The 288,358-nt window shown below is 41.9% G+C and overlaps 2 protein-coding genes across 5 annotated transcripts; both read left to right on the top strand.

Moving 5' to 3' along the window:
- Positions 1-28,772: 28,772 nt before the first annotated feature.
- Positions 28,773-36,759, top strand: ptp4a1 (protein tyrosine phosphatase 4A1). The gene is made up of 5 exons (XM_068020147.1): positions 28,773-28,886; positions 30,009-30,101; positions 31,514-31,644; positions 33,840-33,914; positions 35,142-36,759. The coding sequence occupies exons 1-5, from the start codon at positions 28,782-28,784 to the stop codon at positions 35,257-35,259; spliced, it is 522 nt and encodes a 173-aa protein (XP_067876248.1). The 5' UTR covers positions 28,773-28,781; the 3' UTR covers positions 35,260-36,759.
- A 73,042-nt stretch (positions 36,760-109,801) lies between these two features.
- On the top strand, positions 109,802-280,103 carry phf3 (PHD finger protein 3). 4 transcript variants are annotated; one of them, XM_068020143.1, is made up of 18 exons: positions 109,802-110,007; positions 129,235-129,319; positions 131,626-131,732; positions 134,035-134,295; positions 137,634-137,795; positions 140,667-142,926; positions 154,080-154,455; positions 190,241-190,433; positions 210,037-210,187; positions 219,519-219,675; positions 224,570-224,686; positions 225,520-225,648; positions 227,239-227,383; positions 234,584-234,785; positions 239,215-239,362; positions 242,908-242,997; positions 274,397-274,592; positions 276,973-280,103. In XM_068020143.1, exons 3-18 carry the CDS (start codon positions 131,666-131,668, stop codon positions 279,474-279,476), a joined length of 7,158 nt encoding a protein of 2,385 aa, XP_067876244.1. In that variant the 5' UTR covers positions 109,802-110,007; positions 129,235-129,319; positions 131,626-131,665; the 3' UTR covers positions 279,477-280,103. The 4 variants fall into 4 exon arrangements, with proteins under 4 accessions (XP_067876244.1, XP_067876245.1, XP_067876246.1 ...); XM_068020144.1 differs by lacking the exon at positions 131,626-131,732; XM_068020145.1 differs by lacking the exons at positions 131,626-131,732; positions 134,035-134,295.
- The last annotated feature ends 8,255 nt before the right edge of the window (positions 280,104-288,358 follow it).

Below are 288,358 nucleotides of genomic sequence, written 5' to 3'. Positions count from 1 at the left end.
AGCTCACCACTACCTTCTTAAGGGCAATTAGGGCTGGGCAATAAATGCTGGCCTAGCCAGCGACACCCACTTCCCATGAATGAATTTTTTAAAATTCCACCGCTATCCCCGCCCTGGCAGCCTCTGTCAGTCACAGGTAGTGACCAATCACAGACAGGATTCCACCTGCCCATCAGACACAGGTCCTGCCTACCCCCTCCGCCTGATGTACAGGGGAGCTGTCAATCAGAGCCGAGCCATGGGCAGATTGGCGGGCCGGATGAAAACCTTCGGTGGGCTGGATTCTGGCATACAGGTTGTACGTTGGACAACCCTGGTTTAACATCTCACCCAAAAGGCAGCACCTCTCATAGTACTGCACTGGATTACATGCTCAAATCCCTGGAATGGGATTTTGAACTCACAACCTTCTGACTCAGATGCAAGAGTGCTACCAACTGAGCCACAGCAGACACCACCAGATGATCACTACAAGACAAGTTTTGGCAGCTAGTAAATCAATGGTGTACAGTTCCAACAGTATAGCAATCCATCGGTTAAAAGTCCTGAGGTCATGAAAGGTGCTATATAACTCCAAAAACAACAATTTTCATTTATATAGCATCTCTAAAATATTAAAGCATCCAAGGCACTTCATAGGAGCGATCATCAAACAAAATATGGCACCAAGAAACATAAGGAGATATTTGGACCGGTGAAAAAAGCATGGTCAATAAGAGCTAGGATCTAGGAGCAACATAAAGGAGGAGAGAGTGTTGGCGAGGGGGTGGAGGTGAAAATTTATGAGCTTAGGGAATCTGTTTTTACTAAGTAAGAGGTCATAGTGAAAGAGGAGGTAGTTGAGACACTGGATGGGCTAAATAATTATACAGAGGAGGTATTAAAAAGGCTGGCTGTACTTAAAGTTGATATGACACCAGTACGGGTGGGATACATCCAAGATACTGAGGGAAGTAAGGGTGGAAATTGCTGATACTGGCCATAGTATTCCAATCTTACTGAGATATAGGGGTGTTGTTAGAGGACTGGAGAATTGCAAATGTTTCACCCTTGTCCAAAAAAGGGTGTAAAGATAAACCCAGCAACTACAGACCAGTCAGTTTAACCTCAGTGGTGGGAAAGCTTTTAGAAACCATAATCTGGAACAAAATTAGCAGTCACTTGGACAAATGTGGATTTGTTGAGAAAAGGCAGCACAGATTTGTTAAGGGCAATTTATGTTTACCTAATCTGATTGAGTTTTTGATGGGGTAACAGAGAGGGTTGATAAGGGTAATGTGGTTGATGTGGTGTACATAGACTTCCAAAAGGCATTTGATAAAGTGCCACATAATAGGCTTGCCAGCAAAGTTGAAGCCCATGGAATAAGAGGGACAGTGGTAGCATGGATATGAAGTTGGCTGAGTGACAGGAAACAGAGAGTTGTGAACAGTTGTTTTTCGGCATGGAAGAAGGTATACAGTGAGGTTACCCAGGGGTCAGTACTAGGACCACTGCTTTTTTTGATGTATCTTCATGACCTACACTTGGGTGTACAGGGCAAAATTTACAGATGACACAAAACTTGGAAGTATTGTGAACTGTGAGGAGGATAGTTATAAACTTCAAGAGGACACAGAGAGGCTGGTGGAATGGGTGAACATGTGGCAGATGAAATTTAATGCAGAGAAGTATGAAGTGATACATTTTGGTAGGAGGAGAGGCAATGTAAAATATAGGGTTCAATTCTAAAGGGGGTGTAGGAACAGAAAGACCTGGGAGTATACGTGCACAAGTCAGTGAAGATGGCAGGGCAGATTGAGAAAGTGGTTAAAAAGGCAAACGGGATCCTGGGCTTTAAAATATAAGAGGCAAATGCCTTAAGCCCGAAGCTCATAAAATTCCCTGCTAAACCTCTCTCATCCTTTAAGTTGTTCCTAGATCCTACCTCTTTGATCATGTTTTTTTTCACCTGCCCTAATATCTCCTTATGTGGGTTGGTGCCAAAGTTTGTTTGATGATCGCTGCTATGAAGCACCTTGGCGTTTGAATATTTTAAATAGAGACAGAGTACAAAAGCAAGGAAGTTATGATTAACTTTTATAAAACATTGGTTTGGCCTCAACTGGACTATTTTGTCCAATTCTGGGCACCACACTTTAGGAAGGATGTGAACTCTTTAGATAGGGTGCAAAAAATATTTATGAGAATGTTTCCAGGGATGAGGGACTTCAGTTACGTGGATAGATTGGAGAAACTGGGGTTGTTCTCCTTAGAGAAGAGAAAATTGAAAGGAGATTTGATAGTAGATAGAGAGAAATTGTTTCCATTGGTGGAAGGATTGAGAACCAGAGGACATCTATTTAAGGTGATTGGCAAAAGAACTAACCAGGACATGAGGAAACACCTTTTTATGCAGCGAGTGGTTAGGATCTGGAATTCACTCCTGAGAGTGCAGTGGAGGCAGATTCAATTGTGGCTTTCAAAGGGGAATTGAATTGAAAAATTTAAAGCTACAGGGAAAGGGCAGTGGAGTGAGATAAGCTGAATTACAGAGAACCAGCTCAGACATGACAGGCTGAATGGTCTCCTTTTGAGCTGTAACCATTCTATAATCCAGACAGCTGAAGGCATAGCTACCAGTGATGTGGCAAAGGAAATGGGGGGATGCTCAAGAGACCAGAATTGGGGGGGCACAGAGATCTCAGAGGGTTGTAGAGCTGGAGGAGGTTACAAAGATAGGGCTTTGAAGGGAGGTATGTTACTCTAAGTCTTTCTTTCAGTACTGCACTAAGGTGTCAGCCTAGATTACAAGCTCAAGACTCTGGAATGAGATTTGAACCTATAACCATACTGACTGAGAAGTGACAGAGCTATCCACTGACCCACAGCTGATGCCTGTATCCCTAACTTTGAGTACCTGTATCTATGAGGCAGTGGCAATGTCACTAGACTTGTAATCCAGAGGCCCAGGCTAATGCTATGGGGACATGGGTTCAAATCCTACCATGACAGATGGTGAAATTTGAATACAATTAATAAAAATCTGGAATTGAAAAGCTAGTCTAATGGTGACCATGAAACCATTGTTGATTGTTGTAAAAACCCATCTGATTCACTAATGTCCTTTAGGGAAGGAAATCTGCTGTCCTTACCTGATCTGGCCTACATGTGACTGCAGACCCACAGCAATGTGGTTGACACTTAAATGCCCTCTGAAATGGCATCGCAAGCCACTGTTTGTCAAGGGCAAATAGGGATGGGTAATAAATGCTGGCCGAGCAGCGATGCCCACATCCCATGAATGAATTTTTTAAAAATGATACCCTGCTTTATTATAGTGCTGTTATACCATAGGCCTTACCTATTTAAATCCCTCCATGGCCTCACCCCTCCCCATCTCTATGATTTCTTCCAGCCCTACAATTCTCCTGAGATATTTATGCTCCTCCAAAGCCAGCCTCTTGTGCATCCCTGACTTTTATTGCTCCATCCATGGTGGCTGCACCTTCAGCTGTATAAGTCTGAGCTCTGGAAATCCCTCCCCAAACCTCCCTCTCTCTCCTCCTTCAAAATGCCCCTCAAAATCTCCTTTACCAAGATTTTGGTCACCTATCCTCATATTTCCTTAAGCGGCTTGGCACCAAATTTTGTCAGATAACTCTCCTATGAAATGCATTTTACTACATTAGAGATGCTACATAAATATACAGTGTCGTTGTGGAAATGGCAGACCCGAATTATAATGCACTATTCTCTGGCCAGACGTTTGCTCCATGGATGACTTAGATTCTGGTTAGGTTTTTCAAACAGTGGGTGGGACAATAAAAATGAATGTTGAGAAAATTTCTAGGCTGTCCAGTGGCCTACTCACTGGCCTGTAGACGTACACTATCCATTTGTTTCTAACTTCGAGTCTATTACAATTGGAATGTACAAATGCAAACACTGCAGTACTAGACAGGCCATTTTATGTAAATGCCATTTCTTTTTTAGACCAATCACACTAAGAGTGTTAATGTCTGTGTTCCTCTCTCCTCACTTCATTACTCAGGTACAGTTCACTGTGGAAACTTACTCATAAATTCAAGCATGGTGATCTATCGTTACTCCAGAAACTTGAGCACATAATCCAGTCTGACACTTCAGTGCAGTACTGAGGGAGTGCTACACTGTCATATGTGCTGTCTTCTGACTAAGACATTAGATCAAGACCCCATCTGCACTCTCAGGTGGATGCAAAATATCCCAAAGGCATTTCGAGCAGCAGGAGAGTTCTAACTGGTGTCCTGAACAACATTTAATCCTCAATCAACATCATTAAAACAAAGGGTCAAATCATTATTACATTACTGTTTGTGGAAGCTGGCTGCCATGTTTCCTGCATTATATTAGTGACTGCACTTCATTGGCTGTAAAGCGCTCTGGGACATCGAGTTGGTGAAAGGAATCAGATAAAGTTCGCTGAATATCAAATTAGGATTCAAGGATTTTTGCCAGTGGCACAGTGGTTAGCACTGCAGCCTCACAGCTCCAGGGACCCGGGTTCGATTCTGGGTCCTGCCTGTGTGGAGTTTGCAAGTTCTCCCTGTGTCTGCGTGGGTTTTCTCCATGTGCCCCGGTTTCCTCCCACAAGCCAAAAGACTTGCAGGTTGGTAGGTAAAATTGGCCATTATAAATTGTCACTAGTATAGGTAGGGAAATATAGGAACAGGTGGGGATGTTTGGTAGGAATATGGGATTAGTGTAGGATTAGTATAAATAGGTGGTTAATGGTCGGCACAGACTCGGTGGGCCGAAGGGCCTGTTTCAGTGCTGTATCTCTAATCTAATCTAATCTAATTCTGGGACTCATGCATTTTTCCTTTAAAAACCACATCATTGGCTTTATTCCAATAAGTCTGAAGGAGTGTTTTCAGATGATACCAAAATGTGTACAAGGCTAGTAATTTAGAACAAATTGATGGGTTGTAGGTTGATTTAGATGGGTTTGGTGACTGGGCTGTTGTACAGCAGGTGCCATTTAACGTGGATGAGTCAAGCACTTGGGTTCGGAAACTCTAGGTATGTCTATACTATGGAGAGGTATAGATTTTAATGGAAACACAGCAGGAAAACATCTTGAGGTTAGCAGTTGACCCTCATTAAAAGGATACAACATGAGGCAGCTATATAGAACGCAGATAGAGTTTTGAGTTAGAGCAAATTGTGGTTATTTTTGTTGTAAAAGAATGAAATCAGGATTTATTTTGGCCCACGTTTGAAAACAGATACTAAGTGGGTGCTGTGCTAATGAGACACACCTGTTTGTATGTCTGGATTTAGCAAACAATTTTGGGTTTAATTGCTGCTTACCATAATTTGAACCTGTCTGCAGGTACTAAACCAGAAAGCTATAGGTTTAACACTCAAAATGTTGATTAGAGGCAACTTCTGTGGAGTCCTTGCATCCAATTCCACTGAGTGGAATGCTCTGGCTCGTAAACAGTGTCACACTGCAGGGACTGAGTGAGAGGGTGCACAGATGCTTGGATGTATTACTGCAGGTCCAGATGAGGAGGGATGTCCTGTACCTACAGCAGGGAAGGAGTCCACCTCACCCTCCTGTCTCTTCTCTCCTGCAGCAGCTGGGGCTGCTCTGCCTGGCCTCATGACCTCCACCCATTTCTCATCCAGACCAAGGAGACTGTGAGAAAAATGCTGATGACCAAGCACTCCCTTTCTGCTAGGGACTTCAATAAGATGTCTGATAAGACAGAGTAGCACAACGCTCACTCTTTTTAGGCGAAACCCGAGGGAATTTCCAGAATAAACGTTTCTCGAGTGTTGAAGTCTTGACAAAGTGACCCAGAAAGTCTCTTGTGTGATATGTTTCAGAGGTCCTCTTCACAGTTCCAACAGCAATGAAGATGAAATGGTGAATAGGTCTTTAAGTAGCGGTTAAACATTAACACCATGTTTACTCTCAAACAGCCAGTCACTGTTAAGAGAGGTTGTTAGCTGAAGTGCCAGCCACCAAAATACCATGCAGCTTCCTTAATGAGCACTAACAACATTTTAAATGGCAATTAGTCCCTTGATCAGCCTTTGGGAGGCTGTTCCCAGCACAACAACAGCAACTTGTATTTATATAGCACCTATAACGTAATAAAATGTCCCAAACCACTTTACAGAAGGATTATAAAACAAAATATGACATTGAGCTACATAAGGAGATATTGGGTCAGATGACCAAAAGCTTGGTCAAAGAGATAGGTTTTAAGGAGTGTCTTCAAGGAGGAAAGTGAGGTGGAGAGTTATTGGCAGGGTATTCCAGAGCTTAGGGCTTAATCAAATGAAGCATAGCCACCAATGGTGGAGTGATTAAAATCGGGGATGACAAGAGGCCAGAATTAGATGAGCAGAGATATCTCAGAGGGTTGTGGGGCTGGAGGAGATTACAGAGATAGGGAGGGGTGAGGCCATGAGGGATTTGAAAACAAAGATGAGAATTTTAAAATCAAGATGTTGCTTGACTGGGGGCCAATGTAAGTCAGCGAGCACAGGAGTGATAGAGGAACGGGACTTGGTGTGAGTTCCGATGTGCAGCAGAGTGATGGAGTTGATAGCCAGGGAACGGAGTTTGGAGCAGTCACTGAAAACAATGGCTTCTGTCTTCCCAATATTTAGTTGGAGGAAATTTCTGCAAATCCAGTACTGGGTGTCGGATAAGCAGTCTGACAATTTAGCAATAGTGGAGGAATCAAGAGAGAGACATAGTGGTATACAGCTGATTGTCATTCAGCACACACATGAAAACTAACCTTGTGTTTTTGGATGATGTCACAGAGGTGCGGTGCGTAGATGAGAATTAGGAAGGGGGCTATGGACAGGTCCTTGGGCGACACCACAGGAAATGGAGCAGGAGCAGGAAGAGAAGTCATTGGAAGTGATACTCTGGTACAATTAGATAGATAAGAATGGAACCTGCATACAGGTTGAGAAGGACAAGGAGAATAGTTTACCTTTGTCACAGTCAGATAGGATGTCAGGCTTCAACTCCTTTACCAAGATGGTGTATAGTGCGAAATGCAGGCTAAAACAGTGTTTCTGCTCAAAATCCCATCCTGACCACCTCTTTAGCACCTGAATGCGCTGTTGAAATTCACTCCCAAGGGCTTGCATTTATACAGTGCCTTTCACAATTTTGGAACGTCCCAAAAGCATTTTACAGCCAATGAGGTACTTTTGAAATGTAGTCACTGTTGTAATGTAGGGAACAAGCTGCCAATTTGTGCACAGCAAGATCCCACAAAGAGCAATCTGATAATGACCCAATACTGTTTTTTTAGTGAGGTTTGTTGAAACATAGCCAGGACACTGGAGAGAACTCCCCTGCTCTTCTTCAAGTTGTGCAATGGGATCTTTTGCATCCACCTGAGGGAAGCAGGTGGGGCCTCAGCTTAACATCACATCAAAGAGATGACACCTCTGACAGTGCAGCACTCTCTCAGTACTGGAGAGCCAGATTCAAGTTTGTGCAGTGGGACTTGAACCTACAACCTTCTGATTCAAAGACAAGTGCTCCACCCTATTGTAAGTTGTATTCTAGGACCTTTGAATACAAAATAAAGAGCACTGTACTTAGGCTAAATAAGGCTTCAAAATATCTGCACTTGAGACTGTTGTATTCAGCTTTAGTCCTCACACGTGGTGAAGAATATTGAGTCTCTGAAAAGGATATAGAGGAGGACAACCAAGAAGATAAGCTGCAAGATTTAGGAGTACAGAGAAATGGAGGTCTAAATGGAAAATAATTGAACTTTTAAAAATGATGATAAGATTGGATTCAATATAGGCAGATAGATTATTTGACATGGATAGGAATGGCAGGACGAGAAGCTACTCCTATAAAATCAAACAGCACAGTTGGATTAGATGTCAGGAATTATCTCTTTTCAAAGTGGAACACCCTGCCAATGCATGTTGAAGATGGGATTGCTATAGTCCTTTAAAAAAAGGGTGTTTCCAGTTAACATGGGTAAATTCCTAGTTAGTTGAGATTATGACGAATTATAGGCAACTGCTGTCTCTTGGATCTTTGCTTGATTGTCTTAGAGAGTCAAAGAAGAATCTCTGGATTTTTTTCCAAATTGGCTGCATTTTTCCCCATGTGTACAATTCTACTGCAAGTCATAAAAAAACTGCTCCTTTCATAAAACACAGTTTGAGCAAATGAGCAGTTATTTTCCTGCAAGTGCCATTGTTATATTTCAGCTGTGGATCAATTCCTTCCCTAAGTAAGGTGCTACGACCAGGTGAGAAAGGTATCTAGGGGGTCCCTTTCAGCCTTCACCTGGTCTTACCATAGCAGGGTTTAATTTTAAACACACCGTGTTTTTAACTCCCCCTTGGTGAATCCTTGTTCACTACTTTCCAATTATAAGTCAAAGAAACTAGCACAAACAGGTTTTCTTAAGTGTAAAGAAGAAAAGTTAAAATTAATTCAACTTAAACTCTAACTCGGTTGACGCCAATGGATACACAACACGCCCACGCTAGCATGCATACGCGATACACACATACAAATAGAGACAGGATAGAGAAGAAAAATAAAGTGGAAAAATTTGAGGCAATATCTGAAGAGTTTTTGTTACGGTTCTTCAAGCTCCCTGTAGAGTCCTTGATTGTAGGTAGATCTTGTTTTTCGTTGGGGCCCAGTATACTTCTTAAACCCTGTTCGCTGTAGGAGACTTTTCTCTCTTGAGGCTCACTTATCTTCCATGGGTCCAGAGGCTTGTGAAAAAGAGATGGGAGCAAACAGGAGAGATCTTCTCAGTCCAGGAGCAAACAGTTTTTCTCAGTTCAAACTCTCTGTGGCTAATTCTAAAGAAAACCTTTGAACAGCCAGTTAGTCATGTGACCAGCTAGTCCCTCCAGTCCTGGCCCCAGGGGATTGCATCACCCCAGCAGGCCTTGGAATGCGCTTCCCTGCCCCCTCACTGTCCAGTGATCAACATCCATTGTGTGTTGAATGTGTCGGGGAACGGTCCCCTGTCGACACAAGCACTGTCTGTTAATATGCAAATGTCTTTTCCAGCCACGGCTGATCTGTTTAACAAGTCATTTCCTTGCTCCAGTAACAGTTTAAAATCAATGCTCATGACAAAATTAATGTGCCACATTCTTGGCAGGTGGGGGCCTAGCATGACACCTCCACACCCAGCGGAATGAAATGCGATTTTTAAAAGAGAGCATTTTATTAAAAGGATCGAGAGAGAAAGTATAAGATGCAGGGGAAAAACACACGTCTCTCTCTCTCATTCATTGACATTCATTCATAAATCCTAAAACTTATTAAAACTGCCCATTTTTTGGCATCCCAATAAACATGTGGTTCTTTGAGAAAGTTTTTCTTCAGTTTGCCCATTTCTATGGCTGCCTAGGGTCTTTGAGTTGGTTAGATTTGATTAGCCCTAAGTTGGAATTTTCTTTTTCTCAGGAGAATCAGTAGTGGGCGGGTCTATTCTGAACTCTCTTTCTGTGCTTTGCTGAGTCATGCAAAGGCTTTTGACTTCAGGGGATGAGTGGTTCACTTTTTTTCAGACTGTGGGGGAGAATTCTTTGCTTCTGGGACACTCCTGCCTTAAGGTATTTGTACAGACTCTACTGCACTCCCCTATGGCACTTTGACCAGGTGAGGCATCACCCTCACGGTTTCTCTACCCCCTAGAGGTCTTTCTTTGTCTCTGCAGGTTCCTGTAAATGCTGTTAGCAACTCTGGTGGGGTGCTTCTAGGGTCTGCAATTACATAGGAGGATGTGGGTCTAACTTTTCACATTTTCCGGGATTGGATTGCATCACCCCAGCAGGCCCTGGAATGCGCTTCCCCGCCCCCTCACTGTCTCGTGATCAACATCCATTGTGGGTTGAATGTGTCAGGGAATATCCTTCCAAGCACTGTCTGTTAATATGCAAATGTCTTTTCCAGCCACGGCTGATCTGTTTAACAAGTCATTTCCTTGGTCCAGTAACAGTTTAAAATCAATGCTCATGACAAAATCAATGTTCATGACAAAATTAATGTGCCTCATTCTTGGCAGGTGGGGGCCTAGCATGACAAGGATATACTTGCCACAGAGGGAGTGCAACAAAGGTTCGCCAGACTGATCCCTGGGATGGCGGGATTGTCCTGTGAGGAACGATTGAGAATACTGGGCATATATTCTCTAGCGTTTAGAAGAATGAAAGGTAATCTCATTGAAGCATACATAATTCTTACAGGACTAGACAGCGTAGATGCATGAAGGATGTTTCCCCTGGCTGGGGGCGGGGGGCATCTAGAATCAGGGGACACAGTCTCAGAATAAGGCCATTTAGGACTGAGATGATGAGGAATTTCTGCACTCAGAGGGTAGTGAATCATTGTAATTCTCTATCGCAGAAGCCTGTGGAGGCTCAGTCATTGAGTATATTCAAGAGAGAGCGATAGATTTCTAGATATTAAAGAGATCAAGGGATGTGGGGATAGTGTGGGAAAATGGCGTTGAGGTACAAGATCAGCCATGATTTAGTTGAGTGGTGAACAGGCTCGAGGAGCTGAATGCCCTGCTCCTGCTGCTACTTCCTATGCTCCTATGATAGCATTCTTGCCTCTAAGTTAGAAGGTTGTGGGTTCAAGTCCCATTCCAGAGACTTGACTGTATAATCTAGCCTGACACTTCAGTGTGGTACTGAGGGTGTGCTACACTGTTGGAGGTGCCATCTTTTGGATGAGATGTTAAAAGGAAACCTTGTCTGCTTTCTCAGGTGGACATAAAGGATCCCGTGACACTACTTTTAAAAAATGCAGGCAAAGTCTCCCCATTAGTCTAGCCAATATTCATCCCTCGGTCCACATCAAGACAGCAGATTATCTGTTAATTTTCTCATTGCTGTTTGTAGGGTCTTGGTATGCACAAATTGGCTGCTGTATTTTCTACATTACAATTGTGACTACACTTCAAAAGTAAATCCCTTTGGGATGTCTTGAGGTTGTGAAAGGCACTGAATAAATGCAAGTCATTCTTTTTCTCTTTTTTAAAAGTAATTAGTATTTTCCAATGTGAGACATCAAGTCTTAATACGACTTGTGCAGAAATCAGCAAAAAACAAAATGAAAACCATTAAGAAAACTCATTGAGAATTAATACGTTCTTGATGAATGTTCCCCAGAGTAGAGCTGAAAACACCTACGGAATCTGGCAAGCTGCTCACCCTATAACATCAGTAAGTATTCTCAGACTTGTACATTAATATAAAGGATTCTATTGTACAGGGAGGCTTGCAATAGGATCTTTATTTCAGTTCATGAATTGAGAGCATTGTTGAGAAGAACCATAATTTGTTCTGTTCACACCAAGGCAGTGTTCTATATTCAAGAATAAAAGTTAACACCTGAACAATGATCTCTGTCTGAGATCTTTGCATTATAAAACATAGAATTATGTAGAATTTACAGCACAGAAACCAGCTATTCAGCCCACTGGTTTAACTGACATTTATACTCCACACAAGCCTCTTCCCATCCGACTTCATCCAACCCAATCAGCATAACCTTCTATTCCTCTCTCCTTCATGTCCTTACCTAGCTTTCCCTTAAATTTGTGAGCAAGTTCCACATTCTGATCACTCTTTGGATAAAGAAGTTTCTCCTGAATTCTTTATTGGATTTATTAGTGTCTATCTCATATTTATGACTCCGGGTTTTTATCCCTCCTCACAAGTACCTTTTTCAGTCACTGTAAACCAGGGTGCTTTAAGGGAATGTGTCTGGGTTTGTTTTCATTGTAAACTAATTCCTCTTAATTCGCCATGAGATTGAAGGATAAATATCTGTGTACAGCACTATTATGTTCTCAATTTGCGCACTGAGTTTACATTTTAATTGTGACACCCTACTAATCTCAAGCATTTACTAATTGAGAAACACTATGGTTGTTTAGTTCATGGAGAATTAGGTTGCAAAAGCATCATACATTTATCAGAAGATGCAATATAAAAACACAAAGGAGCAACAATAAGCAATATATACATTTATCTGATTTATATTTAGATGAAGTCCCTTTCCTTCTGCCTGTGATTAGTTTCCTTCTTGAGGACATAATATGAAGAAGCTATTACTATACATTAATGAGGGGAAATTTTGGGATATGGTATATGAGTAACTTGAGTCATGATGTGGTAAGTATGGCATTCTTGGGAGGAACAGGTGACTTTGGAGCTTTGGTTCCCAAAGCTCTCTACCACTGGGGTTTAGGGGCTGAGACAGGAGAAATTAGTGGGGAATAAGGATATGGCAGAAATATTAAATACATACTTTGTGTCTATCTTCACAGTAGAAGACACAAGAAACATACCAGAAATAGCGGGGAACCAAGGGTCTAATTGAGATTGAGGAAATTGAAGTAAATACTATCTGTAAAGAAAAAGTACTGGAGAAATTAATGGGACTACGAGCCGACTAATCCCCTGGACCTGATTCCCCACATCCTAGGGTTTGAAAAGAGGTGGCTGCAGAGATAATGGATGCACTGGGTGTGATCTTCCAAAATTCCCTGGACTCTGGAACGATCCCAGTGGATTGGAAGGCAGCAAATGTAACACTCCTATTCAAGAAAGGAGGGAGAGAGGCAACTACAGAGCAGTTAGTCTGCCATCAGTCATTGGGAAAATGCTGGAATCTATTATTAAGGAAATGGCAAAGGGCACTTAGAAAATCATAATATGATTAGGTAGAGTCAACATAGTCTTATGAAAGGGAAATCATGTTGACAAATCTATTCGAGTTTATTGATGAGGTAACTAGTAGATAGATAAAGGGGAACTAGCGATGCAGTATATTTGTATTTTCAAAAGGCATTCTATAAGGTGCCACACGAAAGGTTGGTGCACAAAATAAGGGCTCATGAGTTTGGAGGCAATATATTATCATGGATAGAGGATTGGTTAAAGGACAAAAAAATAGAGTAGGAACAGGCTGTTACTAGTGGTGTGCTACAAGGATCAAGGCTGGAGCCTCAGCCATTTACAATCTATATTAATGATTTAGATGAAGTGACCAAGTGTAATCTAGCCAAGTTTTCTGACAATACAAAGCTAGGTGGGCAAGTAAGCAGTGAAGAGGATACAAAGAGTCTGCAAAGAGAAATAGATAAGTTAAGTGAGTGGGCAAGAAGGTGGCAGGTAGAGTATAGGAAATATGAGGTTATTCACTTTGGTAGAAAGAACAGAAAAATAGAATATGTTTTAAATTGTGAGACACCATTAATTGTTGGTGTTCAAAGGGATTTGGGAGGGTCCTTGTACACGAAACACAAAAAGTTAACGTTCCAATACAGCAAGCAATTGGGAAGGCAAGTTGGTCTTTATTGCAAGGGGGTTAGAGTACAAGAGCAAGGAAGTCTTGTTACAATTTTACAGGCCTTTAGTGAGACCACACCTGGAGTACTTTGCACAGTTTTGACCTCTGTACCTAAGGAAGGCTTTACTTGCTTTAGAGGGGGTGCAATGCAGGTTCACTGGATTGATTCCTGAGATGGGAGAGATTGAGTAGAATGGGCTTATACTTTGTGGAATTTACAAGAGTAAGAGGTGATCTCATTGGAACAAATAAGATTCTAACAGGGCTTGACAGGTTAGATGCTGAGAGGCTGTTTCCCCTGGCTGGAGTGTTCAGACTGGGCGTCATAGTCACAGGAGAAGGGATCAATCAGTTAGGACTGAGATGAGGAGAAATACCTTCACTCAGAGGGTTGTGAATCTTTGGAATTCTCTAACCCAGAGGATTTTGGATGCTCAGTTGAGTATATTCAAAGCTGAAATCGCTAGATTTTTGGACTCTGAAAAGAATGAAGGAATATGGGGTTGGGACAGGAAACTGGAGTTAAGGTAGAAGATCAGCCATGATCGTATTCAATACATATGAACATATGAATTGGAGCAGGAGTAGGCCACGTGGCCCCTCGAGCCTGCCCTGCCATTCAACATCCTGGCTGATCTGATTGTAACCTCAACTCCACATTCTCGCCTCCCCGATAACCTTTCACCTCCTTGCTTATCAAGAATCTATCTACTTCTGCCTTAAAAATATTCAAAGGCTCTGCTTCCCCTGCCTTTTGAGGAAGAGAATCCCAAAGACTCACGACTGAGAAAAAATTTCTCCTCATCTCTGTCTTAAATGGGCGGCCCCTTATTTTTAAATAGTGACCCCTAGTTCTAGATTCTCCCACAAGGGGAAACATCCTTTCCACATCCACCCTGTCAAGACCCCTCAGAATCTTATATGTTTCAATCAAGTCGCCTCTTACTCTTCTAAACTCCAGCGGATACAAGCCTAGCCTGTCTAACCTTTCCTCATAAGACAGCCTGCGCATTCCAGGTATTAGTCTAGTAATCCTTCTCTGAACTGCTTCCAACACATTTATATCCTTCGTTAAATAGGGAGACTAATACTGTACACAGTACTGCAGATGTGGTCTCACCAATGTCCTGTATAAGTGAAGCATAACCTCCTTACATTTATCTTCAATTTTCCTCGCTATAAATGATAACATTCTATTAGCTTTCCTAATTACTTGCTGTACCTGCATACTAACGTTTTGCGATTCATGCACTGGGACACCCAGATCCCTCTGCATCTCACAGCTCTGCAATCTCTCACCATTTAGATAATATGCTTCTATTTTATTCTTAATGCCAAAATGGGCAATTTCACACTTTCCCACATTATACTCCATCTGCCAGGTCTTTGCCCACTCACTTAACCTATCTATATCCCTTTGCAGCCCCCTTATGTCCTCTTCAAGAGTTACTTTCCTACCTATCTTTGTGTCATCGGCAAATTTAGCAACCATACCTATGGTCCCATCATCCAAATCATTTATATAAATTGTAAAAAGTTGAGGCCTCAGCACAGATCCCTGTGGCACACCACTCGTTACATCTTGCCAACCAGAAAATGGCCCATTTATGCCTACTCTCTGGTTCCTGTTAGCTAGCCAATCTACTATCCATGCCAAAATGTTATCCCCTGCACCATGAGTTTTTATTTTCCTTAATAACTTTTGATGTGGCACCTTATCAAATGCCTTCTGGAAATCTAAGTACAGTACATCCACCGGTTCCCCTTTATCCACAGCACATGTTACTTCTTCAAAGGACTCAAATAAATTGGTTAAACATGAATTCCCTTTCACAAAACCATGCTGACTCTGCCTGATTACCTTGAATTTTTCTAACTGCCCTACTATAACGTCTTTAATAATAGCTTCTAACATTTTCCCTGTGACAAATGGTAAGCTAACGGACCTGTAGTTTCCTGCTTTCTGTTTCCCTCCCTTTTTGAAGAAGTTACATTCTCTATTTTCCAATCTAATGGAACCTTCCCCGAATCTGGGGAATTTGTGGAAAATTAAAACCAATGCCTCAACTATCTCCCTAGCCACTTCTTTTAAGGCCCTAGGATGAAGTCCATCAGGCCAAGGGGACTTGTCAGCCCGCAGCTCCAACAGTTTGCACAGTACCACTTCCCTGGTGACTGTAATTTTCTTGAGTTCCTCCCTTCCTTCCATTTCCTGATTTACAGCTATTTCTGGGATGTTACCTGTATCCTCTATAGTGAAGACCAATGCAAAATGTGGTGGAATGCAGAGCAGACTCGAAGGGCTGTACTGCCTACTCCTGTTCTTATTTTTTATGTTCCTCACATCATGTCTGGGTCTGTTAGTCTACGAACAGATAGAGATTAATTGCTATGATTAGTCAACAACTCCATTATCATTGTATTGTCCGACTACCAGGATGGTAGAAGGCAAACTAGATAGACCGCAGTCTTTTTTCATCTATGTTCTTATGAAATTTAACCATTATAAAAGAAAGTTTAATTTTAATATTCAATTAGGTACAAATAGTTTTAAGAAATATACATTTGTAAACAGTATTGAACATTGACATTTTTATTTGAGAAAAGGAATTATCATTAATTACAATTGACAGATATGTAACTAAGGTTAACTTTTTATGCTTTTTGGTGTTGTATCTGTGTTAGTGAGACAAACACCAAGCTCAAATGTTTCCAATCAGGGATTTTGTTGGTTTAAATCTTAAATCTATTCTGCCTCTTCTATCTACTGCTGTCTTTTAAATACTTTTACATCGAGATACTTTCTAAATGTGTGACTTTGTGGCTGATGTAGGGTAACATTGACTGTTCTTTTGCAAGATTTTTTTTCCCCCCAAAATATACTTTATTCATAAAAATCTGTAAAATTGCATTACAAAACAGTTCGAAACAGCATCAAGTTGACATTCCAAAAGGTGCAAAGGAAATCAGTTTTCTTCGATACAGGAGTGAGTTGCCTCACAACCCTTCCATTTTACATGCCATGTACATTTTACAGTAAACCCAGGCCCTCAGTTCACTTTGGTGGGAGGATCTTATACAGTGGTCTTTCCCCATTGAGCCTTTGCAGCAGCTGCCCCAAGCTTTAGTGCGTCCCTCAGCATGTAGTCCTGGACCTTGGAATGTGCCAGTCTGCAACACTCGGTCGTTGACAACTCTTTGCGCTGCAAGTTTCGGGCACACCAAAGAGCGTCTTTCACCGAATTGATGGTCCTCCAGCAGCAGTTGATGTTAATCTCGGTGTGCATGCCTGGGAACAGCCCATAAGGCACAGACTCCTGTGTTACAGAGCTGCTTGGGATGAACCTCGACAAAAACCACGGCATTTCTTTCGCACCTACTTTGCAAAGACATTCCAGAAAATCTTTTTGCTCAACTCTCTACAGCAAAGGTACATTTGGTGATAGATTTCTGTCTCGTGGAATAGAGTTCATTTTGCATTACATACTTTAACATCATGCACTCTCATCTGCCGTCACGCAGATTTCCACAGATACCTTCAATTCATATAAATTCTTTGTCACTTTCATTTGTATAAAAGTCCTGGTGGTCTTCCTGTTATCCATGTCACTCTGCGTATGAATTGCAATTTCCCTTGACAGCAATCTGGACCACATTGCTTTGCATGGTACCTGAGGACGTGCACCCATGATCTGCCCCGACACCACCCTGGCAAATCCTTGTCTGAACAACATTCCCCGTCCATCGCCTTGCATGCAGACAATGTCATCATGCCCGTTGATTGAGTTGTCTATTTACGATCTGAGGGAATACCAGAAAAGTGACTTTGTAGATAATCAGCTTTGTGAGTGTATGCGTGGATATTTCTGCATTTATAATTTCAGCAACCCCACGCAGACACAACAACAACAAAAGTAATAAAATAGCATAGCTTAGCACCATTCAAACAACATCACCCACTCTCCCCGCCCATCGAAGCGCGAGACAAGGAATCCCCGCCCAGTCCGGGGCCAGCCTCGCGCGAACCGGCTGGCGCCGGCTGTCTCTCCTGCGATTGGCCGAGCGGCCAGCCGGTTGACGCAGCGCTGACGTCAGCCGCCGGGGAGCTTATAAAAGGGTGGGCTGGCGGCGCGGGCGGGTGCGGACGTCGACGCCGGAGCCTGGGACGGTTGTGCAGAAGGAAGGAGCTTGAGACGGACACACATAGATATCTATATATAGATAGGGGGGTGGGGAGAAAGAGCGAGAGCTTCGGGAGTACCGGACCTTTGGCAGCGTGGAGCAGAGCGGAGCGCCTGAGCGAGACTCATTGTTCAATGAGTAAGCACATCCCTGTAAGTGAGGGACCCCCACGCGCCGCCGCACACGCGCACTGCCAGCCACCGGGAGCCGCGCGCTCCCGGGCTCGCGAGGAATTAACGGTCGTTTCCGTACCTCCCACCCCCACCACACGCATTCCCCCCTTCAATAGGAGTCACAGCCACCGCCGTCGCCTCAGTCCGGGGTGGGGAGCGGGACCCGCCCCCGCCTCTGGGGCTTAGGACCCGCTGCCGGCTCCGGGCTGTACCGTCTTGGCGTGTTTGGGGGGGATTAACCCCCACGGGGTTAATCTGACCGCCCTGCTCTGGAACCGGCGGAGGCTGAAAGAGCGCGGCTCATCCCCTCCATCAAACCACCGCCGCCAAAATGGCTCCTCCGTTTCATAACGTGGCTGCTAGAAGCCGGGGCCTGGCTTATGGTTCGAGCCGGCCTCGCCCCACTGACTGACGGGCGAGGAACCGCTGGCCCTCCCCTCTGCGGGCTTGCTTCCATCATCTGTCCGACTCTGGTAACTGGGTGAGGTCCCTGCACCCGGTGTGTGTTAAAAGTGTCAGGCTTGTCCTCCAAGATTGAGTGAGGGAGGATGTCCCGAAGCGGGAGTGCGCGTTCCGGAGAGGCATCGGAAGATTCCAGGGTGCGAACCGGGCTCAACTCGTCGAGATCTAAACCTTATCCACCCGCGCCCCAATATACGCCACGTTGTTGTCTGGGAGCTTGCTGTGCGCAGTTTGGTTACCAAGTTCACAGTGCAACAGTGGAGATTTTTGCTGTCTATTCCTCGATATTCTTTAGTATACCCAACCCCCCCCCCCCCCGGAATTTTGGATCAGAGACTTGCCTGCTTCCTTCATTCGGGCATTTATCGACTTGCTGTAAGTGGGATCTTGCTGTGCACATTGGTCGCTGCCTTTTTCCGCATTATAGCAGTGAATACCCTTCAGAAAGTGATTCCTTGGCTGCGAGGTTGCTTTGGGGCGTCGTGAGGCCGTCAAAGGCGGTATGGAGGTGCACGTTCGTTCTTTTGGGGGGGCGGGGGAAAGGTTGGAGAGCCGCTACTTTTCTCTGCTGCTTTGCAAGTTTTTCATGCGAGGTTTGCACGTTGTCGGAGCAGCAGGTTCAGTGTTTCGGAAATTAACCAACAGCAAGCTCCAGACTCGACGCAGCATGTAAAATCACATGGCAGCAGTGAGATTAAATGTGTAGTTAATGCAAGCATGTAGCTAAGCTCCTCAAGCGAGTGGAGGTTTTAATGTTGACCCCTCACAAGCTTCGTTCAAAATGGGTAGTTCTGGTCATCATTGTGACAGTTTTATTTCCTGAACTACTGGTTTGTGTGTGAGACTCAGTAAGTGATGTCAAGCGAGTGCGTTTGACGATTTTAAAATTTCTTTGAATTTAGTTGCTGTTGAGAATATCAAACCTGCCCAAGTCTATGCACCTGTTGCACTCAAGTCTTAGTATTATGCTGCCTGACTATTGTGGTTTATACCAGTTGGAGCTCTTGTATAATTGCCTGTAAGCTGCAGCTGCCCTGCAGGAAGTGCAGAGGGACAATCCTTTTAAGTTTAGCAGAAAAGTTTTCTCCAGATATATCCACCAAGATTTATTGCACTGGTTTTAAATTAATTACTTGGGTCACCTGCAGGAAATTGAGTTTTTTTTTTTGCAATTGTGATAGCTTGTCTAAACAGCTTTGCATGTGAAATGTACATATTCTGCAGTAATGACCGCTTCAGACTTGACGGAGACTGCAGTTGTGTGCAGGGTGTGCACATTTATTTATCTGTGGTATTGTAAGAGTTGATCTCTGCCACAGATGGCAAATCATAACTTCCCACTAATCTCAATCTTTCCTTCTGTTTGAATTCTAAAGGTATATTCTTCTGGTCCTGCATCAGTGGAACATTGTTTTTCGAACCAGTTCCAAAAATTGTCTCAAATCTGTATCTTGGGCTTGAATATTTGAGTAGCTTAGAACTATTGTGCTGCTAAATGTTGCAACTGCACCATCGTAGTCCTACAGTTCTAAACTTTTTGCTGCTATTTCTGTGTAGCGCACAAACCTAATTACCAGCTACACTTTTGTCAAGTTGAAAATTTGACAAATAGCAGACACCTAATAGTACAATATTCTGTTTTATTTTACATAGTTGTTGCCCCAAAGTTCTGTTGTGGTATTGAGCCATACAGACTAGGAAGGTGCAGAGTAGTGTTTATTCTTGTGTTGCTTGGGTGAAGTACTGGTATTTGTGGTGCGAAAGTACCCAATTTGGGGTGAGGGAGAAAGGATTTATACGTGTGAAGCTGGTCTCCCTGATGACCTAAACCAGTAGATCTCCAGGTACATCCTGAGCATGTTGACTGATTTTTCAGCTGGTGCTGCAATTGGTCTCCTGAGCCCAGATTAGTAAGGGAAGGCTGCTTGCTGAATATGCAATAGCTGCCTGATATTATCAGACCTGGTTGTGATGCACCTCTGATAACATGCTGCTGATGCATGCTGTTGGAAGTGCATCCATGTGGAAATGTAATGCAATGAGAATTCATTGAGGGTGGAAATGGACTTGGGTGGCAGCACAAAATGGTTGTTATTGAGTCAGTAACTTGTTTTATTTCCTGACTGCTTTGGACATTAATGGAAGAGGAATATCAGGTTGTTGGACTACCAACTGTTCTGTTCCAATTTTGCCCCCAGTACCTGTGGAGGGCCAGTGACAAACCCTGGGGCTAGTGGGAACAGAATTCTGATCAGGATTGTTCTCAGTGTACTCATGCATGCATCTCAAATTTAATGAGAGCTGGTGATTGGAATCTTTTGCACTGCTCTGAAAAGCCTGTGAAAGGGCGGCACAGTGGTGCAGTGGTTAGCATTGCAGCCTCACAGCTCCAGGGACCCGGGTTCGATTCTGGGTACTGCCTGTGTGAAGTTTGCAAGTTCTCCCTGTGTCTGCGTGGGTTTTCTCCGGGTGCTCCGGTTTCCTCCCACAAGCCAAAAAGACTTGCAGGTTGGTAGGTAAATTGGCCGTTATAAATTGTCACTAGTGTAGGTAGGTGTTCGGGAAATATAGGGGACAGGTGGGGATGTTTGGTAGGAATATGGGATTAGTGTAGGATTAGTATAAATGGGTGGTTGATGGTCGGCACAGACTCGGTGGGCCGAAGGGCCTGTTTCAGTGCTGTATCTCTAATCTAATCTAATCTAAAAAACTACCTTCAGATCTATGGCCAAGCCAAAGCTTTTAAATTCCCCTGTGACTCAACTTCTGAGATATTTATTCATGGCTATGTTTGAGTTCCAGTGCTTTCAAAGTAGGAAGTGATGCAAAGTGACTTGATACAGGCACAACCATAGGAAGATCGGTTTGCAAACCAAAATTTGTGATCTCTACTGATGAGCTTTCAGGTTTATCTGATTAGAATTTGGGTGGAGTGTCCCTGTAAAGGGAAAACCTGTCCTGCAAGAGCAGTCTAGGTTTTCAAAAATCCAGTGCCTGATAGTAATCCTGTGAATACACATTAGTTTTGATTCACGCTGATCTTTAAGTCAAGCTGTGCTTGAATCTAGTTGCATGTGTGCAAACATAAGTAGTTGTCAGTGCTGTTGCCAGGTTTACTTAACACATTATTAGTATGGTTGCATACATAATTTCCACTCTTTGACAGCAATGTCTAGAAACAGGCAAGGGCTAAAGTGCAGGAAATGGAACAGACTTGGTCGAGTCTTGTATGCCACACTATAGAGGAATCCTTGACTTTTAAGCTGTTTATGATGAATTTTGATTAAGGGACAGGCCTGAAATGCTAACAGCTTGCATTTATATAGTGCTTTTAAAATATTCCAAGGTACTTCACAGGAAAATGCAAACAAAATTTTAGTCTGAGTCACAAGGTGATAATAGGACAGCTGACCAATATCTTGGTCAGAAGTAAGTTTTAAGGAGCTTCTTGAAAGAAGAGAGCAAGGTAGAGACAGAAGTTGAGGCAGAAACTTCCAGAGCTTAGGGGATAGATAGCTGAAGACACAGCTGCTAATAATGGAGCCATTAAAATCAGACAGGCCAGAATTTCATGTCCACAGATATTCCCTAGAAGGTTGCAGGCCTCGAATGTTAGATTAGGAGATGCCGTTGCAGGAATTTGAACATTGAAATGAGAATTTTAAAATGAGACCAGGTGCTTTTGTAAGTTAGTGAGCGTAGGGGTGAATGAAATGTGGGCAGCAGAGTTTTGGATGAGCTTAAATTATGGAGGGTCGGAGGCGGCAAGGAAAGCATTGAAATGTTGAGTCTGGAGGTAGCAAAGGCATGGATGAAGGTTTCACCAGTGCCACCATGTGCTTACCTGACCCACTTCTCTCCACAGGCTGTACCCACATTAGAGATTCTAGCATTTGTTGTTTTACTTCAATTTCCAGCAGCTGCAGTGTTTTTTTTGTTCCACTTTTCTCTAGTTTTTATTGCTGCTCCTGGTCTGACTTGTCCTGCCCTGCTACTGATCCTGCTACTTGGTTTGTTGGCTGGAGGCCTTTGGGCCCACCCTGTGTGTTTTCTAGGATGTTCACTGGTCTAGAACCTGCTCACTGCTTTTCCTGATAGTTGTATGACAGTGGAGAGTTTTGGGGACCATGGGTCCAAAGTCACCTTTTCCCTTGAGCATGCTATGCTTACCACGTCATCTCAAATTACTGTGCCCCAGAATATTATTTTCTGAAAGATTTGTCTGACTAATCAATTCTGGGTGCTTCCACTGTCATTAGGGAGTCTGACCCATAGATTGACCACTCACTACAATATTATTTCCAGTTTGTTGCCTCAGTTGGCAGTCCCTATACAACCATAGTCCACACTGGCATTTCCTATTCTTTCAACCTCTGCTACTTCATGCACATATTAGCAGTTGAACATCTACATCTCAGCACCATAACTTCCATAGTCATATTTCTGCTACTGAAATTCTCTTCTAAATCTACCCTAAATCTCTCCTGATTATATTTATATTTTATCTCCCCTGCCATCTTTCAAATGCCAGTGTAACTTGGTGTTTATGTAATGCATATATCTTGCTGTGGAGTTTGTCTCCGGCCCCTTTGCTGTTTTTATCTGTCTGTACCCCATGCTTGTCCGGTACTGCCATATATTTATACATTGATATTATTGTGACCTATGTTGTGGGCTCATCCAAATGCCTATTTATATTATTATTATTTGTTATATATATATATAATATATATTTTAAATATATTCAATTGACCGTGGCCAATTTAATAATTAAGTGTGCAAGAGATGCATCAGCCATCCCTTGTAGTTGTAAAGGGTTGCATCACTGATCAGTGCTCTGCTTCTCAACTCAATGTGATAAAGTCGTAATTAGGAACACATTCTGCTTTTTAACAAACTGGAAAAGATTACTGCAGCTTAATCATTCAATTATAGATGAAGTAATAAGCACCTTATCCTGAGTGTTTATATTTATTTGGCTGTTGTATAAGCAGGTAATTTTTTTTTTTTCTTTCCCTATCACATCTATGGGTAAATTGCCTTCTGACAACAGAAATAAAGGGTCTGTATTCTGTTGGGGTTGCAGAATGATGAACTCAATCTTAATGTTGATCAAAATATCAATTCTCGAAACTTGTGAAATTTGCAGGATTTTACCTCTGGCACAAAGGATGCCCACTTTATCCATGCTATCCAATTGTGTTGGATGTAATCTGAAGCAAAATTAGTCCCTAAATGTCTATAGTGAAGTGCATGTGATTTTAAGTTTGTTTTCCATCTGTCGGCCAAAATCTTATCTATGCCCAAGATTTGTCTGAAATCCTCAAAGTTTGGAGCTTAATCTACGTGGAAAGTTGTCAAATGTCTTTACATTGAATCCATCATATTGGGGTGTCATTTTGAGTAAAGTTTAATGATTCAGGCTAATCTCCAACTTCTAAATTATTTAGATAATCCAAATTATGCCTGATTCCATTATTTTACACTGACTTCAGTTGTTTGTCTGTCAGTTTTGAATACAGGCTCCATATTGGCCTGTTGTCAGTTTCAGTACCTCTCCAGTGTGCTCCATCAATGACTTTCAAATCTATGCTCTACATTCCTTTAGAACTTCAGGTAAAAGCCATCAAGCCCTGGAGGCTTGCTGTTTTTGAGCCCTGTAGTCCTGTCAGACTTCAGATTTCTTGTATCAGTCGTTACCTTTGTCTAGGGGGAGCATGTTACTTAGGTCTCTCCTGTGGATACTTCTAAGTAGAACCATAGTTATGGCACAGAAGGAGGCCATTCAGCCCATGTCTGCACTGGCTTAAAAAAAAATTAGCCTCCCAATCTAATCTCACCTTCCAGCGCCTGGTCCGTAGCCTTGCAGGTTACAGCACTTCAGGTGCATGTCCAGGTACCTTTTAAATGAGTTGAGGGTTTCTGCTAATCTGGGCAGTGAATTCCAGGCACCCACCACCTTTTGGGTGAAAAAGTTTTTCCTCATATCCCCTTTAATCCTTCTACCAATCACCTTAAATCTGTGCCTCCTGGTAATTGGCCTCTCTGCTAGGGAAAACAGGTCCTTCCTGTCTACTCTATCTAGGCCCCTCATAATTTTGTTATCCTCAATTAAGTCACCTCTCAGTCTGCTGTGTTCTAAGGAAAACATCCCTAGCCAATCCCATCTTTCAAGCCCTGGCAACATTCTTGTAAATCTCCTCTGTACTCTCTCCAGAGCAGTTATGTCCTTCCTGTAATGTTACCAGAGCTATATGCAATATTCCAGCTGTGGCCTAACCAGTGTTTTATACACTTCCAGCATTACATCCCTGCTTTTATATTCTATACCTCAGCTAATAAAGGAAAGCATTCTATAAGCCATTGCCACTTTATCTACCGGTCCTGCCACCTTCAGGGGACCTATGGACATGCACTTGTCCTTTTTTAATCCTTTATTCTAGCCTTTTGCTGCCTTAATCTTTGCATATTATATTCATCATTGGGCCCTATCTGCTTTTTCTTTTGCAGCATTGTTTTTTTATCAACACTGGGGGTTCCACACCTGTTCTAATTATGTTGGCTTTAGATATGTATTTGTTTTATGATGACCATTGTGCTTTTGAAGACAATCCACTTGATCTGTACTTGTGTTGAGCAGTTTGCCCCATTTTATCACTAATTTCTAACGATTCTATGAAATTAGCTGTTAAAATTTTCTTTAAAATGGAGGCGGTGGCGTAGTGGTATTGTCACTAGACTAGTAACCCAGAGACCCAGGGTATTGCTCTGGGGGCATGGGTTCAAATCCCACCACAGCAGAAGGTGCAATTTGAATTCGATTAATAAATCTGGAATTAAAAAGCTAGTCTAATGGCCATGAAACCATTGTCGATTGTGGTTTTAAAAATCCATCTGGTTCACTAATTTCCTTTAGGGGAGGAAATCTGTTGTCCATACCTGGTCTGGCCTACATGTGACTCCAGACCAACAGCAATGTGGTTGACTCTTAAATGCCCTCTGAAATGGCCTAGCAAGCCACTCGGTTGTATCTTAGGGCGGCGCAGTGGTTAGCACCGCAGCCTCTTGGCTCCAGTGACCCAGGTTCAGTTCTGGGTACTGCCTGTGCAGAGTTTGCAAGTTCTCCCAGTGTCTGCGTGGGTTTCTGCCGGGTGTTCTGGTTTCCTCCCACCTCCAAAGATCTGCAGGTTGATGGGTAAATTGGCTATTGTAAATTGCCCCTTGTGTAGGTAGGTGGTAAGAGAATGGTGGGGATGTGGTAGAGAATATGGGATTAATGTAAGATTAGTATAAATGGGTGGTTGTTGGTCGGCACAGACTCGGTGGGCCGAAGGGCCTGTTTCAGTGCTGTATCTCTAAATAAATAAATGACATCAGTTGCTATTTGAATCTCAATCATGTCGCACTTGATCATTGTTGACCAACGGTACTACAGTTTCTGTGCATAGTCTAGGTGATTTATAAATAAAAATTAAAATGAGCTCTGCCTCATAACCTCTGGTACACTGGATCATGAAGCAAGTGATGTTTTACATTTGGGTTCCTCAATTTATAAATCAACCATTAAATGACTTTCCTGGTCTCATTCTTCTATCCTTTCATAGAGAAAACTTTCTTCATGATCTGGTGAACTGTAACATAACTTATATATTGACTGAGAGAAACTTGTATTTATATAGCCTAGAGCACCTTTTGCCACCTCAGGATGTCCCAGAGTTCTTTACAAAGAGTATTTTTGAAGTGTAGTCACTTATGTAGGGAAAACAATAGCCTTGTGCAGAGCAAGGTCCCATGAACAACAATGTTTAATAATCAGATCATCATTTTATGATCTTGATTGAGGAATAAATATTGGCCAGGACACTGGGAGAACTCTCGCGCTCATTAAATAGTGGCATGGAACATTTTATATCCACCTGAGAGGCCTCAGTTTAACATTTCATACAAAAGATTGCACCTCTGACAGTGCAGCGCTCCCACTGTACTGCACTGGGAGTGTCAGCCTAGATTTTATGCTCAAGTCTTGAGTGGGACTGGAAGCTACAGTTTTTGCCTGAGGCAAGAGTGCTATCATGTAGATAAGGCTGTAGTTCATTGTGTAGATTTCTAACTCCTGCAGGAATGATGTACCTTCCAGCTGTTACTAACCTTTGGCTATATTGCTTCATTTTCTGTCCATCCATGTGTACCCATTGCTCAAGTCACCATTTTGTTAGTAGCCTTTTCATTACATTGCTTCCCTGACAGTCTTGCAAGTTTCTCAGTTTATAGCCCAGAAAGCAGTCAATTAACATACTGTAGTTATCTCTGTACTAGACTGTAGTACTTAAGATATGTTTGAGTATAGGAGCAGGAGTAGGCCATTTAGCCTCTTCTGCCATTCCACAAGGTCATGGCTGATCTGTGACCTAACTCCATATACCTACCTTTTCCCCCATATCCCTTTAATACCTTTGGCTAACAAAATCTATCTATCTGTTTTAAAATTAATTGATCTAGCATCAATTGCCATTTTCAGAAGAGTTCCAAACTTCTGCCCTTTGTGCCTGGAGTGTTTCCTGATTTCATCCCAGAAAAAAGACTGGCTCTAATTTTTTAGACTGGTTCTCAGCCAGCAGAAATAGATTCTCTCTATTTGCCTATCTGTTCTTGAATATCTTGAAAATGTCAGTCAAATCACCCCTCAACCTTTGAAATTCCAGGGCACACAAGTCTAGTTTGTTTAATCTCTCAAAGCTTAACCCTTGGAGTCCCAATATCATTCTGGTAGCTCTATGCTGTGCTCATTTCAAGGCCAGTATATCCTCCCTACGGTGTGATGCCCAGGACTGCTCACAATATCCCAGGTGTGGGCTGACCAGGACTTTGTATAGCTGAACCATAACTAGGCCCTTGTATTCTAGGTGCCATCTGTCTCCGCTGGTCCATGGAGAAATTGTGTCCTCTCGCACCATTCAGAGTGGGGGAGTTTGGGACTCTGATCAATATTTTCCCCCCCCCCCCCACCCCAGCCAATGCCACTAGCTGATATTTAGCAGAATTTGCCTATATAAGTTACTCTGCTTCCTTTATTGTCTATAAGTAGTTCATTGCATATAAAGTTTTTCTTTGCAAAAGATGCTGAGTTTTTCAGATACTTTTCAACTGGATGTGATTCAACCGGATGTAACTGGGTAGGCTTGATCATCAAGTGAGAATTAAATTCCCTGTGCAATGAGGAGCTTTGCAATCATGCTTGCATTAACAAACATGGTGCACATACGAAGAAATACTGGAACTGTTGAAGCTAAATACATCCTGTACATGGACTGTTCTGAAATGCTTTGTGTATTTACGTAGCTCATCTGGTGGGAAACTAGATCTAGTTATTGCTGCTTCACTACAGCTACAAAAGACGCATAAGATGCTGTTTCAAGAAATAATTTTTGTCTGAATTTTTACTTCCTTGTCGCTGCATAGTGAAGATTAGAAGGAAGCAAAGTTTGTAATGTAGTGTCTAAACTACAGAGCAGATTATATGTGCAGAGTAGCATTCCATTGATTCCTGCCTGCCTAGTGACTTCTAATCCACATTCCAGCATCTTGTTGCCAGAGAAACAAACATTGTTGTTGTGTGTTCTGACTAGCCCCATTTACATGGGCTTCAAATGTGCCATATTAAATGAAAAGTTATACTCCTGAATGCTGAAAACAAAGTCTGTTTTTGTGTTTTAAGGGGAATGATGGTTCATGGGATTGCATTTTGAAATCTTTAATTCCTTGTGGAATCTTGGAGTACTGGAAAGCAAGGAAAGCCAAAGGTGATGAATGAATTATATTTAAGGCAGGTAGAGGGGGAAAAATGCAATAACAAATAGTCTCATTTAGCAACTGAAAATATAGTTTTCACTAATGGATATTCCTGAAGTGTGAATTCACTTTGGCTTTGAAATGGTAATGGAGTTATCACGGACGCTGTGTCATTTTTCTTTACTCTGCCACTACAGGTGGTGTAAATTGAGCAGATGCTGGCATTTGGTGGTCAGTCCAGTGTCTCCAATGTCAATATTTGACTGTAAAGCACCCAAATTCATGACTTAAGTTGCAATTTGAGCATGCATCATCTTGAGGCTCACTAGTCTTTATTTTTTTTTAACTGAAGAAATTAATGCACAGTGAAGAGTGCAAAGTTCCAGCAGATGTTCTATTTAATACTTCTCTTTATTGCAGCAGTTCTGTGGTGTTCTAGGTCGCACATTTATGGAGTTTCTGAAGGGCAGTGGAGACTACTGCCAGGCACAGCACGACGTCTATGCAGACAAGTGAACTGTAAAAGTCTATTGCTATTCCACTTAAGAAACCCCTCGAGCAGGTTGCCAGCAACTGGGAGTAACAGACGATTTGATTCATCGAAGACTGTATCTGGATGGGGTAACCAAGTGGGCTGTTTTTAGTTGGTCACCGTATTAATGGATTGAAGATTTGCTGCTTGTCAAGAGCTTCATCAAAAGCCTTCGTACGTGCAAACACTGTTGGTGGAATTTGAAAAACTGGACCTTTTATTTTCAGCTTTTTGCGGGACAGTTCTTTTTCACTTTTTAGGATTTGTGCATTTTTATAAGAAAATGGCTCGAATGAATCGTCCAGCGCCTGTTGAAATTACCTACAAGAACATGAGATTCCTGATCACACACAACCCTACCAATGCAACCTTAAATAAGTTCATAGAGGTGAGTGCTCACTTTAAAGGGGTTAAACATTTAACAGTCAAGTTTAGCATTGATAGTTTTCAAAGTTGCATGGAGTCATGATAAATGCATTTCTTGGGACTCCTCTTTAATATCTGAGACTCTGCGAACCAAAGCAGATATAATGCACATCAGTCTCTATACAGAAATATGCTCATTAGTGAACAAATCAAACCAGTAAAATATAGAAATCTAATGTGTTCATAGTAGTCTGACCTTTAACCCCTTCTGTTCTGCCTGACAGTTAAGTGTTCTCCATCTTTTCCATCAGTTTTTTGTTTTCAGTGTTTTCACTGCTGAGATCCTTTGTCCTAGTTGGCCTCCTCCATTTCTGGCTGAAGCAAGTATTGTGGGGGGGACATGGAGCTGATCTCTTGGCAGTTGAACACTTGCTATCTACAGCATACCACTTCCAGTTGACTGCTTCTGATGGTATCTTTTTGCTGTAGCTTGAACAGCTGGGGCTCTGCAGCAGCCAGCTGTCAGAAGCCAGGTGGAAGAGTGGATGATGGGTTCCTTGAAAACTGAGCCCAGTAATAAGTGCTGGTGACTGGTAAAAGAAGCTAGCTGTGAAGTATCTTTTTATACGGCCTACATTACTTACCTGGCCTCTGCATACTTAAAACAAAAAAAACACTCTAGTTTGATTAAGCACTCTGGATCCTATTTAGTTCTATGTGGGTGCCTTTTTTACAAGTATTTTCCTTCAGTAGGTTCCCCCCTGGCAATACATGCATGTTAACTGCCACCTTGCCATTTTTCAGATTGTTCCTCCTTGTTTTGAAAACAATGTTGTTTTGAGGCTATCTGGAGCAAATATTTGCTTAGTAACAATGTATTGGGTACTAATGCAATACAAGTGTCTGTCTAAAACATGAACTGAAATTAAATGCCTAGTCCAGGAACCATGTTTCTCTGGGGCCGATGGCAATTGAATAAGGGCAAACAAGATTTTGAAAACTTGCATTCTAGACTTGGCATAGTTCCAAAATGCAGTTTGTGCCCTGAAACTTAGATGTTAGAAGTCCAAAAACTAAAACATGTACTTATTAACCTACAAATCCAGGTTAGATCTGTTTACCATACTAACTGATTTTTTTTCAGGAATTGAAGAAATATAGTGTCACCACAGTAGTTAGAGTATGTGAAGCAACTTATGATACATCTCCAGTTGAAAAAGAAGGCATTCAGTTTTTGGTAAGTAGAGAACTGAATTTAATTTTTCAACCTTTATCTCTATTCTGACAAATAGTACAAAATATAGTCCATTTTACGCTAGTATATTGCAACAGTGTTTAAGAACCCCCCCAAAAAACAGCTGGCAGCCCCAGTTCAACGCAATTCAAAGCTGATGCTTTTCGCTGGTAAATTATTTACTATAACTTGTATAATGTATAACATCAAATTCTGTTACTGCTTGTTCATTTTTCCATTCCTGTGCACCATTTTTGTCCAGAACAGCATTCTTAACTAATGCACTAATCTATCATGGGGCATTTCTACCCTGTGAGCCATCTGTTAATCCAAACTGACATCACTGCTGTGGTGGTCTGACGGCTGGAAGAGAGTTGGAAGGCCTTTGCAGTATTGTTGGGAACTAGACTGGTGGAATAGTCAACTGCCCCATCTCTGGTATTTGCCTTTGAGTCCCAATCAGACAGATTTCTTAAGATCATGGGATGTGGGCATCACTGGCAAGGCTAGAATTTATTGGTCATCCCTAATTGTCCTCGAGAAAGTTGTGGTGAGCTACCATATTTTTTAAAAAAAAAACTCAGTGGCTTGCGAAGGCAATTAAGATTTGACCACATTGCTGTGTGTTTGGAATCACTTGTAGGCCAGAATATGCAAGAGTGACAGATTTCCTGCCCTAAGGACATTAGTGAACCAGATGGGTTTTTACAACAATTGGGTAATTTAATGGTCACCAGTACTGAGATTAGCTTTTGAATTCCAGAATTTAATTGGTTTAATTCAGATTCCCCAGCTGTGGTGAGATTTGAACTCGTGTTTCTGGGTCCTTAGTCCATGCCTCTGGATTATCATCCAGTAACATAACCATGATGCTAGAGCACTCTTATTCTGCTATAAAGGCCATATCTGAAGTGAGTTCAGTTTCAGTCCAGTTCCTAGACTGATGCTCTCTGCATCTAACCAGTGTGTTATCTGAGGATGCTCGACAGATGCCCAAAATAGGGGAAATTGTTACAATTTCCATTAGTAGCAGTCCTCACATTGAGCATAAAATGCACCATTTTTAAATGCATTCTTTAAATAGTTGAGCTATCCCTATTAATCATGACTTCTCCAAACCTAAGATTCTTAGTAAGAAATTGATTATGGAAGATACACAGGAAAAGTTCTTGCATGTGTGATCTTAGAATGCACACTTGTCAATAAAAGTCTATTGCATACCGAATCTTACACTTAACATGCAGAATTGTGAAAGCCTAAATATTCCAAAGCCATGTTTGGTTGATCATTGAGTTTCATTAAAGGAACTGGGAAAGGTTTGGCACGGATAGTCCTGTACTTGTGTGAGGGTTGTGTTGATGTAAAATGATGAATTAATGCATGAAAACGCAATAGGAACTTTGTCTTTCTAACAGGACTGGCCATTTGATGATGGTGCTCCACCTTCCAATCAGATTGTGGATGATTGGCTTACCCTTTTGAGAGCCAAGTTCCGGGAAGAGCCTGGCTGTTGCATTGCTGTCCATTGCGTAGCAGGACTTGGACGGTGCGTACTATTCAGATTTTTATTGTGTGGTTATGGCTCTGAAACAAGCATACGAGTGTAAATGTGCCAGTTCAGATCAGCAATTGAACATGGTTAACTTCTTCCATGGTGTAGTCCAATAGCTTGCATTTGTATAGTGCATTTAATGAAGAAAAAAGTGTTGTAGTAGGAGAGGAAGAGAATAAGGTTTTGGAATAAAGGAATGGTTGCTGAGTCACAATCTGCTGTTGAGCAACAGTTTGGTTGAAAAGGTGGGACTTGAAAGTTTTTTTTAAGTTGTGAAGTGGAAAAAAGAGCTTGATTTAGGGAGGGAGTTCCAGAACGGAGCAGAGGTAGCTAGATTTTTGCAGTCACAGAAAAAGAGGACACAAAGCCAGAAGATGGACAGGTGTCGAAGGTGAGAACACTGCAGTGATGGTGAGATTTGAAGGTAAGGGTGAGGTTTGCTGCTGATGGCTGGAGTGAGGTTGAGATACTAAAAGCTGAGTTTTTCAACATTGATTTTATGCAGCAAGCAGGATATTGAAATCAAATCTAAAGGTGACAATCTGCTTTTATGACAGTGGGGTTGACAGCTGCAGGCAGGTTATGTGTAGGATGTAGGTTTGCAGCTCAGCTGTGATTGAATAGGATGCCAAGGTTTTATATGGCCTGGACACATCTAGAATTTGCTTTGTGCCATAGAAATAGGCTATTTAATGAGCTAATTCATCTGTTTGCAGCCTTCTGGTAGTTGAAAGGGGTTTGAGTAAGTTCAATCAGAGGAACAAACTGGGTTACATTGACTATCTCAAATGTGATTGGAATGGCTTGTGTGGAGGATTCTGTGCCTGTTTTGAGTCTTGCTCCCCAAGGCTGATAGCCTGACTCAGTTGGTGCTGTTCAGCACTACAGCTTCATATTTGCTAGTTGATATCAGGTGGCACTGCTCATAAGCAAAAATTTTCTTGTAACTGTTACACTTCTAAATGTATTCTTTTTCTCCTTCCAGTCATCTAATCTTTTTAAGTCTATCCTTTGTCGCCCTCCTGCATTCTTCTTGTCTTATGTCCCATTTTCCCCCCAACTCTTCCTACAGAGGATCAATCTGACTTGGTTACAGTGGGGGTGGGGTGCAGGTTCTGAGGCTGGGATCATGTCAGTGTTGCACTATATCTAGAACCATGGCCCTAATTGATGCTCCGTCTGGGCGGTGCAGTGGTTAGCACTGCAGCCTCACAGCTCCAGCGACCCGGGTTCAGTTCTGGGTACTGTCTGTGTGGAGTTTGCAAGTTCTCCTTGTATCTGCGTGGGTTTCCGCCGGGTGCTCTGGTTTCCTCCCACCTCCAAAAGACTTGCAGGTTGATGGGTAAATTGGCCATTGTAAATTGCTCCTAGTGTAGGTAAGTGGTAGGAGAATGGTGGGGATGTGGTAGAGAATATGGGATTAATGTAGGAGTAGTATAAATGGGTGGGTGTTGGTCGGTACAGACTCGGTGGGCCGAAGGGCCTGTTTCAGTGCTGTATCTCTAAATAAATAAATGTCCAAACAATGTGTGAAAGGTAAGAAACTGGGGAGGGGAAAAACAGTGCTGATATGGCCCTAGGTCAGGAAAGAGTATAGAGCCCAGATCAAATTGCTGAAACACATTGAATTGCAAAGGTTATCAAAAATTGGGATCTCTGCATCTGACTACTTTAGGGTTTAGTATCTTGTGAGACTCATTTAAAACACCTTGGAAACTTTTCTTGCTAAAATAAAATGCTTTCCTTTAAAGTGTCAGTTTAATCCAGCTAACTTCTCTTACTTTCTAGTGCCTGCTGTCAAGGAGACATAGATGTATGGCTTTGGGCCACAAAAATGTTGTGCAGTAAATCTAAGGCAGCAGCAAAAGTAGGAGGCTGAGACAGGTCTCCTTTCCAGAGAGAACGGCCCAAAATAAAAATCAAGCAACAGATTAGTGGAGGAGGAAGCTGCAGACCATGTCGTCAATTCACACTGAACAGTGCAGCCCTGGGAGGGAGCAGGTGGGCTGCAAGCATAATATTGGTATCTGATTACTTGGGACTGATCTGATGGGCTTAAAACAGACTGGTGATTTTTGTACAGACTAATAAAATCCATAGGGCACAGCTGACTGAAACCATGATGGATGCAACTTGTCTAGATTTTTCAGGAGGTGTGATCTTGCCTGAAACAATTTTCCTTTCTACAGAGCTCCTGTTCTGGTGGCCTTGGCACTGATTGAATGTGGAATGAAGTATGAAGATGCTGTTCAGTTCATTCGACAGTAAGTAGTTTGTAGTGTGATCTTTATCCACTTCTGCCAAATCATGTGCAGATACAAGGGCTTGTGCTATAACACAACTGGGAATGTTTATAAGTACCTAAACTCAAATGAATTGTCCCAAAATGCTTAATTTTTAGCCTAATTTTAGTTTCATGCAAAAATGAAGTAAAATGTTTAGGAATTTAAACTTGAGCTATAGCTCATGAAACTATTACTTTTGGGTAAGATGTCGTGAGCATTTTGCCACTACCTTAACACAAAACAAGTATTTTGTATACTTGAAGTTGATACGCGTCTCAACCAGCAGTTTTTTATACTTTTTGGCGAGCCTATTTTTCTGGAAATCTGACTTGCTGCTTAGCCCATTTTTAACTATGTTCTTAACTTTGTTAGCAAATTGCTAGCAGGGATTGAAGATCGCTTCAAAGGGAAGCTTGTCTCTTTAGCACATTGATATGGCATTTAAATTGTATTTTGAATAACAATATTTGTTTCAATTAATTTTCTTCAGTTGCTTGAGTTTAAGTTCTTTGTGCAATAAGTTCAATGTAAATAGCAAACATAATTTGTACTGATTATGCACCACACATGCCTCCTCTCTATTCATCTTATCTCACCCTATCAACATATCCTTCTCATCTTTTCTCTCTCCTTTTTCTCCCCCCCCCCCCCCCCAACCCCCACAATTTAATTGGTACACTTTGAAGTAAATATACAACTTATTTCCATTGAAGTCTTCTCACATTTGGGCAGTTTTTTTCCCCCGTACCCTTCCAAGTAGTTGACTAGAGCTGAACATTAACATCAGTGATTATCACCATTAGATAACAATTTCATTTTGAAAGCTGTATTCCTTATTTGAAAATATAGCATTTGAATTGGCAGTCTTCTATTTTGAAACACTGATGCTCCAGTGTATGCTGTACAACAATTGCCTACCTATGTCATCACATCTGTATTGAGTAGAGCTCTGCCAGTATTTGAACTAGCCTCTTTCAAGACTGAAGGGACCATTAAAACAGACTGGCTGAGCAATCAAGGTGCAATAGGTAACTGAGTTATTTGTATTGAGAAATTAGTTTAAGCAGTTGAAGGATTCCAGCTTCACATGTTAAACATTAGGCAGTAGTTGGGTCCATTTTTAATTGCATGAGGAAAACTTCGAACCATTCCGGGCATGTACAAATTACATGGGAGCACTTTTAAACCTTGTATTCTATATTCCAGAAAGAGACGTGGAGCTTTCAATAGCAAACAGCTCCTGTACCTGGAGAAATACCGTCCCAAAATGCGTCTGCGCTTTAAAGATTCCAATGGTCATCGGAATAATTGCTGCATCCAGTAATGTCGGAGGATTGATCACTTAATTCGTCTGAAGGCAGAGAGATGGCCAACTTGGGCAGTTCAGCTGGGGAACGTAAAATTTTAAATGTGCTTGTAATGTAAACTGGTGCTTCCGTATGAGTTGGGAGATGGAGATAGTTTTGTTTTAAACCCTGAAATTCTCTTGCCTTCAGATTCACTACTTTTTGTGAGCTAAAAAGTTGCTGCTGTAAGTTTCAAAACTAGAATGAGGGTCCCTCCCCAATTGGTTTGAGTTTAGACTCGTAGCTGTTAAGACAGTTAACATGTATGTGAAATACAGCATGAGCATACAATACAGTGCACTGCTTACAGATGCAAAGTAAAGATACTTGCTAAATTAAGCACTAAATTGCTGCCAGAATTTTTTTTAACCAGGTTCTGAGAGCAAGTTGGAATCTTGTGAACAGTTTATCTTCAACAACTTTTTCCTTAACCCTCCCCACCCCCAGCCTCCTGTCTTGAGTCACTTTGTGAATTGCAAAACTACCATCAGCTTTGAGATATCTCATTGAAAGTTGCTTGGATGGGACAATGCTACATGAATCTTGTGCACAGCTCCTTCAGATGAGTGTCCTGCACGCTAGTGTCAAAGATTTAACTCAGCCGGCTGCTCACTGTACTCTTCAACACTGTTTACATGCCCTCCCACAGTCGCACTAGAACTAATTGCTGCACAGCAGTATGCCTAGGTTTTTTAAAACTTATCACTGACTAAAGTCGTAATAGTACTTTTGAATGCCCTCTGTTCTGATGTATATTGCATTTTTGAAAAGGCTTGCAATGCATTTAATAGTTTGGTTACAAATCATGTGGCATACCATTAATTCCTCTTCCTGCCCCCACTGCAGTTTCTCATGTCCAAAAGGACATATCAGTTCATTAGACTGTACACACTGCGATGCTCAAAGCCTACAGAAGCACACTTGGGTTTAGTTTTCAAAATAAAGCCTTACAAGGGAACACTGGCACTCCACAATTGATATTTAGGGAGGGCCTGAAATAAGGATTGGGGAATGGGAGATATTTAATATTAGTATGTTGCCTTTTTGTCTTGTGCAGAAAATGTATATTGGGGTTTGCCCATTACATACCAAGTAATTTTTTAAAAGTAGAAATGCTTTGTTGTAGCTGAATTCATACTGTACAGTAACTTTCTGAAACTTGTAATCTTTCTTTTGATGTACTATTGGAGGTTTACCAACTTGTCAGAAGCGTGATTTTTTTAGTTTCTGCTTAAACTATGCAGACCCTGATGTCTGTAATATTTTGTATGCCTTTTGATTGCATAAGTTAATACTTGGATACTTGATCATTTAATTATGTAATTTGATGCAATGTTGTATTAATGTTAAACCATATTTATACTGTCTTGGGAACGTGTGGTATAGTTCTGTGGGAGAAGTAATTTGCCAGTATTCACCAGCTTGTTTAAAATCTAGTGCGAGAGCTTGTCATCTGAAATAAAAAGTGAAAAAAGCAAGTTTTGTATTTTATTCGTTCTTTTACTGCTTATCCTGGGTCAGTACAACCATGTCCTTTATCTGTAGTTTTAAACTTGTTCCAATTATTCCAGGTTTTGAGAAATACCAGTGAGTCATGATGAGGGTGAAAATCTAATAGCAATGCAATGATTTTTTTTTTATTCATGGGATGTGGGTGTCACTGGCTATGCCAGCATTTATTGCCCATCCCTAATTGCCCTTGAGAAGGTGGTGGTGAGCTGTCTTAAACCGCAGTCCATGTGAGGTAGGTGCACCCAGTGCTGTTAGGAAGGGAGTTCCAGGATTTTGACCCAGTGACAGTGAAGGAACGGCGATATAGTTCCAAGTCAGGATGGTGTGAGACTTGGAGGGGAACTTGCAGGTGGTAACCCCATGCATCTGCTGCTCTTGTCCTTCAAGGTGATTAGGTCACTGGTTTGGGAGGTGCTGTCTAAGGAGCCTTGGAGTGTTGCTGCAGTGCATCTTGTAGATGGTACACACTGTGCATTGGTGGAGGGAGTGAATGTTTGTAGATGGGGTGCCAATCAAGTGGGCTGCTATGTCCTGGATGATGTCAAGCTTCTTGCATGTTGGAGCTGCACCCATCCAGGCAAGTGGAGAGTATTCCATCATATTCCAACTTGTGCCTTGTAGATGGTGGACAGGCTTTGGGGAGTCAGGAGGTGAGTTACTCGTTGCAGTTGTACTCATTCTTGTACTCATTGTACAAGCCATGATCTGATAACTTGAACCTTGTTGATATTTGAGTTTTAGGAAGGGCATGCTGTTGAGTTTCTGGTAATTTGGCTAGTATGTAGGAACTGACTGGTGCTTCAGATTTTCTTCATTACCTTGGTCATTTAACAATGCTTGCTTAAACCCATGGATGCACTGAAATTTACCACTACCTGTTGACATATAATGTTCTTTGTTTGGTGTTAAACCTCTTGGGAACAATACTGCTCCACCTTTGGCATAGTGCCTTGCATGCCACATTCACTACTGCATTTGTATACTAATTTTGGGAGGCTGTGGTGCAGGTATGATAAACTACACAATTGTATGTATAAAGGCAAATTAGGTCTCATGTTTAGCTTCAACTTCAGACAGGCTCGGACTCGAACAGATACCTTTTCTCTATGGAATGGGCATATTGGAATCCAGCTAGTTGGCTTATTGAGTGTGTGTAGGGGTTTTTTGGTATTTGCAATTACATCATGCTCCATATTTTTAATGCTTTTTGTTGGGTAGTTAGCCACTCATTTTAGTCCTGCCAATGTTTTTGCTATTGGTAGCTGCTATTTGATCACCCCAGAGATGAGGTAGGGAATTCTTCTAAAGTGACAATCATTGCAATGATTAGTTTGAGGTTCAACATCTAAACTTTGTACGAGCCCAGCTTGGTGAGTTCTACAACTTTGTCAGATGCAATGCAAAATGTTGAAGATAACACTTGTGGGTGCAAGGATTCATATCTACCCTATTGCTTACCTGGGGAAAGCATTTACATTTAATGTTCCTTTTGCATCTGACCACAAAAAGCTAATGCATGTCAAATGAGATCATGGCTGTTCTGTATTTTCATTTCCTGCACCTACCTAGCCCCATATCCTTTTATACTGTTCTTTCGCAAAAATCTATTAATTTTAAATCTGGTTAACTTCTGCATTTTGATAGATGTGCAGAACACTTCCATACCCTTTGCATGAAGAACTGCTAATGTCTAGCCTGAATGGGCTGGCTCTGAGTTTAGAGTTGTCTTCTATATTCCCTCCCCCCACAGCAGCAGGATGTCTTATTCCATATTCCCCCACCAGCGAGATAAGCTTTCTCTCTACTTCTATTGGTTCCTTTTGAAATCTTAATCATCAATAAAATCTATATTCTAGAGAATACAAGACTGGTTTATGTAATCTCTCCTCATAATCTAACCCTTGGAACCCAGCACACTATATAGTACTCCAGATGTGGTCTAGGCATGGCTTTGTATAGCTGTGACTAAACTTTTCCTCCCTTTTTATATTCTAGCCCTCTATATTCCTTTAATCCAGGTTATTTTGGCACCTAACTACATTTTAGTGATCTGTGTTTTTGGACCCCCTCTGTTAGCTTTTCACCTTTTAAATGATGCCTTGATCTATTTGAAGCCATGTTGGAGGGAGCTGTGAGACTGCAATGGCTGTCTGAGTCTTAACTGTTCAGAGTGTGGTGTTGCATACATGGCTCTGCTATGGCAGTGTGCAGTTTGTCCATTTCTCTGCCACCTACCTATTTTCCCTTTGTGACAAGCTCCAGTCCCTTTTCGCAGTAAAATAAAAGCAAAATGCTGCGGATGCTGGAAATTAAACAAAAGTGCTGGAAATACTCAGGTCTGGCAGCATCTGTAGAGAAGAAAAGTTAACGTTTCAGGTCTGTGACCTTCCATCAGAACTGGCAAAGGTTAGAAAAGAATTAGGTTTTAAGCAAGTGAAGGGGAGGGGGGTGGAGGAGAGAACAAAGGGGAATGTGTTTGATAGGGCAGGAGAGGTTAAATAACACAGCTGTCCTGGGACAAAGGCAGAGTGTGTTAATGCTTGTGGTGAAAGACCAAGCATTGTCCAGAGAGTCTGTTAATGGAATAATGAGCTGCTCTAACTATGTGAAAAGCAGGCACATGGTTAAAAAATAAAATATTTTTTAAAAGGCCAGTCATGCTCTGTTATTGAATCAATGTTCAGTCTGCAGAGTGCCTAATCGAAAGATCAGGCGCTGTTCCTCGAGCTAGCGTCAATGTATACTGGAGCAGGCCAAAGTCGCAAATGTTGGCATGAGAGCAGGGGGGCGTGTTAAAATGGCAAACAACTGAAAGCTCAGGGTCATGCTTTTTCGCTACAAGTGAAACCTACCCTCTATAACAGGTTTGTCCAACATACGGCCTGCAGGGTAAACTGTTCCTCATCCTCGCCAGGGGTCCGTGAATGGAGATGAGAAATTTCCCACTGGCTTCTTGTGAAGTCAGTTTCACAGCTGACAGTTCCTGACAGCGGCAACAGCTGTTTCCCAACTTCGGACAGATTCGGGATTTTTTAAAAAGCCCACTGGAAAACCCAAATCTGTCTGAAGTTGGGAAACGGCTGTTGCTGTTGTCAGCCGTGAAACTCACTTCAATTTCTCAAAAAAAAAGTCCAACAATCTGCTGAATGTTCCAACTCACTCTAACTGTCAGAAAGAGAATGAGGGGGTACAGATAGAGAGAGAAAGGAGGGTAGGCAGAGAGAGAGATCAAATCACTCCTGATGGAATGACAGCTATTGGGAATACTCTGCATTGCTACAATTGTGTGGGCAAACATTGACTACTTGTGCAAGCAAAAAATGCCAGGTATTTCATTAAATCAGTGTCCAACAAAGTAAAGAGAAAGTAAGTCAATATATTAGTCATCTCATTTAAAGCTTCTTCACCAAAATGTACATTTGGTGTTTTGATTAATAGTAAGATCAATTTTAATGCCTTTATCTTTCCAAAATTGTGTCCCCCTCACAATGTAAGACAAAAATTATAATGTGCTCCTCCCCTCCACACGCAAACAGGTTGGCAACCCCGCTCTACAAGGTCATAGCCTCCTTCTGCACTGTAAGATTCTATTTGGCCCATCATGCTTGTTCTGGCTCTTTGAAAGAGTTATTTAACTAATCCAGCTCCACTGCTCTTTACTCATAGCCCTGTAATTTTTTGCTTTGAAGGTTGCTATTGAACCTGCCTCCATCATCCTTTCAAACAGTACTCTCCAGATCATACCTCACTGCATGTGTGTGTCATCTCCCCTCTGATTCTTTTGCCAATTACCTTAAATCTGTGCCTCTCTGGTTACCAACACTCCTGCCAGTGGAAGCCCCTGATAACTTTGAACCTCCTTTTGATCACCTCCCCTGCGGAAAACAACCTGGGCTTCCCTAGTCTCCACATAACTAAAGAAGCCTTATCTCTGGTATCATTTTAATAAATATCTGCAATAAGGATTTACTGCCTCACTGTTTATGATTCATATCATCGGTCCTGCAGGTCAAACTCTGGGGAAGCAGTTCTTACTCCATACCCTAGTCAAATTAACAAGGAGAGCTTCCAATGCACAGTTCAGTCTCTAGAGTGGGACTTGGATCCACAACCTTCTGACTCGACGGTGAGAATGCTACCACAGGCATAGGTCCTCAAATGACTGCGGAATAATGCTGTTTGATAGGTAACTATCATAATAAATTGTATTCCAACTTTCACAAATTGCATTTGCGTCTACTATACTTTTTAATGGGATAAAATCACAGGTGCGGTTAAACAGAAGTTGATAACATTGACAGCCACTTACAATTGGGGACAGTTTTTTTAAAAAAAAGACTGCCAAACTCACTGGCGTTCTGGAGAATCCTAATGACTGTCAGTGAGTTATAAGGCTGTAATTGAATCTAGGTGGTTGTTCAGATGCCAGAGTGAAAGTCTGGTAATCAGCGTTATAAATGTGAAAGATCAAGTGCCACATGGGAAATGTTTTATTTCATAGAATTTGCAGTTCCATTTGCAGGTGGTACTTTTCATTTTGATTTTAAGCCCACCTTCTATTATGTGTTGTATCCTGTTTCACAAACTATCAGCAGGCTCCACGTCCATGGTGCTTAATAATAATGACGGGTATCAACTTGGCTTTAGGGCATCAATGAGATTTATTGCCTGATAGTTTATTCTATCTGTACATATTATGTTACACTATATGTAAACAAAAGCTGATAAATGATAACAGGCTATAGAATCACATGACTTGTTTGTACTGTGTATATTTATGCTTATATTTTAGATTGACTAAAAATCATCTATATAAATAAAAAGAAAGCATTAGGCCAGGGATTCTCAAATTTTTCTGAGACCCCTTCCCATGTTATAAAAGTTACACAGACCCTCGTAACACAATACAAGTATTTTTTCTGTATAAAGTTAGTCACACAATAAAATATATTTTCCTGACAATTAGATGCTGTCCCCCAGTCTTCCCACTTCTTGGGCTGAAATGTTCTCCGCACTCCAACTGAACGGATGTCTCATTCTTTCAATTTGCAAGTTCTTTGCTTGTTCAAGGCGCAAAACTACATTTTTAAAAAAAACTACAAATACAGTACTGAACACAATTCTAATTACCAATGGTTACAGCAGACAGTAGCAGACTGAGGGGTGTGTGGGGAGAGTGTGAAATCATATGCATGGAGTGAAACAGGAGAAATCAGAAGTGTGAAGAAAACATGAACACGCGGAGAATTTTGCCAACTGATATGACGCACATAATCATATCACCAGGGAAATCTAGAGATGAAGCTTTAAATCACAGCCTTTCTCTCTGGCACTGATTTTCAGTGCTGTTCATTGGGTATTTGAATCTCCTTGCCCTATCCCTCCCTCCCTCCAGGGCATCCTTCTATGCACTGCATCCAAACATGAACCGCTGCCGCTGCCTCACGTGCAGACCGCTTTTTTTTCACTTTATCTCTCTCAACACAAGAACACAAGAAATAGGAGCAGAAGTAGACCATATGGCCCATCGAGCCTGCTCTGCCATTCAATATGATCATAGCTGATCTTGGGCTTCAATTCCACTTTCCTGCCCACTCCCCATATCCCTAGATTCTCTGTGAGACCAAAAATCTATCTATCCCAGCCTTAAATGTATTCACTGATGGAGCATCCACAACCCTCTGGGATAGAGAATTCCAAAGAATCCTAACCCTTCGAGTGTAGTCATTTCTCCTCACCTCAGTCCTGAATGATTGTGACCCCACGTTCTAGATTCCCTGACCAGCGGAAACAATCTCTCAGCTTCTACCCTATCAAATCCTGTCAGAATCTTGTATCTCTCAATTAGATCATCCCTCCTTCAGAGAATATTGGCCCAATTTACTCAGGCTCTCACCATAGGACAACCCCCTCATCCCAGGGACCAATTTAGTAAATCTTCACTGCACCGCGTCCAGTGCAAGTATACCCTTTCTTAACCTTTCTCAGCCAAAGCCTGTGTGAACACAGAGAGACCCAGGCTCTGATTCACTTTCATTGGGACAGCATTCCTTGATTGACATGGTATCTTAGCCGCCGCTTGTCCTGACTCTGATTCTGATGGTTTATTATCACATTAATTTTTTTTCTACACATTTTCAGGTTATTTTTGGAAGATCCCTTGAAACTTTATTGCAGACCTCTAGGGAACCATAGGCCCCTGGATGAGAATGCCGCAGAAGGCTGCTTTCCTATTTCATAATACGACTGGCTATTGATTCTGTTCGTCAGTTTTATCTGCACTTTTTTTAATTCACTCATGGGATGTGGGCATTGCTGGCAAGGCCAGCATTTATTGCCCATCCATAGTTGTCCTTGAGAAGGTGATGATGAACTCCTTTCTTGACTATGTGGTGTAGGTACATCCCGGTGCTGTTAGGAAGAGAGTTCCAGGATTTTGACCCAGCGACAGTGAAGGAATGGCAATATAGTTCCAAGAAAGGATGGTGTGTGACTTGGAGGGGAATTTGCAGGTGGTGGTGTTCCCTTGCATCTGCTGCCCTTGTCCTTCTAGGTAGTAGAGGTCGCGGGTTTGGAAGGTGCTGTCTAAGGAGCCTTGGCGAGTATCTTGTCGATGATACACACTGCTGTCACTGTGCACCAGTGGTAGAGGGAGTGAATGTTTAAGGTGGTAAATGGGGTGCCAATCAAGTGGATTGCTTTGTCCTGAATGGTGTCGAGCTTCTTGAGTGTTGTTGGAACTTCAGGCAAGTGGAGAATGTTCCATCACACTCCTGACTTGTGCCTTTTAGGTGGTGTAAAAATTGAAACAGGAGTAGGCCATTTAGCCCCCTCAAGCCTGTTCCACCATTCAGTGAGATCATGACTGATTGCAACCTAACTCCAGATGCTCGCATTTGCCCCATATCCCTTAAAATCTTTGGTTAACAAAACTCCATCAATCTCCAATTTAAAATTAACAATTGATCTAGCATCAATTGCCATTTGCAGAAGACAGTTCCAAACATCTACCATTAGATTAGATTAGATTAGATTAGATTAGAGATACAGCACTGAAACAGGCCCTTCGGCCCACCGAGTCTGTGCCGACCATCAACCACCCATTTATACTAATCCTACACTAATCCCATATTCCTACCACATCCCCACCTGTCCCTATATTTCCCTACCACCTACCTATACTAGTGACAATTTATAATGGCCAATTTACCTACCACCCTGCAAGTCTTTTGGCTTGTGGGAGGAAACCGGAGCACCCGGAGAAAACCCACGCAGACACAGGGAGAACTTGCAAACTCCACACAGGCAGTACCCAGAATTGAACCCGGGTCCCTGGAGCTGTAAGGCTGCGGTGCTAACCACTGCGCCACTGTGCCGCCCCATCTTTTGGCCGGAATGTTACGCCCCCCAAAAGAGTGAGCTGGTGGCGGGGTGAGGGAGGGGGTGGTGGTGGCATCCTTCCCGACCCGCTCCTGCCTCTGCTGCAAATTAACGTTGGGTAGCGGCGGCGGGAAACGGCCTGCCCGCTGAAGACCAATCTAGGTCCTTAAGTGGCCAAGTAATTGGCACTTAATGGCCTCCACCTGCCGCCACGAGTATTTTACCATTGGCTGGCGGGCAGCTGAGGCCTCAGAAAGCCCACCTGATGAAACTAGGTGGCCTTCTCATGGGCTGAGGGGGGGCCCTGCTGATCGGGCAACCTGTGCCCCAAGGACGGACACCTCCAAAGCCCCAACTGCCCCCAATGCAGCACACACTCCCCGCCCCTCTCACCGACTCCCACCCCTTGCCTCGCTGGGGCCCGACTGATCGTCGCTGGCGAGGCCCTAAAACCTTACCTTTTTTCCGGAGCACTGTGGCCTGCTGATTGGCAGGCAGCTCCATGAGGTGGGAACTCCAGCCTCAATGAGGTGGAAGTCCCGCCCAAGACCAATTAAGGGCCTGGGGAGTGTAAAATCCGGTCTGAATCCCCAGGTCCATCAAAGGCGGCCTCGCCACCGACTTTTCGGCCAGTGGACGGGGCCCCCCACACTCCGCCCAACGAAACATTCTGCTCTTTGTATAGAAGTGTTTTCTAATTTAACTCTCGAAAGGTCTGGCTCTAATTTTTAGACTATGCCTCCGCGTCCTAGACTTCCCAACCAGTGAAAATCACTTCTCTCCATCCAAATTATCTGTTCCCTTTAATGCACCTATTCATGATGTTTTAATGACCTATGTACATGAACTCCTAAGTCTCTTTGGACCTCCACTGTTTCTACCTTTTCACCATCTCAAAAGTATTCTGTTCTATCCTCAGATTTGCCTATATTGAAATGCATTTGCCACAATTCTGTCCATTCATTTAAACTATCAATATCTCTTTGTAATTTTATGCTTCCATCTACACTGCTTACAATGTCGCCTGTCTATGCTTCATTGGAAAATTTGAACATGTGGCTTTCTAACCCATCATTAATAAATAAGTCATTAATAAATACAGTGAATAATTGAGGTCACAACTTATTGCTTAGCAATAACCTGCTCAGTGACGCTCAGTTTGGGTTCTGCCAGAACCACTCAGCTCCTGACCTCATTACAGCCTTGGTCCAAACATGGACAAAAGAGCTGAACTCAAGAGGTGAGGTGAGAGTGACTGCCTTTAACATCAAGCATTTGACCGAGTATGGCATCAGGAATCCCTAGCAAAACTGGAGTCAATGGGAATCGGGGAAAACTGTCCACTGGTTGAAGTCATACCTAGCACAAAGCAAGATGGTTGTGGTTGCTAGAGGTCAATCATCTGAGCTCCAGGACATCACTGCAGGAGTTCCTCAGGGTAGTGTCCTAGGCCCAACCATCTTCAGCTGCTTCATCAATGACCTTCCTTCAATCATAAGGTCAGAAGTGGGGATGGTCGCTGATGATTGCACAATGTGCAGCACCATTCACGACTCCTCAGATACTGAAGCAGTCCATGCAGAAATGCAGCCAGACCTGGACAATATCCAGGCTTCAGCCGGTAAGTGGCAAGTAACATTTGCGCCACACAAGTGCCAGGCAATGACTATCGCCAACAAGAGAGAATCTAACCATCTCCCCTTGACATTCAATGGCATTATGATCGCTGAATCCCTCACTATCAAATCCTGGGGTTACCATTGACCAGAAACTGAACTGGAGTAGCCATATAAATGCCATGGCTACAAGAACAGGTCAGAGGCTAGGAATCTTGCTGCGAGTAACTCACCACCTGAACTCTCCAAAGCCTGTCCACCATCTACAAGGCACAAGTCAGGAGTGTGATGGAATACTCTCCACTTGCCTGGATGGGTGCAGCTCCAACAACACTCAAGAGGCTTGACACCATCCAGGACAAAGCAGCTCGCTTGATTGGCACCCCATCCACAAACATTCACTCCCTCCACCACTGACGCACAGTGGCAGCAGAGTGTGCCATCTATAAGATGCACTGTAGCAACTCACCAAGGCTCCTTCCAAACCAGCGAGCTCTACCACCGCAAAGGACAAGGGCAGCAGATGCATGGGAACACCACCATCTGCAAGTTCCCCTCCAAGCCGCACACCATCCTGACTTGGAACTATATCGTCGTTCATTCACTGTCACTGGGTCAAAATCCTGGAACTCATTTCCTAACAGCACTGTGAGTGTATCTATCCCGCATGGACTGCAGCGGTTCAAGAAGGCAACTCACTACCACTTTCTCATGGGAGATAAATGCTGTCCTAGTCAGTGACGCCCATATCCCCTGAATGAAAAAAATACACATATCCTTGCGAGACACCACTAGTCGCATCCTGCCAATTACAGTAGATGGCCATTATCCCAACTCCCTTGCCTCCTGACGTTCAGCCTTTTTGTCTTCAATTCCATGAGTTTCAAATTCAGCTAACAGTCTCTTATGAGAGATTTTATCTAATGCCTCTGGAATCCCATATAAATAACATCCATTGACATTCCCCCGTCCATTACTTTAGTCAACTCTTCAAAATATTCCAATCAGGTTTGTCAGGCATGATGTTTACAAATCCAGGCTGGCTGTCTCTGATCAGCTGAAAAGCTTCAAAGTGTCCAGTCACTCTATCCTTAATTATAAATTCTAGTAATTTCTTGACAACAGATATTATGCTAACTGAGCTGTAATGGCCTGGTTTCTCTCTCTCTCTCACCTTTCTTAAATAGCAGAGTGACATATGCAATTTTCCAATCTAAAGGAATGGTTCCTGAATCGAGAGAACTTTGAAGGATTATATTAAGGCCTCAGCAATTTCTCACCTACTTCCTGTAAAACCCTAGCATGGAAACCATCTGATTCTGGAGAGTTGTCACACTTTACTGCCATTATTTTCTTCATTACTGTTGTTTTGCATATGTTAATTTTGATGAGTTCTTGTCCCTGATGCAATATTAGTTTCCTTGGGATGTCCGACATGCTGACCTCTTCCTCAACTGTAAATACTGATTTGTCATTTCCTTATTTTCATTGACAATATCACTGTTATCAGTTTTTAAGGGGGCCACATTGCTCTTGACCACCCTCTTTATTCTAATATAATTGTAAAGGCTTTTGTGTTGATTTTGACATCTCTTGGAAGTTTCTTTCTATACTCCCTTTTTATAGCTCTTACTATCTGTCTTGTCACCCATTGCTGTTCTTAGTATCTTTCCCATCACCAGGATCTGTGCTATTTTTTGCAATTTTGTATGCTTTTTCTTGTAGTTTTATGTTGTCTCATATCCTTAGTCATCCATTTTTTTTTTTGCAAGTAGGAATATTTCCCCTTGGGGGTATAAACTGGTTCTGTATTGAATTAGATTCTTTTTTCAATAACTCCCACTGACCTTCTGTCAGTTTACCCATTAACAGATTTGCCCAGTTTACTGAGGGCAGTCTCTGTCTCATCGCATTGAAATCAGTCTTACCTCAATCTAAAATATTAGTGGGTGTTTTGTATTTCTCCCTTTCAAAAACTATGTTGAACGGGACCATATAATGATCGGTTTTAGATGAATATTCATGCCCTGTTAGGCTGTTAACTAAACCTGGCTCATTACTCGTTACTAAATCTAATATGCCCTCTTGTTGGCTGTAGGATATATTGTTGCAGAAAACTATCCTGGATGCACTCAGGAAATTCCGTACCTGACATGTGCTAGTCTGTTGATCCCAATCTGTATGAATCTCCCATTAAAACTATTCTTCCTTTGCTACATGCTTGTCTAATCTCTGCATTGATACAGTTTACTGTTTTGCAGCTATACACAAGTAAAGGTTTTGGCAAGTCAGAGGTTAGTTACTCACTACAGAATACCAAACCTCCGACCTGCTCATAATTCATGTTAAGTTTCTGGTCAATGATAACCCCCAGGATGTTGATGATGGGGAATTCTCCAATGGTAATACAATTGAATATGAAGGGAAGGTGTTAAGACTCACTTTTGTTGGAAATGGGCACTTTCTGGCACTTGAGTGGTGCGAATGTTACTTACCACTTATCAGCCCAAGTCTGGATATCGTTCACACCTTACTGCACATGGGCATAAACTGCTTAATTATCTGAGGAGTTGTGAATGGAAATGAACATTGTGCGGTCATCAGCGAACATCCCCACTTCTGACCTTATGATGAAGCAACTGAAGATGGTTGGGCCTAGGACACTGCCCTGAGGAACTCCTGCAGTGAAGTCCTGGGGCTGAGATGATTGACCTCCAACAACTACAACCAACTTCCTTTGTGCTAGGTATGACTCCAATCAGTGGAGAGTTTTCTGCCTGATTCCCATTGACTTCAAATTTGCTAGGGTTCCTTGATGCCACACTTGGTCAAATGCTGCCTTGATGTCAAATACAGTTACTCTCATCTCACCTCTGGGTTTCAGGTTATTTGTCCATGTTTGGACTAATGTTGTAGTGACGTCTAGAACCAAGTGGTCCTGGTGAAACTGAAACTGAGCATTGGTTATTGCTGTGTAGGTGCCCCTTAATAGTACTGTCAATGACGCCTTCTATCACTATGCTGATGATTGAGAGTAGACGAATGGGATAGTAATTGGCTGGATTGGATTTGTCCTACTTTTCATGGACAGGACATACCTGAACAATTTCCACTTTGTCCCATAGTTGACAGCATTGTGGCTGTACTGGAACAGCTTGGTTAGAGGCACGGCTAGTTCTGGACTGTAAGTCTTCAGTATTGCAACCTTTACTTGATCCAGTGTGATCAGCTGTTTCTTGATCCAGTGTGATCAGCTGTTTCTTGATATCACGTGGAGACTGGCCCCTCTGATGTTGGGGACCTTAGAGAGTGGCTAAGATGGATCATCCACAGAGAATTCCAACTGAAGATGGTTGCAAATGCTTCAGCCTTGTCCTTTCAGCTCACGTGCTGGGTTCCACCATCAGTGAAGATAGAGATTTTTAAGGAGCATCGTCCTCCCATTAGTTGCATAATTGTCCACCACCATTCATGACTGGATGTGGCAGGACTGCAGAGCTTTGATCTGATTCATTGGTTGTGGGATTGCTTTGCTCTGTATATTGCATGCTGCTTCTGCTGTTTAGCATGCATGTAGTCCTGTGTTGTATTTTCACCAGGTTGGCACCTAATTTTTAGGTACGCCTGATGCTGCTCCAGTGGAGAGCTGTTTAAATTTGTGCAAGCCCTCCCGAGGTTTGAGGAAAGGGACGTAGAGGCATTTTTCATTTCTTTTGAAAAGCTAGCTAAACAGATGAGGTGGCCAAAAGAAAATTGGACCCAGCTTATGCAAAGCAGATTGATGGGCAGAGCTCATGAAGTTTATGCTATGTTTTCTGAGGAGGCTTCTGCAGATTATGATATGGCAAAAAGGCTATTCTCGTTCCTAATGTGTTAGTCCCTGAAGCGTATAGCCAGAGCTTTCGGAACCTCCGGGGACAGCCTGGGCAGAATTATATAGAATTTGAAAGGGTAAAGAAAATTAATTTTTATTGTTGGATGCAGGCACTAAAGGTAGAGGCCATGTATGAGAACCTCAGGAAAATAATTCTCCTGGAAGAATTTAAAAATTCACTCCCGCCGTTAGTAAGAACCCAGGTAGAGAACCAGAAGGCTTTAACAGCCAGACAAGCAGCTGAGTTCACTGATGATTACAAGCTTGTTTACAAGCCCAAACAAAAAAGGAGTTTTAGAACAGTATCATCGTACTCTCAAAACGATGATCAGGGCATAATGCCATGAATATCCCCATGACTGGGATAAAGGGCTAGAATTTCTTTTGTTTGCCACTAGGGATTCACCTAATGAGTCTACCAGTTTTAGTCCTTTTGCATTAGTTTATGGACATGAGGTAAGACGTCCTCTAAAACTAATCAAGGAAAAGTTTAGAGAACAGAGGGAAGAATCTTTTGTGCTAGATTATGTATCCATGTTCCGGGAGCAGCTCATGAGAGCCTTCAAAGTGGCTCCGGAACACCTGAAAGCTTCCCAAACACCCATGAAGAAATGGGAAGACAAGCATGGCAAGGCCCGAACATTTCAACCAGAGGATGAGGTGTTAGTATTAATGCCTTTACAGGGTGAACCGCTGAAAGCACAGTTCAGTGGTCCCTATAAACTGGTCAAAAGAATTGGTGAAGTAAATTATTTGATTGACACTCCAGATCACTGGGAAAAGGATCAGCTATGTTATATCAACATTTTGAAACAATATCATCACCGGGAGGAGGATAAGCAAGCACAGGTATGTCAGGTAGTAAGGACAGTGAAGGATGAAAGGGATAGTGAGGGTGAGTCAGAAGGAGGCCTAGACAATTCTCAAATCGAACCTCCTACTATCCGGTTAGCTAATACTGAATTGTTAGGGACATTGGACATTACGCTTTCATATTTAGATGCAGAACAATGAGAAGACCTAACAAGGCTACTCACAGCATTTAAAGAAGTCTAGGGACAAGCCAGGATGTTCAACTTTAGCCACACATGATGTGGATGTAGGGGAATCCTTTCCTATAAAACAGCATCCTTATCACTTAAGTGCAGAGAAACAAGCCCAGGTGAAAGCAGAAATCCAATATATGTTGGAAAACTACCTAATTGAACCCAATCAAAGCAGCTGGAGTTCCCCAGTGGTGTTACTGCCTAAACCTGGCAGTTCAACTAGATTCTGCATAGACTACAGAAAGGTTAATGCAATAGCAAAGGCAGAGTCCTACCGAATTCCTTGCCAGACAGAGTTGACCAACTCCTGGGGAATGATTTGGCCAGAGCGAAGGTAATAGCTTCTCCAGTAGTCACGGAAAAACCAAGTGAAGATAAAGAGACAGACAGTTGCAGGAAAAGATTCCGGGAATTTTTCCTTCATGTGTAGTGACCCGAGCAATGGCTAAACATGTTCCATTGTCAGAGGTAAAATTGGCACCACAGACAGATAGCCGAATATCTGAAACTTTCCTTAGGGATTTGGATAATCCAAAGGAAATGTTCAGTAAGTCTTCTCTAATCAAGGCTCAGCAAGCCGATCCAGAGTTAAATAAAGTGGCACAATCGGCTCTAACTGAAGCTGAAGCAAAGGGAGTTCTAGAAGGCTACTATATTAAAAATGGGATTCTGCTGAGGAAGTGGAGACCGCCTCACAGGCCTGTGGATGAAGAATGGATGGTTGTTCATCAGATAGTGGTACCGCCCAAGTATTGCCATGAAATATTAAGGATAGCCCATGAAATTCTTATAGTGGGACATGGGGGGATCTGGAAGATGCAATCACATAGAGGTCAACATTTTTACTGGCCAGGTCTTTCCTAGGACATGGTGCAGTTTTGTAAAATGTGCCATATGTGCCAGATTGTGGGAATACCGCAACCTGCCATAAAACCAGCACCTCTAATTCCCATACCAGTTTTTGGGGAACCATTTAGTAGGATGTTGGTAGACTGTGTAGACCTTTACCAAAAACAAAAACAGGACACCAATATATACTCACTATCATGGATATGGCTACTCGGTTCCCAGAGGCCATTTCCTTGAGAAGGTAATGTGGTCAGGGGAGTGCCAAGCATCTTTTGAGAGGCTGAAAGCCATTTTGATTAATGAACCAGTGTTGGCTGCTCCAAATTTCACTAAGCCCTTCAAGATGGCAATTGAAGCTCGTGACCTGGGGTCGGTGCAGTCCTGTTACAAGACGGTGAGTCAGACATAGAAAGGCCAGTAGGCTACTAGTCCAAAAAGCTAAATTGACACCAAAAAATATATTCAACCATGGAATAAGAAACCCTGGGCTTATTACTCGCTCTTAAGCATTTTGAAGTCTATGTCAGCCACAACTACAGAGAGATGCTCGTATATACTGATCATAACTCCCTAACCTTTGTGGAAAAATTCAAAAACTGGAATGCCAGACTATTCCGATGGAGTTTACTATTACAACCTTAATACTTAAAGATTATCCACATTGCGAGAAAAAGTGATGTAATTGCGGATGCTTTGTCTAGAATCTAACTTTGCTTTGAGTTATCTGAGTGCAAAGATGGTATAATGTCAAACTGTATTAGTTACAGGTAAAGAGTGAATGAGAATGGGTGTGTACATGTTTTTTAAAATATTTTTCATCTTTTTTTCACTCTTTGTAATGAAATGCATTTAAAAATGGTGTTTCATTCCTCCAAGGATGGAGGTGTTTCGAAAGTGCTTCCATTTTTTAAATATTTTATTTTTTTGAGGTCTTGTGTTAGAACTGAAAAGATTCCATGGATGTGTTTTTTTACCAGGTTCACCAAAAGGACACTTGAGATGTTTGAAAACCACCTGTGTGCTTTGGGCTCAGTAAACAACAGAACCCTTGATGACCTTGGGGAAAATAGTTACAGAGAAGCTACATGTCAAGGTTTATGGAGGTCAGGAGGTCGACTCTCTGTTTGGGTTTTTGGACATTATTTTCAGTTTAGTTGGGTGTGACCTATTTGAAGACAGTTGGTGTTTTTCCTTCCAAGGAAAAAGAAACCACCCAGCTCAACTCTTTCTCTACCTCTTTGAAGAAATCCTGCAAAGATCTAGTGTGGGAGAGCTAAAATCCCTGGTGCTGCATAGCTCCTGAGAAGCTGAAAAAAAAAATCCTGTGATTCAAGTGTATGCTGGCGGAAAACCCTAATGCCACATTTCTCCTGGAAAGCCTACTAGAATAATTCTCAACATCTCCAGAATGGACTGCTTCTGAAACAATCCCAGTGATCCATCTCTGTATACCCAGACACCAGCCCAAAAAAAGGGACAACTGACAACGTTCCATATCTTCTCTTTTTTTCATCAAGAATTAGCAACTATTTGGCCAAAGTAGACTTTTTTGTCTTTTCTTTGTAACAGATCTGTACAGAGAGAGTTTCTGTATTTTTTCCAGTGTGTGTGTGAATGTAATTGGGAATTTAAAAAGGGAACTTTCATATTTCAATCTGTGTGTTAATGCTTTGTTCATTACTGGTTAAATCTTGTTTCATAAGAAACTGATAATTTTGTTGTTTATTAAAGAAACCTGGTTGGTCTATTTTATTCTGGGATTCAAAAATGGAATGCATAGAATGAAAGGCTATATCGGTGACTAGGTAAATATTTAAATATATGTTGCGACCTGTGGAGAAGTGGAACTCGAAAAGACAGTGCACTCCTCCCTCCTCGGTCGTTAAAATACACACTGCTGCCACTATGCGTTTGTGGTGAAGGGAGTGAATGTTGAAGGTGGTGGGTGGGGTGCCAATCAAGTGGGCTACTTTGTTCTGGGTGATGTCGAGTTTCTTGAGTGTTGTTGGAGCTACACCCATCCAGGCAAGTGGAGAGTATTCCATCGCACTCCTGACTTGTGCAGAGTAGATGGTGGACAGGCATTGGGGTGTCAGGAGGTGAGTTACTGACCACAGAATTCCCAACCTCTGAACTGCTCTTGTAGCCACATTATTTATGTGGCTGGCCCAGTTTAGTTTCTGGTCAATGGTAACCCCCAGGATGTTGATAGCGGGGGATTCAACAATGTTGATCGGTTGGAGCGGCAACTGGATGCACTTAGGAGCATGCATGTGGCGGAAAGCGTCATAGACAGGAGTTTTAGAGAAGTGGTTACACCCAAAGTGCAGGCAGATAGATGGGTGACCGCTAGAAGGGGCAGGCAGTCAGTTCAGGAATCCCCTGTGGCTATCCCCCTCTCTAACAAGTATACCGTTTTGGATACTGTTGGGGGGTATGGCCTATCAGGGGAAAACAGCAGCAGCCAGAGCAGTGGCACCACGGTTGGCACTGTTGTTCAGCAGGGAGGGGCAAAGCGCAGAAGAGCAATAGTTATAGGGGACTCTATAGTCAGGGGCACAGATAGGCGCTTCTGTTGACGTGAAAGAGACTTCAGGACGGTATGTTGTCTCCCTGGTGCCAGGGTCAAGGATGTCTCTGAACGGACAGGGGGCATTCTGAAGGGGGAGGGTGAACAGCCAGAGGTTGTGGTACACATCGGTACCAATGACATAGGCAGGAAGAGTGATGAGGTCCTGCAGGGGGAGTTTAGGGAGTTAGGTGGAAAGTTAAAAGACAGGACGTCTAGGGTTGTAATCTCTGGATTACTCCCTGTGCCACGTGCCAGTGAGGCTAGAAATAGGAAGATAGTGCAGCTAAACACGTGGCTGAACAGCTGGTGTAGAAGGGAGGGTTTCAGATATCTGGACCATTGGGCTCTCTTCGGGAACAGATGGGACCTGTACAAGAAGGACAGGTTGCACCTAAACTGGAAGGGCACTAATATCCTGGCTGCAAGGTTTGCTAGCGTCACTCGGGAGGGTTTAAACTAGTGTGGCAGGCGGGTGGGAACCAGAGCAGTAGGACAGCTAGTGAAGTAAATGAGGAGGACATAGTAAATAAGGCCAGTAGAACTAAGAGGAAGAGCAGGCAGGGAGATGTTGCTGAGCACAGCGGGACTGGTGGTCTGAAGTGCATTTGTTTCAATGCGAGAAGTATAACAGGTAAGGCAGATGAACTTAGAGCTTGGATTAGTACTTGGAAATATGATGTTGTTGCTATTACAGAGACTTGGTTGAGGGAAGGGCAGGATTTGCAGCTAAATGTTCCAGGCTTTAGAAGCTTCAGGCGGGATAGAGGGGGATGTAAAAGGGGTGGGGGAGTTGCATTAATGGTTAAGGAGAATATCACAGCTGTACTGCGGGAGGACACCTCAGAGGGGTCATGCAGCGAGGCAATATGGGTGGAGCTCAGGAATAGGAAGGGTGCAGTCACGATGTTGGGGATTTACTACAGGCCTCCCAACAGCCAGCGGGAGGTAGAGGAGCAGATATGTAGACAGATTTTGGAAAGATGTAAAGGTAACAGGGTTGTAGTGGTGGGTGATTTTAACTTCCCCAATATTGACTGGGACTCACTTAGTGCTAGGGGCTTGGATGGGGCAGAATTTGTGAGGAGCATCCAGGAGGGCTTCTTGAAACAGTATGTAGATAGTCCAACAAGGGATGGGGCCATTCTGGACCTGGTATTGGGGAATGGGCCCGGCCAGGTGGTCTAAGTTTCAGTGGGGGAGCATTTCGGGAACAGTGACCATAATTCCATAAGTTTTAAGGTACTTGTGGATAAGGATAAGAGTAGTCCTCGGGTGAAGGTGCTAAATTGGGGGAAGGCTAATTATAACAATATTAGGCAGGAACTGAAGAATTTAGATTGGGGGCGGCTGTTTGAGGGTAAATCAACATCTGACATGTGGGAGTCTTTCAAACGTCAGCTGATTAGAATCCAGGACCAGCATGTTCCTGTGAGGAAGAAAGACAAGTTTGGCAAGTTTCGGGAAGCTTGGATGACACGGGATATTGTGAGCCTAGTCAAAAGGAAAAAGGAAGCATTTGTAAGGGCTGGAAGGCTAGGAACAGATGAAGCACATGAGGAATATAAAGACAGTAGGAAGGAGCTTAAGCAAGGAGTTAGGAGGGTTAAAAGGGGTCATGAAAAGTCATTGGCAAACAGGATTAAAGAAAAGCCCAAGACTTTTTATACATATGTAAAGAGCAAGAGGATAACCAGGGAAGGGTTGGCCCACTCAAGGACAGAGATGGGAATCTATGCGTGGAGCCAGAGGAAATGGGCGAGGTGCTAAATGAGTACTTTGCATCAGTATTCACCAAGGAGAAGGACTTGGTGGATGATGAGCCTAGGGAAGGGAGTGCAGATAGTCTCAGTCATCTCATTATCAAAAAGGAGGAGGTGTTGGGTGTCTTGCAAAGCATTAAGGTAGATAAGTCCCCAGGGCCTGATGGGATCTACCCTAGAATACTGAGGGAGGCAAGGGAAGAAATTGCTGGAGCCTTGACAGAAATCTTTGCATCCTCATTGGCTACAGGTGAGGTCCCAGAGGACTGGAGAATAGCCAATGTTGTTCCTTTGTTTAAGAAGGGTGGCAAGGATAATCCAGGAAATTATAGGCCGGTGAGCCTTACGTCAGTGGTAGGGAAACTATTAGAGAGGATTCTTTGGGACAGGATTTACTCCAATTTGGAAACAAACGAACTTATTAGCGAGAGACAGCATGGTTTTGTGAAGGGAAGGTCGTGTCTTACTAATTTGATTGAGTTTTTTGAGGAAGTGACGAAGATGATTGATGAGGGAAGGGCGGTGGATGTTGTCTATATGGACTTTAGTAAAGCCTTTGACAAGGTCCCGCATGGCAGACTGGTACAAAAGATGAAGTCACACGGGATCAGAGGTGAGCTGGCAAGATGGATACAGAACTGGCTCAGTCACAGAAGACAGAGGGTAACAGTGGATGGGTGTTTTTCTGAATGGAGGGATGTGACTAGTGGTGTTCCGCAGGGATCAGTGTTGGGACCTTTGCTGTTTGTAGTATATATAAATGATTTGGAGGAAAATGTAGCTGGTCTGATTAGTAAGTTTGCGGACGACACAAAGGTTGGTGGAGTTGCGGATAATGATGAGGATTGTCAGAGGATACAGCAGGATATAGATCGGTTGGAGACTTGGGCGGAGAAATGGCAGATGGAGTTTAATCCGGACAAATGTGAGGTAATGCATTTTGGAAGGTCTAATGCAGGTGGGAGGTATACAGTAAATGGCAGAACCCTTAGGAGTATTGACAGGCAGAGAGATCTGGGCGTACAGGTCCATAGGTCACTGAAAGTGGCAATGCAGGTGGATAAGGTAGTCAAGAAGGCATGCGGCATGCTTGCCTTCATCGGTCGGGGCATAGAGTATAAAAATTGGCAAGTCATGTTGCAGCTGTACAGAACCTTAGTGAGGCCACACTTAGAATATTGTGTGCAATTCTGGTCGCCACACTACCAGAAGGACGTGGAGGCTTTGGAGAGGATACAGAGGAGGTTTACCAGGATGTTGCCTGGTCTGGAGGGCATTAGCTATGAGGAGAGGTTGGAAAAACTCGGATTGTTTTCACTGGAACGACGGAGGTGGAGGGACGACATGATAGAGGTTTACAAAGTTATGAGCGGCATGGACAGAGTGGATAGTCAGAAGCTTTTTCCCAGGGTGGAAGTGTCAGTTACTAGGGGACATAGGTTTAAGGTGCGAGGGGCAAAGTTTAGAAGGGATGTGCGAGGCAAGTTTTTTACACAGAGGGTGGTGAGTGCCTGGAACTTGCTGCCAGGGGAGGTGGTGGAAGCAGATACGATAGCGACGTTTAAGAGACATCTTGATAAATATATGAATAGGAAGGGAATAGAGGGATATGGGCCCCGGAAATGCAGAAGGTGTTAGTTTCGGCAGGCATCAAGATCAGCACAAACTTGGAGGGCCGAATGGCCTGTTCCTGTGCTGTACTGTTCTTTGTTCTTCTTTGTTAATGCCATTGAACATCAAGGGGAGATCTTTAGATTCTCTCTTATTTGAGATGGTCATTGCTTGGCACATGTGTGGCACAAATGTTACTTGCCACTTATCAGCCCAAGCATGAATGTTGTCCAGGTCATGTTGGACACAGGCGGCTTCAGGATTTGAGGAGTCGTGAATGGTGCTGAACATTGTGCAATCATCAGCGAACATCCCCACTTCTGACCTTATGATTGAAGGAAGGTCATTGATGTAGCAGCTGAAGATAGTAGGGCCTCGGACACTACCTTGAGGAACTCCTGCAGTGATGTCCTGCGACTGAGATGATTGACCTCCAACAGCCACAACCATCTTCCTTTGTGCTAGGTATGACTCCAACCAGCAGGGAGTTTTCCCCCTGATTCCCATTGACTCCAGTTTTTCTAGGGCTCCTTAATGCCATATTTGGTCAAATGCTGCCTTGATGTCAAGGGCAGTCACTCTCACCTCACCTCATGAGTTCAGCTCTTTTGTTCATGTTTGAACAAAGGCTGCAATGAGGTCAGGAGCCGAGTGGCCCTGGCGGAACCCAAGCTGAGCATCACTGAGCAGGTTATTGCTGAGCAAGTGCCACTTGATAACACTGTTGATGACACCTTCCATCACTCTGCTAATGATCAGAAGTAGACTGATGGGGCAGTAATTGGCTGGGTTGGATTTGTCCTGCTTTTTATGTACAGGACATACTTAGGCAATTCTCCACATTGCTGGGTAGATGCCAGTATTGTAGCTATACTGGAACGGCTTGGCTAGGGGTGCGGCTAGTTCTGGAGCACAAGTCTTCGGTATTATTGCCAGAATGTTTTCAGGGCCCATAGCCTTTGCAGTATCCTGTGCATTCAGCCATTTCTTGATATCACGTGGAGTGAATTGGATTGGCTGCAGACTAGCATCTGTGTTTCTGGGGACCTAGGAGGAGGCTGAGTTGGATCAACCACTCTGGGCGGCACAGTGGTGCAGTGGTTAGCACCATAGCCTCACAGCTCCAGCGACCTGGGTTCAGTTGTGGGTACTGCCTGTGCGGAGTTTGCAAGTTCTCCCTGTGACCGCGTGGGTTTCCTCTGGGTGCTCCAGTTTCCTCCAAAGACTTGCAGGTTGATAGGTAAATTGGCCATTATAAGTTGCCCCTAGTGTTGGTAGGTAATAGGAGAGTGGTGGGGAATATGGGATTAATGTAGGATTAGTATAAATGAGTGGCTGTTGGTCAGCACAGACTCAGTGTGCTGAAGGGCCTGTTTCAGTGCTGTATCACTCTATAGCTCTGGCTGAAGATGGATGCAAGTGCTTCAGCCTTGTCTTTTGCACTGATATGCTGGGGTCCCCCATTGTTTGGCTTTCCCTTTATAACTTTATGACCCAGTATATCTCCCACAGGAGCACAATAAGGCAAAAATCGCCAATGGCTCCTTCATGTTGGAGATCAAAATAAAAAGAGTACCATACTTTACAAGGATAATACCAGAACTGAGAGGCTATACCTATCAGGAAACGCTGAACAGGCTGGGGTTCTTTTCTCTAGAAAAGCAAAGGGTTTGGGGTGACCTGAAAGAGGTCTTTAAGATTATGAAGGGGTTTGTTAGGGTAGATGTAGAAAAGATGTCTCCAATTGTAGGGGGGACCAAAACTAGGAGCCATAAACATAATATATTCACTAATAAATCCAATAAGGAATTCAAGAAAAACTTTACCCAGAGAGTGGTGAGAATGTGGAACTTCCTACCACAGGGAGTAATTGAGGTGAATAGCATAGATATCTTTAAGGGGAATCTAGATAAACATATGATGAAGAAAGGAATGGAAGGATATGCTGATGGGGTTAGATGGAGAGGGGTGGAGGAGATTCCTGTGGAGCATAAACACAGGCACAGGCCAGTTGGACCAAATGGCCTGTTTCTATGCTGTAAATTGTATGTGATGTAAAATACCGAGGCATCATTTATATGGTGGAAGTTCTGCAACGTGGCAAGTGTACAGAACAGCATGCAGTAGAAATGCACATATGCAGTTGTTCAAGAGTCATGATTACTCAGAGCTCAGCCCACCCACAGCCAGAACAAAGCCTTGGCATCCAGCACTGTAGCGAAGGCCAACTGCATTGGCAGTGAGTGGTACTGCAGCTGGTGATACGCCTCCGGATCAAGGAAGTGTCAGATGATGCCCTGTGCCTCCAGTGGCTAGTGCACCGCCTCATTTAATGCTATGGACATGTCAATGTCAGTCAGAGCTAACTTGGCACTATATTCAAAAATGGCTGGCAATCAAACGCAGAGGAGTCAACAGTTTCACTTCAGTCAGAGGTAATGTAATGGAATCAGTATTCAAGAACAAACACCATGATTATTAAGAAGGAAAGACCTGCACTACACATCGCCTTTTACAACATCCCAACATATGCAGCTGCTGTGAATTAGTTGCACCATAAAAACATGATGGTTTGTCCAGCAGCAGGATTGGGCAAATTGTGCTGCAGAACTGGTTCAGAAGATGTTCCTCCACTAGACGTGCAACAATAGATGGGCACAGCAACTCCCCCTCTCCATTGCGGGTAAGAACCTGGTCATCAGGGGCAAGGTGCTTTCGGTGTTTCTGTATGTGGTGCAGGTCTGGCCCAGACCCTGCTCCTTCACTGGGGGGGTTACCCAAGCCATCTTCTGCTTTATCTGGAGATTGAAAATGAACCTTAACGCAGGGACACCATGTACAAATCTCTAGATAAAGGGGGGAGAAACGTACCCAACGTCATCCTCAACCTGAAGGCCATCTTTATGTGCAGCTGCATCAAGCTGTGCATAGGCCCTTGGTGCGCAAAGACCAAGTGTCACTCCGCGCTGAGGTTCTATCTATCCCCGGTGTTGCAAAGGATGGGTCTGGCCACATTGCTGTGGAACGCTCCATTCAGTTGGACCGTACCATACCACCTATCCCTCATGTAAAGGTTTGTGCAGGAAAACACTTTTGACCACAAGTCCATCAGGCAGCGATCCACACGCAACGTCCTCAAGGCCCCGTGGTAAAAGGAGATGGTGGATCCTGTCGGATGGTTCCCCGAGTAGATTGTCAGACTCATTTGACAGAATGCCTCATCGCCAGAACTTTCAACCAAGCACCAAGATGTAGCTTGGCTGGTGGTGAGAAGAGCCCTCCCCATCAGATCCTTCAGGCACAGCGTATGCTGCCCTCATGGCAGCTGTGGTGGGGAAGGGACTTTTGCCCATCTCCTTCTGGAATGTGCCTTTGCAAAGAAGGTCTGGAAAGAGATGCAGTGGTTTTTGTCGACGTTCATCCTGAGCAGCTCCGTAACACAGGACTCTGCTCTACAGGCTGTGCGCTGTTCCTAGAGACACACACGGGGACAACCATCAACTGCTGCTGGAGGACCATCAACTTGGTGAAAGATACTCTTTGGTCTGCCCAAAACATGTTGGTCTTACAGTGCAAAGAGCTGTCCACGAACGAGTGTTGCAGACTGACACATTCCAAGGTCCAGGACGATGTGCTGAGGGACACACCAAAGCTTGGAGCAGCTGCTACAAATGTTCAACGAGGAAAGGCCACAGTCTAAGACCATCCTGCCATTGTACACCGAGGGGCTGGAACACATGTAAAACCCCTCAGGCTGTGTGCACCAGAGAATGTTTGGCGTCAAAAGTACATGTATACTGTAAAGTGTAGTGCCACGTCCTGCATTGAAACAAATTGAGCAATAAAGATTTGATAAATCACATATTCTACTCGCTACTAGTAATTATACTAATTACTATATTACATTACATCATTTAAAATTATGTTTTTTTATTACTTATTCATTCACTGGATGTGCATGTCACTGACAAGTCCAGCATTTATTCCACAACCCTAATTGAGAAGGAGGTAGTGAACCAGCTTCTTGAACCGTTGCAGTCCGTGTGGTGTAGGTACACCCACAGTGCTGTTATGAAGGGATTTCCAGGATTTTGACCCAACAATGATGAGGGAAAGCATTATATTTCTAAGTCAGGATGTTGTGTGATTTGGAGGGGAGCTTGCAGGTGATGGTGTTCCATGCGTCTGCTGCCCTTGTTCTTCTAGGTGGTCGAGGTCACATTTGGAAGGTGCTGTCGAAGGAGCCGAGGTGAGTTGCTGCAGTGCATCTTATAGATGGTACACACTGCTGCCACTGTTCATCAGTGGTGACGGGAGTGAAGTTTAAGGTGGTAAATGGAGTGCCGATCTAGCAGACTGCTTTGTCCTGGGTGGTATCGAGCTTCTTGGGTGTTGTTGCAGCTGCAATCAACCAGGCAAGTGGAGAGTATTCCATCACACTCCTGACTTGTGCCTTGTATAATTAAAGTATTTAAATTACATTATATTGCATTGTATTACATTATGTTCTATTATATTGCATTACATTATACTATCTTCATATCATCAAGGAGATTAAATAAATCATGGAGAGTTGGAGAAAGTATAAGTTGTACATGATTTTCTGGGGGGAATAATTAGATGGGCAGAATGGTCTTTCCAATCCATGCTTTTTAAGCATGATGTGTGTAATAAGGATATGATACATCACATATTGTGTATGTTACTAAATAGAAAATTATAAAAGCAAATTGAAATGAGATTATCAACGTGAAACTGCAAAAATATGTCCTGCAGCCTGAAATTTGCCAAATACCAATGCTGCAGTGTTTAGCTGGAATTTTCACAGTAAGTGGTTTCTGACTAGGAGACAAGCCTTCCCAAAATAACTCCCAGATCACAGAATAGACCCTCTTTCAATATATTACTTGGGAGTTACAATATGTGAGTGTGTTTCTACATTGCATAGCATATTCCTCTGTACGAGTTGACCTTCAATAATTCACATTCGCAGATGGAAAGAATGAAACATTTTTCATCTAACATGTGTCCCTACACTCCCGAAAGTGTGGTCTCAGATGTGTCATGTCTATAAAGCCTTATGGAAGTCAGTTTTTAAGAAAATCTACTCAAATGGACATGAAGCTGTCAGATTGTCATAAAAACCTAATTGGTTTTCTAAATCAGTATGTTTCCAACCCAACAAGGAAGGAGGCCTGGTTCTGGGGAAAGAAGTGGGTCACGTGGATCAAGTGTCAGTAGGGGAACATTTAGAGAACCGTGATCATTGTATCATAAGGTTTCGGTTAGCTATGGAAAAGGCTAAAGAGTAATCCGGAGTAAAAATAATTAATTGAGGAAGGACCAATTTCAGTGGGGTGGGAATGAATCTGGCCCATGTAGATTGGAAACAAGGATTGGCAGGTAAAACTCTAATAGAATAATGGCTGACTTCAAAGTCAAAGTATATTCCTACAAAGGGGAAAGGTAGGACAAGCAAAGTCAAAGCTCTCTGGATGACGAAAGAAATAGAGAGTAAGATGAAGCACAAGAAGGGTACATATGACAGATGTCAGGTTGATAATACAAGTGAGATACAGGCTGAAGATAGAAAGTGTAGAGGGGAAGTGAAAAAGGAAATAAGAGAAGCAAAAAGAGAGTATGAGAAGAGACTGGCAGCTATCATAAAAGGGAATCCAAAAGTCTTCGCTAGATATATAAATAGTAAAAGAATGGCAAAAGGAGGGGTGGGGCCAATTAGGGACCAAAAAGGGGATTTAAGCATGGAGGTAGAGGGCATGGCTGAGGCACTAAATGAGTACTTTGCAACTGTCGTTATCAAAGATGAAGATGCACAGTCATAATGAAAGAAGAGGTAGTTGAGACTCTGGATGGGCTAACAATGGATAAAGAGGAGATATTAGAAATGCTGGCTATAGTTAAAGTTGATAAGTAACCAGGACCGGATGAGATGTATCTGAGGATACTGAGGGAAGTAAGGGTGGGAATTGTAGAGATACTGGCCATAATCATGCAACCCTCCTTAGATGCAGGGGTGGTGCCTGAGGACTGAAAAATTTAAAATCTTACACACTTGTTCAAAAAAGGGTGTAAGGATAAACCCAGCAACTACAAGTCAGTTTAACCTTAGTGTTGAGAAAGCTTTTAGAAATGATAACCCGAACAGTCACTTGGACAAATGTGGAGCAATTAAGGAAAGCCAGCACACATTTGTTAAGGGTAAATTGTGTTTAACTAACTTGATAGAGTATTTTTGATGAGGTAACAGAGAGGGTTGATGAGGGTAATGTGGTCGATGTAGTCAATATGGACTTCCAAAAGACATTTTATAAAATGCCACATAAAAGGCTTGTAAGCAAAGTTGAAGCCCATGGAAATTCTTCTTCTTCTTAGGCAGTCCCTCGGGAATGAGGATGACTTTCTTCCACTCCAGGGTTTTGGGTCCTTAGGTGACCAAATATTCTAATCCTGTTATTCCAGGTCCCGAAGATTCATTTTGAGGGGGTGGAAGATGCCTGTGTGTGGATTCTTTTAACGTGGGGTGGCCGTTGCATTTCAACTACCACATGGTCCAAGCGAAGAAAGGTCTTTGTCCAATGGCAGGGATGGCCAAGCTGATTGGAAACCAGGCTCCACTGCACGGATGGGGACTAATGCATACAAATGGAAATAAAGAGACAGTGGCAGCATGGATACAAAGTTGGCTGAGTGACAGGAAACAGAGAAGTGGTGAACGGTTGTTTTTGGGACTGGTAGAATGTGTTGAATGGGGTTCCCCAGGGGTCGGTACAAGGACCACTGCTTTTTTTAATCTATGTTAATGACCTAGACTTGGGTACGCAGAGCACAATTTCAAAATTTACAGATGACACAAAACTTGGAAGTACTGTGAACTGTGAGGAGGATAGTGATAGACTTCAAGAGGACACAGAGAGGCTGATAGAATGGGTAGACACACCGCAGATGAAATTTAATACAGAGAAATGTGAAGTGAAGTGATTTTGATGGGAAGAACAAGGAAAGGCAACATAAAATAAATGATACAATTCTAAATGGGGTGCAGGAGCAGAGGCATCTGGGAGTATATGTGCACAAATCATTGTAGATTGTAGGGCAGGTTCAGAAAGTGTTTAATAACGCTTTGTAAATAGGGGTATAGAGTACCAAAAAAGGAAGTTACGGTGAACCTTGATAAAATGTTGGTTCGGCCTCAACTGGAGTATTGTGACCAATTCTCGGCACCACACTTTAGGAAGGATGTTAAGGCTTTAGAGAGGGTGCAGAAAGATTCAGAAGAATGGCTCCGGGAGTGGGGAACTTTGGTTACGTGGATAGATTGGAGAAGTTGGGGTTCTTCTTAGAGAAGAGGAAGCTGGAAGAAGATTTCATAGAGGTTTCCAAGACCATTAGGAGTCTGAACAGAGTAGATAGGGAGAAACTGCTCCCATCAGCAGAAGAACTGAGAACCAAAGGATTCTGATTTTAAGGAGATTGGCAAAAGAACCAAAGGCGACATGAGGAAAAGCTTTTTTTATGCAGCGAGTGGTTAGGATCTGGAATGCAGTGCCTGAGATTGCGCTGGGAACAGATTCAGCGATGGCATTCAAAAGGGAATCGAATAATTATCTGAAGAGAAAAAGGTAGCAGGGCTATGGGGAAAGGATGGGGCAATGGGCCTGGCTGAGTTGCTCTTGTACAGAGTCGGTATGGACACGACAGGCCAAATGGCCTCCTTCTGTGCTGAAACCATTCTATGATTCTATGGTTCACTAATGTCCTTTAGGGAAGGAAAGCAGCCAATCTTACTCAGCCTGGGCCTAACTGTGACTCCAATCCCACACTGAAATGGCCTCGGAAGACACTCATCCTCCCAGCACCTAGGGATGGGCACCAAGGGCGAACCTTGCCAGTGACACCCACATCCCGAGTTTGAAATTTAAAAAAAACTTCTCTTTGTCACCATTCAGATATCCGATTTGATTAAATGTGAATAAATCAAAAACAACAAAATAAATAAGGAACAAGGAAGCAGCAGGAAACTGAGAAATCAAATCCATTTGTTTTCCTCAACGCTACCATTCCCAAACCAGCAAGTAGAACAAAGCCAGCTGTGGTGCTCAATTTGTCCAAATTTTATCAGTAATTCTGTTGTTTCTTCAGCCAGCCAGTTACATGAATCTAAAAATGCAAGTTATACCATAAAAAAATTGAAATGATTCTCACAAATAATCTTACCATATGACTGCAAGGTTGTGCATCTGTGACAATTCTGTCCGGTAAGTTTAGTTTTAGGTGGAGGTATACCCTCTTTCAATTGCCTAAAGCTTCATATCTGACCTCTTTTTGCTGCATCTACACTTTTCTCGGACCTTGCATCCCAAAACTTCCTGCACCTTACACCTGTGTAGGCTCCTCAATGCCTCTCTCGAGGCCTCGTGTATTGACTTGAGTGCCTCCCTGTGAGTAATGCATGGAAGATCCACTGGTGTGACAAATATTTCCGTCGGATTATTCAGCTTTGAAATTGGCTTTCCGTTACAGTTTGGATTTACTAAGTTCAATTTCAGCAATGTGTGCTGTAAGTAAATATAGGTTTAGTTGGGTATTTAGGGGACTTAGGTGTGGAAAGGGTTAAATGTCTTGGGCTTCAGCTGTAACTGAATTGATTCTTCACCAACTGCTGTGGGCACAGGTTAGCCGGAGGCTGCAGTGGTATACAGGTTGTAAAACCCTTAACATGGATGTCCAGGCGACAAAAAGAACTGGTGGAAATTTTCTGCAAAAAAACAAAGAGGGAGAGAGAAGGGCGAAAAGGATGAGTCCATAAGAAGAGAGTCTTGTAGAAGACTAAAAAAGATGGCTCCAGGGAAAGTGAATGAGAACAAAAGCAGAGGGAATTTGGGATAGCATCTCATCTTCCACCCACAGAACAAAAGGACAGTATAGCTTTCAATTATCCTTTGTAAACCACTGCCTAAATACTGTAATGCATTCACTCACACTAGTGTCAAATAAAAGCATAACTATTACCAATATGGTGTCAGTGTCAAACAATTGAACAGAGTCAGAATTGATGACAACATGATATAACCTTTCCTCAGGTCTTAATGGAGGTTTTATTACATCAGAGTTATTACAACACTAATCAGCTGACAAAAGCAGAAATAGAAACAAAACTACAATGGCCCTGGGATTTTAAAAAGTGAGACAGTTGTTACGGTATGCAACTCACTTTGTGCACAGAGAAGTGAGGCCAAGGTGGGTGATCTCATAACAGAGAAAGAACAATCTGAGTTATTGTACATTAATTGGTAAAGGAAGTCGAGGATGAAAAACAAACAAACAGATATGACTTCTCTTGGAACAGAGAAGGCTGAGGGGAGATCTGATTGAAATGTACAAAATTTTGAGGGGCCCGGATAGAGTGGAGGTGAAGGGACTATTCACCTTAGCAGAGAGGTGCATAGATTTAAAGTGATTAGTAGAAATGTTAGAGGGGTGATGAGGGAAAGTTTTCACCCAGTGGTGGGGGTCTGGAACTCACTGCCTGAAAGGGTAATTGAGGCAGAGACCCTCAACTCATTCAAAAGGAGTCTGGATATGCACCTCAAGTGCCGTAATCTGCAGGGCTACGGACCAAATGCTGGAAGGTGGGATTAGAATAGGTGGATCGTTTTTCGACTGGCACAGACACGATGGGCCAAGTGGCCTCTTTCTGTGCCGTAAACTTTCTATGATTCTATGAAATTGATGCTCAGAAGTAGTGAAATTTTCTGCAGGGATGGGCTGACTCAAAACTGATAAGGTGTTCAGTAACAAGCTCAAATGTAAACATGGTCTAAAGAAATGTGGAATGATAGTTGGAAATTTGAAACCAGCAGAGAAAGAGGCAGTTGTAGCAGTTCCAGAGGGTGAGCTGAGAAAAAGTCCAGAACTGTCTAATGGATCGTTAGCCTTCCTTCATCCTTTACTCTATTCCATTACATCCCTCCCATATGCCTACAAGGAAGGGTGTTAAGAATTCTGCAGAAGGTAACAGGCTTGTGTGTGGGCATGGACTGTGAGCTTGAGACTTTGAATTAGTGCAGAATGGGGTTAAGTAGCAAATATCAGAAATTGAAAAATGGTTAAGTGATAAAGGATACATTTGCCTTTGATAGAATGACGAAGGAGAAAGAGGAAGATTGTGTTCTTGCCTACTGTTTGACAAAAGTTCTTTAGTTTTCAGTGTACTGTCTCTTTAAAAAGCCTATGAATATTTCTGTGTCATTGGCTGTAGCTCCAACCTCTTTTTCAAGCTGTACTGGGTTTAGTTTAAACTGTTAAATAAGCATATGGGATCCTTGGCTTAATAAATAAAGGCATAGAGTACAAAAGCAAGGAAGTTATGCTAAACCTGTATAAAGCACTGGTTAGACCTCAGCTAGAACATTATGTTTAATTCTGAGCACCACACTTTTGGAAGGATGCCAAGGCTTTAGCCAGGGTGCAGAAGAGATTAACTAGAACGGTACCAAGGATGAAGATCCTCAGTTATGTGGAGAGAATAGAGAAGCTGGGGTTATTCTCCTTAGAACAGAGAAGGTTCAGAGGAGATTTAATAGAAGTGCTCAAAAGCATGAAGGGTTTTGACAAAGTAAGTAAAGAGAAACTGTCTGCAGTGGCAGAAGGGATGGTAACTGGAGGCAAAATATTGAAACTGATTGGCAAAAGAAGTGGCATAAGGAAACATTTTTTTAACACAGTGAGTTGTGATCTGGAGTTACCTGCCTGAAACAGTGGTGGAAGCATATTCAATACTAACATTCAGAAGAGAATTGGAAAAGATTTACAGAGCTTTGGGGAAAGAACATGGGAGTGGAATTATTTGGATAGCTCTGCCAACCAGCCAGCATGAGCATGATGGGATGATGGCCTCCTTCTGTGCTGTATCATTCTATATTTAAATTGGACTTATTGAGGTTAGCTAACCCATTAAATTGTGGAAACCAGGCTTTTATTGTGGCCATGATGAAACTCTGATAATTGGAAATTGCCTAAGGGTCTCTAGTTCCAGACATGAGATTACATTGGCATTTTTGAACTTCTGGCCCATACCAATGATTTGAGGTGATTCTGATCGTTGGAATGTGATAGCTGTTCATAAACTGGCAGCACCTTCTGATCTTGTAATTGTGAGAAAAACAAAGTGACAGGGGAGAACATTAAGAAAAAAATGAGGAAACTAATTATCTACAGTATCTCTATGGATTGTGTTATTTGCACCACAAGTGGGTTGGACTAGATTTCTGATTGGTTCCCTTGGAGGACACGACTCCCCAAGAGTTTATTTGCAGCATGGTGTAATATGATCCTGCCTGCTCGAGAGTAATTCAATGTCTCTACTTTGTGTAATCTGATCCAGTCATTGTCCAACAAGCTCCAAAGCTCATATTGCAAGCACTGCTGCTTTCCGAGAACAAACAGGTCCTCGCTCCTGGAGTAGGAGCACTCACAGTACCTAGTTCAGGTATCACACATGCTTAAACTATTGATTTTAGAGGACACATAACACTCATTATAAATTTCCAGAAACAAACAGCACTCATACTCAGTAGTTCAGATAGCATGGGATGAGGAGTGCAAGGATTTCAACATGGGGAGGAGAATTTTAAAATTGAGGTGTTGCTGGACCAGGAGCCAATGTTGGGTAACAAACACAGGAATGATTGGTGAACGCAAATTGCTGTGAGTTAGGATGCATGAAGCAGAGTTTTAAATGAGCTCAAGTTCATTGAGGGTGGATGATGGGAGGCTGACGAGGAGAACATTGGACCATTTGAATGTGGCAATGAACAAATTAATGTAAATTAATGCATGTTGCTAGGATCACAGAGTGCACTCTCACTTTAAGGAGAACAACCCCAGTTTCTCTAGTCTTTCCACATTAAGTGAAGTCTTTCATCTTTTGGTACCATTCTGGTAAATTTCATCTGCCCTCTCTCTGAGGCCTTGACATCCTACCTAAAGAGTAGTGTACAGAATACCCCAGCTGGAGCCTATTATAAAGGTTTAGCATAAATGCCTTGCTTTTGCACTCTATGCCTCTATTAACAAAGCCACGGATCCTGCAAGCCTTTTAACAGCTTTCTCTACTTGTCCTGCTACCTTCAGAGATGTACACCTGCAGGTTTCTTTGTTCCGGCACCCCTGTTAAAATTATATCATTTAGTTATATTACCTGTCCTCACTCTTCCTACTTCTCCATCCACCCCAATGTTCTTGGCCTTTTTCACCCCTGCCCCCTGTTCCTGATCTTCTTCACCAGCTCTCAAGTCCCTGACCTTCTATAGGAAAAAGACAAGCTGGGAGGTAATGTGGTTCAGGTCACAGGCTTTGGTTAGACGCATGGCAGCTGTAAATGATGTGTGCATGCACGACTCCAGTGGTGGGAGGGCGGTGGGGGGTGGGGAGGACAGTCTTCAGCCTCAGTCCTCATACCAGTGCACAGTGCGCATACGCAGAAGGACAGCCGATAGGCCTTGCAAGTAATCACTCCGATCTCTATGGTAACAATCTAGGGCCATTTTGTATTTGGATTGTTTCACAGAATGCTTAAAGTTAATAGCGTTGTTACTGATGATTTGTGCTGTTTTTAAACAGATTTTCAGTTCCTTGGCTTGGATAAAAAAAAATTAATAGCATTTTTGTGCTCTCATGGCTCATGTTTTAAAAATTTGAAGTGAAAGAGAAGGCAAAATTTATTTCTGACTTTAATTGTATCAGGATTTTTTCACGTTTCAAAGGCACAAAGACTTTGAAAAAGTAATAGAGCTTGAGTCTCCTTCATTTGGCTATTTCCTTTAATGTTTATTTGAAAGCTATGAGAAGCTGTCTGATGCGAGTTGACGCTGACTGATGGTATCTGGTTTGGTCTTCTTTTCAAATGCAAAGAAGTTAACTCTTTCCGCAAGCAGCTTTGCTTTTCTGTTTGCTCTCTGGTATTAGATTAACTCTGCTTCAATCTTTACAGAGCAACAACTTTTGGATTGCTGAGTGTGGGTTATTTCCCCATGGTGACAGAAGCAAATCAGCAATTGATTGATGCATGTTATGCAATTAACCCCATTGCTCTCTCAAAAAGAGCCACAATGAATTTTCTGTTCCTTTCCTTTTAAACAGACTCTAACTGAAACCTTGATGATTCCTGCACATAACTTGTGTAAATTGACTATTGAAACCTATAAATGCAGCTATATTGAAAAGTGCCGTCTGTTGCCCTACTGCCACTCCAGCAGCCATCCCTTTTGTCACATCATGTGTGAATCCTCATTAGATTCCCTCTTCTGTGGCTTAGTGCTATCATGCTCACCTCTGAGTCAGAAGATTGTGGGAGTGCTGCACTGTCAAGGGTATTGTCTTTCAGATGAGATGTTAAAGCGAGGCCTGTTTGACCTCTGGCCATAAAAGGTCCCATGGCACTATTGGGAGAAGAGCAGGAGAGGTCTCCTTGGTGTCCTGGTCAACAAATATCCCCCAACCAACATCACTAAAAAAGGACCCAGCATTATCACATTACCGTTTGTGGGAGCTTGCTGTGTGCAAATTGACTTCCTGGTTCCCTATGTTACAACAGTGACTACACTTCAAGCAAAACATCATTGGCTGTAGAGAGCTTTGGGAATATCCAGACCCAGGTGGTGTTTCCAGTTGTACTCAAACTGGTTCGCAACAGTTGTCAATTGGGAAATGAAATCCACTTCACCAGTTTAACTGTCTGCTGGTAACCAGTTGAAAGTGTGATTTTTGCCAGTTGAGCTGCTGGCATGTACCAATTGAGATTGTGATCTTTTCCAGTTTATACAAGTTGGACTGGTCCCAGCAACTAGTAGTTGAATATCCCAGTCAAACCTATTTGAACTGGTGATATAACCCATTATGTTAATATTACCCATTATGTTCATTCAGTGAAGTATGAGCATGATATATCAGATCTAGCAAAATCTCCATCCAGAAAAAACACTCTGAGAGTACGCTTGAGTAAAGCTGAACAAATTTTATTGTGAAAGCTGAACTACATGTCTCCACGAATTCAAACTCATTGCGCTATTGGCTTCTTATTGAGATCCTGGATCTTCTCAGTTATAGCCTCTGAATCTCACAAACTCTTTTGAGACAGCCTCCTCACTCAGAACCCTTCGTTTGTAGGGTATTGGTGGAAACATGCTGAAAAGAGGAAGAGAGAAAAAATAAGCAATGCTCATTGAGACCTTCTCAAAATGTAGTAAAGAAGGGAAATCCATAACATATTTAAAAAAAAAGATTGGAAACATGGGACCATTTACTGCAGAGATTTGCATTTAAAAAATAGATACCTTTGACAACACTGAGCTCCCTCAGTGAGAGGGGGAGTTGGGGGCGGTGGGGGGGAGGTTTCGCCTGGGGAGATGTACCAACAGCGTTTCTGATCTGTGGGCACACTCTCCCACAGAGGGAGCTGTCCCTCAGCACAGTGGACCCCCGCACAGCAACAGCCAGGGACCTAACAAACAATGAATTGTTCCACTGTCCAGCAATAGAGGTCCACTGATGCTCAGGGATTTCGATTCCCACATCCCCACCAGTATCCCACTCCGCCCCACCGCAATTGTACTTGTAAGGAAAATACTACAGACTATACATTACTGTACCGACTCGACATGAATACAGATAATACGATGGTTCAGGCTCACTGACTTGCAGAAGGCAAATTTAACATTCCAATCACCATCTATGCCCCATCACTTTTAAAGGTGCTTTTACATAAACCGGAGTTTCCATGATGGACTTCAGCTGCTTGACTCGGGCATCCTGAGTTTATGCAGACGTCTCCTTCTGGAAAAAAAATTGATATTAAGAAGCTTTTCACAGAAATTGGCATTGGTGATACGACCAGATTTACGGGTTCCATACACTCTTTGCAATCAGGCACTTAATTGTCCATGCTGACCTGTGAGAATAAAATTTTAACTACCTTGAGGAAAATCATTGAATAGTTAGCTGCTGGAGAACATACCCTGCCCATATTAACATCTTCCATTGCCTTCTTCACATTGTGTTGTTCTCAACCTTAGGAATCCGGAATCTTGAGCCCCAGTCCATCTGAAATCAGATCTGCTTACGGGTCTCTGTAGGGACAGAGCAAGAACAATTAACATGCATGAGAAACACACTGAATTTGCTGAGATCCATGACTTCTCTGGGCCCACATGTTCCAGAAAGCAAATTTCCCTCATTTCATTGAAATGTACCTGCGAGCAGAAGGATCTGTGCTGTAGAACCCGTCATCCTTTTTTCTGTTCTCCTTCCTGGAGTCGTAGAGCCACCAACACCCACTTCAACCCATCGCATCATGTAGACCCTGGTCTTGTGGTGGGACCCTGGATCGAGGTCATGAAAGGAATAAATTTTCCTTTTCCACCCTGCTGGCATATTTGCTAACTCTCCCAAAGAGAAACTTAATCTTTTTGGCTCATTTTCCTCCTCCAACTCTAGTTTCAATGACCTTGTATAGAACCTCTCTGTATTGTTCCATTACAATTGTTATGATCGACCGCTCCTGTCAAAGCCCCCAATCAAAATATACGATTCTGATTGTGGTGGGACCAACATACTGTTAATTCAATCCCGTCGCTCCACAAATCGGCTAACATATCATTTAAAACTTTCCAAATTAAAGAAAGACCCAGTCAAATTGTACCATCTATTAACCCCTGAATGAGGCTAACCAAACCAGGTGTCTTTAAATCAACAAATTAACTCTTTAATTAGAAGAACTAAATTCTTAACACTATGAAGATATAAACAACATTTAAAATAGAAAAAAATTAGAGTCCTTTCAAATTTACAGTCCAATGTTGCTTGAAGTCCTCACAGAATGTTGCGTGAAGTCCTCATAGAATGTTGTTTTCCTTCGCCAGCGAATTTCAACAATTAACGACTTGCAAACATTTTCAACAGAATCAATCTGACTCTCGAGTTTTTGAGGGATAAAAGATCGTCACAGTCTAACTTCCCTTTCTTCAATTTAAATTACCAGAGATCTCTGTTTTGGCTTGACTTTTTTTTAGAATTTTGAGAGATAATAATAAACAGACTAAAATCCTATTCCTTCAGTTTAAATGGTTGAGAGCTCTTTTTCCAGATGCTGACACCAAGGCTGTGTCTCTGTGTCTGTGTGTCTCTGTTCTGTCAGAACAAACTGTCTTCAACCAAAACCAGTTCAAAAACTGAATTGTAACAAATGTATCGCATGAGTCTCACTCCCAGTGGCTGTTTCAAAGCACCCTTTGAATCACAGTCTCCAAATGGCTGTTTCTAAGGCAATGAAAATGCACCTTCCTATAACTCCTTGCTGGCTCTTAAAGCAATACGGATTTTTTGCAAGCCTTAAAGGCAAACCGCATATTCCCAAAAAAAACTTCAGGACCATGACACAATCAACATCAAGGTTTAACCTTATCAGATCTATTGAAACTATCACTTTCTGCACTGGGAAGTACCCAAGACCCAGATGGTACCCATTTCATTATCCTCAAAATATCTGATTCCAACTTTATCATTTTCCATTGCTATTTATTTCAATCATTCTAGCTACCAGTTCACCTTCGCTTCTTGTAAATGTAATTATGTTCATCCTGGGTTTTCAGATTTTCAGTCCACTGACTATGAATGAGCCTAAAATCCAGGGAAGGGCTATCCCTAAGAAAGATGATCCCTCATCATTTCACCTACCAGCCACTGGCCTTACACCAGTTATCTCTAAAGTGAAGTGAAGTGAAGTTGTGGCCTAGGTTATTGACACAAGCTGAGGCTTTGCTTGGCTAATCCATTCTTGATCATGCTGCCTATGTTCCACACCTCTGGAGCTCTCGAACATCTGGTGACACTGCCTTCAATATCTTCGAAGCATTTGACAAAGTCTGTTTTCAGAGTTTCTTTAAATTATCATCGGGCTGGATTTTAGGGAGCCCTTGACGTCAGGATCTATGGTGAGGGGGCGCCTGAAGATAGCTCCATATAAGGCCTGCCATGGACCTTGACGACGGCAGGACCTGGCCCGATCCTTCCGGCGGCAGTAAGACACTGTGGCGGCCTCCCTGCCGCTGGGCGACGAGACGACAATTTGAATATTTAAATCAATAAAAATAATTAATTTACATCAACTTATATATCCTCATGATGTCCCGCTGCAATCTTCAGCCTGGCATCCGGCACTCCCGTGCCTTCGCGTCCCTGTCCGGGGAAACGAGGCGCAACACTAGTGGGGAGGAGGTAAATTTATCAGTGTGGGAGTGGGAGGGTCAGATGGTAAAGGGAAGTGTTTTTTGGGGGGTAAAGGGCAAATAATTAATTGTTATTGGGGGGCTGGGAGGGGGCAAAAGAAATGTATTTTTTTAATGTAGTTAAGTCTATTTAAATATGCCGGTAGGGCTAACAGCCCTTTAAAAAGGGCAGCTGACGCCATTGCTGGGGACGGACAGCTTGCCCCCTCCACGTGATCGGGTGGTGGGCGGACTGCCCCAGCTATTTAAATGAGCCACTGCGCTTGGAATCATGGTGGCTCTTTGGCATGCAGCCCACATATGTGAGTCACCATTTTTGAAGCTCTCCGCCGATTTCAGCAGCAAGCTTATAAAATCCAGCCCATCAGGTCTCCTACCAAAGCTATATTTGAGGGTAATTAGTTTCTTCTCAAATTCCTCTATCTCTATTATAGAATCACAAAATGGTTACAGCACAGAAGGAGGCCATTCGGCCTGTCATGTCTGTGCCAGCTCTCTGGTACTGCAACTCACCTAGTCCCCTACCTTTCCTTGTAGCCTTGCAAATTTTTTTCTCTTCAGGTGCTTATCCAACTCTCTTTTGAAAGCCATGATTGAATCTGCCTCCAACGTACTGTCAGGTAGTGCATTCCAGATCCTAACCACTCACTGTGTAAAAAAGATATTCCTCACATGTCGCCATTGCTTCTTTTGCCAATCATCTTAAATCGGTGTTCTCTGGTTCTGGATCCTTCCGCCAATGGGACAAGTTTGTCTCTCTCTATTCTGTCCAGACACCTCTCATGATTTTGAACATCTCTATCAAATCTCCTCTGAATCTTCTCTGTAATTAACTGAAAGGTTTCCCTGTGCTTTCTCTTCCCTCCTCCTCTTGTCTCATTGTCCCTTCTATCAATAAGTCCTCCGTTCATCATTGAACCCTATACTCATGTCTGTCAGTCATCTTGCAATGCAATGGCTGAATCTCAACATCTTCATCTCCCCGATGTACTCCAATAGGAAAATGAAAATCCTAGTGTAAATTTTCCTATCTTGCACTCCCAGTGGGTGAATCACACTTGTAGGGAGCACAGCTTTGAGATGGGGCTTCAACACTGTAAAGTAGAAAGATCATGCATTTATATAGCACTTTTCACAGCCTCAGAACATCACAAAGCACTTTACAGCCAACAAAGTACTTTTTTGAAGTGTAGCCTTTGTTGTAAAATAAGAAATGCAGCAACAATTTGTACACAACAAGATCCCATAAACAGCGATATGATAATAACCAGATAATCTGTTCTAGTAATGTTGGTTGCAGGATAAATATTTGTCAGGACACCCATTCTTTGAAACAGTGTCACGGGATCTTTTACGTCCACCTGAGAAAGCAGACGGGTCCTCAGTTTAAGGTTTCTTCTGTAAGACGGCACCTTAGACAGCGTAGCGTTACCTCAGTACTGCACTGGAGTGTCAGCCTGGGTTTTCTCCTTGAACTGATGACTTTCTGACTCAGAGGTGACAATGCTACTAACTGACAACATTTCTTTATCTCTTTTGCAAGTCAACCAACAATTCCTACTTCTACCTTTTGACTGCCTTAACCGTAATTTTCCTTTGCCTATTTATGTTCTTGGCTTCATCATCTTTTGTTATCCGAAATGGAAATCCCACACCTCTCCATTGCGAGAGTTACCTCCAAGAAGCACTCGGCTCCCTCTCCTCTAAAGCTTTTATTCTCACGGCAGCGCAGAATTCTAGTTGGAGCTGCTTGGCTTTCAGCTCTTCTGTTTACACTTACTGAACTTTTGCTCAAGATCTATATTAGATGATCGGTGTAGCTAATCTTTTTAGATTAATGGTTGGATTTAAACCCATCTGATGCTTTACTTCATAAGCTGAACATTTTTTTTTCTTTGCAGTAACTCACCATAAGGCCCAAATATATCCCAAGTTTAAATACTGCATGAATATCTGGAGTAGCTCTTCTGGCACCTTCCTCACACTGCCCGACAAGATACAATAAAACAATACCATAAAACCTTGTCGGACTTTCTCCTCCAGCATTCAACCTTGCGCCACTGTCAAAATCTTTCACGTTTATATGAACATAGGTTCAGGAGTAAGCCATTTAGACTGTTGAAACTATTCCAACCATTCAATGAGATCATGGCTGATCTGTGACCTATAGAATCATAGGATGGTTGCAGCACAGAAGGAGGCCATTTGGCCCGTCGTGTCTGTGCCAGCTTTTTTCAGTCCCACTCCTCCACCTTCTCCCTGTAGCCTTTTTCTCTTCAGATAATTATCCAAATCCCTTTTGAAAGCCATGATTGAATCTGCCTCCACCACACTCCAGATCCAAACCACGCACTGCGTATAAAAGATTTTCCTCATGTCACTTCGGGTTCTTTTGTCAATCACATTAAATTGATGTCCTCTGGTTCTGGACATTCCTGCCAATGGGAACAGCTTTTCCCCATCTACTCTGTCCAGTCCCTTCATGATTTTGAACACCTCGATCAACCTCCTCTTCTCTAAGGAGAGCAACCCCAGATTCTCCAACCTTTCCACATAACTGAAGTTTCTCATCCCTGTAACTGCTCTTGTTAATCTTTTCTGCACCCTCTCCAATGCCGTCACATCCTTCCTAAAGTGTAATGCCCAGAATTGGATACAGTACTCCAGTCGACTGATCGCTCAAGACAAAGCCCCCAATCAAAATATATGATTCTGATTGTGGTGGGAGGAATGCACTGTTGATTCAGTTCCACCCCTCCACAGATTGCCTAACATATCATTTTAAACTTTCCAAATTAAAGAAAACCACAGCCAAATTCACAATCTATTAACCCCAGAATGAGGCAAACCAAACCAGGTGTCTTTAGATCAACAAATTAACTGTTTAATTAGAAAAAACTAAATTCTTAAACACTACTAAGATATAAACAACATTTAAAATAGAAAAGTTAGTGTCCTTGCAGATATACACTACTGCCGAAGTGAAATCTTCCAACGTGGAACAGTCTAAGGTTGCTTGAAGTCCTCACAGCCGTCGGATGGGGGAAAGAAGGTTCTTCAACAGTAGAACAGTCCATAGTCTAGTTCAGCAGTTGAATGAATGCTCTTCTTTTCTAGCAATGAATTTCAGTAATTACAGTTCAGTAGTTAAAGAAATTTAGTTATTTTTTTAAAGAAATTAATCTGGCTTGACATCAGAATACTGAGAGTATAATAAATAAGGTTTAAATAAACCAAGAGAGAGCTCTCTTTTCCTTCAATATACTCTGGCAGACAGTCTGTGCGTGTATCTCAAAAGCCAGTTTTTCAGCTAGTTTCAAAAGTCAATCGACAACATTGTATCTTTGTCCTTAGTCCTGAGTGGCTGCTGCCTATGGCAGCAAAAATGCAATCTTTGAGACAGTCCCTGGAGCTTGTTGCCTTAAAGCAGTGCTGATCCTGTTATAGCCTTAAAGGCACACGGCATACTTTCCGGAAAAGAAAAAAAAACTACAGGATCATAACACCTTCACCACTGGCAGAATGAAACACCATTTCTGCAATGCATTTCATTACAATGTGTAAAAAATACAATTTGAAAAAAAATGCTGACATTTTTTCCGACATTTACAGGCATACACTTTTCGAAAATTTTAAGATTACAGCAACAAGTTTCACCAGAACATTTTTGGCTTTAAATTTTCAAAAGGTTGTCCCAATAACCCATTTCAAATTTCCAAGCATTGTCGTCCAGTTGTTTCATGTTTTCCATCCAAGTGTCCTCATTGTCCATCACCTCAGCCATGTGAACTGCACAGCTAGGAGCACTGACCACTACTGGGTTCATTATTCTCTGAGACGTTTCTTGAGTACCCCTTAACCTATGTGGCATTACTTGACACTGGAAATCCCTATCTGGTGTAACAGAAGCTGATTTTTCTTACCCTGGGGTGTCAAAGGAATTTGACAGTATCCTTCCAACACATCTGTTTCTTTAAGACACATGGTGTTTCCCACTCTGTCCATACAGTCCTTTAAATAAGAATTTGGGGAGGAGTCTGCCTTCTTTACCGCAGTTACTTTTCTAGAGTCTATACAGGTTTTAGCCGACCCACCAGGTTTAGTCATCAACTAAATTGAAACATTATTTGGGGATTTAGATAATCCAAATGAGATGTTTAACAGATCGTCTATCATTGCAGAGCAGCAAACTGATCCAGATATATACCGAATAGCAGCTGTCCTGACTAGGTTCAACTAAGCTGCCCTTCAGCATGCATCGTACCTCTGATAGTTGGAGGTTCAATTTAAGAATTTCCTAGGCCTGTTTCTGTCTCATCCTCACCATCCTTTTCTTTCTCAACTGTCCCAATTACCTGACATACCTGTACTGGCTTATCCTCCTCCCTGCAGTCATATTGGTTGAGCATATTGATGTGACACATCCAGCGATCATGGGTGTCAATCAAGTAATCTACTTTACCCACTCTTTTGATCACTCTATATGGGCCACTGAACTGTGCTTTTAATGGTTATTCCTGTATTGGTAACAACATTAATTCCTCATCCCCTGGTTTAATGGTAGGTTGTTGTTTTCCTACCATTTGACAGGTCCTACAAAATTGTTTCACATCCTTTGTAAGAGCTGGCCAGTAATAATGTTGGCTTATTCATGATTTGGTCTTGCGAATTCCCCTATGTCCTGCAAAAGGAATGTTGTGTGCTAACCTCAATAATCCTTTCGGTGTTTAGGTGGTAGCACTATCTGTTCAACAACTGTCCAGTTTTGGTCGGCAGGCCTATGAGGCTGTCTCCATTTCCTCCTCAAAACCCTGTTTGCCATATAATAGCCTTCCAGAGCTCCTTTCACCTCAGCTTCTGACAGAGCCGTCTGTGCTATTCGGTATATATCTGGATCAGTTTGCTGCTCTGCAATGATAGACAATCTGTTAAACATCGCATTTGGATTATCTAAATCCCCAAATAATGTTTCAGGTACTTGGCTATCTATTTGTGGTGCCCTTTTTACCTCCAACAATGGATCCAGTTTAGCCATTGCTCGGGTGACTACACACGTAGGAAATATTCCCAGAACTTGTTTCTGTAATTGCTCCATTTCCTTAATTTCACTTGATTCCTCTGTAGCTATGGGGGAAACTGATACTTTTGATCCAGCCAAATCATTTCCTAGAAGTAGATCAATTCCCTTTACTGGCAAACTGTGGACAACCCTTGCAGTTACTATCCCAGATATTAAGTCACTCTCTAAGCGTACTCTGTACAAAGGTATGGGTATATACTCCCTGCCAATTCCATGAACTAAAACATTAACGTTCAAGACGTTCTCTGGTAGAAACCTCATATATTTCCCCAGAAGTGTTGCTCCTGTGTCCCTGAGTACAATGATAGGTTTTCCTGCCTCACTTACAGGATATGGAGTTACTCTCCCCTTTGACAAAAATTCATTATAACTCCTGGGTATTTTATTCTTAACCTCTGTACTCCTTTTTGTTTTAGTATCTGATTTCACAGCTGAGGTTTCCATCAGAGAACACCTTGAACGCTAATGTTTTAGTTAATGGAATTGGCGGGGAGTATGTACCCATACCTTTGTATAAAGTACGCCTAGAGAGTGACTTAATATCTGGGATAGTAACTGTAGGGGTTGTCCACAGTTTGCCAGTAAAGGGAATTTATCTACTCCTAGGAAAGATTTGGCTGGATCAAAAGTATCAGTTTCTCCCATAGCTACAACGGAACCAAGTGAAATTAAGAAAATGGAGCAATTACAGGAACAAGTTCCGAGAATATTTCCTGTGTGTCTAGTCACCTGAGCAATGGCTAAACTGGATCCATTGTTGGAGGTAAAAGGGGCACTGCAAATAGATAGTCAAGTATCTGAAACATTATTAGCCTGGTCTGCTATACTCTCAGCCAGAGTCTTTTCCTCTGCACTAGCTTTGTGTACCCCAACAAGTCCTATGGGTTTACCTCGCAATTTCCAGCACTCTGAACAAAGATGACTCATTTTGTTGCAATGATACTACTTTGGCTTGCGAACATCGCTTCTACCCTCAGCACCTTCCTTTCTGACCTGAGGAGGTGATCCTGGGGCATTCCCAGCTGTTTGTTCTTTCTTGTCCCCGGCTACTTGCCTTCCTTTCACTCTCCCATTTTCTATCCTTCTCGGGTTTATTGGGGTGACAGACAAAATAGGTTGGCTTATTCACAAGCTCAAAATCATCAGCAATCTCTGCTACTTGCCTAGCTTTCAAAACTTTCAGGTTATCTATATGAGTTCTCGCTACTGAAGGAATGGAGTTTTAAACTCTTCTAAGAGAATCAATTCTCAAAGGTTCTCATATGTGGTTTCTATCTTTAATGCCCGTATCCAATGGCCAAAATTCATTTGCTTTACCCTCTCAAATTCTAAATATGTCTGCCAAGTCAACCTCCATAAGTTCCTAAACTTCTGACAGTAAGTTTCAGGGACTAACTCAGACGCAGCGAGAATAGCCTTTTTTGCCATCTCATAATCTGCAGAAGCCTCTTCAGAAAGCATGGCATAAGCTTCATGAGCTCTGCCTACCAGCCTGCCCTGCAAGAGCAATGTCCAGCTTTCTTTTGACCATTTCATCAGTTTGGTTATTTTTTTCAAAAGATACGAAAAATGCCTCTACGTCCCTTTCCTCGAACTTAAGAGCCTGTATAAACTTAAACAACTTTTCGCTGGGTCCTGAACTAAATTCAGATTTTTCCTGACCTAAATTTTCCCTGGATTCAAGACTACCATTTTGTCTTTGTTCCATCTCTTTTAGCCTAAATTTCCTCTCTTTCTCCCTTTCCTCTTTCTGGAATTCAAGCTTAAGTCTTTCCAATGCTATTGCCGTTTCTTTCTCTTATTCAAATTTTCTTAATTCTTTATCCACCTCAGGTTTTTTCATTTCTAACTGAATCCCACCCAATACCACTGCATCACTTTCGGACCTACTACTTTCTTGTCTCTCGTATTCCCTTTCTTGTTCCTTGTCCCTTCATCATCATCATCATCATCTTCTACTAATAATTCCAGATGTTCAGCTATTATGTCAATTATCTCTGCTTTTTTGGCACCTAATTTCAATTCCAACCCCAATTTCACTGCCAATTTTTAAAATTAGTTCTTAGTTAAAGTTATCAAGTCACTCAGGGAAACATTCTGCTTTCCCAAAAACTCTGCTGCAACCACTAATGCCATTACAATGGTATAGACTGTACCTTATTATACAAGAGACCTGGGTCTTTTATTTCTTTGTAATTAATGTTAGATTTAGATTCCAACAATAGAGTTTCCAATTGATAGGATCCCAAATGCGAGAAATTAAATATGATGCCAGATGGAAGACCCCAATTTAAATATGTTATCCCAGAGATGAGTAATTAATATGATTCCAAATGTGAGCCCTTCAAATTAGTCTGATTCTGATCCAAGACTCAAGCTGCTTAATTAAATATGATTCAATCCCAGACGAGCCCCCAATTAATAAGTTATGACCAACCGCTCAAGACAAAGCCCCCGATCAAAATATATGATACTGATTGTGGTGGGAGAAATGCACTGTTGATTCAGTCCCGCCCCACCACAGATTATCTAACATATTTTAAACTTTCCAAATTAAAGAAAACCACAGCTAAATTGACCATCTATTAACCCCCAAATGAGGTAAACCAACCAGGAGTCTTTAGATCAACAAATTAATTGTTTAATTAGAAAAAACTAAATTCTTAAACACTACCAAGATACAAACAACATTTAAAATAGAAAAATTAGTGTTCTTGCAAAAAAACACTACTGTCAAAGTGAAATCTTCCAACGTGGAACAGTCTAAGGTTGCTTGAAGTCCTCACAGCCATCCGATGGGGCAAAGAGTTCTTCAACAGTTGAACCGTCCATAGTCTAGTTCAGCAGTTGAATGGATGCTCTTCTTTTCCGGTGATAAATTTCAGTAATTACAGTTCAGTAATTAAAGAAATTTGGTTATTTTCTTTTAAGAAATTAATCTGGCTTGACATCAGAATTCTGGGAGTATAATAAATAGGGTTTAAATAAACTGAGAGAGAGCTCTCTTTTCCTTCAGTATACGCTGGCAAACAGTCTGTGTGTGTATCTCAAAAGCAGGTTTTTCAGTTAGTTTCAAACGTCAATTGACAATATTGTATCTTTGTCCTTGGTCCTGAGTGGCTGTTGCCTATGGCAATGAGAATGCATTCTTTGACTCAGTCCCTAGAGCTTGTTGCCTTAAAGCAGTGCTGATCCTATTACAGCACAGTTGGGCGGCACAGTGGCGCAGTGGTTAGCACCGCAGCCTCACAGCTCCAGCAACCCGGGTTCAATTCTGGGTACTGCCTGTGTGGAGTTTGCAAGTTCTCCCTGTGTCTGCGTGGGTTTTCTCCGGGTGCTCCGGTTCCCTCCCACATACCAAAGACTTGCAGGTTGATAGGTTAATTGGCCATTATAAATTGCCCCTAGTATAGGTAGGTGGTAGGGAAATATAGGGACAGATGGGGATGTTGTAGGAATATGGGATTAGTGTAGGATTAGTATAAATGGGTGGTTGATGGTCGGCACAGACTCGGTGGGCCGAAGGGCCTGTTTCAGTGCTGTATCACTAAACTAAACTAAACTAAACAGCCTTAAAGGCACACCGCATACTTCCCGGAAAAGAAAAAAACTACAGGATAATAACAGATGCCAAACCAGCATTTTACAAAGATTCACCATAACTTCTTTGCTTTTGTACTCTATGCCTCTATTTATAAAGCCCAGGATCCCATGTGCCTTATCAACCTGCTTTCTCAACCTGCTCTGCCACCTTCAATGATTTGTGCACAAATACTATCTGGTCCCTGTGCTCCTGCACCCCACTTTGGAATTGTATGGTTTATTTTATACTGCCTTTCCTCATTCTTCCTGCTGAAATGTATCACTTCACACTTTGTATTAAATTTCATCTGCCACATGTCTGCCCATTCCGCCAGCTTATGTCCTCTTGAAATTGATCACTATCCTCCTCACAATACTTCCAAGTTTTGTGTCATCTGAAAATTTTGAAGTTGTGCTCTGCACACCCAAGTCCAAGTCATTAATATATATATCATGAAAAGTAATGGTCCTAATAGTGACCACTGGAGAAGCCCACTGTATACCTTTCCTCAATCTGAAAAACAACCGTTCACCACTATTCTCTGTTCCTGTCACTCAGCCAACTTCGGATCTGTGCTGCGACTGTCCCTTTTATTCCATGGGCTCTAACCTTGCTGACAAGCCTGTTATGTAGCACTTTATCAAATGCCTTTTGGAAGTCCACATAAACTACATCAACCGCATTACCCTCATCAACCCTGTCTGTTACCTCATCAAAAACTCAACCAAATTAGTTAAACACGGTTTGCCCTTAACAAACCTGTGCTGGCTTTACTTAACTGATTCACATTTGTTTCAGTGACTGTTAATTTTGCCCTGGATTATCTTTTCTAAAAGCATTCCCAACACTGAGGTTAAACTGACTGGCCTGTAGTTGCTGGGTTTATCCTTACACCCCTTTTTTGAACAAGTGTGTAACATTTGCAATTCTCCAGTCCTCTGGCATCACCCTGTATCTAAGGAGGATTGGAAGATTATGGTCAGTGCCTCTGCAACTTCCATTCTTACTTCTTTCAGTATCCTCAAATGCATCTCATTCGGTCCTGATGACTTATTAACTTTAAGTATAGCCAGCCCTTCTAATACCTCCTATATATCAATTTTTAGCCCATCCAGTGTCTCAACTACCTCCTCTTTCACTATGACTTTGGCAGTATCTTCTTTTTTTGGCAAAGGCAGATGCAAATTATGCATTTAGTACTTCAGCTATGCTCTCTGCCTCCATGCATAAATCCTCGTTTTTGGCTCTAATTGACCCTACTCCTCCTTTTACCACCCTTTTACTATTTATATGCCTATAGAAGACTTTTGGATTTCCTTTTATGTTAGCTGCCAGTCTCTTTTCATACTCTCTCTTTGGTGTTCTTATTTCTTTTTTCACTTCCCCTCTGAACTTTCTGTATTCATTTTGGTTCTCACTTGTATTATCAACCTGACATCTGTCATACATTCCTTTTTCTGCTTCATTTTACTCTCTATTGCTTTCATCGTCCAGGGAGCTCTGGCTTTGGTTGTCCTATCTTTCCGCCTTGTGGGAATATACTTCAACTGTACCCAAATTATCTCCGCTTTAAAGGCAGCCTATTGTTCAGTTACAGTTTTGCCTGCCAATCTTTGATTCCAATTTACCTGGGCCAGATCTCACCCCCATTGAAGTTGGCCCTCCCTCAATTAATTAATGTTACTCTAGATTGTTCTTGTCCTTTTCCATAGCTAAACTAAACCTTATGATCATCATCCCCTAAATGTTCCCCTACTGACACTTGATCCACTTGACCCACCTCATTCCCCAGAACCAGATCAAGCAATTCCTCCTTTCTCGTTGGACTGGAAACATACTGATTTAGAAAATTCTCTCTACCCTTTACACTGGTTCTATCTCAGTCTATATTAGGATAATTGAAATCCCCCAATATAGCTCTATATTCCAGAGATTCCTACATTTGAGGTCCTGCTTGCTAGTTTCTTTCCTAGCTCCCTAAAATTTGCCTGCAGGACTTCATCCCACTTTCTACTTAGGTTGTTGGTACCGATATGGACCACACTCGCTAGCTGTTCACCCTCCCCCCTCAGAGTGCTCTGCAGCCGTTCAGTGACATCCTTGACCCTGGCACCAGGGAGGCAACATACCATCCTGGATTCACATCTGTGCTGCAGATATGCCTGTCTGTTCCCCTACCTATCGAATCCCCTATCATTATTGCTTTCCTAATCTTCCTGGGCCCCCCTGTACAGCTGAGCCACCTGTGGTGCCATGTACTGTCTCTAGCTGCACTCCCCAAAGGACCATCACTCTCACCAGTATTCTGTAACTAAAAACTGGTTTGACAGCAAGATGCACTACCTGCCTGGTCCTCCTTGACTGCCTGGCAGTCACCCATTCCCTCTCTCTCTGCAAACCTTTAAGCTACAGGGTGACCACATCCAGAAAAGTGCTACCTATGAAACTTTCAATCTCATGGTGCACCGCAGTGACGCCAACTGTTGCTCAAGCTCCTCCAGCTGACGACATTTCCTGCACATGTGGTTGTCCAGGACACAGAAGGATGCACACTCCATGGGACCAGGATGCCCTGCCATGCTTCGATTTATTAGACTATCTACTGACTTAATAGAAATAAACTTAAGACTTAAAGAAATGAGGACTCACCAATCAGCTGCTTCCCTTGTGCTGACTTTACTTGATAGGGAGTTACGTTAAATGTTTTACTTAACTCTCATTACCTAAACACCTCAGATTTTAGTTTACTGAAAAATTCAGAGCCCATGAGTGTTGCTATCCCTTTCTATTTAACTTTAACTTAATCCCTAGATTTGATTGATTAGTTGAACACTGATATTAATTTTATGATAAATTAACAAATTGGCTTTAGTTTAATGCTAATTAATTGATCTAGTCTTACTTTATAATTGATTTATATTAAGTTACAATAAATTTAAAAATATACCCTGTACTCACCCCACTTGACTCCTTGTCCTGTGACATCACTTTGCGATTATCCCAGCTTCTCACCACTGTTCCTCTCTCCCGCTGTGTTTTTCTGCTCTGCTGCCGGTGGTTCCTGTGCTCTATTTAAATACTCCTCTCTCCCGCTGTGTTTTTCTGCTCTGCTGCCAGTGGTTCCTGTGCTCTATTTAAATACTCCTCTCTCCCGCTGTGTTTTTCTGCTCTGCTGCCGGTGGTTCCTGTGCTCTATTTAAATACTCCTCTCTCCCGCTGTACTTTGCTGCTCTGACCATAACTTCATTTATCTGCCTTTGCCCCATATCCCTTAATATCTTTAGTTAAACCTACCAATCTCTGATTTAAAATTACAATTAAACTAGCATCAATTGCAGTTTGCAGAAGACAATTCCAAACTTCTACAACTGTTCACATGTAAAAGTGTTTACTACATTACTCCTAAAAGGTCTGGTTTTGCCATGTCCCGTAGTCCTAAATTCCCAGCCAGCAGAAATAGTTTCTATCTATTCCCATAAATATCTTGAAAACTTCGATCAAAGCAATTAACTTTCTAAATTCCAGAGAAACCCTAGTTTAATTAACCCCTGGGATCAAGGTATCATTCTGGTAAATCTACGCTGTAGTCCTTCCAAGGTCAATACATCCTTAATAATGTGTGGTGCCCAGAACTGAAAACAGTATTCCAAGTGCGATCTAACTAGGACTTTGTATTGCTGTTGCATAACCTCTACCCAGTTGTGTTCTAGTTCTCTAGATATAAAAGCCTGCATCCCATTGGCATTTTTATTATTTTTGTACCTGTCTATGACACTTGAATGATATCTGCACATTGACCCCTAAGTCTCTTTGAACCTCCACTGTTTCTAACTTTTCACTGTTTAGAAAGAACTCTGATCTAACCTTTTTAGGTCCGAAGTAGATGACCTCACACTTACCTACATTAAAATCCATTTGCCACAGTTTTGCCCATTGACTTCTCCATTAATATCTTTGTAATTTTAGGCTGTCTATCTGTGTCATCAGCAAACTTAGATGTTGGCTCTCTATCCCGTTATCTAAGTATTAAAAAAAATGGTAAATAGTTGAGGTCCCAACTCAGATCCTTTTGGAACATCACTAGTCACATTCTGCTAATTTGAGTACCTGCCCATTATCCCTACTCTCTACCTCTTGCCACTCAGCCAATTTCCTAACCAGGTCTAGAATTTGCCTTTAAATTCAAGGGCTTCATCAAATGCCTTTTGGAAGTCAATATAAATCCATCCATAAGACATTCCCCAGTCTACTACTTTAGTCACCTCTTCAAAAAATTCAATCAGATTCATCAGGCATGACCTACCCTTAACAATTCTATTGTAGTTCCCTCTGATCAGCTGAACATTTGCCAGGTTTTCAGGCACCCTGTCCTTATTTATGGATTCTAGCAATTTCCCGACAACAGATGTTAGGCTAACCAGTCTATAATTTCCTGATTTCCCTCTCTCACTTTTTCAAATAACAGAGTGACCTGCAATTTTTCAATCAGGAACAGTTCTTTAGTTTATTGTTTTATCTGTGGTTCTTGCTGCTCTTCTCTCTTAAGCGCCAATATGTTATCCTATACATCCCTTCTCATTGTTATTTCATGCAGTGTATTACTCTAGCTCATTCCTTCTGAGGACCCTCAAACCTGTGGATTTACACCTCTCCTCCCCCCATCCTCCTATCGTCTGTAATCTCCAGGCTTTTAAAACCTAAGGTTGACATTGTCCACGCACTGCTTCCAGTTTAAAATCATCATTTTAATCCATTTCAACCTTTCTGGTATCCTGCACTATGGCCCCTATACTTTCTCAACTTAAAAAAATAATTGGAACGTCCTATTAATAATTAGTTTGTTCCCATGATACCTTACTGACAGCTTGAGAGGTCGAACCAACTTTAGGTCTTAATATCACAACCCAGAATTGAGTTCCAAATGTCTGACTACATAAACACAAATGATTGTATTATTCCCATAGGGATTAGAACTTTTGTTGAAATACTACCTTGTTTACAGACATTAGGGACACAAACATACACATTTCAAGTAGAGACTCACATACATATTACTCATATTCACAATTTTCCCTTCAAAGCTCAGGTGGATTACTGCCAGATTGCAGTGATGGTTCTATAGGCATAATAAGCTGTATCATGTATATAAATTCTTCACACCCACAGCTTCAGATTTAAGATCCTTTCTGGAGTACAAGGATTTTTTCACCATTTACTGGTTTTTGAAATGCCTATTTATTTCAGATTATCCTCTCATTTCATCATGTAGACTCTGTCTAGAATTAATCTTGAAAGCCATTCTAAAAGGATATTACTGAGGGAGTATTTACAGTGATATGATTTCAATACTGAGGGATCCATGAATAGCATGTAAAGAAAGAAAGACTCTCCAAAGCTCAGTGATAGCACTTTTGCCTCCGAATCAGAAGGTTATGGGTTCAAGTACCAGTCCAGAGGCTTGACCACATAATCTAGGGTGACACACCCAATGTACTGAGAAAGTGCTGCACTGACAGAGGTGCTGTCTTTTGATTAGATGAGGTCCCATCTGCCCTCTTGGGTGGATGCAAAAGATCTCACAGCACTATTTCAAAGAACAGTTGGTGCACTCTTCCCAGTGTCCTGGCCAATATTTATCACTCAACACACAACTAAACATCTGGTAATTCATCCCATTTCTCTATGTTGGGCTTTGCTATGTACAAATTAGCTGCTGCATTTCCTACATTACAATAGTGACTACAGATCAAAAAGTCTTCATTGGCTACCCTGAGATCATGAAAGATGCTATATAAATGAAGTCCTTTCTTGTATTTTGAATAGTGTCACTACAGGCACTTCTATCCTTTCAAAGTAATTTCCCAGGGTGACATTGCATGATTGCCAATTGTCAGTGCCTCACCCAAGAAGGGATTATTCCCATGTAAGCCTCAGCAGTAGAGTCATAGAGTTATACAGCACAGAAACAGGCCCTTCGGCCCATCATGTCTGTGCCAGCCATCCAGCACCCAACTATTTTAATCTAGTCTTGTTGAGCTCCTAATCCTTTCCTCACCTATTTTTTCACACTCCTCCACCTGGGGTTCACTGGACAATGGTTGGCCAATTTACGAACATATGAACATACGAATTAAGAGCATTCAACCCCTTCGGGCCTGCCCCGCTATTTAATAAGATCATGGCCGATCTGATTGTGGCTGCAACACCACCCCAATACCCTTTGACTTCCTTGTTAGTCAAGAATTTATCTACCTCTGCTTTAAAAATATTCAATGACCCTGCCTCCACCACTCTGTGCGGGAGAGAGTTCAAAAGACTCACAACCCTCTGAGATCTTTTTGTTATTTGTTCACAGGATGTGGGCATCACTGGCTAGGCCAGCATTTATTGCCCATCCCTAACTGCTCTTGCAAAGGTGGTGGTGAGCTGCCTTCTTGAACCGCTGCAGTCCATTTGGGATAGGTATACCCACAGTGCTGTTAGGAAGGGAGTTCCAGGATTTTGACCCAGCGACAGTGAAGGAACGGCGATATAATTCCAAGTCAGGATGGTGTGTGGCTTGGAGGGGAACTTGCAGTTGGTAGTGCTCTCATGCATCTGCTGCCCTTGTCCTTCTAGGTGGTAGAGGTTGTGGATTTGGAAGGTGCTGTCAAAGGAGCCTTGGTGAGTTGCTGCAGTGCATCCTGTTGATGGTACACACTGCTGCCACTGTGCGTTGCTGGTGAAGGGAGTGATTGTTGAACATGATGGATGGAGTGCCAATCGAGCAGGCTGCTATGTCCTGGATGATGTCGAGCTTCTTGAGTGTTGTCGGAGCTGCACCCATCCAGGCAAGTGCGGGAGAGTATTCCATCACACTCCTGACTTGTGCCTTGTAGATGGTGGACAGGCTTTAGAGAGTCAGGAGGTGAGTTACTCGCTGCAGAATTCCCAGCCTCTGACCTGCTCTTGTAGCCACAGTATTTATGTGGCTGCTCCTGTTCAGTTTCTGGTCAGTAACAACTCCAGGTTGTTGATAGTGGGGGATTCAACGATGGCAATGTCATTGAATGTCAAGGGAAGGTGGTTAGATTCTCTCTTGTTGGAGATGGTCATTGCCTGGCATTTGTGCGACATGAATGTTTCTCCTCATCTCTGTCTTAAATGGGCGACCCCTTATTTTTAAACTGTGTCCCTTAGTTCTAGTTTCTCCTCGAAGGGGAAACATCCTTTCAACATCCACCCTGTCAACTCCCCTCAGGATCTTATATGCTTCAATAAGATCACCCCTCGTTCTTCAAAACTCCAATGGAAACAGAGCCAACCTATCCAACCTTTCCTCATAAGATAACCCTTCCATCCCAAGTATCAGTCGAGTGAACCTTCTCTGAACTGTCTCTAACGCACTGATATCCTTTCTTAACTAAGGAGACCAAAACTGTACACAGTGCTCCAGATGTGGTCTCACGAATACCCTTTACAACTGTAGCAAAACATCCCTACTTTTATATTCCATTCCTCTTGCAATAAATGACAACATTCCAGTTGCCTTCCTAATCAATTGCTGTATCTGCAAACCAACCTTTTGTGATTCATGTAGCAGGCCATCCAGATCCCTCTGTACCTCAGAGTTCTGCAATCACTCTCCATTTAATTAATATGTTGCTTTACTATTCTTCCAGCCAAAGTGGACAAGTTCACATTTTCCCACATTATACTCCATTTGTCAAATTTTTGCCCACTTACTTAACCTATCTATATCCCTTTGTAGCCTCCTTATGTCCTCTTCACAACTTACTTTCCTACCTATCTTTATGTCACCAGCAAATTTAGCAACCATACATTCAGTCCCTTCATCCAAGTCATTGCTATAAATTGTAAATAGTTGAGGTCCCAGCACTGATCCCTGTGGCACACCACTCATTACATCTTATCAACCCAAAAATGATCCATGTATGCCTACTGTTTGTTTCCTGTTAGCTAACCAGTCCTCTATCCACGCAAATATGTTACCCCTGATGCCATGAGCTCTCACTTAGCTTAGCAACCTTTGATGTTGTCAAATGCCTTTTGGAAATCTAAGTATAGCACAACCACAGGTTCCCCTTTATCCACATTGTTTGTTATTTCCTCAAAGAACTTCAACAAATTAGTCAAACATGATTTCCCTTTCATAAAACCATGTTGACTCTGCCTGATTACATTGAGATTTTCTAACCTCCTTAATAATAGATTCCAAAATTCCCCTGCGACAGTTGTTAAACTAACTGGCCTCAGGTTTTCTGCTTTCTGTCTTCCTTCTTTCTTGAATGAAGGAGTCATATTCACTATTTTCCAATCTAATGGGACCTTTTCAGAATGTAGGGAATTTTGTAAAACTAAAACCAATGCATCTACTATCTCAGCAGCCACTTCTTTTAAGACCCTAGGATGAAGTCCATCAGCACCTGGAGACTTGTCAGCTTTTAGTTCTAATAATTTTTTCAGTACCCTTTCCCTGGTGATTGTAATTGTTTTAAGTTCCTCCAAATTTTCTAATTTCCCTTCAGTCTTTCAATCCACCAAACAATTCTAGTTCCTCAATCCCTCTGGCCATGATCGACTAACATCCCAGACTGGGGATCAAACCTGGTGGTCTTCCTTGATTATATGTCTCAATTATTTAGTACATAAACTTGCTGAATCATTGGGTCTATAAGTAACTAGCTCTACGCACATAAACACAGCCATGACAGGATCGTGCATAAAATATCTCTACAAACAGTGAACTACTCTTATTTCTTACTTTAGATGCACTTTTGATCATGCGGTCGAACCAGATTATCAGATGTCATTTAAAACACATATCCACAAGGTAGTCATCTGAAATTGTTAACAAACAACTTAAAGAAAGAGGCAGCACAGAGCAGGTAAAGTAAACGTTGGTTCCTTAGAGGATGAGACTGGGGGAATTAATAATGGGAAACAAGGAAATGGCAGAGACTTTGTATCTGTCTTCACAATAGAAGACCCGAAAAGCATCCCAATAATAGAAAATCAGGGGCAAAAAGGAGGGAGGAACTTAAAACAATCACCATCACTAGAGAAAACATAATACAAAAGCTAATGAGACTAACGGCTGACAAGTCCCCTGGACCTGATGGCTGGCATCTTAAAAGAAGTGGCTGCAGAAATAGTGGGCTGGATTTTATGGGCCACAATCTTTCCCCACTCTCTAGGTTTCCTCCTTAGTCAATTGTTTTGGCAGGATATTGGGAGCCCAGCTCAAGCATATAACTTAATAAGCTTCTGGCACCAGTTTACGTAGGTATCCTGGCTACATGGCCAGAGAAAAGAACATCAAAAAATCCAATTTAAAAGAGAATGGAACCACTTAAAGGAAAGTGGCTGCACCTGAGGACAAAAAAATTGAGAGTTTTTTTTACAGGCTCCAAAATGATTGGAAGAAGTTGGTAATGCTGAGATAAAGAGCTGGCTGGCAAAACCTAAGGAAAATTAAAAGGAAGGATGGAGGCACATAACAGTGTGAGTTTGATAAAGCAGATATACTGCTGTCTACAATAGGTGCAAGACTGATAGCTGTGTTTGGTATTAATGGGCTCAACACTACCTACTGTCCCTGCAGGACATGGGGACAGATAAAGGACATGAATGTGCACTTTAAGGAATCTGACAAATCTCTCCAACAGTATCATGCACCAGATAGATAGCCCAAGACTGGATGAAAAATGTGGTGTCTGTCCCACTTTTACTGCTCGCTGATGCCTATCCCTCAAAGTATCTTATAGCTCTGCCATTGCACTTTATGGATAGCGATACCTCAGTAGCACATGCATTCAATATGATTGAAAGCCTTGTCAACCCCACATCTTCCATGGGCTTTAGACATCAAAACATTGATGCACAATCTAACTGCATAGACACTAACTGATACTAAGATTAACCAGCAATTTCAGTTAACTTCTCCGTCACTAGGAAGGTGCTCCTTCAACTCACAACATCTCAAAACCAGTTTTTGCTTCCACAACAACATAGCACAAAATTAAAGAGAACAAATGGCAACTGGAGAAAAGTTCATAGATCACAGACTCTTGAACCCCTCTCAGGAGGCCACCCTGGTATATCAGACCACGGTGGGACTGTGGAAAAGTGAAGCAGCAGGTCTCCCACAAACTCAGGCCTAGTACTATTGTTTTTTTTATCATCCTTTTCATTCACTCCTATGCCAGCATACACATCACACAAACTATCTTGCCATGAAAGCTCTCTTTGACGTTCGGTCACAGAGCCAATACTCCTAACATTTCACTCTTTTCTATCATTGTAAGCCACGAATAGCAGCCTGTCAGCACTGACAGTGGCCGGGGGAAAAGCAGTACCAACAGTACCAACATTTGCAAGCACCCATGCAATTACTCATATGCCAGCTTGAGGACATAGCACCTATTGACTCAAAATGCCAGGGTGAGGAGGAGAAAGTGATGTTGACAGGAGGAGGAACAGCAATTTACTGCCTGGATGATCACAAGAGCCATCTGTATTACCTTGCAGTCTTGGGAACCTTGGCACCCAGACACTTGGCACATATTTAGCACATCTCGCGACTCAAGTGTCGCCTGTGTACAGTGAAAATGGACACTCACTGCATCGAAGATGACTGGGCGACATTCAGGGATATAGTGTACTCCACTGCTCTAGAGGTCCTTGGCCCTACCTCTCGTAAGCATCACGATTGGTTTGACAAAAACAACAAGGAGATCCAGAAACTACTGGAGGAGAAACATCACCTCTGTCAGGCTTACCTCAATGACAAGTCATCACTATCCAAGCACCATGCCTTGCAAAACACCTGCAGGACTGTCCAGTGCAAGCTCAGAGAGGTGGAAGACACTTAGCTGAGTCAAAAAACAGATGAACTCCAGTTATATGCTGACCACAATGGACTGGAAGAGATTCCACAATGCTCTGAAATCTGTCTATGGGCCCCTGTCACCAATCCTCGATGCTGATGGGTCAATACTGCTCACAGAAAAAGCTCAAGTTCTAGAAAGGGGCAAAGCACTTTAATCACATCTTCAATCGACCTTCATCCATCAATGGAAGAAGCAAACAACAAGCTGCCACAGATTTCCATCAACTGTTCTCTGGATGAGCCTCCCATGCTGTTAGAAATGACAAAAGCTATGAAACTCCTGTCTAGCACAAAGCTCCAGAAGCTGATGCTATCCCAGCTGAGGTCTACAAGGCTGGAAGTCAACACCTGGTCAAGGAGCTCACTGAACTCCTTCTATATGCGAGCAAGGAATCATACCGCAAGAATACAAAGATGCCTCCATTGCCCACATGTACAAGTGGAAAGGAACTCGCTAATCCTGTGACAATCACAGACGAATCTCACTTCTCTCGTCGTCGACAAAATCTTTGCCAGAATCCTTCTGAACTGCTTAGTGCAACATCTCGACCAGGATCTGCTGCCAGAGAATCAGTGCAGTTTCAGAACAGGTCGAGGAACCACTGATATGGTGATTGCAGTTAGACAGCTCCAGGAGAAATGCCAAGAACAGAACATGGACCTTTACACCACGTTTGTTGACCTGACCAAGGCCTTCGACAAAATCAGTCGTGAAGGCCTTTGGAAGGTAATTCAGCTGCCCTGAGACATTCATCACAATGGTTTAACATTTCCATGAGGGCATGCTCGCTCACACATGTCCTGGATGATGGTGAATTTCTGACCCATTCCCAGTAACTAATGGAGTTAAGCAGGGCTGTGTGTTAGCATCAACCTTCTTCAGCATGTTTTTCTCCACCATGCTCTCCGATGCCTTCCATGATGGTGATCCGGGCATTGAAATCAGATATCCCATGGACAGGACACTACTCAATCTGAGACGACTCCGGGCAAAATCCAAGGTCTCCAAGGACATACTTTACAATTTCCTGTTTGCCGATGACTGCACTAGTTGCTGGTTCAGAGCTGGATATGCAATGTAACAAGGATTTGTTCTCCAATGCATGTGACAGTTTCAGCCTTACAATCAGCACAAGTAAAACTGAAGTAATGTTCCAGCCTACTCCAAGAAAGCCTTATCTGGAGCAAAAGGTTCAGTCCATGAACTGAACCTGTCAGCATTGGATAAGTTCACTTAACTGGCAGCACACTCTCTCGAGCATTCTATATCGATGACGAGACACACATAGGAATTGTCAAAGCAAGTGTAGCCTTCGGCAGACTTCGAACGTCAGTCTGGGAATGAAGAGGAGTAAGTCTGCCGATCAAATTGGTAGTCTATAGAGCAATAGTCCTGCCCACACTGCCCTACGCATGCGAGACTTGGATTGTGTACCAGCGTCACGCCAAGAAGCTCAATCACTTTCACTTGAGCTGCCTTCAGAAGCTTCTGAAGATAAGATGGCAGGACAAAACACCTGACGCTGAGCTGCTCACCCAAGCTGGCATGTCAAGCATGCACACCATATTGAGATAGTCACAACTGAGTTGGGCTGGTCGTGTAGCCAGAATGCCTGATACTTGCTCACCAAAACAAATCGTCTATGGAGAGCTTGAGTCAGGGTTGCGCTGTAATGGCGGTCAAAGGAAGTGCTACAAGGACGCTCTGAAGGCTTTGCTTAGGAGCTTTGATATCAACCCTGAGTCCTGGGAGAAGCTTTCCCATGGTTGCTGCACCTGGCGCAAAAAAGAAAGGGTGCAGCCTCCTTCGAAAGCAATGTATATTAGAGACAGAGAGAAAATGCAAGGAGAGGAAATCCCGAGCCAGCAGCTCATCCAAAACTCAATGGTCTGTGGATTCCTGCCCAATTTGCAGCAGAACCTTCTGGGTGCCAATCAGCCTTAGCAGTCACCTCTGTACCCACCGGAACCCTACCAAACATCCTAGATGATGGACATGGTCATCTTCTCCTTGAAGGACAAACAACAAGCAAATCAAGTGTGGTGCCTAAGGTATGACGATTAAAGTGTGAAGGACAAAACAGGTGCTAGACACTAGACATTAGTTCCCAAATTCCAAGGTGTCCTGCTCCAACAGTGCAAGTGCCTGTACACCAAGATGATGACTCAATAGCAAGTCCTGGAGATCGGGTCACATGCAAATTTGGAATGGATAGCCTGCGCCTTAGGTGCATTGGCAGTGCCCATCCTAATTTCTTGGCAGTAATCTTAGAGTTGGAGTGTCCCATTCTGAAAGAGGGAGGAAGGCCCAGGAAAGGCCAAACCCCATCTGGAGTACTGAGTTCAGTTCTAGGCACTGCACCTCAGGAAGGATATAATGATCTTGGAATGGGGGTGCAGCACAAATTCACCAGAATGCAAAGGGTTAAATTAGGAGGAAAGATGGTATTGACTCGGCGTGTATTCCCTTGAGTATAGAAGATGAAGGGTGCTTAAGATGATTAAAAGACTGCATAGGGTCGATAGAGAGAAAATATTTCTTCTGGTGCGAGAATCCTGGACAAGGGAGGCAATTAAAATTATAGCTTGGCCGTTCAGGGGTGATGTCAAGAAGCACTTCTTCACACAAAATCTGGTGGAAATCTGGAACTCTCTCCCCTAGAAAGTTGTTGTGGAATGGAAATTTTAAAACTGAGATTGATAAATACAAATCAGATCTGATCGAATTAAATGGCGGAACAGATCTCAGGGGCTGATAGCCTACTCCAGTTCCTGTGTTTTTGATATTTAGGTAATTGGATTCTGCAGTTCTGCCCTTTCTGTAATTGGGCTGACCAATGGGGCACTTTTTACAGGTCATTGATTCTCTCTGGGATCTACTATCTTTGGTTGTTGAAGGTTAAGGGCCTTTGCTGCCCCCCCCTCCCCCATTCCTAGAAACCCACTGGGGTTTTTCCGGATATGTAGCATGCAGTGTCTACCAGTATACTTGAGGCCTTCTGTGACTGGTGGGCACTGGAGAGATTGGAATGCTTCATCGACACCTGGAATCGAATTTTAATTTAAGATGTTAAGTTTCATTTCAATTTTTGCTTGATTTACATTTATTGGTTGTTCCCCTTTAAGAAGGGGCACTTGCTAACTTTATAATTGGTGATGACATCCATTGTCAATCATTGTTAACAATATGCAACAAGCCTTCCCTTCTCAAAAAATCAACACACCCCTTCAGAGAGTCAGGTTGATGTCAATGAAAGCACATAACCATTGGACTCCAGTTGTACAGGAACAAATACCTGAAAAAGGTAGTATAGTCCTTGTTCACCACACCTAGCTGTGCTGCCTCCACCCATGCCAATCATTCTCAGCTGAGAGAACCACCAGGCTACCACACTCAGCATTTATGTCTGAAGCAACTTTTTTCATTCGTGAAAGCTACATTTGAAAGAAAGACTTGCATCTTTAGAGCACTTTTCACAACCTCAGAATGTCCCAAATGCACATTACCGCGAATTAAGTGCTTTTGAAGCTTCTCAAGGGCAATTAGGGATGGGCAATAAATGCTGTCCTAGCCAGCGACACCCACATCCTACGAACAAGTAAAAAAAATCACTCATAATGTAGGGGACAATTTGCAGACAGCAAGGCCTCACAAGCAGCAATGTGATAATGATCACTATTTTAATGATGGTGGTTGAAGGATAGCAGGGAGAACTTCTCTGCTCATCTTTGAAATAGTGCCATGGAAACTTTTACATTCAACCACTGAGAGGGCCTTGGTTTAATGTCTTATCCAAGAGCCAGCATCTCTGACAGTGCAGTGCTCCTGCATTAAGGCACTCCTACCTATGCTGGACCAAAAGTTGACGATATCCTCGATAAACTCACAAACAGCAGAATCGACGACGATTATGACGCAGCGAAGAATGCTCTGACAAGATATTTTCAACTGAGGGCAAATCCTCACTATGAAATGTATGTCTTCAGGCAAGCAAACAAGACAAGTGCGAGATCCTTGACCACTATGTGACGAGACTCAGAAATCTAAGCCAGAATTGCAACTTCACAGACGTGGACAAAGAAAACATTTCCCAGATCTTTATGACCTGTCAATCACCAAGACTAAGAAGGCAAGCTCTTAGAGAGGGCGATAGAAGCAGATTCATTAGGGACATTTAAGCGACTCTTGGATAGGTACATGGATGATAGTAGTATGAAGGGTAGGTAGATAGTTTGATCCTAGAGTAGGTTAAAGGTTCGGCACAACATCGTGGGCCGAAGGGCCTGTACTGTGCTGTACTGTTCTAGACTTGAAACTGGAGATCACCAATTTAAGTTAGATGAATCCAGTCGATTCATAACTACCTTCAGTACACACATTGGATTAAGAAGGTACAATGCTTGGAATAAACACAGTCTCTGAAATGTTTCAATTGATAGCAGCAGAATGGAGTCAAGAATGGGAGAACACAAGCAGAACACTTACAAACAATCTCGGTTCGACTCCAAGTGCACAATTTGTGACTAAATAACGACAAGTGCATTTTTCAGCTATGGGCATGAAGTTCTACAGGCACATATTTCACAAAAAAGGTTTATCTCCAGATTCTAAGGTGAAGGCAATCTTGAACGCAGATCCTCCCACAAATGCAAAATAAGTCAAATCTCTTCGAGGATTAGCATTGTACATTGCAAGATTTATCCCAGGGTATGGCTCTATCACAGCCCTATTTCGACAGCTCACTTGCTGTCAACTGGAAATGGGATGAGGCAGAAGCACAGGCATTTCATAACTTAAAGAAAGCATTGATAAATGCACAACCAATGCCTTATTTTGATCACAGAAGACGCACTGAGTTGATAGCAGATGCCAGTCCAGTTGGTCTTGGAGCCATGCTCTGCCAAGACAACAAACCAATTTCATATGCCAGCAGATCAGTGACGGACACAGAAACAAGATACTTGCGGACAGAGAAAGAAATGTTTGGGGAGTAGAACATTTTCCCCTATACCTATATGGAGCTAAGTTTTTTTTAATTCATTCATGGCATGTGGGCATCGCTGGTTAGGCCAAGATTTACTGCCCATCCCTAATTGCCCTTGAGAAGGTGGTGGCCTTTTTCAACTGCTGCAGTCCTTGGGTGTAGGTACACCAATAATGCTGTCAGGTAGGGAGTTCCAGGATTTTGACCCAGTGACAGAGAAGGAATGGCGATATTGTTCCACGTGTCATGGTCCTGTACTTTTTTTTCCTGGAATATGCGGTTTGCCTTTAAGGTTTGCCAAGGATCAGTATTGCTTTAGGAACCGGCAAGCCTCAGGAATTATAGAAAGGTGCATTTTCGATTGCCATTAGAAACAGCCATTTGGAGACTGCGATTCAAAGGATGCATTATCGTTACCATAGATACAGCCACTGGAAGTGAGTAACAAGCGATATATTTGTTACAATTCAAGTTTGAACTGGCTTTTAGCTGAAGACAGTTTGTTCTAACAGTTCACAGACACAGAGGACACAGACAGCTATGGTGTTTAGCACACCTGAAAAAGAGCTTTCAACCATTTAAACTGAAGGAATAGGATTTTAGTCTGTTTAATTATTATCTCTCAAAAGTCTAAAAAAATGTCAAGCCAAAACAGAGAACTCTGGTAATTTAAATTGAAGAAAGGGAGGTTAGACTGTGACAATCTTTTCTCTCTCAAAAACTCTAATGTCAGATTGATTCTGTTGATAGTGTTTGCAAGTCATTAATTGTTGAAATTCGCTGGAGAAGGAAAACAACATTCTGTGAGGGCTTGACACAACATTCTGTGAGGACTTCAAGCAACATTCCATGAGGACTACAAGCAACATTCTGTGAGGACTTCAGGCAACATTGGACTGTAAATTTGCAAGGACTCTAAATTTTTCTATTTTAAATGTTGTTTATATCTTCATAGTGTTTAAGAATTTAGTTCTTCTAATTAAAGAGTTAATTTGTTGATTTAAAGACACCTGGCTTAGTTAGCCTCATTCGGGGGTTAATAGATGGTACAATTTCTTTAATTTGGAAAGTTTTAAATGATATGTTAGGTGATCTGTGGAGTGACAGGATTGAATTATCAGTGCGTTTCTCCCACCACAATCAGAATCGTATATTTTTATTGGGGGCTTTGTAGGAGTGGTCGGTCATAACACAAGTCATATGTAGTTCCAATGTCCTGAGAGATCACAAACCATCGCTGGGCATTTTTACAAAACAGAAACCAATGTCTGCAAGAATTGAGACATGGAGTTTGAGACTCATGCCATACATCTGTCAACTAATTTACAAACCAGGCGACGATGAAAAGAACACTTACGATTTTTTAAAGTAAAAATCCGATCAAAGATGATCATGTTGAGCCTGAACTAGACATAGACTACATAAATTACATATGCGGTGTTAAGACCGAGGCAGGAGTAATGCACTATCAATTCAGTCCTATTACTCCATAGGTCATAGCATATTATTAAAGTTTTCCCACCTACGGAAAATTAGCCAAACTAAACACTTTATTAACCCCCCAGAATAAAACAGATCAAACGAGGTATTTTTAAACAACAACAAATTAACTATTTATGAATAAACTAAATCTTAAACACTATTGAGATAAACCTATGTCTGAAAGACTTTATAAACTTCTGTCATATAGGCCCCCACCTGCCAGGAATGAGGCACATTAAGTTTGTCATGAACATTGATTTTAAACTGTTGCAGGAGCAAGGAAATGACTTGTTAAACAGATCAGCCGTGGCTGGAAAAGACATTTGCATATTAACAGACAGTGCTTGGAAGGACAAAGGACCATTCCCTGACACATCCAACCCACAATGGATGTTGATCACTAGACAGTGAGGGAGCGGGGAAGCGCATTTCAGGGCCTGCTGGGGTGGTGCAAGCCACAAGGGCCAGGACTGGATGGACTAGCTGGTCACATGACTAACCAGCTGTTCCAGGGTTTTTTGAACTAGCCACAGAGAGTTTGAAAAATAAGACCGTTTGCTTCTGGACTGAGAAGATCTCTCCTGTTTGCTCCCATCTCTTTCTCACAAGCCTGTGAATTCACTGAAGACACTTGAACCCCAAGAGAGAAAAGTCTCCTACAGCGAACAAGGTTTATGAAGAATACTGGGCCCAAACGAAAAGCAAGATTGACCTACAATCAAGGACTCTACAGTGAGCTCGAAGAACCATCAGATATTGGCTCAAACATTGCCACTTTATTTTTCTTCTGCTCTTTTCTGTCTCTATTTGCATGTGTGTTTAAGAGATACAACACTGAAACAGGCCCTTCGGCCCACCGAGTCTGTGCCGACCGTCAACCACCCATTTATACTAATCCTACACTAATTCCATATTCCTACCACATCCCCACCTGTCCCCATATTTCCCTACCACCTACCTATACTAGGGGCAATTTATAATGGCCAATTTACCTATCAACCTGCAAGTCTTTGGCATGTGGGAGGAAACCGGAGCACCCAGAGGAAACCCACGCAGACACAGGGAGAACTTGCAAACTCCACACAGGCAGTACCCAGGTCGCTGGAGCTGTGAGGCTGCGGTGCTAACCACTGCGCCACTATGCCGCCCTAGCGTATGTGTGCTAGCGTGGCGCATCGTGTATCCATAGGCGTCAACTGAATTAGAGTTTAAGATCAAGTTTAATAAATTTCAACTTTTCTTCTTTAAACTTAAGAAAGCCTGTTTGTGCTGGTTTCTTTGCCTTATAATTGGAAAGCAGTGAACAAGGATTCACCAAGGGGGAGCTAAAAACACGGTGTGTTTAAAATTAAACGCTGTTACGGTAAGACCAGGTGAAGGCTGAGAGGGACCCCGAGACAGCTTTCTCACCTGGTCGTAACAGAAATTTGGGTGCTACCGTCCTGGATTTTACCCACAGACAAATGAGAGAAATTGGCAGTTGGAATCCAAATTGTTCCCAATCAAAATAGAGCAAGATTTCAATACAGGTTTTCTTATGGTTGTGTGTACTTGAATACTAACATGTCTGCGACTGAAGCAAGTAGCTCCCCAAGCCAGGGTGAAGTAAGTTGGGATAAGTTAAAAGCACTGTCTATGGAGGAGTTGAGGAAAATGACTGAGCAGTGTGGGTTCACTGTAGGTGGCAAGGCTAGGGAGTCTGAACTCCTAAGACTAGTGGCCAACCATTTTCCCCTTGAGTCTGAAGAAGCAAAAACAGGGTTAGAAGCAGAATCCAACAGGGTATTGTTAGCTAAGATTCAATTGGAACAATGGAAACTCGAGTTAGAGGAGAGGGAGAAAGACAGAGCCTTCCAGAAGGAATGTGAAGAAAAAGAAAGAGAGGAGAGAGAGAGAGAGAGATAAAGACAGGAAAGGGAAGAAGAGAGAGAGGAGAGAGAGAGAGAGAAAGAATATTCTGGAAGGGATGTGAAGAAAGAGAGCTGAAGCAACTTGAGTTAACTGGCAGGGTGGCGGGGGTGGGGTTGGGGGTGGGGAGGGGGGGTGTGACAGAGTAACCCCAGTGAAAGCGTGGCCAATATGGAGGAACGTAATTCAGGGCTGGGTACAAAATTGTTACAAGTAGCTCAACTAATCCCAAAATTCAATGAGGAAGATGTAGAAGGATTTTTTGTGTTCTTTGAGAAACTGGCAAGGCAGCTAAAATGGCCAGCTGAGACCCGGTCTCGTTTATTACAAAGCAAGCTAACTGGAAAAGCACATGAAGTTTATTCCCTGTTGCCAGATGAGAGTTCCTCAAATTATGAACTGACATAAAATGCTATCCTCGGGACATATGACTTAGTACCCGAAGCCTATCGCCAAAACTTTAGAACCCTCAAGAAGCAAGCTAATCAAACTTATCTGGAGTTTGAAAGAAGTAATCAGCTGGCTTTTGACCAGTGGCTGAGGGCTCTTAAAGTACAGCTCAATTATGAGAATCTCAGAGAAGTAATTCTGTTAGAGGAATTTAAACACTCTCCATAAAGACCCATGTAGAGGAACAGCGGGTTCCGAGACCCCAGCAAGCAGCCGTTCTAGCCGATGAGTTTGCTTTAATTTATAAGTCGGTTTCCAGGGGAGAACTTTTCTTAGTCACCCCCACAAATCCAAAAAGGACAAAGGAGTCCTGGGAGAGAAACAGGGGCCCTCCCCTGGTCAAAAAGGAAGGTACTGTGAGCAAGAGTGAAACCCGGAGACCTGCGTGTTTCCATTGTAATAAAGCAGGGCATTTAAAAGCTGCTGGAATCTAAAGAGAAAACCTGTAGGGTTAATCAGGGCACACCTGCTCAGTGAAGAAGGGACCCTGATGGAAAACACAGCAGAACAAGCTGTGGCTTTAACTGCAGTAAGAGTGAGACCCAGGAAGCTTACGGCTGCAAGTGCAGGAAAATTCAATAGGATTCCTGTAGGTTATCAGGGTTTTGTGTCTGAAGGGAAAGTAACCCTATACCCCTCGAGTGGGGCAAGCAAGACAATCGTAATTCTCAGGGACACAGGGGTCACTCGATCTCTTTTACTGGGCAAAGGCCTGAACTTTCCCCCGGAGTGCAGTGAACACCAAAATGGTGGTGAATGGTATTGGAGGGCAGTGTATGCCTGTACCTGTACACCGAGTGCACCTGGAGTGCGACCTAGTTTTGGGACCGGTGACTATAGTTTACCTGTGAATGGGATTGACCTTCTCCTAGGTGATGATCTAGCGGGGGTGAAGGTGGTAGCCCCCTAGTAGTGAAAGAAAGACCACAGGAGGTCAGACAGACAGGCCCGTGGTGAGAGATGATCCCCTGCAGTTTCCCTGAATGTGTAGTGGATCAGGCCATGATCGATCCAGTTCCCCCAGGTGAGACTGCATTGGCACTGCAGGCAGATGACCAGGTCTGTCTGTCTGACACTTTCTTTGGAAAGTTAGGAGACCAGGAATGAATTAAATGGATTTTCCCTAGCTGAGGCTCAGCAAGCCGATCCAGTATTGTGAGAGTTAGCGCGGGCTGACCAGTCTGAAAGTGAAGCAGAGGGAGTCCCTGATTGCTACTATTTAAAGAATGGAGTACTGATGAGGAAATGGAATTCTCCTCACAGACCTGAGAGCAAGGAGTGGACAGTAGTTCACCAGTTAGTGATGCTGCAGAGGTATTGGAGAGAAATATTAAGAAGGGCTCACAAGACTACAGTGGCTGTACATGCCGGTATACAAAAGACCAAAGCCCGCATAAGACAGCAGTTTGACAGGCCAAAACTCCACAAAGATGTGGTGGAGTACTGCAGGAGTTTCCATATGTGCCAGCTTGAGGGGAAACCCCAACCTACAGTGAAACCTGCACCCCTAAATCCTGCACCACTGTTAGGAGGACCCTCCAGCAGAGGGCTGGTGAACTGTAAGGGACCCTTGCCGAGAACAAAAGAGGACAGGCAGGCACAAGGCTGGCAAAAGGCTAGAAAAGGAAGAGGAAAAAGCAACCAAGAGGGCAGGTTAAAGGAAGTCCAGGAGGAATCCCGGATGAAAACCCCTACTGTCCGGTCAGCCAACCCCTAAAAATTTGAAAGGTTAGACCCAACATCCTCCTATGTAAATACAGACACTAGAAGCAACCCCCAGAGTGGCTAACAGGAACCTGCAGAGACAAAGAAAGACCTCTAGGGGGCAGAGAAACCATGAAGGTGATGCCTCACCCAGTCGAAGTGCCACAGGGGGGTGCAAATACCTGCAGGCAGGAGTGTCCCAGAGGACAAAGGGGAGATTAGCAAAGAATCCTCCCCACAGTCAGAAAAAAAGTGTATCACCCATCCCCTGAAGTCAAAAGCCTTTGCATAACTCAGCAAAGCACTAAAGAGAGTTCAGGATAGACCCATCCACTACTGACTCTCCTGAGAAGAAAAAATTCCAATTAAGGCAAATTAAACCTAACCATCTCAAAGACCCTAGGCAGCTATGGAAATGGGCAAACTGAAGAAAAACTTTCCCAAAGAACCACACGTCTACTGGGATGCTAAAAAGGGGGTAATTAAAGCAGCACTGGCACCAAGAAAAGACAGGCTGTAATAAGTTTTAGGATTTATGAATGAATGGGGATGACTGAGACAAATGCATGTTTTTTTTCTGTACCTTCTATTTTCTCTTGACACTTTAAATGAAATGTGCTTTTCTCACATTGCATTTCATTCCACTGGGTGTGGAGGTGTCATGCAGGCCCCCACCTGCCAAGAATGAGGCACATTAATTTTGTCATGAACATTGATTTTAAACAGTTGCTAGAACGAGGAAATGACTTGTTAAACAGATCAGCTGTGGCTTGAAGACCAGCTGAAGGCTGAGACGGACTCCTAGACACCTTTCTAATCTGGTTGTAACACTTCTTATTTATCCTAACCCTCATGCTCACACACAAACGTTCAAAAACTGACAGTTCACCAGTTTCAATAAAATTAGAGCTGCTTCTTAGGAATAAACAAATTACTGGGCTGTAAGTCTTTGTGAGTTACATTCCCGGTTCGGTGAGCTGTCCCAGAGCTGAACAGTCAGATGTCACTCGAAGTCTCCAGGCAAATTCGACCAACAGTCTTAAATGGCTAGGTGTTCAAAGCACTTTGGTGGCAGCAGGCGTCACACAGTTCTTTCGACAAGGAGTATAGCAACAGGTCTATTTGGATTTTTAAACTGGCAGTCTATCAGAAGAAACTTTACTGAGAATTCCAAAACTCCCAGAAATACAAAAAGGCAACAGAAAGTCACTCCTGAGATAAAGACTTCTTAGAGATTGGAAGTAAAAAGGAATTTACTACCTCCAGCAATGCAAATGTTCTTTTCCAGAGTTTTTTTCCTCCTTAGGCAATACACAGCCTGTAGATCAATGTAGATTTTTCTGCTAAGCGAGAGGTCCTTTCCTCAGTGAGTTCGCTTCGCTGGTCTCCAGATCAAATTGGTTTTAGACAGTCTTTACACACAGTTAACTAATACGATACAGCAGATGGCTTCTCTCTCAAGCTTGCTGCTTGCACACACTGTTCCCAGAGAGAGAGAACAACTCTCAGTCTTAAAGGTACACTGCCCCCTTACTTTTAAAACAGAGGGAAAAAAAACTACACTTCCATGACAGCGGTCACACCGTGCCTAAGGCCATGGCAGTAGACAAAGAGAAGAAACAGGGAAAGATGAAATGTTACTACTTCTCATGAAACACAGAAGCATGACAATTGGAGACACCCTGATGTAAAAGTATACCAATCATGCAAGGATAAGATCACAGCATATAACAGACTCATACTCGGAGGCAAGAGACTTGTCCTACCTACATCTTTAAGGAGAAAAGCAGTTGAGATTGCGCACGCAACACATCAAGGAATCGTAAAGACAAGAAGCCTTCTGTGAGAGAAGATATGGTTTCCTGTAATTGACAAAATAGTGGAAGAAGCTGTAAGAGAATGCATACCATGCTAAGTAGCCATGAATGAAGGCACAAAGAAGTCCGAACCAATTAGGATGACACCCTTGCCCGCAAAGCCCTGGAAGGAAGTTCCAGCTGACTTTTTAGGACCTTTTCCCTCTGGTGGATACATTTTAGTACATTTATGACTACAGCAGATGTCCAGAGGTAGAAGTAGTGACATCAACATCTGCAAGAGCAACTCTACCCAATTTGACACTGTCTTTGCAAGACAAGGGATACCTGATACAGTAAGAACAGACAACAGCCTTCCGTTTAACAGTTATGAATTTGACGAATTTGCTACCTATTTAGGATTCACCTGTCGAAGAATGGCTGAGAGTGAACAAAGAGTTAAAATGTTTTAATTGCACCCTAATGAAAACGATACAAACAGCTCACGCTGAAGGAAAGAGCTGGAAGCAACAACTTTTTAGACTTCTAAGAGCCTACAGGGAAACCCATCATCCGACCAAAATACATCACCAAATTTCATTCTAAACAGAAGACAGATAAAGTGCGAACTGCCATAATTCACGCCTACTTAACCCTACACATACTCAACGGAAAGCTTGAGGGATAGAGACAAGATTCAAAAGCAGAAGATAAAGACACATGCAGACTGGCAGATGCACACAAAATATAGCGAGATAGAAGGAGACAAAGTCCTGGTTTGGCAAGAGAAAATCAGCTCATCATTTGACCCAAGAGTGTTTACGGTAGTTCAGAGAGAAGGAAACATGATCAAAGAAAAGAGAGGAAATACATTGTGAAGAGAAATGTAACTTTCTTCAAAAGAGACAATGCTAAAACAATTCCAGAAGAAAGTGTCGAAGATAACTTTGATGACTTCACACCTGCGACAACTCAAGAAGCAGCTCAGCCAAATCAAGCACAGCCGAGATCGATACTGCAAGATCCACAGAGAAGACCATCAAGACCTCATCGATTACCTATGTGATTTAAAGACTATGTCATGTACTGATGATGGAGCCAGGCAGGAACCAAGTCGGGTATTGAGGGTGATGTGTCTGAAACCTCTCCTCTCCAAACTTCAAACTTCAGACCAAACAAGTTTTGTTCAATGTAATTTTGTAATTGTCAATTTTAAAGAAAATGCGAAACTTTAAGTTTAAAAGAAGGGGGTAATGTAAGGTAATGCAGTGGTGACCTCACCTTTCAGAAACCGTACCTTTAAGAGATCAGGCCACTGATGTAACTGATGATATCATCAGACATATATAGGGAGACACCATTTGGAGTGACACACTCAGCACATGGCTTCACAGAAGGCAGATACACACCAGCAAGGAAAAGATCTGTACCTGAGATCATGCAATCAAGGTTGACACGCCACTGATTTTTGTGCTCAAATATCTAGTGTGGAACTTGAATCCACAACCTTCTGACTCAGAGGCAAGCGTGACCCATGGCTGGCACCAAATCAAGCCAGAGGTTTCTGTTGGAAAAGTCTTAGGTAGTGCAGTGATGATTAAGCCTGTTCTGCCATTCAATGAGATCATGGCTGATCTGCAGTATAGCTCCATATACCATCCTTTGCCCCATGGTTTAAAATTAAAAATTGATTTAACATCAATTGCTGTTGGTGGAAAAGAGTTCCAAACTTCGACTACCCTTTGCATGAAGACTATGCCCCCTCGTCCTAGACTCTGCAACTAGTAGAAATAGTTTCTCTCTATCTATCCTATCTGTTCCCCTTAATATCTTGAAAACTTTGATTAAATCACCCCCCTAACCTTCTAAATCCTGGGGAATACAACCCTAGTTTGTGTAATCTCTCCTCATAATTTGATCTTTGGTGTCCAGGTATCATTCTGGTAAATTTATGCTGCACTCCCTCCAAGGCCAATAAAGGGAGGGACTGCTGCACTGTTGGAGGTGCCGTCTTTTGGATGTGATGTTAAACTGAGTCCCTGTTTGTCTTCTCAGATGGATGTAAAACATCCCTTAATGCTCTCAAAGAAACATAGAAACATAGAAAATAGGAGCCCTTCTGGCCTGCTCCGCCATTCAAAAAAGATCATGGCTGATCATCTAATTCAGTACTCTGTTCCCGCTTTCTCCCCATACCCCTTGATCCCTTTGGCATTAAGAAATATATCTATCTCCTTCTTGAATATATTTAATGTCTTGGCCTCCACTACCTTCTGCGGTAGAGAATTCCACAGGTTCACCACCCCGAGTGAAGAAATTTCTCATCTCGGTTCTAAATGGCATACCCAAGGACCCCAGCATCATGGTCAATATTTATCCCTCATCGAACATCACTAAAACAGATTATTTGGTCATGATCTCATTGCTGTTTGTAGGAGTTTGCTGTGTGCAAATTGGCTGCCACATATCCTACATTACAACATTGACTACACTTCATTAACTGTAAAGCACCTTGGGATGACCTAAAGTTGTGGTAAGCACAACCTAATGGCAAGTTCTTTATTTCCTTTCTTTCTGTTTGTTAATTAATAATGTAGTTATCAATTATAACACTTCATTTGCAATCTCTAGGTACTAATGTACGCTGCGAGATGTAACCAGTGGGACGTATGAAGCCACCTCCACTTTGTTTAAAGTAAGACACAGATACCAATTGCACTTTGTATTGGGTGCACATAGTCTATTGTACTCCCCACTTTGCTGGACGAGCACACACACTCAATTGCATTCCCTCCTTTCGACGGACTCAGTGACACCCCTTCCTTTGCTCAATGCATGCCACAAAAGTTGCACCCGTCCAACCATTCTGCTAGATCCACACGCTGAATTGCACCTCCCTCCCCCGCTTTGTCAGAGGCACACAGTAGGTTGCACTCATCTCTTGCCAGGTGCACATATTCTGTTAAACATGCTCTTTGACTGGCACCCACAGTGAACTATAACCCTCCAATTGCACACCCTCAGCTGCACCATCCCCAGTCCTTCCGATCTGTCCCATTCTGTTGGATCCCTTGCCCCTCCCCTTCCCGCGAGCTGCACCGCGCCGCGCGCCCCCCCCCTCTCCACCCCAGGCCGGACCACGTGACCCCCTGGCGGAGGAGACGGTTTTTCCCTCCTCCCCCTCCTTCCATGGCGGCGGCTCCGGGCGGCCGAGCTGAGACAACAACGATGGCGAGCGGTCGGATTCGTGTTCCTGCACCGCCTCAGACCGCCGGGAGACCATAGCACGGTGATCCGAGCGAGAGAGTGAAGTCAATCCATCCGGTGAGCAGCGTCCATTAAACACCATGTAAATAAAGACAGTGAACAGACCAGGCCTCCCCTCCCTACCCCGGCCCGGGGATTGGAGCTGGACCGAGACCCGCCTCTTCCACCAGCTCCCGGGCCGGGGCTGCAGCCGTCGGGCCACATGTAGGGCCCTGGAGCCTCGGCCTGGGCTTCGGGACTGGGCCGCGCAGCCTGAGAGGCTCGGCTTTCCGTGCACGCTTTACTGAGGGGGTGGGGAGGAGAGCTTGGGAAACGGATAGAGAAGGAAAGAGGAAAAAGTGGACGGTGAGAGAGGGGGCAAGGAGGATGAGGGGGGTTGAGGCTTTGAGGAGCATGGGAGGTGGGCGTGAGAGCAGAGGAGGCCAAGGGGGCAAGAGTGGGTGGGGGGGAGGATGAGGTGGGGTGGCAGGAGCAGAGGAGGACGAGGATGGGGGTTGAGAGTGGGGGGAAGACGAGGGATGGCAAGAGTGAGGGGACGAGGGGGGCCGAGAGCGAAGGAGGACGAGGAGGAGGTCAGGTGCAAGAGCGGGGGGGGGGGTGTGTGGGTGAGAAGGTGGGGGGACAAGAGTGGGGGTGAGGAGGGGGTTGAGGGGAAAGAGTGGGGGGAGTACTGAGGAGGGGGGTGGGTGAGAAGCTGGGGGGACAAGAGTGGGGGTGACAAGGGGGTTGAGGGGAAAGAGTGGGGGGAGGAGGGTGAGGAGGGGGGTTGAGAGTGGGGGGAGGACAATGAGGTGGGGGGGCGATGGTGAGGGGCGAGAGCGGAGGAGGACGAGGAAGGTGAGGGGCGAGAGCGGAGGAGGATGAGGAGGTGGGCGTGAGAGGTTTGGGGGGGGAGCTGAGAGTGGGGGAGGATGAGGAGGTGGGGGGAAGACTAGGTGGTGGGAGGGGCAAGAGGGGTAGGATGAGGGAAGGATGAGGGGGTGAGAGCGGTGGGGGGGTGCAGGAGCGAGGGGGTGAGAGTGGGGGGAGAATGAGGTGGGGTTTGAGCAGGTGGGCAGTATGAGGGGGGCAAGAGCGGGGTGGGATGTGGAGGGGGAGGAGGAGGTGGGTGCAAGAATGGGGGAGGATGAGGAGGGGGGTTGCGAGAACTGGAACTTGATGGTGGCAGGAGCACAGGGTAGCACGAGAAGTGGGGTGGGCACCCGCAGGAGTGGGGGAGGACAAGGAGGGTGTGAAGATGTTGGGAAGATGAAGTGCAGGAGGTCGAGTACGAGAACAACGGGGACAGTGAAGAGGAAGGGTAGGGAGTGCAGAGGAGCGGGGGACGAGAAGTGGGAGGGTGCGCGGTGTGCTGGGGCCAGGAGGGTGTGGGCATTCTGGTAGAGTGGGTGGGTGTGAAGAGGAGGGAGCAGGAGGTGGAAGAGAGGATGAGAGCGCAGGGACGAGGTGAAGGAGCAAGCGTGGGAATGAGCATGGTGAAGTGGAGGGGGGGGGAGAGAGAGCAGAGGGGCGGGTATGAGGAGTAGGAGGGTGCGTTGGTGGGCAGGGTCCAGGAGGGTGAGTGCATGCAGGGGGAGTGGGAGGACGGAGCGTGGGAAGGGAGGAGGATTTCTTGAACATGATGTTTGGCATGAACAGGGACTGTTATGGCAGTATGTCAATTACTGCTCACCGAGCAGCCTTTGTAATTTCCACTCATCCACAAGCTACATACTTAAAAGGATCACGTTGATGAATTTGTTTGGGACAGAATAAGATTTTATTTTTGGGCTGTTGGGTGGTCAGTTGATGTACAGTTCCATAAATCTATGCTTTGTTAATGCGTGGATTTCATTATTGTCCAGGAGATTGTTTTTGCTTTACATTATCATTTGTAAGATATTAATGAAATTGGAAGCTTTTCACTTGAAGTGATTAAGTTTGTTTATACCTGCAATGTTTGCAGTCAAAAACTCTTTTGCATTTATAAATCCATTTCAAAGAAGACGTATCTGGAGCCGTTTGTTATAGAAATATTCAAGATTTTCCAGTAGATGTTTCCTTTAGTAATAGTTATACTCTGGCTACCATCCACCTTTTTTACCTTTAGGTTCTGCTTCCTGTGGTTTTGTGATATATGCATTCGAGGCATATATCTGTTGCTTTTTTATGTGTTTCTGAAGCTTGTGAAAGCAGAGCTGTAGTGATCATAACCATGTTCTCTAGTCTTGTTCCAATCCAGACCCACTGGGTGTTGCTGCACCTTTCAATTTTACTGTGGAAGCGTGGAAGAAGAATGTAACTTAGGGGTGCATAAACATAATTCCTTGCAGGTGCAGGCAGATAAAGTCATTAATGGGTATAGAATACAGGGGAGAAGTTCAAGTTGTTCAAGGTTAGGCACAGAGTACTTTGCCAGTAGTGGGTATCTAATTAGAGAAACGGCATTAATACCTTTCACAATGATTGAGACTTGCGATACTGAGATTATTTTTGTTGGACCGGAGAAGACTACGGAGGTGTAAGATAGTTTTTTACAACTGAAATTTGATGGGGTAAATGATGAGGGGGTTGTCAATTTAAGATACTTAGTTAGTGAAGAGAAGGTTCAGAGAAGCTTTTGAGTTCTTGGAGCGTGGAGTGCTTTACCAGCAGGAATGGCTAAGGCAGAGACCATTGCATCTTTTTAAGGGAAGAGTTTGAAGCAAAGGGAATAGAGGATTATGGAAGGAGAGCAGGACTTTAAGTGGCTCTAGAAAAAGTTAGCATAAACTTGATGGGCTGAATGGTCTTGTATGCTGCAAACCCATATGGTAAACTTCTACGTTTGCTTATATGCAGAGACAACTTTTTTTACTTTTTATGTTCTGCTTGCAGAGCTGCAAAGTCTCAGTTCCTGTGACACGTGGAGTTCAGGGCATAGTATATCAGTTGCCTTTCATGTATAACAAATTTCAAGATTGCACATTTAAAAAAAATCAAATGACAACAGAGGATTTAAATCTATTGAACCAGAGGTGCATCGGATGGAATCTCCAGTTGTATTAATGAATGTGATAAGGAAATACTTGATACCCTTCCCCTGCAGTACTACTCCACCTGCTTAGCAGAATGCAGCTTCCTGCTTTGGTATAAGAAATGCTGGGGGTGGAGAGGCACAGCTACTAGTACAGATAGCGTACAGCTGTGTATTACTCGAAACAAACGCATGTTTCAGGAAGTCTAAGTGAAACGCACTTTAAAAGGAGATTGGGCGAAGGAAGTAACAAATTCATAATTCCGTTTTTAGTCATCCTGGTAAATATTTTGCAAATATCCCAAATTTATTTAAGGTGAATGGAAAAGGTTTGGCTTGCTTTTTGATTTGATTTGCTTTTTGCTATTTTAAGAATCTTTGATTCAGATTTTGAGGCTCTTTTGCCTTGTGTCACATGGCCTTTAATGTATCTGTTCTTATCTCCTCCTTGGCAACTGTTAGATATGAACAGCAAGGCACAGAGGTCATTGCGTGTACAAACTACATGTTCTTGAAATTGAATTCTGCATATAACATAGTTACATATAAACAGAAGAAGATTGACAACTGTGGAGCACAGCAGCTTTGAATTATTCCATTACTTACCATTTAGTACTAGTTGTTGCCCCTTTTAGAAAAAAATAGTTTTTGTGTGATGCTTCCTGTCATTGATTCCACACATTTTACCTTTTAGAATGTTGTCTTGGTTTACATCTCCATTTGGCATCATTTATGGTAATAAATGGTAGGTGTGGCATTGTGTTTTTATTGGGGAAAGAAGCGACTAATGAAAATGCGTAACAAAAACAAAGTGCTGGAAATACTCAGCTGGTCTGGCAGCATCTATGGAGAGAGAAACAGAGTTAACGTTTGGAGTTGGATATGACTTCAGAACCGAAGGAAGGTAGAAATGTGATGGGTTTTATGCTGTTTAAAGGGGGAGGGCGAGGAACCACAAAAGGGAAGGTTTGTGTTGGGGTAGAAGGCAGGAGAGATTAAATGACAAAGATGTCATAGAACAAAAGGCAAAGGGAGTTGTAATAGTTGTAGTAAAGGACAAAGAATTTGTCCAGAAAGAGAGTTAATGGTAGAATAATGAACAGCTCTGATCAAAAGCAAAAACATGAAAAACAAGTTCAAGACCAGCACATGGTTTGTCATTTAATCTCTCCAGCCCTTTACCCTATCACAGAACTTCCCTTTTGTTCTATCTCCCCCTCCTCCTTTCAATGGCATAAAACCCATTACATTTATCAAAGTCACCCCCGGCAACGCAGAGCATCCACAGAGCGATTGCAGACTTCATCAGTGCATGCAAATATTTGCCAGCTTGTGAGTATGAATGCGCGTGCTGACGTCGCCATCCCTCAATAGCTGCGATTGCTGGCTCCATTCCCCCGAACAGTACTCTGCCCCCTCCCACCATCCCTGCTTCAATCGCTGCTTACAATTTCCCGCTTCATCCCACCTCACCGCTGCCTTCCTCAGCCACTTGCTCGGCGCTTCTCCCCTCCTCAGCCTCTCGCTCACTGCCTCACTGCTACCTTCCCTCAGCCACTGGTTCTCTCTCTTTCCGCTTCCCCCATCGCTGCTTCCCCCCTTGGCCACTTGCTCCCGCCCTCGCTGCTACCCCCTCTGCTGCTCACTTCCTGCGTCGCTACTTCCCCCCCATCCCCCACCAGCCACACGTTCCCGCCCTTGCCCCCCCCCCCCCCCCCCCGGCCGCTTGCTGCAGGCCTCGCGGCTTCGCCCCTCGGCCAATCGCTCCCGCCCTCGCCATTCCCCACCTCGACTGCTCGCTCCTGGCCTTGTCTCTTCCCCCTTTGGCAGATTATTCCCCACCGCGCCGCCCAAAGAAGCGGTGGGGAACGAGCGGTTGAGGGGTGATGGGGCGACGCGGGAGCCAGTGGCCAAGAGGGAAACAGCGAGGCCTGGAGGGAAGGTGGCCGAGGGGGGAGAGACGGCGAGCAGACGGGAGCGGGAGGGAGCTAGGTACTGTTGGGGATGGGATCGAGGTGGCGATTGCAGTCACTGTGGGGATTTGGGTTTAAGGCTGTGTTTGATTTTTGTGACATTGAGCAGTGCCATCTTTATTACTGGCAGCTTTCTAGACATTGCAGACAGTGCTGCTTCAGTGGATGAGGCTGCATTTGCGCATGTGCCAGTACTGTGCCCACCTAGTGGTTGCGTTGTCAGCAAATGCAACCTACATTTATGCCATCCTTCGGTTCTGAAGAGTCATATTTGACTTGAAACGTCAAATCTGTTTCTCTCTTCACAGATGCTGCAGAGCTGCTGAGTATTTCTAGCACTCTGTTTTTAGTTCAGGTTCCCAGCATCCGCAATATTTTGCTTTTCTTTCAATGAAAATGCATCCTGTGTTTCTTTTACCCAGAGTCAAAAGATCATCTGTATTAGGTTAAATATTTCTACCTTGTCATGTTTAATAAGAGTCTAGCTTGATAGATTTCATTTTCTCATCATTAAGTACCTCATAACCAGGGCCGCTGATCTACCGTAACCGAATAAATAACAATCCATCTTCACTCCTTGGAATTCTGGGATTTTTACTAGTCGTAAGTAGGGACAGAAATAATTGAAAAGGCTAATGGAATGTTGGCCTTTCTCAAAATGGCCTGAATACAAAAGGGTGGAAGTTACATTGGTTATATAAAGCTCTAGTTAGAACACATTGAGAGTACTGCGATCAGTCTGGGCACCACACCTCAGGAAGTATATATTGTTACGACCAGGTGAGAAAGGGGTCTAGGGGTTCCCTCTCAGCCTTTTCCTAGTTTGCCCGTAACATGGTTTAATTTTTAAGGCATTGTCTTTAGCTTTCCCTCAGTGAATTCTTGTTCACTGCTCTCCAATTGTAATGGCAAAGAAATCAACCAGACAGGTTTTCTTAGATTTAAACAAGAAAGGTATAAGTTTATTAACCTTAAAACTCTGTAAGTCGGTTAAAACTACTAATAATATGCGACACGACCATGCTAGCATGCACACGCAATAAACACATGCAGATAGAGACAGAAAAGGAGAAAGAATCAAAGGGAAAGGTTTGAAGCAATAGCTGGAGTTCATTACTGTCTTTTGAGTTTGATGTAAGGTCTTTGATAGCAGTTTGATCTTGCCATATGGTTGGGGCCCAGTATACTTTCAAACTTGTTTTGATGGTGTTCTGGCTTCTTGAAATCCAATTGTAGTTTATTTTTGTGTGAGACGGGGAGATGCTGTCTTCCTTCAAGTTCAGTTGCAGTCTGACCTCAAACTGTTCTTTGAACACAATTCGAAACATACCTGGGCCAGCAGGCCAGTCAAGTGACTAGCTCCCCAGCTGGCTTGTTTGTGGATTCTTTCAATCTCAGTCTACATCCTCAGTAGGGGGTCTGGAACGCTAGCTTTTCACACACTCGATGTCTTTCAGTCAAAATCTATCTGATTAATTGAACCAGGGAGCAGTTCCATTGTTTTCTACAGGCAACTGTCTCCCAGAATGCAAATGAACAGTATGTTTTCAGCTACTGCTGTGATCTCTTTAAACAAGTCATCTTTTCAGTCCAGCAACAGTTTAAAATTCATGTTCCATATGACGAAAGTAATATGCCTCATTCTTGGCAGGTGTGGTTTTCATCGCAATATTAAGATAAGAACATGAGAAATAGGAAAGACAGGAGGCCATTCAGCCCTTCAAGCCTGCCTTACTATTCAGTAAGATCTTGGCTGATCTACCTCAACTTCACCTTCCTGCACTATCCCCATATCCCTTGATTCCCTTAGCATCCAAAAATTTCTCGATTTCTGACTTTTGAATCTACTGTATGACTGAGCATTCATACCTCCTCTGGGGTAGAGAATTCCAAAAATTCACAACCCATGATTCTGAGACTGTGACCCTTTGTTCAAGACTCCCCAGCCAGGCGAAACATCCTCTCAGCATCTATCTTATCAAGCCCCTTAAGAATTTTGTGTTTCATTGAGATCACCTCATTCTTCTGAACTCCAAAGAATATAAGTTTAACCCACTCAGTCTCTCATAGGGCAATCCTCTCATCTCAACAGCCAGTCTGGTGAACTTTTATTACACTCCCTCTCGAACAAGTATATCCTTCCTTGGATAAAGGAGACCAAATTGTACACGAGTCCAGGTATGGTCTCACCAAAGCCATATATTATTGCAATAAGACTTCTTTATTCTATTATTTCAATCCCTTTCATAAAGGCTAACATACCATTTGCTTTCCTAATTGCTTGCTGTACCTGCATGTTAACTTTTTCTATTATTTGTATTCAAGGCCAGCCAGGTCCCTCTGAATTCCAATATTTCCTAGTCTCAATTTTAAAAATATTCTTTTCTATTTTTCTTACTGTTAAGGACAGGTGGAAGGGGTGTGGGTGGTTCCCACTGCTCACCTCCCAACTGACCGCAGTTGTGTTTTGTTAAAAATGGTGATTTAGTCCCTGAGTGCTTTTTAGAGTCAATAAACAGACAAATGATCAGTTTAAAAAAAGCTATTTATTTTACACAATTTCTGAAATGATCGCAACCTGACTCACATACATAAGAATAAATAGAGAGAAAAGGGTAGGATGTAGTTCAAAGTGAGGTAGGTAGGTGTTCATGGTTTACGGTAAATCTGTTGAATCTTCTAAGGTGGACAGTCTCTTTTAAAGGTGCAAGCCTAGGTTTGTAGTCTGGAATGTGTTGCGGTATTGTAGATTTTTGGTGGTCACTTTCAGTTCCCTGCTGCAGCAAGTTAAAGTGTAGAATTGGCAGCAGGGCTTCTTGCTTGGCTGGATCTCTTTCCCCAGCCTCTGGATGGACTGCTTTCTGAAGGTGTTGGCTCTCCTCTCTTCAGAGGGCTACCTTTTAAGGTAAAATTCCATCACATTTGCGTTTCTGTAGGAGACACATGGTCCTCTCCCCTGTTGCAACCACACAATGGACTAGGATATGATAACCATGGCTATCGATAAATGTTTGCATGGGTACTATTCTGTTATAATGTTGCTATTTCACACCCATTCATCCTGGTTTTGGCTGTGAGTCAGACTGTCTCCAACATCCTTTGTTAATCCATTCATGTCAATAAGAATTACTAATGTGCAATAGTGCTCCTTTCAGTTTCAAAGGGGTTCTCCCCAGAGCTATTTCAGATGAGGATAGGCTGAATGGCCCCCTTCTGCGCTGTAACAATTCTGTAATTCTGTGATGTTAATGAGTTCCATCTTGGCAGACAAGTTTATTTCCAGTACAGGAGGAGTCACGTGATCGCTACTTCATTTTGGCGGTTGTATGTATCCATGTTCTTGTGAATTTGTTTAGCAGTTGACTTTTAAAATTCATAATTCTTCCATTTCATTCCTTGCATGACACTACCAAAATGGGTAACTTCACACTTCTCAGCATTATATTCCATCTGCTATGTTCTCGCCCACTCACTTAACCTCTTTTTGTAGCCTCTTTGCGTTGTCCTCACAGCTTACTTTCCCACCTAACTTTGCAGTGTCAGCAAACAGGATGCGTTACACTTGGTCCTATCATCTATGTCATTGATATATCTGTGGTTCAAGCACTGAACCTTGAGGTACCCCACTAGTTAAAGCCTGCCAACATGAAAGTGACCTGTTTATTCCTACTATTTTCTGTCTATTAACCAATCCTCAATTTATGCTGTTGGCCCCATTCCCACGAGCCCTACTTTTGCTTGATAACCTCTTAAGTTGCTCCTTATTGAATTTTTTGAAAATCCAAATGCGCTCTATCGACTGGTTACCCCTTACCTGCCCTACAAGTTACTACAAAGAAAAAGAAAATTACAGCATAGGAACAGGCCCTTCGGCCCTCCAAGCCTGCGCCGATCCAGATCCTCTATCTAAACATGTCGCCTATTTTCTAAGGGTCTGTATCTCTTTTCTTACTGCCCATTCATGTATCTGTCTAGATACATCTTAAAAGACGCCATCGTGCCCGCATCTACCACCTCCGCTGGCAACGCGTTCCAGGCACCCACCACCCTCTGCGTAAAGAACTTTCCACGCATATCCCCCCTAAACTTTTCCCCTTTCACTTTGAACTCGTGTCCTCTAGTAATTGAATCCCCCACTCTGGGGGAAAAAGCCTCTTGCTATCCACCCTGTCTATACCTCTCATGATTTTGTACACCTCAGTCAGGTCCCCCCTCAACCTCCGTCTTTCTAATGAAAATAATCCTAATCTGCTCAACCTCTCTTCATAGCTAACGCCCTCCATACCAGGCAACATCCTGGTGAACCTCCTCTGCGCCCTCTCCAAAGCATCCACATCCTTTTGGTAATGTGGCGACCAGAACTGCACGCAGTATTCCAAATGTGGCCGAACCAAAGTCCTATACAACTGTAACATGACCTGCCAACTCTTGTACCCAATACCCCATCCGATGAAGGAAAGCATGCCGTATGCCTTCTTGACCACTCTATTGACCTGCGTTGCCACCTTCAGGGAACAGTGGACCTGAACACCCAAATCTCTCTCGACATCAATTTTCCCCAGGACTTTTCCATTACTGTATAGTTCACTCTTGAATTGGATCTTCCAAAATGCATCACCTCGCATTTTCCCTGATTGAACTCCATCTGCCATTTCTCTGCCCAACTCTCCAATCTATCTATATTCTGCTGTATTCTCTGACAGTCCCCTTCACTATCTGCTACTCCACCAATCTTAGTGTCGTCTGCAAACTTGCTAATCAGTCCACCTATACTTTCCTCCAAATCATTAATGTATATCACAAACAACAGTGGTCCCAGCACGGATCCCTGTGGAACACCACTGGTCACACGTCTCCATTTTGAGAAACTCCCTTCTACTGCTACTCTCTGTCTCCTGTTGCCCAGCCAGTTCTTTATCCATCTAGCTAGTACACCTTGGACCCCATGCGCCTTCACTTTCTACCTCAAAAAACTCTTAACAGATTTGTTAAACACTGAACGATTTACCTTTCATAAATCTGTGTTGATTCTGCCCAATCATATGATTTTCCAAGTGCCCTGTTATCATTTCCCTAATAAGATATTCTAGCATTTTCCTGATTACTGATTTTCAGGCTAACTGGCCTATAGTTCCCTGTTTTCTCTATCCTTCTTGAACAGTAGGGTTTTGTTAGCTACCTTGCAATTTATGGGGACTGTTCTGGATTCTAAGGAATTCTAGAAGATCAAAACCAATGCATCCACTATCTCTATAGCCACCACTTTTAAAACTTGAGGATGCAGATAATAGGGTCCAGAGGATTTGTCCGCTTTTTTTAATCCAATTAATTTTTCCAGTACTATTTCTTTACTAATTCCTCTAAGTTCCTCATTCTTACTAAACCCTTGGTTTGTCTGTGATGACAGATACAAAGTATTCATTTAAGGTCTCTGTCATCTCATTATTCTCCATTTATAATTTCTCCTGTCTCTGCCTCCTAAGGGAGTTAAGTTTACTTTAGCTAATCTATTTTTACATACTATAGAAGCTTTTACTATCTGCTTTTATGTTGTATGCTAGCTTATAGTCATTCTGTTTTCTCTTTCTTGGTCATCCTTTGCTGAATTCTAAAATCTTCCCAATTGTCATAGACTTATACAGCACAGAAACAGGCCCTTCGGCCCATCGTGCCCATTACGACCATCAAGCACTTATCTATTCTCATTCCATTTTCCAGCACTTGGCCCGTAGTCTTGTATGCTATGGCGTTTCAAGTGCTCATCCAAATACTTCATAAATGTTGTGAGTGTTCCTGCCTCTACCACCACTTCAGGCAGTGTGTTCCAGATTCCAACCACCCTCTGGGTGAAATTTTTTTTCCTCAAATCCTCTTTAAATCTATGCTGCCTGGTTATTGACGCCTCTGCTAAGGGAAAAAGTTTCTGCCTATCTATGCCCCTCATAATTTTGTATACCTCAATCAGGTTCCCCCTCAGCCTTCTCTGCTGTAAGGAAAACAACCCTAGCCTATCTAGTCTCTCTTCGTAGCTGAAATGCTCCAGCCCAGGCAACATCCTGGTGAATCCCCTCTGCACCATCTCCAGTGCAATCACATCCTTCCTATAGTGTGGCGACCAGAACTGTACACAGTACTCCAGCTGTGGCCGAACTAGCGTTTTATACAGCTCCATCATGACCTCCCTGTTCTTATATTCTGTGCCTCGGCTAATAAAGGCAAGTATCCCATATGCCTTCCTAACCACCTTATCCACCTGTGCCGCTGCCTTCAGTGATCTATGGACAAGTACACCAAGGTACCTCTGTACCTCCTAAGGTCCTACCATCCATTGTATGTTCCGTTGCCTTGTTAGACCTCCTAAAATGCATCAACTCACACTTCTCAGGATTAAATTCCATTTGCCACCCTCTGCCCATCTATATCATCCTGTAATCTTAAAGCTTTCCTCCTTACTATTTATGATACCACCAATTTTGGTGTCATCTGCGAACTTCCTGATCATACCTTCTATATGTATGCTTAAGTCATTAATGTACACTACAAACAGTAAGGGTCCCAGCACCGATCCCTGTGGTACACCACTAGTCACAGGCTTCCAATCACAAAAACAATCCTCGACCATCATCCTCTGCCTCTGGCCACTAAGCCAACTTTGGATCCAATTTGCCAAATTGCCCTGAATCCCATCTGCTCTTACCTCTTAACCAATCTCCCATACAGGACCTTATCAAAAGCCTTACTGAAGTCCATATAGACTGCATCAATTGCTTTATCCTCATCTACACACCTAGTCACCACCTCAAAAAATTCAATCAAATTTGTTAGACATGATCTCTGCCTGACAAAGCCATGCTGACTATCCTTGATTAATTCCTGCCTCTCCAAGTGGAGATTAATCCTGTCCCTCAGAATTTTTTCCACTGATGTTAGACTCACTGGCCTGTAATTACCTGGTTTATCCCTGCTACCCTTCTTGAATAATGATACTACATTCACTGTCCTCCAGTCCTCTGGTACCTCTCCTGAGGCCAGAGAGGATTTGAAAATTTGTGTCAGAGCCCCTGCAATCTCTTCCCTTGCCTCACATTGCAGCCTGGGATACATCTCATCTGGGCCTGGGGCTTTATCCACTTTTAAGCCCGCTGAAACTGCTAATACCTCCTCCCTTTCAATGCTAATTTGTTCAAGTATATCACAATCCCCCTCCCTGATCTCTACACCTACATCGTCCTTCTCCATAGTGAACACAGATGAAAAGTAATCATTTAAAACCTCACCTACGTCCTCTGGCTCTACATGCAGATTGCCGCTTTGGTCCCTAATGGGTCCTACGCTTTCCCTGGTTAACCTCTTGCCCTTATAAAATGCCTTGGAATTTTCCTTTATCTTGCCCACCAGTGTTTTTTTCATGCCCCCTCTTCGTTCTAATTACTTTTTGTAATTACACGTTCCCAACCTTTTTAAGTACCCCCCCTACACCTTCTGTACTCCTGGCAGATCTGATGAGGGGTCACTGACCTGAAACGTTAACTCTGCTTCTCTCTCCGCAGATGCTGCCAGACCTGCTGAGTATTTCCAGCATTTCTTGTTTTTATTTCAGATTTCTAGCATCTGCAGTATTTTGCTTTTATTTTATTGCATTATTTGCTTGTGCCTTAACAGGTCTATATTTGTTCTGCCTTCCAGACTGACTTACTTTCTCTTCTATATTTGGCTGTGCCGAACCCCCTACTGTACCTCCACTCTGTATCCCATCCGCCTGCCAAATTAGTTTAAACTCCCCCCAACAGCACTAGCAAACCTCCCTGCAAGGATGTTGGTCCCGTTCTGGTTCAGATGCAACCTGTCCGACTTGTACAGGTCCCACCTTCACCAGAAACAGACCCAGTGATCCAGGAAACGAAAGCTCTCCCTCCTGCACCATCTCTTCAGCCACGCATTCATCTGCTCAGGCTTGCTACTCTTTTGGCAACATTCTAAGCCATTTCCTTTAATAATATCTTCAACGTCTTTTTAGCCATGGTTGGGCCACTTTTCCTGTGGAGTTTTTATTCCTTAAGGGGATGTATATTTATTGCAAATTATGAATTAAATCTTACAGCATTTGCCATTGCTTATGTACTATTCTGTCTTTTAATCTTGCTTCCTAATCTCCCTTCGGCAACTTGTCTTTCAAACTGGTGTAGTTTGCTTTGTTCAGATTTAAGACCCTCGTTTCAGACTTAACTAAATCATTCTCAAACTCATTGTGTTATTACTCTTCCCCAGAGGCTCCTTTACTATAAGTTTATTAATTAACCCTGTCTCTCTACATAATATTAGATCTCAAATAGCCGGTTCTGTAGTTGGTTCCTTGGCTTACTGATCTAGAAAACTATCTTGAATGCATTCCACAAACTCATCCTCCACACTTGCTGCAAATTTGGTTTGCTCAATCTATGTGAAGACCCCCATGAGTGCTGTATTATCCTTGTTATATGCACCTTTAATTTCCTGATTTATACTCTGCCTGACCCTGTAATGTTAGAGAGCTTATAAAATACTCCCACCAGTGTTTTCTACCCTTCGTTGTTTCTTAGCTCTACCCCAAATCATTCTGCATTATGATTTTCTGAGCTAAGAATCTTTCTCTTTACTGTTTTTTATTCCATATTTTATGATCAGGGCTATCCCCTCTCCTTTTCCATTTTGCCTATCTCTTCTAAAAATCAAGTATTCTGGAATATTTAGTTCCCAACCTTGATCATTCTGCAACCACTACTCTGTAATGGCTATTAGATCAAGCCTATTCATTTCTACCTGTGCTATTAATTCATCTAATTTGTTAATGTTTTGCACTTTCAGATATGTGCCTTCAGCTTAACTATTTTATAGTTTTCCCTGATGTCACCATAGTCACTAATGCACTTTTACTTTTGTTGAGCTCTCTGTTCTTTCTTGACCCACTCTGCTTATGTTTCCCCAAATTTCTATTCTGCTCGACAGCCCTGACATTTCTCTTACTACATTTGAATTTATGCTTTCCTGAATCCTCCCAAGTCCCTTCATTAGTTTAGAGCCCTGTCTGCTACCCTAGTTATTTGAGCCACCAGGACACTGGTCCCAGCCTGGTTCAAGTGGAGCCAGTCCCAATGGAACGCCTTCCTCATATTCACAGTACCTAGGTGCCAGTGTCCCATGAATTGAAACCCTTGCGTCCCATATTTCTGTACCAGCAAAGACTTTAATCTTCTTTTAAAAGCAAAATACTGCGGATGCTGGAAATCTGAAATAAAAACAAGAAAAGCTGGTAACACTCAACAGAACATTCTCTATCCCCCTCTATACTGTTGCATACTGCTACCAATTTCCTTTTCACTAGCTTTTGACCCCCCACTTGAATGGCCTCTTGTACTAGGTTGACATGGTCAGTTTGCTCATCCATCCTGCAGACTTTACCCTCATTCACAAAGGCAGCAAGAACCTTGTACCTGCTGGATAAGGGCAAAGACTGAGGAACCTCCAGCACTGCACCTGGAGGACCCTTGTGTGCCTGTTACACCCTCCTGTCTCTGACCGCTGACCATACCAACCATCAATCCTAAAAGGTGTGACTGCCTCCTGTATCACAGAATTGTTACAGTGCAGAAGGAGGCCATTGGGCCCATCGTGTCTGCACTGGCTCTCTGAACGAGCAATTCACTTAGTGTCATTCCCCTGCTGTCTCCTCATAACCCTGCACAGTCATCCTTTTCAAATAACAGTCTAATTCTCTTTTGAATACTTCAATTGAACCTGCCTCCACCACACTATCAGGTAATGCATTCCAGACTTTAACCACTCGCTGCATGAAACCCTTCCCTCCTACATCAGAATGTCTGCAACTCAGACTCCAGCCGAACAGACTGAGCTGAATTTCCTCAGGTTGAGAAAGTCGTTAATAAAGCATACAGTATCCTAAGCTTTATTAATGGGGGCATAGAGCACAAGAGCAATGAGGTTATGTTAAACTTGTATATAACATTTGTTCGGCCTCAATGGGAGTATTGTGTCCAGTTCAGAAAGATGTGAAGGCATTGGAGAGAGTGTAGAAAGGATTCACAAGAATGGTTCCAGGGATAAGGAACTTCATTTATGAGGATAGATTGGAGAAGTTGGGACTGTTTTACTTGGATAAGAGAAGGCTGAAAGGAGATTTGATAGAGGTTTTCAAAATCATGAGGGGTCAGGCCGAAGTAGATAGGAAAAAATCTGTTCCCGCTTGTGAAAGGATAAAGAATGAGAGGGCACTGATTTAAGGTAATTGGCAAAAGAAGCAATGGTGACATGAAAAACGTTTTAATGCACCGAATCGTTAGGATCTGGAATGCACTGCCAGAGACTGTGGTGGAGGCAGGTTCAATCGAGACATTCAAAAGGGAATTGGATAGTTACCTGAAAAGGAAGAATTTGCAGGGTTACTGGGAGAAGGCGGGGGAGTGGCACTGAGTGAATTGTTCATTCAGATAGCTGGTGCAGACATGATAAGTTGAATGGCCTCCTTCTGTGCTCCAACAATTGTGAGGTTTTGAGATGCAGGCACACACCATCTGTGTGGTTGCTCAGGATCTCTGGTCTCCACCAACTCCCACCTGATGTAGTTATGACACACCACCTGCCCTGCCATTCCTATCTAATGCTGTATTATATGTTTAGTTAATTTTTTGACTCGCTCTATTTTTAGTTTAACTAACAAGTTTGTTATTCATAATGTAATGGTTATATTTTCTCAGTGCTTGGTTTAAACCTCTGCCCCAGCTTAAAGAGCAAAAAAAAACATACTCAATTACCTGCTTTCCAGTGACATCACTACCTGATTACTTTTTTACTCTGTCACTACTCCCACTCCTTTTAATCCTGATGCTTTTGGTCACTGGGTTCTGCTCTCAGACGTCCACTCTTGTTATGCCCCCCCCACAATCCACACCCCCACCCACCCCAGCCCCCCTTTGGTGATTTTATTGGCAATTAGTGTGCAAATGCAGCAATGCTCATGAGCTACTGTTTTTGTGAGGCTAACAGCAGTGACCCAAAATGTCCAGCAACCCTTGGTGACTTGCAGTTGAGTAGATTCTCCTTGCCACAAGTTACTGAATGACTTACACATTAATAACATGTTTTCGGCAACAAACTTTAGTTGAAGATGTGAAGATGTGAATTTGCTGTTAGCTTTTCGTTTGCCAGTGGTCAGTATGTTTTGTGTCAAGAACTTTTAATGCTCTATAAAAATGTTTAAGTATGACATTGTACCTTGCTTTCTTTTTTAAAAAGCTTTATCTGTTGAAAGAAACCTGACCAGTAACACATTGCTTCTTTGCTGCTGCTGGTAACTTGTTTATAAGTGATCCTCAAATATTTTTGATTGAAGGATCTTTTTTCAAATGGATTAGTAACCATGAACAGCCCTATCTAAATTATAGTACTATATAGCACTTATAATAATTCATGCTGAATGTAAAGTATTTTAATAATGCTTTTAAGAAAACAGGTATTTACTTAGTTATCAGTGAGATGGGTTTGCCTGCTTCTCGTTGCAGTCTGTTTGTTCTTGGTGTGAAGTTTGACAACACCTGTGGATGCTTGATAGATACTTTATCCAATCACTGTTCTCCAACAATTGCTCTCTTGCCAATCAGAAAAAGGGGCAGGATAATTTTATGGAGTTTTAAAATATATATTTGAATTTGCACATTATAATAATTAAAAATTAATTATAGATAACTGCACTCCAGAGTTGTTCCCAATGACTAAAACCTAAGCCCAGTTTTTAAAGTACAATTTGGTCTACCTCTCCACAAATGGATGTTAGAATGTTGTATAACTGAACGAACCAATAAATAGTGAATCTCTGTTCCTGTCTGGAGCTTTCAGAGCAATCAGCCTGCAGAGAGGCAGTCCTTATCAATGTCGAATGGTGGGGAAGGTTACCATTTAGTGTTAATACATAAAATTTATCGTTATTGAGCAGTCTCCAGTTAGAAACAATTTTATTTCAATGTTTTGATTTCACATCATCCTCTGTTTCTTAAAGTATATGCACAATATGGAACATTGAGTTGGAACATAAATCCATAAACCAAACTCGAATAATCTACAAATTATGCTTAACTGAAGATTTTAATAGACATTTTATTAACTTGTTCTGTTTCTCTTGTAGCCAAGTCTAAAAATTTGGATTCGACCTAGCTGCGTAGTTCTGTTGCCTTGTATGTTTAGCATAACACTGTGGTTATTTACATTTTTGATGAGTATTATTGTTGTTGGGAGTTGGGCGGAGATGATAGTGCTGCAGAATAAATTAAATTGACTACTTTTGACACTCTGCAAATATCATTCTTTAAGAATTAGAATGACCAGGCACAGAGTAAAACCATACCTATTTGAGTCAGTCCTCCAATTCATTGATTTGGATTGTAGTGAATTGTGGGCTTACAAACATTTTATTTGGGATCCTTGAGAACTGAAATCCATCCATTTTGTTAGTCTGGGCTGGGAGCAGGTTAACCAGTTACATCATTCCATGAAACTTACGATTTCTGAAGTTGTTGGAAAATGCTGTCAGTAATTATACCAGTGAATTTGTTTTATGTGCCAATTTTCATCCCTGAAAGTTCCTCACTTTGAGGCCAGCTAACTCGGCATGGATTAAATGATAGTAGTATAGGAACAGGAGTAGATCCTTGAGACTGTTCAATCATTCAGTGTGATCATGGCTGATCTAACACCATATGGACCTCTCTATAGCTCATCTCACTGGGTAAACTTGCTTAATTTTAACGGAGCCAATTCCTTCAATTTAAAATACTGTGGGAAACATTAATAGCCTATATGGCTAAATAAAGATTCAAGTACATTTTTAGATTACTATGATGTTGCTTCTCTGTTCTCATCACAGTTTTAATTAATTATGATTTTCTGAAACATCTCCAAAGTAATGCTGTGCTCTCTTGGATGCATTAAGAGTATGTTCGATTTATTCTTTCTAATGATCAGAGTGGGATAAAAGCATTGTCTATCTGGTTATGAGGACTACATTAAATCTTTTGAGTAACATGGAGCAAATGTTTAGTGGCTAAAGGTTCACATGAGGATTGCTAGTATGGTAAATCAAAAAAAATCATGCTTGTGCAGTAAAAGAGTACTCTTTAAAGATTGAAGTTAAGGCTTGTTTTGGGTAAAATAAAAGCACGTTTATTTTTAGTTTAGGTTAGAGATACAGCACTGAAACACGCCCTTCGGCCCACCGAGTCTGTGCCGACCATCAACCACCCATTTATACTAATCCTACACTAATTCCATATTCCTACCACATCCCCATCTGTCCCTATACTTCCCTACCACCTACCTATACTAGGGGCAATTGCTAATGGCCAATTTACCTATCAACCTGCTAGTCTTTGGCATGTGGGAGGAAACCGGAGCACCCGCAGGAAACCCACGCAGACACAGGGAGAACTTGCAAACTCCACACAGGCAGTACCCAGAATTGAACCCGGGTCACTGGAGCTGTGAGGCTGCGGTGCTAATCGCTGCGCCGCCCTTCTGTGAGTGATTGATATGCATAATTAACAAAATTGACAAACTGAAATATCCTCCCCTATTACAGAACAACAAACTTTGCCAGTTTTTTAAAAATTGTCAGTTTTGTGCCACTATTGAGTCTTATTGGATATACTCTAGCATTCTTCTTGCTCAGCCACTCCAGTGATCTCATTAATGGTGAGTGTAGGTAGGGAGCTGTCCGAGAAACAGCAAGGAGACATGTCTTCAAACCTGCCTGATAGCTGTTTAGGAGTGAGTTGACCTCTGAAAGTGCACTGAAGCTTGTTTTGCAAGTGTTTTGCAAGAAACATAGAGCAGAATGTACAGAAAGTAATTCAAGTAGGGTTGAGATTTGTGGCATTTTGTTTTGATTTGTGATCGGAGAAATTCTCTCTCACGCTCAACTATGCAATTGAATGAGAGCTGACTGGTGGCTTGTGAGAAGGAACTTTGGAAAGTAGCATTGATACAGAAATAATCCTCCAAATGAATTGGTGCATGTATGTGGTACTAGGTTGGAATCACATTGTATAAATATGAAGTGTTTACTGTTAAGCTTGGTTGATTATTCTCCATTTCCATTGAAAATTGTGCTGTATCTGTCTATACTGCAAAGTCTTTTTCATACCTGTAGTGTAACCCGTTCCAGTTTTTCTTAAAATACTGTGTCATTTTGTATTTTTACCACTCTTTTGAAGATTCACTATTCTGGAAAAAAAATTGTAGTTAATGTTTGTTCTGTTCCTCTTGTTTCAGAAAGGATAGCTGAATTCAACCAGTGTTGAACCTACACGCAAAGCTGAATTCAACCAGGGTTGAACCTACAAGGCAAAGTGTTGAGGTCAGAATAACCAAATTCAGTGTTGAACCTACATGCAGAACTGTTGAGGTCAAATGGTCAAGATGCCTATGTTTGTCTGTTCCTCGGGATAGCATTTCTCTACGATGCTCTTTGATTTAGACATCCAGGTAGTGTAGACAGCATTGTATAGAAGCATCTCTTGTGATGTTAGGTACTGCAGCCTCATTCCTTCATTCCTGTCTTGAAAGATTCCATTACTGTCATTGGCTTCTTGGGTTTTTCATTTGGCCGTTAAGAATAGGTCTTTCCAGTTGGGGATCCCCAAGGATTTTTTGATAAAACAGAAAACATTTGCCGCTGAGGTCAGTGAATATGCCCACCTGATCTGTGGTACTGCTGAGCCTTGTCAGTTCTATAGAGGAATCATCAAACGTATTCCAGAGTATTGGCTGTGGCAAGCAGACTTTATTTGTTCTTTCTGGAACAGTGGAATTATTGCCTCTGAAGTTACCTATATTTCTTTCCCTATTGTGGAACTATACTTCCAATAGATCTATACTTCTAATGGCTGTAGATGATAAACAATCTATCTCTTTCCAATAGGGGGAATGCTGCTTATAAATTTTCATTGATCTAACTCTGTTCTTGCCATCATCCACCAAATACAGCAATTAGTGCAAATCAAAGCAGTTACTAGTTTGGCCATCTGCCGTATCCTGGTGATGATGCTGATGCTCGCATTGGGGCATACAGTAATAGAGCTTGGATTTCTAGACTCAGGATCAGAGTGTCCATTGATGAAGTTGCTGTATTGACCTCACCACTGTTTGCTTGAACAAACTTCATTTTCAGTGTTCATATGTAGGAGCATATTTTGCTGAACAGATTGCCTCTGGCAGTGTTTCCTCATGTTTTTGCTACTTTGATTTGGAGTTTAGTAGTTACAGCGTCACCCTATATTGAAGGGCCTTGTATTCATGAACCTTAACACATCAACAGTGCCTCCTCCCAAAAATGCATCCTGAGCTTATTTGGACTTTAATGCAGTTGACTGTACTTTGTCCTTTTTTGTTTCACCTTGCAGCTGGTCAGCAGCAATAGCAACCGAAGGGGAGTATTTGGTTAACAATCTACTGCATGTTAGAATTGGCATGGGTCTGTTTAAGAAGTGTTAATGGTTCATAAAGCTAGAAAATGTAGTGATCAGTATTTTTTCTTTATTTGGCACCCTGCTTTTATTTTTCAGCCTGTCCTTGATGCTGGAGAACCTCTGCTGTCCTTCAGTTTAGTTTTTCTTTGTTCCTCTTAATTTGTGTTCATTCACAATGAACCTTTGGGGAGGTATATCAATTTTGATTTCAGAATGATGCATATAAGTTGGTGTAGTTTTGTATAAACACCCTTCAGTCTCATTCTGCACTTGATTGCTCAGTCCCTGCTGTCCTGTAAAGCATTGCAGGAAACTTAAAATAGCTTGCAACTGCAGACAAGTCAGCAAAACCTTCATGGGGAAAAACTACTTCTTCAACAAGGTTCTTGACCCTTTGTTTTGGAAAGGATGTATGATGACTGCATTGTACTGTCTTGGTTAAGCTTGTTTCTGACAGCTATGTGTTGCTGGGTTATGAATGAAAGTAGGAAATTGGTATTGTATACATCTTTTTACTCAGCAAATGTGATGGTGATTTGGTAAAAAACCTTAAACGGAAAGATCATCGCTTAGAAATTACATCATGGAAATAGGCCATTTGGCTGAACCAGTCAATGTGTGTGTTTACCCTTCACTTGGGCAAACAGTCCTAATCACTTTTACCCTCTCTGTTCCCACATTTCTTCAGCCTCTTCCTTTATTCACCTATCCAACCTAATCTTGAATGTTAGTAGTTACTGCTTCAATTCTACAAACTCACAACTCTGAAGAACTTTCTCCTGCCCCCTATTCTAAATCTCATGCATTTGACTGTGTATTGAAGAATGATCCCTTATTCTTATATAAAAGCAAAATACTGCGGATGCTGGAAATCTGAAATAAAAACAAGAAATGCTGGAACCACTCAGCAGGTCTGGCAGCATCTGTGGAAAGAGCAGCAGAGTTAACGTTTCGGGTCAGTGACCCTTCTTCGGAACTCGCATCCCTTATTCTTGATTCCTCAACTACAGGATCAGAGCCACAGTTCAGAAAAAAATCCAGTTTTTAATCCTTGTATTCCCATCACTTTATCCACTTCTATTAATTTGGTTGTGCTGAGCTGTACTGATCCTGACACGCTTGCGTGGACACTCGCTCTTACCCACTTGCCATGAATTTCTCGAAGGTGATGACTCATACTGTTTTGACTCTGCAGGCACAGAATCTTCTAGTACTGCATCCAGCTATTTTAATGCATGAATCTCGATGATGTGCGTGGGGACCACTCAGTTATCGGAACACTACAATTGTGGGAGTACCAAGGCGAGGCTGATTCTGTTCTTCACAAACCTCCCTTCCAATGTATACATACTTGCAAGTGTTGCTGGGTAATGATGAGTAGGATTTGTGGCCTCCAGTGTGTTTTTTCCCTCCAGTCTAAGGACACAAGATAATTGTAAGGTTGCTGAGATTTAACGGTGTAGGATAGGCATAGAACGTACTTTGTTTCTGTACGTCTTAGTATACCATGTTGTTTATTGACCCTACTGAGCTAGTGGAGTGCTTCTGATAATTGATTTAAAAAAAGCTGAGTATAAAGTAATGTAGGTTCAGAATTAGAGCTTGAGGATCTAACTTTAATAGAAAAGTCAATGAGCATTTTGGCATGTAGTCGGAATTGAAATACTGAATTGTAATTGTTCTGGGTGTATAATATTTGCTGATGATGTTAGTGATTATCCAAATGAGAGGTGATTAAACTAGGAAACCTTGCTACCTGGAAATAGGATCTTCCACTGAGGAATGCCTGGCTCCTTGAGTGTGAATTTCACGTTTTGTTTGGCAAAAACCAGAAATATTCATGGGCTTAATGGGAGAAATTTGTAACAAGCACTGGAGCAAGGTGCTTGATGGGAATTCTCATGGGATATCTTGGGGCAGGGGAGTGATGAAAGTTTCTGAAGTATTTCAATATAATTTCTTTGAATTGGTGAAAAAAAAATTGGCTTGGCTGAGCCTGAGTTATCTGGCATAAGCTAGGGCTAAATGTTAGCAATTGTACCGGGGTAGATTGGGTTTAATTACTGTGGACAAACCCTCCAGTTGAAGCATTTTATAAAGAGGCATTGTTGCTAGTGTATGGGGGAAAAAGTTAGCTACTTTTGACTAAATTACTGTACATTTTAGCATCTATGGCTTGAAGTAAATGCCCATTTTTCTTAGCCTTTAAATGTAAATGATTCTAAAGTTTACATGACCTAATGAAATACAAACATTTAATTTGAATTTTTGTGACCGTCTGTAATGTCATTTTACCTTAAGGTGTAAAAATTAAATGTAAATATTTTTGTTTCTTAAACAGTGCTTGTGCATTGTAACAAATTCAAATGTTTCCTCTGTCATTTTTTAAATTCATGCATGTGCTGTCAGACTAGTTTCTTATCTGCCAATGAATTAATAATTTAACACTTCAGTAACTTTCATACACACTTCCATGAAACGTCGAGTTCCATTTGATGATGAGCATGCTCCGATTTATCCATTTGTTCAGCCTTAGGTCTGAAAGAAGTGATGTGCCATCACTACATTTTGAATATAGTGAAGCATTTTGATAAGCTATTTCCAGAAGTAATATCAGCCTCTTTTTACTGTTTTAATTCATATTTTACACTTAAATTTTCAAATATATTTGCCATATCAAACATCTGTTGAACAAAAGGAGAAACAATAGGGATTTTCTTAACTTTGTAACACAAAATCACATTTGCAGTATACATGTGTAAAACGTAAAGTTTTGTGTATGACACAACAGTGTAATTTTTTTAAAGAAATAAAACTTACCTCTATTTTCAGTCCGTTCTGAATTTCTGCTATTTTATTTCCTATTTCCATTTTATTTTTTCACCAACTTGTCCGCCTGTAAAAATTGTTGGGGTATAGCTCCATTTGTGATGGTTCCCTTTATGTGTGTTCCTTAATTTTCCACTATTTACATGGGAGGTTTGATGGTGAGTGAAGGCGAGTATTGTTAGGCTATGAAATCTGCACCTACTTGATGTCCTTGATGTATAGAAGCTGCTTGATCACTACAAATCTTTTTGCCTTAGAGCAGGAGGTGCGATCTTTTTCCGCCCCTGCCGTAGGAAGTTGGTAAATTGTTGATGAATTGCTCCTGTGCTCCACCTAGGGCCAGCTCAAGAGGTCGTAGGTTTGGGAATATTGCTATCGGGCATTGTTGCTATCAGGGCTGGGAAGGTGTGTAGGTCCATCGAACCAAGGGAGGGAAAGATGGGGTGGAAATGACATGGAGAATCACTCTAAAAGCAGCTGCTTCTAGCGAAGCTTGAATATAACCCAATGGCTGCTGACTGCCAAACATTGGGTTATTTACTACCACTAGCCTTGCGATCCCAAGTAAAGTGTTGAATGAAATTGCTAAATCAGTGCTAGGCTTCCATTATTCAACTTTTATGTTATCCTGATTTTCAGTCTTTGTTTTACCATATTCTTGTAAAGAAAATTTGCTAGTGAGTATAAATCTAGTGAAAATGTTGAACCCTGTTGGAGGATCTAGGAATGCTCTGAAATTAATATCTGAAATATGTCATGCTTTTTATCTGTGCAGGAGTCCGAGTGGATGTCTTCATGGATATTGTTGATATATTTAACCCCTTGATATCCACCGACCACTTGGATGACACTCTGATTTTAGAGCCAAACTTAGAAAGTGAAGTTTGTGATTGTGGCACAGAACCAGACATCCTGGGAGGTTCTTTAAGAAACATGCTGAGTGACAAAGATCCTATGCTAGGATCTGCTAGTGCACAGTTCAGCCTGCCCTTTTCAGATAATGAAGATGGCAACTTTCAGCTAACTTGCTCAACAGGTAGGTCTGACTTACTTTTTGGCTCCTGTGCCTGCAGAAGCAATGTGGGCTAATGTAGCCATTTAGTACTTGTATGAATGGGTGGACAGGGTTCCCCCCACCCCCCAAGCCTTCCTTTACACAATGCCACTTGAACAGTGCCAGAGTCTCTCAAGTCACTTCTGGGTCTTCATGGGATTGTTTAACTGCTTTTGCATTGGGAAAAATCTGCTTTTACTCTGTTGAGATTTAAAAAAAAGGAACTAAATAGATGGATGCAAGATTAGAGAACTGCTATTATAGCCAGCAGGTATGTTGGGAGAACCTGGTGAATTATCATTGTGTTGACATGTTGGAAGTTTATTTCCATTTTTATGTTGTACATCCCTTGAAGCATGTTGAATTTAGTTCTATATTGTGTCGAAGGTAACTTGGAATTTAATATAATTATACGGTTTAGTGTAGAACCCTAATAGAGTTGGGTTGAATTTAATATCGGGCAGTAGGTTTGGGAGGAGGCAAATAATCACAGCAAGTCAGTTATTGTTAGTTGAGCAGTAGGAAAGATGTTTTGTAAGGGTATTTTATTGCAGTGGAGCCATGTGACACATTTTCTGGCAGTGACAAAATCAGTCATTTCATAGTCTTGTAGTTGAGTTTAAAATTGCAGTGTAAAAGTAGCTTGTATTTAGCCTTTCTTCAAAGTATCTGAGTCTGTAATTTAGATTAAAATAGTTCCTTAATGTAACTCATTAGTCATGCCAGCAATTGATTTTAATCCACTCAGCAATCATTTACTGTTTTTCAAGTGCTAGAAGCCTATAATTTACTAGTTTTAAAGGGAATTATTTTGTTTGAAGAATACACAGAATAAAACATGCCACTGTGCTTGTAATAGAGCTAATACAGAGTATAACCAATATTAAGGAAGTGCACAGTTAATACAGAAAATTCACTTTATAAACAGTTTTATACTCTTGGCTAGTGCTTTATTATTCTTCCTAACCTCTTCTAGACATATTTGAGAAGACCAGTATATTTGATGGAAATTATTTTGTTAAAGGTGTATTTATCGATAGGGAAGAATTTAATTTTCTTAAGAAAAAAAAAGGCTGGCTGTATTTTTATGTTGAAATGTGTTTAGAAAATAACTAGTTGTCATTTTTTATATTCATCCACAGATTGTGGGTGTCGCTGGCTAGGCCAGCATTTATTGCCCAGCCCTAATTGCCCTTGAGAAGGCCGTGGCCTTTTTTAAACTGCTGCAGTCCTTGGGCTAGAGAATTACCGATTAAAATTGGCACATCTTAAAGATGTTTTTTCTCTAACCTAATTTTTTAAAAGTCTGTACTCACAACAAAATAGGGTTTGATCACATTCTGTGTTCCTTTTCAAAATGGGCTTGCTGACTTGTAAATATGGAAATTTAAAGATTTTGTGCATCACTGCAACATTTTTGGAGATTCCACTTTTCCCAGATGCCACGTTTGGAGTAACAGTTTTAAAAAATGTAATCTTGTAATGCATAAACATGAGTGAGGGATTACTGGTTATGAATAGGAGTCAAATGGTTACAGAACAAACTTTGAAGGTATTCTGATTCTTAAATAGTGGAGCTTGGGAGGAGTTATCCCAGTGGCTCAATAAGTAACTGAATCTGACAAACCAGAAAGGTGCTACAGTTATTGCTGAGTTAGCTGATTTAAGCTAACTTGATTTAAGTTTTTGAAAAGGGAGGAGGGAAAACTGGAAAAAGTATTGGAACAGTGTAAAGTTACAACTGTTGCTGTAGCCAGTGAAAGAGTGGACATCTGTTAGAATGCGTTAGTGGGTGCCATGTCTCTGTATTGTTGCTCTGGAATGAGCCCTTGACCATGACCTTTGTTTGTAAGGTTTAGATGGGCAGTCTGGCAGTGTGTGTTAACTTTCCTGAAAACATAGCAGCCTGTGAATAATAGGAGGGATTTTTTTGGGGGGTCAGAAAATATATTGCTGTTTGTGGTTGGGCTAGGTAGCATCAAAATATTCACAGTATCAAATCGTCTAGAAAGGGCATTGTTACCATTCTTGAGCTTTGTCATAAAACTCTGGCTAAAACATATTCTTGTCCAAGATAAAAGCTCTCTTGCGATCTTGCCAGGCAATGACAAGTGCATTCCTTATGGTCTGTGTCTATGATTGTGATCCATTTATTACCTGGATGGTTTATTCATTATTACATTTAGACATGGCAGCTGACTCGTTAGTACTAAAAGGGGCGTGTTGCACCATAATTCCTGAATGTTACAATGGGGAACATGTGCATTTTCTGGTATGTCTTTCTGTGTGCTACTGTGTTTTATGACTTGTGCGTAGAGTCTGAAAGCAGATGTTGTATGTTGCAGAACTCCTGCAATATGACATGATTTAGAACATGATTCCATGGGCAGCAACTTGTGTTGGAGTAGAACTTCCTGCTGTCACACAAGGAAGTTTACATCTTGCTGCCTATGATCAGCAGTTCTTCCTATAAAACACAGTAATGGCAAGGTCTCTAAGATATTAGTAATTACTGGATCTTATGTGACATTGCACACTCAGTCAAGACCAAATATAGTCTTCAGGTGAAGTGGGGCTAGAGGGTGGGGAAGCAATTGAATCAGGGAATACAAATGTAATTCAGTCCCAATTTTGATGTCATATATTCTGTCACTTTAAATTTATATCATGTTTTAATGCATAAATATTAATTAAATAATAAAACTGGCAATTGGGAAGCAGTGCAGTTGTTTGGCACGTGAGTTTCTCTGCAGCGTAGGCTGAGGAGCCAGGATCTACAAAACTGAGGCGCTTAGCAGTGCCATCAGCAGAGGTGTAATTAGTGTGAAAAATTTACATATGCAGTTTCTATTACAAATGTGGACACAGGAATGTATAATGGTAAAGTTGACAAGTGACAGATTTTCCTGTAATATTTTATAGATAGGCAGGCAGCGCATATAGATGTAAAGATTTTAAATACAGATATCGGTAACTGCCTCCCTTTTAAGAACAGCCAAGCATTTTGCAGCAATTCAGTATACTAACTTTTAATAGCAGTAAAATTGTGGAGCTTAAAGCAGATTCAGGATTTCTTGCTGGCACTTGCCTTGGATGAGGTGATGAGTCACTTTGTGTAAACTATGAAATTGTCTTCAATATTTTTGTACAGTAAGGTGCTGAATAAGTACAGGTTTTGTTAATGTGCATGCTGCTGTTTTATTGCCAATCATAGATTGCAATTGTAAATTTAGTATTCAGAAAGGATAGCTTTAAAAAGACTATTGTATTTGCTACTGCAGTATATGTCACACAGGAATTTCTCCTTTTTGTTTTTCCAGTTGCTGAACTTGAGCTCATTGATGAGAGTGACATAAAGGAAAGTGTCCTTGATACTATGGAGGAAGAGGATTTGTCAGAATTATCCAGCAGAAAAACAAAGGGTAAATCTCAAAAATCTGCTGCGCAGTCACCTCGCAAATCTCCACGTTTGTTGGCCCAGGGTAAGATGCCACAAATTTTTTTTAATGTTTTCATGGTGACTAGACTTTAGTCTTTTTTCAGGACTACTTTTATGTTAATGCAACATGTAAGACTTCAGGTCTGGGTAAATATTCAAATTTGTAAATTGAAATGTACTTCATTACTTTAGGAATTAGAATTATGCACATGAGATATTGCTATATTTTCTATTTTATACTATCTATTTTAGTTATGGTTCTTGTTTCGGTTTCTTTTTATATTTAACATGTGAAGATTGACTTGTGCACTTGATTTTAAACTACGAATTGGAGTTTTGTTTTTCCTTGTCTATTTTAAAGATATGCTAATATCTTATTTCTCTGTAACCTCATGTAGGCACTCTGTAGTCTTTCTCATTCCCATCACTCCTAACAGTCTGTTACTTGTTTCCAACCTTTATGCATCTTATTGCTACATTTGTTTCTTGGTGAGCAGTATGATTGCATCCTCTGCAATCCATTCTGCTCAATGATTATTCATTATGCCCAGCATCATGGAAGTTCCTCCTTAAATTGTGCCCACCTCTTCTCTTTCTGTTTTCATAAGTCTTCTCAAAACCTTTCTTTTTACTCCTATCCCTTAATACCACCTCTACAATTTTTTCTTTCTCTGCACTGAGATGTTTTTAGATAGCATTCCTTATACAGAAAGGCATGTTGCAGGCTTACTTGAGCTATAGCAGAATTCCAGTGCAGTGGAATGTGCCTCAAGGTCCAGTCTTTCTAGGTTTTATATTACAGGTTTACCTACCTCAAAATTTAAAAGCTTTCCCATAACTTTAGGTGCATGGTGAATTCTCTAAAACTGTTGTATTTTCTCCTAAATTTCAGTTTTATTTTCTTGCTAACTTTCTGCACTCCTATCCTGAAATAACTCACTTGCTGAAATATGGGACCCATTGCCTTCTGCTATCTTGCCCAAGTGGCCAACATTAGCATATGGCGTGAGCATTGATGCTAACTGTCAACAGGATATTTGATTACAAAGTTCATCCTGAGCCTGTTCTCGTCTAACATCCAAATGCTCACTTTCAACAGGGCTCACTTTTTAGTGATCAGGGATAGGAATCCTGGTGTTACAACTGGGTAAGGGAAGGGTCTCAGGCTGCCCTCTGGCCTCTTTCCTGGTTTGGCTATAGCAGGGTTTAACTTCTAAAACACTGTTTTTAGCTTCAACTCAGTGAGTCCTTGCTCACTGCTCTCTAATTGTAATTGTAAATGAACCAATCAGACAGGCTTTCTCAGGTTTAAACAAGAAAGATGTAGGTTTATTAACCTTAACACTCTAACTCAGATAAAGTTACTAAAAATACATGACTCTAGCATGCATACACGATAGCACATAACACTTACACAAATAGATAGAGGAAGAGAAACACTTAAGGCGGGGGGGGGGGTGGGGTTTGGATTAGTTGGGTTTGGAATTCAATTACTGTCTTCGGTTTGGATGTGAAGACCTTGATTGGAGTTAAGTCTTGCAGTTCTCGTTGGGACCCAGTGCACACTTTCAAACTTATCTTGCTGGTACCAGAAGACTACAGGAGTCTTCTGTCTTGAGGCTTAAGTGGGTACCTGGAACTTTGCTAGAGAGAGAGAGGGAGCAGTGCTTTCTTCTTGACTTTCAATTGCAGTCTGCCCCAAACCTTTCTGTGAGGCACAATTCAATCAATTCCCAGGTTGGTCATGTGACAAGCTCTTTGAAACAGCATCGCTTGCGATGGTTGTTTCTTCAAAGCTTACTAGCCACGGTGGGGTGGGGGGAGGGGTGGTGCGGTGGTTGGGTGGAGTGCTGGCTCTTACACAGACAATGGCTCTCAATGTCTTTTGATCATCACTATTAACAAAACCCATCTTGCTAATTGAATCAGTGAGCACTCCCGTTGTCTCTCTATTCAACTGTCTCTCAGAATGCGAATGTGCACCCATGTTTTCAGCCATTCAGCTTTGTGGTCTTTTTAAATGTCCTGTAAAATTTCAAATAGTGTTCAGTATGACAAAGTTGATACGTTTCCATTTGGCAGGTGTGGTTTTGTCACACTTGGCCAATTCCACCTCCCCATTCCTAATATAAGGGCACTGAGGCCATTGTAACATTTCTACCTACTGCCCTAGCTGAGATCAACTAACTGAGAACATAATGAGTATGAAATTTGTGTCCCTTCTGGTTTGTATGGCTTATCTCACTGGGTGTGCATGTTGACTTCTTGGGAGAACCCTCAAAAATGAAAATAGTGTGTTTAGAAAATAATTTCATTTTTATAGTTTTATTTAATTAATCTGACTGATATTGAGCCCCTTAGGTGTGTGCTTATACTTTGTGCTTTAAAATGAAAGACTGCTGAAATGGTTATTTTGAAGTTGTAGAATTTTCAAGAAATGTGATTTTAAAAATACCAAACTAAAATATGGAGATCAGTTGATCTGAAAAGAATAAAAGGGTTTGTGCTTAATCGCAAATCTGCAGCTTAAAGTTCAGGCATTGTAAAGTTGGAGTGCTTTTCTTTGAACAGAATAAATATAATTTCAGGTAACTGATTTCATGGAAAAATTGTCATTTTTAAGTTATATTGAGCTAATTTATAAATTCTGATTCAAAATATGGTATCATCTCATTTCAAAATACCATGTTGTGGTACTTAAATAGCCAAATGCAATTTGCTTATTACGTGCCTGTTTATCTCGTATAAGATGGGTGGCTTCCTGTGCTGTTAAGATTCTGTGATTTTTTTTTGATATGAGTATGAGCATCACATTTGTAATATATTGAAACACCAGTGCTCGGTATTTAAAGCTATCGTGCATGTGTTTTAATTGTTCAAAATTGCGACTAATGTTTCTTCCTTTCTTTCAAAGAACCAGTTCGAAGTCTGCGCAACAGTACCTTAGCCAAACGGCCCAGTCCAGCAAATTTAGCTTATACAAAAAGGAAGGAACAGATAAAATATGTCTGCATTGGAGCTGGTTCAGCAAAACTGGCAGATCGGCATGAAAAGCAAAGCTCACAAAAAACAGGAGGAAAGGGTAAACCACAGCAGCAGAATGTCTCAGAAAGTAGTGCAGAAACCTCTTGTGATACTATACAGTCTGAATCTATAGATTCAAAGAGTCCTGAACTGAAATCAATGGGAAAGTGCATCATACCTGAAAGTACACTTGAAATAACTTGTGGCAATCATAAACATACAGTGGTAGATTCAGTGGAGCAGAAAACAGTTGAGTCCAAGTCCGAATCGCAGTGTTCCAGAGAACCGTTAATTGCTTTAGAGACAGAAAAATTCCCTCCAGATGCAATAGCAGAGGATGCAAAGGATCTCCATTGTGTAGAAGCACAAGTTGTATTAGTCAGCCAAAATCCAATAGAGTCTGTTTTGGAATCACAGTGTTCAGCAGAATTGTTAACTGAAACTGCTCAGGAGTCTATGGTAGAGAATGTTGATGCACAAAAAATTGTGGATTATGGCACTCATGGAGATGAGCAAGCAGCAGCCACAGACCACAGTCCAGTTAAATCAGTCTTGAAATGGCCGTGCTCGACAGAATCATTAATTGGTGCAGATACAGGTGGGACGCCTGAAGATACTATAACAGTAAATGTTGATCTTCACAAAAATGTGTGTGCACTCCCTCCTGAAAATGTACATGCAGCTGTAGAGAAGTTAAAGGAGATTGTAGCAGAAGAACAGAAGATACAACTGAATGAAAGGATGGAAATTGTGGATAGTAACATTATTAATGAACAGAAAGAGGAGCCAATTGAGTTGGATCCTGTTGTACCAAGCACTGAAATGTCCCTTATAAACAAAGTGGAAGACCTTCTGCCAAAACTAGATGAAAACCTACAAAGGCCAGTGAATGAAGAATTACAGATATCCTCTGAATTAAATGCTTCTGTAAATTATGTAGAAACAAAAGAAGGTCTTGACATGCAGTCAAATAAAGGTGCTGCACATCATAATGCGAGCAAACTTGTAAGAGAGAGCATTTCAGATGGTTTGGAACTGATTGAAGATTCTGGGAATATTGAGGCAGTACAGCTTGAGGTTGGGGTCAGTGTTTCAGCAAAGCCTGGAAGTATGACACATGAGGGCAAACTTGAAGTAGAAGGACCTGTTTCTCCAAAAATAGTTGCCAAAGATGTCAATGAATCTGAAAAAGCTGATGGTTCTGGTGAGCACGTGGTATGTAAGAAGCAGGATAATGGAAATGAGCCAGATTATTCAACCAAGCAACAGATGGGTCCCAGTAAGGAAGAAGTGCAGGACCTTTCTGTACATAAAGACCATGAGGAAATTGTCCCTGAAAAGCTGGTGGATGCAATGGAGTCCAAGAGCCAGGCTTCAAAACATGAAAAGTCAGAATTGAAGCCTCAGCATAAACTTGCACAAGATCCAAAAGCGGAGCAGGCTGAAAACTTTCTTCACTCAAATCGGAAAAAAGCTAAGTTGGATATGCAGTCCTCTGAAGCACTTAAACAGTCTAAGTTACATACTTCTTCAATAACCAGTAAAAGGAAGGCAGTAGACCAAGATGAACATCATCCCCACAGGACTGTTAAGTGCTTGAAAGCACAAGTTGCACAGGATGATAAATTCAAAATTGACCAACCACAAAAGAGAAACTTTCGCAAGCTGTCTCCTGTTTCCCAGGTTGCAAAAGCACAGGCAACGCACAAGATAGTATCGATGACTCCTCTGGGGCATAAGTCAAAGAAAGCAGTTCAGGCACCTAAGCATAGTTCTAATTTTACTCCAAAACTGAGCGACTTAGCTACGAAACAGGTGACTCACTATGGCCACAAACCTGTCCCTTCGACAGGTAAAATAGTTTCCCCACAGCTAGATAATATAAAGGAAAAAGACAAAGGAAGAATTGCGGAGCATCCTAATGAAGATGATAAAACGAAAGTCAGAAAAAGTGAGAAGGGTATTCTACCACGGCAGAGGAGAAGCAGCAAAAGCCTTTCATTGGATGAACCACCGTTATTTATCCCTGATAATTTACCTATGGTAAAAAAGGAGGAAACTGACATGGACCATTCTGCCCCTGTTGCTACTTCAGATATATGGGACCCCAAAAAACTCTGTGGTTTTTGTAGGAAACCGCACAACAGCAGGTGAGCTCTTGTGTAACCAAAACCTGGCACATGTTTTCTGTAAGGAGATAATTTTCTGGTTTATTTATAGTAAACATTTGTAAAGAGAAAGTAATTATATTGATGTCTAAAATATTTCTGCTGTCTGCTGACAATTAATGTGGCAACTTTTCTTTTAAACCATTTCTCTCTCGGGAGCTTTAAACATGGTTTGGTAGAATTTAGTGACAATTTTGCAACACTGGCAACAGAGCATTTAATGTCTAAAGGTGCTTTTTATAACAGGTGTTTTTAGAGAATGAAGAATGCACTGTTCTTGCTGCATTCTTAAGTAAATCTGCATACACATATTTAAATGATCGCTGTGACCACTGGTGACATTTGTAACAAATATTGATATACCACCTTTAACATAAAATGTCCCAAGATGCTTCGCAGGTGCATTACAAAACAAAATGTGACACCGTGCCACATGAGATATTAGGTCAGATGACCAAGCTTGGTGAAAGAAGTATGTTTTAAGGAACCTCTTAAAGGAGGTGGAGAGGTGTGGGGTGGGAATTCCAGAGCTTAGGGCTTAAGCAGTTGAAGCGCAACCATCAATGGTGGTGCGATTAAAATTGGGGATGCGCATCACGCCAGAATTAGATGAGCACAGCTATCTTGGAGGGTTGTGAGGCTGAAAAAGATTACAAAGATAGGGAAGGGATTTGAAAACAAGGATGACCATTTTAAAATCAAGACATTGCTTGACTGGGAGCCAGTGTAAGTCAGCCAGCACAGGGGTGATAGGTGAACGGGATTTGGTGCAAGTTGAGACATGGGCAGCTGAGTTTTGGATGACCTCCGGTTTATGGAGGGTAGAATGTGGAAGGCCAGCGAGGAGTGCATTCGAATAGTCATGTCTAGAACTGACAAAGGTTTATTGAGGGTATAGGCAGCAGATGAGCTGAAATGGGCAAAGTTATGCGATGTTATGAGGTGGAAATAGGCGGTGTTAGTGATGGTGCGAATATGTGATCGGAAGCTCATCTCGGGGCTTAAAATGACACCAAGTTTGCAAGCATACGCGCTTAATCTCAGACTGTTGCCAGGGAGAGGGATGGAGTCAGTAGCTAGGGAATGGAGTTTGGAATGGGGCCCGAAAACAATGGCTTCAGTCTTCCCAATATTTAATTGGAGGAGATTTCTGCTGATTCAAATAAGCAGTCTGATAATTTAATAATGGAGGATTCAAGAGAGGGGGTGGTGGGGTAGAGTTGAATGTTATCAGTGTACATGTGGAAAATAACAGTGTTTTCGGATGATGTTGCTGAGGGGCAGCATGTAGATGAGAAATAGGAGGGGGGGCCAAGGCTCGATCCTTGGGGACACCAGAGGTACCAGTGCAGGAGCAGCAAGAGATGCCATTACAAGTGATACTCTAAGATTCGATAAATAAGAATGGAATCAGGCGAGAGCTGTCCCACCCAGCTGGATGCCCGTGGAGAAGGATGGTTTGGTCAACTGTGTCAAAGGCTGCTGTCATGCCCAGTAAAGACACATATTCCTACTTTTAAGGTATTCACTTTATTCAAGGTGGACTCTCTTGAAATTGACTTTGTCCACCAAGAAAGATGGCCGCTGAAGGTCAGGCGACCTGGCCTTGCGTATTCAAACACTGCCTCGCTGTTGAGAACAAAAAGATATATTCCAGGCTAAGAGGTATCAATTACACCCGTCCTGAAACCATCAAGGGGCATTCCTGAATTGAATGGGTTCTTCTGAAACAAAGAAAGTGTGAAGTAGACACAGCATAACAGAATGATTCCCATTCAAGCATCAAACGATGGTCATGGTTATCGTATCTTGGCCCATTATACGGTTACAACAAAGGAGAGGACCATGTGTCTCCTAACAGAAGCTAATGTGTAAGATTTTTACCTTAAAAGGTAGCTCTGGAGAGAGAGAGAGAGAACAAGAACGTCACAGAAAAGCAGCCCAGCAAAGGGCTGTGAAAAGAAGTCCAGTCAGAACATGGGAGAAGCCCTGCTGTGAATTCTACACTTCACCTTGGTGCAGCAGAGAACTGAAAGTGACCACTGCCTCCAATCTGAAGTCTTAACCACAAGAAAACAATAAACACCCAGGCCTGTAACTTTAAAAACAAAATAACTGTCCTCCAAGAAGATTCAGCAGGTTTACCGTTAACCCCGAACACCTACCTCACTTCAAACAATGTACTCTTTACCTTTCTATCTATTCTTGCGTGTGGACGTGAGATTGCGTGTGGGTGAGAGACTGACCGGTGGGTATGTGTGAGACACATTTTGGGAATTTTGTAAAAATAGTTGTCTTTTGTTTAACCTGCGAGAAAACCTGTCATTTGTCTGTTTATTTGAACTTAAAAATGCTTGAGCTAACTCACTTTAAACAAAATACGGTTGCGATCAGTTGGGAGGTGAATAGTGGGATCCGCCCACACCCCTTACCACCTGGCCGTAACAAATTGGGAGCTTGAAGCCAAGATGCTGAACCATTAGGCTACACGAGAGATTTGGAAAAGGGAGGAAAATTGACCTTTAAAACTGTGAAAGATTGAACAAACAGGTTTTCTTGTATCTTTTTTTCTACAGTGCTAGAAACAAAAGAAATAGCCACATTTAATGCTGAAGAGTTTCTAGAGCACTGAGGCCTGTCCCATGATAAGATAAATAAATTAAGTATTGAAGATTTAAAAAGCTGTCCAGGTGCGAATCACTTTCAAACAAGAAGCAAAGAAACCTGAAATGAAGAGTCTAGCTAACCATTTTGAACTTGATGTGAACCTCAGGAAGAGGCAAGCATGGAATTTGAAACTGAAAGGAAAACCCTAGCTAGAATGCAAAAGGAACGGGAGGCGATGCAGTTGGCGAAGGGAGGAAGCAGCAAGAAAGTTTGAGTGAGAATGGCTATGAGCGCAAGATGAAAATGTCACCAGTCACTCAAATCTTATCCCCAATTTGGAGCAAAACATTGTATTGAAACATTCATGGTTTGAGCCAAAATTTAATGAGGCAGAGGTGGGCTCATATTTTATCTCCTTTGACTCCAGGCTAAAATGGCCAAAAGAATATCGAACTTTCCTTTTACAAGGCGAGTTAGTGAGTTGGGCTCTCAAAGCTTTTTCTGTGTTAGCAGAATAAAGTTCCTCTGACTATGAACAAACTAAAACAGCAATTCTAAATGCATATGAGTTGGTACCCAAAGCCTATCGACAGAAATTCAGACGCTAGGAAAAGACCAGCCCAGACTTGCATTGAATTTGAAAGAATTTGAAATCTTTCGATCGCTGGATATGATCTCTCAAGCTAGAACCCTCCTTTGAAAATTTGAGTGAGGTGATTCTATTAGAGGAACTTAAAAATACCATCCAAGTTAATATAAGAACCCATATTGAGGAGCAAAGAATTGCAAGGGTGAGAGAAGCACCAGTAATGGCTGATGGCCATGAATTAGCACACAGACCTCTAACTCAAAATATGCTTTGGTATAGTAACTCCTACAGGCTAGGGAGATAAAGGATGGCGGTAGATAAAGCAAAAAATGGGCTTCAGCGCGAAGGGCAGTAAAGAAGGAAAAACAGATCAGTCTCCAACTTTTAAAAGAAGGAACCAAGATGGTGAACCAGGAGGGACACAGCTGATGTATTTTCAGAGTGGAAAATCTGGGCATATGGCAGATTGTTGGTATTCCAAAAAACCAACAGTGGGTGCTGCAATCAAGACTCTGTCCGTAGCTATGAAGGTGGTGAGCATGTGTGCTAATGTAGCACCGGATCAGAATACCTACAAGAACTTTTTGCAAAAAGGAAAAATGACTCTTGTATCCCAGGCACTAGGCAGAGAGGTAACCATTCTCAAGGATACCGGTTGTCTTCAAATACTACTTGTAGCAAAGTTTACAGAAATGCCATCGGAAAACAGAACAAATACCCCACAGTATTGGTAAAAGGGCTTAATGACAAATGCTTGAAGGTTCCCTTAGTTACCTGCAGAGTAAGTTGGTCGCTAGCATAGTGATGATGGGGTCATTCCAAGCTTACCGGTGCAGAGGGTCGACCTGTTGCTGGGCATGACTCGTCAAGAAGCACAGTATTGTGTCCAGAGCAGTCCATGGAGACTGGCGAAACTGAGGGGGAACAAGCAAAATTCTGCATGGGTGCAGAGGGCTGAGGAAGTCCCAACAATCCCCCAGGGGCTGATAGGCCAGTAAAGATTAAAGAGGCTAGAGGAAAGCTAGTAGTATTCAGAGGCCAAGATGGAACCAGTAGAATTTAAAGAGACTGAGACAGAGCTAGAGGAATGTAAAGGAGCTGAGATAAAAGCATCAGAGGTTGAAGGGGACGCACCAGAGGTATAGTTAACAGAAACCACCTTTAACGATTTAAATAGGGACAAGGAAAGTTCCCAAACAGGCAAGCCAAGAGGTAGGTGAGATGCCTCACTTAACTGAAGTGCTGCAGGGGAGTGCTGCGGAAGCAGGGCAACAATCTGTGAGCAGTAGTGTCCCAGAAGACATGGGCAGATTGGGGGAAAAACCATTCCCAAACTAAAAGGAAAAGGGAAGATAATATGCCCTAGGGAAACAAAACTTGTGAAAGCGACAAGAAAAATAAAAGTGGGGTCCGTGTGGATTTGCCCACTGAAGAATCAAATGATCAGGTTCTAAATCCAAAGCTAACCGAAGCCAGTGAATCACATTCAGAATCCACTAAGAAAAGGGCCTTAAAAAAGCTATTTACCACTCACTGTCACCCTAGAGATAAGAGTTATAATGTGCCAGAACCTGAACTATTAAATCATGTGTTGTGGAAGCAGCAGATAAGGGGGCAAGGCCTGTACAGGCAGTAAAATTTGCCAACAGCCAGAAACAATGCAGAAATGGAAATTTGCATATTACAACCCTTGGAACAGAAAAGATGTCTCTCCAGCAGTCTCCCAAAGTATTGCAAACAGATGCTGGAGAAGTCCAGCCACGTCCCACACCACATAACTCGTATTTAAAAGTGGGAAAGGATAGATTTCACCAGATTTCCTAAACAAAAACCTTAAACTTCAACGCCCGTAAGAAATGCAATTATAATTGTGCCTCATCCAAGAAAAAAACGAGAAGCACAAACTTGAACTGGAAATGGCTGTGGCAGACGATGCCAGCTATAGCAGTTGTAAGATTGAAGTGTGGATGTCAAAATGAGTACAGAATGTGTGTTCATGTTTCTCTTATGTTATCCTGAAAACAGGGTAAATAAAAATGTAATCAAGGTGCCTTTTTTTTGTGCAGCAGGGGCATGTCATGCCCAGTAACGACATACCTACTTTTAAGATACACAGTGCGGCACAGTGGCGCAGTGGTTAGCACCGCAGCCTCACAGTTCCAGGGACCCGGGTTCGATTCCGGGTACTGCCTGTGTGGAGTTTGCAAGTTCTCCCTGTGTCTGCGTGGGTTTTCTCCGGGTGCTCCGGTTTCCTCCCACAAGCCAAAAGACTTGCAGGTTGATAGGTAAATTGGCCATTATAAATTGTCACTAGTATAGGTAGGTGGTAGGGAAATATAGGGATAGGTGGGGATGTTTGGTAGGAATATGGGATTAGTGTAGGATTAGTATAAATGGGTGGTTGATGTTCGGCACAGACTCGGTGGGCCGAAGGGCCTGTTTCAGTGCTGTATCTCTAATCTAATCATAATCTTTATTCTAGGTGGACTCTTTAAAATTGACTTAGTTTTCTAAAAAAAAAGGTGGACAATGTCGAAGGTCAGACGACCTGGCCTTGTGTATTCAAACCCTGCCTCACTGTCTGTTAAGAACAAAAGGATACATTCCAGACTAAGAGACCCCAGCCAATTACACCCATTGTGAAACTTATCAAGAGACATTCCTGAACTTAATGGGTTCTTCTGAAACAAAGAAGATGTGAAGTAGACCCAAATAACAATGATTCCTAGTCAAGCATCAAACTATGGTCATGGTTATATTATCTTGGCTCATTGTGTGGTCACAACAGGGGAGAGGACCATGCATCTCCTAAAATAAACTGAGATTTTTGCCTTAAAAGGTAGCTCTGGAGACAGAGAGAGCACAGGAACATCACAGAAAAGCAGTCCAGCCAAGGGCTGTGTAAAGTAGTCCAGCCAAAATAAGGAAGAAGCCCTGCTGCAAATTCTATACTTCACCTTGGTGCAGCAGAGAACTGCAAGTGATCACTGCCTCCAGTCTTAACTGCCAGAAAACTATAAACACCCAGGCCTGCAACTTTAAAAGAAACTGTCCTCCAAGAAGATTCAGCAGGTTTACCATGAACCCCAAACACTTATCTCACTTCAAACCATATCAGTTTGTGTGTGTGTGTGTGGATGTGGTTGCAACCATTTTGGGAATCGTTTAAAAATACAGTTACCTTTTGTTTAACCTACTAGAAAACTTGTCATTTGCCTGTTTATCTGACCTCAAAAGCACTTGGGTTAACTCATCATTTTAAACAAAACACGATTGCAGTCAGTTGGGAGGTGAACCGTAAGAACCACCTGCACCCCCTACCACCTGGCCGTAAGACTGCACGCAGGTTGAGAAGGGCAAGTTTACCTTGTCACAGTCACATAGGATGTTATTTATGACTTTGATAAGAGCTGTTTTGGTACTGTGGCAGGGTGGGAAACCTGATTGGAGGGATTTAACCATGGAGTTTTAGAAAGATGGGCACGGATTTGGGAGGTGACAACACATTCAAGAACTTGGAAGAGGAAAGGGACATTGGAGATGGAGTGGTAGTTTGCAAGGACAGCGGTGTCGAGGGTTAGTTTTTTGAGAAGGGGGATGATAACGGCAGATGTAAAGAAGAGACGGACAACACCTGAAGAGAAAGAACAGTTAACTATTGGCTAATGTGGGGACCAGGAGGGGAGGTTTGATGTTCAGTTCAGTGGGAATAGGGTTGAGGGAGCAGAAGGGTCTCGTGGGCAAGATGAGCTCGGAGAGGGAGATCGGAACGAAACTAGAGAAAGAAAGGTCTCTGGTAGTGGGGAGCTTTAGCCAGAGGGCTATTGGAAGGGAGGGAAGCGTCAGAGACAGTTGATCGGCTTGTCTCAATCTAAGTGACAGAAGTCCATGAGCTCCTCACACTTATTGTTGGAAGTGAGGGTGGAGGAAATAGGGGAGAGGGGTTTAAGAAAACTCTTGCAGTAGGGAAAAGAAGCCGGAAGTTATCTTTGCATTCCAGGGTGATCCTGGAATTGTGAGGTTTGAACAGAAGAGCAGGAGCCGATGGCGCTTTATGTTGTCCAGGCAGATCTGGTAGTGAATGGCTAAAAGCAATTGTCTCCCATATCCTTTGAATTCTGTGTCCCTTGAAATTAAGGGAGTTGAGATGAGGGCTGTATTGGGGGTACGACCAGGGTCAGTCAGAGTAATGGTTTTATTGGGGAGTAGGGCATCAAAAGTGGAGGTGAGGGTGCGGTTGAGCAAATCAGTAGCTGCAGAAATGTGGTGAGTGTACGACCAAACCCTAGACAGTTGTGATTTTGAAAGTGCAGTTGTAAGTGAATTGAGGGATAGTTTCTTCTGAGGCGAATACAGAAGGAGGTAGGATTGGGGTGTGAAAGGGGAATGTGGGTGGCGAGTGATATAAGGACATGATCAGAGATGGTCTTACCTATGAGGGATGTGATGGGACTATCAAGGTCAAGGGGAGTGGCTGTGAATATGGGTTGGAGAGTTTACATGGGAGAAATGTAGGAAGGATAAGAGTGTAGTGAACTCGAAAGAGAGCATGATAAGTTGAGATGGAGGTTGAAATCACCAAGGATGAGAAGTTGTTCAGTGCAGAGGCTGAGGGAGGAAAGCAAAGATATATCAGAGAATTCTTATACTTGGGAGGGTGTTTTTATTTTATTACATTTTATTTATAGATACAGCACTGAAACAGGCCCTTCGGCCCACCGAGTCTGTGCCGACCAACAACCACCCATTTATACTAACCCTACAGTAATCCCATATTCCCTACCACCTACCTACACTAGGGGCAATTTCCAATGGCCAATTTACCTATCACCTGCAAGTCTTTGGCTGTGGGAGGAAACCGGAACACCCGGCGAAAACCCACGCGGTCACAGGGAGAACTTGCAAACTCCGCACAGGCAGTACCCAGAATTGAACTCTGGTCCCTGGAGCTGTGAGGCTGCAGTGCTAACCACTGCGCCACTGTGCCGCCCTGTTAGAGAGTGAGGATTTTGAATGAAAGGTGAGAAGGGTGGAACAAGGTGAGATACACAAAGGATGAGAAAGTGCCAGAGGAGTAGGGAGTCAGACCAAGGTGTGATCTGGTAAAAAGCACCACACTGCCACCATGATGGCTTTGACGGGCCAAGTGGTGGAAGATATAGCCAGGCAGGGAGGCTTCATCAAGGGGAAAGGGGGCAACACCACTCAGCCAGGTTTCCATTAAGGCCATGATGTTAATGCAAACATCCACAATAAGTTCATGGATGGAAAGGGCCTTGTTCACAAGTGAACGGACATTCTGGAGGGAGATGTATAGTGGGCAGTGAGAGCTGATCCGCTGGCAGAGTCCACAGGGTCAGCAGTGGGAGGGGTGAGTTGGGTTGGAAGGAGACTGGCAAGATTAGACCCCAGTGGGCACACTGGGTGGGAAGGTGGACAAGTGAGTGGGATGGGCAGTTGGGGTGGTTGTTTGTAATGACTCAGCGCTGAGTGCCACAATGAGCCCTTTGGAGGATGTCAAGCGAGACACAGAGAGAAGATATAGTCTTATCTAAGAGGGAGTCAAAGCTTGGGAAGGCAGCAGGAAGGTCGAAGAGTTCTGAAGGGTTGGGGTGGGGAATTGGGAGGGCAGCGTACGTGAGACTGCAGAAGTGGAAGGAGACCGTAAAAGAGAGGGGTCTAGGAAGGGTAAAGAAAAAATAAGTAGGAAAAAAGAGCAAAAGCGGCAATAGTGATTGGCTCTGGTCTGGAGTGGCAGGCGTGTATGCAAATGAACCTCGGAAAAGCTCAAGTTACATAGGCCTGGTTACGTAGAAATTAGAATATAAAAAATCCTGGTCATAAAAGGAGATAATAGGAAGGAGCCCAGAGTTAAACTCAGAGGCCCCCTGGTGGGATAACGACGACATAGGTAGGGTGGAGTCAGCATGCAGTATTGATGAACTATTGTCCGAGTTTGGAGACAGGTGTAGCAAGTGAAGTCTAGAAGCTATATGAAGGTAGAGTAGCGGAGGCCGCACTCTTGGTATTTTCATGGGAATGAGGGTGCAGGAGATGTATGTTGATCCCCCTCACCGGTGGTATGAATTTTAAAATAAATTGATAGGCTTTTTTTTTTAAAAAGAACTTGGCTTTGCAGTTGTATCTTCATTCAGTATGATGCTGGGCTGTTGTCAGTTACGCTGATCGTGTAAAGTTAAACCCAGCTTTGAAATGATAGATGTGTAGTATGAGCATGCTAATTCTTAAGCCTATTTAATTACAAATTTATTTGAAATCTTGAAATACTTAATTCCTGCTTATATCACTCTTTTTTTTTAAACATGTAGTTCGAGCTACCTCCTGCCAGCCGTTCAGGTCTCAAGTGACCCACTAGAAAATGAGTTCCAAGTATTTAGATTTGACTGCAGATGAGAAAGAAATGAGCAGTTAGTCTTTTGTACTTGCTCCATTTGCAATGACAGCTCCAGCAGTATTTTGAGATTATTCTCTCTTCCTCTGCCCCCACCACCCCCCCCATCCCCAGAAATTAATAATGAACCTATTGCCAGAGATTAAGCATACTCATGGTCAGCATGGGTTATTTCCATTGGTAAGTCAGTTGAAGACGAAATGCTGTAATCTCCAGATAAGCACTAGATACCTAAAGGAAGAGATGGGGAAAAAATACTTGTGCAAAGAATTATCAGCATTTGGAACGCTTTGCTATAAGTGGAGATAGTAAAGAAACAGAAAATGCGGGAGAAACAGATTAATCGACATCTGTACAAAGCACCGACAAGCTAATGTTTGAGGCATGCAGCTATTCAACAGAACTGGAAAAGTGGATAGTGAGCAGACATTTTAGTAGAAATGACTGTTAGGATTGTGGTTGGCTGATGCATGTCATTTGGTAGAACCTCATGTTCTCAAAATTTGAACGTGGGTTAAGCAAACCCTAAATGACGTATATTTGAATAATGAAAGAGAAATTCAAGCCTTTTTTCTCCCCAGAGTATAATAACCAAGTTACTGTTCAATTTAATCGATATGGTTAAGATTATGAAAGCATGGGATAGGACTGATAGGCCCATCCTGTTTCCAGTAGTTGAGCAGATCTGGAATGAGGTGCCATATGCACAAGATTAAATGGAAGAGATTTAGAACAGAGCAAGAGAAACTTACTTAGAGTTGAGGCTGTAGGATTCACATCTGGGGCTTGTGGTTGAGGCAGAAGCTATGTCAGCATTCAAATTTGATTGGATAGGTAGAGGAGGAAAAAGAGGGGCAAGGCAGATAAATGTGGCTGGACCACAGGGTTGAGATTCTGTTTGTACATGGGGCAAACATCAACATGGACTGCTTGGGCTGAATGAGCTATTTTTGTGTTTAACTTAATTTGTGTATTTCTACGTACGTTTCTTTTCAGTAGATGTCAGCTTGGTTCGGTGGTAGTACTCTTGCCTCTTGAGTCAGAAGGTTGTGTGTTCAAGTCCTACTCCAAAGACTTGAGCACAAGATCTCTGCTGACGTTCTGGTGCAGAACTTAGTGAGTGCTGCACTGTCGGAGGTGTTAAACCAAGTCTGCCCCCTCAGGTGGAAATAAAATATCCGATGGCACTATTTTGAAGAAAAGCAGAGAGGTTTTCCTCACTGTCCTGGCTAATATTTATCAGTGACTACATTTCAGAAGTGTTTCATTGGCTGTTTTGAGATGTCCTGAGGTTTTGAAAGGTGCTATTTCAATGCAAGTCTTTTTACTTCAAAGTGCAGTAAGCAAGTATGACCAGAGAACACAAATTAGTAAAAAGTAAATTTAGAGCACACTTCGAAAGAAAATTATTTCCTAAGCATATACTTGTTGAGTATCCAAGTAGTGAAATTTACAATTATTCTTGGGAAACATTTCTAACCATCTTTCATCCTTAATTTAATTGACCCAGATTTTGTTTGTATTCAGGTTTATGGTAGGGTGTGGAAGATGTGACGATTGGTTTCACGGAGAGTGTGTTGGGCTGACACTTGGCCAAGCCCAGCAACTGGAGAAGGAGGATAAAGAATATATTTGTTTGAAATGTTGTGCTGTGGAAGATAAAAAGGCTCCACCAGTCAACCATAGTCACACAGTAAAACATGAGTGTGTGCAAAATGACATGGAGAAAGCAAAGCCTGAATTATTTCATGAGCACGCAATCCATTTAAAAAGCGAAAAGCTGATCCATTCAGAAGAACTAAATACTACAACTAATGCTGCTGGTGTAAAATCAAAAACAGAAATAATAGAAAAGTTCGAGCAATTCCCAAATAAGAAACCCAAGGTCAAAATGTTAAGAAAGGTAAGATGTGTTTTCTATTTGTACATCTTGTATCCAATTTCATTTAGAACCAGTGCTGCTGTGTAGATTTATCGTTGTATATGCAAACAATATCTTGGACTCCAACTTCAGAATTTATTAATGTTTTCTCGTAATGAGTTTATAAAATCACTATAACCCTAATTTAAAAAATGATACTGCTAAGCACGCTCTTAAAGACCTGAATTTCCTGGTGTTGCAGGCTGATATTGGATTTTCAATGCAAGCAAAAGTACAGAGTAGAATTCCTTCCTTTTATCACAAGTGGAAATTATAGATTTGTGGATATATCTTGTAATTCAATTATCGTTGCTGCTTCCTACAGTCCAACTTTGTATAAGTTCTTAGACTTCATAAACTTAAATGAATTCATACTTTCAATGTTCATTGCAAAAGAATCTTGGGTTAAAGGCCTGCTCGGGTCTCCAAATGAAACCCGACACGAGCCCGACCCGACCCAAGTCCTTTGACTTTTTCCCGCACCCGACCCGACCTCAGTACCGGAATATAATCAACTTTATTGAAGAGGTTATGCTCTACCTTGGGTGGAATTGCTCACCGCAGACTAGTGCGGAGACCAAAAGCACGTTTCCTGCCATGACATCTTGGCTGTCACTGTGTCCGACCCGAGCCCGAACTCCGGACCCGGAATAGCGAATTGATCCGAACCCGGTTGGGTTCCGGTCGGGAAGCCATGCTCTGTCTTGGATATTAGCTTATTACATTTTACTATTTGACTGTAACTTGGATTGTGAGGGTGCCATGTTTTGAAGTCAGCACTGACTGTTATAATAATTGTCCCAAGAGGTCGTTCACACAAAAGCTGTCTATGTTGCAACGAGTTTTGTTTCTTTATCAGACAGTTTGCAGCCGCTTAATTGGAATCTGGAATATGGATATAGTATTGCCTGTGTATCGCAGTCATGATGATCATTTTCATGCTACTATTATCCAAAACTCTTTGAGGACCTTACAAATTAAACTTGCACTGTTGGAATTGATCAAGGGCCTTTGATATTCGATATTGAGTGGTCACAAAGCAACAGCTTGGATATAAGCATAGCCTCAGCAAAACAACACCTAATACATCAAACTAAACTTTGATAATTATGGTTGCCTTTGGACTTGTATGCAACTGAGCTGTGAGGAGTTGGACTGATTATATGTTTGGTTACATTAACAGCGAGAGTAGATTTGGTCTGCAGCCCTTCGCCTTGACAGTTGTTACGACCAAAGTGGGAGGAGTGCACTGTCTTTTCCAGTTCCACTTCTGCACAGGTCACAACAGATATTTAAATGTTTATCCAGTTACTAATGTGGTCAATCATAGACTCGTATTTTATCCCAGAATAAAATACACGAATCAGGTTTCTTTAATAATGAACAAAATTATCAGTTTATTATAAAACAAGACTTAACCAGTAACGAAGCAAAGCATTATTTCACTGATTAAAATATGAAAGTTCCCTTTTTACCTTAGCCCCTCATACACACACACCAGTTAACCGAAAAATAGAAGTTTCCTTTTTACTTTGGCCAAATACTTGCTAATTCTTGAAGAAAAAAGAGAAGTAATGGAAAGCTGTCGCCCCAAATATGCGTACCAGGCTGTCACTGGGACCTTTCTAGAGCAGTTCATTTCAGGTGACGTTCAAGATCAGTTTGACAGACTTTCCAGGAGAAATGCAACATCAGGAGTTTCTGGCAGGCTTTTCAGGAGAAATATAACATCAGTTTTTCTATTTCTTACACTTGATTCTCAAGAAGTTCTCAAAGAGATGGAAAAGGGTGCTGATGATTGTGTTCTTGGCTGGTTTTCTCCAACTGCCTTCAAGACAGTTCACACCCCAACACACTGTGCAAAGCGAAACCATAAACAATATCTCAAGAGTCAAGCCTCCTGACCCCTAAAAATCTGGATCTGTCACTTCTCTGTAAACATCTCCCCCAAGTTAAAAAGCCCTGCTGGGTATTTATGTGAAGACAGGTGACATCCAGTAAATGCTGTTTTCCAACAAATGACCCCAGTGAAAAAAAATCCATGGAATCCTTTTCACTTTTCCCAAATAAAACAATGTCCATAATTCTAAAATACATGAGTCCTCAAAAAAAAAATTTAGAATCACGGGCGTAACACAAATACATTTCTCATTTGTATTGGTGAACTATACAGATCTGTTGGGCTCAGTACCTTGAATTACAGAATCAAATAGCAGTTACCTTTGGTAGAGTCTCAATGTGTGAATCAACACTGCTTTTGGAGGTGATTAACCTCATCTTCAAAATGTAACTCATCCGGAAATGGTTCTCGTGACTTCCAGGAGAGACTACTGCAATTCTGTTGTAGGTTCTGATAAACTGTCCTCCTACTACTCTGCAACTGAACTTTGATGCATTATTCTGGTCATTTTGTAATTGAGATTGAGTGGGCACATAACATGGGAATGAACAGAATGGTATTTGAAGATGAAGAGAATGTTTAAGTTCCATTGGAATGAAGTAAACCCTAAAGAATTATGATTTTATTGCAGTGCTCTAATTTTATTTTGCCTATTGTAAACCAAACAAGAATTCCTGTACACTGAGTAGTTTCTCTTTAAAAGTGCAAGTTGCCCAACTGTCAACCACTGGTGCTTTTTATCGTTTTTATTATAAATCAATTGTTCAGAATGAATGAAGTGCTCACTTTAGAAATGGTTCCTGGAAGGGAGGGGGCATGGGGGGAAAAGAGGAAAGCCTTTGTGAACTTGTGTAAGTGTTGAGCAAATGCATGTGATTGACTACCAAAGAATAGTAAAGTTGATTATTGCTTATTCCAAGCATATGTTGATTATGTTAAGTCTTTGAATGTGAGCATCAGACATCAACCACTCAGTTTCTAAGCTGTCTGGAGCCATACTTTTTGCTGCCAGCCAGAAATTTTCTTGGGAGAGGAAGAATGGGGAGCAATCGCTCTAGGCACAACAGTATGTGTTAGATATACTGAGGTGTTAAAAAATCTCATGTCGGTATTCAAACAATGGCTGTCGACTGCTCAGACTTAGCTCTGTTTTTTAAACGCGCTGTGAAGCTGAGATACACTCTTAGATTTACTGTACAAGCCAGTTATATAATTCTAAAGAGGTAATTTTAAACTGATCTTAATTTTATCCTATTCTGTTGTATTTCTGACTATTTGTGAATAGTAATTCTGAAGCCTAAAACACTGCAGCAAGGATAAATGAGACGTCAAAAATTGAGAAGACTGCTTTAGCACATGCAACATTATTGACCTTTAGAGTAGGATTCAGCTTGCTATAAACTACCTTTTAAAAGTCCCTTGGCAATTTTAGAATTGGATGTTCAGTAAAGTTAAATGCCAGTCATAGAATTAGAATATGTATACTATTGCACAGTGAGGATAAGTCAAATGTGTCAAAGGCTATTCAGGGCTCGGTTTATTCCTGTTAATTTTGAGATTGTAATATATGCTACTAAAGTAACAAATACCAGCAATTAGCACGATTGGGAAAGTTCTCATTTCAGAATATTGGCTACCAACTGGCTGGGGAGTTTACCGAAAGAGTTCAAAATGAATAAGTTCCAAACAACTGTTCAAAATCTAAGGCTGATGAAAGCTTCAATGTGTTGCAATGAAAAATTGTAGAAAGCAAAACCGTCAGAAAACAGAAAAATCAAAATTGTTTTGAGGCAGAATAAAATTTTTTGGGTTAACAGGAAAAACTGCCACAGCACATGCATGACTTGCACAATTCCAGAAACCATTTTAATTGACATTTTTAAAGGAATATGCTAGTTAAGGGCTCCACAGTGCTGCATTTTCAAGAAGCTGGATGGTAATTGCCTAGGAAACCCCATAGCCTTTCCTCAAAGACCATTTGCCCATGTATTATTGTCCACATCTGCCCCTATATTGGCCTCTTTGCTGAATCTCTCATTGTCTTTGTCACTTCCAAATTCGACTACACCAATGCTGACCTCCCTCATTCCATCCTCTAACTACACTCTGTCCAAATTTCTGCTGCACACATCCTGCCCTTCCCCACCACTCATGTTCTTGCTAACCTGCATTACCTTGCTGTGCCCCAATGCATGAAGTTTAAAGTTTTATCTTTTAAATAGCTCCACAGCCTTGCCCCACAATCTTCCTATGTTAACCCTCTCAAACAACCCATTCATCTTGTCTGTTGGTTTTTACATCACCTCCTTGTCAAGAGTATTGTTACTGGCATTCCCTCCCTAAACCCCTCCATCTCCCTCTTTAAAAAAAAATAATCTCAAAATCCATCTCTGGCCAAATCTATCTCTCATTTCTATTTTTGGCAGATCCTATTCTTGCTTTCGCCACCTCATTTCTAAATCCAGCTTTATAAAATGTGCATTTGTTTTGACAACTTGAATTTCATTTTGAATTAACAGCTTTTGAATACGAAATTACATGTTGCTGGCTTCTGGAAGGCCGCAATCTTTTGAGGAAAAAAAATACCAGGGAATGATTGAGAGTACAGTTTGAGGCTGTTAGCTAATACTAGGTACTGTCCCATTTTTCTGATTTAGTCACAATGATACTGTCATAGCATTACCTTGAACTACAGTACTGTTGGAATCCTGAGACCACTCACCATATTATATTGGGTACAAAATATATAAAGTGCTCGAAACTTCCTGTTTGTCATTCCTATTTCCTGTGTCGCCCATTGTGACATTTAGTAATGCCTGCTCCTTTCATGTTTAATAAGGAACATTGTAGCACTTGTTAGTTACCATTTTATTTGGTTTTCATTTACCTTTCAGTCCTAAAAGGTGGTGCAGTAGTGCGAGTTGCCCAACTCAACTTGCCATTATATTTATACTCCTTTTTTTTGAAGAGATACAGCACTGAAACAGGCCCTTCGGCCCACTGAGACTGTGCCGACCAACAGCCGCCCATTTGTGCTAATCCTACATTAATCCCATATTCCCTACCACCTACCTACACTAGGGGCAATTTACAATGGCCAATTTACCTATCAACCTGCAAGTCTTTGTCTGTGGGAGGAAACCGGAGCACCCGGCGGCACAGGCAGTACCCAGAATTGAACCCGGGTCACTGGAGCTGTGAGGCTGCGGTGCTAACCACTGTGCCGCCCCCTTTCTTGTGCCCTTCTGTACACATTAGGTTCATTCTGAATTTACTTCTGAGGCATTTCCCCTCCAGAATTGGTCTTCAGTTGGTAGCCCACTGAGCTGTTCTGTGATTATCACCATCAGTGGCTCTGCTTCTGCACAGTGCTGAGCTTCTGTTTGTTTAATTCTAGTTTGTTCAGCTCTGATCTTTTGCATTTAATCATGGCCTGCTTAGTGCCAATTGTTTTGCCTTTTATTTGGTTCTAAAACACTGGCTGCTCATCAGGAATGTTGAGGGACATTTGCTATATAAGTTATACAGCATACATTTCCTTGCAAGTGGCTTGATTACTTTTGAAACCTTAACATAGCGTCTAACTCAGGAGTAGGTGACTTCTAGCTTTTAACGAAATTGAATTTAATGAGAGTGACATTGCTAGTTGTATTATCCTTACCGTGACTGAAAGTAATTCCAGTTGGGAACTTGACTCGTTGTTCAGGTATGATTTTAAGAATTAAATGGGAGAGCCACAGAATCGTAGGATGGTTACAGCACAGAGGAGGCTATTCGGCCTGTCATGTCTGGGTTGGCTCTGAACAGTAGTTCAGTACTGGCAAGAATGACCTATCAGCAAAACAAGACAATTCATTTTTTTAAAAATTAGGATTCATTAACTATTATTACAAGTTGCCATTTTTCTGTCTGACTTTGCCAGTGATGCGTCTTTTCTGAGGGTAGCCCTTCGGCGTGTTCACTGTCCAAACATCCCATGCTAGAAAACTAACAATCTCAGCCAATGGCTTCAAAAAAAGCAGGCAAAGCTCCCAAGACTTGTCCACTTAAAAAAAAACAGCTTGAGTGCAAACTTAAAATGCATGAAGACAAGGAGTTAAGACTGAAATTGTAGATGGTATATGTGCTTGCTATAAGTTAAGTTGTATGTAGACCAAACATTAGATTTTTGATGTGAATGTGAGGAGATGATTTATTTTCTAGGACAATCAATTGCATGAACCCATATTTTTGTTGCTTTAGTTGGGATGTTTTTTCTGGTATGTTGCAGCCTGGTGTAACTGGATCTTTCAAACCAAAATAATGTATGTTGGAAAGCTTCTAGACATTTGAAATAACATTAGTTGCTGAAGATTTCAGTTCCTTTCACTGGCAATCTTCACATGACACACATTATTGATTTGTGAACTCAAACTTTTGATGACATCCATCAGGACTGATCCCAACTAGCAATACAGTCTACACTCATTAGATAAAAGTGCTTCATTATAGCATCTGTCCTCCTCCTGACCCACAACATCTCAGGCAGGTAAGAAATTACTTAACTTAAAGGCATGCCAGTTTAATTGAAATTTATTTTTAAGTAGCTGAAGGAGGGTTATAGCTGATTCAGCATCATCAAACAGTCCTGAAGCCAAGTTCTGATTTTAAAAAGTTGTACCAAAATATTAGGTTGTATTTTTTCTCATTTAGATGCTTAATAATCGGTGTATTGAAAAACTTCTTTTTTCAAAAAGTTTGAGACTGGAAATGATTTGGAAATAACAGGTGAAGTTTTCTGGTGATATTCCTTGCTTCACTATTTTTAACAGCAGCATTACCTACTTAGAATAAACAGGTTGCTTCCCCTTTAAGTAGATAGACAAATAACTTGCAAAAAATGTGAAAAGTTTGCCTACAACCATTGGCAAAAATAATTACTGCAACAATAACTTACTGTTAATCTATTAATTGTGCATCAATGGTTTGATCATATGTAGGTGAAGGGTGTTAATTGGGGTCTTAGTTGAGCACTTATAAGCAGACACTCACTGAGACTGGTGTGGAATTTTGAGTGAGGAGCTACATGTTTGTAATCCTTTTACTGTGCACAATAAATGTGAAACTGAGTAAAGATGGGCTCTAGCATTATGCTTCCATAATAAGAAGTTTTCTGGAGTTTAACATGGTGGCTTAAAGCTGAAGGTTGGAATCTAGGAAATATTGCATAGAAAACTAAAATCTCAAGGGTTATTGTGGAAAATATGGCAGAAAGCAAGTGTAAATTGTCAGGGTATGATTATTCTCCAGTATTCTCGAAGTCTGAACTATATGACTAGTGGAAGAGTGAAGTGGATATGTGGATACAGGTTGCATCTCTGCCAAAGAGGAAACAAGGTATGGCCTTGGCATTTCACTTCCTACCAAAAGTAAAGTCAGAAGTGAAATGTTTTGTGACTTGGATACTGATGATAGGTTAGGTTTACTGTTAGAATTCTTGGATGAAATATACAACAAAGATGGCCTGAATCTGTATGAAGCATGGTCAGCCTTTGATAGATTTCGGAAAACAGATGGTTATTCAATGGAAGGATATATCATGGACCTTAATAAGCGGTATAGAAGAATGAGAAAATTTAATTTATAGATCCCTGGTTCAGTGTTTGCTTTTAAATTATAGATTGTGCTAGGGTCTCACATATGGACAGGCTCCTGGTTCTAACTGGGGTTTGGTTCTTGGACAAAGACTCCTTGTTGGATCAAATGTCTGCTGCTTTAAATATATTGCTGGGGAAACAGTCATTTCCTGCAGCCCCGGTAGAACAAGCAGGGCATTCTGCGGTGACACAAAGAATGGAGGACTCAATATTTACTAGATTTTGAAATAGTACAGATACTGGAAGCAGGCATAAGTACAGTGGAAGATTTAAAGACAGGAGGAATGAGGATGAAAGCACCTTGAGCAGGTCTGACTATTACAATGGAAGACAGAATTGGAACTACAGTCATAGGCAAATGAATCCCAGGAATGCCCAGCAACAGTTAATAGATGTTTCAGATCTGATTCGGGTTAAGGGATAGGTCAATAGAGATGCAGTGCCAGACATTTAAGGGGATATTTCAGAATACATAGAATAGATACTTTTCAAAGTGCAAGAAAAATTCCAAGGGTGGGCCCTGCATCTGTGGCTAACTAAAACAGTTAAGGATAATAAACTTAAAGAAAAAGCCCATAATTGCGCAAAGATGGGAGGCAAGTCAGAAGATTGGACAGAATATAAAAAAACAAAGAATGACTAAAAGATTGATAAGGAAGGTAAAATTAGAGTAGAAGAGAAAGCTAGCTAGAAATATAAAGACCGATAGTGAGAGTTTCTATAGATATTTAAAAAAGAAAAGAGTTAACAAAGTGTGCGTTCGTCCTATAAAATGTGAGTCTGGGGTATTAATAGTGGATAATGATATGGCAGATGAATTGAACAGATATTTTGCATCGATCTTCACTATTGAGGATACAAGTAACATTCCAGTATTAGCTGTATGTTGGGAAATGAAAGGGAGGGAGGAACTCAAAAAAAATTACCATCACCAGGGAAGTGGTACTGAACAAATTGTTGAAGCTGCGTGCTGACAAGTCCCCAGGTCCTGATGGACTTCACCCTAGGATGTTAAAAGAAGTGGCTAGTGAGATAGTTGATGTGTTGGTTTTAATTTTCCTAAATTCCCTAGATTCGGGAAGGTTCCGCTAGATTGGAAAATAGTGAATGTAACTCCTTTGTTCAAAAATTCAAGCTAATCAAGCAGAGTCAGCATGGTTTTGTGAAAGGGAAATCATGTTGAACCAATTTATTGGAGTTCTTTCAGGCAGTTACATGTGCTTTAGATAAAGGGGAACCGGTGGCTTTATTGTACTTAGATATCCAGAAGGCATTGGATAAGGTGCCACATCAAAGGTTATTGCAGAAAATAAAAGCTCATGGTGGAGGGGGTAACATATTGGCATGGATGGAAGATTGGTTAGCTAACAGGAAACAGAGTAGGCATAAATGGGTCATTTTCTGGTTGGCAATGGTGGTGTGCCACAGGCATCTGTGCTGGGGCCTCAACTTTTTACAATTTATATAAATGACTTAGATGAAGGGACCGAAGGTACGGTTGCTAAACTTGCTGATCACACAAAGATAGGTAGGAATGTAATTTGTGAAGAGGACAAAAGGAGGCTACAAAGGGATACAGATAGGTTAGGTCAGTGGGCAAAGACCTGGCAAATGGAATTTGATGTGGGAAAGTGTGAAATTGTCCACTTTGGCAGGAAGAATAAAAAAGAAGCATATCATCTAAATGGTGAGAGATTGCAGAGCTCTGAGATGCAGAGGGATCTGGGTGTCCTAGTGCAATAATCGCAAAGGTTAGTATGCAGGTACAGCATGTAATTAGGAAAGCTAATAGAATGTTATTGTTTATCGTGATGGAAATTGAATACAAAAGTAGGGAGGTATGCTTCAGCTATACAGGGCATTGGTGAGACCACATCTGCAGTACTGTGTACAGTACAGATCTCCTTATTTAAGGAAGGATGTAAATGCATTGGAGGCAGTACAGAGAAGGTTTACTAGACTAATACTTGGAATGTGCGGGCTGTCTTATGAGGAAAGGTTGAACAGGCTAGGCTTGTATCTGCTGGAATTTAGAAGAGTAAGATTGAAACATATAAGATCCTGAGGGGTCTTGATAGGGTGGATGTGGAAAGGATGTTTCCTCTTGTGAGAGAATCTAGAATTAGGGTCACTGTTTAAAAATAAGAGGTTGCCCATTTAAGACAGAGATGAGAAATTTTGTGTCTCAGACTGTCGTGAATCTTTGGAATTCTCTTCCTCAAAAGGCGGTGGAAGCAGAGTCTTTGAATATTTTTAAGGCAGAGGTAGATAGATTCTTGATGAGCAAGGGAGTGGAAGATTATCGGGGATAGGTGGAAATGTGGAATAATTAGTTCAGCCATGAACTTATTGAATGGCGGAGCAGGCTCGATGGGCCGAGTGGCCTCCTCTTCCTAATTCGTATGTTTGACTCAAAGTATCATTATGTAATGAACTGCCCTGAGTGGAGGGGCAGAGTTCTCGAAATAAAACACAACACAGAATTTTGAGGCAGAAGAGGAAGATACTGATGAATCTGAACGAATTGTACTAGTCACAAGAAGTTTAGTCCTGTGATGAATGTGTTATTTGCGGATTTGTTCAACGTGCTGTATTGGATAGTGCTTGCACGTCAACAGTATGTGGAACTGATTGGTTACAGTGCTATCTGAATTCACTCAGTAGTGAGGATCGCCATAAGGTTAAGAAGTATAAAAGTACTACCAGCTGTAGGTTTGGTGATGACGACACAATGAAGTCACTGAAGAGAGTTGTAATTCCGTGTAAAAAAAAAAAGCTGGGGCAAGCCAGTACTGATCTAGTCTCTAGTGAGCTACCTTTACTGTTGAGTAAGCTTTCAATGAAAAAGGCACAAATGAAACTTGATATGGAGCATGATAAGGCAATTGTTTTTGGGAACTCAGTGAATTTGCAGTTTACCCAGGCAGGGCATTATTGCATCCTCTGAACAAACCTAATGTTTCTAGTCAAGAGTGTTAGAGAAGTATTAATGGCATCAGGTGTTAAGAATCAGAGAGATAAAAGGCAAATTGTCTTAAAGTTACACAGACAATTTGCTCACCCTTCTTATCAGAGATTTAAAACCCTGCTAAAAGATGCAGGTGTGAGTGATGAATATACAAGGATAATAGAAGAGGTTAGTGAACAGTGTGAAATCTGTAAAATGTATCGGAGGACACCATCACATCCTGTTGGCAGCCATCTATTGGCATGTAACTTTAACGAGATAGTTGCCATGGATTTCAAGATATGGGACAAAGACTAGAATATTTTCATTCTACATTTTATAGACCTAGCAACTAGATTTAGTCTTTTTACAATAATAAATAGTAAGGGTAAAAGGATGATTATAGACAAAATTGTGGAGAAATGGATAGGGACTGGACTTGGGGCACCAGCTAAGTTTCTGACTGATGGAATGGAATTTGCCAATGACAAGTTCAGAGACGTGTGAAAACATGAACACTATTTTTATGAATACTGCAGCTGAGAAAGACCTTTCATCAATGGGCTTTGTGAAAGGAATCACACAGTGGTTGATGAAATGTTGCATTGAATCTTAGCTGACCAGCCAAACTGCAAGTTGACAATTGCCCTGGCGTGGGCGGTTCATGCGAAGAATTAGTTTCACATGGTTGAAGGATATAGTCCCTATCAATTGGTCTATGGGGGGAATCCCAAATTGCCTTCTGTACTGTGCCACAGTCCTCCTGCTCTAGTATGTATTACAATTAATTCAATTTTTTCTATACATTTGAATGCTTTACATGCTGGGGGATGGGCTTTCATCAAGGCTGAGGTCTCTGCGGAAATTTGCAGAGGTCTGAGGCATCATTTAAGGCCATCTGAGGCGAAATTTAGTTCAGGAGATTTGGTGTATTATAAAAGAGAGGATCGTGGGGAATGTAAAGGCTCTGGTAAGGTAATCGGTCGTGATGATAAGACAGTACTTAAGCATGGAAATCGAACTGTTGAGGTTCATTCCTCGCGATTGATCGGGGTTGATTACAAAATCTCAATCTGAGCTGCAGAAAAAGGGGAGCGATGCACCTTGTACCTCAAATACTCATGTGTTTTGTGATGAAGGTCCTGAGGCACAGAATGTTAGATCTAAGGTTGAACAGTAATGTGAGCAAGCATGATGCTCAGGAAAGAGCTATCACGTGCAAAGGACAATTGCCCCGAGTAAGTACTCAGGTGACATATATTCCAGAGAGGTCTAATACATGGAGGGATGCAACAATTGTGGGACATGCAGGAAAATCTACAGGCAAGTTTAAAGACGATGGCCAAGAAGCGAGGTCCGTGGACTGGCAGAATTGGGTGAAAGAGTGGAAGGTAAGAAAGCACAGTGAAAGTTCTAATAGTGGGTCTGGAAGTGACTCTTGCGTAAGGAAGCGATCATGTACTGGAGAAAGAGCCTCCGATAGTGTGCGAGGGAGATCTTCGAGCAGCAGTCCTGAAAGACATCAAAGTGGTAATAGAAGCTGCAGTTTGAACAGATTCCACAATGAAACGAAGGTTAGAGAATGGTCTCGAATAGAAGCAGAAGTCCTCATGACAATGAAGTTTTAGTGGCTGCCAATAAACTTGAGGATAAACTAATAAGAGAAGCAAAACATAAGGAATTAAAGAGTTGGAGAGAGTTCTGAGGTGCCAGATAGGGGACAGCCAGCCTTGTCACATGGATTTGTACTGAATAAGTCCTTCCCAGTGGAACTTATAAGGCTAAAGCTAGGCAAGTTGCGAGGAGTTTTGAAGAGCGACTGGGTGATACTGATGTTAGAGTGGATTCTTCTAGAGTTGGAAAAGTTATCTTAAAATTTTGGCTCTTGGCCACATTTTCATGGGAGTGTCGATCCATTGACATAAAAGCTGCATTTCTGCAAAGTGATGTACTTCTCTCTGAAAAGTATCTGAAACCACCTAAAGAGGCAGCAGATACAGAAGGAAAACTATGGAAACTGAACAAATGCGTCTATGGCCTTAATGATGCTTCCAGGGTGTAGTATTTCTCGGTGAGATCTGTTTTATTGAAAAACCGATCCTGAACTCTTTTATTGGTATCACAAAGGGAAACTTTCTGGCATCTTTATGATGCACGTTGATGATTTCTTATGGGGTGTATTACGGCCAATTGAGGAGGGATTCTCAGGCTCCCCTTTCGCCCCTTCTCTGGTTTGACTGCAGCAGGGTTTATCCTTTTTGAACACAGTGATTGAACTTATCACCTCAGTGAGGGCTTGCTTCTGTTCCACTAATATAATCGCCAAAGAACCAATCAGACAGGTTTTTCTGGAGTTTAAACAAGATATAAGTTTATTATTCTTGACACTCTAAACCAGTTAAAATTACTAAAAATATGCTGTGCATTCACGCACTCATTCACACGAGAGTCACATGCGCACACACAAATAGATTACAGAGGGCAAAACAGAGTTGGGTGGTTGGAGTAGCATCAGGAATAAAGCAAATTTAAATCCTGAATATCAGTCCCAGAGTCCTCAGTTGAAAGTGTCCTGAAGTCCTCGATGAGTCACGTGCACAGTTGCGGGCTTGCTTCTCAGGTTCCAGAAGGCAGAAGAGGGGGTTCGATCCTTGTCCCCAAATTATTTGTGGTGGTGGTCTGTCGGCTGTAGTAAGGGTCTTTATTGGAGAGAGAGTGAGATAGAGAGCGAGCGAGCTGCTGTGTGGATGGCTTCTTAGTTACTGTCCTCTGCTTTGAGTGACAAAGCGTAGTCTCTCCAGAGCTGCACAAGTAGTCACATGACATTCCCAAACCTCTGTTTTTAGTAAGGTCCTTCTGATAGTTTCTCTGATATTCAAGGCTTTACCCATCAAGTTGTCCATTCACACTTGGTGAGGGTTGGCTCTTTCAAAGTCAGTGGGTGTCGATGGCTCCTGACGACTGTGTTGATAAAGCCATTTCAGGTAATTTAATCAGACAGCACCCCATTCTTCTGGCTAGGTTGAATCAGTCATGTTTTTCTTATTTGTGGGATGTGGGCGTCGCTGGCTAGGCCAGCATTTATTGCCCATCCCTAATCGCCCTCGAGAAGGCTGTCTTCTGTCTCATTCTTTGGTGTTTCAAATGTAACTTCCAGTGGCCTTCTTTGCTGCCAGGTTACTCTTTTTTTAAAAGAAGTTATTTGTAAGAATTTCCAGCAAAAGTCTAAGGCAAGGTTCCAACCATTGAAATTAACATTTCCCATTTGGCATGTAGGGTTTTCATGATAGGTGGTACTGCAGATTTTGAGAAATATGTTATTAAGATTAGGACAGAATTTAAGATTGGGAGTCGGGCTTGTGAGGCCTTTAAATATATTGGTTTAGATATTAAGCAGACTAGGTCTGGAATGAGTTTGAATCAACAATCCTATTTAGAGTGTTACTCCCATCCCTGTGAATCAGGTTACGTTATCACAGAAAGAAGATATATCTAAAGCAGAGACTGAGCAATTGCGAAGCTTGTTTCGTCAATTAAACTGGTTGTGCACTCAGACTAGGCCTGTTGCTAGTTTTGATGTGCTGGAGTTAAGCACAGTGATGAAACATCCAAAAGTTGAGAATGATTTAAGGGCAAATAAAACGCTGAAAAAACTAAATCTGGAGAAATGTGTACTGAAGTTGCTATCCTTAGGTGACCCAAAGAACATGAAGCTAATAAATTTTAAATAGCTTTACATGCTAATCATGCCATGGGTATTTGAGTGCAGCTGGCTTCATAATATTTCTGATGTGTGAAAATGGGAAATGTTGTCCTTTAGCTTGGGAGGCAAAGAAAATAAAACAGGTTGTTAAAAGTACTTTAGCTGTTGAAACACTGGGTCTTGTGGAGGCAGTGGATATGGGATTCTATTAGTCAAATACTTTGGGTGAAATTCTGAACAAGGGACATACTGAAGATAGGATACCCATTGAATGTCATGTGGATAAATCTTTCTTTGTGGGATAGTTTTCACTACAAAAAGTGAGAGTGCGAAAGGACTACGTGTTGACCTTGCTGGATTAAAACCAATGCAAGTAATCAGCTATCCGATTGTTTTACAAAAAGAAATTCTAGTACAAAGAAATTGTTAGGGGTGCTCGCGGAGGGGCGTCACGCAATGTAATACTTTGTACCCAATATGGAATTTATTTTGATTGATTTTTGAAATGTTCTTTGAGCTTGCTAATACTTTGTGCATAACATGGAATTTATTTTGAAATGTTTGAACATGTTAATCCAAGTTGTATTATAGAAGAAAGAAGGGAATCTATTAGTTGTGTATCAATGATTTGATTATTTGCAGGTGAAGTTTGTTAATTGGGGTGTTAGTTGAGCACTTATAAGCAGACACTCACTGAGACTGGGTGGGGATTTTGAGTGAGGAGCTACATGTTTGTAATCCTTTTACTCTGCACAATAAATGTGAAACTGCATAAAGATAGGCTCCAGCATTATCCTTCCATACAAGCTTTCTGGAGTTTAACACTTACATTTGTATAGTGCCATTAACATAGAAAACATCTTAAGGGACTTCAAAATTACTGCACAGTAAATATCTAAAAATATAATTTGCAGGAAAAGGCTTGGGGAGCTGAATTTGTACTCTCCAGTGAACATGACTGACTGCCTCCAGGCTGGACTTTACAATCTATTATATTAATGATATAGTGTCACTTCTCCCATGTCCTGCAGTTATTGGCAGCTGTAATATAGTGTGCAGATTCTTTTTTGCATTCTACCACAAGGGTGTATGTAAAATTAAAAGTTTTCAAAGTTACAGATTATAAGCTGGGTTCTATAGGTCACCATGTACAGTTAGTGCCCTGTACTAAAATCCTAAATATAGGAACTTCTGTTTAATTGCGTAACGTAAATTCGTCATTATTCCATCCCTGCAGGTTCTGATTAGTTTTGCCAGCGTTGTGACAGGAATGCTCAAAGCTTCTTAATGCATTCACAACAAGAGACCACCTCCTTATGTTCAAGAGAAGCGCAGCCATTCTTTAAGAAAATAAATCTTCATGACACCCAGCCAGGATGCCCCGAAATGTTTGAGAAAAATATAACTTGTTTTAGAGCTGCTTTTTAGCACCTATGTGAGTGATTTTGGAATAAACACAGTTTCAGACAATGACAAGTATCGGATCATCTGCCGTAAATTTTTGCACAGCCTATCATGGAAGAAACTAACATCTGCATCTAACAGTCTTCGGTTTCATTCTCCAGTAGACTTGTTTCTCACAGTTGCCTAACCCACCTTCCAGCTTATCTGGTTGATACAGGTTGGATATCCAATATCTGGCTGTCTGAAAACCAGACATTTTGTAGTCTGACACCTTCTGGAAGCTACCAGAGTGGGCTTACTCTGGCTTATGACTCTACAATTAAATGGAAAATGTCCAGGGTCCATGTGAATGTGTAATGATTGCCTAGCTCATGCCTCAAACCTTCCAAGAATTACTCCGTGGATAGAAAACAGGGGCAAGAATCGTGACTTCATTCCTACTCCCCGAAGTACAGGGGCACTAAGACCGATTTGTACGAGCAGACTCAAGACAGGCCAGGGATAGAATCCAAGTCCTTCCTGTTCTGCACAGCTCAGCAACGCACAGAGCCATTCAGAGAATTCTAATATTTTTTAATTGTGATGCAGCATTGGTATTGTGCATCATTTGCAGTTTTATTAAAACAGGAGCAAATTTCCCAACCACTTCAGGTTTATGATTCTGTAAATGTGTTTACAGTATAATAGAACGTATTGCCCTTGGCATGGTGTGTTTGCAGGCTGCTGTGCTTTTTACTTTTATTTTAATGAAAAAATACTTGCTAGGTGTTTCATGGCAGGTGATTTATGAAGCTATTTGAAGGTGATAAACTATTCAAAATCCAGGAAAATCCCAAATCCAGCATGGTCTGAGTCCCTAGGGTGCCGGGTTTGGATGCTGCCTTGAACTTTTACAAAAAACGGAATTTCTTCTCAAAGTTTGAACAAGCTAATTTATGGCGTTTGCATATGTCCACAGTTTAAGTCAAACCCTTGCTTGCATTTCTGTGAAGTTGTAGGGAAGACAGTTCTAAGCATGGATGCTTCAATTCATATGTGAAGCTTTGGGCTCCAACTATTGGAATTTTTAATGATCGGAAAAGAGCTGAAAAATAATTTCTTTCCGCTGATTAAAGTTTAAATGGCAACTAGTGGGTACCAGGATTTTGTTAACTTTTAAAAGTTAACAGCTGTATTTATACCACAGAAAATGCTTATAATTGTCTGTGTCAGACTGCCTCTTCCAAGTAGTCTGATGCTCGCTAAATGGTTGCTGCCTTGCAACTTTAAAACTGTAAAACCTTAAGGCTTGTGCAGTATAGTACTTCTAAAGTGAAACTGGCTGGTTTTGAAACCATACCAGTTTATGCCAAACCCTTGCTTGTATTTCTGCGAAGTGAACTATTTGGGTGCAGGATAGTGAAGGGGCATACATTAATCAGAACGTGACAGGAAGGGACAGAAGGGGCAAGCATATGAGTACAGCAGAACCAGAGTAGGTAAAAATGGTAAAAAGTCAAAGCTTAAGGCTCTTTATCTGAATGCACGTAGCATTTGTAACAAGATAGATGAGCTGCCAGCACAAATAGAAATAAATAAATATGATTTGATATCTATCACTGAGACGTGGTTGCAGGATGACCAGGGCGGGAAACTCAATGTTCAAGGATATTCGATGTTCCGGAATAATAGGCAGAAAGGAAAAGGAGGTGGGGTAGCTTTGTTATTAAAGGAAGGGATCAGTGCAGTTGTGAGTAATGATATAGGTGTAATAGATCATGATGTAGCATTAGTTTGGGTGGAAATAAGAAATAGCAAGGGAAAGAAATCACAGGTGGGAGTGGTCTATAGGCCCCTGAGGAGTTGCCTCTCTGCAGGACAAAGTATTAATCAGGAAATAATGGAGGCGTGTAAGAAGGGCACTACAAATATCATGGATGATTTTAATCTGCATGTAAACTGGACAAATCAAATTGGCAAGGGTAACATGGAAGAGGAATTTGTAGAGTGCATCAGGGATTGTTTCTTAGAACAATACGTTGCAGAACCTACCAGGGAACAGGCTATTTTAGATTTGGTAATGCATAATGAGGTAGGATTAATAAGAGATCTCGTAGTTCAGGATCCTCTAAGGGAAAGCGGTCATAACATGGTAGAATTTCAAATTCAGTTTGAGGGAGAGCAGCTCGGGTCTCAAGCCAGTGTCTTCAACTTAAACAAGGGCAATTACAGAGGTATGAAGAAAGAGTTGTCTAAAGCGGGCTGGGAAAATAGACTAAAGGGAAAGTCAGTAGATGAGCAGTGGCAGACTTTTAAGCAGATATTTCGTAACACTCAGCAAACATTAAAAAAAAATCATTTATTCTGGTCAGAAGGAAGGACTCGATGAGAACTATGAACCACCCATGGAAAGCAAAGGAAGTTAAGGAGAGTATCAAATCAAAAACAGAGGCGTACAAAGTGGCAAAAGCTAGTGGTAGGCCAGAGGATTGGGAATTTTTTAGGAACCAGCAGCGGATGACCAAAAAACTAATAGAGAGAATTAAATTGATTGAGAGTAAATTGGCAAGAAATATAAGAACAAACAGCAAGAGCTTCTACAGGTATATAAAACAGAAGAGAGTAACTAAAGTAACTGTGGGACCCTTAGAGGATGGGACTGGGGAATTAATAGCAGGGAACAGATAATTTAAACCAATATTTTGCATCGGTCTTCACGGTGGAGGACACGACAAACATCCCAACAATAATAGATGAGCAAGGTGTAAATGGGAGGGTGGAACTTGTAACAATCTCTATCACGAGGGAAAAGATGCTTGACAAATTGATGGGAATAAAGACAGACAAGTCGCCAGGACCTGATGACCTGCATCCAAGGATTTTAAAAGAAGTGGCTGCAGAGATAGTGGAGGCATTGGTTGTAATATACCAAAACTCACTGGATTCTAGTAGGGTACCAGCGGATTGGAAAACCGCTAATGTGACACCCCTATTCAAGAAAGGAGGGAAACAGAAAGCAGGAAACTATAGACCAGTTAGCTTAGCATCTGTCATTGGGAAAATGCTAGAGTTATTAAGAAAGAAATGGGACATTTAGAAAAATATAATACAATCAGACAGAGTCAACATGGTTTTATGAAGGGGAAATCATGTTTGACAAAGACTTGCAGATTGATAGGTAAATTGGCCATTATAAATTGCCCCTAGTATAGGTAGGTGGTAGGGGAATTGTGGGGATGTGGTAGGAATATGGGATTAACGTAGGATTAGTATAAATGGGTGGTTGATGGTCGGCACAGACTCGGTGGGCCGAAGGGGCTGTTTCAGTGCTGTATCTCTTATTAAAAAAAAATGTTTTCGAGTTTTTTGAGGATATAACAAGCAGAGTGGATAAAGAGGAACTGATCGACGTAGTGTATTTGGACTTTCAGAAGGCTTTCGATGAGGTGCCACATAAAAGGTTATTGCACAAAATGAGAGCTAAGGGTATTGGGGGTAATGTGTTGGCATGGATTGAGGATTGGCCAACACACAAGGCAGAGAGTCAGGATTAATGGGTCTTTTTCAGGTTGGAAAACCGTAACTAGTGGGGTGCCGCAGGATTGGTCCTAGGGCCTCAACTATTTACTATCTATATTAATGACTTGGAGGAAGGGACCGAGTGTAGTGTATCCAAATTTGCGGGCGATACAAAAATAGCTGGGAAAGCATGTTATGAGGACACAAATGAATCTGCAAAGGGATATAGATAGGTTAAGTGAATAGGCAAAAACTTGGCAGATGGAGTTCAATGTGGGAAAATGTGAAGTTATCCACTTTGGTAGGAAGAATAAAAAGGCAGATTATTATTTAGATGGAGAAAGACTACAAAATACTGCAGCACAGAGGGATCTGGGTATTCTTGTATATGAAGCACAAAACGTTAGCATGCAGGTGCAGCTAGTAATTAGGAAGGCAAATGGAATTTTGGCCTTTATTGCTAGGGGGTTAGAGTTTAAAAATAGGCAAGTCTTGTTACAACTGTACAGGGTGTTGGTGAGGCCACACCTGGAGTACTGCGTGCAGTTTTGGTCCCTGTATTTAAGGAAGGATATACTAGCATTGGAGGCAGTTCGGAAAAGGTTCACTAGGCTGATTCCTGGGATGAAGGGGTTGTCTTATCAAGAACGGCTAAACAGGTTAGGCCTTTACTCATTGGAGTTTAGGAGAATGAGAGGTGATCTTATTGAAACATATAAGATTCTAGGGAGGCTTGACAGGATAGATGTTGAGAATATATTTCCACTAGTGGGGGAATCTCGAACGAGGGAACATAGTTACAGAATAAGGGGTCACACATTTAAAACAGAGATGCAAAGGAATTTCTTCTCAGAGGGTGGTGAATCTCTGGAATTCTGTACCTCGGAGAGTTGTGGAGGCTGGGTCACTAAATGTGTTTAATCTCGGAGAGTCGAGGGTTATGCGGAACAGGCCCGAAAGAGGAGATGAGGCCTGGTACAGATCAGCCATGATCTTATTGAATGGCAGGGCAGGCTTGAGGGGCTGAATGGCCTACTCCAGCTCCTATTTCCTATGTTCTTATGTTATGTTCTTATTACATGATCTGTTTTTGGAAGCAATTCTGCAAAGTAAATGTACTAAGGTAATGCAAGAAACATTACAACACCTTCACAGCTGAAGGCAGAAAGTACCCTCATGATTATCACTCCTTTTAACTATAATTTCATTATATTAAAAATGGTGAGTGGTTCATATTTTTCTAACTGAACTATACCTGTGGATATGCTGTAAGCAGAGTATTTTGAAAGGCTGTTATACCATCGCCAGCCTTCCAGACATCAGAAGCTGCCATTTATCCTTTTAATTCACAAGAATGCTTGCTTAACAGGCTCGCAAACTCTGCCATAAACTAAAGTTATCTATCTAGCAAAAATATAACTCAATATCTTATTTTTGCCTCTGAAGAGGTCCCAACTGTGGACCCGCTTTAAAATGGTCCCATGTGACCTGCATTGAATTGTAATTGTGAATATATTGAAAACTTATGTTCATGTCTCTTATCTAAAGCCTTGCCTGCCCCCTACTCCGGCACCTTTCTCCAACCATTTAAATGTTACTCTGCCAGCCAACCAATAGCTCCCACCCTCGATACTACCTCCAAGGGGGCGAGTAGCAAAGCAAGAGCTAAATCTTGGTGTATCTCTGGTATTAGTTTAAAAATGCTTGTCCATCCCTTATTTCAACTATCAGTACAAACCCCATCCCTTTCGAACTGACCCAAAATTTGTCCCAAATTCAACTCCCCCACCCCATCCACTGAGTACCATTCCTCCATCTTTCCCCCTCGGTCGTTGCCCTAAAAGTAATACTTTCAATAAGCTTTGCCATTCTCTCTGACCTGCAAAATGGCTTATTCAGAGTTCAGAAGCTAAAACATTTTTTTGCTGAAAATAGAGAGTTAGACTCTTTAATTTGAGGAATACATTTCCAGCAATTCCAGCCTATGACTCTTAAAAATCATTGCAAAAAGCTTGTTCAAATAATTGTAAAATCAGACAGCCAGATGGCTGTGTTGCACTTTTAGTACTTGGAACATGTTTCTTGCCATATCTACATGCCTTAACACATATTTCACACTGGATAAAAGTTGACTGAATATGCATTACTTTCTCTCATCCAAGGAAAAAGTGAATTCTTCAAGCTTATTTTAAATTCATTCATGAGGTGTGAGTATCACTGGCAGTGACCATGTCTAATTGCCCTTGAGAAAGTGGTGGCAAGCCTTTGTCTTGAACCGCTGCAGCCTGTGGGGTGTAGGTGCACCCACAATGCTGTTAGGAAGGGAGTTCCAGGAATTTGACCCAGCGATGCTGAGGAGCGGGATGGTGTGTAGCTTGGAAGGGAACTTGAAGGTGGTGATCTGGTGTGCCCGCTGTCCTTTTCCTTTTAGGTCCGGTCGCATATGAACATACGAATTCAGAGCAGGAGTAGGCCACTCGGCCCCTCAAACCTGCTCTGCCATTCAATAAGATCATGGCTGATCTGATTGTAACCCCAACTCCACATTCCTGCCTATCTCAATAACCTTTCAATCTCTTGCTTATCAAGACTCTATCTACTTCTGCTTTAAAAGTATTCAAAGACTCTGCTTCCACCGCCTTTTGAGGAAGAGAATTCCAAAGACTCATGACCTTCTGAGAGAAAGAAATTCTCTTCATCTCTGTCTTTAAAAATAAAGGGTCGCCCATTTAACAGTGACCCCCAGATCTAGATTCTCCCACAAGGGGAAACATCCTTTCCACATCCGCCTTGTCAAGACCCCTTAGAATCTTACAGGTTTCAATCAATTGGCATCTTACTCTTCTAAACTCCAGTGGGTACAAGCCTAGCCTGTCCAACCTTTCCTCATAAGACAGCCTGCCCATTCCAAGTATTAGTCTAGTAAACCTTCTCTGTACTGCCTCCAACGCATTTACATCCTTCTTTAAATCAGGAGACCTGTACTGTACACAGTACTCCAGATGTGGGCTTACCAATGCACTCTATAGCTGAAGCACAACCTCCCAACTTTTGTGTTCAATTTTCCTTGCTATAAATGATAACATTCTATTAGTTTTCCTAATTACTTGCTGTACCTGCATACTAACCTTTTGCGATTCATGCACTAGGACACCCAGATCCCTCATGCTTCTCAGAGCTCTGCAATCTCTCACCATTTAGATAATATGCTGCTTTTATATTCTTCCTGCCAAAATTGATAATTTTGTATTTTCCCAAGTTATACTCCATTTGCCAGATTTTTGCCCATTCACTTAACCTATCTATAGCCTTTTGTAGCCTCCTTATGTCCTCTTCTCAACTTACTTTTCTACCTATCTTTGTGTGATCAGCAAGTTTAGCAACCATACCTTTCTTTGGTCCCTTCATCAAGTCATTTATATAAATTGTAAAAAGTTGAGGCCCCAGCACTGATCCCTGTGGCACACCACTTGTTACATCTTGCCAACCAGAAAATGACCCATTTATGCCTACTCTGTTTCCTGTTAACTAGCCAATCTTCTATCCATGCCAAAATGTTACCCCCTACACAATGACCTTTTATTTTCCGCAATAACCTTTGATGTGGCACCTTATCACATGCCTTCTGGAAATCTAAGTACAGTACATCCACCGGTTCCCCCTAATCCACAGGGCATGTTACTTCAAAGGACTCCAATACATTGGTTCAACATGATTTCCCTTTCACAAAACCATGTTGACTTTGCCTGATTAGCTTGAATTTTTCTAAATGCCCTGCTATAACGTCTTTAATAATATCTTCTAACATTTTCCCTGTGACAGATATTAAGCTAACTGGCCTGAAGTTTCCTGCTTTCTGTCTCCCTCCCTTTTTGAATAAAGGAGTTACATTCTCTATTTTCCAATCTAATGGAACCTTCCCTGAATCTAGGGAATTTTGGAATATCAAAACCAACGCATCAACTATCTCACTAGCCACTTCTTTTAGAACCCTAGGATGAGGTCCTTCAGGACCCGGGGACTTGTCAGCCCGCAGCTCCAACAATTTGCTCAGTAGCACTTCTCTGGTGGTTGTAATTTTCTTGAATTCCTCCCACCCTTCCATTTCCTGATTTACAGCTATTTCTGGGGTGTTACTTGTATCCTCTAAAGTGAAGACCGTGAAAAGTACCTGTTCAGTTCATCTACCAGCTTCTTATTTTCCCTTACTAATTCCCCATACACTCTCTCTAAATGACCAACGCTCACTTTGTTAACTCCTTTTCAATATTTAAAGAAACTCTTACTTTCTGTCTTTATATTTCTCGCCAGCTTTTTCTCGTACTTAGTTTTTCCCTCGTTATTAGTCTTTTAGTTGTTCTTTGCTACTTTTTATATTCTGTCCAGTCTTCTGACCTGCCATGCAATTATTTGCTTTTTCTTTAAGTTTGATACTATGTTTAACTGTTTTAGTTCACCACGAATGGTGGGTCCTCCCTTTGGAATTTTTCAGAATCTATTCTGTATATTCTGAAATATCCCCTTAAATATCTGCCACTACATTTCTATTGACCTATCCCTTAACCTACTTTGTCAGTTCACTTTTGCTTGCTCTGCTTTCATGCTCTCATAATTGCCTTTATTTAAGTTCAAATATTAGTCTTCGACCCACTCTTCTCTCCCTCAAATTATAATGTTCAATCATATTTTGATCGCTGCTGTCTAGGGCTGCCTTCACTGTAAGGTCATTAATCCTATCCCCTTGCATAATACCAGGTCTAGTATAGCCTGCTCTCTGGCTCCAGAACATGCTGTTCTAAGAAACTATCCTGAAAATATTCTATAAACTCCCCATCCAGGCTACCTTTGCCCATCTGATTTTTCCAATCTATATGTAGATCAAAATCCCCCATGATTATTGCTGTACCTTTCTGACAAGCTCTCATTTCTTCCTTTATACCCCGTTCTACCCCGTGGTTACTTTTAGGGAGCCTGTACACCACTCCCACAAGTGACTTCTTGCCTTTATCATTTCTCATCTTGACCGAAACAGCTTCTCCATCCTGGTTTCCTGAACATAGGTCCTCCCTCTCTATTGTGCTAATACCATCATTAATTAAGAGAGCCACCCCTTCACCTTTTCCTAGCTTCCTGTCCTTCCTAAATGTCTTGTACCTTACAATATTCAGGCCCCGATCTATGCCATCCTGCAGCCATGTCTCTGTAATGGCTATCAGATTGTACTTATTTATTTCTATTTGCACTATCAATTCATCTGTTTTGTTTCAAATGCTACATGCATTCAGATACAGAGCCTTTAGTTTTGTCCTTTTATTATTTTTGTAACCTCTAGCCTTGTCTGCTGATTTAGATTTGTAATCACTGTTTGGAAGGTGCTGTCAAAGAAGCCTTGGTGAGTTGCTGCAGTGCATCTTGTAGATGGTACACATCACTGCCATGGTGTGTCATTGATGGAGGAGAGTGAATGGGGTGCCAGCCGAGCAGACTGCTTTTGAGCTTCTTGAGTGTCTAAAAGTTGCACTCATCTTGATAAGTGGGGAGTATTCCATCACACTTTTGTGCCTTGTAGAAGGTGGAAAGGCTTGGGGAGTCAGGTGGTGAGCTACTTGCCACAGGGTACCCAGCTCTTGTAGCCACAGTACTTATGGCTGGTCCAGTTAAGTTTCTGGTCAATGGTCAGCCCCCCGGATGATGTTGGGGGAAGTCAGCAATGGTAATGCTGTTGAATGTCATGGGGAGGTGCTTAGATTTTCTTGTTGGAGATGGTCTTTTCGTGGAATTTGTGTGGAACAAATGTTACTTGCAACATATCAGTACAAGTCTGAATGCTATCCGGGTCTTGCTGTAAGTGAGTACGGACTGCTTCGTTATCAGAAAGTGAATGGAACTGAATACTGTTCAATCATCAGTGCACATCGCCACTTCTGATGGAGGGAAGGTCATTGAAGCAACTGAAGATGAATGGGCCTGAGGAAGTCCTGCAGTATGTCCTGGGGCTGAGATGATTGTATTTGTTGGATGCTAATCATCTTCCTTTGTGCAAGATATAATTGCAGCCAGTGGAGAATTTTACCCCCGATTTCCCATTGGATTGAATTTTGCTGGACCTCCTTGATGCCACACTTGGTTAAATGCTACTTGATGTCAAGGGAAGTCATTCTCACGTCACCTCTGGAAGTCAGCTCTTTTGTTCATGTTTGATGCAAGGCTGTAATGAGGTCTTGAGCCAAGTGGTCCTAACGGAACCCAAACTGAGCATTAGTGATTAAGTGCTGCTTGGTAGCACTGTTGACAAGTTCCATTGCTTTGATGATTGAGAGTAGACTGAGGCAGTAATTGGCCAGATTGGATTTGTCCTGTTTTTGTAGATAGGACATTAATAGGCAATTTTCCACATTGCTGAGTAGATGCCAGTGCTATAGCTGTACTGGAACAGCTTGGCCAGAGGCGTGGCTAGTTCTAGAGCACAAGTGTTCTACAGCCAGGATGTTTCTCAGACATTTATGTATTTAAAAAAAAAAGTTGTATGAGAATATTTGAACATGAGGCCTGCTAGTACCTGGAAAAAAAAAATCATGATATTCACATGCATTTGTCGATCAAATTGGATTGTGGTGCTTAATTTTTTTCAAATTTATTTTTGCTTAGCCGCTCTAGCGCTGTCCCTATTGTTTCCATTTTCATTTAAGTGGTTCTGCATTCTCCTTCAAATATCTCATGCCATATAAAGGAAAGGCAGCTACACTTTTGGTTGAAGCATGCATCAAGGGCTTCTAGTCATTTGGGAGAAGTTACCATTTATTTCTCTCGGATTAAGTTGAGGCAGAAGCTGCTTCTACTGAAGAGTAACTTTATCTGGGTCCACCATTGTTCTTACAAACACATTTTAATGTCTTATGCCTGCAGCCCATGAATATTTTGTCTTTGTCCAGTTGTGGAATATCAGTTTTGCTATTGGAACTTATTTGAAGTTATCTGTAGTACATTATTTGAGTGATCTTGCACTGTCAAAATCTGAACAGTTTCAACTCTCAAGAATCTCTTATATAAAAAGAAGAAATGCTGGAACCACTCAGCAGGTCTCGCAGCATCTGTGGAAAGAGAAGCAGAGTTAATGTTTCGGGTCAGTGACCCTTCTTCGGAATCTCTTCCTATTCACAGGACATGGAAACAAGAGTAGGCCATTTAGTCCCTCGGGGCTGTTCTGCCATTCAGTGAGACCATGGCTGATCTGTGACTTAACTCCATATACCTACCTTTTCCCCATATCTCTTAATACTTTTGGTTAACAAAATTTTATCAACCTCAGATTTAAAATTTACAGTTGATCTAACATCAATTGCTGTTTGCAGAAGAGATTTCCAAACTTCTACCACCCTTTGTTTGTGGAAGGGTTTCTTGATTTCACTCTGTGGAAGGTTTGGCTCTACTTGTTAGGCTATGCCCCCTTGTCCTAGACTCCCCAACCAGCAGAAAAAGTTTCTCTTAATCTATCCCTGTCTGTTCCCTATAATATCTTGAAAACTTCGACCAAATCACCTTTTAACCTTCTAAATTACAGGAATTATAACCCGAGTTTGTGTAATCTCTCCTCGTAATTTAACCTTTGGAGTCCAGGTATCAACCTGGTAAGCCTATGCTGCATTCCCTCCAAGTCCAATATATTCATCCTAAGGTATGATGCTGTGAACTGCTTACAGTATTGCAGGTGTGGTCTCACTAGGGCTTTGTATAGCTGAAGCATGACTTCTACCCCATTGTATTCTGTCCTCGAGATGTATAGGCCAGTATTCCATTAGCCATTTGGATTATTTTCTGTGACATTTTAATCCATTTACCTGAACCCACAGTCTCTTTGAACTTCCACTGTTTCTAGCTTTTCATCATTTAGAAAGTACCCTGTTCTATCCTTTTTACATCTAAAGTGGATGACCTCATATTTGCCTACATTGAAATCCATTTGCCACAGTTTTGCCCATTCACTTAATGTATTATCTGTTTCTACTGTTACGCTTCCATCTACACTGCTTACCATGTCACCTATCTTTGGGTCATCAGCAAGTTTGGATATGCAACTTTGTATCCCATCATCGAAGTCTTTAAGAAATATGGTGAGGAATTGAGTCCCAACACAGATCTTTTTGGGACATCACATCCTGCCTATTATCCCTACCCTCTGTCTCTTACCGCTCAGCCAATTTCTTAACTGTGTCAATAATTTGGCTTAATTCCATGAGCTTCTGCTTTAACTAAGTCTCTTGTGACGAACTTTATCAAATGCCTTCTGGTAGTCCATGTAAATAACTTTCAAAGACATTCCCCTGTCCAGTACTTTTGGTCACATCTTCAAAAAATTCAATCATGTTCATCAAGCATAACCTGCCCTTTATAAAACTATGCTGTCTCTAATCAGAAAATGTTGACAGTGAGGTAGGGAGGTGTGGAGAGGGAAGAAATAGTAAGTGAGGAAGGAAAAAGAAACATTTTTAGACTATATGTAGAGGCTTATTCTAATAGCTGCAAGTCATGAACAATGGAAATTATGTAATATCACAAGTTATAGTACAGAAAATTATTAGCTTCCTGAAGGTAGGTCCTCTTTTACTGAATGTGACACCCAACTTCTATTTGCATCTTTCAGTGTATTGGATTCTCTGTAGGTCATTGATCCTAGTTGGGGAAGCGGGATGCAAGGAAATTTGACAGGTGGAGATATGAATGCTGTCAACTTAACTGGCAGACATGCTTGTGGAGCCTACAAATGGATTCAGAGAAATCCATGATGCAAGATGTTGTGAGCCAAGGATCTATTTTTAATTGTAAAGCACAAGGAGCCAGAAACTATTTATTCCATGTATTTTAAATCCCTCCATAATCCATTAACATATTCAAACAGCTACTGTTTTTGCAATTCTCATTTTTTGGTCAATCTCTGTTTCAAAATGTAAGCTTGTCAGATCGGTTTAATTTTGTACTCTTGTTTTAAAACATAATATTGCCATATATACTGCTGTTAGCTCTACAGGAAACAGTACTTGCCCTTTCAAATCAGCTAATTTTGTTGAGTTAGATTTATCTGAACCCTAGCCTCCCATGATTCCTTGAAAGTGAGATGTAAATATCAAGCTGCTGACACTCTGGAAATGTATCCAATCTGACTAGCATTGTAGTGCTTTGATCGTAGAAATGAACTTCATTCTGTTGAGCATACTTGCTCATGGTACACAAACTTATGGTTATAATTTCTTTTTAATTGTTTTATTGTTTTACTTTTAATGTTCTGTGCAATATACTTTTTCTTTGTAAAATACCTTGATTTATTAAATGCTATTAAAGTGGCATATTGATGATTCATGTGCTGCCTGTGATCATATGGAAATCATATTTGGATGTGTTTTGAGGGTGTTGCTGGAATAGGAAGCAAAGGTACTTAATGTTCCTGGATGGGCAGGGGGGTGGTGGTGTTGGTGGGAAGTAAAATCAGATAATGGTTTCAAACTTTTTTAGAAGGCTCTCTGAGCAGAAAACAGCCTCTGCCTCCCTCTTGAGTTTTAGAAGTGTGCTATATAAATCTGGTCCCAAAGCACGTGTAGGAGTCTCAAGACTACAGACCTCAGATCCTCTTATAATGAGCATCAGTGTTCTTAGTATTCAACAGTGAAAGCAACCACTGTATCTTGATGAGGTCCTAAAGGCAGCTTTATGTATACTCTCAGGCATGTTCCTGTGTAAAAGTCTTTGCCTCTGTCAGTTCTCTTAGCATGTAATATATTTAAGTTTCACTTTTTAAAAAAACTACACTGTTCTCTAGAATATAATGTGCATGACTCTCAGTTGCATCAAGTTGCCTTAAATGTTAAATTCCTAAGATGAACAATTAATCTTAGAGGACTAACATCAGTGGTAGGGAAATTATTGGAAAAAATTCTGAGACAGGGTTAATCAGGGATAGTCAGCATGGCTTTGTCAGGGGGAGATCGTGTCCAACAAATTTGATTGAATTTTTCGAGGAGGTGACTAGATGTGTAGATGAGGGTAAAGCAGTTGATGTTGTCTACATGGACTTCAGTAAGGCTTTTGATAAGGTCCTGCATGGGATTGGTCAAGAAGGTAAGAGCCCATGGGATTCAGGGAAATTTGGCAAATTGAATCCAAAATTGGCTTAGTGTCAGGAGGCAGAGGGTGATGGTCAAGGGTTGTTTTTGCAATTGGAAGCCTGTGACCAGTGGTGTACTGCAGGGATCGGTGCTGGGACCCTTACTGTTTATAATGTACATGAATGGTTTAGACGTGAATATAGGAGGTATGTTCAGTAAGTTTGCAGATGACACGAAAATTGGTGGTATCGTAAATAGTGAGGAGGACAGCCTTAGATTACAGGACGATATAGATGGGCTGGTAAGATGGACAGAGCAGTGGCAATTGGAGTTTAATCCTGAGAAGTGTGAGGTGATGCACTTTGGGAGGTCTAACAAGGTAATGAAATATACACTGGATGGTAGGACCCTAGGAAGTACAGAGGGTCAGAGGGACCTTGGTGTACTTGTCCATAGATCACTGAAGGCAGCAGCACAGGTAGATAAGGTGGTAAGGAAGGCATATGGGATACTTGCCTTTATTAGCCGAGGCATAGAATATAAGAGCAGGGAGGTTATGATGGCGCTGGATAAAACGCTGGTTAGGCCACAGTTGGAATACTGTGTACAGTTCTGGTTGACACACTATAGGAAGGATGTGATTGAAATGGAGAGGGTGCAGAGGAGATTCACCAGGATGTTGCCTGGGCTGGAACATTTCAGTTATGAAGAGAGACTGGATAGGTTAGGGTTGTTTTCCTTAGAGCGGAGAAGGCTGAGGGAGGACCTGATTGAGTTATACAAAATGATGAAGGGCATTGATAGGATAGATAGGATGAAACTTTTTCCCTTAACGGAGGGGTCAATAACTAGGGGGCATAGATTTAAGGTAAGGGGCAAGAGGTTTAGAGGGGAGTTGAGGATGAATTTTTTCACCCAGAGGGTGGTTGGAATCTGGAATACTCTGCCTGAAGGGGTGATAGAGGCAGGAACACTCACGACATGCAAGAAGTATTTAGATGAGCACTTGAAACGCCATAACATACAAGGCTACGGGCCAAGTGCGGGGAAATGGGATTAGTTAGGACGGGTGCTTGATGGTCGGCGCAGGCGCGTTGGGCCGAAGGGCCTGTTTCTGTGCTGTAAAACTCTATGACTCTTTGACCTACCCATTAGCAAGTAGCAAAGAAAGTTGGTAATCAAAAGTTATAATCGGTTATTGTGGATTAAACTACCAATGATCCTAAAGGGAGCTAGTAACAAAATATTTTTTGAAAATCCCCTTAGCTGCCACCTTGTTTTGTCACTAATGCAGAGAACATGGTATTCAAAATGTTCATAAATTTGAAACAATGACGCCAAGTTGCAAGCATAAAACCTACCTACATAATTGTCTTTGGGAAATTTGGTTAGAGATTTCAAACATTGGAGGCTTGCCCTTCTCTTTTGGGGTCTGGGATTTAATGACCTAATGCTCATCACCACCAACCTGAAGGAAGAGACTGAACCATTGAAAGCTGCAAGTGCCTGTATTGCTCTGCATACAGAATGTATACTATAACTTTCAAACTTTTTTTTCCAAGTTTTAATGCGTGACACCCAATTCTGGAGTGGTAGAGCTGCCTAGCACAGTTTTTCTTGTTGATTAGTTGCAATATTATGCATTGAGTGTACCAAAACTTACTGTTGGTAAGCCTGCCCCAAAACACCTTCGTTTATTGATGGAAAAGGGTTAGCACCAAAGCCCAAGAAAGCAATTTTTCGGACTGGTGCGTGCTTGAAAGTAGCTGAGAGTTTTCTGAGCATGAATGCAACAAAAAAGATGGAGTATAAACTTCTGAACTATAGCTGATGCAACCTTGACAGAATAAAAAATAGAGTTTGTAATCTATAAACAACATACGTGCTATGGCACATCTAATCAATCCTGCTGCAGTCCTAACTCCAGACTTTGCTGCCTTCAGTTGCCACATAACAGTAAGGGTCTGATGAAGGGTCACTGACCTGAAACGTTAATTGTTTCTCACTCCACAGATGCTGCCAGAACTTCTGAGTATTACTAGCATTTTCTGTTTTAATGTCACAACAGAAAACTGACCCTGCTCAACCTCTGCTTTAGCTTATGCCTCAGTTTTCACTTTTTTTTACTGTGATCCATGCGCCATTCATCTGCACTACTCCTTGGCCTGTGCTTTGGTCTCTACCAGAGTAAGGCCAAGGGATCTTTATTAGGCTGTCAAATTTATTGCCTGCCCAGTCTCTGCATGATAGGACCAGAGAAGGCGAATACTTTCGCTGCAGAGTTGTTGACAAAAGCAGTGTGTTTTGGCAGGATGACTTGAAAACCAAAACTCAGTGCAGACTGGTCAAGTTTGCAGGTGACATTAAACTGGGGTAGCTACCTGGTTAAAAAAGTCAGAGACCTGTAGAAGGTATTAGATCAAAATCTACAATTAGGCAAATTAGAGAGAGGCGGAATTTAATAAAAATAAGTACAAGGCATTAAACCCAATACCAGGCATGTAGAATACAGGCAGGCATGCTAATAAGCAGTCTAATACACACGATCAAAGTCTTATTACACGACACATTAGAAGTTTGATTCAATCATTAGAAATCATGGACTTTTTCATTATGCATGACCATCCAAACCATGAGGTAAATTCTGATGTGATTTTATAGTCACATATATTTGTAGGGAAGTGGCTACATCAGAACGCTTCCCCTTGGAAACATGGATAACTCTCTAAGCAGTTTAATATATTTTGCCCCTCTCAGAACAAGATTTCAAAGAAACTTTTTGGGGGGCAATTTTCCTCTCCTCCCTCCTCTTCCCAATTGTCTAGGTGCTGGAAAGTCACTAAAGTGCCTGAAGAGGCTTGTAGCAATAGTGAGTGTCAGAAAGAACAGCCAAAAGGAATATAGAACAGAGCAGCAGGGAAAATGTTTGGTCTGTTTGAATAGTGTAATGGGATTGTTCACATTCACCTGAACAAACAGTATGGACTTCAGTTGGACATTTTGTCTAAAGGACGTCACCTCAAACAATGCAGCATTTCCTCTGTGGTACTGCACTGGAATGTCAGCCTATATTACATGCTGAATTTTGTAGTAGGGCTACAACCAGAAAATCTTGATTTGGAGGAGAATGTGCTAACAACTGAGCCAAACTTTTATATTCACACTACATGCTTATATATTAAGTCGCAATTTACAAGTCTTTTTATCTTACTAGAAATGAGCTTATTTATTCTACTTGAAATGATCTTGACTCATTGAAATAAGGAGATGCGAATACCAGCGGAGATATTTTTATCTCAAATTTATTCATGTGCCATAAGATGGTTGATGTTTACTTGCATTAATCAAAATTCCATTAGGTTGGTACTATCCATTTATGTGATGTGAGATGCCAAACTACAGCCTTGCTGTTAAGAAGGCATCCTCAATAACGTGCATTTGGAAATTTGTTCTTTTAAGCGAAGCTCCTATTCCTTGAGAGCTCTAAAGAACAGCGAGATCTGCATAAATTTCTGCAAGACCCGTTATTTCTTGTACACGGTTCAAGATGAAATGCAAAAAAAAAAGAAACTAAATGCTGCAGTTTTGTGCACAATTGAACGTGTTGAGAGCGAGCCAACATAGCGAGCTTATGTCACATTGGAGCCAGTAATATTGACCAGATTAGTGTAAAAACTATATTTTTGAAGTTAACCATTCAGACATTTAGTCTGAATTGCAGTAAACCATCATGTGATAATGCTCGGAGGATCGTGGGCATCATGGTCTCGTGCTTCAGGATGCCTACAAAGCATAATTCTTCATTTGAAGTTAGCTAAAAGTCTGTTAGTAAAGCTGCCAGTCATCTTTCCCCTTCTATAGCTTTGCCTAAACTTGGTTATTTCACCATTTCAAATAATAGGCAGGATTTCTAATTGATTTTTTAAACTTTTCTATTTATAAAAGAAACATATGACCATATGAATTAGGAACAGGAGTAGGCCTCTTGGCTCCTCGAGCCTGCTCCACCATTCAATAAGATCATGGCTGATTGAAACTCTCAATCACAATTAACAAAGGGGTAATGTCACTAGTGGTTAATGTAACCAGATTAGTAGAAAGTTAACCAGTTTATAAGTACTTTTCTGGGTTTCCTGTGCTAGTGCAAACCATTATTAATTTGAAACAATGCAATGGCTTTCTGTTTGATGTTTTGAGTTAATACTTTTGATGTAATTACTATGAAAATATGAAGGATAGCTCACTGAACACTCCCTGTGATAAGCAAAATCTTTTCTGAAATACAGATGTGGGGGAAATATCAATTTTAAGTGAAATAGGAACATAGGAGCAGGCATAGGCCATTCAGCCCATCAAGCCTGCTCCATCATTCAGTATGATCATTGTTGTTCCACTTCAATGCCTTTTTCCCCACACTATCCCCATATCACTTTGTCATTGGTATTTAGAAATTTGTCAATCTCTAAACATACTCAATGATCTTCCCCAGCCCTCTTGGATTGAGAATTCCAAAGATTCACAACCCTCTGAGTAAAGAAATTTCTCCTCATCTCGGTCCTAAGTGGCTTCCCCCTTATTTTGAAATTGTGTCCCCTGGTTCTAGACTCCCAAACCAGGGGAAGCATCTTGGCTGTATCTACCCTGTCTATCCCTTTAAATATTATGTAGGTTTCAATGAGATCACCTCTCATTCTTTGAAACTCTAGAGAATACAGGCCCAGTTTCCCCAATCTCTCTTCATAGGATAGTCGCACCATCCCGGGAACAAGTCTGGTGAACCTTCATTGCACTCCCTCTATGGCAGTAATATCCTTCCTAAGGTAAGGGGACCAAAACTGCACAGAGTACTCCAGGTGCGTTCTAACCAAAGTTCTATACAATTGATGCAAAACTTCACTACTCCTGTACTCAAATCCTCTTGCGATAAAGGCTAACATACCATTAGTCTTCCTGATTGCTTGCTGCACCTGCATGTTAGCTTTCAGTGATTTATTGACGAGGACGAGGCCATGTTCTTGCCCACTCACTTAGCCTGTCCAAATCCCCTTGAAGCCACTTTGCATCTTCATCACAACACATTCCCACCTAGCTTTGTGTCATCCGTGAACTTAGAAATATTACATTTGGTCCCCACATCCAAATCATTGATACATATTGTGAACAGTTGCGGTCCAAGTACTGATACTTGCGGTATCCCACTAGTCACAGCCTGTTAACGTGAGAGTGACCCGTTTATTCCTACTCTCTGTTTTCTGCCTGTTAACCAATCCTTAATCCATGATGATCATATTTAGTTTAGTTTAGTTTAGAGATACAGCACTTTAACAGGCCCTTCGGCCCACCGAGTCTGTGCCGACCATCAACCACCCATTTATACTAATCCTACACTAATCCCGTATTCCTATCACATCCCCACCTGTCCCTATATATTTCCCTACCACCTACCTATACTAGGGGCAATTTATGATGGCCAATTAACCTATCAACCTGCAAGTCTTTGGCATGTGGGAGGAAACCGGAGCACCCGGAGGAAACCCACGCAGACACAGGGAGAACTTGCAAACTCCGCACAGGCAGTACCCAGAATCGAACCCGGGTCCCTGGAGTTGTGAGGCTGCGGTGCTAACCACTGCGCCAATGTGCCCCCCCCCAAAAAAAAACTTCTTAACTTCCTTTGTTATCCATGGGTGTTTCATGGTTCTCAGAGTCCTTCCTTCTGACCGGAATAAATGTTTGCTGAGTGTTATGAAATATCTGCTTGAAAGTCTGCCACTGCACATCTACTGACTTTCCCTTTAGTCTATTTTCCCAGCCCGCTTTAGACAACTCTTTCTTCATACCTCTGTAATTGCCCTTGTTTAAGTTGAAGACACTGGTTTGAGACCCGAGTTGCTCACCCTCAAACTGAATTTGAAATCCTACCATATTATGATCGCTTCCCTCTAGAGGATCCTTAACTACAAGATCGCTTATTAATCCTACCTCATTACACATTACCAAATTTAAAATAGCCTGTTCTCGACTAGATATTCTGGAGTATTTACCAACCCAACAGTTTCTGATCACTACTTAATTGGGAAATTAATTCTCATCTGTACTACTGGTGCTTTTCTTATGAATAAGATAACCTATACATAAAAATGGAACAATATCCATGGGTGAACTTTGGATAGAGGGTTCATACTATCTAAGGGCTAGCTTATGAGTAGAATACTTTACATTAACCTCCACTCCTACAGCCAAGGTTTGCTGTGTGTCTCATTTATAATGTATAGTTTTGCAAAATGTGTCATGTGCCTATTTCAAATGAAGTCTGCTTAAGTAAATTAGAGTGGAAAATATTGGAAATTAAGTTGCTTGAATGTCTGACTGGATCTAATGGCAAAATGTCTTCATGAAACACGTGATTTTGACCCATAATCAACTGCTTGGCAGGAAGAAAATTGAAGCTGGCAGATAAGTTAAATTATGGTGTAACGATAATTTAAAATGCAAATTTCAAATAGTGCTTTTTTAAAAGTAGAGATGCTAAATATTTAATGCAAGTTATATGTTGGATTTATTCTGAGATCATGTTCCTAGGACTCTGGTATGAGAACTGGTTCTACTGACTCGGATTCGGAGACCAAGGATGCAAAAAAATCTCATTTAGTAAATGAACGCCTTACAGGACAAATAACAGGAGCATCACAGGCACCTGAACACAAGAAAGGCAAACTGCTGAAAGACCTTACAGCCACCCGGCTTGGTCAAGGAGAAAAGCTTCCAAAACTAGGTGCGTGAACATGATTGAGCAGATCAGTGCACATACAAATGGAGAAAAGAGAATGTAAATATTGTGACTTAATGGGAAGAAAATATTTCTCCATTTTGGAACATTATACAAGTGGATAAATATTTTTAATAAAAAGGCCAAATTCATCCTATGCACTCTTCCTACCCGCAATACCTTTATTATGTCAAAATTGTGTTTTGTTCTAACTCATTCATTCTTTTCCAGCCCTCAACAAATCTGTTTTTTTCCCCCCTTCCTCACACAATCTTTAGACTGTTGAAATCTAAAGTTGGTGTTGCCTTATTAGTTTCTTAACTTCTCGTTTCAAATTTGGTGTTGTCCTTTTACTATGGGACTTGGCTCTTCACTTTGGTTTCTCAAATTAAAAACCCAAACACCTACTGTAACCCATCCTGTTACCTGAAAGAAGTGAGAAGAGATTTCTTTTAATTAGGTTATTACCAGAGTGAGTGGTTAAGGCAGCAATCTTTTAAGGGAAAATCGGCTAAATATTTGAAGCAAAAGATCTTGGACTATAGGGAGAGAGCAAGAGCATGGGATTTTGGATTGCTCCCTAAACAGTTGACACAGGGTAGACTAAATGGCTTTCTTCTATGCTGTGCACTTCTGGTTCTGTGCCTCTTGGCGATTCTGGAAAAGCCACTGCTGGGGAGGAGCCCATGCATCATAGTTAACCTCCTATGTCTATTGAAAATATATGTAACAAAACACCTGATGTTTTTAAGCACATATTAGCTATCCATATTCTAATTTACTGCTTTGGACTAGCCTGGGAGCTAATTTTGAAAATTGTTTTTACAGTGTAACACTTTCCCTTCCTCCCACCCACTGGCCCCCACCAGCAGGAACAGACTTAATTCTGTTCACAAACCTCCACTGAACCCAACACAGGATGTGGTGAGTGGGGCAGTAGGTTTGGGATTTATGCTGTTGAGCCTCACTCTTTGGCCCAGTTAAATATTGTAACTTGCCAATATATTCTTAAAATCTGCGATTCATGCAGGATATTTCCTCAGTAAACTGCCCATTAAAAATAACTTCTGAAAATGGTTGTACTCCAGTGTTGACAATGCTGGCCAGTCTCCATCATTCAAATCTCCTGGTCCTCCTTTATTGCCTTCTGGTCATTCAGCTTACACAGTGGCGCAGTGGTTAGCACCGCAGCCTCACAGCTCCAGGGACCCGGGTTCGATTCTGGGTACTGCCTGTGCGGAGTTTGCAAGTTCTCCCTGTGTCTGCGTGGGTTTCCTCCGGGTGCTCCGGTTTCCTCCCACATGCCAAAGACTTGCAGGTTGATAGGTTAATTGGCCATTATAAATTGCCCCTAGTATAGGTAGGTGGTAGGGAAATATATAGGGACAGGTGGGGATGTGATAGGAATATGGGATTAGTGTAGGATTAGTATAAATGGGTGGTTGATGGTCGGCACAGACTCGGTGGGCCGAAGGGCCTGTTTCAGTGCTGTATCTCTAAACTAAACTAAACTAAAGGTACAGCAAGGACATCCCAGCTGCAGTGCTGAAGACTTGTGCTCCAGTACTAGCCATCCCTTTAGCCAAGGTATTCCAGTACAACTGCAACACTGGCACTTACCCGACAATGTGGAAAATTGCCTAGGTATGTCCTGTCCACAAAATGGGCAAATCCAATCTGACTAGTGAGTCCCATCAGTCTATTCTCAATCAACAGCAAAGTGATGTGTTGACAGTACTATCAAGCGAGTCTTACTAAACCAATAACCTGTTCACCGATACTCGGTTTGAGTTCTGCCAGGACCACGCAACTTCAGACCAATTATAGCCTTGGCCCAAACATGGGGGGGAAAAAAGAGCTAAATTCCAGAGATGAGTTGAGAGTGACTGTCCTTGTCATCAAGGCCGCATTCGACCGAGTACAATTGAAGTTAGTGGTAATCGGAAAACTTTCCACTGGCTGGAGTCATATTTGACACAAAGGAAGATAGTTGTGGTTGCTGGAGACCAATCATTTCAGCCCCAGGACATCTCTATAAGAGTTATTCATGGCAGTGTCCTAGGCCCAACCATCTTCAGCTGCTTCATCAATGACTTTCGCTCCATCATAAGAACAGAAGTGGGGATGTTTGCTGATTGCATGGTGTTTGGTTCCCTTTGCAATTCCTCAGAAAATGAACCAGTTCCCGCCCACATGCAGTGAGACCTGGACAGCATTTAGGCTTGCGCTGATAAGTGACTAGTAGAATTTGTGCCACATAAGTGCCAGGCAATGACCATTCCCAGCAAGAAAGAGTCTAGCCACCTCCTCTTGATATTCGATTGTTGAATTGCCTGGGGGTCAGTATTGACCATAAATGCAACTGGACCAGGCAGATAAAATACTATGGCTACAGAAGCTGGGTAATCTGCGGTGAGTGACTTGCCTGTTGACTTTCCAAAGTCTTCCCACCTCCTACAAGGTGCAAGTCAGAAGTGTGATGGAATGCTCTCTTTACTTGCCTGGATGCATGCACTCGAAGGTCAACACCATCCAGGACCAAAGCAGCCTGCTTGATTGGACCTCATCTACCACCTTAAGTATTCAATTCCTCCACCGCCAGCCCACCGTGACTGCATTGTGTACCATCTATGAGATGCATTGCAGCCACTCACCAAGGCTTCTTCGACAGTACCTCTTAAACCACCTATAAGGACAAGGGCAGCGGGAGGATGGAAACATAACTGCTTCTAAGTTCCCCTCCAAGACATGCACCACCCTGACTTGGAAATATATGGTTGTTCTTTCATCATTGTTGGGCCAAAATCCTGGAACTCCATAATGGCACTGTGGGTGCCCCTTCACCACACGCATTGCAGCGGTTCAAGAAGGCAGCTCACCACCACCTCTCCAAGAGTAATTACGATGGGCAGGGAGGGCCACATCCACAAATTAATTTTTAAAAGAAACTTGTAGGAATATCTCTCTCCCACCTTCCTATGCTCTCAGGGACAATGGTGGAGGCAAAGAGGGGAGGTACAGGCTTTTCCACTTTTTCCTTGAATGCAGACTCTCTTTACCCATTTGTAGGCACTGTTTTACTCAGATATTGCTGCCCAGCTGCTCATGGTCCCCACACTGCTGGAGGTGGATGGAAGTCAAAGCTGAGCATGTCCAGCACCAGTTTGAAATAAGTTTGGCAATCTTAGTGTAGTATTTAATGAGGTTAGTTCATCGTACAGAACTATTCATCATTGAAGGCTCACAGACCTGAAACATTAACCTTGTTTCTCTCTACACTGATGCTGACAGACCTGCTGAGTATTTCTGGCACTTTCCTTTCTCATTTCAGAGTTCCAGCATCCGCAGTATTTTGCTCTTACAATACATCTCTGCTTTGTTTTTGCTCAGTGTTTACTTTTCTTTGTTTCTATGAAATGCTTTGGGACATTTTCTACATTAAAAGTGCTGAATAAATATAAGTTGATTCTTGTAGCATTGCTTACAGACAAAAATTATGAAAATTGACTTTTTCCTTGTAGCTGTTCTTGTTGTCCAGTCTTTGATATTTTTTGTTTCCCACTGTATCCCTTGCTATTCTTTTTTTCTACCTCATTGTGTGTTATCCTGTTTCTTTATCCTATAAGTTTGAGTTTGTTTCCTCATTTTATTGCTATCGCACAGCTTCTGTCTTGCTCTCTTGCATACTTTTCTTTGTCTGTATATCTGATGCTCTGTTTTCACACACTGTGTCTGTGTGTCACATACTTCCCCCTCCTCACCTCATGTCTGCCTAGCTTTTTTATTAACTCTGTTTTGTACTCTCTCCTTTTCCTACTATAGTAGTATGCTTCAAATTTGTGATAGGTGTAGAAATTGTCTAATCTCCTCCTGGGGGGTGGTGAGGGGCTAGATCTGTGCTGTCTTGTCACATTTGTATGAAGAAGCTGTATTCTGTTTGGTTTACTTGTGTTTCCTGTTGTGGACTACTTGGGAAACCAAGAGACAGTGAGGGCAGCAATCAGATCAAACTGCTAAATCCTTCTGATGAAACTCTAAGTTACCAGAGCATTAAAAAATTGAACCAAAAGCAGTATACTGTAGGTGCTGCAAATTTGAAATAAAACAAAATGCTGCACTTGTCCCCCTTCCCACTTTGGGAAAAATATTTTTGTCTTTATCTATGTACCAGTTTTATATATTACAAATGGTATGTGAGTCACATTTGAAAATGAATTGAAACCTCAGGTCAATCTGATCCTATGGACAATCATATTATAAAAGTGCCTACATTAACCTGCAATACTGGTTACACCTATGGGTGGTGCTATGAAATGGGTGTCCAGTGTTGAGCTGTACCAAGATTGGTAATATTGCCTTAAATCCAGAACAAACCTGAAGAAACTAGCAGCTCTTCATAAATAAGGAAATTTTTTACTAGCTACAGGTAGGTAGCTTATTGTTTCCCTTTTTGTTTTTTAAAAAAAAAGCCTCTTTAAACATGAAATATCAAATCTTCCGGCTCCAGTATCTTTGCTGAAGTAGATTTGCACAACTCCCTATCAAAATGTAGTTTTTGGAATACTCCAGCTGACACACTTCTATCACCCTTACTCAAATAGGAATTCATAATGGAAATAAAAAATAAGGAAATAATGCTTAACTTAAAACGAGGACTAAGGTGGCCTGTGTGCCATGATCCATTTATCCCCGAAATTCTAATCCCTCTACACTTGAAGACTGCACTTGGTCTTAGACCTGTGCAACACCACTGGAGCTCAGCTAGTATAGTGGGATTATCCAGGTGTGTGGATATATATACACAACATTTATGCAGGTTTGTTGGGTTGGTTTATTTTTCTCAGAAACCGTTTTGGTGTCGATCAATTGGTGGAATAATGCTTCGAGTTGCAGTGTAAATATGTAGAGTTATGAGATAAATATTTCAATTTCCAGTGATAAGTCAATCCTTAAATATCTTTTATTGAAGTATTTCTTAAACAACATTTTTTGAACAGCACTTAAATATTGAGCTGCAAGTGTTCCAAAAATATTCCAGTGGTCAAAAGGTTGCAACTTGGTGGACATCAGAGATTTTCGATTCAGTTTTTTTTTTAGCATGTGTCATCCTCAACTGCAACGGGTCATTAGCTGGAACTTAGAAGTTGGGTAACATAAAAATTATTTCAAGCACTGAATATGGATCACAAGTTTTATAACTTGGGACTGGTTCTATGGCAATAATCTAATTGAGGTGATTTAAGTGATGGACACCATTAAATTAACTATTTATAGTTGTAATCAGAATATAAAATTCCACATCACAGTCTTACAATCCGCTGCTCATACTTTGTACCTATTTATAGTGTGCACGCTTTCGATTTTAAGTGGAGCTTGTTCCTCCTGTTTTTTGTGTGTACAAGAGGAAAAGTGATTTTGATTCCCATGCTGTGGGCTTGCTGATCTGCAGTTTATTACTCCATGCAAGATTTCTTGCCAGATGACTTAATATTTTTGTGATCTGAGTTGAAGAGGAATATTTATTGTGATTAGTTTTCAGAGATTCCTCAGTTTCACATCCAGATTAAACAAACCAGATAAATTCGACTTCAGAGGGGGTTTATGATTTGTCCTGGACATATTCACTGTATATAAATTATTTCATGAATAAATATAATTTTCTTCTAAACCTAGGTTAGAAATGAGGACGTCAGGCTTCACTGTAAAATTTGTTAATTGGCTTTAAAATGGATTTCAAAGTTTAAAATACCATTGTAAAAAGTAACGTGCTGGAAATACTCAGGTCTGGCAGCATCCGTGGAGAGAGAAACAGAGTTAACGTTTCCGGTCTGTGACCTTTCATAGACCTTGGAGGTGGTATAGTGAAGGTTCACTAGATTGGTTCCTCAGTTGTCTTATGATGAGAGGATGAGTAAATTGGGCCTATACTCTCGAGTTCAGAAGAATGAGAAGTGATCTCACTGAATCATACAAGATTCTGAAGGGGCTTGACAGGTTAGACACAGGTTGTTTCCCTTCGCTGGGGAATCTAGTAAACAGGGGCACAGTCTCAGGATAAGAGGTTAATCATTTAGGACTGCGATGAGGACAGATTTCTTCTCTCAGGTGGTTGTGAATCTTTGGAACTCTATGCCAGAAGGTAGTGGATGCTCCATCGTTGAATATATTCAACTCTGAGATCTCTGGGAATCGAGGGATATGGGAGAATGCAGGAAAGTGGAGTTGAGGCAGAAGATCAGCCATGATGGTATTGAATGACAGAGCAGGCTTGAGGGGCCATATGATCTCCTATTTCCTATGTTCAAATGGCCATTTATATATAAAGTTTTTGTGCACACTTTGCAGCTTTTCCCTTAAATTCCTATGTCCATGTTTATAATAAAAATTGCTGATGTCAACTTATACTCTCCCACCAGTGGAGGACAGAATGTATGACTGTAAAATGAGGACTGATTTTGTATGTGTTCCCTGAGTTCTCCCTGCCCTTGAAACCTTGCTTCTCCTAATGACCGCTGTTGGCTCTGACTCCTCCAGTCTACCGCAATGGAAGGTTGATTGGTTCTTAATATAAATTTCCACAGAACTAGTCACTGTTGTTCCTGATTTGAACCCGTGCTTGATGTCTGGGGCATTTTTGTTATTTAAAAGACTAGTTTCATACAAACAAGTTTTAAATTTAGCATTTATTGGTTTGATTATAGTAACACTATTTCTGGATTGTCATAATCCAGGGGTACAATAACATAAAGCCTGGATACCCGACCTGGACCCGACTATATGTGTCTGGTTCGCGTCGGGTCGAAATTCCAAGTCCCGCATTCGGGGTCGGGTCGGGCTGGACGCTGCTTCCGGGAGGTCACGGGATCAGGTTTACCCATGATTCCCCACAACTTCATCTGCAGGAATAGCTAGCTGCCGGCACAGATGAAGGATATTCATTTTGGGTTGGGCACGAAAAAAAAATTAAAAGGGCTCGGGGTCGAGTTCGAATTGGCTATGGTCGGGTTGGGTTTTAATTTTATGTCTAAGTCAGGCTTTACGGTAGCATAGTAATTAGGTTATGGGACTAGTAATCCAGAGACCTAGACTAATGATCCAAGGATGCAACTTCAAATACCACCGTGGCAGCTGGGTAATTTAAATTCAGTTAATTAAATAAATTTGGAATAAAAAGCTATCCATATCAGTTTTGGTGACCATGAAACTACCAGATTGTTGTCGAAACCCATCTGATTCACTGATATCCTTGAGGGAAGGAAATCTGCCATCCTTACCTAGTATCACATACAGGTGACTCCAGACCCACAACAATGTGGTTGATTCTTAACTGCCCTAACAAGCCACTCTGTTGTATTCAAGAACATGGTTCACCCTCCATCTTCTTTAGGGTAATTAGGGATGGGCAGTTAATGGCCTGGCTAGTGACAACCACATCCCATCAATGAATAAGAAAAAAATCTCTTGTGCATATTGCTAAGTTCAGAACAAATAGTCATACTTTTATTTGCCTTTTCACTTTCTTTCAAACTATCCTTTTTTTTTACTTTCTTAGAATCATTCTTTTTATTTTTATTTTTGCCCTTTGTTTCTCATCTCTTTATGCTTGTCCCCAAAGGACCATAGGCATCTCTCCCCATTAGAGATAGTTGGTGATGTATAACTTGAGGGTCACCATTCCTCAAGAGTGGGGCAATGTGAGGAGGCAGGCCTCCATGAACTACCAAAGCCGGTATGGGGATTGAACCCGCGCTGTTGACATCTTTCTGCATCATACACCAGCCGTCTAGGCAACTGAGCTAGCCGATCCCCCTCATCTCTTTATAAACCCCTCTTAAACAATCAGACTTTTAATACCCAAACTTGCCATCACATAATAAGTACTTGTTGATTTACTCATCAACTTTGGTGTCCTCCATCTATATGTACATATACATTACCATTTCAGTCTTCATTGAGTTTAGGCATGCTAATGGAAATTAAACTGAGGGTGAAAATTCAGTATACTGACTGAATATTTTCTTTTGAAGTACTCAGCAAAGAAGATTGAGAACATGTCCAACTGTAACAAATTTAACTGATTAAAAACAATGCAAATGTGTTAGTTTTGCCAAAGCTCTCTAGATTCAGGAATCGTGCCTTTGAATTGGAAAATTGCCAATATCACTCCATTACTTCAGACAGAAGGAAGGCAGAAACCAGGAAATTACAGACATGTCAGTTGTGGGCAAGTTACTGGAATCTATTGTCAAAGACAAAGTGACTGAGCATGTGGGCAAGTATGAGCTGATCAAAGAATGTCAGCGTGAATTTGTGATGGGTAGGACATGTCTAACTGGTCTAGCTGTACAAAGTCTTGATCAGACCTCATCTGGAGTACTGCATTTAGTTTTGGACACATCTTAAAAAGGATATACTGGTCTTGGGAGAGTGTAGTTAGCAGATCTGGCAGCATCTGTGACGAGAGAAGCAGAGTTAACGTTTCAGGTCTGTGACACTGCTGATGACAAAATCTGAACCAATGAATTCTGAGAGAGTGCTAGATTGGAAACCTGTTAAGTGTCAATTTACAAGAAGGGGACAAATCTAATCCAGTAATCAATCTACCATCAATACTCGTTGAAATAATGAAGCACTTCATCAGGAATAGGCTTGTGTATCTTTCTTGGAATAATCAAACACATACACTTACCTGGGAGCGGAGCAGCGACTGGCAGACCTGGAAGGAAGCTGATCCGGAGTGGTGGCTATAAAGAAAAAGTGGAGCTTGAGGCCCTTACTTACCTGGGAGCGGAGCAGTGACTGGCGGACCTGGAAGGAAGCTAATCCGGAGAGGCGGCAGGCTCCTTGTCGTTCTCTGCCGGCGCGTGCTGAGACACGAAAGAGGAAAAAAAAAGACTTACAGTGACATCACGGGAAATCTGCAAGGTGATTGGGTAAGTAACAGCTGTTAGTCAATTTAAATATTTTTTAAAATATAAGGGGAAAGTTGGTTTTTTTGGAAAAAAAACTCGTGATCAAGTGAGTAATACTAAAGTGTGGTTTTTTAAAAAATTGTGTAATTTAGGTTGTATTGGGTAGTGTTTGGAGTAGAACAAGGCCCCTAGTGTAATTAGTATTTTTTAATTAAGGGAATAACTAAGTAATCTAAAGGGAAGTCATGGCAGGAGAGCTCACACCCCCGTGATATGCTCCTCCTGCGCTATGTGGGAAATCAGGGACCCTTCCAGTGTTCTTGACGACCATGTGTGCAGGAAGTATATCCAGCTGCAGCTACTGGCTACCTGCATTGTGGAACTGGAGCTGCGGGTGGAATCACTGAGCATCCGTGATGCTGAAGACGTCGTGGATAACCTGTTTAGCGAGGTGGTCACTCTGCAGGTAATGGCTGCAAAGGCAGAAAAGGGATGGGTGACTACTATAGGTGGAGTAGTAGGCGCAGGCAGGTAGTGCAGGAGTCCCCTGTGGCCATCCTGCTCTCAAACAGATATCCCGCTTTGGATACTGTTGGGGGGGGGGGGGTAGGGGTGGCCTCCCAGGGGAAAGCAGCAACAGCCAAGTTCGTGGCACCACGGATGGCTCTGCTGCATAGTAGGGGAGGAAAAGGAGTGGAAGAGCTATAGTGACGGGATTCTATCATAAGGGGTACAGATAGGCATTTCTGTGGCCGCAAACGAGACTCCAGGTGCTAGGTTCAAGAATGTCACAGAGTGGCTGTAGGGCATTCTGAAGGGGGAGGGTGAGCAGTCAAAGGTCGTGGTACACATTGGTACCAACAACATAGGTACAAAGAGAGATGAAGTCCTGCAACACGAATTTAGGGAGCTTGTTAGCAGATTAATAAGCAGGACCTCAAAGGCTATAATCTCCGGATTACTCCTGGTGCCATGTGCTACTGAGTATAGGAATAGGAGGATAGAGCAGATGACTGCGTGGCTGAAGAGATGGTGCAGGAGGAAGGGCTTTAGTTTCCTTGATCACTGGGTCTGTTTCTGGAAAAGGTGGGACCTGTACAAGTTGGATCAGCATTCTTGCTGGGAGGTTTGCAAGTGATGTTGATGGCGGGTTTAAACTAATTTAGCAGGGGAATAGGGTACAGAGTGGCGGTACAGTAAGGGGTGATGCACAGTCAAATATAGAAGAGAAACAGAGTCAGTTTGGAAGGCAGAGCAAAGATAGACCTGCTAAGGCACAAGTGAAGAATGCAAGGCTGGATTGCATCTATTTTAATGCATGGAGTCTTACTAGTAAGGCAGATGAGTTGAAGGTGTTGATTAGCACATGGGATTATGATATTGCTATCACAGAGACATGGTTAAGGGAGGGGCAGGACTGGCAGCTCAACATTTCAGGGTATAGAATCTTCAGGCGTGACAGGGAGGGGATAAAAGAGGAGGTGGCATTGCACTGTTGGTCAAGGAGTCAATTAATGCAGTAATGAGGGATGATATCTTAGAAGGTTCCTCAAATGAGACCATATGGGTAGAACTTAAAAACAAAAAGGGGACAATCACTTGTCTGGGAGTGTACTATAGGCCTCCAAACAGTCAGGGAGAGATAGAGGAGCAGATATGTAGGCAAATCTCAGAGAGGTGTAAAAATAATAGGATAATAATAGTAGGGGATTTCAACTTACCTAATATCAACTGGGATAGTCTTAGTGTAAAAGGCTTAAAGGGGGCGGAATTCTTGTCATGCATACAGGAGAGCATTTTGAGCCAGTACGTAGAAAGTCCTACAAGAGAAGGGGCGGTACTGGACCTAATCCTAGGGATTGAAGCTGGACGAGTGGTAGAAGTGTCTGGGGGTGGGGGGGGGGGGGGGGGGGGGAGAGCATTTCGGGGATAGTGACCATAATTCTGTAAGATTTAAGGTAGTTATGGAAAAGGACAAAGACGGGCCGGAAATAAAGGTACTGAATTGGGGGAAGGCCGATTTCAATATGATAAAACAGGATCTGGCCAAAGTGGACTGGGAGCAGTTACTTGTAGGAAAGTCTACATCAGACTAGTGGGAGTCATTCAAAGAGGAAATAGTGAGGGTTCAGAGCCAACATGTACCCGTTAAGGTGAAGGGTAGGACCAACAAGTCCATGGAACCCTGGATGTCAAGGGATATAGAGGGTTGGATCAGGAAAAAAAAAGGAGGCTTATGGCAGATTCGGAGCGCTGAAAACAGCGGAGGCCCTAGAGGAGTATAGAAAATGTTGGGGCGGTGCTTAAAAAAAAGAAATTAGGAGAGCGAAGAGGGGTCATGAAAAAACACTGGCGGGTAAGATAAAGGAAAATCCTAAGGCGTTTTATAAGTATATTAAGGGCAAGCGGATAACCAAGGAAAGAGTGGCATCTGTGTGTGTAACCGGAGGACATAGGTGAGGTTTTAAATGATTCCTTTTCATCTGTGTTCACTATGGAGAAGGACGATGTAGGTGTAGAGATCAGGGAGGGGGATTGTGCTATACTTGAACATATTAGCAGTTTTAGCAGACTTAAAAGTGGATAAATCTCCAGACCCAGATGAGATGTATCCCAGGCTGTTATGTGAGGCAAGGGAGGAGATAGCAGGGGCTCAGACACAAATTTTCAAATGCTCTTTGGCCACAGGAGAGGTACCAGAGGACTGGAGGACAGCGAATGTGGTACCATTATTCAAGAAGGGTAGCAGGGATAAACCAGGTAATTACAGGCCAGTGAGTCTAACATCAGTGGTATGGAAACTATTGGAAAATTCTGGGGGACAGGATTAATCTCCACTTGGAGAGGCAGGGATTAATCAAGGATAGTCAACATGGCTTTGTCAGGGGGAGATCGTGTCTAACTAACTTGATTGAATTTTCCGAGGAGGTGACTAGATGTACAGATGAGGGTGAAACAGTTGATGTAGTCTACATGGACTTCAGTAAGGCTTTTGATAAGGTCCCGTATGGGAGATTGGTTAAGAAGGTACGAGCCCATGGGATCCAAGGGCAAATTGGATCCAAAATTAGCTTAGTGGCAGGAGGCAGAGGGTGATGGTCAAGGGTTGTTTTTGCAATTGGAAGCCTGTGAACAGTGGTGTACCGCAGGGATCGGTGTTGGGACCCTTGCTGTTTGTAGTGTACATTAATGATTTAGACATGAATATAGGAGGTATGATAAGTTTGCAGATGACACGAAAATTGGTGTCGTAAATAGTGCGGAGGAAAGCCTTAGATTACAGGATGATTTAGATGGGCTGGTAAGATGGGTGGAGCAGTGGCAGATGCAGTTTAATCCTGAGAAGTGTGAGGTGATGCATTTTGGGAGGACTAACAAGGCAAGGGAATATACAATGGATGTTAGGACCCTTGGAAGTACAGGAGGTCAGAGGGACCTTGGTGTACTTGTCCATAGATCACTGAAGGCAGCAGCTCAGGTAGATAAGGTGGTTAGGAAGGCATATGGGATACTTGCCTTTATTAGCCAAGGCAGAGAATATAAGAGCAGGGAGGTTATGATGGAGCTGGATAAAACTCTAGTTAGGCCACAGCTAGAGTACTGAGTACAGTTCTGGTCGCCATACTGTAGGAAGGATGTGATTGCACTGGAGAGGGTGCAGAGGAGATTCACCAGGATGTTGCCTGGGCTGGTGCATTTCAGCTATGAAGAGAGACTGGATAGGGTAGGGTTGTTTTCCTCAGAGCAGAGAAGGTTAAGGGGGGACCTGATTGAGTTATACAAAATTATGAGGGGCATTGATAGGTTAGTTGAGAAGAAACTTTTTCCCTTAGTGGAGGGTTCAATAACCAGGGGGCATAGATTTAAGGTGATTTGTAGTGTTTGTAGTGTACATTTAGAGGTTTAGAGGGGATTTGAGGAAACGTTTTTTCACCCAGAGGGTGGTTGGAATCCGGAGCGCACTGCCTGAAGAGGTGGTAGAGGCAGGAACCCTCACAACATTTAAGAAGTATTTAGATGAGCACTTGAAACGCCATAGCATACAAGACTATGGGCCAAGTGCTGGAAAATAGGATTAGAATAGTTAGGTACTTGATGGCCAGCCGGGACATGATGGGCCAAAGGGCCTGTTTCTGTGCTGTATAACTCTGACTCTGACAAACAAGCATTAGGAGCATAAGAACAGGAGTAGGACATGCAGTTCCTAGAAATGTTGCCACATTCAATTGGATCATAGCTGATATTTGCCTGAATTCCAGTTTCTCACCTTGATCTCCCTTGATATCCTGATCTAATAACAAAAAATAAAATTGTCTCAGTCTAGAGCAATTCAATTGTCCAAGAATCCAAAGGGTTTTGGGAGACAGAATTCCAGATTTCCACTACCCTTTGTGTGGAAATAGTGCTTCCTGATTTCGCTACTGAATGGCCTAGCTCTAATTTTAAGATTGTACCCCCTTGTTCTTACACTAGAGGAAATACCTTCTCTGTGCCAACTCTATTCAGATCCTTTCATCATTTTAAATACTTGAATCAGATCACCCCTCAACCATTTAAACTCTTAAATTTATCCCATTAATACGCTATACCCTCTCCCAAGACCAGTATATCCTTTTTAAGATGTGTCCAAAACTAAATGCAGTACTCCAGATGAGGTCTGATCAAGACTTTGTACAGCTGGATCAGTTAGACGTGTCCTCCCCTTCACAAATTCATGCTGACATTCTTTGATCAGCTCATACTTGCCCACATGCTCAGTCACTTTGTCTTTGACAATAGATTCCAGTAACTTGCCCACAACTGACATGTCTGTAATTTCCTGGTTTCTGCCTTCCTTCTGTCTGAAGTAATGGAGTGATATTGGCAATTTTCCAATTCAAAGGCACGATTCCTGAATCTAGAGAGCTTTGGCAAAACTAACACATTTGCAATTTCCCTGCTACTCACAGTGTAGTCTCCTCTACATTGAAGAGACCAAACGCAGGTTGGGTGACCGCTTTGCGGAGCACCTCCGCTCAGTCTGTGAGCATGACCCCAAGCTTCCAGTTGCTGGCCATTTCAACACAACCCCCTGCTCTCATGCTCACATCTCTGTCCTGGGATTGCTACAGTGTTCCAACGAACATCAACACAAGCTCGAGGAACAGCATCTCAGTTACCGATTAGGCACACTACAGCCTGCCAGACAGAACATTGAGTTCAATAATTTCAGAGCATGACAGGTACCCCTTTTATGCTTAGTTATTTTTCCTTTTCCTTTTTTATTTGGTTATTTTATTTTAGGTTTTTCAGTTTGTTTAGTTTGTTTCCACTGTGCTTACCCACTGTTTTGTTTTTTTTTAATGTGTTTTTTTCTGTTTGTGTGTGCTTGCAGTGCTCTGTGCTTTACAGTCATTCACACCCTATCTGTACTAACGCTTTGTCTTTCAGCACACTTTGTTCGATGACCTTCTGGTCAGTTATTCTCTGTGACCTTGTCCTATCAACAACCTTCACCTTTGTTATCTCTTGCCCCACCCCTGCTTTACTTGCTTAAAACCTTTTACATTTCTAATATTTGCCAGTTCTGAAGAAGGGTCTCTGACCTGAAACGTTAACTCTGCTTCTCTCTGCACAGATGCTGCCAGACCTGCTGAGTATTTCCAGCATTTCTTGTTTTTATTTGCAATTTCCCTACCTGTTTGGTTTAATAGCCTAGAGTGGAAACGATCAGTTCCTGGAAGAGCCGTCTATCTTCAGTCCCATTGTTTTCTTTTACCTTTTTTAAACTTATTAAATCCACTAGGTTCCTCCATTGGCTTATTTTTAGGGTCACTTGTACTGCTGGTATTTTGTTCTTTACTGTGAAAAAGTTGCAAAATATCCATTTCGCATTGCTTTAGAAGGGGAAGATCTCATTGACTTTTGAGAATGTGGCATACAAAATGGTGGTATAAAAAACACATGATGTGTACTTAAGCCACCAAAAAAATCTTTTGATAAAGTTCCTCATGTTATGAAAGCTGAAGCAATGGAAATTAAGTTAAAACTTGGTCATGGATAATAAAATTGGTTCAAGGAAGGAAATCGGGGAGAACTGGAGTTTCTTCCGCATTTGCGTACATGAGAGATGTACAACATTGGTGATAAATTATGTGATTTGAGATTGTGGAATTCTGTGTGAGTTATGTGGAAAAATGCAATACACCAAAGCTATTCTCAATCTTTTTACATCCATTCATCAGTCCTTCATCTGAATAAATCTCCATCCAGAAAATTGGCTATATCCCTAGCTCTCAAATTCAAGTATCCGCCAATTGTACTTGTTCATGGTGGGATGGGGTCAGTCTCTTAACATTGCAGCTAGAATTTCGGGCACGCATGGCTACCTGGTGTAAGTGCAGATCAGCTGACCATGAGAGAATTAAAACCACCAGCATCTTCGTGCTTTGAAAGCCATTATACAGTCTAGTGAGAAAATTTTAAGATGCCACTTTTTACAGGTGCTTTTTTGTTATATTGGAGGGAGAGTACCAGAGATGAGAGGCTAACAGAGTTAAGCACCACTGAAGGAGGCTGCAACACATTTGTAGGTACACTTCCCAGAGAGGCCTTGACTGCCATTCCAGTGATGTCTGAGGAGCTGTCTGTGTGCTGTCTGCCCTTCACAAAAGGTGGTCATGGGCTGACTGACTTCATCCACATATTGCAGAGGCCTCACAGTGGAAATGAAGGTGACCATGGTCTTCAACTTTTACGGCTCTGGATTCTTTCTGGCATCCACCTGTGCTGGATCAGTCAAAAGGTAGTAGAGGACAGCATTTGACAGATGACTGTTTCATAGTGCTGGAGAGTTCAACAAAATGCCTGATATCGCCAAGGCAGCAACTACAACAATTTGTATTTATGTAGCACCTTTAATATAATAAAACATCCTATGCACTTTACAGAGTCATTATAAAACAAAATATGACACTGAGCCACATAAGATATTCAGTCTGTTCATAGAGTTATTGTTTTAAGGAGTGTCTTAAAGGAAGAAAATGAGGTGGAGAGATTTAGGGAGGGAATTACAGAGCTTAGGGCCTGGGCAGCTAAAGGCATGGCCACTAAAGGTGAAGCGATTAAAATCAGGGATGCTGAAGAGCCCAGAATTGGAGAAATGCAGATAGATTGGATGGTGCTGGGGCTGGAGAAAATTAAATTGGGAGGGGCAAGGCCCTGGAGGGATTTGAAAAACAGGATGAGAATTTAAAAATTGATGTGTAACTTAACCACAGCCAATGTGGATCAGCAAGTACAGGTGATGGGTGAAGGTGACTTGGTGAAAGTTAGGATATGGGCAGCAGAATTTTAGATGACCTCAAGATTATGGAGGGTAGAACGAGTGCGTTTGGATAGTCAAGTCTAGAGGTCGCAAAGGCATGGATGAAGTTTTCAGCAGCAGGTGGAGTTGAGGCAGGGGTGGCGTCAAGCGGTGTTATGGAGGTGGAAATAGGTGGTCTTAGTGATGGTGCGGATATGTGGTTGAAAGCTCATCTTGGGGTAAAATATGACACCAAAGTTGCAAATAGTGTGGTTCAGCCTCAGACAGTTCCCAGGGAAAGGGATAGAATGGGTATCAAGGAAATGGAATTTGCAGCTTGGATCAAATACAGTGCCTTCTGGTCATAATATTTAGTTGTAGTAAATTTCGGCCCATCCAGTACTGGATGTTGGACAAGAGGTCTGACAATTTCGACTGCAGGGGTTGAGAGAGGTGGCGAGAAGGTAGAGCTGGGAGTCGTCAGCATCCATGTGAAAACTGTGTTTTTGGATAATGTTGCTGAGAGGCAGCGTGTAGATGAGAAGTAAGAGTGGGCCAAGGATAGATCCTTAGGTGAGGTAACTGGGTGGGAGCCATTGCAGGTGATTTGGCTACAATTAGATAAGAATGGAACCAGGTGAGTGCAGTCTTACCTAGCTGGACGCTGGTGGAGAGGCATTGGAGGAATGTGGTGTGATCAACTATGTCAAAAGCTCTAGACAGATCAAGAAGGCTGAGGAGGGAGGAGGACAGCAGGTTTGAAGGAGAGCGAACAATGAACTTCTATAGATTTGCTGGCCACCCAGCATGCTCGGAGCAACTGACTGAACATACGTGGTATGACATTTCCCCTTGTAGTCATGTGCTGCACACTGCACAACTTCGCCATTACTGAAGGTGTGGACCTTGATGTACTGGGAGAGGCACCTATAAAGCCAGGAGATCCTGTGCTGCAGGAACCAGAACAGAGGGATCGTGGCATTTGTTCAAGATGGCAGGGCTGTGGGAGCATGAATTGTGGCACAGACTTTCACTTGATGAGCATTCCCTCACCACCCTCAGAGGTGACAACTGGAGGTCTGCCCCTGGACAGACACTAATCTCTCTCCAAATTCAAATAAAGTTTTATTACAAAAATGTTGAGTTGAAATTGTTAATGACAAAAGTTTTCTATAAAAAAAATTATAACTTTGAGATGGGTAGATACCTTCTAATATGGCAGCTTTCCCCCTTAGTGCCAAAGGAGGAGAAAGAGGAGTTCATAGAGAGGGGCTTAATATTTAGGTGGAGGTGTGGGGCTCTGGTTTCCTGTCGGTCCCTCCTCTGACAGATCAGTGGGCATGAGCTGCATAACAAAGTCTTCTCTTTCCATTTCTTCCAGAAGCTGTTCAGTCTCCCTTTCTACACCCTCTGTCCCTCCTCCACCTCCCCAGAGTTTTCTCCACAGCAGCTACTTTCCAACAGGGGGAAAACTAGAGGGTTAAAACAATTATCTTTGCCAGTGACCCATGATGGTGTTTGGGGTGGGAAGCCTGTGCCACTGTCCTGTACTGGAACATTGCGCAATGGTACTCTTTTTCCCATCTGCGGGCATTGTGTGTGTACCTGCCTTTGCGTAGTCTGGAGGCAGGCCCTACAAAGCCAAAATTTGAAAAGAGTATGTTTGCGGTGCTTTTCAATGCATGGAACAATTGAAGCATTTTACTGGGAGATCTTTTGGGCAGGCCACTAATCAGCTTCTTTCGCCTGAGTACGGGGATGACGTTGGACGTAGGCAAAAATTGTGGCATTGACTTTCTCACCACCTCTACTGTAGTTGCATCATTAACCAACTTAAGGCACTGCTCCGCAATACTGGGGACGATCAATGTGCCACTCAGTGCCTCTTCGACCTTGGTCTGCCCCTGCTTCCTGACAATGTAAGGGCTGAGATGCTGGGGAGCTGATCATTTGCTGCTGCCTCCCTTGTGCCTCATTCCAGGATAGTCTGACAGTCTTTCCCAGAGAAGTGAAAGGTCTCTTCTCGGATTTAGTTATCTGTGAAAAGGGAAATGGATGACACAATTCGGACTCTCATAGAGCAATTTCAATACATTAATTTTTTAAAAATCTGCAACACATAGCTGTGTGTTGCTTACTATGCACTCCCCAGCTTCACTGAAGGAAATCTTTTTTTCCTTTGACTTGTATAGTCCATTCTTGCACCTTGAGGCGCCCTATGGCTCTGTTCCAATTATGTTTCAAACATGTGCATCTGCAGTTTTATGGGTATTTTTTTGCTTGGATGTTTTCTGCCATACCCACAACACCTACCACCTAGAAGATCAAGGGCAGTTAGCATGTGTGAACACAACCACCTGCAAGTTCCCATCCAAGTCCCACACCATCCTGACTTGGTGATAAATCAGCGTTCCTTCATTGTCTCTAGGTCAAAATCCTGGAACTCTCCTTAACAGCACTGTTGGTGTGGCTACATCACAAGGACTGCTGGGGTTCAAGAGGTGACTCACCACCATCTTTTCAAGGGCAATTAGTGATTGGCCTTTTCAGTGATATCTATGCCCCATGAATGAATTTAGAAATAACTAATGAGATTGCGAGGATACTTGGGTGCGGTTTAATATCGGTAAAATATGCACTATTTTGAGTCCAACTTCCAGGTTGTGCCCATGGCAGAAGCCAAATGCCAATTGGTCAAGTTTGTATCTGATACTAAAGATATGGACAATCAAGAGCAACAAAGCAAAAAAAAAAGTGTAAAAAGACACATTTATTCTGCACAACTGTGTTGCGTACTGGCAGGAAAATAGCTATTATAGATATACTATAAGATGGTGTAGAAATGCTAAGGGTCAAGCAGAAAGGGCTCCGGGAGTTTTGGTAGATTTGGTGCCTCATCATAAAATAATAGGAAGTAAATTATCAAGGGAGTTGTAGGGATAAAAGTATAATTTTTTTTTTTTTAATCTGTGTGGTCACTAGTTTCTGAATATTTTGCACATAACACTAGGATCTGAATTGAGGTCTCCTCAGAGAAAATATTCATTATATAAGAATAAGGTCATTGGATTAAATAGAATGTTTGACATTAAATTTTGATGAAAGTTGAAGTGGTACAGAGTTAGGAAAGATAGCGTAATTGAGAACAGTCGGGCTTGAAGACTAAAATGCTGGTGCTATTTGTGTGCTCTATGTCTACGTGATGAGGGCTCCACTGGCTTAACTGTCTTGTAGTTTACTCGCCCTCGCATGGGAAGAGCCAGACCTTTCTTCAAAGAGTGCTGGTCATTGAGGAAAACACAAGTGTGAACCCATTGTCCCCTTTTTGTGGTATAAAAAAAAGTCCTGTGTGTAGAAAAAGATCTGTAGAATTTAGACAAATGCAGTTTATATGTTTTTATGTTTATTCCAGACTTAAAGGACAAACAAGCTGTAAAGAAGAAAGCAGAGAAAGGAGGATCAAATAGCGCACCGCCTCCAACCAGCCCTTCTGCACCTCAACCAACTGTTGAGCAAATTAGACAGAATGTCCGCCATTCTCTGAAGGATATTTTAGCAAAAAGGTAAAAATAAAAGATATATTTAGCTGGTGTTTTTTAAAAGCCGTTAACAGTAGGTTCAGATTATCATTGTTATTTTTCTCCATGTTATCAACAAAGAATCCAAAGTAAATCCAGGTGAAGAACCGTCTTGGTGCAGCATTATTTCCTGTCCTTTAACATTTGTAAATGGCACTAGGTAGGCTATTCCCAAGCTAAATTGTCTGTCAGAAGTGCACTGTTGTTGAGAAGTTCAATGGTTAGCCTTCCTTTTTTTAAACTATCTACCATAAGCTATGTGGTTCTTTAAAGTTTAAACATTGCCTGTAAAATACTACATTTTGCTCGTCAACATAAATTCACAGAATCACAGAATAATACAGTGCAGAAGAGGCCCTTCGGCCCATCGAGTCTGCACCGATGCATTAAAGACACCTGACCTGTCTACCTAATCCCATTTGCCAGCACTTGGCCCATAGCCTTGAATGTTATGACGTGCCAATTGCTCATCCAGGTACTTTTTAAAGGATGTGAGGCAACCCGCCTCTACCACCCTCCCAGGCAGTGCATTCCAGACCGTCGCCACCCTCTGGGTAAAAACGTTGTTCCTCAAATCCCCCTTAAACCTCCTGCCCCTCACCTTAAACCTCCTGCCCCTCACCTTAAACTTGTGTCCCCTCGAAACTGATCCTTCAACTAAGGGGAATAGCTGCTCCCTATCCACCCTGTCCATGCCCCTCATGATCTTGTACACCTCGATCAGGTCACCCCTCAATCTTCTCTGCTCCAATGAAAACAACCCAAGCCTATCCAACCTCTCTTCATAGCTTAAATGTTCCATCCCAGGCAGCATCCTGTTGAATCGCCTCTGCACCCCCTCCAGTGCAATCACATCCTTCCTATAATGTGGCGACCAGAATTGCACACACTACTCCAGCTGTGGCCTTACCAAAGTTCTATACAACTCCAACATGACCACCCTGCTTTCGTAATCTATGCCTCAATTGATGAAGGCAAGTGTCCCATATGCCTTTTTCACCACCTTATTAACCTGTCCTTCTGCCTTCAGAGATCTATGGACAAACGCCACGGTCCCTTTGTTCCTCGGAACTTCCCAGTGTCAGGTCATTCATTGAATACTTCCATGTCACATTACTCCTTCCAAAATGTATCACCTCACACTTTTCAGGGTTAATTTCCATCTGCCACTTTTCTGCCCAGTTGACCATCCGTCTCTATATCTTCCTGTAACCCAAGACACTCAACCTCACTGTTAACCACTTGGCCAATCTTTGTATTATCCGCAAACTTACTAATCCTACCCCCCACATAGTCATCTGTGTCGTTTATATAAATGACAAACAATAGGGGACCCAGCACAGATCCCTGTGGTACGCCACTGGACACTGGCTTCCAGTCACTAAAACAGCTGTCTGTCATCACTTTCTGTCTCCTATAGCTAAGCCATTTTGAATCCACCTTATCAAGTTACCCTATATCCCATGTGCATTTGCTTTCTTGATAAGTCTCCCATGTGGGACCTTATCCAAGGCTTTGCTGAAATCCATGTAAACTACATCAACTGCACTACCCTCATCTACACACCTGGTCACATGCTCAAAAAATTCAATCAAATTTGTTAGGCATGACCTCCCTCTAACAAAGCCATGCTGACTATTCCTAATCAAATTTTGCCTCTTCAAGTGGAGATAGATTCTCTCCTTCAGAATTTTCTCCAATAGTTTCCCTACCACTGACATGAGACTCACTGGTCTGTAGTTCCCTGGCTTATCTCTGCAATCTTTCTTAAATAGTGGGACCACATTAGCTGTTCTCCAGTCCTCTAACACCTAACCCGTGGCCAGAGAGGAATTAAAAATTTGGGTCAGAGCCCCTGCAATCTCCACCCTCGCCTCCCACAGCATCCTGGGACACAAATCGTCCAGACCTGGAGATTTGTCCACTTTTAAGCCTGCCAAAACCTCTAATGCCTTGTCACTCCCTACGACAATTTGCTCAAGAACCTCACTGTCTCTCTCTCTCTCTCTAAGTTGCATATCTACATCCACATTCTCTTGGGTGAAGACAGATGTGAAGTATTCGTTCAACACCCTACCAATGTCCTCCAATTGTAAGGATCCCTGACCTAACTTTAGAAGGATAATCAACGGCCAGTTAGTAAAGGAAAGCAGCACTATCACTGCAGAAAATATTTTTAATCAGTGCGTATACAGAAACAGTAACAATGGCTTATGTTTTCTGCTTTTGTGCTCATCTGGGAAGAATATCGTGAGCTAGCGAGCACAGAAATAGAAAACTCCATTACTGAAGAATAAAGAAATTATAGAATGTCAAGTTTTCAATATGTTGCTCAAAAGAGCTCAAGCGATATCTGGGTTCAGAAGCCAGAATTCTGATGTCCATACTGATCCCTTAGCATGCCTCAATTGCCCCTTGATGTCTGCTGGTCCCATTGAATATCTAGTATTCCTGTAATATAGAGGGTTGATGAGGGTAGTACAGTTGGCGTTGTGTATATGGACTTTCAAAAGGCGTTTCATGTGAGGGGAGATTTGGAAAGTTAAAGAGAAAGGATAGGGAAGCAGGCAAGATAATGATACGGGTTATGAGAACCAGAGTGTGATAGGAAGGGACAGAGCGTATAAACATAAGAGTGCACCAACAAATAAGGTCAGAGTAGGGAAAAATGGTAAGAAAACAGAATTAAAGGCTCTTTATCTGAACGCGTGCAGCATTCATAACCAGATGAATGAATAGATAGCACAAACAGAAATAAATGAGTATGATATGACAGCCATTACAGAGACATGGTTGCACAGACCAAGGCTGGGACCTGAATATTCAAGGGTATTTGACATTTCAGAAGGACAGGAGGAAAGGAAAAGGAGTTGGGGTTAATAAAGGATGAGCTCAGGGCAGTAGTGAGAAATAATCTTAGTTCAGAAGATCAAGATGTAGAATCAGTTTGGGTAGAGATAAAAAAAAATAGCAAGAAAAAAAATCACTGGTATAGTTTAGAGGTTCCCTAACAGCTACAGAGTGGGACAGAGTATACTTCAAAAAATAATGGGGGCTTGCAAGAAAGGGACGGCAATAATTGTAGATGATTTTAATCTTCACATTGATTGGGCAAATCAAGTTGGCAAAGGTAGCCTGGAGGATGAGTTCATAGAGTGTATTCGGAACAGTTTTTTAAAACAATAGGTTCTAGAACCTACCAGGGACCAGACTATTTTGGACCTGGTAATGTGTACTGAGACAGGATTAATTAAAGACCTCATAGTAAAGGATGCTCTAGGCAAGAGTGATCATAACATGATAAAATTTCATAGTCAGTTTGAGGGTGAGAAATGTGGGTCCATAACTAGTGTCTTCAACTTAAATAAAGGCAATTACAAGGGTATGAGTTGGCTAAAGTGGACTGGGTAAAAAAGTAGACATTTAAGGAGATCATTCATAACACTCAACAAAGATATAATTCCATTGAGGAAGAAAGACTCGAACAGAAGGATGCATCATGTGTGGCTAACTAAGGAAGTTGAGGGGTGTGTCAAATTGCAAGAAAAAGGTGTACAATGCTGCAAAAATTAGTGGTAGGCTCAAGTAGAAATCATAGAATCATAGAACGTTTAAGGCACAGAAAGACTTGGCCCATTGTGTCTGTGCCGGCCGAAAAACGATCCATCCATTCGAATCCCACCTTCCAGCATTTGGTCTGTAGCCCTGTAGATTATGGCACTTAAGGTGCATATCCAGACTCCTTTTGAAATGAGTTGAAGGTTTTTGCCTCAACTGCCCTTTCAGGCAGTGAGTTTCAGACCCCCACCACCTTTTGGGTGAAAAATCTTTTCCTCATCTCCCCTCTAATTTTTCTACTATCACTTTAAATCTATGTCCCCTAGTCACTGACCTGTCTGCTAAGGTGAAAAGGCCCTTCACCTCCACTCTATCCAGGCCCTTCAAAATGTTGTAGATTTCAATCAGATCTAACCTCAGCCTTCTCTGTTCCAAGGAGAACAACCCCAGCCTATCCAATCTTTCTTCATAGCTGCATTTTTCCAGTCCTGGTAACATCCTCGTAAATCTCCTCTGTACCCTTTCTAGTGCAATTATATCCTTTCTGCATTGAGATGACCAGAACTGCACACAGTACTCAAGTTGTGGCCTAACCAATGAGTTATACAGTTCAGGGATCTGTGGACATTTACTCCAAGGTCCCTCACTTCCTTTACACTTCTCAGTATTTTCCATTAATCGTGTATTTCTTTGCCTTGTTTGACCTCCCCAAATGCATCACCTCACACTTCTCCAAATTGAATACCATTTGCCACTTTTCTGCCCATCTGACCAGACCATGAATATCTTCCTTCAGTCTACAGCTATCCTCCTCGCGATTACAACATGGCCAATCTTTGTGTTGTCTGCAGACTTCTTGATCATACACTTTACATTTATGTCCAAATCCAAATGAAAATTTTAGAAACTAGCAAAGGATGACTGAAAAAGATGAAATGAGAGGAAACTAGCAAGAAATATAAAAACAGACAGTAAAAACTTCTACAAATACGTTAAAAGGAAAAGTGTAGCTAAAGTATCACCGAGTCATAGAGTTATACAGCACAGAAACAGGCCCTTCGGCCCATCATGTCCGTGCCGGCCATTAAGTACCTATCTATTCTAATCCCATTTTCCAGCACTTGGCCCATAGTCTTGTATGCTATGGTGTTTCAAGTGCTCATCTAAATACTACTTAAATGTTGTGAGAGTTCCTGCCTCTACTACTTTTTCAGGCAGTGTGTTCCAGATTCCAACTACCCCCTGGGTGAAAAAATGTTTCCTCAAATCCCCTCTAAACCTCTTTCCCCTTACCTTAAATCTATGCCCCCTGGTTATTGACACCTCTGCTAAGGGAAAAAGTTTCTTCCTATCTACCCTATCAATGCCCCTCATAATTTTGTATTCCTCAATCAGGTCCCCCCCTCAGCCTTCTCTATTCTAAGGAAAACAACCCTAGCCTGTCCAGTCTCTCTCCATAGCTGAAATGCTCCAGCCCAGGCAACATCCTGGTGAATCTCCTCTGCACGCTCTCCAGTGCAATCGCATCCTTCCCATAGTGTGGTGACCAGAACTGTACACAGTATTCCAACTGTGGTCTAACTAGAGTTTTATCCAGCTCCATCATAACCTCCCTGCTCTTATATTCCATGCCTTGGCTAATAAAGGCAAGTATCCCATATGCCTTCCTTACCACATTATCTACCTGTGCTGCTGCCTTCAGTGATCTATGGACAAGTACACCAAGGTCCCTCTGACCCTCTGTACTTTCTAGGATCCTACCATCCATTGTGTATTCCCTTGCCTTGTTAGTCCTCCCAAAATGCATCACCTCACACTTCTCAGGATTAAATTCCATCTGCCACTGCTCTGACCATCTTACCAGCCCATCTATATCATCCTGTAATCTAAGGCTTTCCTCCGCACTATTTACAACATCACCAATTTTCGCGTCATCTGCAAACTTACGAATAATATCTCCTATATTCATGACTAAATCATTAATGTACACAACAAACAGCAAGGGTCCCAGCATCAATCCCTGCGGTACACCACTGGTCACAGGTTTTCAATTGCAAAAACAACCCTTGACCATCACCCTCTGCCTCCTGCCACAAAGCTAATTTTGGATCCAATTTGCCAAATTGCCCTGAATTCCATGGGCTCTTACCTTCTTGACCAATCTCCCATGTGGGGCCTTATCAAAAGCCTTACTGAGGTCCATCTAGACTACATCAGCTGCTTTACCCTCATCTACACACATAGTCACCGGCTCGAAAAATTCAATCAAATTTGTTAGACGTGATCTCCCCTTGACAAAGCCATGCTGACTATCCTTGATTAATCCCTGCCTCTCCACGTGGAAATTAATCGTGTCCCTCAGAATGTTTTCCAATAGTTTCCCTACCACTGATGTTAGACTCACTAGCCTGTAATTACCTGGTTTATCCCTACTACTCTTCTTGAATAATGACCATTGGTCCCTTGGAGGGTGAGACAGGGGAATTAATAATGGGAAACGAGGAAATGGCGGAGACTTTGAGCAAATATTTTGTATCTCTTCACAATAGAAGACACAAAAGCATTCCAAGAATAGTAGAAAATCAGGAGGCAAAAGGGAGGGAAGAACTTAAAAATCACCAGCACTAGAGAAAAAGTAATGGGAATATTAATTGGACTAACGTCTGACAGGTCTCCTGGACCTGATGGCTGCATCCTAGGGTCTTTGAGGAAGTGGCTGCAGAGATAGTGGATGCATTGGTTGTAATCTTCCAAAATTGCCTGGATTCTGGAAAGGTCCCAGTGGACTGGAAAACCGCAAATGTAATACCTGTATTCAAGAAAGGAGCTGGAAACTATAGGCCAGCTCGCCTAGCGTCTGTTGTTGGGAAAATGATAGAATCCATTATTAAAGAGGTAAGCAGGACATGGTGTTGTGGATAATATATTAACATGAATAGAAGACTGGCTAACCAACAGGAAACAGAGTCAGGATAAATGGGCCATTTTCAGAATGGTAAACTGTAACTAGTGGAGTGCCACAGGGATCAGTGCTGGGGCCTCAACTATTTATGATCTATATTAATGACTTGGATGATGGGACCGAGTGAATTGTAGCCAAATTTGCTGGTGAGCCAAAGATAGGTAGGGAAGCAAGTTGTGACAAGGATACAAAGCGTCTGCAAAGGATTATAGATAGGTTGCGTGAGTGGGTAAAAATTTGGCAGATGGAGTGTAATGTGGGAAAATGTGAAGTTGTCCACTTCGGCAGCAAGAATAGAAAAGCAGAATATTATTTACATGGAGAGACTGCAGAATGCTGCGGTATAGAGGGATCTCTGTACATGAGTGTCCTTGTACATGAATCACCAAAAGTCAGCATGTAAGTACAGCCAGTAATTGGGAAGGCAAATGTAATGTTGGTCTTTATTGCAAGGGAGGTGGAGGAGGGAAGTCTTGCTACAACTGTCCAGGGCATTGGTGGATCTGTATCCAGAGTACTGTGTACAGTTTTGGTCTCCTTATTTAAGGAGGGATATACTTGCATTGGAAGCAGCTCAGAGAAGGTTCACTAGGCTGATTTCTGAGATGAAGGGTGTGTCCTATGAGGAAGGTTGGGCCTATACTCATTGGAGTTTCGAAGATTGAGAGGTGATTTTATTGAAATGTGTAAGATTCTGAGGGGGCTTGATAGGGTAGATGCTGAGAGGATGTTTCACCTCACGGGGGAATCTAGAACTTGGAGGCACAGTTTCAAATTAAAGGGTCTCCCGTTTAAGACTGAGAGCAGGAGGAATTTCTTCACTGAGGGTCATTAATCTTTGGAAATCACTTTCCTGGCAAGCTGTGGAGGCTGGGTCATTGAATGTATTCAAGGCTGAGTTAGACAGATTTTTGAAATCCAAGGGAGTCAAGGTTATTGGGATGGGGGGCAGGCAGGAAATGGAGTTAAGGCCACAATCAGATCAGCCATGATCCTATTGAATGGTAGAGCAGGCTCGAGGGGCCAAATAGCCTACTTCTGTTTCTTATGTCCTTATTTTAGATCTATTGTATGGTACTTTACCAAACATGTTTGCAAAATTGAAACTCATGGGATTAAACTCTGCATGGATATGAAGTTGGCTAAAGGATAGTAGGTAGAGAATAGTGGTGAATGATTGATTGTTTTTCATACTGGAGGGAGGTATGCAGTAGTGTTCCCCTGAGGTCAGTATCGGGACCACTGCTCTTTTTGATATATATTAATGACCTAGACTTGGGTATAAAGGACATAATTTCAAAGTTTGCAATTTGACCCGAAGCACAGAAGTGTAGTAAATAGTGAGGAGGATAAGTATAGACTTCAAGAGGATATAGTCAGACTGGTGAAATAGACTGACACATGGCAGATGAAAAGTAACAGAGAAGTGTAAAGTGATTCATTTTGGTAGGAGGAATGAGGAGAGGCAATATAAACTAAATGGTACAATTTTAAATGAGGTACAGAAACCTTTGAAGGTAAGGACATGCTGTTAAACAGTTATGTGGGATTCTTCGCTTTATAGATATAGGCATAGAGTGCAAAAGGAAAGAACTTATACTTAACATTTATAAAACACTGATCAGCTGGATATTGTGTTCAATTCTGGGCCCCACATTTCAGTAACTATGTCATGGCCTTAAGAGTGTGTGCAGAGTGCTCTATTCCAGAAAGTCAGGCAGTGAAGGACAGAACTGGAGTCTAATCTTTACCCACTTCATAAGCTTTTAATTACAGAAATACACATTACAAATATGTATCTCCTACCCCAACAACCACAGTTTCAGTCTGCTCATATATATAGTAGCACAAGTGAATCCACAATTAATTTCCATTACCTGAGCGCAATTAAATACTCAGTTATTATACAATTAACATAAAGGACATTAACTAGAATGGTACCAGGGATGCAAGGCTTCAATTATGTGGAGAGGCTAAAGGAACTAGAATAAAAACAGAAAGTATTAGAAATACTCAGCACGTCTGGCAGCATCTGTAGAGAGAGAAGCAAAGTTAACGTTTCAGGTCTGTGACCTTTCATCAAAACTGGCAAAGGTTAGGAATGTAATAGGTTTTAAGCAAGTGAGGGGAGGTTGGGGGAAGAGACAAAAGGTAAGGTGTAGGATAGGGCAGAGGGCAGGAGAGATTAAATGACAAAGATGTCATGGGACAAAGGCAAAAGGAGTGCTAATGGTTGTGGTGAAAGACCAAGCATTAGTCCAGAGAGATTGTTAATGGCAGAATAATGAACAGCTTTGTCCAAAAGAAACTGGGATTGTTTTCCTTAGAGCAAGGAAGGCTAAGGGGAGATTTGATAGAAGTGTTCAAAATCATCAAGGATTTTGGTAAGAGTAAATAAGGAGAAACTGTTTCTAGCAGTAGAAGGGTCAGTAACCAGAGGAGACAGATTTAAGGTGTTTGGCAATAGATCTAAAAGTGACATGAAGAAAAAAATATGTAGCGAATTGTTATGATCTGGAATGCACTGCTTGAAAGGGTGTTGGAAGCAGTTTCAGTAATTTTCAAAAGGAAATTGGATAAAGACTTGAAGGGGAAAAATGGGGAGGATCATGGGGAAAGAGCAAGGGAATGGAACTAAATTGAATAGTTCTTTCATAGGCACAATGGGCTGAATGATCTCCTGTGCTGTTTCATTCTATGATTCTATGTATTAGTCTCAAGAGAAATACAGTACTACTGATTGAGAACTTTAATTATTGCTATACTAACAATGAAACACATTTCACTTTTGTTCAGGCTCTCAGAATCGGATTTGAAAGTTCCAGAGGAACGAGCAACAAAGGTTGCAGCCAGGATTGAGAGAAAGCTGTTTTCTTTTTACGGGGACACAGATACTAAATACAAAAGCAAATACAGAAGCTTGATGTTTAACCTCAAAGATCCCAAAAATCAAGTATGTAAATAGCAATTGTTAAAATTAAAATAAAAGCTTGAAGTATGCTGATTTTTGAATATTCCTGTTTTGTAAGATTAATAGAATCTAGTTTGTCAAGGTTGACTTGGGTGTTTGAATTGGTGGTAATTATCTTTCTATTTACTATATTGCAAATCCCTTGAACAGAGGGATTATGCTGTGTGTTCAGTTTATGTTGGCAGATTTCACTTGTTAAATTGTCATGGGTAAGTTACTTTCTAGATGTAACAAGTTTATCAACAAATACTAATATTAATCTCATCATTTTTCACAAGACAGTTATGGATGTGAGAGGCCATTTGGCCCTCCTTTTGTCATCCTCCAAAAATACCCTAAAGGCTCCCTATTGCGGCATCTATTTGATTTTTAAATGATTGCCTAGCCACTGCGTCTGAAAGTCCAATCCATTTGTTGATCATACTTTTGTGAAAAATAACTTTCTGATACCAGTTCTAAATTTACCTTTTACTAGTTTGAACTTCTCTTTCCAAATGACCTAGTCATGCAATTGTCAGGCAAACCCCCCCACCTACCAAGCCTGAGGCACACATTATTTCGCCACATGAACATTAAAACTTAAAATTGCAAGCCCTGACTGGAAGAATATTTGCATAGTACTAGCAGTGTTGGAACAATGGGGACCTTGTCGTTGCTTCCCCAATACACAGAAGAAGTGGTCAGACCAGTTTTAGTCACATGATTAACTGGATGTTGCAGAGAATTTGAACTTCCAACAAAGGATTTTGAACTGAGACAAATCTGTGTGCTCATGGAATAAAGATCTCTCCTGGAACTGAAGCAAGATTACCCCCTCTCATGTCTACCTGCTCATCTCTCAGGGAACTGAATCTTGTGAAGAAACATGAAACGCAAAGAGAGAAAAGTCTCCTACATGAACAAGATTTAAGAAGAACACTGGGTTCCGACGAAAGCAAGAGTACTTACAAAAAGGACTAAGCCGTGAGCTCGAAGCACTGTCACAAGATATTGCCTCAAACTGTTCCACCTTTTCTTTTCTGTTCCTATCTGCATGCGTGTGCATGCTAGCGTGGGCGCGTCGTGTATCCGTAGGCGTGAACCGTATTAGAGTTTAAGTTTTAATAAAATTTCATCATCTTCAAACCTGAGAAAGCCTGTTTGAATTGGTTTCTTTGTCTTATAATTGGAAAACTGTGAGCAAGGATTCACAAAAAGGGGAGCTCAAAACACCGTGTGTTTAAAATTAAACTCTGTTACACTAAGACCAGGTAAAGACAGCAAAAGACCCCTGGACCCATTTCTCACCTGGTTGTAACACAATTTTCTTTAATTTTTCCAGATTTGCCTTTCCATACTGTTAATCATCATGTATACTTATTGCAGATCACCTCTTGTATTTCTTCTTTCAAAGCTCAGTCTTTCCTCGGTCTTTATGTGAGGCTTCTTGCTTCCAAATCTCCCATGTGACTAGGTGACCAGACTCTATTTCCACTGCTTCTTGCAGTGCCAGTCGCGGCTCAGTTGTTAGCACACTGCCCTGGATCAGAGCGTTGTTGGTTCAAGTTCCACTTAGGAGATTTGAGCAAAAAAATCAAAGCTGACGTGCCAGTGCAGTACTGAGGTGTGCTGCACTGTTAGAGGTGCCATCTTTCAGATGCAATGTTAAACTGAGGCTCCTTCTGCCCTGTCAGGTGGAGGTAAAAGATTCCAATGCAATGTTTTGTTCCTGGCTAATATTTATCTCTCAAACAACATGAATAAAAGTTTTTATCTGATCATAATTGCATTGTTGTTTATGGGAGCTTGCCGTTTGCAAGTTGGCTGCCGCGTTTTCTACATTACAGCAGTGTCTGCACTTCAAAAGTACTTCAGTGCCTGTACAGCGCGATAGGATGTCCTGAGGTTGTGAAAGGCGCTAATAAATACAAGCCTCTTTTTCTCTGCTTCCATACCCCTATTCTTTTTGCAATCCCTTCAGTGTGGTTTATACCTTTTAAAGATTTTCTTGGTCAAAATCCAGTTAGGAAGTGTCAAGTGAAATGGTAGCTGTTTTCCCTAAAGCTTGCAACTCAGTTTTCAGTAACTTGAGTTTAATGTACATGAATTGGCTCAGCTCCAGGAGTATACTTACTATATGTGGTAGGGGAGGCGGTGGCGTAGTGATAATGTCACTAGACTAGTAATCCAGAGCCCAGGCTAATGCTCCGGGGACATGGGTTTGAAGCCCACCACGGCAGATGGTGAAATTTGAATTCAGTTAATAAATCTGGAATTAAAAGCTAGTCTAATGGTGATAGTCCATTGTCAACCATTGTCGGTTGTTGTAAAAACCCTGGTTCACTAATGTCTTCTGACATGGTTAAACCTTTGTTTATAACCAGAGTGGATAGATTTGATTATGGGCTAGCTTTTCGAGGCGATAATAAGAACATTGTAAAATAATTCATAAATTAATAAAATATAATTTGGAATTCTCAAAGCAATTTCCCACTGCTGTCCAAGCGACTGTAGTTTATCCAGTTAGTAACTGGGGGCTGGATTTTATGAGCCCGACATTGCTCTTGTTGGCGAGCTTAAAAACGTGGCAATCCACACGCCTTAGAGAAGCCCTGATCTCCTGCGCGGCAGCTCATTTAAATGGTCGAGCCAACCCGCCGCCAATCACGTGAAGGGGGCAGGCTGTCTGATGCCAGCAGTGGCGCCAGCTGCCTGTGCACAGGCCCTGGCACCATTTTTAAAGGGCAGCCAGCCCTGTCGGCAAATTTGAATTTTTAAAGTGACCCCCCACAAAAGTTATAAAATGAAATTGTAACACCCCTTTCCAACCCCCTAATAAAAATTACAATAGGCTTTTGCCTCACCACCCCCACCCCCACCCCCCCCACAAGACTGCACAATGTTGAAAGTGCACCTCTTCCCACCATCCCCTACACTGATGCTTATTTGACCCCGTCCCTCCCCGCTGTAAAAATCTTCGCTCCTCCCCCCTCCCCATTAGTGTCACGACTGCTTTCCCCAGTTGGGAAATTGAAGACTCGGGAGTGCTGGCCGCCACGCCGAAGATCGCGGCGGACCTGGAAGATTCAAGGTAAGTTGATTTAAATTTATTCATCTCATTAACATAAAGATTTAAATCCAGGTCTCGTCCCCCAGTGGTGGTGGTGGTGGGGGGGACATAACGGAGCCTCACTGCCGCTGGGAGGATTGGTCCAGCCCTCCCAGCGTCAGCCTCCGTGGCCGGTCTCTGCGGCAACCATCTTCCGGACACCCGCCACGGAGCCCAACGTTGTGGGCTTTGTAAAATCCAGCCCTGGGTGTGCAGAACAGGAGGTTAACTAATCCCCATCTGTACTGCAATAATTGATCAGATTGATAAATTTGGCCTCAGCAGCTCTGGATTAGGAAACAAAAAATTAGCCTGCCATCTTGCCATCCAGTGACTGTTGCCAGGAAAACCCCACCTGCCAAGACTGCGGCACACATTATTTCACCACATGAACATTAAAACATAAAATTGTAAGCTCTGACCAGAACGACATTTCCATAGTAACAGACAATGTTGAAACAATGGGGATCCAGCAGTTGCTTCTCCAGTACACAGAAATGATCAGACCAGTTTTAGTCACGTGGCTGTCTGTGGCAGTTTGAACCTCCTCCAAAGGATGTGAAGAGAGACTGTCTCATATAAGGAACTAGTCACATGACTAACCTGCAGGGCAACCTGGGAGTCTTTTTTGAATTTGAACTCAGACAAAGCCGTGTGCTCATGGAGTAAACACCTCTCCTGGAACTGAAGCAAGGATTACAGCCTCTTCTGTCTGCCTGCCTTCATCTCTTCCCATGGAACTGAATCCTGTGAAAACACGTGAAACTCGAAGAGAGAAGGGTTTGCCACGTAAACAAAGTTTTAAAAAGATTACTCGGCCTCAACGAATCGCAAGACCATATCTTCAGTCAAGGACTACAGCGAGCTTGAGAAACAGTAACAAGATATTGCCTCAAATTCTTCTACTTCTCTTTTCTGCTCTTTTCTATTCCTATCTGCATGTTTATAATGCGCGTGCATGCTGGCATGAGCGTATCGTATATCCGTAGACGTGAACCGTATTAGAGTTTACCTTTAAGGTTTTAATAAATTTCCTCTTTCTGCTTTAATCCAAAGAAAGCCTGTGTGTGCTTTGTTCTTTCCCTTCTTATTGGAAACTGAACAAGGATTCACAAAAAGGGGAGCTCAAAACGCAGTGTGTTTAAAATTAAACCCTGTTACAATAAGACCAGGTAAAGGCAGCCAAAGACCTCTTGACAGATTGCTCACCTGATCGTAACAGAATCCTTATGGCAGTTTTGAGCTTGGGTGTGATGTTCCCTGAGGTTGAGTTACCTGTCAGCACGCAACTGTGAAGGTTGGGTTGCCCAGTTAAATATAGCACTTGTTTTTAGATTTCACTTTGCTTTGTAGCACATGGTACAGTTGTGACTTAGCAAAACATTTTGATGTCAGCACTTGTTCTCGAAACTGCAGATAATACTGAAATTCAGCACACCAGCCTAAAATTGCAGGGGGCATTTGAATATTGCATAGCTGATATAGTTTTGAGTTTGCATATTATAACATTCTAAAATTGAAATTATGAGATAGGATTATAAGAACATGAGTAGGCCATTCATTCCCTCCAAGTCTGCTCCGCCATTCAATTCATGGCTGATCTGTATCTTAACTCCTATCTACCCACCTTGGTAAACTTAAAATATTACTATGAACAATCAATAGTACAATTTCATAATTTAATTATTTATATGTTTTAGTACACTTGTTTACTGTGCATAATTGAAAACGAAGTTTTAGTAAGTATAAATTGGAATTTTAATTTAAAAAACATTTGAATCATTTCAGGTGTTGTTCAAACGAGTGTTAAAAGGTGACATCGTACCTGATCATTTGATTCGTATGAGTCCGGAGGAGTTGGCATCCAAGGAATTAGCTGCATGGAGACAAAGAGAGAATAGACATGTGAGATCTGTTTTAGTTGTTTATTTTTATGCATATTTCCTTTTTAGAAACTATTTTCATTCATTTCTAAGTGCTTATCACACATTATCCATTCACACAATGAAGGGACATTAGTTAGTAAAATGCAGAAAAGGAAGTAGGTTTGAATGATTAAGAACTGCGCTGAATGTGTCCAACCACTGTGAAGCTGTTGTTTATTGGTACGCTGTCTGTAAAATGCATTTAATTATAGTTTTATTTGAATATTATGCACCTTTTTCGATCTACTTTCAAATAACAAATGGCACATTGGACTGGCTTTGGAAAAGAGCAGTAAAAATGAATTTGGACTTGCAGTTCTAAATTGCTAAGAGAGGTTCATCGAGCTGACGGGTCTTTTGAATTCCAAGGGACATAAATAAAGTAAATGTAAACAGGCCGTTTAATTTCGACAGAGCGTAAACCTAGATGACACTATATACTTCGGGGGTTAGCTTGATTGCATCAGGGTGTAATGCGGAATGTTCTTTACTTAAATAAATGAGAAAATGCCCATGGTAGGCTAGTTTGACCTAGTGGCACCAGTGGAAACCCATTCATTGTAATGAATGACTATTGGTGTTGCGATCGGAAAACCTTGGCCAGTCTATGAAAGGAGCATGTTGGTAAGACTTAATGCCTTTTCCTATTCCATGCTCTTGGTGTACTCTAATTGTAATTGGAATTTTCATAAAATGTTCATTTATGTCTATGAAAATCATTTTACAGAGTACAGATTGGCAGATTATGTATTCATAAGTTTTCCTATGTATTTTCATTACAGTGAATCTGAAATATGCTTATTTTATCCACAGATGATTGAAATGATAGAAAAGGAACAAAGGGAAGTTGAAAGGCGACCAATTACAAAAATAACCCACAAAGGAGAAATAGAAATTGAGAGTGAGACACCAATGAAAGAACCTGAGGCTATAGTTACAGAGGTAAATGATAAACACAATAAGGTCTTGAATAGAATATTTTGAGAAATTTCTTGGTGCTTACTATCAAATCAAATTTAGTAAATGCATTATTTTGTGATAATGGATTATTTTTTAACTCATTTGCACGTGGCCATTGTGTTACCACCTAGTTTCGTGTATCTTCAAAACCTTATGACATAGACTAATTCCAGGGTTTACAGTGGTAATAATGAGGATAAGGAAACATGCCGGCCAGGAAAAAATATGTAGATTTTATGAAATGGCATTCCCTGCTTAGAGCTTTGTGCAGAGAGAGCACTTATTGTTTGGGCGTGGCGATCACCACGTCCTATTGTCTATCTATTAAAGTTATTGGATGGAAAACCATGTGAAGTACCTGTGTGTTCCCATCACATGAAGCTTGCGTCATGGAACTATTTCACAAAATCTCTTGGTTCATTAAACAAGTATTCATGATTTTTCAATTTCTGTATGCTGATCTTTTTTTCTTTGTGCTTAATTTGTGACAAAAACTTTATGAACCATTTACCAGCTGACTTTAGTGAGTTACTTGTAAGCTGAATTAGTCAAGCAACAGCTAATTTTTACTGCACAATTCCTCCTTTTTGTTCAGTAGAAAAGAATATGCACCTGTTCTGTAATGTAATAGTGAACTTAAAAAAGGTAAAATAAAGGTGATTTTACCTGTTAAAACGTCAGCTTTTAATGCATAATTTGCTTGATGGTAATGCCTCAAACTAATCCAATCAACAGATTTGAAAAAGGAGGGCTATTTGCAAAACTAATTAAGCAGTCCAAAATTAGCTTACAATTTACAATGGTTACAGTAGTCTCTTCAGAATGTAGCTTGTTTTAAATGAGGGGGAAATTTTTTATACCAATTCCTAGCTTCCTAATGACTTGAAAGCTTTAACTTTCACCTCAGCCAATAAAACAAGCAGAAGGATAAACATCGTAAGGTCTTCAGTATTTGTGGTTTAAAGTCTCACCCAAGAGCACATCTTTGACAATATAGCACTCCTTCAGTAGTGCATTGGCGATCAGCCTAGATTAAAAGATGCTGTAAATATAGAATGATCAGTTGTATTACTGTCAAATGTTATAAGGAGAGCCCCAACTTTGGTAGAAACGTGAAACGAATTGGAAGCTGGCTGGTGACTTGTGTGTGATTTCTTAAAAACTGCATCATTGTTCTTCATGATCAACATTCACCATTGAAAGCATGAAGCAAGTGGTTTGATTTTTCTATAATACAAAGTGGTGGAAAATTTTATCGGGCGTTTTGTGAGCATAAACTGGCAAATTAATTTTGTAACTAGATTCTGTTTCAATGGCAAAGGCAAAACTTTTCTTTTTGACTCCTGCTTTGTTCACTGGAATCTGTTCTATACCTATTAGATGACAAATGGGGAGTACTTGCACATCATACATCCTCGCCCTTTGAATGTGTTTGAAAAGCATTTCCCAAACCATTTAAGAAAATGGTGTATTTTCATTCTGAACTAGAAGCTCTACTCTATTGCACAAAGGACTAAAGTAAGATTCATTTTCTCAACTAAAGTGAAATGTTTTCCTTATGAACTCTTTTAGGAGGCTGAACCAAAGGCTGTGGAGCCAAAGCATATTGTTGAGAAATTGGAAGAGATAGAAGAAGAAACCCCAACAGATACTCCGGATGACACGACGTGTCAGCACAAAAAACACCTCTTTGACTTGAATTGCAAAATTTGCACAGGTAATGGAGATGCTGTTTTAAGGACATTAAAGTATCGTGTCAAATTTATTTTTAAATGCCTCATAGAATGCAGTCATAGAATGGTTACAGCATAGAAGGAGGCCATTCGACCACTCGTCCATGTGGCTCTCTGCAAGAACAACTCAGCTAGTCCCACTCCCCAGCCTTTTCGACATAACCCTGAATTTATTTTCTCTTTAGGTGCTTATCCAATTCCCTTTTCAAAGCCTCAATTGAATCTGTATCCACCACACTCTCAGTGCATTCCAGATCCTACCCATTTGCTGTGTTTAAAAAAAAAAATTCCTCATATTTCTGTTGGTTCTTTTGCCAATCACCTTAAATCCTCTGATTCTTGACCCTTCCTCCAATGGGAACAGTTTCTCCCAATATACTCTGTCTAGACTTTAAGAGATTTGTGATTTTGTGTAACTGGCATATATTTCTGAATAGCTTAAGCTTTGTATTATAGGAAAAGTTCAGGCCTAATACCCAGTAGTACTTCCTGATTTAATGAAGGTTACCATGAAAATTAATTTAAGAAGTTTTAGGAGCTAGCAAAAGCCATTAGGCTTAATAAATCCATCTTTTTTCATAAATGAACTCCATCTACCCATATCCTCATAATATAAAGATGTGACAACACGGAAACTCACCATTTGACTAACCGATGTCGGCATTTACCCTCCATTTGAGTGCATAATTTGAATTACAGAATCACAGAGTTGTTACAGCACAGAATCCATCTCTCTGTAGATTAAATGAAGGACATGGATTAATATAAGAAAACATCTCCAAGTTTGCAAATTATACCAGAGCACATCCTCCACCTCCCAGTTGAACCCATCCATTGTCATCCCAGTTAAATCAACAACCCACCCAACAATGTTATTTGAACCCGTTGCCATAATAAAAAATTTGCCTGGATCATTTTTATGAATTCTCTTCATTTTGAAATTTTCAATTTCAAACTCCCAACAAGCCCAACTTCCATAAGCTTTCCTCATGACTTGTGTTTGTACCCAGAATCATTACAGCAATGGTGTCTTTCCTATGATTGGGGGATCACAACGGCATGCTGTCTAAATTCTATTCAAGACTGAGTTAGATAGATTCTTGTTGGACAAGGGAGTCAAGTGTTACAGGAAAGCGGAGTTAAGGCCACATTCAGATCAGCCATGATCTTATCAAATGACAGGCACGAGGGGCCGAATGGACTATCCTCCTAATTTATATGTTTGTATGTTCTTAATTTGTACTCTGTTCTTCAAATGCAACCTAGTACCATATTTCCTTTGTTTTTAAACTGCAGCCAGGATTACTTGCTCTAATACTAATTATTTTATACTGATCGACATTGAACTACATTTGCCACCTACCTATCCAGTTATCTAAAAGTTACATATCTTTTAAATCTGATTGCGTTGTTCCTGATTATTTGCCCAGCCTGTTGTATTGGTATAATTTGCAAACTTAAATGTGTTTGCTTATATCTCAGTTCATATCCTTCATTATACATTAAAAACTAACAAAAATCCCAAGTCCAATCCTTGGTGCTTGTAATTACATTCTGTCCTGACAAATTTCAGTTGAGAGCTGCTGTCTATTTGCTACCTTAATCCAATTTTATATTCATAGAAAACAGGGAATATATGTTTTCTGTGACACAGATTAGAAGAAATAGGGAAATTTGAAAGACAAGCTTATGTTTTTCATCTGAACTTTGTCTTCAAGAAAGAAACTCAATTCAGTGTTAACATGAATAATTATCTGAAACCATTAAACTTAATTATACTTCAGTAACAACTTTATGCGTCTGTATACCAGAGGCAATCATTTTTATATAACCTCAATCAACGTTTTTGTGCGGTTCAAATATCAGGCTTAAATAATCCAGGTTCCATATAACCCAAACCAGAAACCGGTTAGCCTTATTCAGCATAGTTGTGACAATCCCAGCCTTAGGTATATGTGTTGAGAATCATCATCTATCAACAATAACATTGAGCTTCTACTGGTTCTGCAGAAGCAAGACCTTGGGTGACTGCTGGAGCCAATATTGATACACTCTGGAATCAAGCTGGCTTTGTGTTGATTGGTCCTGCTAACTGGGAGTGTTTAAATAAGCTAAGTTAGAACAACCAGAAATGTGCTCTGAAACCTGCTTTTATTTTATCTACTAGAGCAGTTCAAGCTACAGTATGCACTGTTTGCAGTGAGAGGTGTGAGAAAAAAATGGGTGTGGGGGAGGTTCAGAATCATAGAAATTACGGCATATTAGAGAGCCATGGTCCCATTGTGCATATGTGGTAATGTGTTTAGTGACACAAGGAACTTAATTGTTGGGGAATTACACAAGTCTTTGTTTACAATCTGGTGTTGCATCTTAAACCAGGCCATAGCGCTCGTTAAAATAAACAATCACTTGACTGAGCCATTCAGTTCCTGTTGGGAATGGTTCAGAATGATTGGAAATTAGTATAGTAGGCAGCAACAAAGCAGAAGTGTAATTTCACTACATTTTAAGCTGCTAGTATTGGACTTCTCTTTCGGAACATAGGAGTAGGAGTAGGCCATTCAGCCTGTCGAGCCTGCTCCGCCATTCATTTAGATCATGACTGATCATCTCACTTTCCTGCGCTATCTCCATATCCCTTGATGTCATTAGTCTCCAGATATCTATCGATTTCTGTCTTGAACATGCTCAATGATTGAGCTTCCACAGCATTCTGGGGTAGAGAATTCCAAAGATTCACCACCTTCTGAGTGAGAAATTCCTCCTCATCTTAGTCCTAAATTGCCTACCCCTTATTCTGAGACTATGTCCCCTGTTTCTAGATTCATCAGCCAGGGGAAACATCCTATCTACTCTCTTCCTCAGTCGGCTGAAGACAAAGCTGGCACATTGGAGGCAATGATTAACCTCATCATCCATGTCTGCCTTCGCTGAGAGGAGGTTCCCAAGATGTGGAAAATGGTCCACATTTTTCATGATCCTGCCATTGATCTGGATTGACTGTGGGAGCTGGTTGGAAGAGGACCTTCATTTTTTTGAGTGTTTGGTGAAAGTCCCATTTTCTCAAATGAACAAAGAACAGTACAGCACAGGAACAGGCCATTCGGCCTTCCAAGCCTGCGCCGATCTTGATGCTTGTCTAAACTAAAACCTTCAGCACTTCCGGGGACCGTATCCCTCTATTCCCATTCTATTCATGCATGTGTCAAGATGCCTCTTAAACGTCGCTATCGTATCTGCTTCCACCACCACCTCCGGCAGCAAGTTCCAGGCACTCATCACCCTCTGTGTAAAGAACTAGTCTCGCACATCCCCTCTAAACTTTTGCCCCTCGCACCTTAAACCTATGTCCCCGAGTAACTGACTCTTCCACCCTGGGAAAAAGCTTCTGACTATCCACTCTGTCCATGCCACTCATAACTTTGTAAACCTCTATCATGTCGCCAATCCACCTCCGTCGTTCCAGTGAAAACAATCCGCGTTTATCCAAACTCTCCTCATAGCTAATGCCCTCCAGACCAGGCAACATCCTGATAAACCTCTTCTGTACCCTCTCCAAAGCCTCCATGTCCTTCTGGTAGTGTGGCGACCAGAATTGCACGCAATATTCTAAGTGGCCTAACTAAAGTTCTATACAGCTGCAGCATGACTTGCCAATTTTTATACTCTATGCCCTGACCGATGAAGGCAAGCATGCTGTATGCCTTCTTGACTGTGTTGCCTCTTTCAGTAACCTGTGGACCTGTACGCCCAGATCTCTCTGCCTGTCGATACTCCTAAGGGTTCTGCCATTAACTGTATACTTCCCACCTGTATTAGGTCTTCCAAAATGCATTACCTCACATTTGTCTGGATTAAACTCCATCTGCCATTTCTCCGCCCAAGTCTCCAACTGATCTATATCCTGCTGTAACCTCTGACAATCCTCATCACTGTCCGCAACTCCACCAACCTTTGTGTCGTCCGCAAATTTGCTAATCAGACCAGCTACATTTTCCTCCAAATCATTTATATATACTACAAACAGCAAAGGTCCCAGCACTGATCCCTGCGCAACACTACTAGTCACAGCCCTCCATTAAGAAAAGCACCCTTCCACTGCTACCCTCTGTCTTTTATGACCGAACCAGTTCTGTATCCATCTTGCCAGCTCACCTCTGATCCCGTGTGACTTCACCTTTTGTCCCAGTCTGCCATGAGGGCCTTGTCAAAGGTTTTACTAAAGTCCATATAGACAACATCCACTGCCCTTCCTTCATCAATCATCTTCGTCACTTCCTCAAAAAACTCAATCAAGTTAGTGAGACACGACCTCCCCTTCACAAAACCTTGCTGCCTCTTGCTAATAGGTTCATTTGTTTCCAAATGGGAGTAAATCCTGTCCCGAAGATCCTCTCTAATAGTTTCCCTACCACTGACGTAAGGCTCACCAACCTAGAATTTCCTGGATTATCCTTGCTACCCTTCTTAAACAAAGGAACAACATTGGCTATTCTCCAGTCCTCTGGGACCTTGCCTGTAGCCAATGAGGATACAAAGATTTCTGTCTAGGCCCCAGCAATTTCTTCCCTTGCCTCCCTCAATATTCTAGGGTAGATCCCATCAGGCCCTGGGGACTTATCTACCTTAATGCTTTGCAAGACCCCCAACACCACCACCTTTTTGATAATGACATGATCCAGACTATCTACACTGCCTTCCCTAGGCTCATCAAATGTGGCGGAGAAGGAGTCGATAATGTCCTGAAGCTCAGTTTCAAAGTGAACGCATATGCAACTGGACACATCGGGTTTTAGATGTGATCCCAAGGTATGCTGTCTACTGCAGTAGATACACGGGAGATTTAAGTGTTGATATAGTTCTGGGGGTGGGGAGGGTGGATGCAGGTGGGGATGCTCAGCTTGTGGTGGCCTGGAGAAACTTGGTTGCAAGTGAGCTACCAGATTTGTTAACATGTAGAACATTTGTTGGTTTGTACAGATGAACCTTACGAATGTTTTTTGCCTTGACAGATGCAGTTTGTGAGGTTTAACTGACTTGGATGAACCAAGTCCGCTGTTAATTGAAGATACTGTATTGTACAATATTTGATTCAGTTTTGTTCCCTACTTGTACACATAGACATTGTATGCCAAGACATGCTTTTTCTTTTAAGACACCTAAAATTTGTACATTTTTGTCAGGAGCTTCAGCTTGGTTCTCAGGTGAAAAGTGTGCAACATTATTAACACTTCCTAGAAATAAAGTCTGTCATGTAATATTAAGTTAATTAGAGCTGAAGATACATTTAGCTCACCACTGAAGGAGCCAGTGAAAGTTGGTTCTGCATTGAACATTTTATTAGTTTTCTGAAGGCCATTTAATTTCAACCTTGTTAAATAACAGGGCAAGAAGATTTCCAAAGACCACTAAACTATCAATGTGAGGTGCTGAAATATTTTTAAACGAGTTTATGCTTTCTGTGTATGTGACCATGTTCCTTGATTTAGTGGTTAGCTTTAAAAATACTACAAATTGAGATGGGAATCGTTTTTTTTTATTCATTCGTGGGATGTGGGCATCGCTGGCTAGGCCAGCATTTATTGCCCATCCCTGATTTCCATTGAGAAGGTGGTGGTGAGCTGCTGCCTTGAACCGCTGCAGTCCATGTGGTGTAGGTACGCCAACAGTGCTGTTAGGAAGGGAGTTCCAGGATTTTGACCCACACTGCTGCCACTGTGCGTCTGGTGGAGGGAGTGAATGTTTGTAGATGGGGTGCCAATCAAGCAGACTGCTTTGTCCTGGATGGTGTCAAGCTTCTTGAGTGTTGTTGGAACTGCACCCATCCAGGCAAGTGGAGAGTATTCCAGCAGAGTCCTGACTTGTGCCTTGCAGATGGTAGACAGGCTTTGGGGAGTCAGGAGGGGAGTTACTCACCGCAGGATTCCCAGCCTCTGACCTGCTCTTGTATTCATGGTATTTATATGGCTGGTCCAGTTTAGTTTCTGATCAGTGGTAAACCCGCAGGATGTTGATAGTGGGGGATCGTAATGCCATTGAATGTCAAGGGGAGATGGTTAGATTCTCTCTTGCTTGAGATGGTTATTGCCCAGCACTTGTGTGGCGTGTATGTTATTTGCCCTTAACAGCCGAAGCCTGGATGTTGTCTAGGTCTTGCTGCATTTCTACACGGACTGCTTCCGTATCTGAGGAGTCACAAATTGTGCTGAACATTGTGCAATCATCAGCGAACATCCCCACTTCTGACCTTATGATTGAAGTAAGGTCATTGATGAAGCAGCTGAAGATGGTTAGGCCTAGGACATTATCCTGAAGGACCCCTGCAGGGATGTCCCGGAACTAAGATGATTGACCTCCAACAACCACAGCAACTCAGCAGCAAAGAGTTTTCCCCTGATTCCCATTGACTCCAGTTTTGCTAGGGTTCCTTGATGCCATACTCAGTCAAATGCTGCTTTGATGTCGAGGACAGTCACTCACCTCACCTCACCTCTGGAGTTCAGCTCTTTTGTCCATGTTTGAATCAAGGCTGTAATAAGGTCAGGAATTGAGTGGCCTTGGCAGAACCCAAACTCAGCGTCACTGAGCAGGTTATTGCTAAGCAAGTGCCGCTTGATAGCACGGTTGATGACACTTTCCATCGCTTTACTGATGATCGAGAGCAAACTGATGGGTGGTAATTGGCCGGGTTGGATTTGTCCTGCTTTTTGTGTACAGGACATACCTGGGCAATTTTCCACATTGCCAGGTAGATGCCACTGTTGTAGCTGTACTGGAGCAGCTTGCCTAGGGGTGCAGCTAGTTCTGGAATACAGATCTTCAGTACTATTGCTAGAATGTTGTCAGGGCCCATTGCCTTTGCAGTATCCAGTGCCTTCAGTTGTTTCTTGATATCACGTGGAGTGAATCGAATTGGCTGAAGACTGGCATCTGTGATGCTGGGGACTTCAGGTGGAGGGTGAGTTGGATCATCCACTCGGCACTTCTGGCTGAAGTTTGTTGCAAATGCTTCAGCCTTATCTTTTGCACGGACGTGCTGGGCTCCCCCATCATTGAGGCTGGGGATATTTTTGGAGCCACCTCCTCCACTTAGTTGTTTAATTGTCCACCACCATTCACGACTGGTGGATGTGGCAGGACTGCAGAGCTTGAATCTGATCGTTATAATATGATTTCATTTTCAGGTCGAATGGCTCCACCCGCTGAGGAGCCGCCTCTGCCAAAAGCCAAAGTGGCAACAAGTGTGATGAGACGCCAGTCAACTGTTGATGCCGAAATGGCCTTTTTGGCAGATGCTCTTTCCTCTGCTTCCAGCATTTTGTCCTTTGATGCAACAGTGGAAGAGAGACCCGAATCACCACAACTAGCAACCTCGTCTGTAACAAGGTAGGGATAGTTTATTTGAGATTGCACTCTAGAATTCTCAATATGTACATGGACAAGAATATTTCTATAATCTAGTAATCACTAATATGTTTGTGCCCACATTGTTATTCAGCATCATAAAGCTCAATTGCTAATTCAAAGCTAAAATTTCAAAAGTTTTTTTAATTTAGTTCTTCCTTCACTATGAGCAATTAGTCTTAAAATTGTTACATTGTCCACCATGTAAGTAATTGAAATAGTCATGCAATATTTTGTCAAAGGTTATAAAATAATTTTCTCTTATCTCTCAGAACCTTTTGAACACTGGCAAGAGGGGCATGCTATGCTGTCTGTCTATGTTTGCAAATACTGTTTCGAGAATTTACAAGTTTTCTGAGTATTAGTGCTTTCTGTGACACAAATAGGCTAGATTTTCCATTGGCCTGTACCCAGTTTGGTGACTCAAATTGGGAAAGGGTGATGTGGCAAAACAGGAAATCTGAAATTGATCATGCCAGATCTCCTTCCACTTTATCACGCACTGTATTTTCCATTGTCATTGCCAGCAGAAGCACTTGCCCATTTTTGGATGATGCATGCAACTTAAATGATAATGATACAGTAGCTTTGCCTTGTACGATTCTCCAGCATTTATACATGCACATTGTTATTAAATGCATCTCCAAGGTTGCTGGGTGCAGCAGAAAGGAAAAATGGAGAGCAAACAAACTTGCATTTATGCAGAGCCCTTCAGAGCCTTAGGACTTCAGCCAGTCAATTACTTGGAGTAAGTTAATGCTGTATTATAGGCAAACTTGGCTGCCAATTTGCAATAAGGGAGATAGAAACAGGAGTAGGCCATTCAGCCCCTTGAGTCTGTTCCTGTTCTGACATTCAGTTAAGTCATGACTGATCTGTACCACAACTCCATTTACCTGCCCTTTACTCTATATCCTCTGATGCCCTTACCTAATAGAAGTGTATCATTGTTACGGCCAAGTGAGGAGGGGGTCCCAGTTGCCCCTTTGTTCTTCCTCTTATTTGACTGCAAGTGTTTATTCCTTTTAAACGGTGGTTGTGCTTACCACCTCTGTGAATGTTTTATCTTTTTCCTTTATTGTGATTGTGAAAGACCCAGTCGGACAGGTTTTCTTGAGTTTAAACAAGAAAGAGGTAAGTTTATTATACTTAACACTCTAACCCCGATTTAAAAATACTAAAAAATACGTGACACATTCACGCACACATTCACATGAGAATCTCACACAAACATGCACAAATAAATTACATAGTGGAAAGGAGGGTTTTTGGTTGGATTAAAGTCCAGAATAAATGGAACTTAAGTACACAGTCTGTGAAATGGGTGATCCAGAAGTCCTCTGGCTGAAGCTGTATTCTTGAAGTCCCTGCTGGTGAAAGTGCACTTTGTGGTTGGTCTGCTTTGCTCAGGGTTTTCTTGAAGACAGCATTGTAGTTGGCTCTCTTCCCCTGGTCGCTGGCTGTAGCAGTCTATTGGCTTGGAGGGTCCACAGTCGCAGACTGTTTTCAAACTTGATGTTTTCTGGGGAGAGAAAGGGAAGGCCACAGCTTTCTCTGCTGCTGCAGTCTCAGTTTCTGCTTGTCTTCTCTTAGTGTAACAAAACTTCAGTTTTTTCAGAGATGGACAGATGGTCACGTGGTTCTCTCAGTCCCCTTTGTTTTTTTAATGAGGTCCAAAGTCTAAAACCCGAAAGCTCTCACAGATGGGGTTGTCAGTGTTTACCCCTGGAGGGATGTCATCAATTTTGAATGCCTCAGGATGACTTTGGCCCGCTAACGAGGATGATTTGGGTAATCGACTTAGTCAAAGCATTTTTCTGGCTGGGCTTCTTGCTAGACTTTTGTCTCCAGTTCAGTCTCCTGGTATTTCAGATGCAAATTGCGGTGGCCATCTTGGCTGCTAGTTTTAAAAAGTCAACTGTAGGATTTTTTCCATTAAAAGTCTAATGTAAGTTTCCAACCAATGAAATTAATATTTCTCATTTGGCATATGGGGTTTTCTTGACACCATCTTAGTCTTGAAAATTTCAATTGACCCAGCATCCCACAATACTTTGGGAGATATATTTCCCGATTTCCACTGCCCTTTGTAAGGGGAAAATATTTTCATTCAATAATAGCAAAAATTAGAGCCATGTGGCAAAGTCCTTTCAGTTTTCACTCCTACATGGCGTAACTCAAAATTATGTCCAATTTTTCTGGATTCCACGATCAGAGGAAATATTTTCTCTGTATTTACCCTATCAAATTCCTCTAGAATTTTAAGCAGTTCCATTAGATCACTCTAAACCTTCTATATTTAAGGGAACACAACATAGTTTGAACACTTGAAGGAAAGAAATTGCAGGACTGGGGAAAGAACAGGGAAGTAGGACTAATTGGGTAGCTCTACCAACGTGCTGGCATAGCTATGATGGGCCAAATGGTGGCCTCCGGTGCTGTATCATTTTATGATTGATGAATCTGCGCTGTTCCCCTCCAAGGCCATTATATCTTTCACAAGGTTTGGTGTCTAAAACTGAATGCGGTGGTCCAGATAGAGCCTGGCTAAAGCAGTGTAAATTGCAGAATTGCTTCTTCACTTTAATATAATGATAGAATTTTGTTTACAGTGTCATCACCACCTAGACTACTAATAGGTAAGTTTTTCATGTAGCATTGCGGATTGGATGAATACTAGATCATTTAGGAGTGAAATGAGGAAGCACTTTTTCACTCAAAGTGTAGTGGAAATCTGTAATCATTCCCTCAAAATGTATGGATGCTAGTGATCAATTGAAATTGTCAAGACGCCTTTCATTCATCCCTTTACCCTCACCTCCAGCATCTAGTGTGAAGATGGATTCTTTGTCACTAAGATTAAAACATTGGGCAAAATATTGCTGTCAAAATAACGGTGAAGCTAATAACGATCACCATTATTTGTGCATAAATGCTACAACCTCAGGTGAGGAGAAAATGCACGGTTTAATGCAAATATCCAAAAGTTTCTGTCCGAGTTCCTTCGCTCCGGTGTTAGCTTTGTAAACACGGAATCCCACTGCTTCCCTTACCATCGAAATGCATTGAATGTCATAAAGTTGCTGTATTTGCATGTTAGATGCGAACCTAATCTGCTGCAGATATTTAGGGCTGGTAATTACAAACGCAAGTACCCTTATAACAACATAAGTGTTAAATGTCTGTCAGTCAACCTCTCTGGCACCAAAAAATTAACTATTGCAAGTGTGGCATCTAGTCTTCAAATTGTGAATTGTTTTAGGAGATTTTTAAAATGTCAAGCTAATTTTTTTTTTGTCTTTTTCTCTCAATCTAATCATTCTTTCCCTTTTTTAAAATTTTCTTTCTGTACCTGATTTGGCAAGTACCCCTTTAATTCACCCTCCTCAGTCCTTCTTCTGTTTCTTTCCCAGTCCTTAAATCTCATTGGTTAAGGAAATATCCTGTTGGTTGCCTTGTTCACTCAGGTCCTTAATGTCGTCATTCTTTCACCGAGCTGTTTTCAATTCACACTTTCAGCACCTTAGTGAGCAAAACTGGTTTGAGCTAGAGGGTGTAAGGGCAAGTCTGACTAACTGCAGATGCTGTTAGATACTCTGCTACAGTAAAATCTGGCCCATTGTCACCAAGATTGAGTCATGCAGCTGCCTCTCCTATCACTTCTGCTCCTTTTTTCACCTTGTTCCTGACCTTACCCCAGTCCCTGATTTACTATTCCCCTGATTTCATGATATTGTTTAGTTTCCCTTTCATCTCATTCCTACCCTTTCTAAACTAATTATTCCATAAGACTCATCTCCTGCTCCACTCCTTACCACCCAAAACTATTACATGTGGCTGGGGTATGGGGTGGGTGGGGGGGGGGGGGGGCGTGCAAGGAGAGGTCACTGATATTTTTATCATTAGCACTTTGAGTGAGGAGAGAGGGGTTTGGAGAAGTTGCCCTGTGCAGGGAGTTATTAGAGCATGGAATTCCTTGCCACAGGGAGTAGTTGAGGCAGACACAATTTCATCTTTAAAGGGATAAGTAGCTAAACATTTGAAGCAGAGGAAAATGCAGGACTAGGGAAAGAATGGGTTAGCATAACTGGCTGTGAATTGCTCCAGCAAAGAGCTGGCACCTTCTGTGTTGTAAAATTTTGATTCTAAACCTCAGAATCCATCTTTTGACCAAGCTTTCATCTCTCCTCATTACTCTCCTTCCTATCATGACTCGGTGTTTTCCAATGCCTATTTTTCCTCTTTAAAGTGCCTTGGTATGTTTTTCCGTATTCAAGGTGGTATATAAATGCAAGTTGTTACACCCAAAAGCATACCATGACATAGTGTGAGAAACTGTAACTTGATATTTGTTTTATAATATAGAAGTATTCCTGGTTAAATGAGAGTTTCATTCATCTTTTAAATTCAGGTCAGATACATATGATATTGCAGAAGATGAATCAAAGTTTCTAGCTCGACTGGATTCTCTCTGGAAGGGATTTATTAATATGCCTAGTGTGGCAAAGTTTGTCACCAAAGCCTATCCAGTCTCTGGCTCAGCAGATCATCTAACAGAGGTACTGTTCCATTTTGTGTCCATTTTAATTTTACAAATAGTCAAGTTTTGTTCAGAATTTCAAATTGTATATATTTTCATTGTTCTATCTATCTTTATTGCAACAAAATACAGCTCAGAAACCAGCACCTGTAGACAAGGGTGGTGCTGTTGTTGTATGGCGTACCGACCTCTACCTTGCAGAAGCTCAACGCGAACTCACGGACACTTCTTCCTACCTCCCTCTGGACCATGACCCCACCACCGAACATCAAGCCACCATCCAAAGGACTGTCACTGACTTCATCTCTTCTTGAGATCTTCCCTCTACAGCTTCCAACCTCATAGTCCTGCGACCCCGGACAGCCCGCTTCTACCTCCTTCCCAAAATCCACAAACGGGACTGTCCCGGCAGACCCATTGTGTCAGCCTGCTTCTGCCCCGCTGAACTTATTTCTTTCTATCTTGACACTATCTTTTCTCTGCTGGTCCATTCTCTTCCCACCTACATCCGTGACTCTTCTGACACCCTACGTCATTTTGACAATTTCCAGTTTCCTGGTCCCAACCGCCGCCTCTTCACTATGGACGTCCAATCGCTCTACACCTCCATCCCCCACCAGGATGGTTTGAGGGCTCTCCGCTTCTTCCTGGAACAGAGGCCGAACCAGTCCCCATCCACCACCACCCTCCTCCACCTGGCTGAACTTGTTCTCACATTGAACAACTTCTCCTTCAACTCCACGCACTTCCTTCAAGTAAAAGGTGCTGCTATGGTTATGCCTGTCTTTTTGTGGGATATGTCGAGCATTCTTTGTTCCAGTCCTACTCAGGCCCCCTCCCCCAACTCTTTTTCTGGTACATTGATGACTGTACTGTTTCCTGCTCCCGCCCCGAACTGGAAAACTTTATCAACTTTGCTTCCAATTTCCACCCTTCTCTCACCTTTGCATGGTCCATCTCTGACACTTCCCTTCCCTTCCTCGACTTCTCTGTCTCCATCTCTGGGGATAGGTTGTCTACTAATATCCATTATAAGCTCACCGACTCCCACAGCTACCTCGACTACATTTCTTCACACCCTACCTCCTGTAAGGACTCCATTCCATTCTCCCAGTTTCTCCGTCTCCGACGAATCTGCTCTAATGATGCTACCTTCCATGACGGTGCTTCTGATATGACCTCCTTTTTCCTCAACCGCGGATTTCCCCCCACTGTGGTTGACAGGGCCCTCAACCATGTCCGGCCCATTTCCCGCACCCTCACCCCTTCCCCTCCCTCCCAGAACCGTGACAGGGTTCCCCTTGTCCTCACTTTCCACCCCATCAGCCTCCATATCCAAAGGATCATCCTCCGCCATTTCCGCCACCTCCAGCGTGATGCCACTACCAAACGCATCTTCCCCTCCCTTCCACTGTCAGCATTCCGAAGGGATCGTTCCCTCCGCGACATCTTGGTCCATTCCTCCAGTACCCCCACCACCTCGTCCCCGTCCCATGGCACCTTCCCCTGCAATCGCAGGAGGTGTAATACCTGCGCATTTACCTCGTCTCTCCTCACAATCCTAGGCCCCAAACACACTTTTCAGGTGCAGCGATTTACTTGTACTTCTTTCAATGTAGTATACTGTATTCGCTGCTCACAATGTGATCTCCTCTACATTGGGGAGACCAAGCGCAGACTGGGTGATCGCTTTGCGGAACATCTCCCCTCAGTCCGCAAGCAGGACCCTGAGCTTCCGGTTGCTTGCCATTTCAACACTTCCCCGCTGCTCTCATGCTCACATCTCTGTCTTGGGATTGCTGCAGTGTTCCAGTGAACATCAACGCAAGCTCGAGGAACAGCATCTCATCTACCGATTAGGCACACTACAGCCTGTCGGCCTGAACATTGAGTTCAATAATTTCAGAGCATGACAGCCCCCCCATTTTACTTTCATTTTTTTTGCATTTATTTCATTTCATAGTTTGTTCAGTTCGCTTATCCACTGTTTTTTTTTCAGGTTTGCACTTGCTGCTGTTCAATATTCAGTCCGTTAACACCTAATCTGTACTAATACTTTGTCTTTCAACACACCATTAACATATTGTTTGCCTTTGCTCCATGACCTTTTGGTCAGCTATGTGGCCTTGTCCAATCTACACCTTCTCCTTTGTTATCTCTTGCCCCACCCCCACCTCACTTGCTTATAACCTGTGACATTTCTAATATTTGTCAGTTCTGAAGAAGGGTCACTGACCCGAAACGTTAACTCTGCTTCTCTTTCCATAGATGCTGCCAGACCTGCTGAGTGGTTCCAGCATTTCTTGTTTTTATTTCAGAAACCAGCACGTTTTGTTCAGCTTGGTTATTTTGTATAATAAAGATGGTTGTAATTTTTGCTATCATGAAATGAAAACAGTTGCTAAATTACTCTTTCATTGATCTGATTAATAGTAGCAGCAACTTGTATTTATATTGTCACTACAGAAATATAGTTATTGTATTTTTCATCAATTTTTTCACTTCAGAAGGTGTTGACTTCTTGCTGGAATGCAGCTGAGGGGGTGCCAGTTGCTGTAAAGTACCTCACCCAGATGACCATTATTCATATGTGAGCTTTGGCAGTGAGGCTATTGGACTGCATGGGGTAGGGGTCATCATAGCCAAGCCTGATCCTTTTGGTCTCCATCTTGTGGGGCTGGATGTCAGTGAGGGTGGGTGGGGGTAAAAATTATTGTGGGTGAAAAATACTGCACAGAAGTAAAAGTCTCACGTGTAGAAATCAGTTTGGAAAAATTTTTCAATTGCTTTAGCATTGTTCACCATCTCAGAAAAGGCAATTGATTAAAAATATTGCTTTTGCAGTTGTTACTTTGATTTCAGGACATAAAATGGGGCAAGGGAGGAAAGCTGCAGCGTAGATTGATGGCACTAAATGGTGGGACTTCAGTGACTTCAGTATGTGTGATTTCGATATCAGTTTATTCATTTTTCACTATTGATTGTGTTAATGTGCACAGCTCACAGTTGTAGAACTGAGAGAGAAGAATTGTCCCCCTTACAATTATCCCCCTCCCGTGCTCCCCCATACCATAGATCCCAGTCTCAGTCATATTCATTGAGCAAAGTGTCAAGCATTTCTTCATAAAGAAGGAAGGAAAATCTTATTTTCATTGCACTGATTATAGACCAGCATTAGTAAAGGCCAGGCAAAATGCAGCTTGTGTTTCTCAGCTATGCGAGGTGCGTTGGAAAGTCCATGGGAGAAAGAAAATTAAGAAATACACATGTTTTCCCCATTGCTAATTTAAAATCTTGCCCATTCGTCAGTGGAAGGGGCTGTCCCAATGGGAGGTGGAAATCATAAGCAGGTTTAGATTGCAACCCTTTTGGTAAGGAATACTATTATCAATAACCTGAGAACTCATCACCTGCTTATTCTAGTGACTGATGAATATTGTGACCTTTGGAAGCTGTAGGAGAGAAAAATAATTGAAAAGGCATAGAGAATTAATAAACTAGAAAATTGCTGTATGGTTTAGACATTGTTTAATTAATGCACTATAACATTTTTCCTCCTAAAAGGATTTGCCAGATACTATACAAGTAGGAGGTAGGATTCCTCCTCAAATGGTTTGGGACTACGTAGACAAGATAAAAGCTTCAGGAACTAAGGTATGCTCTGAAAATGAACTTGAATGCAGTAGTCCAGAATGTGATTGCCTAAAAATGATAAAATTGTGGGAAAATACATATAGATTCATGGATTCTTCTATTAACGTTTGCTAGAAGTTGAAGGGTAGATTTATGAATTAGTGCTTAGTGTGACAGGAGCTCATGCCTGGAATTTGGGCGAGGAGGAGCATTTTCCATGCATTAATTTTATTAGATGACGAATTTCATGGGATGGATTGGCTTCCATACCTGAACTTCCCAATATTCACTTACATCACAAAAAGCTGTGTCATGAGCAGTAATTCAGGAAAATCTGCTTAGTTGATTGTAATGGAACTCTCATTTTCATTTTACATTTGCAAGCCACATGTCAATATAGGATAATGGGTGACATTACATTACAAGGCATGATTGAGGCAGTGAAGCAAGAGCAGTTTAAGAATATTAACAGAACCCAGTGATTGAATTGTAGTTTTATAATAAGTACTGCTTACTGTTTCCTATAATTTCCGAGGCAGGTTTAAACCTATATATGGATAACTATTTTTGACTCTAGTGATCTGAAGGCACGTGGCATAATGTCAGAAGGGACTGTAATATTGGAAGCTGTCATCATGAGCAAATTACTAGTAAATTAATTATTCTGTATATATTTCAATATTGTCAAGCAAGGCCCCCACCTGTCAAGAATGAGGCACATCAATTTTGTCATGAACATTGGTTTTAAACTTTTACTGGAGTGAAGAAGGGACTTGTAAAACAGATCAGCCGTGGCTGGAAAATATGTTTGCATATTAACACAGTGTTTGAAAGGACAAAGCAGCCATTCACTGATGCATTCAACCCACGATGGACTTTTGATCACCAGGTGCTGAAGGTGGGGGAGCTCACATTCCAGGTTGACTGCTAAGATGGCCAAATACACAAACGGACATAGTCAGACCAGCTAGTCACATGACTAACCTGCTGAGCAACCTGAGTTTTTTGAATTTGTACAAAGAGTTTGGGCAGAAAGCTGTTTGCTCCTTGACTGAGAAGATCTCTCCTGTCTGCTGCCATCTCTTTCTCACAAGTCTCTGAATCCACTGAAGACTCATGAACCCAAGAGAGAAAAGTCTGCTTCAGCGAACAAGGTTTAAGAAGAATACTGGGCCCAAACATAAAGCAAGATTTATCTACAAGCAAGGATTCTACAGTGAGCTCGAAGAACCATAACAACACCTCTTCAGATATTGCTTCAAACTTTTCCACTATATTTTTCTTCTCTTTTCTGTCTCTATTTGCACGCGTGTATTGCGTATGCATGTTAGCGTGGGCGCGTCGTGTATCCGTAGGTGTTAACCGAATTACAGTTTAAGTTTAATAAATTTCAATTTTTCATTAAATCTAAGAAAGCCTGTTTGTGTTAGTTTCTTTGTCTTATAATTGGAAAGCGATGAGCAAGGATTCACCAAGGGGGAGCTAAGAACACGGTGTGTTTAAAAATAAACCCTGTTACTGTAAGACCAGTTGAGGGCTGAAAGGGAACCTTAGACCTCTTTCTCACCTGGCTGTAACAGTCTATTAAACAGTTTAGATCAAGTGGCTTCTAGAATAAAATTTAAAGAAAGGGTGGAACTTGTGCACAGTAGCACAATGCATTGGTGTTCCATGAAGAGAAGTAGGGTGACTTTTGGGCCGAATTTCCCAATGGAAATGAATGGCAGCTAGATGCCTCTAATGAGTGAGAAAACTGGAAATATGAGGCATTCAAGCCTCCACCCGTGCATCTCTCTGCCTCTGATGCTCCTCAGTAGTCGCTGAGAACTGCGTGTAACTCAGTAGTTCATCCTTTTCCTCGGAAATCTTGCACAATGCGGGAATAACTCCAGATGAAAATAAAATGCATCAGTAGTGTGAACAAAATCAAATAACACAATCAGATGGTGCAGAATTAAATACATGGGGAAGAAGAGGTTGCAAAAAGGAACACTGGTTTTCTTGGAGGTTGTGACATCAAAATTCTGGCTGTGTGTACGGAAACAGGAAGGGAATTATTCTTGACTCACATTAGATGTGAGGACATTTGTAGTGCTAATTTCTTGTCATATAAGTGATAAATGTAAGCGTAAGGGAACACTGTAAGAAACCCTCTTGCGTTACCATAAGTAGAAACATAGAAAAATAGGAGAAGTAGGAGTAGGCCATTTGGCCCTTCGAGCCTGCACCACCATTCAATACAATCATGGCTGATCGTCCAAACTCAGTGTCCTGTTCCCGCTTTCTCCCCGTATTCCTTGATTCCTTTAGCCCTAAGAACTATATCTAACTCTTTGTTGAATATATTTAATGATTTGGCCTCAACTGCTTTCTGTGGTAGAGAATTCCACAGGTTCACCACTCTCTGGGTGAAGAAATCCCTCCTCATCTCAGTCCTAAATGGCTTACCCCTTATCCTTCGACTGTGAGCCCTGCTCCTGGACTCCCCCGCCATCGTGAATTTCCTTCCTGCATCTATTCTGTTCAGTCCTATTAGTATTTTGTAGGTTTCTATCAAATCCCCTCTCATTCATCTAAACTGTAGCGAATACAAGCCTAATCGACCCAATCTCTCTCCATACGTCAGTCCTGCCATCCCAGGAATCAGTCTGGTGAACCTTCGCTGCACTCCCTCCATAGCAAAAACATCCTTCCTCAGATAAGGAGACCAAAACTGCACACAATACTCCAGATGTGGCCTCACTAAGGCCTTGTATAATTGCAGCAAGACAGCCTTGCTCCTGTACTTGAATCCTCTCGCTATGAAGGCCAACATACCATTTGCCTTCTTAACTGCCTGCTGCACCTGCATGCTTACTTTCAGCGACTGGTGCACAAGGACACCCAGGTCTTGCTGCACCTCCCCCTTTCCCAATCTATCGCCGTTCAGATAATCTGCCTTTCTGTTTTTGCCACCAAAGTGGATACCCTCACATTTATCCGCATTATACTGCATCTGCCATGTATTTGCCCACTCACTCAACCTGTCCAAATCACACTGGAGCTTCTCTGCATCGTCCTCAAAGCTCACACTCCCACCCAGCTTTGTGTTGTCTGCAAACTTGGAAATATTACATTTAAATCCCTCATTTGTATCATTAATATATATTGTGAATAGCTGGGGTTCTAGCTCTGGTCCCTGCGGTACCCCACTAGTCACTGCCTGCCACTCGGGGGGGCGGGGGGTGAACGTTGATTCCTACTCTTTGTTTCCTGTCTGCCAACCAGTTCTCTAGCCATGTCAGTACCTTACCCCCAATCCCATGTGCTTTAATTTTGCATGCTAATCTCTTATGTGGGACCTTTATTGAAAGCCTTCTGAAAGTCCAAATACACCACATCCACTGGTTCTCCCTTATCTATTCTAGTTATGTCCTCAAAAAATTCCAGTAGATTTGTCGAGCATGATTTCCCTTTCGTAAATCCATGTTGATTTTGTTCAATCCTGTCACTGTTTTCCAAGTGCTCTGCTATTACATCTTTTATAATGGACTGTAGCATTTTCCCCACGACTGATGTCAAGCTAACCGATCTGTAATTCCCTGTTTTCTCTATACCTCCTTTTTTAAATAGTGGGGTTACATTAGCTACCCTCCCATCCGTTGGAACTGTTCCAGAGTCTATAGAATTTTGAAAAATGACCAGCAATGCATCTACTATTTCTAGGACCACTTTCTTAAGTACTCTGGGATGTAGATTATCAGGCCCTGGGGATTTATCGGCCTTCGATCCCATCAATTTCCCTAATACTGATTTCATACAGTTCCTCCTTCTCACTAGACCCTATGTTCCCCAGCATTTCTGGGAGGTAATTTGTGTCCTCCTTTGTGAAGACAGAACCAAAGTATGTATTTAATTGGTCTGCCATTTCTTTGTTCCCCATTATAAATTCCCCTGTTTCTGACTGTAAGGGACCCACATTTGTCTTCACTAATCTTTTTCTCTTTACATATCTGTAGAAGCTTTTACAATCAGTTTTCATGCTCTCTGCAAGCTTACTCTCATACTCTATTTTCCCCTTCTTAATCAATCCCTTTGTCCTCTTTTGCTGAATTCTAAACTGCTCCCAATCCTCAGGTTTGCTGCTTGTTCTGGCCATTTTATATTTCTCCTCCTTGGATCTAATACTATCCCAATTTCTTTTGTAAGCCGCAGTTGAGCCACCCTTCCAGTTTTATTTTTGCTCCAGACAGGAATGAACAATCGTTGTAATTCATCCATGCGCTCTTTAAATGCTAGCCATTGCCTATCCACTGTCAACCCTTTAATTAACGTTCTCCAATCTGTCATAGCCAACTCGCGCCTCATACCTTCATAGTTTCCTTTTATTTAGATTCAGGACCCTCATCTCAGCATCAATTCTCTCACTCTCCATCTTAATGAAGAATTCTGTCATGTTATGGTTGCTCTTCCCCAAGGGACCCCACACAGCAAGATTGTTAACTAATCCTTTCTCATTACACAATATCCAGTCTAGGATGGCCTGTTCTGTAGCTGGTTCCTCAAAGTATTGGTCCAAAAAACCATCACGTACGCACTCCAGGAATTCCTGCTTTACAGTATTATTGCTAATTTGGCTTGCCCAATCTATATGTAGGTTGAGGTCATCCATAATTACAGTTGTGCCTTTATTGCATGCATCTCTAATTTCCTGTTTAATGTCATCCTCTACATCACTACTGCTGTTTGGGGGTCTATATACAACCCTCACCAGTGTTTTCTTAGCTCCACCCATACAGATTCCACATCAGGATTCTTTGAGCTAATATCCTTCCTCACTATTGTATTGATTTCCTCTTTTACCAACAAAGCTACTCCGCCTCCTTTCCCTCTTTGCCTGTCCTTCCTAAATATTGAATACCCCTGGATGTTCAGTTCCCGTTCTTGGTCAAGCTGCAGCCATGTCTCCGTAATCGCAATGATATCGTATCCATTTACAATTTGTCTACCTTATTGCGAATACTCCGCACTTTGAGACACAATACCTTTCGGCTTGTCTTTTTAACATTCTTAGTCATCTTAACATTATTTCGCACTATGGCCCTATTTGTTTCTTGCCCTTGATTTCTATGCCTTCCAATTTTGCCCTTTTGTTTCTATCCTTGTTTCCTCCTCCCCTGTCTCCCCGCTCAGGATCCCATCCCCTTGCCATTCTAGTTTAAATCCTGCCCAACAGCACTAGCAAATGCCCCTGCGAGGACATCGGTTCCAGTCCTGTCTGGGTGTAACCCATCCTGCTTGTATAGGTCCCACCTTCACCAGAACCGGTCCTGATGTCCCAGGAATCTAAATCCCTCCCTCCTGCACCATTTCTTCAGCCACGCATTCATCTGGTCTATTCTCCTGTACCGATGCTTACTAACACGTGGCACAGGAAGTAATCCTGAGATTACTACCTTTGAGGTTTTGCTTTTTAATTTAGCTCCTAACTCCTTAAATTCATCTTGCAGGGCCTCATTCCTTTTTCTACATATGTCGTTGGTACTGACATGTACCACGACCACTGGCTGTTCACCCTCCCCCTTGAGAATGTCCTGCAGCCACTCAGACATCCTTGACACTAGCACCAGGGAGGCAACATAACATCCTGGAGTCTCGTTTGCGGCCACAGAAATGCCTGTCTGTTCCCCTTACAATTGAATCTCCTATCACTATGGCTCTCCCAGTCTTCTCCCCCACCTGCTGTGCAGCAGAGCCATCTGTGGTGCCACGAACTTGGCTGTTGCTGCTTTCCCCTGGGAGGCCATTCCCCCCCAACAGTATTCAAAGTGATATATCTGTTTGAGAGGGGGATGGCTACAGGGGACTCCTGCACTACCTGCCTGTTCCTACTACTACTCCTAGCGGTCACCCATCCCTTTTCTGCCTGTGCAGCCATTACCTGCAGTGTGACCACCTCGCTAAACGTGCTATCCACGACGTCCTCAGCATCGCGGATGCTCCACAGTGAATCCACCCGTAGCTCCAGTTCAGTAGCTGTAGATGGATACATTTCCTGCACACATGGTCATCAGGGATGCTGGAAGCGTCCCTGATTTCCCACATAGCACAGGAGGAGCACGTCACGGGTGCGAGCTCTCCTTCCATGACTTACCTTTAGATTACTTAGTTACTCCCATAAAAGATGCTGTTTACAGTAGGGGCCTTGTTCTACTCCAAACACTACACACTACAATCTAAAGTCCTTAATAAATTGCACTAATTTAAAAAAACACACTTTAGTCGTACTCACGTTATCACTTCTATGGTAGGTTTTGAGTCTTTTTTCAAAAAAAAACTTTTGCCTTTTTAAAAGCTATTTAAATGCACTAACAGCTGTTACTTACCCAACCAATCAGCTTACAGATTTCCCATGATGTCACTGTAAGTCTATTTTTTCCTATTTTGAATCTCAGCGCGCGGAGACACAGACAGAGCCTGCCGCCGCTCCGGTCCTCAGGTAAGTAAGGGCCTCGAGCCCCGCTCTTTCCTTTTCAGGTCCTGCTCAGGATGCAAGTCCTCCCAGGTCTGCCTGCCACCGCTCCTGTCCTCAGGTAAGTAAGGGCCTCGAGCCCTGCTCTTTCCTTTTCAGGTCTTGCTCAGGATGTGATTCCTCCCAGGTCCGCATGCCGCCCCTCTGGTTCTCAGGTAAGTAGGACCCTACCAAATTCATGGTCAAATTTAACAAATTTCACGGTCACAGCATTTTAAGAATCGTGTATTTCATGTATTTTAAATTGTAAATTTCATGGTGTTGTGCCACAAAAATCTATTTAAAACAAAAAAAGACAAAGGAGGTTTCTGGTTTCAAAAGGCATTTATTGTGTACTCAAAAACTATTGTAAAAAGTTGATTATATACAGGTCATATTCTTTACTCACTGAAGTCAGTGGTTGAATGTGAGCATGGAGCAACCTGCAACCGTCTCTCTCTTCATTCCCTGTCTCTGCGCTGTGAACACCTAAACGTGTTTCGACACAGCTTTGTCCGTGTCCACAGAGTTCGTTCGAATTGTCAGACAGCGCTGTGCTAGCCTTGCAAGGTGGGGGCTTCTGCATTCCACAGAGTTCCAAACTGCAGCACAGGCAGAGTACAATCTGCTTTTCCAGTGTTCTTATAAGCAGGAATCTCCAGCCTACAGTTCTTGTCAAAGTCAGGAATCGCATCAAATGAGTTTAAATCCACCAACAACAGGTGCATTTGTATTTCGCACAGCTTTCAGGAACGCTGCAGAAGGTTGTTGAAATTACTGAGCTGCTTTTTCTTCACACATGACTGTTCACCGTAGCAGTGATATTGTTTGAGCTGCTTTACCATGCAAGAAAACACCTGTTGATCTTAGAGTAGGTTAAAGGGTTGGCACAACATCGAGGGCCGAAGGGCCTGTACTGTGCTGTACTGTTCTATGTTCTATGAGCACATTTAATTCAGCATTATCAGAATGTTGTTTGATTGTGCTTCAGCACAGGACAATACATCCATTACTTTATTATGAGCTTTGTAGATTGTGATGCGTTGAGATTCAAACCGTGATTAACTCCATCAGTCATGCAGCATTCTTGGCAACAAACTGCACATCCTCATTAAGCTGAGCATCGTTAAGAAGAGTTACATTGTCTGTCAAAACCTGTATTTTTAGTGTCAGTGTGAGCTCTTCTGAGACAAAGTCTGAGTAGTATGACAAGTGAGCTGCATGATACTGTACCGCCCGAACCAAGAATTCCAGCGTGTAATTACAGGCTCTGGAGGAAGGGCGCTGTCTCGTTGCCAGTTACAGCCGCATTTGCAGTTGTTTGCCTGTATAGAAGCTTACGGCTAGGGCAGTGTTTGAAGATCTTTTTAATGTGGCTAACCAGTTTGTTGATTTTACCAACATTTTTTTATTCGTTAATGGGATGTGGGCGTCACTGATTAGGCAAGCATTTATTGCCTATCCCTAATTGCCCTTAAGAAGGTGGGAGTGAGCTGTCGCCTTGAACCGCTGCAGTCCATGTGGTGTAGTTACACCCACGGTGCTGTTAGGAAGGGGAGTTCCAGGATTTTGACCCAGCGACAGTGAAGGAACAGCGATATAGTTCCAAGTCAGGATGGTGTGTGGCTTGAAGGAGAACTTGCAAGTGCTGATGTTACCCTGCATCTGTTTCCCTTGTCCTTCTAGGTGGTGGAGGTCACAGGTTGGAAGGAGCTTTGGTGAGTTGCTGCAGTGCATCTTGTAGATGGTACACACTGCCGCCACTGTGCATCGGTGGTGGAGGGAGTGAATTTTGAAGGTGGTGGATGGGGCGCTTATCAAGCGGGCTGCCTAGTCCTGGATGGTGTTGAGCTTCTTGAGTGTTGTTGGAGCTGCACCCATCCAGGCAAGTGGAGAGTATTCCATCAGAGTCCTGACTTGTGCCCTGTAGATGGTGGACAAGCATTGGGGAGACAAGGGGTGAGTTACTCGCCGTAGAATTCCTAGCCTCTGACCTGCTCTTGTAGCCACAGTATTTATATTGCTGGTCCAGTTCAGTTTCTGATCAATGGTAATGTCCAGGATGTTGATAGTGGGGGATTCAGCTTTGGTAATGGCATTGAACATTAAGGGGAGATGGTTAAATTCTCTTTTCTTTGAGATGGCCATTGCCTGGCACTTGTGTGGCTCAAATGTTACTTGCCACTTATCAGCCGAAGCCTGGATGTTGTCCAGGTCTTGCTGCATCTGGACACGGGCTGCTTCAGTATCTGAGGATAACAAATGGTACTGAACATTGTTCAATCATCAGCAAACGTCCCCACTTCTGACCTTATGATGGAGAGAAGGTCATTGCTGAAGCAACTGAGATGGTTGGGTCTAGAACACTACTCTGAGGAACTCCTGCAGTGATGTCCTGGGACTGAGGTGATTGACCTCTGGCATCCACAACCATCTTGATTTGTGCTAGATATGACTCCAACCAGTAGAGAGTTTTCCCCCTGATTCCCATTGACTCCAGATTTCCTAGGGCTCCTTCATGCCACACTCGGTCAAATGCTACCTTGATGTCAAGGGCTGGCACTCTCACCTCACCTCTGGAATTGAGCTCTTTTGTCCATGTTTGGACCAAGACTGTAATGAGGTCAGGAGCCCTTTCCATAGCTCACTGACAAGAGAAATTATATGTGCATTACATGTAGTATGGAGCACAGATTTGAAAGATTTTATCGTATAAGTTGCATTGTCACTAATGAAAGCAGACATTATGGGCTGAACTTTTCCAGCTGAGCTTCAAAAACGGGGGTTCATGTGCGAGATGTACTCCGCATAGCTGCCCAGATAACGTGGAAGGGGCAGGCGCCCTGGCAATCCCGCCACTGCACAGGCACCAGCGCCATTTTTAAAGGGCTTCAATCCTTTACATTTAAATTCCATTTTTAAGGGAACAGTCGTTAAAAATTTAATTTATGATTCAAGCCCCTCTCCTACCCCCCCAATGACTAAATAGTTTATTGATTACCCTCGTCCCTCCCAAACAAAACTTACCTTCTGATCCCGTCCTTTCCCCCACAGAACTTCATTAACTTTCACCTTCAACATTCGCAGTAGTTTCCCTGCTCCCCTCCTTCCCCCGCCCTGAAAACTTACCTCCTCCCCCCTACCTACCAGTGTCCGGCATCGGGTCTCTGGTTGGAGATCTGAAGGCACGGGAGTCCCAGCAACCGGTCGGAATATGGCAGTAGGACCGCCGACGGGAGTAGGTAGGTAATTAATTCATTAATTAACATATTTAAATCCTGCTTGCGTCGCCGAGTGCCGGGGGGGCTGCCAAGAGGCCTCGCCGCTGCCTGTTATATGGGGCAGGGCCTTCCCGGCCTTGAGGCCTTTGGCGGGCCTCTCCCGGAGGCAATTTCTGGGCACCCTCGCCATGACCCCTGACGTCAGGGGGCTGGTAAAATCCAGCATTTTGTTGAAATCTGCACCGTACCTATAATTATCACTTAGGAAACTGCAGTGTAATTAGCAGCTTCTAAGTAAATGCAATCTGTCAGCACTGTTGTTCGCTTTCCTGACTGTGCATCTTCGGCCTTACCAGACATAAAATCAAACAAAACATGCAGCATATAGTTGTCTTGCTCATCGGCGCATTCATCACAAATAATTGCAAAAGATTTGCACAGGTTAATCTGAGACTTCATCTCCTCAAAAGTGTGTAGTAAAAACCTTCAGTAGGTAGTCCTGTCATAGTTTATTTGCTCTTGGCAAGCAACCGCCATTTTGTACATTGCGTTGAATGAATACCGACAACTTTGGATGATCAGGTTTTTCCAATGGTATGTGTTTTTTTTTTGCATGTTTGTTTTCCGGCAATGCAATGTGGGATGCTGTCTTTCTGCTACGATGGCTTTCAGACTTTAAGTGGCATTGAACTGTTGTCCACTGTGTGTGATCTAACGAAACATTGCAGCTTGTACAAAATAGTATTCCCCCATCGGCATGCAGAATTTGGCTTCCAAGTTCTTTCACTCGATGTGCTGCTATAATAATTGTGGCCGTTTTTTTGATTTGCTTATTCTGACATTCTCATGGTCTACTAATACTTGAGACTGCTTCTGAAAACTGTACCAGAAGCCCTCCCTCATCTACCAATCAGTGAGTTGAGCCTTGTGTCAATTATTAAAACATGCGATGTTTGCAAAATGGCCAATTTCACAGAGGACCAGAGATTTCAGGATCTGTGATGCATTTTTCATGGCCATGAATTCTATAAGCTGTTAAATCGTAAAATGATGGTCATTAAAGCAAGCATCTTCTTGAATACAACTGAATGCCTTGCTACGTCATTTTAGAGGGCAGTTAAGAAGAGTCAACTAGATTGCCGTGGGTCTGGAGTCACATATAGGCCAGCGTGAGTAAGGATGGCAAATTTCCTTCCCTAAAGTACATTAGTGAAGCAGATGGGTTTTTATGACAATCTGGTAGTTTCATGGTCACCATTACTGATACTAGTTTTTTATTCCAGATTTATTTAATTAGCTGAATTTAAATTTCCCAGTTACCTTGGAGGAATTTGAGCTCATGTCTCTGCCTCATCAGTCCAGGCCTCTGGATTACTAGTTCAGTAATGTAAACACTATGCTACTGCACCCCTCATTAGTTCACCCCTGGAGTTTTGGATCAAATCTGTACAGATGAGTGTTCCCAGACTCAACCAGTTCAAATATCCCCACATGAAATTGGTTTGGTCAGTCTGAAACCAATTTCGTGTGGTTATGATACCAAAACTGCAAACTATCAGGCATAACCTGTCCCTAGAAGGACAATGTCATTCAGTGATGATATAGAATATTTGGTCAGTGAAATGAAAAAAAATCTATACTTTATTGCATTTTATTGCTTTACCTGATCTGGGAGAGCATTTATCAAATTGATACAAAAAGTTGAAAGTGTTTCTTTTTGCAACATTGTCATGAAAACCAACCACTCCGCTTCAAGGATGTTTGCAAGCGTGATGTGAAGGCCCTAAATGTCGAGTATTGCACCTGGGAGTCACTAGCTGGTGAAAGAGGCAAATGGACTGGCGTGCACTACTATGACGACCATTGGCTACAACAGCTTGGCAACAGGCGTCAATGCAGAAAACAACATCTCTCAGTGTCACTTGGCAGCTTCACGTGCGGCACTTGTGCAAGAACCTGCCCCTCAAAGATTGGTCTTCACAGCCATCAGCAAAGGTGTACCAAAAGAAGACACCCCGAAATGAATTGTTTGCTGCATGTCCATCATCTTTCATAGATGGAAGGATGCCAATCAACCATGGGAACCAACTCCACACTCTAAAAGTTTAGCCACTTTCATTGAAATTTTATATTTTTAATTCCCAATTTTTATATGGTATTATGCCCCTTTCAGCTTTCTCCTACAACAACAGATTTCACTCAGAAGATGGGCAGATGGCCTGCTTGAAAGTCTCAGCTAAGAACACTGTGTACTCTGACTGTCAGGGAATGCATGTTAGCTGGGCAAGGGTTTGGAAACCATGTAGGAAATCACAGGCAAAGCCCCCTGCCACTTGGTACGCTAAGTAGCTGCATTGGTTTTGAAATAATGTCTTCAGTCATTTTGGTGAAAATTTATTCCGATTGTTGAACAAATAAGATATTTTTACTTTGCTGAATTGCTGGATAAAAACATGAACAGCAATTCAAAGTTGCAAATATCAATTGAAGTTGGTAGTGTGAGAAACATAGCCCACTTAGTAATAATTTACACCAAGTCAAACTCTGAAGAAGTAAGTTTATTTAACGTTCTTGCAAGATCGGGTGTCCTACAAGCAGGCACACCCATCAACATATTCAGTTCATGTTTATACAATACAAATTCATTTGTCCACGCCTTTATTTTACATTATTGGTTATAACGTATTATGACACTAACCTATCCTATGGTTGCTACAGTCTTCTCCTCTGTTTACTTCTCCCCCTACTCTAACTTTCTAGCCCCTAACTCTTGTTTTTGTTTTACCTTATTTGGCTCTCCATTGTGTGTGTTTTAACTTGCAGCTGTCAGTTACTCATTCACTACATCCTTTGTTCTAACTCTTGCTGTTTTTCTTTTCTCTGCAAAAGCACAATTTTTAACTGCCGTACTGTCTCAAGGTCTTTACTCACATCCCCTTATCAGTTCCCTTGTTCAGTGATTTCATTATGTTGTGTAGAAATGACTTCTTGGTAATTTTCCACAAGCTGTAGAAACAACATTTCAGTATTTTTTATTCTCACAGTAGTAACAAACAAGCTTGATTTTGAGAAAGCGTTTCATTTAGTTTTAAATTCAGGCATTTAACAAAAGTAACTGGTGAGACAACAAGAAGGGTGACCTTGAACGTGCATTAAAATCTGGCTAATTTTATCAGAGGGGCAAGTATGTTTTCCAAAGACTTTTAACCTCCTGGGATGCATGCAAAATCAAAAATTGTCTATCCCTCCCTGCTTGGCTGTTGCATGATTACACCGGAGGAACAATCCCATGAGCTTGGAGGCAGTTCAGTGGGAAACAGCAGGTGATGCAACATTAAACCTCCCTAAATGCTATTTTATATTATTTGACCCCTGAAAACTATACTACCAGCCCTAACTAGTGTAACTGTTCCTTGCACCTAAACAGGGTGTTTATCAAGCCAACCTCAAGTTGTGATGGAAAGTACCATCAATCCTGTTTAAAATCATAACTTCTGCATTAAGTCTTTGTGTATGAATTTGTAGTGTGCTCTAGAGATGGGTGTTAACATTGGCTGAGTTGGAAGGCATTTGCCCTGTTTTGGATGTTGCAAGTTTAAAATATATTATTTTTGTTTCTAATGTATGTTTCATTTATCAAAATAAAAATGTGATAATGACCATCATAATACACACATTTACAGATTTCTCTCATAGCATTCACTGAAAGTTTTGGAAACACAAAGCCTCTTAAGTGAGAGGTTAATTTTTTTTCCTCAGCCTATTCATGAATAGGTAGGAAGAATGATGAAATTGCTGTATTAAATTGTGACTGAATTCATAAACTAAATATAACCAGGAATTTGCATATGGCACGGCCACCAATTTGAATGCTAGCAGGTAAATCAACCCTTTTTCATAGCATTTCCAAGTAAATAAGTGTTGGGTTCTTTCCCCAATACTTGGGTTTGTTAATTACAATGAGACTCTGAATCGTACACTGGGAATTTACATGCAGTCTCACCACCACTTTGACGTGCTAGCAGGTAAGTAAATTGCCTTCTATCAGCAAGGAGTGGTGCAGCCAGAAACAGCTAAGTGTTTATTTAAGTAATTATTATTAATTATTACCTCCGGTCTATATGCACCAAAAGTGTTTTTGCCGTGTATTGCAGATGTACATTGCATATAAAATGGAATGGCAAGAGTTGTGAGGCACCTCATGTTTTGTATCGAAGGAATATGATCTCTACTGTACTTTCTGGAATGTCAAATATGAACGGTTTTATGTATTTTTGCAAATTTTTATGAATAAAGTATATTTTTGGGGAAAAAATTATTAATCATTTGAACTCAGTTTCTCTCTAGAATAGCTTCAGAGGTAGAACAGAGAAAGACTTTCAAAATATGTTAAGTAAAAATAATAAATTAGCATGAGAAGAAATAACTCAACCATAACTTAAAAATTAAGATCTATTGGGTTACATATATAAATGAGTACGGCTGGATTAGAGTCTAGAGTGATGTGTGCAGCATGAATGATGTGTACCTGCCTAGACTCACGTAAGATGCCGGGTGAATATAAGTATGTATGAATGTTGCACTCCCTGAGCAGAAAGTTGCAGAGCTTAAGAGCAAACTTGACAGACTGTCCGAAATTTGTGAGGGAGAAAGTGAGAAAACTTTCTGGAGCCGACATTCTAGAGGATGGTCACAGCACCAGTTGCTAGCTGTAGAGAAACTGGTAAGGAATACTGGGTGACCAGATGGGGCAGGAAGTGACAGGTTAGGGTAGAAAGGGGCACATCTGTGGAGCTAGACATCCAAAAAGGGTGACATAGACGAGGGTAACCATGAGTAACAGGAGGACAAAAGCTGTAATGGACAATAAAGAGATGCCAAGACTTTTTAAATGAATTTGCATCCATTTTGACAGTATATGAAGAGAATGAAATAACAGTGGTACAAGGAAGCTAAAAATAAGTCATGGGGAGGAACCTAGTGGAATTACAAGAAATAAAAAAAAAAGGTAACACATCCCAGTGTATTAAATAAAATAGGTGAGGAACTATGCTTTGGTCATAATTTTCATAAACTCTAGATTCAGGGATTGTGCATTTAGATTGGAAAATTGCAAATGTCACTACTATTAAGAAAGGAAGAAACCAGGTAGTAAGAGTAGTCAAGTGATTGCAAGGGATTTTATAGTCAGGAGTGTAGCTAGTTTCTTTTATGGATATGATCCGGTGTCCTTTATGGTATGCTACTTTCCTGCTGTTAGCGTTGATTGTAAACTAAGTATAAAAGGTTATGGAATGTTCATGACATAATGACATAGACTGTAATAGTTTGAAGCTTTGCAAAGGCATTTCAACAAGTTAAGTTCTAGATTAGGAAGCAGAATCTCTCAGGTTGTATTCTCTAGAGTGCTCTAAGTGCCATGTGCTGGCCAGACATGGAGAGAAAGATTAAGATTGTCAATGCTAGAAAGGAGGGATTTTGTATTCAATACTGGGTTAGCATAACTTCTCTACTTTTTAATTCTGTCCCTCTAGAAATAAAGTCTAGTGCTTGATTTGCTTCTTTTATGGCCTTGCTAACCTGTGGTGCAACTTTTGATGATCGGTGTATTTGTACTCCGAGATCCCGTTGTACCTCTACCGCACCTAGGCTTGCATCTTCCAAGTAATGCCCCTATTCTTACTACCAAAACCTCACATTTATCTGTGTTGAACTTCATTTGCCCATGATTTACCCATTTTGCAAGATTATTAATGTCCTCCTGTAATTTGTTGCAGGAATATTTCTCCCTCTCTCTTCCCCCCACCCCCCAAAAAAATTTGGTGTCATCCGCAAATTTAGATGTGTTTTTGGTTCCAAAGCCCAAATCGTTGATTGTAAATGGTGAACAGCAGTGGTCCCAGCACTGATCCTTGTGGAACAACATTTCCCATCTTCTGCTTCTCTGAATAACTACCCTTTACTCCAACTCCCTACTTTCTGTCTTGGAGTCAGCTAGCAATCTATTTTACCACTTCTCCCCTGACTCTGCATTCTTTGACCTCATTAGTCTATTATGGGACACCTCATTGAAGTCCTTTTGAAAATCCAGATAAATTAATTACTTCTACGACATTACCATTGTCTTTATCTGTTATCTCCTCAAAAATTCTCTAAGGTTGGTCAAGCAAGATTTTCCTTTTTGAAATCCTTGCTATTACAAAGGGATATACATTAAATGGGCAAAACTATGGGAGATGAGTTCAATGTGGAAAAGTGTGGGTTATCTGCTTTCAATTCAGGTAAGACAAATTGGAATAATTTCTTGATGGCGAATGACTAGAACTGTTGAGGAGCAAAGGGATTTAAGTATTCATGTACACAGTTCACTGAAGCTTCTGCATGGGTACAAAAAGTAATCAAAACGTCTGATGAATTTTGTTATTTTATCTCATGAATTGGAATACAGAAGTGAGGAAGTAATGTTTCAGTTGTGCAGAGTTTTGGTCAGACCCTATCGGGAGTAGTGTCTTCACTTTTGGGCATTGGACCTCAGGAACGATGTATTGGCTTTGTAGAGGGTACAGGGCATATTCACCAGAATGATACTGGGGCGTATAGCCTTAACTTATTAGGACAGGTTGCATAAATTTGCTTTGTATTTCTTTGAATTTGCAAATTTGGGGGATGATATAATCTGGGTGTTTAAAATGACAAACGGATAAAGTACAGAGAAACTATTTCCTGTAGAGGGGGAAATTTAGAACAAGGAAGCATAATTTTAAAATTAGTTAGGCCCTTTAAGAGTGAAATTAAGAGGCACTTTTTCACAAGGTAACGGAAATGTGAAACTCTCTTTCCAAAAAGGCTGTGTATGCTGGAACAGTTGGAATTTCCAACACTGATGTCAACAGATTTTTGTTGGGTAAGGGTATCAAAGGATATATCAAAGCCAGATGAATTGAGTTGTAATACAGATCAGCCATGATCACAGTGAATGCCAGAAAAGACTTGAGGACTGAATGGCCTACACCCATTCCAATGTTTCTAATTGTTTTTGATCTTATGAAAAAGTGTGCTTTGTACAATAAAGTATGTGGCATGTTCAGATTTGCATATTGCTCCTGAACTGAAGAAACAAGTTTTAAATAACTCAACAGCTGCAACCATTGAAGCTCATTTCATCAAGTTATGGAAAATATTTATTTATTACATACTGTTCACTAGTTCAACTCATTGAGATTTCTTTTCCCATTTTTCATTCCAGTTCACCCTTTTATATTTCAGAAACTAATGACAGACATAGCCATTGTGGTTTTTTTAATCCCATATTTCACAAAATCATTAGATTTTTAAACTTCTGCCTTTCCTGTCACACGATACGACAGAGTTAGGAACACGCAACTAAGCTGCATTTTAGTCTATATATCTGGAAAAGATCTAATAAATTCTGAGTGACAAGGGGCTTTCAGATAAATGGAATGAAACAAATCATCCACTCTACATACAGGTTTTGCTAACATTATAGGAAAAATATTGAACTTGGACACCAGTTATGAGTTCATTAAAGTGATGAAACAGTAGAAATACTGATATCAGCTAAGCGCTTATGAAAACAATGAGAAAGGAAAGGATTTTGCTATGTGGTGCAATTTTGGGTGAAAATGGAATCATTAGCTGTGATGTAAATGGAATATACTTCACACTATAAAAGACTATGCAATGATTTTCATTTCTATCAGTGAGATGACTCATTTATGAGTTACGGACATCACCACTGGTAGGATATATCAGGGTATATCCCACATTTGTCAGCTTGTATTTCATTTATGTAATCCATTCTACGAGGTAGCTGAAATTAGAGATATATTCACATTTTAGTTTTAAATAGGAATTAAATTGAATTGTCAAATGGTTGTGGTGATGTTGTAAAAGTTTTTTCTACCATAATGTCAGCTTTTCTCAGTTGTTGTGCCATTTTCACAAAACATAAAAACAGTTTCACACCAGCGCAATTATAGTGTGGTATAAAAACAGTTACCATGCACAGCTTAATGGTATATGATGTTTATGATCAGTGACCCTTCTTCAGAACTAGCAGATATTAGAAATGTGAAGGGTTTTAAGCAAGTAAAGCAGGTGTGGGGCAAGAGATAACAAAGGAGAAGGTGTAGATATGACAAGGTCACAGAGAATAACTGACTAGAAGGTCATGGAGCAAAGGCAAACAATATGTTAATGGTGTGTTGAAAGACAAAGCATTAGTACAGATAGGGTGTTAATGGACTGAAAACTGAACAGCCACAAGCATGAAAAAAACTGTGGGTAGGCAAACTGAACAAACTTAAGATAAAAATAAAATAAACACAAAAAAAAGAAAAAACTAAAGATAAAAGTAAAATGGGGGCCCTTCATACTCTGAAATTATTGAACTCAATGTTCAGTCCGGCAGGCTGTAGTGTACCTAATTGGTAAATGAGGTGCTGTTCCTCGAGCTTGCGTTGATGTTCATTGGAACACTGCAGCAATCTCAGGACAGAGATGAGAGCAGGGGGAGTGTTGAAATGGCAAGCAACCGGAAGCTCGGGGTCATGCTTTCGGACTGAGCGGAGGTGTTCCGCAAAGAGGTCACCCAGTCTGCGTTTGGTCTCCCCAATGTAGAGGAGACCACATTATTAGCAGCGAATACAGTAATACTACGTTGAAAGAAGTACAAGTAGATTGCTGCTTCACCTGAAAGGAGTGTTTGGGGCCTGGGTTTATGAACAGAGAGGAGGTAAATGGGCAGGTATTACACCTCCTGCGATTGCAGGGGAAGGTGCCGTGGGAAGGGGATGAGGTGTTGGGGGTAATGAAGGAGTGGACCAGGGTGTCGCGGAGGTAGCGATCCCTTCCCCTGTCAGCATTCCGAAGGGATTGCTCCCACCTGCCTAGGAATGAGACGCATGAATTTTGTCATGAACATTAAGTTTAAACTGTTGCTGGAATGAAGAAAGGACTTGTTAAATAGATCAGCCGTGGCTAGAAAAGACATTTGCATATTAACAGACTGTGTTTGGAAGGATGAAGCAGCCGTTCCCTGACACATTCAACCCACAATGAACTTTTGATCACCAGATATTGAAGTTGGGGGAGCTCGCATTCCAGGTTGACTGCTAAGATGGCCGAATACACAAACGGACATGGTCAAACTAGCTAGTCACATACTAACCTGCTGGGCAACCTGAGTTTTTTGAATTTGTAGAAACAATTTGGAGAGAGTGTCATTTTGCTCCTGGACTGAGAAGATCACTCCTGTCTACTCCCATCTCTTTCTCACAAGCCTCTGAATCCACTGAAGACACATGAACCCCAAGAGAGAAAAGTCTCCTACCGCGAATAAAGTTTAAGAGGAATACTGGGCCCCAACGAAAAGCAAGATCTACCTACAATCAAGGACTCCACAGTGAGCTCGAAAAACCATAACAAAAACTCTTCAGATACTGCCTCAAACTTTTCCACTTTATTTTTCTTCTCTTTTCTGTCTCTATTTGCATGTGTGTATCATGTAGGCATGCTAGTGTGGGCGTGTCGTGTATCCGTGGGTGTTAACCGTATTAGAGGGTAAGTTTAATAAATTTCAACTTTTCTTCTTTAAACCTAAGAAAGCCTGTTTGTGCTGGTTTCTTTGCCTTATAATTGGAAAGCAGTGAAAAAGGCTTCACCAAGGGGGAGCTAAAAACAGTGTGTTTAAAAATTAAACCCTGTTACGGTAAGACCAGTTGAAGGCTGACAGGGACCCTCTGGACACCTTTCTCACCTGGTCATAACAGGGAATAATAATGGGAGTGACAGCAAGCCAGGACAGAAAAGAGAGTAGGAATAAACGGTTATTTTCAATTTGGCAAACTTACTAGTGTGATCTATATTGATGACTTAGTTGAAGGGATTAAGTGTTATGTATCCAAGTTTGCTGATGAAACTAGTTGGGAATGTAAGCTGCGAGAAGGGTACAATGAGTCTGCAAAAGGATTTAGATATGTTCAGTGAGTGTGTAAGAATGCTGCAGATGGAGTATAATGCTGGGAAATGTGAAGTTATTCACTTTGATAGGAAGAACAAAAAACAGATTCTTTTTTAATTTGGTGAGAAACTGTTAAGTGTTGGTATTTAAAGGTGTCCTTGTACACGAAACACAAAGTTAACATGTAGGTAACAGAAAGCAATTAGGAAGGCAAATGTTATGTAGAACTTTATTGCAAGGAGGTTGGAGTACAAAAGTAAGGAAGGCTTGCTGCAATTTTATAGGGTTTTGATGGGACCACACCCGGAGTACTGCGTACAGTTTTGATCTCTGTACCTAAGGAGGGATATACTTGTCTTAGAGGGGGTTTAACAAAGGTTCACTAGATTGATTCCTGAAATGAGAGGGTTGTCCTAAGAGGAGATTGAGTAGAATTAGGCTCTATTCTCTGGAGTTTAGAAGAATGAGAAATGATCTCATTGAAGTAGGTAAGATTCTGAGAGTAGATGCTGAGAGACTGTTACCCCTGGTTGGAGAGAGTCTGGAACAAGGGGAATAGTCTCAGGATAAGGGGTTGGCCATTTTGGACTGAGATGAGGAGAGATTTCTTCACTGAGGTTTGTGAATTTGAAATCCTCTGTCGCAGAGGGCTGTGGATGCTAAGTCATTGACTATATTCAAGGCTGAGATCGATCGATTTTTGGACCATAAAGGCGATATGGGGATTGGGCAGGAAAGTGGAGGTGAGGTTGAAGATCAGCCTTGATCTTATTGAAGTACAGAGTAGGCTTGAGGGGCCATATGGCCTACACCTGCTCCTATTTCCTATGTTCTCATGAGCAGTTACATTACATTATTTGTGAAGTGAAACTTGAGCAAAGATATCTTAGTCATAAAATGAAGTTGTAGCCTTGAAGTCACTTTTATGCATCTGCTACTTGACAAATATGAAAACAGCTTCACCAATTTTCAGCTAGTGGTTGGTATCATAGCAGATAGGCTTTGATATTGTTTAGATGTCTGATATCAGTGAAGAAGTGTTATTAATAATTGCAACATAATCATTAAGTAATGATCCACAGTTCATCATTTGCAATAATGGTATTCCTTTAGAAATGTTTTGGGAATGATTTTTAATATAGTTTTCCATTTGTACCAAATTCAGTACTTTTCACTTTATCTTCAAAAAAAAGTTTATAGCAAGAGCAAAATCATATGAAAACTGGTAATTCTAATTTTCATTATAGGGAAAGAGAAAGGGAATGGGGTTGATAGGATAGTTCTACCAAAGCAGGCATAGGCACCAGCAACTGAATGGCCTGCGCCTATGCTGTGTCATTTGATGATTCAGACTCTCAATGTAGGGAAGCATGCAATAAAACAAGGATGAGTAGTTAGGGCTGACACTTTGAATTCTGCATTAAGTACTTGACTTTTTATTTCACTAAATCAGCTTTTAGTTCTTCATGTCAAAATTAAAATGATCTAATATTACAGCCAGCATTTTAATTATTTATACTAGTGTTAATGGATATACACCAATTTACAAAGAAAATGTTTTGGGGTTTCTGAATTTACTCAAAAGCCAGGAACTCTATAACTATACTTCAGTTTAGTAAAAGCAAAATACTGCGGATGCTGGAAATCTGAAACAAAAACAAGAAATGCTGGAATCACTCAGCAGGTCTGGCAGCGTCTGTGGAAAGAGAAGCAGAGTTAACGTTTCGGGTCAGTGATCCTTCTTCGGAACTGACAAATATTAGAAAAGTCACAGATTATAAACAAGTGAGGTGGGGGTGGGGCAAGAGATAACAAAGGAGAAGGTGCAGATTGGACCAGGCCACAATAGCTGACCAAAAGGTCACGGAGCAAAGGCAAACAATATGTTAATGGTGTGTTGAAATACAAAGCATTAGTACAGATTAGGTGTGAATACACTGAATATTGAACAGCAGTAAGTGCAAACCTGAAAAAAACCTGAAAAAAACAGTGGGTAAGCAAACTGAACAAACTAAGATGAAATGAAATAAATGCAAAAAAAATTGTAAAAAATGTAAAAAAAGAATGTAAAAAAAAAAAAGGAAGAAAAAATAACTAAAAATGAAAGTAAAATGGGGGGCTGTCATGCTCTGAAATTATTGAACTCAATGTTCAGTCCGGCAGGCTGTAGTGTGCCTAATCGGTAGATGAGATGCTGTTCCTCGAGCTTGCGTTGATGTTCACTGGAACACTGCAGCAATCCCAGGACAGCATGAGAGCAGGGGGGTGTGTTGAAATGGCAAGCAACTGGAAGCTCAGGGTCCTGCTTGCGGACTGAGCGGAGATGTTCCGCAAAGCGGTCACCCAGTCTGCGCTTGGTCTCCCCAATGTAGAGGAGACCACACTGTGAGCAGAGAATACAGTATACTACATTGAAAGAAGTACAAGTAAATCGCTGCTTCACCTGAAAGGAGTGTTTGGGGCCTGGGATAGTGAGGAGAGAGGAGGTAAATGGGCAGGTATTACACCTCCTGCGATTGCAGGGGAAGGTGCCATGGGACGGGGACGAGGTGGTGGGGGTAATGGAGGAGTGGACCAGGGTGTCGCGGAGGGAACGATCCCTTCGGAATGCTGACAGGGGAAGGGAGGGGAAGATGCGACTGGTAGTGGCATCACGCTGGAGGTGGCGAAAATGGCGGAGGATGATCCTTTGGATATGGAGGCTGGTGGGATGAAAAGTGAGGACAAGGGGAACCCTGTCACGGTTCTGGGAGGGAGGGGAAGGGGTGAGGGTAGAGGTGCGGGGAATGGGTCGGACACGGTTGAGGGCCCTGTCAACCACAGTGGGGGGAAATCCTCGGTTGAGGAAAAAGGAGGTCATATCAGAAGCACCGTCATGGAAGGTAGCATCATCAGAGCAGATGCGTCGGAGACGGAGAAACTGGGATAATGGAATGGAGTCCTTACAGGAGGTAGGGTGTGAAGAAGTGTAGTCGAGGTAGCTGTGGGAGTCGGTGGGCTTATAATGGATATTAGTAGACAACCTATCCCCAGAGATGGAGACAGAGAAGTCAGGGAAGGGAAGTGTCAGAGATGGACCATGTAAAGGTGAGAGAAGGGTGGAAATTGGAAGCAAAGTTGATAAAGTTTTTTAGTTCGGTGCGGGAGCAGGAAATGGCACCGATACAGTCATCAATGTACCGGAAAAAGAGTTGGGGGAGGGGGCCTGAGTAGGACTGGAACAAAGAATGCTCGACATATCCCACAAAAAGACAGGCATAACTAGGACCCATGCGGGTACCCATAGCGACACCTTTTACTTGAAGGAAGTGCGTGGAGTTGAAGGAGAAGTTGTTCAATGTGAGAACAAGTTCAGCCAGGCGGAGGAGGGTGGTGGTGGATGGGGACTGGTTGGGCCTCTGTTCCAGGAAGAAGCGGAGAGCCCTCAAACCATCCTGGTGGGGGATGGAGGTGTAGAGAGATTGGACGTCCATAGTGAAGAGGAGGCGGTTGGGACCAGGAAACTGGAAATTGTCAAAATGACGTAGGGCGTCAGAAGAGTCACCAATCGCTCTACACCTCCATCCCCCACCAGGATGGTTTGAGGGCTCTCCGCTTCTTCCTGGAACAGAGGCCCAACCAGTCCCCATCCACCACCACCCTCCTCCGCCTGGCTGAACTTGTTCTCACATTGAACAACTTCTCCTTCAACTCCACGCACTTCCTTCAAGTAAAAGGTGTCGCTATGGGTACCCGCATGGGTCCTCGTTATGCCTGTCTTTTTGTGGGATATGTCGAGCATTCTTTGTTCCAGTCCTACTCAGGCCCCCTCCCCCAACTCTTTTTCCGGTACATTGATGACTGTATCGGTGCCGTTTCCTGCTCCCGCACCGAACTAAAAAACTTTATCAACTTTGCTTCCAATTTCCACCCTTCTCTCACCTTTATATGGTCCATCTCTGACACTTCCCTTCCCTTCCTCGACTTCTCTGTCTCCATCTCTGGGGATAGGTTGTCTACTAATATCCATTATAAGCCCACCGACTCCCACAGCTACCTCGACTACACTTCTTCACACCCTACCTCCTGTAAGGACTCCATTCCATTCTCCCAGTTTCTCCGTCTCCGACGCATCTGCTCTGATGATGCTACCTTCCATGACGGTGCTTCTGATATGACCTCCTTTTTCCTCAACCGAGGATTTCCCCCCACTGTGGTTGACAGGGCCCTCAACCGTGTCCGACCCATTCCCCGCACCTCTACCCTCACCCCTTCCCCTCCCTCCCAGAACCGTGACAGGGTTCCCCTTGTCCTCACTTTTCATCCCACCAGCCTCCATATCCAAAGGATCATCCTCCGCCATTTTCGCCACCTCCAGCGTGATGCCACTACCAGTCGCATCTTCCCCTCCCTTCCCCTGTCAGCATTCCGAAGGGATCGTTCCCTCCGCGACACCCTGGTCCACTCCTCCATTACCCCCACCACCTCGTCCCCGTCCCATGGCACCTTCCCCTGCAATCGCAGGAGGTGTAATACCTGCCCATTTACCTCCTCTCTCCTCACTATCCCAGCCCCCAAACACTCCTTTCAGGTGAAGCAGCGATTTACTTGTACTTCTTTCAATGTAGTATACTGTATTCTCTGCTCACAGTGTGGTCTCCTCTACATTGGGGAGACCAAGCGCAGACTGGGTGACCGCTTTGCGGAACATCTCCGCTCAGTCCGCAAGCAGGACCCTGAGCTTCCAGTTGCTTGCCATTTCAACACACCCCCCTGCTCTCATGCTCACATCTCTGTCCTGGGATTGCTGCAGTGTTCCAGTGAACATCAACGCAAGCTCGAGGAACAGCATCTCATCTACCGATTAGGCACACTACAGCCTGCCGGACTGAACATTGAGTTCAATAATTTCAGAGCATGACAGCCCCCCATTTTACTTTCATTTTTAGTTATTTTTTTTTTTACATTTTTTAGAACATTTTTTACAATCTTTTTTTGCATTTATTTCATTTCATCTTAGTTTGTTCAGTTTGCTTACCCACTGTTTTTTTCAGGTTTGCACTTGCTGCTGTTCAATATTCAGTGTATTCACACCTAATCTGTACTAATGCTTTGTCTTTCAACACACCATTAACATATTGTTTGCCTTTGCTCCGTGACCTTTTGGTCAGCTATTGTGGCCTGGTCCAATCTGCACCTTCTCCTTTGTTATCTCTTGCCCCACCCCCACCTCACTTGCTTATAATCTGTGACTTTTCTAATATTTGTCAGTTCCGAAGAAGGGTCACTGACCCGAAACGTTAACTCTGCTTCTCTTTCCACAGACGCTGCCAGACCTGCTGAGTGATTCCAGCATTTCTTGTTTTTGCTTCAGTTTAGTAATATCACCACTATGTTATAAAACTCATACTTGAGCAAAAAGTATCTAACATCTGGTTAGGAACAGTATTGAAAATTCAAAGAATTAAGTACCAGAGTACACGTTCAGATAGCATTGATTTTCTGCTGTTTGGAACACAATGATTCTTGAACTGTAGGGGCCTTGAAAATGTCAGCGTTTCTCATGTATGGTGCAAAATTAGCTATGTTCTGGGGACGTTTTGTTGGGGTGCAGAGAATAATTTACAGAACCTTTCCTCGGGAGATGAAATGGGCAGGGAAAGTCCATGACAGAATAGATCGTACATCTTCCCTGGAAGAAGTGAACTTGATTGGCTCAGTGGCATTTCTTATTCAGTATTTCCTTGTGTTCTTCTTTAGCTAATTCTAGGAAGCATTGGGGTATATAAATTACCAGCCTAATTTTGTAATTCAACAAATTACAGTGCAGTATGTTGTACTCAGTACTCCTACACAATGTAGTATCAGATTTGCATCCACCTTGAGTGACTTACCGCAAATCTTGTTGCATAGTTTAAAAATAGGGGTATTTTTAAAAAAAGAAAGCTGTAAGCAGAATACTTTTTAAAAACTACAGACTTCCCTAGTTTTACTGAAAAATATGATAATGAATCACTATTTTTAACAGTGCCAAATTTCTTGCTTCCAACAAGGGAGTAGATTTCAGTGCCACTATACCACAAGTTTCTACTGCAGCAAGGTAGGGTGAAGGGTTAGCAATTAAAAATAGTATCCCAGGTTGCATTTGGCTAATGATGTAGGAGATACAGTGGCTTCACCCTGTTAAAGGAGAGAAAAAGGTTTTAAGGTTGTGAATGCAATTAAGTGCTGTTTGGGATATGGCTATACATATTTCAAGGTCCCTAGTTAACCTCCACCCAATACCCTTAACTAAGCACAACAGAAGTGTTAATTGTATAGCTCTTAATTTTAGAGGATGAAGAGTATGCTACTGCCTAGGGTGTCCAAGGAAGGAAAGGAACGAGGTACTGTGCTACCTTGTTTGCCTTGGTCAGGTCATTGAACTGTTCTGCATTTCTAGAGGTCAGAGAATTGGCACTCTGTTCCACTTCCTTCCAAGTGGCATGAGACACCTTTCTTTCAGGCCTCCTTCCATGGAGACCCAGTAATCTGTCTAAACTCTGTTAAGTTTCCTCAAGGAGAGTTTGGCAATGACGCTCAGTGGAATTGAGAGCTGTTACTTTTTCCTTCCTTGCAATGTCTTTGTCTCTTTGGCCGTCTGCCAGGATTTCCAGTGGAAGACTTTGTTGAAAGATTGAGCAAGACCACGCGAACTGTCCAATGCAGCTAACTGACAGTGAATACAGTAATCCAGAAATGTTTAAATGTGCCTGCTGCTATAATCTCTTTGGCTTTTTAGAGGTTGCATTCTAATATCCAAGCTTCCATAGCAGAGCCATCAGCAGAGCAGGGCTGTACAGGATTTGGGAAAAAATTGACTATCCACCAAAGCTGCTCAGTCTCATTCATTCCTTCCATGATGACATGCACTGTACAGTTTGATGGCTGCACTTCCGACAGTTTCGGAGTGAAGAATGGCGTGAAACAGGGTCGTGTCCGAGGCCCCACTATGTTTGGCATCTCCTTCTCCATGCTCCTGACCTTCGCCTTCCCTGCAGATATGGAAGGAGTCTACTTGCAGACTAGGTCAGACGGCAAGCTCTACAATTTATAAAGGCTGAAAGCAAAGAGAAAAATGCATCACGTTCTCATGAGAGAACTCCTGCACTGGTGATGCTGCACTAGTCGTTCACGTGGGAACTCAGCTACAAAGTGTCATGGACTATCTCTCCTATGTCTGTAACTTGTTCTCTACAATAAGCATCAAGAAAACCGTGTTTATGGGACAAGGTGTTGAAGGTCTGCCCCGATCACACTAAATAACGCCCCAATTGAAGTTGTTAGCAACTTCTGCTACCTTGGGTCCACGTTGACAAACAATCTGTCCCTTGTTGCAGAGCTCGATACGCGCATAAGGAAAGCAGCTAACATCTTTGGCCAGCTTGCGAAACAAGCATGGGATAACACCAAGCTGACCCTTAGGACCAAGCTGATGGTTTATAAGGCCTGTGTTCTCAGCACCTTGCTGTATGGCTGTGAAACATAGGCCACTTACAGCTACCAGGAAAAGAAGCTCAATAACTTCCATCTTCGCTGTCTGCAGTGCATTATGGGTATATCCTGGCAGGACAAAATCACAAATATGGCAGTCCTCTCAAAGGCAGAACTCCCAAGTGTGTTGGCACTAACCAAACAGAGGCAGCTTCGGTGGATCGAACACGTCTGCAGGATGGAAGATAGTTACATACCCAAGGATCTTCTGTATGATGAGGTAGCTAGAGTCAGACAACCAGTGGGACACCCAAAGCTCCACTTCAAGGATGCTTGCAAGCGTGACATGAAGGCTCTAAATGTCAACTGGTGCATTTGGGAGTCATTAGCTGGCAAAAGAGGGAAGAGGGAAATGGCAACACGTCCTCTATACTGGTGTGCACTAGCACGATGACCAGTTGCTACAGCAGCTTGGCAACTGGCGCCAATGTCAAAAACAGCAATGCACAGCATCACTTGGCAACTTCATGTGCAGCACTTGTGGCAGAACCTGCCTCTCAAGGATTGGCCTTCACAGCCATCAACAAAGGTGCACTAAGAGAAGACACCCCACCTAAATGGATTGTTTGCTGCGTGTCCATCATCTTTCGTAGATGGAAGGATGCCAACCAACGTAGCAGAATATTCCAGTATTTCCCAGATTTGTGCTGAAGTTCTCAATTAATCCTCATTTGATATGAAATGAGTTGGCCCTGAAAATTCTGGCGTGTCAGTGTCAGCAGTACCCCAATGTATTGGCATAAATTTGATATAAGAATGCCAGTTGTAAAAGTCACAATGTGAGTATAAGAAAATTGAGTCTGAACCTTTGTATGCAGATTTTAACAGTTTACATTTATGGTTCTAGGTATTTTCAAGTTTTCTCTTTGATACACTTAACTGGTTTTCACATGCTTTCTGAAACCACCATAGTCTTTTCTGAAGTGTGTTTTTGGAGGTGTTTGATTTTCTTATCAGATGCTACGTGGTTTCAAAGAAGAACAAAGAAAATTACAGCACAGGAACAGGCCCTTCGGCCCTCCAAGCCTGCGCCGATCCAGATCCTCTATCTAAACATGTCGCCTATTTTCTAAGGGTCTGTATCTCTTTGCTTCCTGCCCATTCATGTATCTGTCTAGATACATCTTAAAAGACGCTATCGTGCCCGCGTCTACCACCTCCGCTGGCAACGTGTTCCAGGCACCCACCACCCTCTGCGTAAAGAACTTTCCACGCATATCCCCCCTAAACTTTTCCCCTCTCACTTTGAACTCGTGACCCCCTAGTAATTGAATCCCCCACTCTGGGAAAAAGCTTCTTGCTATCCACCCTGTCTATACCTCTCATGATTTTGTACACCTCAATCAGGTCCCCCCTCAACCTCCGTCTTTCTAATGAAAATAATCCTAATCTACTCAACCTCTCTTTATAGCTAGCGCCCTCCATACCAGGCAACATCCTGGTGAACTTCCCCTGCACCCTCTCCAAAGCATCTACACCCTTTTGGTAATGTGGTGACCAGAACTGCACGCAGTATTCCAAATGTGGCCGAACCAAAGTCTTATACAACTGTAACATGACCTGCCAACCCTTGTACTCAATACCCCGTCCGATGAAGGAAAGCATGCCGTATGCCTTCTTGACCACTCTATTGACCTGCGTTGCCACCTTCAGGGAACAATGGACCTGAACACCCAAATCTCTCTGTACATCAATTTTCCCCAGGACTTTTCCATTTACTGTATAATTCACTCTTGAATTGGATCTTCCAAAATGCATCACCTCGCATTTGCCCTGATTGAACTCCATCTGCCATTTCTCTGCCCAACTCTCCAATCTATCTATATTCTGCTGTATTCTCTGACATTCCCCTTCACTATCTGCTACTCCAGCAATCTTAGTGTCGTCTGCAAACTTGCTAATCAGACCACCTATGCTTTCCTCCAATTTTTTGGGTGTTTCAATTTTAGTTCACTGACACAAATGCCATATACTTTGTTGCACATGCAGATTTTCACAAATGATAAGTAGATAACAGCGAACTGTTCAACAGGTTGTTGGGCATGTTACTTCATTTAGTGGCTGCAAGAGTAGGAAAGAAGCTGGAAATTCTGCGGCAAGTGACTCACTTCCTGACTCCTCAAAGCCTGTCATCTGTCTACCAGGAACAAGTCAGGAGTATGATGGAATACTCTCCACTTGCCTGGATGAGTGTCGCTCCAACAACACTCAAGAAGCTCGACACCATCCAGGACAAAGCAGCCCGCTTGATCAACACCCCATCCACCGCCGGCACACAGTGAAAGCAGTATGTACCATCTACAAGATGCACTGCAGCAACTCTCCAAGGCTCCTTTGACAGTACTTTCCAAAGCTGCAACCTCTACCACCTAGAAGGACAAGGGCAGCAGACGCATGGAAACACCACCACCTGCACGTTCCCCCTCCAAGCTACACATCATTCTGACTTGGAACTATATTGCTGTTCCTTCGCTGTCAAAAACCTGGAACTCTCTTTCTAACAGCATTGTGGGTGTACCTACACCAGATGGACTGCAGCGGTTCAAGAAGGTGGTGCACCACCACCTTCTCAAGGGCAATTAGGGATGGGCAACAAATGCTGCTTTGCCAGCGACACTCATCCCATGAAAGAATAAAAAAAGTCTTGTAATCTCTTGTTTATCTCTACAAAGGTGTAATTTGCTTTCATTGTTGAATTGGCAACAGCTCTGGCAGTATCAGACATTGAGATCCCTCTTCCCCACCTCTCCCAGCCTATTAATCCAGTATCCTCTTGATTGAATTATGTCAGTACAGTTCCTGTGTTCTAAACCAGGTAATAACTTGTCATAAACTTGTGTTTGTGTGATGCACATGTTCTGCTGACACACATTAGATAATGTACCATCAGGGCAATTTGAATTTTTGAAACAATAGCAAAATATTGCTGATGCTAGAAATCTGAAATAAAAACAGCAAATGCTAGAAATACTCAGCAGGTCTGGCAGCTTCTGTGAAGCTTAAAACCTGTTGCATCTCTAACTTTTTCCAGTTCTGACAAAAGGCCATTGACCTGAAAGGCAACTCTATTTATTTCTCCACAGTTTCTGTCAGACCTACTGAGTATTTCCAAAGTTTTCTGTTTTTATTACATTTTTGAAAAGTTGGTGTTGGTAAGACCAGATACAGTGGAAAGTATCTGGAATAAATTTAAATGTGCTTGCACAAGAGTAAATGCTTCCTAGCCACTCAATAAACATCAATGTTAGATTGGTGATTAGCCAAGTCATTATTGGCTACATACAGTGTCTAGATGTATATTTTTGCAAAGAGACTTCATGTTTTCTTTTGTTCTTTGACGGTATTGCTGTCATTTGTTCATTTGCAGTAAGCAGTTATAAATTCACAGAGGTATTAAATTGTTTCTATGTGGCAGTAATTTGAAAAGATATATATTTAAAGAGCTGTTTCAAAATCATGACGAGTCCAGACAGAGTAGATAGAGAGAAATTGTTCCCATTGGCAGAAGGCTCAAGAACCAGAGGACATCGATTTAAGGTGATTGACAAAAGAACCAACAGCGACATGAGCAAAAACATTTTTATGCAGTATGTGCTTAGAATCTGGAATGCACTACCTGAGAGTGTGGTGGAGGCAGTTACAATTGGGGCTTTGAATGAAGAGAAGAAATTTGCAGGACTACAAGAAAAGGGCAGGGGAGTGGGACTAGCTCAGTTGCTCTTGTAGAGAGCCAGCCTCCTTCTGTGCTGTAACCATTCTATGATCCTGTGGTGAGTAATAACTTGAAATAAAGTAAATACTGTCAAACTTTGGGTATGTATATAAATAAATACCTACATACATGCCTACACAATCAATATGAGAATTATTTCAGTCTTTAGCATTGTCAATATGACAGCTGTAATTGAAATTATGGCAAATATGCTGAAAGAAATTCCCTGTATTTATAGGATAATTAAATAGTATCTTGTTCACACTATTTACATTAACTATATACTGAATGCTGCACTTGACTGCCATACAGTAAGTGACCATTTACAACTACCAATAAGTTTTATATTTTACTATTTTAATAGTGATTTCAGCAGACAATGAAAACATCAGTTACCTCCCTGGAATGAAAACCTAAGGTGCAGTGTGTTATCCAATGTAGTAGACCAAGTTGCAGACTTTTAATGTTTTAATTAATGTTCATTTTATTCATGCTTTTAACAGGAGATCTGTGTGATTCGTTTCTGCCCAGTAACTGAGGAAGATCAGATAACATACACCTCACTGTATGCATACTTCAACAGCAGGCAGCGTTATGGTGTTGTAGCCAACAATGTAAAGCAGGTTAAGGACATGTACCTTATTCCATTGGGTGCCTTGGAAAAAGTTCCTTATCGGCTGTTACCATTTGATGGACCTGGTGAGTTTATACAGCAGCTAATGTATTTTTTTGACTGTTTTGTAGAACGCTAACAAAGTAAAGGTTTGCTAAGTGTGTTCCTAATTCATGACTTCAGGATGTAGCATTGGTTACTATAAGGAACTTAGTATAGATTTCTGGTAATTAATCTTTTTTCTCTATTTTTCTATATTTAACATCATAGTGTATTGAACTGGTATGACCAATCAAATCCATCATAATGTGATTCCACCACCAGCAATCTTCTAATTAAAAAGTGTTTACATTTTTATAGTCAAGTAGGATATCTTGCGAGCCAGCCATTATTTTGAAATTGGAACGGCCAGGTAAATGGGAGTTGAGCTGTTGGCCGTGGCTCAGTTGGTAGCACTTGCCTCTAAGCCAGAAGGTTGTGGGTTCAAGACCCATTCTAGGACTTGAGCACAGAAATCTAAGCAGGCATCCCAATGCAGTGCATTGGAAGTGCTGCACTGTTGGAGATAAGGGGCTGAAATTTGAGTGCGCTACAGTTTGTGGCGGCATGCATCCCGCGTGGATGAGCCGGCCCGAAGCACTCCCGATATTACATGCGGGGGCTCATTTAAATGGAGGGGTGCAAGCCTTTGGGAAAAATTTTAATATTTAAAGTGATATTGTGCAGCATTGCTTTTAAAAAAATTAAATAAATACTGGAGGCCCTTTTCCCTACCTCTTTTCCCCCATCCCCCCACCCCCCCCACCAGTGTTTGTTTTCGGGGCAATATCAACAAAATGATCTTTATTCCCAACCCGAACTTTCCCCCCTAACCTCATCACTTTTGCCCTTCAACCCCATCCCCACAGCCAATAAAAAGTGTTTCTTCCGCTCCCCCCCCCCCCCCCCCGGCTCTGATAATTTTAGTCCTTCCCCTTCCCCACCAGTGTCTGGCCTCGGAACTCCAAATGGAGTTCCGAAGGCACATGAGATGTGGCTGGCGGCCGTAAAATCAGCATGGGATGGCACCGGGACCAGGTAGGTTTATTTGCATCATCTTTTAATTGATTTTAATATTTAGATGAAGGCCCCACTGCCAAGTGTTGGGGGGGCCGCACCGAGGCCTCGCTGCCACCGGTAAAACACGGTGGGGCCTTCTCAGCAGCGTGGGTCGTGGCGGGCCTCTCCCGCAAGTATTCTATGTGCACCCCCCTGCCACGACCCCTGACGTTGAGGCGCCAGATGTTAAACCAAGGCCCTGTGTTCCCGATCAGGTAGACATGAAAGATCTCATGGCACAATTTCGAAAAAGAGTGAGGGAGTTACTTCCGGTGTCTTGGTCAATGTTCATCCCTCAACCAACATCACAGTAATAGATTTTCTGTTCATTAGCACATTGCTGTACATGGGAGCTTGCTGTGCATGTATTGGCTGCCCCAATTCCTACATTACAACAGTGACTACACTTCAAAAGTACTTCATTAGCTGTATAGCACTTTGGGACATACAGTGGTTGTGAAAGGCACTATATACATGCAAGTCTTTTTTTTGATGTGCACGTATAACCTGACTTTTAGCCAGCACACAGTATAAAGGCAAACCTGATAAGCTCACTATTGCATCTCTTCTTCCAACTGATCTGGAGGGAGGCTGCGCTTGCCTGAGGTGTAACCTTAATTAAAAGTAATTTTGGAAAATAATACAACCACAGAAGGGAAGACAGCATGTTCTCTGGATTATTAGTTCAGGCCTTTGGAATACTCGTCCAGTAACATAACCACTGCGCTATTGTGCTTATACCAATTTTGAAGTCCTTCATTTGAAAAACAATTGACTTCAGATGCTGCTAGCTGAAATACAGATTATTTGGAATTAGAAGTAAGAAATACTCTGTAAACAAGTTACCTACCAATTGCTGATGGATGTCTCCAAAGTGAAGTGCAAGCTCATTCAGATTCACTTTTTATTTTGCTTACATCTCTACATTGGAATGTGTTTCTGTGTTAAGGGCACATCTTGTTTACATATTAAAATTAAAGCTCAATTACAATATAGTAAATAGTTGAAGTAGTAAATATAATAGTGCTGAATTTGTGCCATAGCTTTGGACATGCAGTATAAAAAGTGTAACCATAGCAACAATGGTTCGTTTCCCAAAAAAAGACACTACCTTTATTGCCCAGGAGTAGCACAGCTATACATAACTTTCATTGTAGTGATGTTTTTATATTTCTAGTGCACATTTTAATACAAAATGCGTGACTCTGAAGTCATCAATGGTTCTACCTACTTAATGTATCTTGTCACTTGAGTTAATTCCATCAGTCATACAGAATTATACAGTTAGTTTCATTAACTTCAATTTTGTTTGTGAGTAAATTCAGTATCATTTTAAAGTAATGACCAGTCATTCATTATTATTGACAGGACTCGAAGTCGTTCGCCAGAATCTTCTCCTTGGGTTAATAATTCGACAAAGGGTGAAGAGATTATTCAGTGCTTCGCCTTCTGAAGAAGTGTCTGAAACAGAGAAGCTGCCTAATAGTTTGCCTCAAGAGAAGAAAAGCAAACCAGCGTATGTGGAAGATGAAGGTGAAGATGATGATGATGATGAAGAAAACCAATTCTTTAATTCCTTCACTTCTGTGTTGCCTAAATTTAGAAGCAAGCCCAAGCATTCATCACCAGTTGAGCCTCAGATTTTGAAAACGCCTCCTTCATCGCCAGCAGAGCCTATTCCTATCCTATCTACAAAACCATTGAGATTTCTTCCTGGTGTTTTGGTTGGTTGGGAAAACCAATCCACATCTCTTGAATTATCCAACAGACCACTGGATGATATTCTTCAGAGTTTGTTGGGAGATGTAGAGAAAGAAGCTGAACAGAAGTCTGTCTCTAGCACCGGACCTGACTTAGGAGAACCTCTAGTTAGTAAAAAAGATACAAAAATGTCACCGCCTGAAGAAACAAGTGAAGATCAAGAGAATGCTAAAGATGTCTTGCATGATCTTCCAGAGGAAAATGAGAAGGCTGATAATGTCTTTGAGGATGTCAAAGATGCAGAAACTTCAAAGGCAACTGGGTTCCTTACAACTCTTACGCTAAAAGACAAGCCACCAGATGTTTCAACTGAAGCTTTTCTTTCAAGTCTTGCAGCTCTAAAATCACAACCAAATCAGAAAGAAGAACATGAGAAACTTCGGCATCACTATAAGGTAAAAAAGGTGAAAATGGAAAGCTCAAAAGAGCAAAAAGAAGTTTCAGGTAGTCCATCATCTCAGCCTCTGAACCCTAAGATTGAGTTATCTTCACCTGAGCCTACTAGCAATGCTGAAGAGATAGATTCTACGCAAGAAGCTCTTGCAAAAGTCTCTCAGGTTGTCAATGTAAGCAGAGACCCGAGACAAGCGGCTGTTCGAAAACAGCAAGGTATTTCTGTAATAGGCAAGCCTGTGGAGGACACCACAGATGATCAGTACTTGGATAACAGAAAAGATAAAAGTGAAGATGAGAGCTTAAACATGAAGGATGCAGAGGAGGTTGTTAAGAAACCCTTAGAAACTGAAAAAGGAGAAACAACTACCAAGCAAGTTCCTAAAGACGCAGTTAATACTCAAAATCAGCAATCCATTAAACAGGTGCAAGGACCAACACCTTGTATTACAGAGGTTTCTCGGTCAGTCTTTCACAGTATCTCAAATCCAGTACCAGAACCTGCAGGTTCTTTGCATGAAGGAGAAACGCATTCTGATACAGAAATGCAGGAAACACACACTATTGAGACTGTACAGTCAATCCGAAGAGAAATTGCCCCATTACCTTCGTTCCATGGGCCACGTGCTGGTTCACATTTTGAATTCTCTTCAAATGCTGTACCTACACAGAATCAAACTCATGTGTCAGCAGTCTCCACACCATTGCCAAGTGGTGGCCCTTCAGGTAGCCCAGTACCAAGTGGAAACATCTTCCCTCCACCAATACCTCAGCTGCACAATTTTTCCCAAGTTCAAGGTCACCCTTCTGGTTTTCCATTTCAACGAGGTCTGCCTACTGCAAATTTCCAACCACCAGGTAATTTGATGCCTTCGTTCATGCCAGTCCGGCCTCCGCCACTTCCTCCACCACCATTTAGCCTTCAAAGTGATCCTCATTTGCGGTTTCATTCCCCAGATCTTGGTGCAACACATGCCTTAGGTCCAAACCAAATGTTGCCTTGGCTACCACCAATTCCCTGTCCACCGCAACACCACTTGGGTCTTATGCACCTTGCACATGGGCAAGTAATGCCACCTTTCACCTCTGACCATCCAATTGATGTCAACAGATATGTACCAAATTCAGGAACATCACATTTTCAACCTATCAAAGATAACCATAGACAAGAAAGAAAACATTGTGATCTTTGGAATAGATATAGCCAACGTTCAGAACATAATTTTAGCAAGGAGCGTGGCAGTCACCACAGACATAGGTTTTATAGTGATTCTTATCATCGAAGAAAAGATAGGCACAAAGAAAGAGAGAGGGACAAATACTGGGACCGAGATTCAGAACGTGATAGGGACAAATATAAAGACAGAGACCGTGATAAAGGGAGAGACAGAGAGAAGAGAAGTCGCCATGAGGAAAGGCATAGAGATAAAGATCGGGACCGATATCGGGAAAGAGAAAGGAGCCATGATGATGCGGACTCGAGAAGAGAAAGAAGCAAAGAAAGAGAAAAGGGTAAATCTGAAAATGAAGATCACGATAGTGACAAAGATAGAGGAAAGGGAAGGAACAAAGACAAGCATAGAGAGAAGGTCCAGGAAAGAGAAAAGGATGTGGACCGGGATAAACACCACAGGGAAAAAGACCATGATAAAAGGGACCACAGTGACAGAAGCAAAAGCAAGAGGAGAAAGAGTTCTCCAGAGTCTACTGCTGACTAACTTGTCAGTACAGAACCAAAAATGCTAATTTGTGAACTTTGTCCTGATAATTTGAAGCAGAAATAAATGGTATATCTGTACTCGTCAACTAGGATGCCAGTTCATGTTGCAATGTTATGATGACATGATTTCACTTGTGTGTTTTCTTGTACAACATACAGTATTTACAACCATGTCTTGCTGCTCTTAAATACTAATTAACAATACAAGATACTGGTAGTATAACTTTTTAAGTAGTTTTATTACTTCTGATTATTAGCCAAACAGAGAGTTCTAGCATGAGCTACTACACATGTCAAAACTGAAAAGTTTAAAAACTACAGCTCTTGCTGTTTCTGTTGTATGGATTCTTTCCTAAAATAATGCACGCTTTCTAGGCAATTTGCAGTGGCACACACTTATGAATAATTATACATAGATATCATGTTCTTATTCGAACCAGTTGTGGTTGTACATTTCTGAGGTTTTATGTTGTACTTCTATTTCAATCTATTAATTCCAGTTGCAAGAGTTGGCTGTTAACTATTGCACTGTTTTGATGCTTAAACAGGCAATCACTACAATGTAAGTGTTGTATTAAAGTTTTAGATAAAGAGTGCATTGAGAATAAAACTATACATCCAACTATATTTTGTAAAATTGTCACCTTGTTACTTGGCTATTATCTTTGTTGCTTCAACATTGTAGACTATTGCTTGTATACTACCTTTTTCTGTTATTATTCATCAATCTTTTTACTGATGAATCTGTGTAAATATTTTAAATGATGTTTTCATTGTAAATGATTATAAAAATGGATTTTCTTCACATTATAGTTGTGTTCTGGTTTCAATGTAGCATATCCCTAAATGGGTTTTTTCTAGAATAAACTATATGATATAGCTAACTTGGGGCTGGGGGAGAGCTTCTGTCGGGTTGTGGGGTAAGTACATTGTTGGGCAGTATGAAGGAACTTTATCCCATATCTTAATTAATGCTATAACTAGGTGCTTAGTGGGAAAGTACTTAATTTCTCACAATAAGAATAACATGGTAAAGTTAAGAAAAACAAACAAGGTAAGGATTAGGTTATGAGTGCCAAAGTAGAGCTGGCATTTATTTTAAACCTTTGACTTTCTCTTACAATCTGGCATTAACTTTAACCTTTTGAGCTCCTCTCCCCAAGGGCCACCAGTAAGAAACATCCCTTCCGGAATTTGATACATAAAAATGCATCACACGGGGACCCTTGTTAACTTTTGACTGTTCGCTGTTGAACTGTTTGGAAACGTCTTTAAAGGCAATTTTCAGGCAATGAAAATTCCTTTTGCTTAAAACAAAAAGCTCATCTCCATCTTCAAAATATTTAATTACTACCTGGTTTCAAAATCGAAGGGCATTGGAAGCATAAATTACCACATTGACAGGGTCAGTACACGGTTAAATAGCAGCCCTAACTTAATATGGTTTAATTTGGTTTTGCAGTGTGAATGCAGCAATTTCTTGACACTCATGGAGGTTGACAACAAGCTTCATTTTTTCCATAGGCGACTTATGGCATATCCCTTTTTTGCTACAAGTTGCTAGATTTTGTACACTCTAATTTCAGTGTGCGCATTTGTCTTGCTGTTAGTTTGCCCACAAATTCTGACCCAGTAGATGCTTTCTTCCCAAATCTTGTCTTCCTCTGCTTCTCCCTTAAAACATATAATGTCTTTAACATAATAAGATGGCCCAAGGCACTTCACAGGAGGGTTATCAAAATTGGACACTGAGTTGAATGAGATATTAGGATAGGTGACGAAAAGCTTGGTCAAAGAGGTAGATTTAAGGACTATATTAAAGAAGGAGATTTAGAGAGGGAATTCCAGAGTTTAGAGCCGAGGCAGCTGAAGGCATGGTCACCAATGGTGGAGCAATTAAAATCAGATTACAGAGGGGTGAGGCCATGGAAGTATTGAAAACAAAGATAAGAATTTTAAAATTGAGGTGTTGTCAGTCCAGGAGCCAACGTAGTGAGTGAGCACAGGGATGATGGGTGTGTGGAATTTGGTACAAGTTAGCGTACAGGCAGTAAAGTTTTGGATAGAGGGCATATGTTTGGATGATGCTGTCGAGGGCCAGCATGCAGATGAGAAATAGAAGGGGCCCAAGGATAGACCCTTGGGGGACTCCGGAGGTAATGGTGTGGGAGTGGGAAGAGAAGCCATTGGAGGTGATTCACTGGCTACTACTGGATTGTTAAGAATGGAACCAGTCGAGGGCAGTGCCACACAGCTGGACGACGGAGAGGTGTTGGAGGATGATGTGGTTAATTGTGTCAAAGACTGCAGACAGGTCATGAAGGATGAGGGATAGTTTACATTTGCCACAGTCACATAGGGTGTCATTTATGACTTTGATCAGGATTCCATACCATAATAATCCTCTGTTTAGAGAAATTTCTCCCAACCCTCTCCTCACTCATAAAGTTTAGCTGATTGCTCCTGGTCACTGACTCCCCAACCAAAGGAAATACTCCGTCCTTATTCACTGTATCAAAACTGAGCACTATTTTAAAATCTTCTGTTAAATTCACTCTTGGCCTTCTCTGGAAAGTTTAAATAGACCCAGTATTTCGAGTCTCTGTTGACTATTGTTTCTCAACTCCCAATCCTGGTCAAACTATGCTGTACACTTTCCATAGGCCTTTCGGCCCAAACAGTCCATACCAGCATTCATACTTCACTTGAACCTCCTTCCCATCCTTACTCATGTAACTCTCTGTATAACCCTCTATTCCCTTCTCCATTACAATGCTTAAGTAGCCTTTTAAATGCATAAGGGATTGGCTTCCAACAATGCAGCACCCCCTCAGTACGATAGTGCTGTCAGCTTGGATTCTGTGTTCAAGTGTCTGGAGTGCGACTTGAACACACAACCTACTGATTCAAAGGTGAGAGTGTTACCCATTTGTTTTCCACAAATTTCTCAATACTTCCTTACCATTTATGATGTGGAAATATTCTGATGGTCTTTTTATGGCCTTATCTACCTGTACACCTACTTTGAGAATTATGCCTAGGTTTCTAAAGAAAACCACGATTCTCTGTTCATCTACACCCCATTTTCCTTTTTTTTCCACCTAAAGTGTATTACCTCACACTTATCCACATTAAATTGCATCTGAAAACTGTCAGCCCATTCCACAAACCTGCATTTACCTTCTCTTTTACCATTCTCCTTACTCTTGTGTCGTCAGCAAACTTTGAGATTTGATTCAACACCCAAATCCAAATCATCTATATATGCCAAGAACAAAAGTGGATCCAAACACTGCCCCTGGCATACAAGATACCTATAATAAATTCTTTTAAATCTGAAGCAAAATACTGTGGATGCTGAAAATCTGATGTACAAACAGAAAATGCTGGAAATACTCAACAGGTTAGGCAGCAGCTATGGAGAGAGCAACAGATTATTTCAGGTCGATTAACTGTTTCTCTCCCCACAGATGCTGTCTGACCTGAGTATTTCCAGCATTTTCTGTTTATATTTCTATTAAATATGTTCTGGCTGTCTTTAATAAACCTTTGTATTCTTAAATGGTTTCTCATTCTATCTTGAATTCTGGATTCTTCAGAGTTTGCCACAACTGACATTAGATTATCTGGGTTATCTTTCTTGTACAAAGTGTTGCATCTAAGCTTATCCTGAACCAAATTCTGCCTTATCCTTTCCCTCCACAATATAATTGTTTCAAAGTCTGTAGTCTTGCTCGTATTAAACCATAGACTTTATAGCACAAAAGGAGGCCATTTAGCCCATCGCTCCAATAATGGTGCTGTCCCCTGTGATCCAATTTACTTACCTTTTCCTGTATGCTTTTATATTCTTACTTTTCAAATACTTATTCAAGTAATATTAGAGTCTCTGATGTAACAATCAATGCTGGATCTGTGAGCTGAGAAAATATGCAGTGTATCAAATTTCAAACTTTGATATGTTCTTAGCCAGGCTAATTTAGATGAAATATTCAAGCTGGTTTTAGACTCATGTCCGAGACAGTTATTTCAAAGTGAAAGTTATAACTTTTACGACTAATTCTTACTATTAGGGGTACTTCAGTTGTGAAATGGTTGCCATTTTATGCTCCAGCTAAACAGGCTAATTATTTCTTAATATCATACAGCATGACATTTAAGGAAAAATAGCCAATTAACAAATAACCAGGTGGTAGAGTTGGTATTCTAGAAAGATGCGATCAAATGAACTGAAACAAGCACTCATCACCCTCATGTGAAGTGTTATTAACTGATTAAAGTAGAATTTTATATTTCTCAATTTAATATGTAAAAAAACATGAAAATCTAGCTAGATGAAAAGGGCACCACAGCCCTTTCAGGCAGTTTGAGCTCCTGTAGCACCCACTGGACTTAATTCAGTTGTAGTTTGAAATCATTGATAACTGTCTTTTGTAAAACTTGAGTGTGTTAAGTATGTGTAAATGTTGATTCAAATATAGAATTTTGTCATTGCACATCCCTACTAAGAAATGTCTGGTAAAATGACACCATTATTATTCCCAGGTAACCATGTTTCATAGGCCAGATTTTACTGTAGCAGGGCATCTAAAAGCATCTGCCATTCGTTAGACTTGACCTTGCATGCTTAGGTTTGTAAATGTTTTGTGTGGCTAGTTGCTGAAAATGCAAGCTGCTAAGGTTGCAGTGAGAGAAATCAGGCATCTGGGACCTGATTGAACATGGAAGCAACTGTGCATCTCCTTAACCAATGGGTTTGAAGGATTGTGAAATAAACAGTGCAAGAACTGAGATGAATTCGATGTCAAATCAGGTACAGAATAAAAGGGAAAGATTAAATTGAGAAAGAAAAAAAAGGGAACATTTTTTTTTACATTGTACATTTTTAAATCTCCAGCAACAATTAATGCTTGAAGGAATGCGACTCCACACATTTTATTTTAGTACCAAAGAGGTTGATTGGCAGTAATTAACACCTATTACGTTGTTTATAAGGTACTTAGACTTGAAATTACAACACTACTTTCTGTGGCAACTTTAGTTCATATCTGTCATGCAAATACAGCAACTTCACGACAATGTCATTGCTGAGGCAAACAGGTGCCATTTTCACGCAGTTAACAGAGCGGCAAAAATCAGACAGCAACTTTTGGATATTCACGTTTAACTGCGCATCTGCTCCTCATCTGAAGTTCTGTACTATTTGTGTATAAATAATGGGGGGCATCATTAGCCTTACTGTATTGGGCCAGATTTTGTTGTCAAAATATGTTTTCAATATACAAGTTTTCCTGTTCCGGCAGAGCATCTACTTTTAACAGTTTTAACAGCTTGGCATCGGGCGATTGTCAAAGATCAGAAGTTTCAAAGGGCAGTAGAGTGACGCAATTGCTACTTTGGTTTTAAAAGAACTATTTAAAAACTGATTCTGCTTACTATGGTTAAAAACTCTTCATCCAATAAGGTCCATTAATTGGTGTGATATGGTAAGGTGTTGAGCTAGTCATGTGGAGCACTCAACATAATAGAATTAATTCATTACCATTCTGAATGCGAACAAAACTTTCCGAGTCTGATTTCGAAGAGCCTGCATTCATTTTTGTTTTATGCATTCATGGGACGTGGGCGTCGCTGGTTAGGCCTGCATTTAATGTCCATCCCTAATTGCCCTTGAGAAGGTGATGGTGAGCTGGTGAGATTCATATGGTGCCTTTCATGATCTCAATGTCCCAAAGGTGATTTACAGCCAATGAAGTACTTTTGAAGTGTATTTGCTTTTGCAATGTAGGAAACAGAGCAGCAAGCTCCGATGAACAACAATACAATAACTAAACACATCATATGTCCTAGTGATAACGTTCCGAAGAAGGGTCACTGACCCGAAACGTTAACACTGCTTCTCTTTCCACAGATGCTGCCAGACCTGCTGAGTGAATCCAGCATTTCTTGTTTTTGTTTCAGATTTCCAGCATCCGCAGTATTTTGCTTTTATTATATGTCCTAGTGATGTTGGTTGAAGGATAAATGTTCAGCTCTCTGGGGAGTAACGCAACTGGCTAAGATAAATCAACTTAACACAGACCAAAGATCAAAGTTGAGCCTTTTCTTGGTCTGTTGTTGAGTACCGCACTGAGACAGGTTTACCTAAGTAGTCACCAGCAAAGTTCAATGTTACTGCTATTCAAGTGATATCAAGGACTTATTTTCCATAGGATGGCAGATGACTGACTAGAAGGCTTCAATTTAAAATTATTGCCAATATAATAAAGGGAGAGAGATCAGAAGTCACTTGTTTAATGCAGTGGGTTGTTAGGGTGATAGAATACATTATCAAACAATAGTTATAAAATCTTTTAAATGGGAACTGGCTTAGTATTGGGGGAAAGGAAAAGAGAATGAAACAATGTGGGTAGCTCTCTGGGAGCAGTACGATGGGCTTATTGCATTGAGAGATTCTAATTGGCTGATTTTCTTCCCTGATATACGGTTGATTTTCTCAGTTCCCTCTCCCAGTGTGGAGTCTTGCTAGAAACAAGAATGGCAGCAGGCATAAGGTTACAAACACTGTGAGCCAGGTGCACTGGCCCTGAGGGAAGCCTGTACCCTGCAAGTGAAGCTGTGCAAAATGATCCCATGGTGTCAAGTTTTTCAGTTCCCAGCACTAATGAAAATGAGACCATGAGCCTACAATTTGTTTCTTTCTAAATATATTTATTTGAACCAAATAACTAACAAAATAGCATCTTTAAATACAGTACAGCAGATTGCTACAAAGTAAATCTACACAACACAAAAAAAGTGAGGCATTTAAACAGATCATGGCATTTATACCTCCCTATATGTAAATATTGCCCAAATCTAATTCTCCATTTAAAAGCAAATCTCCAATGGTTACTGCCAATTACACTCTTGAAGCATTTTGAATTTTTGGGTCAAAAAAATCTGGCAGGAGAAAACAAGGCTAGCTGATGTATCAAATGGTGGGCTAATGGCCTTGCAAAATCTTAAATTAATTAAGTGCTATAGAGATAGGGCATCTGTCTCTCTATCTCTCTCTCACACACACCCACCCACGCCCGCCCTCTCTCTCTGGTTAAAAGTCCCCCAGCAGACTGTTTCTGTTCATCAGGTTGTTAACTGACCAAGGACAAAGCACTTGCATATCCAAACAAACAGGGAGAAGATATCCGTACAAGAGACAAGCAAGAGATGATTTCATTGGACTGGAGCCAAGTTGGAAGGGGTCCCCTTGCACACCTATTCCCCTCTAATTGGACAAGTGAATGGGTAAATGTATCCACCAGCCCCTAAATTAAGGTGTATATAAATGGGCAACCAAGGAGGAGAAAATCACGGACAGAGAGAAGGCTCCTCAAGGTGGATCCAAGCTAACTTTGGCTTAACACCTGCAGGCAGCTCAGGAGTTGACCGAAGGAAAAGAGATGACTACTGCAAGATCAAACTACTTAGTCTCATCAGTCTATCCAACCCGGGCCTGGTACCTGTTAAGGATCATATGTCCACTTATTCTGGTTATGCGTTGTATTTGAGTTGAACTGTCGCTTCGCAATAAACTGTTTGTAACTCCTTGACTCTTTCAAGTAGTGTGTGACCCTTGATGAAATCTTACAATGCCTCTTAATGTATAATGGCACCATTCAATCAGTCTTTAATGTGGAACACACACTTCAAACAGACCATTAGATATTGATGTTCCTCAATGACATGAATGGGGGACTTCCAAACCACACACTCCCCTTCACTCGTGACCCCTGGTCAACTGCTTCATGCATTATTTCTAACCAGTTACATAGCAAACATTTATATATAGCTGACAACAGCAGTTCAAGTGGTGGTGTTTGTCCTTCGAGGTGAAGATGACCAGATTCACAATCTAGGGTGTTTGGTAGGGTTCTGGTGGGTACGAAGGTGACAGCTAAGGCCAATCTGCGCCCAAAAGGTTCTGCCAAGAATGAGGCGCACACACATACAAATAGATTACAGAGGGAAAAAAACAGAGCTGGGAGGTTGGAGTAGAGTCCTTAATAAAAATGGAATTTAAATTCTGAAGTTTAGTCACAGAGTCCTTAGTTGAAGTTGTAGTCCTAAAGTCCTCGCTGGGCCATACATGGGTCAGGCTTGCTTCTCAGGTTCCGGAAGGCAGAATAGGGGCTTTATCCTTATCCCCTGGTTGCTGACTTTAAGGGTCTGTAGACTTATCTACCACCAGCTGCAGTTTGACGTTTCTCAGGATCTCTACTGGAGAGAGAGAGGAGGATGTTCCCTGGCTGAATTTCAGTTACTGTCTGACTTCTGAATCACCATTCACAAATCTCCAGAGTGGCCCAAGTAGTCATGTGATGTGACCACCCCATTGTGTTTGAATCAGCATCTTCTGGAATGATCTTTGAAACTCAAGGCTGTTCAAACATACTTGGTAGGGAGGGTTTGGCTCTTTCAAAGTCAATGGATGTCGATGGCTTTTGATGACTCCCATTGAAAAGGCTATCCCAGATAAGTGAATCAGAGAGCACCCCATTGTTCTGGTTAGACTGGTAATCACCTCTGTCTCCAGCCTGATCCTTTGGGTTTTTCATATGCAAATTGTATGTGGCCATCTTGGTTGCTGGTTGTTCTGTTTTAAAAGTTATTTGTAATAATGTCCAGTAAAATTCTGAGGCAAAGTTCCATAATGATGAAATTAATATTTTCATTTGGCATATGGGGTTTCCGTCACAAAGTAATTATTTAATGCTGAAAATGCAGTGGGACCATCATAGCAGAAAGGTAGGGGAGATGTTAAAAATATTTCGCACATTGGGACCTTGAAAGTGAAGGAATACTCAGGTAACAACGATTTCCTTTAACATTTGTGGAGAG

This window comes from Heterodontus francisci, chromosome 3 (genome assembly GCF_036365525.1).
Source record: "Heterodontus francisci isolate sHetFra1 chromosome 3, sHetFra1.hap1, whole genome shotgun sequence".
In the NCBI taxonomy this organism is placed as follows: domain Eukaryota; kingdom Metazoa; phylum Chordata; class Chondrichthyes; order Heterodontiformes; family Heterodontidae; genus Heterodontus; species Heterodontus francisci.
The sequence above is the reverse complement of the archived record's forward strand: the minus strand, read 5'-3'. Positions and strand labels throughout refer to the sequence as shown.

What these genes read in the sequence shown, in the direction of transcription:
- ptp4a1 (XM_068020147.1), top strand. Translation starts at nt 28,782, where the DNA reads ATGGCTCGAATGAATCGTCCAGCGCCTGTTGAAATTACCTACAAGAAC. An exon ending in CCTTAAATAAGTTCATAGAG is followed by an intron (nt 28,887 to 30,008) that starts GTGAGTGCTCAC and finishes ATTTTTTTTCAG; the next exon opens with GAATTGAAGAAATATAGTGT. An exon ending in AAGAAGGCATTCAGTTTTTG is followed by an intron (nt 30,102 to 31,513) that starts GTAAGTAGAGAA and finishes TCTTTCTAACAG; the next exon opens with GACTGGCCATTTGATGATGG.
- phf3 (XM_068020143.1), top strand. Translation starts at nt 131,666, where the DNA reads ATGAATCTCGATGATGTGCGTGGGGACCACTCAGTTATCGGAACACTA. An exon ending in ACAATTGTGGGAGTACCAAG is followed by an intron (nt 131,733 to 134,034) that starts GCGAGGCTGATT and finishes TTATCTGTGCAG; the next exon opens with GAGTCCGAGTGGATGTCTTC. An exon ending in GCAACCTCGTCTGTAACAAG is followed by an intron (nt 234,786 to 239,214) that starts GTAGGGATAGTT and finishes TTTTAAATTCAG; the next exon opens with GTCAGATACATATGATATTG.